The sequence below is a fragment of the Carassius gibelio genome, chromosome B9, assembly GCF_023724105.1.
Source record: "Carassius gibelio isolate Cgi1373 ecotype wild population from Czech Republic chromosome B9, carGib1.2-hapl.c, whole genome shotgun sequence".
Classification (NCBI taxonomy): domain Eukaryota; kingdom Metazoa; phylum Chordata; class Actinopteri; order Cypriniformes; family Cyprinidae; genus Carassius; species Carassius gibelio.
This window is the reverse complement of record NC_068404.1, coordinates 17,678,997-17,953,583: the sequence shown is the minus strand read 5'-3', so window position 1 is coordinate 17,953,583 and position 274,587 is coordinate 17,678,997. Positions and strand designations below refer to the sequence as shown.

The window sequence follows — 274,587 nt, the reverse complement described above, 5'->3', positions numbered from 1 at the left end:
AACATACTGTACAAAGAAGTACTGTGAAACATTTTGTGTCTGTATTAAGTGGTTTCAGTAAGAAAGCGTCTGCTGTGAACGTAAATATAAAAATATAAATGCCATCCACACGCAGCTCTTAATTGGCTCAATTTCTATTAGTCATCACACACGGTTCTCCTTTATATTACGGATGCATCTCTGCTGAAATTCAACAGAAGCCATTTATTTCTGTGCATGCAGGCATGATGCATACGGTAGTGTTGTGATAAAGCTCAACCAAGGTTTTTGAAGTGGCAGCTACAGTTTTCAAGATACAGATTCACTCTTCTGGGAATCCTAATTAATGTATAGGAAACGCAGCTAATTTGCATCTCTGATAGACTTTGTGCTCTGCACACACACACATGCTCATGGTGTGGATAGTGATTTAAAGAATACTGTCCATCTCAGACTTACTTAACCCAATCCCACCTTATTTATGTTGCATTATCATTGCAAGAAAAGCAAGTATTTCAAATTAATTGCATGCAATGGAGATTTAAATGTTGGACCCAGTTGTTCACAATTAAACACTGTGCAGAGACATCCTTAATAGGTGTAACACATAAGATATTTTGGCACTTGAGACATGCAGATATATCTCTCATATCTAAAAAGTAACATAATATTGATTCCCGCAAAGGAGAACCCATGTTCACTGTGGGATAATTATACAACATGTCAATACAAGATCATTATTATGAAATAACACGGAAGAAAACAAAGACTTTTATTCTTGTGTCTGACAAAATGGCCATTGAAATACCGCTCTGCTGATGCTTTTAATGCTGATTATCCCTGATGCTTCTTTATGAAATGCTATACCACCCAGCTGCAACCTCTGACGAGTGGCACAATTCCCAGCTATAATGACATCTTGAGGAAGCAGTCCCACTCTGCCCACATACCCAGCCCAGCCTGGCACACAAAGGGTCCTGGCATGTCTTGTAAAGGGCTGAACTGGAATCAGGCGTTCAAGTGGGAGGGTGAGCCATGTATTGAGCTCTGCCAGGGAACATGGCCCCATCTTAGCTCCCCTGCAAAGAGGAGAGAGAGAAAGGAAGACAGAAAAAGAGTGAACACCCTTGATTACAGCTGTGGCACGGAAAGGACCCAAGGCGATTAGGTGGGCTCTAGTGTCCATGTTTACCACAGTTAACTACACAGCAGACAAACAGTTGGTGTAAGGTGATAAGATTAACCAAACCCATGTAGGCCAATATATACACATTTACACTTCAACCATGAATTACATGCTAACAAAGATCTGCCTGGTCCAAAGTATAGACGTGACTGTCATCGCTCCAGCAATCCTAATCTATTTCAGCATTAGAAAGTGGATGTCTACAGGGTCCATTTTAAAGTGATAGCTTGTCATTATATTCATTCTCATGATGCTCAAACCTGAATGACTTTCTCTCTTGTTTGAAACACATCTAGTGTGACGTTTAGCACACTATCCAAGCTGCTCTTTTCTATACAATAGACCTGAATGGTAAACACAGCTGTCCCTGGTCCACATGGTTTTACACATTAAATAATAGGATTAAAATGGCATGAGATATTTTGTTTTGTATTTTCGGAAATCTTTTAACATCTAGACCAGTGGTTCCCAACCTTTTTCAACTCGCGGCCCACACAACCAAACACATATGTTTGCGCGGCCCACTTCAAAAAAATTAACTGACCCCGCTATTGTTGGGTTAATAACTTAGTACTCAGAAGCTAGATTTTAAACTATATTTATTGAATAAACTAGGGCTGTGCGATATGGACAAAAAATCAATTTTGCAATTGTGCTTTTACAGTCATAAATGCATTCAGGATTCATTTGAAACATATTTCCAAAAGAAAACCAATCAGAGCTTTATCAAAAAGATGTAACATCTCTAGAACAGACATAAGTCAAAATTATCACTATAGTGAAGATGTAAAAAAAATGTATAGACTTGTGGCAAAAAAAATAAATAAAAAAAAAATCCTGTATACAGGGACTTTTTTTTCTTTTTTGCCATGCATTGTTCATAGAGCTCATTAATTGTAGCGATGCCTCAGGTGTTTGCAGTGTGTATACAGTATGTGTATGCGGTCAGCAGTGAGAGCGCATAAATATAACGCGAAAGCACATTAAAATAATGCACGAGTGCGAATCTCTCTGTTCGCAGCAGATTTCCTTTGCTCTGTCACAAAACCGGTCGTGCTTGCTCAGATACACGCTGCTTTGCGAGGAGAGAGTGTGCGCACTTAAAACGTGTCTCCTCTCACTTAAACTGCATCCTGTTCACTAACAAATTCACTCTATGCTTATGTGTTAGACATGAATTATTTTCGCACGTTTTTATTTCTAGCCTTTTACCGCAGTGAGAACGCTCTGATCCGTCAACATTGGCTCAGAAAAAAGGCGCATCACAGACAGTGTGTGAACCTGGAGTTAGGCATATGCGCACGCTCAAATCGTGATTTTAGGACGTTTTCTTTTAATCGCACAGCCCTAGAATGGACTGGAAATGAACAGAAAATAATTGGCGGCCCACCTGCAATACCACCGCGGCCCACTAGGGGGCCGCGGACCACAGGTTGAAAACCACTGATCTAGACAGCTGTAACTGTGACAGTTTGGTAAGAAAAGCTCACAAATTGATCATAACAATGAGCGTGTTTACATGCACATTCTTAAGCCGATTATGCTTAATAAGCCAAAAACACACTTGGTCATGTAAACGCAGTAACCCGTTTTCTTTTATCGGAGTAAAGTCATAAACGGGCATAAGCATGAACTGGTCGCAACAGGTAGTTCGCACAGCATGTAAATGCAATAACCTGCTTTCTGTCGGCTTATTGAAGTGCGCATGTGTGATATGTGACAGGAACGCTTTGTTAGTGCAGATTTAAGCACATCTAGGCCGAGCAAATGTCTTGCAGTAAAGAAAGAACGAAATGTATCACAAAACTTTTTTCATGACTCAGAAAATTATCAAAATGTGTTCTCATTTCGTCCAGCAGAAGTAGAAGTGGTTCAGTCACAATGCTGCATTTTTAACTTCATGAGAGGATAATATACGAGCTGTAAATTTCCAAATTAAATGTTGCAAGTTGACATGTTGCAAGCTTAATCTAACATCACAACTGACAAATGAGTGGAATACTCTGAGTTAGATACATAAAATGATTATATTTTGAAATAACCTGATTTATTAATGAGGTCATGTATACGCAGCTTACTTGCTTTGTCAGGTTACTGATGTGCATGTAAATGGGGAAAACTGGTTATTTTAAGCTGATATTTGTGAATGATCAGTTTACAGGTGTGCATGGAAATGTGCTCAATAACTCCAATGACCTAGTGTGAAGAAGGCAATGGTGGGCCATCAATAAACAAAGTACTTAGCGATCTACGGCAGAGCATGGAAGCTGGGAAATGTGCAATAAATGTGTCTCCTGCTGGGTAACTCACCACTGTCTGTGAGCCTGCCCTGCGCGTTCTGCACAGAACAAGAAAAGGGATCAAATTTGACTGCAATATAAATATCACGACATTATTTGCACATCCTTTACAGCTGTAATTGAGAACTGTCCCTATGATAATAGATTTGTATATATATTATTCAATTTCAAATTAAATCAATCACAAAGATATACAAATTGAAATTAAACTGTATGTCTGGATTAGAAATCAGATTACACAGAGGTAGGTTCAGCTCCTACAGTAAATTCAGAAGCTATTTGAAAATGATATTCCTGAAAGCGTATTATTTTCTTTGAATTGTAATACGATCAAACTCCAATGATGTATGGACATGGATCTTTCCCAGTTTTATAGTCTGAATCCACTTACAAACAAGTAGCATATTATCAAACCTATAAAAAAGGGTAACACTTTATAATAACTGCACACTATTAATCATTAATTAAGCATTAGTAAACAGATAATTCATAATTTATAAAGCATTAATAGACATTAATAAGCTGTTTATAAATACAGATATAAATGCTTTATTCTTGATTTAAAAGCATATCTATAATGTGTTTTATAATTGTATTTTCATACTTTATTCATGATCAATTTATCATTTCTCAATGAAGTATAGCATTATTTACAAACCAGTTATTTAGGAGTTGCCAGGGATTCATAAGATCACAAGAAATGTAGTAAATTCAGTTAGTTATAAAGCATTTAGTAGTGGTCAGTTAACTATTTATGTGAGCTCATCTAAAGTAAGGACTAGTTATGCCTTGTAAAGCATTTATAAAGGATATTTAAAGGCTCAGTTATCTTAACAAAAAACGGAAACAAACACAACACAGTGATACAGAACATATAAATATTAACAGCATTTAAATCTCACTTGTAAAAGCTTTACAAGGCATAAATAGTCCTCACTTTAGATGAGCTCACAAAAATAGTTAACTAACAACTACATATGTTTTATAACTACCTGAATAAACCCTGAATTACAGTAGAAATACATTTTCAAAAAACCATTTATTAACACTATAAGTAACTATTACTATATGTCTGAATAAAAAGATGTATGAATGCACATTTAAATAATTCATTAATCATTTACTTACAATTTCTAAGTGATCTTATGAACCACTGACAACTCCTTAATAACTGGTGTGTAAATAATGCTATACTTAATTTAGAAATGATAAATTGATCATTAATAAAGTATGAAAAAACAATTATTAAACACATTATAGATATGCTTTTAAATCAGGTATAAAGCATTGATATCTGTATTTATAAACTGCTTATAAATGTTTGTTTATGCTTTATAAATGATTAATTAACTGTTTCCTAATGCTTAACTAATGATTTATAGCATGCAGTTATTATAAAGTGTTACCTAAAAAAGTAATGAAAATCAAATATATAAGAAAATTGCTAATTGTACTGTACCATAATACCATAATATCAAGAAATTATTTTCATTCATATGAGATGAAAATCCTAAATTAATCATGAGAAAACTAGCAAAATTATATTTTAATGGAAGATTCAAAGTATCTGTTCCGTGTTCAACATAAGAGGAAGTTAACTGAGAATAAGCAGTTTCTAGTTTAATTCAAATCAAAGAATCTGGTTTGCTTTAGTTATTAAAACAATATGGGAATTTTGTGGGTGAGGTCATGCTCAGAGGTCCACATATCAAGTCATCCAGAAGATCTGAGAAAGACAAGTCTGTTGTGGAAGGGTGTTCCTCCATGTTGTCTGGTCACTTCATTTGTATAGGCTCTGATCTCTTAAGTGTGATGAACGGTTTGCTACAATTCTGGGAGGAACTTTGTGATTCCCCAATGGCATGCCAATTCAACTCAAATTTAGTCTCAAATGTTTGAACATTCCTCTTTTTAGGCTCTATAAGACAAATACATACACATACGTTTGAATGATTTTGAAATAGATGAGGCCAGCATGAATATTAGTATTGCTCACTGTTTGGGTTATGGATCTTTTTTTAAATAAAGTGAATAATGCAAATTTAAATGATGCTTTAAATTAAGTGGTGTTTAAACGAAAGAGGTGCAGCTTCTTTTCAAAGTGATTAGATTGATTTTAGCCTGTCAGAAGATTATCCAAGCGAGAAATCCTGCATACTTACACTGAAGGGGGAGCTGAGCCATATCTAAGGACCAGAAAATCACAGAGACTTGTGCCTTTTTTGACTTGGTCCAGTTAGCAGCCTCCCAGCACAGCCTAGCAACCACTCATGACACCTTAGCAACTGCATAGCAATGGCCTGGCAACCACTCACAACACCCAGACATTAATTTCTTTCAAATGTTATGGAAGGTTTACTGTGAAAGTTCCACCCATTTTCAAAAGCCAAAAAAGGACCACAGAGCACAGAAGAACTGGAAAAACAAGAACAGGGACTTGAGGTCAATGGTTTTATTTCTTTAACTAGTATAAAGACGCATTAAATAATCTTGTGATGAGCCGGAGAGCCTTTTTCTGGATAACAAGTTTATTATTTCAGTGAACGTTCTTCAGTGTGGAGTTCAGAGGCTCATGACATGTGCATGCTCTGGGGCCAGGGCTCTTCAGGAGGCAGTGTGTGTGTGTGTGTGTCCACCTGCACAGACCCTGACTGTAAAGACGGAGCTCTAGCTGGTGTGGCTGCAGGGTCTGAATCGGGTCTGCATCTATGTGCAATGGCCAAGGTCAGCACACCACCGCTGGACAGAAGCAGAGGCAGAGGCAGGGGCAGGAGCGGGGGCGGCTGCCTAAACACCACCACTACCTCTTCTGTGTCCAATAGCAACTGCATCTGCAGAAGGAAGAAGTGTGCACCTGTGGGCAACTGTCACCACCGGCACACACAAACACACACACTAAAACATACAGATCACTGCTGATGTTTGTGGACATGCACAAACACACAAAAATACTGGAGAAATGGAGCTTTGTAAAAGACAGCTGTGAAAGTATCAAGTGGGAGCAATGTGTTCTCAGACTGCAGGCTGGGTATTATGTGATCTCCACTCAGATCCATTACCTGGATCATTTTCCCTCACTGGGTCGGACTTAGCAAAGGCGGGGCTGACATTTAACCCCTGGCAAACTGCTACCAATAGTCACCTGAGCATGAGCGATGGGCATAGATATGACTACCCAACCTTGTTAATAAAAAATTATAGTCACTCACACATTTTCCTATACTTTTTGGAATTTCATAGGAAAATTTATTTAACTAAAAATAGTTGAGGTAAATGCTTTGTTCCAAAACCTATTGTACTGTCCATGAGGCAGTATTTTAAGGCATTACAGTAATGCTCACTACTTTTTATTGTTCTATAATGTAAATGGTGCAATTATGTCTCCCAAGAAACCTTCAGTCATATTCTAAGACAGGATCACTTACGTTCTCCACAGAGATGGCATTTCCAGAATCTATTGCGACGGACTTAAAAATACAAGATGACCATCAAAGTGAGAGATACATACTGTATATACGTAGACCTGCAGTGGTATCTCATTCAATACCAAAAGGTAAGGTTGTTGAAATTTTCAATGGCAAAAAAAGGTCCATCATCTTGTGTCAATAGTGTAATGATGTATGAAACACAGCTCCCACAGAAGTCATTTCCACACAAAGTATCTTACTGTTGGATAATGCGTAGAGCCCATGTGACCAACTAGAACCACTGCGAAAACTTTTGCCCTCGTGTGAAATTCCAGGTCATGTGGATTCCTGTTGGATTTTGCCCATAAAAATTCTCGAAAAAATAAATGGCACAAAAAAATAAGTTTAGCTTTGCATTGTTACCACGTCAGTAGTGTACAGTATGTAAATAAACAATGTATACTTTTTCCTCTGGTTAATATGATTTGACAGCTCTAGTTCAGCTGTTGCGAATCGTCGGGATTGAGACGTTCGTTCATCACATGACAGTCCCATAAGTTTAACCAATGCAGTCTGAGCTGGAAAGAGTATTGATTAGTTCACCTTTCGATTCCTCGGGTTTGAGTCGTTCATTAGGTGGCAGCCCCATACAGTGTATGCTTTCTGAGCCGGATAGAGACTTAACTCTTCATTACCTTTGTTACCATGTTCAGTGTTATGGAAAAGAACCATCATAACAGAAATTCACCAACTTATAAACTGTGAGAAATAAAAAGCTACAATTTGAGACCAGAAACCCATCACGTGACTATAAGAGTAAATAATAATTATAATAATGATAATGATGATAATAATAATAATCCTAATAATAATAATAATAACTATGCAACCATTTGTAAGGAAAGCAATTTCTCTATCCAATGCTGTGACATCACATGAAATTCCCACCAATTCACAATCTCAACAAATTAGAATATGGTGACATGCCAATCAACTAATCTTCTCAAAACACCTGCAAAAGTTTCCTGAGCCTTCAAAATGGTCTCTCAGTTTGGTTCACTAGGCTACACAATCATGGGGAAGACTGCTGATCTGACAGTTGTCCAGAAGACGATCATTGACACACCTCACAAGGAGGGTAAGCCACAAACAGCCTTATGAGGACTGTCAAGCAAAATCGATTCAAGAAGTTCAGTGAATTTCACCAGGAATTGTCTTAGACTGGGGTCAAGGCATACAGACATGTCAGTGAATTTGGCTACAGTTGTCGTATTCCTCTTGTTAAGCCACTCACAAACACAGACAATGTCAGAGGCATCTTACCTGGGCTAAGGAGAATAAGAATTGGACTGTTGCCCAGTAGTACAAAGTCCTCTTTTCAGACGAGAGCAAGTTTTGTATTTCATTTGGAAACCAAGGTCTGGAGGAAGGGTGGAGAAGCTCATAGCCCAAGTTGTTTGAAGTCCAGTGGGGTGCAATGTCATCTGCTGGTATCAGTCCATTGTGTTTTTTGAAAACAAAATTAACTGCACCTGTTTACCAAAATATTTTGGAACACTTCATGCTTCCTTCTGCTGACCAGCTTTTTGAAGATGCTGATTTTATTTTCCAGCAGGATTTGGCACATGCCCACACTGCCAAAAGCACCAAAAGTTGGCTAATGACCATGGTGTTGGTGTGCTTGACTAGCTAGCAAACTCACCAGACCTAAACCCTATAGAGAATCCATGGGCTATTGTCAAGAGGAAAATGAGAAACAAGAGACCAAAAAATGTAGATGAGGTGAAGGTCACTGTGAAAGAAACCTGCACTTCCATTCCACCTCAGCAGTGCCACAAACTGATCACCTCCATGCCACGCTGAATTGAGGCAGTAATTAAAGCAAAAGGAGCCCCTACCAAGTATTGTATATATTCATAAAACAAAATATACTAGAGTCCATCAAATTTAAGTGAAAATCATCAAAATTGCTTGCAGTGGCTGGCAACTTTTTTCAAAAATTCTGGCAGGGAAATAGTTAAAACTATACAGTAGATCAAACTTTATCATTTTTGCATTCAGCTCACATAGACAGTTGGTTCAACAAAGGGCTAGAACCAAAATTAAAAGTGCATTATAGGTAATGAAGGCAAACCAGAATGTCACAGCTCTTTTTCTCTGTTTTCTAATTTTTAGAGTATCACACTATTAGTTTAGCAACATGCTGACATAAAACTCTCTTGAAATCAAATGTAAGGTGTTTCTTCTGTGGAGAGAGCTATTTGTATAACATGCATATTTGCTGCCTATGTAAAGCATTTCAAATTAGTCACATAACAGTTAGGATGCTTCCTCAGAAATCAGATGCCTGTGTACGCAGGTATGTATAGGTTTTAGAAAAGACATGGTCGAATATCGTCATATAAACCTTACTCTTCCCTTATATCACATTTACTACAATTTTACTATAGTAGCTCTATAGTAACACTAACTAAAGAAACAGTTCATTTTAATCTAAGCATTACATTTAGTACCCATCCATGGTTTACCTGCTCTTACTACAGTTTTAACACAAATGCCGCAGTTTAACTATAGTTGCTATATGGGCAGTTTTATAAGGATTCGTTCAGTTGAATGCAAATGCAATGCTAAGCAACCTGTCATAAGGAATGATAACAGCCCCTGGCCTCATCTGAAGGGCTAAATACTGAACACAGAGCGCACCCATCACCCAGCCACATGGACACAAGGAGAGCATTGGGTTTGTGTTGAACCTTTTGTTGCTCTTTCCCCAGCCAGCAGCCTTGGTGTAGTTAAAGAGAGACCTCCCCTTGTTTCCAAGCAGCTCCACCCCTCCTACCCAGGCTCAGGGTTGGGAACAGCCAGTGCTGTTCATTGTGGGGGCTTTTGGTACACGGAAGAGGCTGCCAGCAGGTAGCCATGGCAACAACATTGCTTTCACTCTCTACTTTTTTGTGCTTTAAAAGGGGACTGTGGAGAATTGGAGGGGCCCTCATCACAGGCCAAATTAAAGAGGTCACAGTCATTTGCTGGCACCAGTTGAAATAATCATAGAGACGGATGTGTTGCAAAGCAACGGTGAAATGGAGGGAAAAAAACGAGCAAATTAAGTAGACAGCTCGTTCAATTGTAATATGATTAATTTATGTTGCAAGTGGGAAATTGGAAGAGAAATGACAAGAAATGCATTTGTCAGAAGAGTTCGAGATAATTACGAGCACGAGCATTCTGTGTTAACATAAGGGAACAGCATTCTTTCTAGACCAGAGTTAGGTACAGTATGCAAACATTTAACATAAACGAGAAGTGCAGACCAGCTTTATTTTTCAGCAAACACCTCAAATCAATAGCCGTGAGTGAGTGTCGTTTACTTGAACACAGTATATTTACAATCAGGAGGGACTGACTGCTCCACATGCATGCTTGCAGCACTCTGTGCACATTCAGATTTTTACCAAATTTCTTGCATAGGGTATGAGCCAAACCTTATAATCATGTGTCTCATCCAGATCATGTATATTTACATTTTGGCAAGAGTTAGAATTCCACAAGCCACAAAATCCTTGACTCTGACTGGGTCTATTTCCTGTATTTTCACAGCTTTTTGTGTCTTTAACTCGGCACGGGTGTAAAACAGGAAAACCAATATCACTGTAAAACGCTGGAATGTCTCATTTTGGGTGAAGGCTGATTTGACTTTATGATACTGACCAGGGCAAGTCACTCAAAGCTGTTTATTTTTAGTTGGATTTTGCTGAACTTAATCAGGAGTGGGATTTGATTTATTGCCAATGTAAATCAAACATTTGAAGAGGTGAATGCAGCCAAGCCTGGGGTGAATTGCTGTAAAGAATATTACAATTAGATTACATCACAACCAACCATTTCTATTTTTTAATTCTGATTAAACACAATTGGTCATATCAGGAATTTCCACAAGATGGATGTAAGGCTTCCCACTCATGCAAGAACAGTGAGTTTATGAGGACATTGTTATAGTAAGCCTTAAGAAACATTTTTCCACAAGCTCTTTCTTGGCAAAGGCATTTATTTAAGATCTCATACAAGGTAATTTTGGGTCAGTGAAGTGACACAATTTTTTTTATGGTTTAATATTTAAATATATATATATATATATATATATATATATATATATATATATATATATATATATATATAATTATTAAAATAACCCCACTCAAAAGTTTGGGAACCCTTGGTTCTTAATACTGTGTTCTGTCTTTCTGTTTTGTGATGGTTGTGCATGAGTCCCTTGTTTGTTCTGAACAGTTAAACTGAGAACTGTTCTTCAGAAAAAATCTTTAAGGTCCTGCAGATTCTTCAGTTTTTCAGCATCTTTGCATATTTGAACCCTTTCCAGCAGTGACTGTATGATTTTGAGATACATCTTTTCAGACTGAGGACATTTGAGGGACTCAAACACAACTATTTAAAAAGATTCAAACATTCACTGATGCTCCAGAAGGAAACAAGATGCATTAAGAGCTGGGGGGTGAAAACTTTTGGAATTTGAGGTAAATTGTACTTAATTTGTGTACCGGGAAACATACAAGTATCTTCTGTTGCTTACGAAGGGCAGAACTAAATTTTAAAAAATTATTTTTCAACAAAATAAGACAAATTTGGCCATCTTCATCGTGTTCAAAAGTTTTCACCCCCCAGCTCTTCATGCATCTTGTTTCCTTCTGGAGCATCAGTGAATGTTTGAATCTTTTTAAATAGTTGTGTTTGAGTCCCTCAAATGTCCTCAGTCTGAAAAGATGTATCTCAAAATCATACAGTCACTGCTGGAAAGGGTTCAAATACGCAAAGATACTGGAAAACTGAAGAATCTGCAGGACCTTAAAGATTTTTCTGAAGAACGCTGCTCAGTTTAACTGTTCAGAACAAACAAGGGACTCATGCACAACCATCACAAAACAGAAAGACAGTTGAGGATAATCAGGTAACAGAACACAGTACTAAGAACCAAGGGTTCCCAAACTTTTGAGTGGGGTTATTTTAATAATTTCAGCAATTCTTTTGTCTTGTGGACTAAATGTTAATATCTTTTATGTACAATATCTTACTCAGTACAGTACTAAATAAAAAATAACATGCATTTAGTATGATCTCTCTTATTTTTTGAAAATTACTCATATTTTCACAGATTCTGCAAGGGGTGCCCAAACTTTCGATCCCCACTGTATATATATATATATATATATATATATATATATATATATATATATATATATATATATATATATATATATATATATATATTACGGGTGGAACAATACATGCATTCATACCAAACTGTCATGGTACAGACATCTCGGTTCTGTGCATGAGGTCTTACAACAAATACTGGCAATTCACCCTCAATCCAGAAGGGGCAATGCAGCAATGCATCGCTGTTTGATAACCAGCCGCCAGCAGAAGAACAGTGAATGCTGTGAGTTGCACACTTAAAAACAGAGCCCACTAGACAGTGACCATGTGCTGACTCTGAATGCGTCTTTCACACACTGTCAAAAGAGTATACTTTAAAGACTTGTGCACTCAACTGTTTGTGAAATGGAGCTCTGTGCTCGTGTATCATACCTCTCTCAATCAGCACAAATCCAAATATTCCATAATATTTCCATTAATGATGTAACGTATCTGAATGCTAAACTATTATTTATTATGTAAATTATAGGCTAATGATTGTCTTCTGGACAACTGTCAGATCAGCAGTCTTCCCCATGATTGTGTAGCCTAGTGAACCAAACTGAGAGACCATTTTGAAGGCTCAGGAAATTTTTGCAAGTGTTATGAGGTGATTGGCATGTCACCATATTCTAATTTGTTGAGATGGTGAATTGGTAGGTTTTTGTTAAATGTGCGCCAAAATCATCACAATTAAAATAACCAAACTACTGCAGTCTGTGTGTGTGGAATTTATTTAAAACACGAGTTTCACAATTTGAGTTGAAATTATGAATTAATTTTAACTTGCTGAATAGCTTCAATTTCTGGACCCTAATATAACTAGAATAGCCATGGCAACACCCAATAACAATGATGTTGCTACATTAAGTATAAGAATTTAAAGACCAACTTTTTGTATTGTCCACCGATCTTAAGCCTGAATCATTTAGCATCAGACCTTTATACTATGCATTTTAGACTATCACATTTCCTTCAAAATTGGTAATTCATGGCTCATATAAAAATGCAAAAAAAAATCATAGCAATAAAATCAAGACAATAGCAGAGAAAGCACAAGCAACGTGTTTCATCAGGTTACATATGACTTAGCTTCACAAGCCTAAAAACACTGCATCACTTGCAAGCCATGACATCATTCCACCCATTTCGCCCACCTCTAAGTTTAATTATCTTTCAGTATGGTTGTGCGTGTGTATACCTTAATTATTCACACTATTCTGAAAAACCCATGAACATTTGCTCTAAATTGCCTATTATTTAGCTCGCATTTCTGTGAGATCTCCAAAGGATGGAGAATCTTTCGAGCATCACAGCGCTCTAACTATTGAATTGACACGTGTGCACCTTGCTCACAAACTCCTTTACTCGACTTTCTCACTACCACCCACCCAGCCTCCTCCCTTTCCTGTGTGATAGGCTAACAGGAGACATCGCCCAACCTCATGCTTGACTTCCCCCACATTTGCAGCAGATGGCCCTCACCATCAAGTCTGATGGAGGAATTCATCTGGCAGGGCTTCCTGACCAGAGCCGCCCCTCCTCTACAACACTGACTGACCTATTTGTATTCTCTGCACAGCAGATGAGGCACACTGCCCTCTTCGCTCTGGGCATCTGGGGACTGGCTGTGGGAACCAGAGCCAGCCTTTCCTGGCAGGAGCGCACCGTAACCCTCTGAAGCTTCTCAACATGCTTATATGCACAGAGGGAGAGAGAGCATCCAGTCTCATGTCATCGCTGTCACCTGGGCATGTATGTGTATGCATGAGTGTATCCTGAAGAAAGGACCAGTGGTCAGTGCTCTGTTTGGCTCTTACGTTCTACTAAACAATTAATAACACAAATATGACACTTAACTTCAAACTTGACACTATGAAAGTGTGATAATTTGTAATAACTTGCCATTATTACTTAATTTGCTAACACTATAAAATCTTTCTCCCTTGACAAAGAGTGTACATTTTGATGGTAAAGGCGACTTATGTGTTGTTGTTTTTTTTGGAGACTAGAGAAAGTGAAAGTGAAGTGACATTCAGCCAAGTATGGTGACCCATACTCAGAATTTATGCTCTGCATTTAACCCATCCGAAATGCACACACACAGAGCAGTGAATTCACACACACACACACACTGTGAGCACACACCCGGAGCAGTGGGCAGCAATTTATGCTGCGGCGCCCGGGGAGCAGTTGGGGGTTCGATGCCTTGCTCAAGGGCACCTAAGTCGTGGTATTGAAGGTGGAGAGAGAGCTGTTCACCCCCCACCCACAATTCCGTCCGGCCCGAGACTAGAACCCACAACCCTTCGATTGGGAGTCCAACCCTCTAACCATTAGGCCACGACTTCCCCAAAGTGTTAGTACAATAACATGTTGATTGTACTTGTTCATTGTCTACTGTGATTGAAAGTGTTGCTCATGTGATTAACCAGTTGTTGGTATATAAGTGAAAAGAATTATGCATGCTTTACTGTAATATGTTTCATAAAGCGTTTCATAGTAATGATGCTGTTAAAGAAGCCATCGCAGCAGCAACCTTCTCTAACGTCATTATACTTCTTTTTAGAGGTACAGTTCTACAAAAGCACAGGAAAGGAAAATGGCAAATGGGATGTCTTTAATGTCTAAATTATTTTTCAAATTCATAAACATAAGTAATTACCTGAGCTATGATATACACATTAATTTTATAGCTCTATACTTAATATGCATGTTAACATTTGCCCATTTTAGTTAGTTGGTCATAATGTTCTCCTGAGCCATTCTTAAAAGAAATGTGACACTATTGCGTTCCAGCCCGATACTGCAAACACATAAGAAAGAAAAATAACAAATAAGATCTATTACTGTTTCTCCCAGCAATTAATGAAATTTAATGAATTGCAAATTGAGTCTTCTGCTTACATCCCCTGCTTCTGAACCCTAGTAATCTTCACATACCTTGGTTAGAGTTAAAAAAGATCAACAATGATCATTCAAATACTGATATATCAATGATAAAGCTCACATTTTCTAAGATACGTCTGCAATCAAAAGTCAGAGACTTCAAAATAGCTCTAACATTTGTTAACAAAACCGTTAAAGGCAAAATTATTAATTTTACTTGTGTATTTATTAATTTAACATTTGAGTCTATTTCAGTTTCTTAGAGACTGAAGTTACGCTTAAAAGAAACCTAACCAAGAGCTCGATTAAGTCTCCTGAGCCCTTAAAGAGGAACCCCTCTGAGCAATAAAACTTTCCCCTGGGTTACTCAGATGTGACACTGCTGATCCAAAATGACAGTGCAAAGAAACAAATGTCAAAGCGCAAAATAAAAAATAAACTGTTTCAGGGGTGACATATCGCACTCAGAACTGTCACGAAATCTTTGGAAACAATGATCCAAAGTACTTTTCAAACCTGAATGAATTTTGGATAGGAAAAGGAAGGAATATTACAGTCTGAGAGAGTGGTAGCAAACTGCTGCCGTCCCCCATCGTCAATCAGAGCGGCTGAATGTGGCCAGGGACCGAGATGGTTAGGAGGTTCATTTGAAACCAGTCAGGCATTTCTGATAGACCTCCGTTTCACTCTATCCATGTCTCTCTCCCTCCCCCTCTTCCTTTACTGACTCTCCCTCTATCTCATCATTTCTCTCTCTTCCGTGTCCTCCCTCCTTTCTCTGAAGCACGGTCTACTACACTGTGGTGGGGCAGAGGAATGCAGACCAGGGTAATCACAACATCATCAACTCAAAGCACTGATGTGGTCGACCCAATAATGCACCTCTAATTGAATAACTTATACACCACACATGTCCCGTGGGGACACCACAAGTGAAGCACGAACTGAGAGGCAGATGGCAGAAGCAGATCGAGCACTCATACACTCTCACAACTCCACATCCAATCATTTTCACTAAAGGAGGGCAGGTTTTGTATTATTTTTGGGGCAAAGCATACATTGCACTTACAAAACGCAACAGAGACAGAGGAAGATACAAGAGTTGCAAGATAAAGAGCCCTTAAAGAGCTGAAAAGAGAAGACCTCTCCTGGGCACCACTGGGTGGTCGTGCCACATTTGGCATACTAGACAAAACACACACCCACAGAAATAAATGTACGCAAACAGTGTAAACAGAAAACCTTGTTCAGTACTAACAAACAAACTATCAAATCCAAATTAACAAAAATGCTGGGAAATAAACAATTAATGTAATAAATAAATGCCTCTTTTTTATTATTATCATTTTTATGTCAAAAACCATGGCAAATTTTGTACTGAAGTAATGTCTGTTGCCACCACAGGAATTAATTACATTTTAAAATAAATTAAAACAAAAAACTTTGCTGAATAACATCAGGGGTGTATTCCAGAAACCACAGTTAACTTACCATCAGCTAAACCCTGAACTTTCGGTTGGTTAACCCCAAATCTTGCTTACTCGAGGTATGTGGTTCCAAAAACGCGTCCGGGAGTAAATTCATTCAACAACAGAGCGATGATTTAACGAGTCACTGGAAATGGATGCTAAGAAAAAGCAAGCCACGCTGTTTCTTTTACTTCTTGTACTTGAACTAACCCTGGAACATAACCTGCTCCGGAGCAGTGTTAACCAGTGCTGAAGTAGCCCAATTCTGCGTGAGAAATGCGGACTTGGCAACACCTGGGCCCTTTCGAATGATTCGTGAACTGATTCCGGTAGTTTGATCGACTTGTTAAAAAGAACCGACTCACTGTTGGATGAGACATAAGTAACGTTTATGCAGTTTTATTAATTTTTAATTATTTTTTTTTTTGGCTTTAATATTGTCAGGGGAAATATTTCTCTCATCAATATTTCTCCCAATCTGTTGCAGCCTAAATGGTTGATAGACCCTGACTCTACAGTTACAGTGGTTGAAGAGGCTAAATCTAATGTATCACTCCGAAGAGCTCTACCTTCTCCATCCACTGGGCAGAGGTAGCCTACCAAGTTACAACAGCTAATTCCTATACTTGTAAAGGAATCATATTAATATAGCAAAGTTCTCACAAATTTATTTATTTATTAAAACTATTTTTTATTTTTTTATTTTATACTACTTTGTTATTTTATTTATATACTTTGAGGAAGTTGCAAAATTTACCACTTAATGCAAAACGACTTGAGGATTCAAGGTACACGTTTAATTAGTAATTTTTTATTTTTATTTTTTTTTGCTTTACCATGGAATCAAACCCATGACACTGGTGTTGCTAATGCGATGCTCTACTGTTTGTGTTACAGAAAGACCACAACAGAAGGAGCAGCTTCAACATGCCTCTTAATCTGTGATCACCTGTACTGTATGAGCACCACAGCTTAATGTGTCAGCAGTGGCGGCTCCAGACAATTTTGATTGGGGGGGCAATGGGGGGTCCTGGTCATTTCAAGGGGGGTCTCATGAAAACCAACAAAAAATACAGTGCACACGGCTAATAACTGCATATTACTGCTACTAAACAACAAAAACAACACAGCATATAAACTTTGTTTTTAATTAATTAATCAATTGCAGTTTGCAAACAATATGCTCAAACTTTAAAGGGTTGGCGCTTTAAATGGTTTGTGTCACCAATACGCATTAATCCACAAATGACTTAAGCGGTTAACTTTTTTAACGTGGCTGACACTCCCTCTGAACAGGGCCGTGGAGAGACCTTTGGAGGGGCAGGTGCTCAAAGTGTAAAAGGGGCACATGGAACAAGGCTTTAAATGGCGCTGTTCAAAATATCAATTCAGCAATATATTGTGATGCATTCCTTGCTGATTCACGTATAGATATGGATGGTTATGTATTGATACAGCAGCAAATGCTTTGATGCAGTTTTGAAAAAGAAACAATAGAGAAGACAATTTTAAGTTTAAAATAATAATAGCTCTGGGATTAGAAACTGAAATATCTTAAACTGTCCCAACCTGATGGCTTTTTCCTTCTCTGTTCTACAGAATAATTAAGAACAGCTGTTATAGTAAAAACTATAGAAAACACTTGTGCCTCTACATTTTCCTCTTTCTCACCAGCCTCTGTCTCCTGGCTTGCTGTTCCCTGCTCTCTTTCTGTCACTTGTGCCTCTACATTTCCCTCTTTTTCTTCCTCTTTCTCCATCTCCTCATTTGATCTATTACTTTCCACTCTCTGTCCATCTAGGAACAAGGCTCAATTTACTATTTCAGCATTAATCTATTATTTTAACCATCATTACTACTCTTGCACCTAATCAATAAGTCCACCTTAAATATTGGTAAAAAAAAAACATAAAAAACTGATACACTGGAATTTAGTGATTAATTTTATTATTACTGTTGTAGTTGTTGTTGCCTAAAATCGAACACTTTTGCAATGTAAACAAATGACAGGCTACATTTGTTATTCATATCCTTCACACTGCACTTTGATGTCAGGTATATTATGCTTTTTTTTTAATTGACATTGATATTTTTACATGTATTTCCAGAGAGATATTATTGAGTTTACAGGCTAAAGTGGTCTTGCTGTTGTAAACACTGTTGCTATTGTAGAAAAAAAAAATATTTGCATCACATTTAAAATATAATTATATTTTAATTCATTTCTGAATAGTTTTTATTTTTATAATGATAATTCAGAGAATGAGAAAATCTGAATAAGCCTTACCAGTGTTGTGATAATTATTTTTAAGGCACTCTATGTATTAAAAAATAAATAAGTACTGTAATATAATAATATTTTAGTCAAATAACATAAAAAAGACCAGACCCCTTGATGACTGTGAAACTTTTCTCCCTCAAACAGCATGCTAGCGTTACTTTTACACACAGCAACATATCTGCATGTTCTCACATCACATCGTTCTTGTAAAATAATAATAAGTAAATAAACATCAAAATCACTTCGCTAAGAATGAAACACCACTTACCAGCTGCCGCTTGAAAATATCCTTTAGCAATTAAAAAATGCGCGTCGGATGAGGTCATCGTAAGGTGAAAGGTCATCATGTTGGTCATTTTATTTACGGCTAAATTATTATTAATAAATTGTACTAATATTATGATTGGGCGTGGGCAGGCATTAACAAAAGGGAATGTTATTACAAAAAAAAAAATCGAGGAAATTTTGCTTTGACCAAAGGGCACTTAAGGGGCAAAGGAGCAGGTGCTCAAGTGAAACGGTTCTTTCCGATAATTCGATCAAATAAAACTAGTTGGGGAAAAAAACGGTTCACCGGTTCTTTTGCGCTCGATGTAATGTCATTCGCGATGACTGCCCTTCTTTCAAGCCTTCGATTTTTTACCCGCGCTCATAACACTACCACAGAATCAGTTCAGAATCAATCATCAAAAGAATCAGTTCGGTTCAGACGAGCTGTGAGTCAGTCTGCTTCACACTGAATCACACATGCGCAGTATCATCAGCTCCTCGGTTCTCGAATCGGACGCGTCTGACAGAAACGATTCTCGTTCAGTGTACGAATAAATGTCGAAATTATTATTATTAATTATTATTCTGCGTAGTTTGAAGATATTTTTTTTATTTATCCCGGATATATATATATATATATATATATATATATATATATATATATATATATATATATATATATGTATATAATCAGGAAGAGGGTGGGGGCTCAAATGGGGGGTCAAGGCGGACCCCCCAGGACCCCCCTGGCGCCGTCGGTGTGTGTTAGAGCCACTCTCTCTGTGTGTTTGTTTCATACTTGGAGCCTGCTATGTAGTCCATTTGTTGCAAACACTGGAGGTGTGGCTCTCATAATCAATAGGATCCTTTTTAGGACTTGCATGGGCTCTGTCGTTGTAGGGGCATTGATTTACCCTTCACAGCCCATTGCACTACATTTACCCAAGCGTGTTCAAATGAGTGCTGCTGCTCTTTGCCAATTAGTTTCCCTGCAACTATAGCACTGCGGCAGTCAAAGGGTTCATTACCTTGAGTTTCAGTCTTCCACACATAGCATGCAGCTCTTGTGCAGTCCAGCATGCACTAGCACTTTCAGTGGGATATTGAGAATGAGGGTCTTGCCATTGAACCTAATGGGTTTGTAGTAATGAACTTTCTTAGAATGTGATTGCCTAGTGTGCGTTAAATTAGCATACACTGGAACCGCAGAAGTGGACAAGGCCACTGTCTAGAGGTTGAGTCACACTGCACTCTCAAGCGTGGTCCATTGTTTAGTAATGCTGCTTTTTGCTAATGTGCTATTTTGTAGTGATTCATTCATTCACATTAAAAGTACCTCTGATTTTGAAGAGCTACTTTCCTAGTCAAACATTGTGCTTTGCTTTTTTTAATGTAACATCTGATCTCTCCCAATGTTAAGGCCACTTTAAAAGCATGCACAAACTTTGGTATAAAAGACTCCTTCATTAAAAATGCCACCTGGCTCCCTGAGTAATATTTTTTAGGGCAATTAATGGAGCCATTTACATGCTAATGTTAGCATAACTGGGAGGGTACTGTATTGCTACATGCATTAATGTAAGCCAAAACATTGTCAGCGCTCTCTATTGTCCTTGAAGGGGAACGCCTAATGTCCTCAGTTGTAAATACCATCATCAGAGGGGGGAGGCACCCTGGCAAAGGGGCACCAATGCATCTTGAGAGTGTAATGATTGTGCCTGGGGCACCAGGAGTCCACTGATAGATCAGTGAGCTATAGGACTGCAGGCAACCAGGGGGAGCAGGGAAAAAACAGAGCGCAACAGGGGTCAGTATCAACCCGGAATACAGTTTCAGCACACAAGAGATTTAATATCTGTAAAAAGACATCAATCTTTTAGAGACTTCAGGATATATTTTTTACTTTATTTATGTTTTTTTAACCTTATTTTTATTTGCCCTGCCCCACCACAAAATAATCATATATATATATTTGTGATTTATATTTGCTAGAAATATTAATACTACATGGATTATCCATTTACAGTAACATAAACAACATGCTTTAAAAAAAAATAGGTTAATATAGGTTTTAAATATACAAGGTTTATTTATATTGCATAATAATTTTAAATGTATTCTTTACAGTTGGTTTTGTTTACAATATTTTGACAAACTGGAAATAACTCCAGCTAACTCCATACATTCTTAAACACACTTTTCCTGGTATTTGCTTTCAAGACTAGTCATTCTGATGACAAATCAGCAGAATTTAAACATTTGAAAGAAATGAAAGAACATTTCTTTTTAGATGTATGGGTTCAATTAATGCAAAAAAATACTTTTCTAACAAACAATGTGTCAAACATTGATTTCCATGTAACCTTCGGTCTTTCTCAACATTAAGGCTATTATAAAAGTGTAAAATATCTGAATAACTCCATATATTCATTAATATACTTTTGCTGGTATTTTCTTTACATGCAATGCCAGGTATTACTAACTGGTTTGTAATTTTTACACATTCTGTGGCAAATCACCAGAATTAAAAAAAACGAGAATGCAAAAGTCAATGTTTACATTTGCAAGGCATAAAAATGGATACAAGCCAAATTCTTGGTGACCACAGCATTGGTCTGAAAGTACAAATGATTGCTTCATCAAACTCTCTCACTCTCTCTCACACTGGCTTTGGGTGTGTGGACTTTCCTTATTGCTGAATCCCCTTGGTGCTATTGATTTCATTCCTTATTGAACCTGTGCATGAATGCCTGTTAACCATTAAGCGAGTTTGATATTCAATATCAAGTCAATCAAAGTCTCTTTTAAATATCTATTTGAACCACAGCAATAAACAACCATCCCCTCGTTGGCTTGCCCTTTACACCTTGTCTCTGATTGTTACCTTTGAGCCCCCTCAAATGGTAGTGTTGTGTTTTAAACCACAGCAACACTTAATCCAATGTATTTCAACACTACTTTGAAATCTCCCAAACTGACTAAAATGCCAGTCCATTGCCTTTGAGAGGAATTGGTGCAAGTTACCCCTTTTTTTCTCTCGGATTTTAACCCTCAAAAAAGCAAACCCCTTTCCTTTCTCTCTCTGGCAACCCAAACCATAGTTTGGCAGATCCAGCAAGACTTTATTTCACTGGATTCGATCCCAGCAAACAAAAGCTGCCCTGTCCACTTCATCCCCAGATGTTTTGTATTGATCTCCCTGTGGTTTTGGCAGGGTGGAGGGCTGCGATTGTTGCTCCTCTTTTCTCTTTTTTCATTGCAGACAGAATTAAAAAACAAAGGAGAAGGAAAAGTCTGCAGGGTGTTTTTGGCTTCACGGTGTGTGTCTGCTGTGCGTAGTGTCACATTTCAGGCAGAAGTGCGGCTGGCCTTGTTCACTTTGTTATCTCACTCTCTCTTCCCCTTCCCCTACCCCTCCCTACACTCTCTGATTAATAATGCAGAGTGTCTCTTTATCTGATGTTCGACTGTAGGTGAGTGCTGCGGATGGGCAGGTGAGGAGTGTACCTGACTGCCTTTGAGGCTCAGAGACCTGGCTGATGGCCTAATGCTGGGAGGCATGAGGAAATGGACTGCAGAGAGGTATAACAATTCATACACTGCATAGACACTATCTGGATATTCCAAGGCTGCACAGAGAAAACTTTTATTGCTCAGGCAATGCTCTTTTATAACTTGGACACTTATTGGAGTTTTCTGTTAAAGGAACATTCATGGAACAATACAAATTAATCTCTAACCACAGAATTTGTGGCATAAGGTTGATTAGCAAAAAAAAAGAACCTTAAGAAAAGAAATGAAAGGGGGTGGGGGGTGGGGGTGGTTATGGTATGGTGACCCACTTATAATATTGAATGGGGCTAATTTTGTCAGGATATAAAGGCAGAAATTGGAAGAAAATTTTATTCAATTATGGTCTTTGTCTGAGACTTTCCTCAGACAGTAAACGCAAATGAAGCAATTGTTTCCAGATCATAAGAATGCATAATGCATAGAGCTATAAAATTAACATGAACCACATAGCCACATAGATTATTTGGTTTTGGAATAATTTGTTGAGAAATGTTTTTGTTCATATTGAAATCTCTGGATTTGCTGATATCTTAACAAATCTGACAACTGTTGAAGCATTGTAGATATCTCATCTCTAAACAATACTGGGGTGTTTTTGCAAAACATTCTTGATGGGAAAATGTGCCTCTACCTATATATTTGCATATCCAAAAACATATTTATACATTCACTGAAGTTTCTAGCTAAATTTTACACTAGTGGCAGAAATGTAAAAACATTAATGTAAAAAAAAAATCCTTTTCACACATTTTATTATTTCACACACATTATTTATAGCAGATTAACAATTAATAAAGACTTGTTTTAAGTGTTTCTTTGCATTATAATGTGTTATAACCTTAAAAAAAAACATTGAGCATGATTTGTAAACATATAATTTCTACAACTGCATCATATAACCTGCTCCATATTCATGGTTTTTATGGCATAGTAAACTTGCTCAATAGCTCACCTGGTACGGCAATCCACATTAATTTTTTAATGCCACTCACTGGATATTTCACTTTCTTTATGTTGTGAAATGTACATGAAGCAACATAATATAATTTCACAGAAATTTCACCGCAGACACTTTTTTTTGTTTTTTTCAATTAGGCTTGGTTGTATTTTTCTCAGTGAAAGAGAAGACTTATTTAAAAGTTGTTGTTAAGGTAAAACAACTGAAAAATTAGGTCTTTGAAGTAAGCGTTTTTTAATCTTAAAATGCTTTCTCCTACTCCAGTTTTAACATAGAGGGACAACTCTAAGTAATTGATATGTTGATTTCTTCAAAAATATAGTAAAACTGACTCAACTAATGGTGTAAGAGTGTGGCTGTTTTTTTCTGACCAGTGGAATAGCATTTTGGCTCTGAATTGTTTTAGATGGACTGTAACATTTAACCATGGAATGTTAATGACATTTGTCTTGCACAGGGCGTTGGTGAAGTGTTATGAAGCAAGCGCACTCCCGTTGTCTCATCCCATATAAGTTAATAAGTCCCTTTCCTTCGTCTGAAATGGCAGTGAAGTGCTGAAAGAAACAGCTCAAGTGGAACAGCATGGAGCCGAGGTAAGTGCACCAGATTTACAGCTGTATATGCAAGACCGTAGACTCACACCCTCACCCACGTCATGTTTCAATAACCCTTCATGGCAGTGCTCTATAAATGGCTGTCAGCTTAACAAACAGTCCGCTGTGACACAAAATATCTCTGAAAATGTAATCGAGCTACCACGGAAAAACACCAAATCTGTGATAGATATGACTGGAACGATCACAACTATTCATCCCATGCTTGGTGAATAGGGTTTTCAGACTCATTTAGCCCAGCGCTAATATTCAGAGCTAAGTCACTAGGAGAAGCTCGTCATTTCTCCCTCTCTGCATCAATGTGATTTTCTTTATCTGTCAGAGTGCAGCTTGCACATAGAATCTGCCCCGAGTACACGGCTGCTCCTGTGTGGGTGGAGAGTGGGCGAAGGTGCGTGGCATCTGCCACAGTCCACCGCCTGAGGAGAAATAGCAACACTTCACATTCAAACTCACTTCCACTGCAGCCTTCACATTGTTAGGCACTGGATAGATTGAAAGTGAATACCATGTTTCAGTGAATCCTGTTCTTTGGCCAGGCTTTACTCTCCACCTTCGACATTTTCTTACAGCATACATTCAGGATGGTGAAGAGGAGGTGGAGAAAGGAGCGTAAAAGCTTCGAGCACACTATTTACACACAGAAAACAGTAGTTAGTTTGGGTGAATTATTATCTTCAGGCATTCATTGATAAACAATCATTTTCAGGTTTATTTTCGAGCTTTAAAGTGAGATAGTTTTTCTATTCTTTATTTCTTCATTGATTCTTTAGATATGAAAAAAAATGTATATATCAGGAAATAATATTTATATATGTTTGTTTGTGTGTTTGTGTGAGTTTGAGTGTTTTCCATTTTTGTTTACTGGACACTTACCATATAAACTATACCAAAGTTTGCATGATTGAGTAATTGTTCAATAATATGTGCTCACAACAATGGAATATGGTAAACATAGTATATATTATAATTAAATATGATCACTATATTTTTATTATGAAACAGTGTTCAGCTATTGTATTTTGAGTATTTATTTTGAGTCTGAAAAAAAGACTCACAAATTAGACACTACTGTCCATTTCATAGTTGCCAAAAAAGTTGCATTGAATTAATTAAATGCACTGTTTAGATTTATAAATACGAACCCCCAATTTAAAATCCAGTGACTCCACAGTGAATTTTTGACTTGGGATACTCCCAGAAGTAACATAAATTGGTGTTTTATTCTTATTCTGGCCCAGGCTTTGGCCTCCTCCTGCCAAATCTTTCTCATAAACACACTTCCATTTTGACGTCCAGCCAGTGTCCTATTTCATAATGTCCTCTTCTTCCCAATTTTCATATAAATATCTGCTTATTTTGTGTCCCAATGTGTTTCATTAACACTCAACCACTGTCACAAACTTACACAAACCACGAGATTTATTGTCCAAAGTTCATGTCACGAAGTGTCGGAGGATCATGGCATTGGAGACATTTGTACATTCAAATTTTTTAAATATTACACAGATTACAACTAACTAGTTTTAATATTGTCTAATAACAAATTGTATGTAGCAAACCTCTTTTGCTTTCTTTAAAACAATAGCTTTTAGCTCAGCTAATTGTTTTCTGCTGGTATAGTTGGTAGTTTAGTTTGCCTAATTTTTTGGAGTAATGTAGCTGGCTCAACACTGGTCTCGTGTTACTTTTTCATAATACTGAATCTGTTTGCAGTAAGACAGACTGCACAAATCCTTTATTCTCAGGGGCATTTCTGTTATTGTTAATTAGCGCGCTATCCAAGTAGAAATCCATGAGGTTGTTTTGATTGTGCTGTCCTGTTCACTGCTTTGTGTATATCATACTGATGCCTCAGAGGTCTCATGTTTACGTCTAGCAAATCAACAAGAAAAATAAATGACAGATTTAGAAAGTCACATTTTGTGGCTGGATTCAAAATGTAGCTACTGCAAATTTTCATATGGTCATGGAAAATCTATAAGAGGTGTGTTGATAAATGCATTTCACTGAAATTTTATGTTAATTTGTAGTGGATGTTCTGTAACTTTTTCATGTTAATTGGACAGCTATTACTCTGAAGCTGCTTTTTATTTCAACAGTGAGAGTAGAGGAGACTAAACTACGCTCTTACAATCCTTTGTGCTGTCTGGTGTGGATGCTGCTGCATAACAGAAATTTCTTCAAAAAAAAATTAAATAAATAAAATTAGAAGAGCACTTATTTCCCCCCTGCTGCTGCTGATCATGCACACAATTTCACTCAAAGTGTGCCACTGGATAAATTGACTCCACACTTGTCAAGGCATCAATTATTCAGGCGCTGAGCCTTTCAGCATCGCCATCATGTCCCTCTCATTTGATTTGGAGGACAGGAGAGGCGAACGGTGCCGAGGCGAGTCTGGCGGAGCGCAGCGGAAAGTGCCAGAGACTCCTGTCTGATTGGAGTGTGAGGACCGCCCGAGTGTTCATTAAACCCCAAAAAGTACACGCAGGCAAAGAGGACGATAACAAGACCCTTGAGCCGCTCGTACCCAGCTCTCTCACACTTCTGGAAGCCAATAAATATTCTCCTGCTCTCCCTCTTGCACAAACAGGCATGTCAAATGCAACTAACGAGTCAGCAAAATAGGCGATCCTTGTCCCTGCGGTGAGAGCCGGCTACTTTCATTTGTTCTATAATTTGGAGCTCCTGCAAAGGATTAATAGACCCAGAGTCATTGTAAAGGGCTGAGACATGGCCTCTGTGTCCAAGAGTGACATCACAGACACAAGTTATTGTTCCCATGCAGGCTGCAAAATGAACCTTTTTGCCACACCTAATAAGAAGTAAATCGAGATTGCGGCATATTTCTTAGCGGCCATGAAACATATTTTGTATCATTTGGGTTCAATGACAATGGAATAATTATACGTTTAGTTTTTTTAGTTTTTTTTTAGGAAGATACTGTGCCTGCCACAAAAATGCACCTTTGTGAAGTAGGTTTTGTCACCACTGTGAGTGAATTTCTGTAACAATGAGTTTCTTACAGAATCTACAGTGCAAATCGGAGTAGTCTAGGGAGTCCTGGATTTAATCCTTGTAGTGTGCATTTTTTTTTTTTTTTTTTTTTTGTCTACTGATGCAGTGTTGTTGTTATATTGTATTAATATAGTATTAGGTTTTATTTTTTATAGTATCTCATTTTATCTCATAAAATTTCATTTTAGTTTAAGTTTTAGTAATTTATGCACTTTTTGCTTTTGTCATTTTTATTAGTTTGGAGAGGGGTTGAATATTTTTATTTCGCATCCATTCATTTTTATTTCAGAATTAGTTTTACTGTAGTTAGTTTAGTATTTCATCTTAAACTTGTTTGACTGATATTTTAGTTAGTTGCCAGTATAACAATGCAAGGTTTTACCTCATATTTTGTTTTATTACAGCTTTATTTTAATTCACAAAATGTATATTTATTTATTTCTGTTTAAGTTAACAAAACCAACAATGAACCGGCGAATAATTGGCCTTATTATATAAGTTATATACAGAGTTGGTGCTTGGCTGTTGTTACTTTTGGATACTTCTATTGTTCTTTACATTGTTTTGCTGTATCAGGTCTTGAATCCCACTATTCCCTGGATTAAAGCAGAGTGAGGTCAGCATGTTTGCCTTAACTCAGACAAGAAAACTCTACGGAGTGTAATATGAATAATGAAGATGTCCCCTGAGCCACTAATATGACCTCAGGGCTGTGGTCCAAACAGTTTGCCTCAGTGTTTGGGTGTAGTCGACCCGGGGTATCCTTCAGACCCTGCAGCCACTGAAATGAAAGCTGTCTCAATGTGGTTAGTAAAATAGTTGGACAATGAGAGCATGTGGTGGCCATGACTCAAGGCAGTCTGGGTGAGCGATGGAACTGCTGAGCTCTGGAGGACAAAGGAGAGAGAATCAGCAAGAAAACACACACTGACCTGGTTTAAATTTACATGCAAGGATTTCAGGAGAAGAATTAGATGGTTTCCACTGTCAAAGTGTGTACATAGTACATAGAGTAGCATTCACCTTGGTAGCAGTTTTGCTTGTTGTGAAACATGATTAGTTACAAAAACTGTATGCCAACAGTAGGGAGTAATCTGTGACCTAATACTCTGTCACTGCATGCATCTCATTTCATGACTGCTGCTCAACTTAATGTGTCATTAAATGTGATTATATGGAATTTTTTATGACCTATTGTTTTATTGTATTTAATAATAATGTTTGGACATATTTAGATAAGATCGCAACTCATGCAAGTGATATCTAACACATCTTTTCAGGTTTCAGAAGTTACTAGAACAGCTGGCAGTCTCAGTTATTTGACTGTCATAATACAGTCTGAAGTCTTTATTGGATTACATAACACTTCTGGCAACATTTGGGAGCACAAGACGTGGAATAGTATTATAAGCTCCTTGATTGGAGAGTAGATCTTAATCCCCGCCCACATTCCACGGTGACTGCTCGCTCTGAGAGCTTAATGTTTTTCCTGGCTAATTACACCACTAGCACATTCCAATAGCAATATCACCATACGCTCCACATCAATAAAACATACAATCTCTTTCTTACCTGAATCTGCTCTGAGGTTTCCTTTCACTGCTAACTCTTTCAGTTTTCATGAGTCTCTTTGCTTCATTTTAGGGGAAGGAATTTCATATTGGTAGTCGGCAGAACAAAATCTGAAAGCAATCTTTTGTTTCTGAGTATCTTAATTTATCAGGAGCTAGAAGTTAGTCAGAGTTTGGAAAACAAAAATCTCTCATATTTTCTAAGCTCTGTCGACTCCATGCAGGGAATGGGATGGGTTTCATAAATCTCTGAGCCAAGTTCCTTTGAGTCCATTGGGGGGCCAGGCATCAGCCATGACTCAGTCTTTCAAGTGTAACTCGAGCCAGGACATCTGCATCGCTCAAGAGGAGGGTACTGGGGCGCCGATTTGGAACACTCAGTGTCAGGTCAGATTTTTGGGAAGCAGTGATGCCAGTCAATGACCCACTTTGATTCAGAGATGCTAATTTGTACTTTGTTGCCACAAGATGTTGTTTTTGTATTGCTGATTGCCAGTGGAGCCACTGGTTTTAAGAGGAGACAAGAAACGCAAGCTTTCTGTCATTGTTTTCCTCAGGTGCTTCCATAGCCGATGCTAATGTTCACAGCCAGAGGGAAGCTGTGTCTGCTCTCTGAGATAGCAACAGATATCATTATTGCAACACCTTGGTAAAAGTGGAGAATTATTACACCACATTGCTATAATAGTATTCATTTGTTTTTCTGTCCTAAGCTTTTAGAAGACACTGGAAAGGTTTTGTGGTCCTTTAGACTGTAAACATGGTTTGTTTACACAAATAAAGATTCTATATTGCTATCTGTTGTTCCATTTATAAGAATCAGGGAAACTCTCCATTGCACTAAAGTTTTTTGTTGTTTTTGTTTGTTTGTTTTGTTGTTTTTTTTAGGTGGAATAGGTTCAACAATATTCTTCACATTAAGAAAAATGTTGAGTGGAACTATATGAAATTATATTTTGGTAACACAATGCGGAAAAACATAATCTCTCTCTTTAACCTCACATTTAGCATTGTACCAAAAATAAAATCTAGGGTGTTGCCAAGGTGTGGTTGCTAGGTAGTTGTTCACTGGTAAGTAAAAATTCTCTTATTCCCATTTTCCCTCAACAGGGTGCCCAGTGTATGCATTTCCAAAATAAAAGAACAATTTACAATCTGGCAGCAGTGTACAACACATTCAATTGATATGCATGCCTATGTATAGTATGTTGCTTTATTTTTCCCATCTTTGACATGAAGGTAAAAAGCTGAATAAAAAGTTTCTTAAGACTCCTGGTAAAAATACACGATGCATCTTTATTATTAAAATAACTAAAATAATCCATTTAATTTCTTAAGGCTTTAACTAAAGCCTGGGATGCATAAATTCTGGACAGATTTTACCCCCAATTTACAGCTTGAAGGAGTCCAATTTCGTAATTTAGTGTACAGTTCTGAAAACATTTTCGGCAAGTGTGATGGACGTTGTGTACTGTGTTCCATCCTTAACTTGCTCAGCATGATTTAACTGTTGCTACACCATGATATTACCATCCAAAATGTAATTTCAAGCTAGCTCTCTGAAGAAATTTTACACCATTTCTTGGTATAACAAACCTTGCAGCATCTTGCTTAGCTAAATAAAAAAATAAAAAAGTTTACACTGATGTAATTGCATAAAATATGTTGTAGGCCTAACACTTAAGGTTAGGAGTTTGTTATAAACTCCTAATGCTAAGTATTAGAAATGATAAATATAAAAAAAAATTTGTGTGAAATTTAGCAGGATATATTTGCAATCATTGGTTCTCTCATACTAGACCTTCCAGTGGAGGCACATGTAGAAAGGAAGTTGCAAGCATAATCACTCACATTTCATTGTGTCTCTCCATTTTCTGCTAACAGTGCCCGTGTGTGTCTTTGTGCAATCCTGTCAGTGTGTGACCTCCCATGTCCTAGAGTCCTGCCACCACACCCCCCAGCTCTCAGCATGTCTATTCCACCCTAGACAGCAGCCAGGTTGCCAAAGCTACGCTACTCCCACCCATTAGCTGCAAGAATCCAACATAACCATGGTAACAAGTCTCTCACCCCAGGGGAGATGAGCAACAGAACTGAAAGACTCCATTCAATTTCCACATCCCCAGTCCACTAGGGCTGACAGCCTCTCATCGTTTGTGTTGCAGTGGGCAGGGGTATTTGCTCATTAAAAAAGCCAACACACACTCACTCTTTCTCTGTACACAAGTCTGTGGACACACACTGCCATACATGCGCTTCACATTATCTTCACATTAGACCACATCCTTCCTTACCATTTGAATGCTTGAATTGCATCTGCCCACTTAGCCTGACAGAAGATAAGCTGTGTTTTATGGCTGTTTCCACCACCAGTACTAATGGAGTGTAAGTCTGTACACCTAAAGATGCTAGATCAATACTCTTATTCACTATTGCTGCCCCTTCCTAATAATTCAGATCTATGTTCATACAAAGATATCTTTTATGTGGTTTCTGACTCACATTTGTGGTGTTATTTCAGTGATCAAACAGTAATATGAACTGTTACAGAGAAATGAAAAATGGCCCAGTACCCACACCTGAGGCACACCGGCCTCCTTTGGAAGCATATGCATGTCTAATCTGTGGTTATTAATCTTTAGTTTATCTATTTGCAGTTAGTCACCACAATATCTAGAGACGCATCTACTCCCTCATGCGATGATGGCATTGAAGCGCGTGCTTCAGATGTACTTTGATGAATCCATGGTGATGAGCTCCAGGAAAGGTTAATGAAGCACAATGGGAAATCAGCTCTCCTCCTCTAGTGCTGTAAAGAGGCTAAAGGAATTCTCTCTAGGTGGAGTTGGAGAGAGCAGTTTCAGGTTCTCTCCAGTGAGCGACGAAGCTGCAGTGCCCACACTGCCTGAATCAAAGCCCAGCCCAGCCCCAGTGTTCAGGGAAACCATGCAGGCTTTCAATTATTAGTCAGGCTGGGGACTGGAGACTTGAAGCAAGAGGTAAGAAACTCTGTTGGTGAAACTCCATATATCAAATACTCTACTTTTTTTTTTTTTTTAAGGCAAAATAAATGTTGGGAATAGAAAATAAGACTGGAACTAGTGGACTAGTTTTTTTTAGGAGAAACTGTAATGGTCAGTGCATAGATTGTTTTGAGCTTAATGCTCAGGTGACCTACTGCTACTTAAATTTGTCTTTTGATTGCAAATTGTCAGGATTGTGTTTTTTTTTTTTTATCTGATAATCAAATGACTCTTATGAGCTGGCCCTTATAGTGAATCATTTAAAAAGACTCAAACTCATGAACCATTACTGTGTGAATCAGTCTTAACAAATTCCAAACTCTTGAACCATTACTGTGTGAATCAGTCTTAACAAATCCCTCTTTGATTTAATAGTCTGTCAAGTTATGGAACAAATTCAGAGCTTTCTTTTGTTAGTCTCATTGACTTCCATTGTATTTTTTCAAAAGTAAATATTCCAGTATTTAAGTAAATTCCAGTCAATAACTGGTTGGTAACCCACATTCTTTAAAAAATCTTATTTTATGTTCAACAGAGGAAAGACCCTCATACAGTTTTGGAACAACTAGAGGGTGGGTAAAAATGACCAAATTGGAATTTTTAAGGTTAACTATCCTTTTAAAACAATTATACACTGGAAATGCTACTTTGAACTTTTGTTTTTGTTTATGATAATTATTAACTATATGAAACAGCATAATCTGGGCCCTGTTGTTAATATTAATCATTAATATTTTTATAATGTACCAAGTTATAGAAGGTTCCCTGGATAAATTACAGCAACAGCTAAAATAAGATCTCTTTTTTTAAATGTGAGCAAAACACACACTGAAACGAACTAGAATTCAAATCAAGAGCTTGTGAATTTAAATTCATCCAAGGAATGTATAAAAACACTCGGCCATACTTGGAGGGCATTTACACTTGTTCTTCTGATGATTAGATAACTATCTGCCTAGAGTAGCACCACTTAATGCCCTATAAATCACCTCTCTCATCCCTCTTATAAATAGTGCTTGATGGCGCTGGTTGCTCCTTCAGAAATAGAAAGTAACTGGTCTGGGGTGGAGAAAGTGAGAGAGTGAAATAAAGATAAACAGAGGGAGGGAAAGATAGAGCAAGCACATGGGCTGTTAGCCAGATACGTGAAACCTAAGTGAGCCTAACCATTACGCCTCAGTGCTTTCTCTAGAAACCTCATCTGGAAAGTTCAGCATCTGTCCACAGCAACCTCAGTGATCTTAAAGGCCCAAAAAAGTGTAAGATATGGGGTGTTTGTGTGAGCATGACGAGGGCTGCTGAGTTGTGGTGTAAGGGTGGAGGGGGTTTGTTATTAGTTAGAAGGGTGTGGTGTCAGCACTATGAGATGTAGGTGGGTTGTGAAATTAATTGAGGGTGTGTCCATGGTTGCACTCTTCTGCACAATTCTGTCTGCTCAGCAGAGCTTGCGCGAGTTTGTCCACACGATCGTTGCACCTTGTTTTCAAACAGATGGGCCACTCAAAGGACTTCAAAACAGGCCTTTAATACTGCTCCTCCCAAAGCAAAGTTCAATCCAGACATCCGACGTGGGTGACGAGCAACAGTCTATCAGCAGTGGCTGGACCCATGTAGAAAGGAACAGGGCAGAAAAACAAATATTTGGCAGCCATTCGCCCATCCAAAGACACACAAGAGCAGCCCCCAGTCGAATGTTTGCTTTGCTGGTGGAGAGTGTCTCCACTCATCACACTGTTTTCATTGAGGTCATCACAGACGTAAAAAGAGTGTGGTTTTGGCCAGTTCTTTCTCTCTCTGCCCACTTCCACACCGTTGAGGATGTATCTATGATGTCAGTGTTGCTTCACACCCATAACGCCCCTCACTGATAGTCCCCAGAGTTGACCTCCACCCTCAAAGGTTGTCAAAGCAGGATTTTTTATATTTTTTTGCAAACAAAACATGCTTCTTTCTCTTTAGTTTTTTTGTCTGTGTAAACAATGGGTCTTGATCTGGTTTGGTGAAAGGATAATTTGATTAAAAAGGGAGTAGATAGAATATTCCATGTCTGTCTTTTGGGATCAGGTCCTATTTGTCATGAAAACTTACCTCAGCTAGAAAATTGATTTTCATTAGGATGAAGTCATTAAGGTTATTGTTGATGTCAGTGTAAAAACATACATGTTGCCAAGCCGATATGTATCATGTGTCTCTTTCCCCCTAATAAACAGTGAGATTTATGGCTGAAAGAATACCTATATTTTTCCCTACTTTTAATCAGACCCAGACGGACTTTGTGGAATCAAATTTTCTGTGCTGATTTTGGAGGGGAATCTGAGGAATGGATTTAAATATGCTCAAATATATATATATATATATATATATATATATATATATATATATATATATATAAAAGAGCAGTGTTGGGGAGTAACTGGTTGCATGTAACGGTGTTATGTAATTTAATTAAATGTAACTGTAATTGGTTATAAGACAAAAATATGTAATTAAATTACAGTTGAAAGGGGGTTACATCTGAATAGTTTATGTAAAAAGCTAGGATATGTTGAATGGTATTAATTTGTTGCTTTGCCTGTTTTTGATTGGTTTTATTGTTGGAATTTGAAGTGCCAATTAAATCTATCCACATTGTTGCTGAAAGCTTTAGGCTACAACCTGTCTCAGAGTTGATTAGCTGATTTACGGTTGAAAACATCCATTAAAAATTAAAAAAAATAATCAAATGTAATCAGTTAAATTACGTACTTATTACACTACTTGTTACATTTTCAATAGGTTAACCACTTGTAATCTGTAACATATCACATTGCTAAAGTAACCTCCCCAAAGTTTATTCCAGTCTTTAGTCTCACATGATCCTTTAGAAATCATTTTAATATGTCGATTTGGTGCTTGCAAAACATCTATTATTATTTTGATCATAGATGAAAAGTAGAAAGTTCAGAAAAACAAATAAAATGCGAAATGCTAGCTAAATAAAATTATAAAAAAATAAATTATAAATTAAAAAAATATCTTGCTGTCTACATGACAAACCTAATTTTCCTGACCTGCAAACTGTCTTGCTTTTCTTCATTTTCTTCGTCAGCGCAATTCCCTGGCAACTTTATTTATTTTTTAACAAATAAATTATATGTTATTCATACTTTCCCTCTTATCATATCTCTGCTACTGTCCATAAAATAACTTCTGATATAGATATCTTTAAAGGTATCATCGTGTTGGCAGCTTTGTACTTAGAAGGTGATCTGATCCCACAATGAAGTGAAGGATTCAGCTAATTATTATACTGAGGTGGTTCTCATCAATATACCACAGTGACATAACATTTTATGCTATTTTACTACAGTAAACTAAAATTGCTCATTCTGTTCCCCTTATAGAGTGAGTTTCCTAAAAAAAAAAAAAAAATTAATAATAAAGAGGAGCAAAATAGCTAAAAGCAGCATTTTTTGGGAGATGTGATACATGGTGGCATAGGCAGCACCAGCTGGGAGGGGGTGTAAGCGTTGTGCAATGCCGAGGACGTGCATGGAACCTCCCTCCTCGCTCTCACTGTCCCTCCTGGACCAAACTGTGCTTTGTTCCCATCCCAGAGGGGAAGGAGATTAATTCAGTGCTAGATCAGGTAAACCCAGTGATTTTCCCGGGGACGTTGCAGCTGGTCTTTTGGGATTAGCTGCACGCTCGCCCGGCAGCTGGGGGATGAAAGTGGAAGTGTGGCTTGCAAATGGCCTCCAGGCAGGAAAGGAGCCTTGACAGGTACACTAGGATAAACACTGATTGCATTCAAAAAAACACATTGTCTGCTGTGATACATATCAAGGAGGAATTCTTTTTGTGTTTGAGCATCTGTCTTCTGCTTCTAAAACGTGCTGTGACTGTGAAATGCCCATACTGATAATCTAATGAGCTGCTGCAGATTCCTGACAGATGTATAAAATATATACCTAAATAAATGGACAGATGTATATCTATATGACTATCCCTATGATTTTTTTCAATAGCATTCAGTGCCTGTGCATAGCAGATAAAGTAAATGGGGATATTAGAGTCAGTGGAGATTGAATGAGGAAGTGGGGACGAGCCCCTCTGGGATGTGGGCAGATTCTACCTCGCTCTCAAGGCCAGACACAGTACACCTGCGCCTCGGTAACGCCAGCCCCCTACAGCTGTCTGCACACCTCTGTCACCTGGCCTCAGTGTACAATTTCCAAACACAGCACAACCCCTAAATCTTGAGCAACCACTGTTATCAGTGTGCATGTTTGAATGTGCAGTGTAGACACACAAACATGATGCTTAATAAATAGGTGGTGCTGTTTTTTCGACCCATATCTGAGTGTAGCGCATTATTGAATATACAGCAGGGGACTCGGTTCTATTTTGATATGTAGGCATTGTCCTCAAAAAATTATGCGAGCTTGCAGCCAGTTTTCGGGGGACGGAAATTGCATGGGAAATGCACATCATTTTGATTGGTTGGTTGATGTTTATGCAAAACTTTTAATACGCATTTTGTATAAACAGTAGTTTTAGTGTTTGAGGAGAAAATGGCAAAAAGTGCTGGAAAACTCATCAGTTGGACAGAAGAAAGGGCCATTTACCTTTGTAAAAAAGTCCATTCAGGACAAACTGAATAACAGTCCTTTACATTCTTTATTCTTTTTATTATAAAAAAATAAAAATAAAATAAAACCCATTAGCCTTATACGTGATGCATAAGTTTAACCGAGACTTGTCACACAATCACTCACTTTTATTATAAATAAAACCAAAAAAAAAAAAAACATGGTTCCTATAGTTATACCATGGTAACCACGAATTAACCATGGTTTTGCTTCACTAATCATAGTTTAATCATAGTATTTGTAGTAAAACTATGGTTATACAAATGATAATCAATATGCCACAAAATATAAGTACTGCACTTTCATTTTAATAAACTATGGTTAATTTTCGTAAGGAATGTCAAATGTGGAAAACCCTATAGAATTGCTATGTTCATATAATCATTAAACAATTATAAGACAATGTTGAAGTCTTCAAACTGTTATTGCATCTTGTATTAAATGTAGCTCATATAGAAAAAATTACTGTGAATGCTGGAATCATTATTCCTGCACAGCTACGAATGAGACAAGTTCATAAATAACCACAATAAAGCAATATAGCGGCTCAGCATTTGAAAAGGAAATCTGATTTAAGAATGCAGGATATTGCCAAAAAAGAAAGTTCAAATAACATCAAAATAGAAGATAGCAAAATAGATATTATTATATTTCGAAAAAGAAAATCAGTAGTGCTTACCTGTTCAAAAGTCACAGAAGGGCTGTGGATGTTTGCAATAGCATTGCTACACGGTTGCTCAGAGGTTTTTAGTATGTTGCTGTGCACTTGCTATAGCCCATATGGGACTCGGGTTGGTTTTTAGCATGTTTCTATGTGGTTGCCAGAGGGGTCTGGGTTGTGTTTAGTACATTTGCAGCAAGTTCATGAAGGGTTTTGAATATTTTGTTATGCAGTTGCTGGGGGCTTCTGGGTAGTTTTTATCATGTTGCTATCTGGATGCTAAAGTAACATGTTGCAATGCTGTTGCTTATTGTCAGTAGTCAGTAGAGCCACCTTTTTTTTCTTTTCTTTTTTTTACATTAATATTTTCATAATGTACCAAATTATATAAAGTTCCCTGGATACAGTAACAGCTAAGAGAAGATGTCTTTTTTAAATATTAGCAAAATGCACACTCCATCTTTAAAACCATATTCATTTAATCACAAGTCTCATCACTTAAAGGAAAAATGCACTTATCCTCTCATTGTCTGCATGACCTGAGGTATTATACAGTATAGTACAAACCATGGTAACACTTTATTATATGGACTAATTCTCACTATTAACTAGTTGCTTATTAGCATGTCTAGTAACATATTGGCTGTATATTAGTAGGCCTATTTATAAAATACATATTCTGCATGACCATATTCTACATCCCTAATTCCAATAAACTTAAAAACGACCTTATTTATTATTAATAAGCAGCAAATTAGTTGTTTACAGAGACAAAATTTGTAGTTAATGGTTTGTTAATAATGAGAACTGGACCTTAAAATAAAGTGTAACCCAAACCACTATGAGCAGCACCATATGAGCAATAATGATAGCTTGCCTTTGTTGTCTTACCTGAAGTAACCTTCTAAAACCAAACTAATCAAAGTACTCATTAAGGTTGTATTTAAGTGATGCTTGTTAGCATTAGTATATAGTATACACATATTGTGTGTGAATGCTTACAGCATGAAAAGACATCTCAAAATAGTTGCTTTCGAAAGCAACTTTTTTTCTCTCTCTCTTTTTTCATTTTGAGTTTGTACTGCTCCAAACCCTTGTCTACTTCATCACAAACCATGCAGTGAGATTCACCTTATACAGTATGGCTGGAGGACACTGACACCCCTGTGAAGCCTAACCTCCAAACACTGCTTGTCAGTTCCTGCTAGCCCTCCACCACTATGAGCCCAAACTGCTCCCAAAACTGGTCCCAAAGCACGGGAGACACTAAGGGATAAAGAAAAAAAACATTACAATGGTTAATATAATGACAAGCTTGCATAATATTGTTAATTTGTGCTAAAATTGCAAAGCATTTTGGTTTTCTGTATTTTTTTGCTCATGAAGAAGTTGACAGTTTGGACCTATGTGATCAAGTCAAGGTTTGGCAATGCAGTTAGGGCCTGACGAAAAAAATAAATAAATAAATTCTCAGTTAATGACCATTCAAAATTATGTATTAACATAGACATATATACACAAAAATAGTTTAAACATTCTTCAAAATATCTTCTTTTGTTTAAACTGGAAATAAGAGGAGTGAGAACATGCCCCATACAAAGTGGTTTGATGGCTAGTATTTTGTAGCACACCATCTCCCTTTGACATAAGGCCCTTTATTGTGCATCTCTATGAGTGGGAGGATGGACGTGGTATTAAACAAAAAGCACCGATAAGGTTGTGTAGAGGAAGTGCTCTGTGCGGCAATCCCCTACTGACTTCCACGATCCGTCCAGGCATTTCCCCTCCACAGGAAACACCCTCACCAGGGAACACATACGGAATGCTGCTGCCTTTTGTTCATAGAGAGAGATAAGCGCTGTGACAATGCTCCAAGTGTGGTATTTTTGCATCCCCTCGCCATCAAAAGGAGGTTTATCGAAACGAAGGGTGGGTAATGTTCTGTCTCCATCTCTCAGCTGGTCCTACATCTGGTCCAATGAGTCATTGTCTACTCCCTGCAGGAAAATTGGGCTTAACTTCCCATCTATCTTGTAAGAGTACATATCACCACTTTCTGTTCCAAAAATTGCAATTCTTCTGAGTAATGTGGTTGTGAAAGGACTGACGCTCTTTTGCATAAGCGTAGACATTTATCAGGCCGAACATAATCAACCCAGACTTTCATTACACTTTCACAGGTCAGCCTAACACTTATTTGTTCCGTTTTTTTTTTTTTTTGGCAAAACTTTTACACTTTTCTCTGAAATTTTCTCTGAAGTCCTTTCTAGTTTAAAGTTATAATACTTTATGTCTAAAATGTAATTATGTGAAGCTTTTATTATCTTTTTTTTATTATTATTCTAGATGCCTGAGATTGAATTCAACTAGAAATACAAAAAGGCAGATTTTCTCTTTTATATACTGTAAACAGCCATAACTATATATATTAGTAACAGTGGTATGTGATAAATGTAACAGTAAATGGAAAAAGCTCCATAATGAAAATAATTACATTTTATGTGTGCATAATAATGTTAGTCAATACAAAACATCCTCAAACAAATATATTTTTAAATGATGACTGTATGTACGCACAGAAAGACAAGTTGATAATGAAGACACATCATTTAAACTCTCCAAAGATGATCCATTCACAAGAGTATCACTGTCATTGTTCATACTGTTGAATTATATACAGAAAATACAAAAATAGTTTTTAAATCTGCCTCTTATCTACTTTATAGGGCCGGGACTCGATTAAAAAAATTAATCTAATTAATTAGAGGCTTTGTAATTAATTAATCGAAATTAATCGCATTTTAATCGCATATAAATATTTGACCTGAGAACAGTGAGAAGTAATTTTTTTCACATGGATTTATAGTATACCATTGAATAATGACTGAATACATAAGCTTAAGCAACAAAATATTGTTTATTTTTGTTCAACCAAGTCTAGCAGACCAGTGCAATTTTTGCCATGAAGTGTAGCAATAGCATATTTAGAAACAATTTAGAAATATTACATTTCAGAAATTCAGGAAGCTTATAGGTGATGGAACCTTCTGTAAGGTGTTTTTTTTTTTAAGTAAAACACAATACTGTCAATTCAGAACATTGGAAACACTGACTATTAGAAAACATCTCTCTGTTGCTTCAGAGGCCATAACATACTAATTCCAACTCTCAATAACCTTGGCCAAAACAATAAAGAGTTCAACATAAACTGTTGCACCAACAAAATAATACATAGTTCAACATAAAGTGTAAAGTCCTTGCTAGCTGCCATATGTTTTGCGTTGAGGTGATACTTGAGGCTCGATGTGCTGCCGGTGATATGCGAACGCTAGTTGGTGCTTCAGTATAATCGGTCCGACGAAACTCATCCAGTGAGAAACGTTCCGCGGTGCAAAAATAAGTTATTAAAAACGCGGGAATTTTTTTTTCTGTAATTAATTAATCTTAGTTAACGCGTTATTTTTTTTGTAATTAATTAATCTCAATTAACGCGTTAAAGTCCCGGCCTATATTACTACCAAAACAGGACAAACATAATTAACAATAATAAAAAAAAAATAATTAACAATAAATAGAAGGAAAAGGAGAAATAAGTGTTCAAAATAATGTGTGACTAGATTTTAAATGATTTAATCTCAAAATAAATCAATAAATGTATTAACATTTTATTAAATATATAAATAATAGTATGTAAATAGAACTATGACCCTAAAACCAAAAGCTTTTTTTTTTTACTGTACATAACTCTCTCAGACTCAGTTATTGTGCATTACAATTATTCCCACTCTCCCATACCCTACTAAGCCAGCAGAACGTCTTTATTTCTCCTCTGAATATGTATTAATAACAACAGGGCACATAACGGCAACCTTTTAATTCACCACTGACTTTCAAACATCACCTCAGAGAGCAATCAATGAAATATGCAGTCCTGTTGACTTCACTAAACCAAAAACATCTTCAGGCTGTCTTGTTGTATCACATGTCTGCAATGGCAACATTATAAAAGCGTGAAATTTACATCACAAAATAGTGGTGGTATTACAAACCAATACTGGCCTTGAGATAAAGGAGAAGTTCAGCCAACTCCGCATGACTGGAGTCTCAGACCTGCTGTTTAACAGCCTCCGGTCAAGGGAACAACCATAGGGCTCAATTTCAAATTCAAGCACTGTTTGTAGGAGGCTCTGTTAACCAGACAGTCAAGAAAACAATAATGCAAACTGGCTCAAGTATGTCATCATTTTAGGTCTTAAAGGGATTCTGGTGCTCATCCTGTTATACACAGTGTTGGTGCCTCAAACAGTAATGCATGGAATTACATATTCATACAAATGTTAGGATGAAAAACTAATGCAAGTGTAGAATAATAATCACTTAAAATATCACTTTATCATGTTTTTTTATTATTATTTTTATTATTATTATCCAGTTGTTAGATGGTGTAAATGCACAACACATTCATATTTTCCCAGACCTGAATATTTTTATTTGACCGGTATGACTGACATTTCACAGTGTTATTGGCAGATTTCCATGCATCCCAAAATATTGCAAATAAACTGTAAACGACTAAAATTAATAACTATGGCAGTTTTGATCATCAGGCATCATCATTTAATTACATATAATACTAAATAAATGTGCATTGTGATTGCCAGTGTGTTGCTATGATGTTCTGAATGATTTGAGCACTTGTAATGTGGTTGCTAGGAGTTAGCTTACTGACCCCAGTCAAAAGCCTCCTCTCTCATGACTTGTGTCCTTCCGCCAGTGTAGGTTTTACAGAATGCTTAACTTGGCAAGAACAACTAATAATAACAATAAACGGAAACAGAGGTATAAAAAGTTGATTTTAATGGAGTATAGAGGACTGACAACTCAGTCTAAACAAAAGAAAGCATCAAGACATTGTTTGCACACTGCACACACACCTTCAATGGTGACCAAAGATTCATTGCAAACAAAAAATGTAGTGCAACAAAACTTCGGCAGCATGTGACAATGGAAACGTGATGTAATGATCAACAAGTTTTGGCACATTGAACAAAGTATGAAAAAGAATGACTGATGTATCAAACACATCATCAGATCATTTGCTTTATGTCTTTTTTTTTTTTTGTATGAAGACATACTATTTGAATATAGCATTGAGAAATATTGAAAACTTGCACGATGAATCATGTCCCTCATCCTTCACACTGTTAAACTTTCAGTGTATTGCTAGAATGTACCTCCTCTGAACAGGTGATGAACAGTATTTGTGGCCCTTGATTAATCGTGCGTATGTTTTGACTCTTTCATATGCAAGTCTTTTCAATTTGCAATGTCAAAACATTACAATTATTCCAAAAACAATCAATATCTAAAAGAAAGCTGATCAGCTGATCATATTCAAGGCATTGGTAACCCCACCAGGCCTGCACTTCTTAATGTTACTTTTTGCCATATTATGTTCACTCGAACATAAAATAGCAGGAAGAAGCTCTTGCACACATTTAACAACACTTACATTAGAGTTTATCATCTACCAACAATTGTGATTCATTCATTAAACTGTCAAAACGAGGCAGGTTCTGATCGGTGTAGTGAAGACAAACGTAGATCATATGAAAACAGACAAACAACAACGAGTGTTCAAGTAGATATTCCTGCTTTAGCTTCACATTCTTGTTGTTAGATGATCGACCAGTGTCATTTTTATTACGGTATATATACAATCATATCTGGCCAACATCAAGCTGAACAGGTGGTTTTAACCAATGTTTAATCTGTCGTTTTATATCCCAAGGCCAAAATGAACTAGCATCACATAAAACCTGTAGTACAAATGTCTGACAAAAAGTGAATGAAATACAATGCTATAGCATGTGATATTGATATCTATATAAGTTCTGACAGATTCTCATCATCATAACAGATCTTTTGTGAGCCGCTCTCCACAGCAGAGGAATATTCTGACACAAGTCAAGACCCCTGCACTCTTAAACACTACAAAAATATTTGTGCAGATGTCAAGGACAGTTGGTGCCACACAAAAAACAAGTGATCATTTGAAAAGAAACCCAAACAATGGTAAAATCCCCAATGGATTGTGGGATTTTTTTTTTAATGCCCGGGCGACCATTGCACACTGCATTTCAAAGATTGCACACGCACATTATTATGGCATTGTATCCAACACAACATTCGTCAGGCACACTGTGCAATATCGAAGACGATGGTTTGAAGACAAATTACTCTTCATGTTTTTAGACAGTGATTCGCTTGAAGTCCATTTGCTCAAACTGGACAGTCTGGACAGCAGGACTGTTTGTAAGTTGCAGAGGAAACCCAGCAGCACATGGTTTCACTTCCTGCCTGCACTTTAGGTGAAGCAATTTAAGCAAAAAGTTTGAACTGGTAAATATTTGGTTTCCTCCAAACACCTGGTTCGGAGTGCCAGGTCAAAAATAAACCTTCACAGTGAGCGTATTATCACACATGGACATTAATGCACAAGTTGTGCAGCTCTATGGAAAGAAAGCACTTTCGTTTGTTTTCAAGTTTTCTCTGTGAGGCTGAAAGGCGTCAAACGTTCCCATATCTCTCAATTAGCATGATGGGAACACAAAAGATGAAGAAGCAGGCTAACTCCCTACTGATGTACCTATATGATGCATCAGTGAGTAGGATGGGGATTCAAGGCTTTTTGCAGGCAGTTTCTTTGGCTTTCCCGTTGGTGCTGGACTTGAGTTGGGTCATCTCCACATCAGTCATGGCATCCGATGTCAAACTGCTACGCATGCGCTCAATGGTCTTTTGGTAGGAAGCTTTCTCTTGTTCCAGAGAACGGATCAGGTGCTTCATCTTGCTCTCGCGTGAAAGGAAGCTCTCTACGCTGCTCTCCAACGTCTGAATCTTCAAACGAGCCGACTGTTAATAAGAAAGCCAAACATGAGAATGAATCTTGTGCAGTAACTATGCACAATTTTTAATGTAACCATATACACTACTGTTGAGGTAGCTTGGGGTAGGTAAAAAATGTTTTTGAAAGAAGTCTTGATTCATTTATCCGATTAAAATACATTTAAAACATTTTTTGAAATATTATTACAATTTAAAATAAATGTTTTTTATTTTAATATATTTTTTAAAATGTAATTCAGCAAACCTATGGCTGATATTATTTATATACTTACATTCATGGTATGAAAATTAAAACAAAATAATTTGGTCACACTGTAGACCATATTAAATACATCACCCCTTTAAAAACAATAATAATAATTTGGTCATTTCATATGAAAATCTTGATATTCAAAAACTGTTCACAGCTACATGTGCCAACTGGGAATTCCAAATTCCTGGGAATAGAAAAATGAAAAATTCTGGCAAAAATAACAAAAATGGGAACAGTGCAGTAAAGTTAGGTTAAGTGAGTCAGGTCCAGTGATTCAACTAATACTATTAGTAACTGTTAGTTTTGCTTATTTTAAGCAACAGGTTGTTTTCAGGAACAACTATGAGTGGGATATAAGCAAGTTGTGACGTTACATGCTTACACTAATGAAGTTTCAAGGATAATTAATTCCCCCACATTCATAAAATCGTACGGTTGAATGTAAAACACTGAACCAAAATTCCTTTTTTATATTCTTTGGTAGTAAACTGAGAGTTGCATCTGTAAAGATCTTAGGTTTCAAGCTGTTTGTCTTTTGTTCTGTGCTTCCACACACTGGCAATAAAGGAACAAAACCCTCGCCTGCTTTTCAAACCACTACTTGTGTTCTGCTTTAATATTGTAGTACATCTACCTGCAGTTTCTCTAGTAAGTCCATGTTCTGTTTCTTGAGCTGGGCATTAGCTTTCTCCAGTTTATCTAGCCTATCGGAGTCCTCTAAAGGTGGAGGAGCATCTGCCAGCTCATCCTGCAGGACGTGGTACTCCACTTCATACGCATGCAGCTGCTTGGAGATGTCCATCTCGATTGCCTGCAAACCACATTTCATACAGATATATTATTTTTAAAGAAAATGGCACATTCATTAAAATGAAATGCTATCTGAGACTCACACACATACCTTTATATAAAATAAATCCAAATATAAACATAAACTGTCAAATAAAAATTCTAGACAATGAATTTTCTTTTCAACCAAACAGTCTGTTGATTTTTGAAAAGCAAGTAGCACCACCTAGCGGTTAAATAGAGTGCATTCTAGAGTATTGCATGCAGCATTTGAAACACTGAGTGGTGTCTACTATAATAAAAATTCACACGTGAAGCCATATTCAGTATACATAAAAAAATGTTTCAAATAGTTGTAACATGATCTCTTTTTGCCATATGCTTACTTTACAGAATAGTATCCAGTTTGCATCTCAAAAACAAAAAAAATATTTTACATTCAAGGGTGTTAAAAATCATGGCTGATCAGTGTAAAAATAAAACTTAAAAAAAGTATTTTAAGTAACTGAAAAAACAGCTGAAGTTAATACAATATAAATACTAGATAATTTTATAAGATAATAACTAGAAAATTTTAAACGTTTATATGTAAATGTAAATACATTTAAGCTATAAGTACTAAAAGTGAACTAAGAAAAAATATTAAAATGACATTACTAAAATATTACTTTATTAAAATTACTGAAGCTATCTAACAAACTAAAATTGCTAAAAATAAAACTGAAATATTAAATACTGTAATAGTATATAAATTATGCTAAAATAACATATTATTTATATACTTGCATTCATTGTATGAATATTTATAGAGATGGTTCACTGTTTTTTTCTAGGCTGGATTGTGTTTATGGGGTGCAGTCTGACATGTATTAACGCTTCATTAAAAAAAAAAAAAAAAAACATTATTATATAGACATTATTTTTCACATAATTTACCTTTATTCCACACTGTTCTGTCCCTTCTCTAAGAAACACTCTGATCATTTCCTGCATTTTGAAGGCCCTGCCTCAGAAATAGGTGATGGGCTGTGATTGGTTAGCTACCCCAGGGTGTTATGATTGGCTAAACCACCTCTAAACGTCCCGCCCCTCACCTCAGCAGCATGTGCTCCGGTTAAATTGAAAACAACGGCGTCATTAATATCGCTTATCAGTTTGAGCAGAATGAGAAGCAGAGGATATTATTGAAGAGGATCGTGCAGAACCTGTGCAAGCAGGGCTTTTAAATGGTAGGCCTATGTTTTTTGTTTGTTGTTGTCTCATATTTTTACATTACACTGTTATTTGTAAATGCTACTACTTATGTTAGCTTTTAGCTGAGCTAAATTAGGGAGGGAGGGAGAGAGAGAGAGAGAGAGAGAGAGAGATGCAGAGCAGGGGGGCGTGAGGAACAGGGATTTTGAAACTTGTGAATCCATTAGAATCATTAGAAGACAGAATCAAGATTCTTATAGGAATGGATTTTTACATGCACCTCTAGTTTTCTCTTTCTCTTTTTTAAAGCAACGCAGCATGGCCCCAACCCCCTTTCCTGTCTTTTCCCCGTTTGTTACATCACGAACCCGGGAAGTAACTCATTGTAGTCCCTACAAGTCGTTTTTGTAGGCATTAAACTGCCAGAATTTTAAAAGACATATCCCCATTTGCATTGATCTTTCAGCTTCATAACTTTGCAGATATTGTTTATGCTTAAACAGCAACATTACAAACTAACCAACGTTAAAAAGGTGAAATCGCAATCAACCACCCCTTTAAAAAAAATTATTTGGACATTTCATATGAAAATCTTGATATTCAAAAAATGTCCACAGTTATGTGCCAGCTGCCAGAGTAACATGAGTTCTTAAATTTAAAAAAAGTGTCTCTTTTTTTGGAAGAAATAAATCATTAACACAACCCCGCAGACATTTAGCAGGAAATGTTTCCATTTTAAATTTACCTGAGTGATCATCTCTTCCATTTGGCTATGAGTGAGGGTGGGGATGGTGGATTTAAGGTAGTCCACAATACTTTCAAAGCAGTCACACTCCAGTATCTCTCCCTCGTGGCTGCTCAGCAAACACAGGGCCACCTTAAAAATCACCTCCGTGCCTTGGACAAACAGGAGGTCTGCCACACAGCACACATACATGCACAAGAGTCAAAGGCTATGCATTGGCTACAATACTTGACATATGTGTGAAATACATACATTTTACCACACAAGATCATTTCTCCACTATCCTAAGGTTCACCTGAACCCCATCACAGACATTCATTTAGGTCTGAGTAAGTTAGTTAGGTAAGAAGTGAAATTTACCAAATATTCGGGCAACAAAGCCGAGCGGGAACTGAGAGGCGAAGAGAGTGAGAAACCAGGGTGCGGCGTACAGGCTGGGACAGATCTCGTGCTCCTCCAGGTGAGTGTACAGGTTACGGTGATAGTCGTGCAACAGTCGGGACAGCTGGTACATCTGGATCTACAGAGAGAGAGTGAAGATAAAGTCCTCACACTTAGAGGAGTGAACTTTAAACCGGCTCAAATGCTCTCTCTCACGGGATTAAACATTGGCACATCTGATGATGAATAACCACTAACAGCTGAGGAGGAAACAGTGTACAAGAGGTGGAGACGGCTGTTTGCATACCGCTAGAGCAAATGTGTGTTGAAGTCTAATGTATTCAAAATACTCCCTGTTCTGGTCCCAGTAACAAAATTAGGATGTGAAATTTACAGTCACTGAAAGTACATTTCTTGCATTTTCATTTACGCCTTGCCAGCCAATAAAGCAGTTGCTTTGAATGTTAGACTGACACCTAATGGTGTGTAAGTGACATTAACATTTCAATTTGCAGCAATACCCTACCTTTAACAATACCCTATTCAACACCGTATTTATTCTTAATTTAGCCTACTTATTAAAATGTCCAATAATAGAGGTGCTACCAAGACAGTGAGAGGTATTGAGCTGGTCATGTGATTTAAACATGGCGAGCCAAGCTTTTATAAACACTATGATGACTAAAACGCACATATGGAAAGATTTATGTTTTGCTTATTGCTCATTTATATTCAAAATTAAAGTGTCCGACAAAAGAGACGTGAGAAAAATTGAGTAGTATTTAACTGGCCAAACATGTCAATCAAAGCTTTTTAAGCCACTATGGTAACTAAAATGGACATAATATTAAACAAATGTGTTAAAAGTACTATTCACTATTCAGTCTCTTTAATAATCTAATTTTTAATACAACAGAAAGGCAATTCGTATAACATTCAGTTCTACAAATTAACACACCCGCTCATTCCGTTAATTGTCACAAAAACCAGTCCTGCTACATTTCACAATAGGCGTAATCAGATAAGCAAACATACCAGTTCTGAAAGAGAAAACATGAACTAGTGAAAACTGATACTCCTAGACACACAGCGCACCTGCAGAGAGATCATGTCGGGACGGTACTGTCGGCGAATGCTCAGGTCGTACATGAGGAACTTGAGAGTGTCGAATGCCTGTTCCTCGCTCATGTGCAAAAGCAGCAAGCCGGCCACAAAACTGATCCCCTGGCAGTAGCCCACCTCCGTGTCCAGCAGGGAGTAGGCCTTCAGGAGATTGTACAGAGATAGCTGTCCAGCTCCCAGCTGAGCGCTGAAATACTGGTGTGTTGGGAATGTCCGGCCTAGAAAGAATGGGAACATCACTTCAGTTATGTGCCGGGTCAAAAATATAACAGTAGTCTGATGTGCATGTGGATTAGCTGCACAAACTATAAGTGTTTCGGTTAGATACAGACCGAGGTCGACCAGGATGGAGTGTTGCTGTGCTGTGAGCTGTTTGAGGAGATCCTGATAAGGGGTTTCAGGGGGCTGCTGCCGCTGCGGCAGACGGTGATGCAAACGATACTGCTGAGAGAGCAGGAGCCACACTTCACCTCGCCGACTTTTGGGGACACCTACACACATACAAACTAACAGAGTGAGGAACTCTAAGGGTTGAGAAAAATAGCAAAACAATTTCACATGCAAATGTAAGCATCTACAATTATGTATGCACCACTAGTCAAAAGTCAATATGTTTATTAGCACAACACATTCACTTGATCAAACTGATTTTTAAGAAATTTTAGAAATTATCGTATTTTCCGCACTATAAGGTGAAAATTTTTCTCAAAACACGACAGTGCGCCTTATAATCCGGAGCGCCTTATATATGGATCAAGGTGCTCTGTCAAAATGTTGACATTCCCTTTAGCACAGCTCCATCTAGTGGATGCATAAAGCAAACCCAGTCAACATTTGACTGCAGTATGTTCTATTCTATGCGCCCTATATATATGAAAACAGTCCTTAAGTAGGCCATTCATTGAAGGTGCGCCTTATAGTGCGGAAAATACGGTACAAATTTTTAAAAGGTTTTTACATTATAGCTCTACAAAGGAAATTACTATTTCAAATGTAACAAAAAAAAATTGTATTTAAAATAATCTTTTGAACTGTATATTCATCTACTATCCTGGAACTACAACTACTTTCAACACTAATCATAAGAAATCTGTAATGGCTGTTAAATTCAGATACTGTCACAGGAATAAATTATTAAATCATATTGATTGTAAATTGTAGTAATATTTCCCATTATTATTATTGTTTGATTTGGTGAGCATAAGAGACTTCTTTGAAAAAATAAAAATAAAAAGACATTAAAATCTTACTGATCCAAAATTACTGAATGTTGAAACAGTGAAACAAAAATTTTTATGCAAACCAAAGCCTTTTTGATGGTTTTATTGATGGAAGTAAACAGTTAATACCTTGACATACAGCACTGTGGATCTCTTCTTTGTCCCACTGTACTTTAGTGCGGCAGGGACTACTCAACTTCCTGTCCCAAAGGGCCTGCACCTCTTTTGAGCATGGACACACTTCCTGGTAGTCCAGCTTCATTTTACGAATGTGCAATTCATCACGGCTGGCTGCAGGAAAAAGAAAAAGTGAGGTTTAAAATTAATGTGGACATAAGAGGAAAACAATGCTAAATGCAATTTAAATTGCATTCAAAATGATTCCTATTTTATATCAATATGATTCAGAATAAAATGCCATTCATCAGGTTGTTTTAAGAACTTAATAAAAATATGTTCTTAACATATGTATAATTCATATAAAATGAGACATTCATCACATTATTCAAAAAACATTTCTTTATTTGCGGTTTTTGTATAGTGTCAGATTACAGCTTAATGTTCGGTGTAAAATCTGGGCCTCAAGCAAAATCAGAACCACTAACCATTCATCACTGTCATGCATATGATCATTTGATCCGTTTCAGTGTGTAAAATCAAATAGAAGGTGGGTTTATAGCAATGCATGTACAATGAAAGCTACTCAGGCAAACATGCATCACTGCCAATAAACTGTAGCATGCTGCTCATATTTTGGGATAACTGCACCACAAGTTTCCATAGCAACTTTAGACAAGTTTCAGAATGGCATGGCCTTTTAAAGTAACCTTAACAAAGCATCACAACATATTTGTACTCTCCAAAGTAAAAGCATACATGAACATGCAGATAAAAAAAAAGACTACGCTCTGTTAGAAGGTGCACCTCCACAACTATTGCACTTGACAGCAGGAAATTATATCCTAAAAGCCAACTGTTATTATTTATCTGCACTTGAGAACATGTAGCTATCTGCCTCATGCTGGTTTTTATACTATGTTACAGCCAAACAATGACAACATGCCAACAACTGCTTTAAGTGCAGCCTGCTCAGGCGAGACATCAATGTCTTGGCTGTATATATTCTTACCTTCTACTCAAATATGTTTATTCAGTTCGGCCCATCCAACAGCACAAAGAAAAAAAAGACAAAAAAAAGGTAAAGGAAGTGACTTGACTCTTTTGTGTAATGCAGTTTGGCCAACAGAGGGCAATATTTCACAAAGCTTTGCTAAAAAAAAAAAGTTAAACTTATATACAATATTAACCTTTTAGAATGAGTTAAAGAGACTCAAACAATAAAAAATAAAAAATAAAATAATTAATTAAAGGCTGATTATGTAGCCTAGTGGTCACAGAACTGCAAGTGCACTCTTGAAGAAGGTGACCGTCATCCAGACATTCCCATCTATAATTAACTTTCCCCCAGAACGTAAAATACAGGCAGTGGCACTTGCCCCTCTAAAAATAAGGCCAGGGCAAAAAATAACAACAGTCTAATCAGACGGTGACGCAAGGAAACACCCTTTACTGTGACTCCATAATGTCCCATAAATACTGAACTAATGCTGTAGGTTTTTATGCAACTGAAACTTTTATATAGTGAATTAAACTGCTCTCAAGTTTCATTTTGTTAACTTTTTTATAAAAGTTTATTTTAACAGTTCATGCATTCCCTTGGAATCAAACCCATTAATCTTGGCATTGCTAGTCCCATGTTTGAGCTACAGTATAGCAACTGTTTAAAGGGATTATTCACCTAAATAAAAAGAAAGGACATTTTGGTCATTATTTAGCCACCCTCATGTCGTTACAAACATTAGTGACTTATGTGCAACACAATAAGAGATTTTAACACAATAAGAGGTTTTAAACTAATCTTCAGTGTTGATTTACTATTATTTACATGATGTCCAAGACACCAAATGTCATTGTACTTCATGTGTTTTGTAACCCAAACCAACATGGTAAGATTATCATTGAGTAACAAGTTATATTTTGATCTGTTTTTCACACAAACCTATTATACGCCTTCAGAAAAATTTCAAAATTTTTGACTGCACCATTCATGTTTATTTATTTATATAATGTAAAATGAAGATCAACAATACATTGCCTTTCGTGTTTAATGGAAACTCATAGGGGTTTAGAATTCATAAATGTTAAATTATAAGAGAGAGTTAGAAACACTAACCCTCCAGGCGCTGGTTCTCTTTCTCCATGCGGATGAGCAATATCTGTTGGTGGATGGCTTTCTTCCACAGGGCCCTGTAGTCAGCTGGACTGCGCCGGCCCTGCTCTAGGGACAGGGGGCTGACCTGAGGATCTTGATCCTGGTTCAAAGCCCGAGGAGAAAGTGGCAGCAGCTCCCAGCCATCCATGTGGTCTGAAAAACAGCAGATGCTGAGTGATTTCCCTGACAAAGAAACATACTCTTGTGCTAATATGATATTGTTGTCAATACCATTGTACTGAGTGTCATAATAAACTACTATTCGTATATCATGATACAATATATACAATATAGAATGAGGTAATTCAATGTTACATACATTAAAAAAAAAAATATATATATATATATATATATATATATATATTTTTTTTTTATGTATATATATATAATATATATATATATATATATATATATATATACACGTATTGTATATGAACAGTATAATATACATATAAAATAGGGCTGTAAAATCGATTATTCACATCCAAAATAAACTTTTAAAGTTTAATATATATGTGTGTAGTACTGTGTATATTTATATGTGTATACACACACATACACATACATGTATGTATTTAAGTACATATATTTATATAATAAATCGTACACAATTACGTATATTTTTTTTTCTTAAATATATACATGTGTGTGTGTATTTATATATACATATAAAACAAATATATACATAAAAACAAACAGTACACACACATACGTACATAATGTAAACACAAACTTATTTTGGATGCAGTTTCTGTGATGAATCGATTTGACAGCCCTAATATATACCATGGTTAGACTTTCTTTTCTTGAATCTCAGTAAAAGGGAGAATTATCTTGGAAGTTCTAAAGCTTGCAGAACAATGATTTCTCCTGCAACGTTGACTATAAATAGACTGCTAGGAGAACAGGGTGTAATGTTGCACCTGTCTGTGTGTGCGCTAAAGCATGTACACCCACCCACGTGTTGCATAGAGGCACAGGGTTTGTTCATGGGTGACGCCACCCTTAGGAAGATCTTCTGGCGCCAAGAAACTCTGCGTGGAGGCACCAAGGTCAAAGAATCGGTGCTACAGCCTGACAGAGACCTCTTCCTGCCCTCTCCATTACCACTGCACAGAAACAAAACAAGATATGCTTATTCAAATGGGTAGAAAAGCAACATTTTTTGGCTGTGTATTCTCAAAACAGGTGGTCAAACCAGTTATAAGTTAATACACAACACAGACTTGTGTAACATAGAAGCAAAAGCTCATAAGCAATAACAAGTATTGCATTCAGACGGTCATAAAAGATGTTAATTAGATTCATGCATAAAGTACATAAAACACAGATTACCTGTTTTAAACAAAGAGGAAACGTTTAGGAAGTGGACAGAATGAGGAATTGCTGAAGAATACACACAGGAACTTTACACAAATCATTCTTTAGAACTTTTCACTACCAATCAATACAAAACATTCAGGCAACTTATGTACAAATAAATGAATAAATACATGAATACAGCCTTTACTCCAGTTTTCAGTGTCATGTTCCTTCTGAAATTATTTTAATATGCTGATTGCCAATGTTGAAAAAAAGGTCTGCTGTGTAATATTTGTGTGTGCTTAATATATATGTGTGTATAAAACCTATTTTCCATTATATAAATTTTTTTACAAAGAGCTGAAATATCAAAGTCAGAAACAAAATTTGCTTAAAGTCTATTCAAATCGGTTTTATCCTGCTAGTCTCAGCCTCAGTCTTTTTTCCCTGTACCGCTCTCTTCACTTAGAAACCAAAACAATACACAAGGACACTTCAGATGAGTGAGAGTTAATTAAAGTGTGAAACGGGTTTGAATGTTATGCATTAAACGCTGGCTAAAGAAATGGACTAACCCAGACCGCCACACCGGCAGGTGTGCTGCACATTCAATTAGAAGAGACAGCTGGTGACATTCAACACACAGAGAAAGACCTTCTCTCCAATTTGTAGAAAACAGAGCAGGGCCAAGGATGTGACATTTTAAATGTTATCTCCTCCTTTCAGTGCACTCACTGGATCATTACAGCCCACCATGTCAAACAAATGAATGGCGAATACACATCGAGGAACAGCAGCGAGTCCAAGCGAGTCCAAGGTGGCTGTTGTTCAGATGAAGGAGCGCTCGTAGACCAACCCACTCACACAAAAGCCTGGTCAAACAGTATTGTCCTTTAAAGAGACCCTTGGGAGGGAGTCTATATTCCACACATGGCTTCACTGTATGTTCTCTATCCTAATACACTCGCCCTTGACAACCACTGCTATAAATTCAGTTCACTGGAGGAGCTTTGTTAAGGGTCAGAGAGAGTGCAAATGGATATGTAAAACAAAACTGAAAAATTGGTTTACCCTGAGAAAAAGTTAAATGCGTTATATGACCCCATTAACTGGTTTTAGGACAAAATATATTTAAAAAGGATAATTCATCCAACACAAGAACACAAAAGATATTTTAAAAAATGTTGGTAACCAAACAGTTTTCTGACTTCCACTGTATATCCTCTTGCATGTTTCACAAATGAAAGTCAGTCATACAGGTTTGGAACAACATGAGGGTGTAAATGGTTAATTTTTGGGTGAAATAATAACAACATCAAACTGTTGTTAAAATATACTGTAAATGTGGGTTTGTGTTAATGTCAGTTTCTTGATGTTACACATTCAAAGATTTCTGGATGAGTTGCAGTTTAGTTTTAATTAAAGATCTCTTAAAGCTTAATAATGTTGAAAATAGCTTTGTAAAGCTTGTTTTGCAAGTTTTAGCTGGTTTAAGTTGTTCTCCAAGCCTGGACAGGCTGGTCCATCTCTACTCATAATCCACTCTAAAACCAGCCTGACATGCAAGCCTATTATTTCAAGCCTTCTTTGCATAAATTAATATTTGAATGCCTCCATCCTGAACAATTTCTAAACTATTTACAAAAAACAAAAAAAAAAAAAACTAAAAATGAGTCGGGTACAAACAGAAATCAAAACACCACAGATGAAATAAAGCTCATTAAAAAATTTCAAACCAACTTGGTAACATTATTTAAAAATGAATTTTGAATTATTATTCAACATAACAGCATAAATTATTCTTAATAGGAGTATAGATTAGTAGAAAGTTTTGCGGTTTGATGAAATATAGAGAAGAAATGCTTTTGTTTTTCATTAGTTAATAAGACACCAACATGCAAACAATGCATTCCTCGTGTCCAGTGGACAATGACAAAGTCCGACAACTTTGACAGGAAGAGAGAGTGAGTTACAGAAGTAGTTCTTCTTGACGGATGACAAAGTGACTGAAGCCTTTGGGTTAAGAAACAGACAGGAGCAGAGAAGGCGGACGCCATCGCCTCGAACCTCAGGCACCCCCGGGGGAAACGGACACTGAACGGCCCGTAACCGAAGCCCTCGCTCACCTCTTAAGACTCCCGCTGTCCGACAGGAGGGAGCTCTGGTAAAAGGTTTTCAGGAAAGTGGGGGTGTGGAAGGAGGATGAGCGACTGAAGTAGGACTCGCTCTCAGAGACACTGCGCACTCTCGTGTAACCAACGGTGCTGAGGGAGCCGAAACATAAAAGGCCCACAACAAATACACATTACTTTCCATAGGTTTAAAAACTGTCAGGAAACCACAAACTAGAACACATGAGAGCTTCTAAACTGCATTGATCCCAGTCTATGTTCCCCTGTCTTGGTTTCGTGGACTCTTATTTAGAGGTGTTCGTGTTCCCCATTGTTTATATTTTCCCTTGTTCCTTTGCACATCTTGTTAGTTTCCTTGGTATTGATTAGCTCCTCAAGAGCATATGTTTTGCTTAGGAAATAGATTTTTTTTTATTTTTTTTTAAATACTGGAAAAGTTCAAATTCTGATAAAATATATCAGATATCAGAACTGTAAAATGCGCAATAAATCTGTACAACATTGGATATATCCTTTTTATTTTACATTTTTAAATATATATTTTAATATTGGCTATATCTTGTCTAATATTGGATATTTAACTATTCATGTTCATTACCACCTATTTTTACATTGGATTACTTTTGCTGCCATATAATGGTAGCTTAAAATCTATAATAAACACTAATGAATTTAATCAATAAATTCAACTATTATATATATATATATATATATATATATATATATATATATTAGGGGTGTAACGGTTCACAAAATTCACGGTTCGGTTCGATACGATACACTGATGTCACGGTTCGGTTCGGTTCGGTTCGATACGTTTTAGATACAGCAAAATGTAAAAACATCTCAACTTTTCAGAATGCCGCAAGCGCACCGCGGGTCATGTGACAAGAACTAACCAATCAGCTTCATCCTTTCCCGTAACAACGTTGAGAGCTCAGCCAAGATGAAGGATCAGCTGATCATAGTTGTATATGGATTGCAATTTTGAAATAAATTTAGTAGCAGAGCTACTGCAAGCGATTTTTAGAGCTGCAAATCCATTTATCCTTCGCTGAAATTTCCGCGTCTCATGGAGAGAGCACGTCATTGTTGCTTAGCAAAGACAGACGCCTCATGAGCGCTTCTGCCCAAGCGCTTTGGAAAGGAGGAGAAAGACGTGCTTAGCGTTTTCCATGCGTTTTTAGGCACGATATGTGAACGGCCCCTAAGGCGCTCGCTCACTCAGCACGCGCTGAAGGCTCGTTGCAAAATGTCGAATGCCTTTAACAGACCAGAAATATAAGATCCTAAAATAACCAACAGGTCTGGTGTTTGGGTTGGATTCCCTGTAAGCTATAGTTTCTAAATGCTGCAGGGATAGTTTGCTGCGTGCATGTTTCTCCTTTTTTTCGTCTTTTCCCAGATAGTACTGACGCATATATCCCAGATATTCCCGCTGGTGTTTTTTTTTTTTTTTTTTTTATTCCCGCTGGTGTACCCTGTCATGTTGCAGATGCGACATACCGTTGTTTTTTTATCCACCACTCTCTTGCCATCACCATTATAGCTTAAAGGGAATCCAAAGTGCACCCAAACACCAGACCTGTTGGTTATTGGAGGATCTTCTCATTTCTAGTCTGTTAAACGCATTGGCTATTTTGCAACGAGCCTTCAGCGCGTACTGAGTGAGCGAGCGCCTGCTGAGTAGCCTAACATAAACATATAAGATGGTGTTTTTTTCTTCTTCGGGAGTGTCAGGGGCGTTGCCTGTTACGTTGTTTGGGTTATTGGGCTACCTTTTTGAACGCATATCATTATATTTCTCTCTCTCTCTTTTTTTTTTTTTTTCAAATATAATTAATTACTCCAACGAACCGTTCGGTATACATAATGCGTACCGCGTACCGAACCGAAAGCGTCGTACCGAACGGTTCAATACGAATACGCGTATCGTTACACCCCTAATATATATATATATATAAATATATATATATATATATATATATATATATATATATATATATATATATATAAAACCGTATTTTTGGACTATAAGTCGCACCTGAGTATATGTCGCACCAGTCCAAAAATACGTAAAGATGAGGAAAAAAACGTATATAAGTTGCACGGGACTATAAGTCGCATTTATTTAGAACCAAGAACCAAGAGAAAACATTACCGTCTACATGAACCGAGAGAAATGAACCAAGAGAAAACACTACCATCTCCAGCCGCGAGAGGGCGCTCTATGTTTTCAGTGTAGACTACAGGAGAACTGAGCAACATAGAGCACCCTCTCGCGGCTGGAGATGGTAGTGTTTTCTCTTGGTTCATTTCTCTCGGTTCATGTCAAATTAATTTTGATAAATAAGTCGCATCTGACTATAAGTCGCAGGACCAGCCAAACTATGAAAAAAAATTGTGACGTATAGTCCGGAAAATACAGTAATACATTTTAGCAGAACCTCAAAACTAATATTCAATTTTATTTTATTTTACATTTTTAATTTTTATTTTTACATTTTAATATTTTCTTAAATATCAGCCATGTATCAGTTATTAACATTCATATACAAACAATTATCAGCTCATCAGTATCAACATTTGCATTTGGGCATTTCTAAAATCTGTATTTAAAGAGATTTAAAATAATAATAATAATAATAATTGTAATAAAAGTAATAGCGTGCACAAAACTCAAACTATATGACAAAAAAAAATCGTAATATAATAGACACAAAGTCCTCATTTTGGTGAATTTCTCAGAAAATGCTGATACTGGTTAAGTGCCATATAATTAATTAAACTTATTTTAAAACAATTGGTAGGCTCTATCATCCCATCAATATATTTTAAATGATTTGAATTTGTGCCAAGTCCAGCAATACACACAGCATGCCACATGCTCTCTCCATGTAAGCTTTCATGCTAAAATCATTCATTAATCAGTTTATATGTTTTGTATTGTACCATATTTATGATTTTGCAAAATCATGCTGTTTAAAAATTTAGCCTTTTTCAGCATGCAAGCACATCACAGCAATGTTTTTAATATCATATGACTGCTGAAAAACAGATTGAAAGATACATGACTATCACATGAGAGCAAACAGGAAGTGATGCATTACCTGTTCTGCAGCAGCTCAGGGGCCAAAGATTGCTGTCGGCGCAGCGGAGCTTTACAGGCCTGGGAGGAAACCTCAGTGAAGGAGATTTTCTTCTTGATGGGAGGGTGGCTGAAGGTGTGTGCCCGGCGACGGAACTGCGGGGCATCTGGGTCCTCCTCAATGTAACTGGGTGGAGTTCCAGGTGGGGAGTCACCAGGTGAGTCGCCCTGCTGGGTGAACAGAGAATGAACCAGATCAGTGATGAGATGGACCCAACACCCTGACGTACAATACAGACAAGGTCTAAAATCCACAAAGTCAGCTTATCCAAGAGTCAAACCTCAAATTCCAACCTCTCGCCAGACAGAAACAAGCAATCTACTGAGATATGCATGTACAACCTTCAAGTTTCAGACAAAGCAAAACAAGTGACAGCTGCCATTCTCGACTCACCCAGAACTTTCCCTCTCCCTGTCCAGCCTGAGTCTCGGTTCGCTTCCAAGCAGAAGTGGCTGTGTTGGTAGCGTGACTGCTCACACACTTTGTGATCTATTGTATGTTAATAGTCTGTGTCACAGAGCCACATCAGACACACACGAGTCGTTGGAGGTGGACCGCAGCACAATGGAGGTTTCTGGCTGCTGTTTACTGTGATGGCTATAGGAAGGGACTCTCTTCCTCACTCTGTTTCCTGTCCCTGTGCTATGATGGTTCCTGAACACTTGAGTCAGTACACAGCAGGGCCAGGAAACCAGCAACGGCTGCACAACGCTCTCTCTCCTTTCCCTTGCACAAATCACAAACCCTTGTCCACTTCCTACAGCTGCCTACAGCTAAATTTGGTCAAAACAAATGATCCAAACAGCATAATAGTTCTCTTGGCAGGATAACACAAAGGGAATGGGAATCTTTATACAGCATAAGTTTGATAAATTTGGGACCAGTTGGCTAAAAGTAATTGTACAAATGGATAAGAAAAGAAAAGTTAGTTCTGACGATAAATAAACTTTTTTTTTTTTGACTGATCACAGTTTATGGACACGACTTTGGTGGTTTGATATTTTTTGTTACACAATGCATTATTTTTCAACTGGAGTTTTAACACAATGACCAATTAATTTCCAAGATTTTCCCAAGGATTAAAAAAAATATATATATTAAATAGACATTAATATTGCTTGGGATTAGGTTTTATTTATTATTTATTTTATTTATTTAAGGTATTAAATATTTGAGACCTGAGCATAACTAACCACATAAATTTAATGATATACATATATAAACTTCCCTGACATACTAGGTTTTCAAATTAACTTATAAAATAAATATTAATGGTATTTTTGGAGATTTTTTTTTTTCATTAGTTTCTCCACTCACTTTCATTAGTTTAGGTTTTTATATTATTAATACTAGTATTTTACAAAAGTTGTTTAAAAGGACAGTTCACCCGAAAATGAAAATTGTCATCATTTACTCACCTTCATGCCATTCCAAAAGTCAGATTTTTATTAATTTCTTCTGTTAAAAACTAAGAAAATAAATATTTTGTAGAATGTTGGTAACCAACAGTTCTGCTAACCACTGACTTCCATTGTATGTAAAAAAAAAAAAAAAACCTGCCATTTCTCAGATATCTTATTTTAGGAGAAAGTCATTTGCACAATATGGGAGTGACTAAATTATAACAGAATTTTCATTTTTGGGTGGACTATCCCTTTTAAAATCAATTATTTTCATCGCTGTTTTAGTTTAGAGAGCCACGAGCAAGGAGTTGCTGGATTCTATCATGTTATTGAGAGCTGAAGTTTAAGCACGAGAGAAGGTGCTCACATTGGCAGCGCCTCTGAGGCCATGTGAGGACCCAGTGGGAAGGAAGAGCTGACTGATTTGTTTTCCACAGAGACGAGTCCAGCTTACCATCACACACACCTCACATTTCACACACCCCCGAGACAGCGAGGTAGACGAGCTAGAGGGTCAAAACAAGCCACCCCCAATAAGCAAGACCAAGCTGACAGGTCAGAGTCAATCATATTAGACAAGGTGATGCAGAAAAACATGTAGTGTATCATAACACTGCATTGGTATTATTTTCAGCATGCGGTGGTAATTGATACCACAGAGACATGATTCTGCAGGGCAGAACTGAGACGTGATTCTTGGCAGGGAGAGAACAAGAGCTGGGGTTAAAATGACAGATCCTGGTGTTCACGTGTTGTGTGATACTCACGCGGTCAAAACTTCCCATGCTGCCAAGACGCATTCGCATACGGCTGGCCCCCTAGAGCAGAAAGATTTAATAACAGTTACAATATAGCAACAACAGCAACCTGCTTAAACGTCAGGATTTACATTTACACACACTTTAAATAAATAAATAAATAAAAATTCCATCATTTAAACACCGTGTCATCCATAATTCACAAACCTGTATGATTTCTGTCTTAAATGGAACACAGAAGAAGACTGAAAAAAATAAATGCTGCTCTTTTCCATATAACAAACAGTGACCAACGAAAAAAAGGAATAAGTTTGAGTTCCATTGTAGAAATACATACAGGTTGGGAGCAACATGCAGAATTTAATTTTTAGGTAAACTTTTCCATTAATGGAACAATTCAAGCTTAGCTTTATCCATACACATAGATTTTGTTTTGTGAATAAATACAGCAGATGGTCGATTCATAATAATACTGTCCACAAACAAAGGTATTATTCAGTACAAGGGTGGGGTAAACTGGTCAATCCCCATTCATAGACTACTAAGACACAACACACACAACACACACACATACCCTTGAGAGGATGTTCTCCAGGGAGCTTGTCAGAGAACTCCGGGCTTTGTTCTTCAACACGTCCAGTTTATTACGGCCCACAATGGAGTTATCAGAGGTCACGGTGCTGCCAGAAGCATTCTGCTGTCACACAAAGGTATAAAGGGAGTGAGTAAGTGAGAATGAATGTGCCATACATCTGGAGTTTTCTGAGAAATCCGTGAAAATCTCATTCTGCACTTGGTGACATTTTCACTCAGTAGATTTTAAAATGATGGAAGAAAGACCACCAGGCATCAGGAACAAATCATTACTCGTCTAAAACAATACTTTGCACAGCAAACACAAGTGAGCTTAAAGCTCAGACTGAGTGCATTGGAAGCCTCGCTAAGTGTGTCTTTTTGTCCCAGTAAACCATTGTTTCCACTGTAGAAATTAAGGGATGGACAGCTCATTATTTCATTTTTTCCATAGCACCTTATAAAAAACTGTCTTTATATAAAGACAATTGTGTTGAAAATATTATTGTATATATTTTTATATTTATCATTTTCATACAAACATATATCATTAAATTGAAAACACAATTGCAACAAACAGCAATGCTGTGAAATATTATTTCAATAAAAATAACTTTCCTATTTTAATATGCAAAAATGTATTCCTGTGATGGCAAAACAGATTTTATTTTTATTTTTATGGTCCTATTCATATGGTCCTCAGAAATCATTCTAATATGCTGATTTGGTGCTCAAGAAACATTATTTTTTTATTACTATCAAAGCTGAATTATTAATTTGAATTAAATTTTTGGAAACGTATTTCTTTCAGGATTCCTTGATGAATAGAAAGATCAAAAGAACAGCATTTATATGAAATCTTTTTTATGTCTTTACTATCATGCTTGATCAATATACACACATACATACTTTATAACATGAATATATCATATGTATAATTATATATTATTTAATACAAATTAACTAACAGCGAAACTAACCAAGCTAAGTGGTATCAAAAGAAAAGGAAATTTATAACGCGCACTATATAATAATAAATACTTCACCATAAGACCAGGAATATAAAGTTAGAAAGTAAATAGGGTTCATTTCTATGTCATATCAACTTTATAGCAGTTAGACATTTTTCCAGAGGCGAAGTACTTTGAGAACACACCACACACTCAGAAGGGCAGCTGCATTCATTCAGGAGCTCTGTTCTAATCTTTAGCTGTATTCAGATGACACTTTCAATCGGTCTAATCCAATTAGAGAGAGGTCACAGTTTCATGACTCTGCAAGGCAGCGTGGGTGGGCGAAGCAAGTGGTGCATTTATGTTGTTTGTGTAGTTATGCTACCTGTGGGACCTCTCCAATATGAACATGAGACTTCTGCTTGGTCTCGCACAGCTGTCGGAGGTGAAGAATCACGAGCTCGTTTTCTTCATGATCAGACGCTGGCTTCATTTTCTAATGCATGAGAAAATACAAACTTAATACCCAATAGAGAATTGAAATTCAAAGATATTTAGTTACTTTGTCTGCAAAATTTCTCCTTGTGGGCCTACCTGCACCCGCTCGAATATATTGACCTGCTCGTTGTCGGTCAGTTGGGACAGGTACTTCTGAATGGCTAGTTTCGCCCTGGGAGGATACAAACCTGGGACATTGAGAGAGAATATTGTGCTAAGTGTGGGACAAGGACATTGAGTGAGCTGATGGAAGCTGGCGGCTGTACCTTCTATCCTCTCACAGAGCTTGTGCAAGTCATGCATTGGACAAGCTTCGCACAGTTTGATTTGGTTCTTGGAGCTCTGCAGAGCTGCTGCTGTGGTAAAGGCTTGTTTCAGGGTGAGCATTACTTCATCCACCTGTGAAAAGCATTTGCAGGGGAAAAAAAATGGTCAAATACACAAAACTAGTGAAAAACTTATACAGTAATAGACTTACACAGAACAGTATTATTTAGTAATAAAACATATTTAATTTGTGTTGTCTCAATGAAAATGGGTCAATCTTTCTGAACATTGTGTGCAAAAACATAGGTCTGATTCTATTCAGCTGCCAGAGAAATCGGCAAACTAAAGGCAATATCCACAAACTAGGCAAGGGAGAGTTATTGTTTGCATTGTCGCTTTGATAAATAATTGATCAGTGTGTGGACAACAGGTGCTGCAAGCGGGTCAGGACTCACCAGAGACTCACTAGCACACTGGAACACGTAACACACATACTGAGCTGGGCCAGACTCCACCACGTCCCGACAAATAAAGCCAAAGTGATCTGTCTGTTTGACACCCTGCAGGCACAAAAAACAGCATACGTGAAAGATAAATAACTACGTGGAGCTGCAAGTCACAATGCAACACAACAACACAGAGCAGCAAAATTATCACTTTATAAAACAAATCTGATTGGATGAAACATGTTGGAAACTGTGACTGTGAATCAGTTGAATTTTATATTTTTGCTGCTCCATTGCTTGCCAACTGTGAACAGCTTTAAGTTGTTTAACGTGATTATTATTAATGGTAATACACAGAATTTGTATTTACTCATCACTGGTGTTATACAACAATGGACCCAATAAGCATTTAAAGATGTGTTTGATAGTGATTTTAGCAAGTAAAAATACCTACAAACATCCCTTAATTATGGGAAAATAATTGCAATTCATGAATTGAGTGACTTATTGCACTTCAGTGCACATGCACAGTCAAAACTATTTTTACATAAATAGTTTTTATTGTTTTTATTGTTTGTTCTTTTTATGAGAATTCCAAAATCAAGGCAAATATTCTTAAGTAAAACCTGCTACAAATCCTCAGGTCAGTAGCTCGGTGCTTTTTTTTAATAGCACTGTGTGATAACATATGGTGACATTAAATATGAGAGGGAGAAAGAGATTATCTCTGAAACCAAACAAACCTAATCCTTACACACACACAGACCTGTGAACAGGACGAGATGTCCTTGAAATTCTTCTCCAGAACCACAGATTTAGTGTCAGGGCTGATGAGATTCACTTCAAACCGTCCAACCTGCACAAAAGAGCCATTTGAGAGCATACTTTGCTTATTGAGAAAACAAAAACTAAAAGAAAATATCGAGCTAAATGTCCGATAACTGATAACTCAGCGTGCAGTGTTTTTTTTTGAGAGCAGTATTTGCATCAAAACAATTCTTCTTATCATCAAGGTCGCAAAAGCTGCAGCTGATTTCTTAACCAAATGACCGTAGAGACACCTATCCTTGAAAAAAAAAACATTTAAAAGGAAAATGTGTGACTGCATGACCGTCACGCATGCTAATTAGACAAGATTTACAGCTTTGCCTCTCAAAGAGAAGACATTTGCATGTGTAGGCCTGTTTTAAAGGTTAAAGGGATAGTTCACCCCTAGATAGAGCACTAAAAACATTTTTGTGGTCCAAAGTTGTTTTGAACTCCATCAACCCTCTATGCACACACTAGTAATAGAATGGCCATTGGTTAGAACATTTTTTGTTAACTATTTCTATTTTGTTTGGCTTTTTAATTTTAAAACGGCTCTCCCCATGCCCTGAAATGTGATTCTTCGCATTCTTTTCTGTTAAACATAAAGGCAGAGTATTCTAGAACCTGTGTATGCGACCTGAAGCAGGACACAACATGCAGTAAAAATATAAACTAATTCTTAGCCTAAAGAAATTTAGAAAGGTGCATTTGTGAGCGATTAACTCGCAATGTAGAGGGTTTGTTGGTTGACATTTTAAAACCACACCACCTTCATTGACTATTTTTATGGCTGAGATACTTACTATAAAAAAGAGCCATTTAAAAACCCATCTAACTTCTTTGAAGTTTGCTTTGGATAAAAACTATCAAATGAATTGACTTTTATCGAAAGTGAAAAACATTTCTTATTAATATCTTTTGTGTTCCTACACGAGCAAACAATGAAAGAATTTCCATTTCCAAGGTTTATGAAATCACAGACTAAAAGTAAGTGTGTTTCTGCATGTAGTACCTGGAATAGCATTGTACGATTCTTGTCAGCATCAGACGGCTGCACGTTATTGGGCGCGCTAGCGTGTCTCCTACGTGTCGACCCCTTGCCCAACTCTCTGGTCCTTTTCTGTAGGCCGCCCGCCAGGCTATTACAGCGTGTGCGAATCTCCTGCTGCTCTCCAAAACCTGAGTCCTCCAAGATACAGTCAAAGGACCCCAGTAGGCTGCCCGTACTGGATGAGCTAGTCATGTGCAGAATCCCATTGCCCACCTCAGACAGTTCTTCCTCATTTAGATTGGGCTCAGGTTCATCAACTTTACAAAGAGAGGAACTTAGAGGGTTGTCACCCACAATGAAGTCCACGGGGGCCTCGGTAGAGCTCCGCTGGCCATTGAGGAGCCGCAGACGCTTACGTTCAATCTCGTGTTGGCGGAATTTGTCAATGCAGTCATCAATCAGAGTGGAAGGGGCTTTCTTGTGGTTGACTGTCACTTTTCCACAGTAAAGCACTTCGAATTTCTGGGAGTTGTAGAAAGACTCGTCACTCTCTTGCTTGGGCTTGCTTTCCTCCTTAAGAGCAGCCTTGGACACCTGTCTAATGCTGCTAATAACCTCAGGCACCTGGAGAACAGTTTAAGACATTAGATCAACAATTAAAATACTAAATCAACACACTGAAAGGCAAACAAGGACAAAACGTCCATAAAAAGGCTCAGTTGTTATGTTAAACTTTTGCAAGAAGACATGCAGGTTGCATAACTAACTAGGTTCAGCCCCTGAGGAACAATTTAGGAATTAGTAATATAAAAGCCAAGGCAGACTGGCAATAGAAGAAAAAAAAAACAGCTGAAGAACCTGAGCGTGCATTAAAGAAGCCAAATGGACATAAATCTATCAGAGGGACCTCCTCTCTGGTATCTGATACCACTGTCCTTCAGTAAGAATAAGTAAGAAAAGCAGATCTCAGATGTTTTTGTATGCCTGAACATCAGTAGGAATCTTTTGAAACTAGGTGCAAGGGCATAGGTTTGACTTAAACAGTGGTTGAGACTTTTTCAAATCAGTAACACCATACACACAAAATAATCAGAAATCCTATGAACTGTATATTAATGATTTTCTTTCCAGGATCTTACACGCATGTTTCAAACAGCTGAGAAACTCAAAGGAAAACAAAAAAAAACTTAATTTCACAAAAATGTGATAAAGACTTTTTATAAGATAAATCGCAGAAAATTATCTTCTGGAACTCAAATCAGTTCAAATTCAAATAAATATTTGTCTTCACAACAATATTGAGAAAATGCATACGAACGTTTTGCATTTTCAAACACACCTTCTAACTATTCTTAAATTGTTTTGTTTTTGTTTTTTTGGTGGGTGTAAGAGTTAAGAAGAATTTCATGTGCTGATGCACCATTTTTGGGAAACTTGAGGTTCTAATTAGCTTTTTTGATGTGGCTCCTCAATGAAATGGCAGTTGGGTTCAGAACTAAAGCAGCATTTTTATAATTCCCATGAAATAACCCATACACAGTCACGAGATAGACAGAGTCCTTTAAAACACTTAAGTGAACATTTCATGGAAAATAAAATACTTAATTTTACAAATTAAAACATGACATGAATTAAATTCAGTAGCTTTAATACATTTAGCCACAGTTGGGAACCATAGAACTGGCAGGGATTATTCAGTAGCCTCTTAACTTTGGTAGGCCATGTCCCTACTTTCCACATTCAACTCTATAATCATATTTTTGGATTAAAAACTGGTGTGAATGAATCTCAGATATAACTTTAAATACACCATGCCTTTACTTGGCTCAGAAATATTCTGCCATGTCTCTCCAGCTCAAGTGTATACAAGGTTATGGCAACATTAAATAAAACTGATTTATCAGCAAGACACATCTTGTTGAGCGAATAGAAAAAGCAGTCTGGTGACAGAATTGGGCCTGGTGCCAACAAGACTCAAGGTGAAAAGCAATGAAGCTCCACAATCTTTAAACAGACACCAGGCCCACTAAGGTTAGAACTGGAAGAGCATGCTTGGTGGGCCTGATCTACATGATTACAACAAGCCTGGTACAAGATTCACTTCTGAGACTCTGTAAACCGTAAATCCCTGTAGCTACACTAAAGAAGACAAACAGTAGAGCACATGATGTTTTAACAAGAATCTGTTTAAAGCAAAAAAACAGTTTCAGTCATGGTTCAAATGAAGGTGACATTTTCTTCAAAGTAAGATATACCAAGCTCATTAGCATGTTGCAAAGTGCACAAAGAGCGCAAAGCAGTAGTGTGAACAAGAATCCAGTCGATACAAACAAATCTTACAGGAACTAAAGCCTCTTAATGGCCACAGAGGGCTTGCCGCATAAAAATACAAGGCGCCAAACCAAGGTCACATGGATTTCTTGTTCAAGGCAGTAATAGAGAGTAAGCCAAACATAACTAACTGGTCTATCTTTACAAAGATAAAGACAGGTATGTTTGTCAAATGTGCTGAAACCGTGAAAACTTTCACATTAGAGGCAAACATCTGCACAGGACATTTGACACATTGCTTTCCCAATAACGTGCATGGAACTACACCTATAATATTAATCTTTTTATGGGTTCTCAGGCACAACAAAAACCTAACCCATTTAAGTACATAATTTGATATTCAAGACGTGGCTTACTGAGAATAAGTGTGCGATTATTTTTCGAAGCAATCATACATAGAATTTGCACCTAGCTGAAAATAAAGAGTGTGCAAAGACATAGGAGGGACCTGAATTATAAATGAAACCAGAGACTTGATGATGGGAAAGTCACCATCTAGAAAACCCTACAAACCACATTATACAGTAGTCCACTCAGAATGCCTTAGCCACCGTATAGCAACACCCTGGCAACCACTCAGAACAGGCCAGCATTGTAGAAGCATTGTAGAAGCAAGTTCTGCATGAGCAGGCAGCACTTTTCTTTACTTTGCAACTGGTTTTATGCACTTCTTACAAGACAACTTAGATCTTTGTGGTCCACTGCACAGCTTTCAGTAAATATGGCTTGGTTTAATGCAAACATTTAATTAAAACCCCAAGGCTAACTTGTGGAAAATCACAGTGCAGCTGGGAGAAAAAGGCTCCTCCTTGAGATCAGGGGAAAAGCAAACAATCATTCAAGCAACCATCTCCTGCAATTGGCTGCCTGTGTAAGCAGCACAAAGGGTGTGGCTGCATGTTTTCAACTGACAAATGACTTATTTCCCGGGAACACTTAGAGATTTCCAAAAAGTCTCTAACTACCTAGTTTAACCAGCTTGAATAATCTGCCAAAAGCAGATTTTTTTATCTGATAGAGGAATGGCAGTGCATTCTGCTGTTTTTAGGACACAAGCCCAGTGTGCAAGAAAAGAAGAGAGAAACCATTTGCACAAAACTTCAATGTCCTCTCCAAATCAACGACAGTGTTCATAAAACCCTAAATAGTCTGAATTATTTAATTACGAGATGAATTATACTAGAACCGCATTTAGTCTAATTAAAAATTTGTACTGAACCAAACATGCAAGGAAAAAAGAGAGTGTGAATAACAAAAACTGTAAAAACAAACACAGTTTATTACGTTTCATTAGTATTTTCCTCCAGTTCTCTCATTTGTGAATTTCCTGCATCCAATCCTTGTCATTGCATTTGATGACAAAATATCAGACTAAAGACACAGGTGTCCTAGCAGATTAAGCACAGGTGCATTCAATACATTAATTATGTTCATGTTTTACTAATGTAGGACTGTCAGAAAATATCCAAACACTTTGTTATTATTCTGAATAGCATGTATATTATTTTACAATTTAAAACAAACTGCTGTTATGAAGCATTCTAATGTTTACAGATAAATGCCACTTGGGTTTACATGATGTAACCTAATGCAATGGCATTCATACATTTTTCAAGTGCAGATAATTGTTCAAACATTTTTAGGCTACGGTGTATGGCTAAAGCTTTTTAAGACATGTATTTAAGACACAGAGGCTTGCAACCAGCTGAGGAAGATTAAGCCTCTTTGATGTATGCATCATACCTGTCTGGATGATTAATCATTTAAACTGATTATGTTATATGATCTCTTTAAACACAAAGAGCTGTAATAAGAAATTCCTGCTTTTCATAAAAAATATCTAAAATTCAAATCCACTGATTAGTGCATATGACCTATTTCACATGGTTATTACTATTTTTGCTTTTGTGATTTAAAGAATGTGCAAAATTTCATCAATGTGCTGCCGTGACCTTACTCCTCATGTTTAAAGGGTAAATAGGAATTTATAAGAATCCTGTTTAAAAACGAAGATATAAAATGCTAAATGTAATAGAGGCTTCTTAGAAACCTACCAATCAAGCCACATAAAAGAAGACTGAAAAGAGAGAAAAGAGCACAAAAAGATGGCTCATGGTTTAAGCAGGTTTGAAAGTTTTTTTAGTTTTTTTTTCATTAATATTTGAAGGCAGGCTGAGTTATGAAATACTTCAGTGGTTGGGATTCTGCACTTTCAGTCTTGCAGGGCCCAAGGTCAAGCTTCATTCAACCTCAACTTTAAGAGGTTCTTAAAGTTCCTGATGACATGGACCCCAAAATATGAAGCTCCCCATACAAAGGAACCCCTTCGTAAATTATAAAAGCAGCTACATATTTCACGTGAAAACACATGTATACTATGTGAAGAATTATTTTTTCCACCACACTGCTAAAAAAACTGCATTCAAAAGAAACAAAGAATAAAGTAATCTTCTGAGATTTGACCGGTCTTTAGAAAGCACAAATTAACCTTGACGGCTGCAAAAATATACTCTGCAAAATCTTTGTATTTCTCTTACATTTTTATGAACCCCACAACACCCCCTAATTTGAAATGGTACCAAACACAACTCAAGCTAGTCTAAGACACAAGGAAAGTCAAATCACCAGTCAAGCCCTGTACTGGATGTAGACTGGCATGCCAGGAGTCATTCTAATGATGCTTCCCAGGAAGGTATTCAGGGCAGCTGGATAAAATAGGACACTGTACTGTATTCTAAAAAACTCTGACTTGGAGGTCTCTGTGGGTTATATCCTCTACAACATTGATTTTGCTTAATACTTTGATGATCGCTCTAAACCGCAAAACAAACAGCCCCATCTAAAATGCATAAACAATGAACAAAATGCATCAGAGAGACCCCAGCCATTTTTTCTTGCCCACAGCATAAACAACACACTACCGCATAATCATAGATAATGCTTTCCTTTCATTTCTATCAGTAAAATGAGGCCAGGAATCTTCGTGCACATTGTATATCATTATGAAACAAAACACAACCTTACTTTGTTGCCCTTACACTGGGTGGGCTATTCCATGCTGAAGATGGAGTTATAAATAAGGGACCAGTGGGTTCCCTCGCAGCATTAAAAGTTGAACTATGTCTCACCGCAGGCATCTGGAAAGGATTGATCGGGCTGCATTAGGAGTAGGAGATATTTCTATGGCGAAATGCTGGCCTCTGAACACTGGTCAGTCTATAGTGCACGCTAGCACTTCAGAATGAGCCAGCAGCCATCTTAAGACGTGAGCTAAGACACATTCCTCATGGACCATCTAGCACGTGTTGCTATCCAGCCTGTTGTTCTTGCATAACACATGACGGTGATGTATGTTGCCTCTGGAGCTCAGCGTGCACTCACAGGACGCCCAAAACATTCCCTTCCTCACATTCACTTCAAAGAACTTTTACCTCTGAGATTGTACAACAAAAGTACAAATAGCATGTAGCAAGTGCAAAGAAAGGCATTACTTTTCAACTCAATTTCACAGAGCAACAAAAATATATGCTTGTAAATGTGTAATAACATGCATAGCAAATCATTGCATATACACACGTGTATGTTTAAATCCATGTTTCACTCAGACCAACAAAGTGCACTGAACAGGCGTCTCAAATATAGATCAGCAGCAGACTAACATAGGGTCACATTACAACTAATCTCTAATCAATACCATGAAACCAAGAACTCAGATGTTAGTGCAGTGCATCAAGGTTGTTCTTATTGCTTCAAGGCAGTATGACAGCTAGCAAGCAGAGGAGCGGGAGGGGGATTTCAATATTCTAAGTGTGTATTGTCTAGCTGAAGCCGATCTGATTAATCCTTCCTCTGCATGTGCCAGGAGAGATCTGACCCAACTTTACATGATGCTCTGTAAATCTAATTCCTCTGGTGCAATGGTGCCCTACATCCTGGCATTTCTCCAACTGACAAAGACTTGTCAATCATACAGCAGACTAAACGTCAGGGTACATTGACAGGCATTGTGGAAGTTCATTTTTATTAATGGTTATAAAATCATTATAAAATTGCTTTCCAAAAATGGGGGGGAATGGAGATTGAAGATTACTTTTTTCTAATATGTGTTATGTACACACACATTCATACATATATATACATAATAAACGGTACATATATATATATATATATATATATATATATATATATATATATATATATATATATATATATATATATATATATATATATATATATATCTCCAAGCCATGTATCATACTTCTATTTTTTTCCATGTACCACGTGACCCTCTAAAAATAATAACAAAACAATGATAGTAATTTGCTACTTTGTCATGGTGCAGGGTATAGATAGACCAGTGTTGCCAAGTCCACGGCTACCCTGAGATAGATAGATAGATAGATAGATAGATAGATAGATAGATAGATAGATAGATAGATAGATAGATAGATAGATAGATAGATAATTCGAAAAAGTGTGCACATTGTTAAAAAATAAAAATTCATCAAATGGGATCATAAAACAAAATACAAAATCTTTAAGAATATATAACAATTTAAGCTGCAAAAAAAATATGTAATTCATCAGTAGAACAGATAGGCCTACCGATAACCAAATCTCAGAAAATATTTATTTATAAACTATAACCACTGTGATCAATGCATTTAGCAGATAAAACACTTAAACAGTTGAATAAGTGACTGTACATACCTGGTTTGGATCACATGCCTTGAACACATGGCATGCCATCTCAGACTCGGGGTTATCGGGTTGACTTCTGATAAGGTAGGCAAAATAAGACAAGTCATTGCTATTGTGGATAAATCTGGAGATAAACTGCGCTTTATGCTCGAATATGAAGACGGAGGGGTTGCTGCTGTTAGCTGGCACACAGCGGATCAGAGGAGGCGAGAGATACAGCTGAACTTCTCTGGCCTGTGCGGGACCGGACTCGTTCTTCTCACTTTTCCTCCGGATCTCCGCCAGCAGCCAGGGCAGCATGGGCAGCGTGGTCCGCCTGTCCAGAGACGACCAGCCCATGTACCAGAGAGCAAACCTTTTGTCTGCCTTTTGATTACTGTCATTATTCCCTTTGCCATCCTGTCCCTCCATCTCTCCAAGAGCTCCGGGACAAAGACTTTAGTTGCTTTATTTAACAACTCAGTGCCTTTATACTGCTAAATGCTTAAATATATGCATGCACGGGTCAGTATTATGCGAAAGTAGCTTGAAACATCACTCACGCTTTAGTCAAAAGTGCGCGCGGATCGTGTGTCCTGGAGAGCGTAAGTACAAAAGTAATGGCTTTTAAGATGCGGCGATGATTTTAGCTTTTGTTCCAAGGACAGTTTACTGTTTCAAGAAAAAACACATTGATTCAAATGGTCTGAGGGCTCGAATAATCCATTTATGAAGTTAGGCGATTCGTTAGCGTGCATCAATACACAGCTGCTTGAAGGAGGCGCGTGTTATTCCTGCAGATTTCTCAGTCCCAGCGCCTCGGAGTGTGTGTGTGGACGCCGCAGCGGACAGACGCAGATCAGCTGGAGTCCTTTAAACTCGTTCTACATCACTTTTCAGTCGTTCTGGTGTCATTTAACGGCGTTGGAGAACAGAGTGCTGTTGTTCCAGGAGGAGTGGCCGCAGCAGCCATAGGAGAGGCGTTCACTTTAGTGTGTGTGTGTGTGTGTGTGTGGATCTCTGGCTCCCCTGTCTTCAGGAAACACACGGCACTGGCCTGACTGAAGAAAGCAAGTCGATTTTATCCAGACTTAGGCTTTATTAATAGTTAAACGGTTTTACAGCTTTCTCACATTACTCCAATGAATATAAAAAAAAAATGTTGATATCCTGATAGATATAATTGTTATATATTAATTATAGCATTGGTATAACAGCCCCCCGCCCCACTCCCATTAACCACAGAGCCCTATTATTAACCCCTAGACCCCCCCCCCCTTTTTTTTTTTACAGAACCACTAAACCTTTTGCTCAAGAAAATACGTCTTTTGCCTATATTGTGTTACAACCAGCCACAGTCTCCCATATAATACAATAATTTTATTTAAACTCAAACCAAACATATTATCAGGAAAATAAACACTTAAAAAAGTCGTTGCACTCAGTCCAGAGACTTACTGTGGACAAAGCATTCTTCACATTTCTAGCAAGTAAAGGGCGAGGTTCTGGGTGTGTTTAAGGTGAACACACTTGCAAAATTATTTGTGAATTCAAAGGTATCCTATGCATGTGAAGTTTAATTTGAGCAATATTTTAGCAATATTAAATACTGCATGTGCAGTGCTTTCTGCAAGTATAGTAAACTGGAAACACATCTTCACATGATTCACTTCTACTGCCACGTGTTTATAAAACAAAAGAAAGAAATTGTAGGCTACTGCACAAAAAAAAAAGTATACTTGAATACTCAACGGCGCCCTCTGCTGTCTCAGAGTTAATGGATATTGATGGAATCCTGCACATATTTCGAACCAAATACTAGCATACTTCAAATTAAATAGTATATAGTAGTATAGTAGTAGTTGTATAAAGTAGTATAGTAGTCTATAGAAATATGAGTATTGTAGAAATAGTAAGAGTATTGTGTTATTCAGAAGTACACAACCTGGATGCTGAGCTCTCATTTAAATGGAATTCTTTTCAAGCTGTAGAAAACCTGACAACAGACAAACATGTTATTTAACGCTCTTAAGAGATATGTTTAATAATATAATAATAATGTGTGTGTGTGTGATTTTTATTTAATCGGAAAATAAAACTGCTTTTAAAGACCATGAATGGAGAAACTTGCTTTTATAAAGATCTACCAGCAAAAGCAGCCAGCCTAACAGTAACATCTGGATTTCAATCCAGTTTATTAGTCAAACTGGTGGCCAAGCACACTGCATTGTGGAATACGGCATACTGCACACAATGCCCAATATATTATATACTAAATTGTATACTGCAGACACACTTTCTATCATTTGAACTTCAGTAACTTTCAGTATTTTAAATATTAAGTTAATTCATGTTAATATATTTTATTGAATACAACAACTGACAAATTTGAAAAAGATTTACTTTTTTTTTTACTTTATTATATCAGATTCAGAGCACAAAGATCAACTAAGGACCTGCATAATAATTCGAATCATTTTTATGCATGCTTTCATGAAAGGACCGGCTGTTTATTAAAATTAAAATGAAAACACATTTTTAAAGAGTTCTCTCGTGTTACTATTGTTGTCTTCAAGTGTTGAATAAGTGCCAGTTTCAGACAAGACACTAAATAAGAAGCACCACTCCCAGAAATAGATGAACATGAGACTCATTTAAATGTAGCCCATCAGAGACCCCCTGTAGCCCATCATCACATTTAGCCTGTAAGAGTTTCTTTCTAGGCACAGGTTGCAAAGTCAAATGCAAATATACTTACATGGGATCTTTCAGCCAAAACAAAAAGAGCAGATCAGCCCTGCAGTGACGAAGATTACAGAGCTGCTAAAAATAGATTTTTCTATTTTTAAATTAAAAAAGGCAGAATCCAGATACAAAAAAATAAAAAAACAGGATGACCTGATTTTTTTGTAGTGTCTAGCTTCTGCCTTTTATATATATAAAAAAAATAATAATAATTGTTTTGGACAAATCCAACATCAACCCTACTGTTAAGCGCTGTGATTACTGTTCATCAGGTGCAACACATTCAAAAGGACTATAAACAAATACAAAATATTGATTCATTGAATATTTTTAATAATGAAGAATGTGTTTTCCACTCTAAAGAAATTCAGGTTATTAAGCATCTCATAAGTGTTACTTGTTATTTGAAAGTGGAAAAACCAATTAGAAGTGGAGCACTGAAGACAATTATAAAGTTCAATAATAATGTGAAATGGAAATTTATGATTATCCACAGAGAACAAAAAACAAACAAACATGAAATGACATTTTCTAACATAATACCATTATTAATAGGATAAAGTAAGAATTTTAACCTTGTAGCTACTGTAACAGTAGAATAAAATAAAAATTTTGAATCAGTTCAAAATTCAAAAGACATTTTATGTTGTTAAACTGTTAAATACTGTACTTGTATGTCAATATTTGGTCATAGACAAAATGGTTCACAATCACTGCTGTAAAATTAACATGCAGAAAAACATTAAACAGTCTCTAAAACAGAGGCCATTTCCTTGAACTGCCTGTAGAAGTTCTGATGGACAAAATAAAAGAAAGACAACGATCAATTGCAGCAGTTCAGAGTTGAATGAAATGAAGAAAATGCATTCTTCCATACCTGAAACTGCTGAACTGTCATCTCAAAAGATTTATATGACATCTCTCCTGATGTGTCTGCAATTTTCATCAGAACAGAGATGAACGGGGAGTTGAGGGACCGACAGGTATCTGAGCTCACTGCCATTCCAAGCTTCCACTGAATATCTACAAGCTAAGAGTGAAGAAGCTTTGATATCAACAACCTGACAGAGAACAGTGGCTGACCGATGTTTACACTGCAAGCTAGAATCATGTGACACACCTGTCCAATACTAGCCATAGTCAGGACCTCCTGATGTGCATGTAGAAGAGCACTATGTTCAGTCCAAAGCTGGTGCACCACCGGTAGCGTAGATTTGGACCATTTACTGCTGCATTCAGTCAATTTACTGACCAAGACATCCGAACTGAGATTGCTCTTTGCAGCTAACCTGAATAAATAAACATTTTTCATTAAATCAAATGCAAAAGGCACATATCAAACAAGACAAACTGACAGGCCTTTTTAATTCCCAAACATATACATAAATTACAGTCTGTACTTAGAAAGATAATACTGTACCTAAAATAGTATGTCATCAGTTTTATAATATCTTGAACAGCTTTCTGATCAAGGTTTATCCCAACTCTTTGAAATTTCTGTTAGGGAGATGAAAGCATTGCAAAGACATAAAACAGCAGGTACATGCATGCTTAATTTAAGTGATTTATAGTATATTTAACAGGGATGTCGATTTGTGAACTTACATCACAGGTTTCAATCAAATCTACTGCTCTGTTCTGATCCTGAAGATGAACCAGGATTGACTGAAGCTGGAAAATAAAATAAAAAGACGAGTGACAGAACAGTCAATACAACACTTAAAAATAGTACATTCACTGAAAATAACTGCTATGATAATATGTCTGTATGATCTGTGACGTGTTGCATTTTGTAATGATTTTCTTTCCACTACTTGGCTGGACCATGTTATTACATGATCTAATTCTTACCGTTTCTGCAAACAAGTCTATTGGGAGCTTTTCGATTGTTTCGACGACACCATCCACACCTGCCGTGAAAAAGAAAAAAAAAATGTCACCGCTTATCAGATTTTTATAATTTATTAATGTTAGGTCATATCGATTAGTAATGTTCTGTGCAGAAAATCACCAAGCGTTATACTGCACATGATGTCTATAAAAATACTTATTAACATATGCATATATGGTTAACTTTTGCAGAACGGGATTTAATTTAATTTGTTTTTATACAGTCTATAAATTTAACACACGCTGCTGCATTGCTCTTTACATTTGCAAGAAAATATTAACAAATTCTACTCACTAGTGGACAGATCCAGCCCTAACATCTTCGAAAACCTATCGCGATATTTACAATATGACTACTGCATTCACAATATGTTAAAAGCGAGTCTTTAAATGCGAGACTGTTTTGAAAGCAGTTCAGTCCAGTAGAAAATATTCTTTCTTCTTTCTGTTTATTGGCGTTTGGCAGACTAGTTTATTAGTGCATTACCGCCACCAACTGAACTGGAGTGTGGAGCATCAATAGTCTTATAATATAATTTCCTGTATCTTTATGATATTTCAACAAAGCAAATATAATATTATTCTTCCTTTTTAGCTTACTTAATATATCTACTAGCATCATGCTTCCACCTTTTCTATTACTTTAGCTTCTAAGTTCTAACATTTGTCTTTCGTTGTTATATGCTCTACAATGCAACAGTACATGCTCTACAGTTTCACAAATCCCTTTAAAATCAGTACCAGACCGGAAGTGATAGATTTCAATAAGATTTCCTTTCAAAATAATAGTACCACAGTCGGTTGGCGTTACGAAGAAACAATTAAGAAAAAAAAATATCTGAACAAAACAAGGGTACAAAAAAAGGTCACCCAAGGTGCATCTTGGACATCCCAAGTGAATTCTAAATTAATCCATTTTTTTTATGTGAATGTCAATGAAAAATAATTAGCTTATGTCCGAGATAATAAAAATGAGAAATATAAAGTCCAATCATCCAGTCCCTATCATATCTAATGTAATCTCAAAAATGCCATTAATTAAATCTTCTTTCTTTGTTTGACATCTTTAAGTACTCATGAGTTAAACTCAGCAGGGGTTCAGATAAAAAATCGGCAGCTGGCAGCAGGAAGTGGCTGCCATTGACAGCCGGAAGGCAGTAACTGACAGCCGGAAGGCAGTAACTGTCAGCCGGATGGTAGGCGGGACCTGCCATTCGGTGGGAGCCAATCAGTATCGACCAACGTGGGCGCAACCAATCAGATATAACTGCACCCAAACGCTTCAGTAATGGTTGCGATTGATCAAACGGTAAGTTCAGAAATTGGTCATCGGAGTAATTAATGTTTTTTTGCGTTGTAAGTTTGATTTTAATTGTTATCTTGGTGAACGACTTGGTGTCTACTTTGGTTTAATTGTTCAATGAAATCTAATTAGTGGTAGCAACATTGTTTGTGTACCTTGTTAGGGGCCTACCATTAACTTCAAATTACGTTTGACGTACCATTAAATATTAACGTTTGTTAGCGTGTTAACAGTCTATTGAATAATATAAAAGAATGTTGTTTGACTGGAATGATAGAAGATACATTTGCAACACTAACCATATATTTTTGCATGTTAAGTCTTTCAGGAGATTGTGTGATATACATTAACTTAAGAGTTCTTAAAATAAGTTTTTTTTTTTTTTGCACTATTGAGGTGTGTTTTCTCTAATACTATGCATGTGCAGAACTGTTCTGTGTACCAGTTGAAGTTGTAAGCATGTGAATGCAAAACAATTATTTTTTTGTTATTTTTTTTTTATTGTTATCTATACAAAATATAATGGACCGGTTCATAGTTCCTTATAACTTTTAGGTCTAGTTTCACAGACAGGGCTTGGATTAAGCCAGGATTAGGCTGTAGTTAAATTTAGAACATTGAAGTAGCATTTGTAAACATGCATTTAGAAAGAAAAAAAACACATTACTGATGTGCATCTTGAGACAAAACCATGGCACTGACACCTTTTTTTTATTTTTTTGTAATACCCAATAGTTGCCAGATGCTGTCCTGTTGAAAATTCTTCTTTACGTGATCCTGGAGGAGGGGTGATGCTACATTACTAAATCCGTCTTTGGTTTGTTCCAAATTCAGAAGTCTGCTGTACTGTATACAGACTCCTTTCGAAAGAGGGCACAATCCAGCTGGCTTGACTGAGTATCTTCTTTTACATATTTGATTAGAGGTTTAAAAAGGTGCCATAACATTACATTTCTTAGTTGCCATGTCTGAATGTTTATCTTTGTAATAATGCTGTTTTCATGCTCCTCATCTCAATATACAGGTGGAACAAAATGGAGAACAAGTCTAAGCCATGTCAGGAATTCAACAAAATGTACACCCTGCAGACACCGCAATGAGGTTTACAACAACTGCTTACCAGGTGTGCAAATTATGCATGAAAATGTAATCACTGCTCTGTACATGATGACGAGATGCAATGGGAATAATCATTAATATGGCTGTACATGCATGTCTACTGTTAATAAAGCAATTTAGGTATTAAAGTCACCATTTTCTTATGAATAATAAAATGCAGCAGCTAGAGTTCTTCCTAGAATCAGGAAGTATGACCGGATTAGCCCAGTTCTGTAAACCCTGTACTGGCTCCCTATCAAACATCGTATAGATATTAACATCTTCAATTTATATTAATCTGTTTCTTTCTTATTCGAAGGTCACTGCAGTCACCTGGATCGAGTACGTATCCAGACCAGATGGTGGATCGCACCTAGAAAGGACCTCTACAGCCCTGAAAGACAGCGGAGACCAGGACAACTAGAGCCCCAGATACAGATCCCCTGTAAAGACCTTGTTTTTTTCTCCATTTTGTCACCGGTGGAGTTTTGGTTCCTTGTCGCCTCTGGCTTGCTTCGTTGTGGTCACTTCATTTACAGCGATATCATTGACACGATTGCAAATGATTCCACAGATACTATCTAAACTGAACCGAGCTGAAGGATGACATCACTGAATTGAATGATAAACTGCCTTTTAAACTGACTACAAACTGAGTTTACTAATGTCCTTCTGCATTATTGACTGACACACTATTTTCCTATTTAATATTGTAAAGTTGCTTTGCTTTGATCTGTATTATTAAAAGCACTATATAAATAAACGATGCTTGACTTGACCATGTTGCAAGAGGAAAATGAGGGGAGATGCACATCCACCCTGGGTTTTACAGTGATTGGTGCAAGATGCTGGAGAAGTAACTCCGTATCAGTTCTGATCTAAGAGTCTTGAAAATACCTCCGGATTGTTGTTAGTGATTCTGATTGATATTTTAGTCTGCTTGCTTACTGGATATATTTTATACGGTTTACATTGTAAAGCACTGACTTTGACAACTTACTAACCCAGTTACAAATTTAACAGCTATTTTATACTATATATATATATATAGTTGTTTCTTGAAATACTACAAATATAACCGCAGATTATGATTTTAAATAAAGGTCTCTGAGACTTCTCTCTTTTCAGTCATTTGTGTATATAGCCTATAATAAATATACAACATACACCCAGTAAGTGCCACTCTCGTATATAAATATAAATTGTTTTATTTCACACAAACAATGATACATGCATAAACATTCAGCTGGAAATTAACGTTTAGCAAAATGATCTTATTTCTTTGTTTATATTTGATCAATATTTTAAATCAAATAATATACAATACTGACCTTTATATTTATTTAAAAAAGTATTAAACATAATCATAAGTGTATATAATTATTTATTTGTCTTGTTGCCGCCGGCAGCCTCCTCCAATTTCCGGGTATTAGCGACAGCTGCCATCCGGTTTTATTGGCAGCCACTTCCTGCTGCCAGTGACAGCCACTTCCTGCTGACAGCTGCCGATTTTTCGCTGAACCCCCTCTCGTTAAACTTAATCATTAAAAAAATGCTACATTTATTAGTCATAATATAAATATCAATAGTAACTTAATTTGACATTATGTGCTTTTGCATTAAAAAATAAATAAATAAAATGAATGTATGTATTTAGCAGACGCTTTTAACCAAAGCTACTTACAGTGCATTCAGGCTAACAATTTTTACCTAATATGTGTTCCCGGGGAATCGAACCCAAAACCTTGCTCTGCTAATGCAATGCTCTACCACATGAGCCACAGGAATACAAAAATAACTGAAAGACTAATACATAGATAAACAGAAAATTATTATTTTATAATTATATTGTGGATATCATGTCAAATTATTAATATTAATTCAATGTATGTAACGTTTGAGCTTTTATTTTGAAAATACTGTCTATCAGTTCTCCCGGAAGTCGGAGTCACGTTTTAAAGGAAGTTTTGTCTCGTCGCGGGTTAGTGCATTTCAAGGATGGCTGCTGTGCAAACAGAGAGAGGAATCCCGCTAAGTGCGGTATGAATATTTAATAAATTTCTTTGTCCGATATGTGTAATTAACGCGTGGTAGAAAACACTGTGCTAATAGACGTAATGATAATAGATACATTGAGAGTTTAAACCAAATAACTTCTTACACTGTTAGCATGTCATTGACATACTGACAAACTAGATGTAACGTTAATCTTAAATAAACTATGTGTTTTCTCTTAACAATGAAAAACATATATTTTTTCACAGTGCATTGAAAACGGTATATGATCTTTTAATGTCAGGATCGTGCATTTGTTTTGATGTGACGTATGTGTTCGTTGTCCTATCAGAAATGCTCAAAAATCGGATATTATTTTCAGTTTCGTTTCTCTGCCAAAGGGAATTGCTACATTATTTTGTGTGTTTTGGTAATTAAATGTGTTTATGTAGTTTAAGGTAAAAAAAATAAAATAATAAAATCTTATTTTCCACACAATGTAATTCTACTAATAAGAACTATTAAACACATTAGGATTACTAAGGATTAATGAGCTGCTGGAGTGATGAATATTAATCAGGTTTTGTAAAATAAGTAACATTTAAAATATTACATAGATGCTACCATTGTAATAGTGTACTTAATAAGTATATGCAAAATATTGAAAACAAAAAAGTACTTTCTGTGATATAGAGGAAACCATTGTACATCTGAAAGTATTTGTGTTAAATTGTTTTGGAATGAGTTATGTACCTATCTCTCAGTTTAAACAAATGTTAGAATATGTATCACTACTTTTGATATTATTTTACTTTATTATAACTATCACTTTTGGATTCAATATATTATTAATCTTTTTATTATACTTGGCAAATGTTTATTCATATGTGTAAAGTTTTGGGTAAGAACCGAATACTGTCAATTTTTCTGGTTGACTATAATTTTTACGTTTGATCTTTGATTGGCATAAAAAAAACAAAAAGTCATTCAAAAGTCAAAAATTGCTTTCAATGTTTAACCTGTTAACTGTCACTTACATTTTTGAATATAGACTTGAAAGTGCATGATCCAAACCTAAATTTTTATCATTCATGTAACATGATTTTGATGTACTATTTTCATGGTAATGCAATGTTTGATTTTAAAATGGATTTCAAAGGATGAATTTAGAGATTTTAAGTTTTCATGTGATATATAATTTCTGATGATTTCTAAAGTGTGATAGAGAAAAAGGCAACAAAGAAAACTTTTTATGAAAAAGGTCAGAGCTCCTTTTATGATGTAGTGTTTTGAGGTGCGCTCTTGCCATAAATTAATCTTAATACTTTTCCTACATAATAAATAATAAAAAATTAATAAGATATCTATTTAGGAGTCTTAGACCTTTCCAACGATATATAGTTCGTGATGATTAGATTAGGATTTAATTGTAATATAGTGAAGTAAATGTAGGCGTCCAACCGAAGGGCCAGGGGACAGTTAACAGGTTAAATTTGTATAATTTTCCCTCTCTGGTTTATTTATTAGTTTGTTCTTTGTTTTATTTATTCATTTATTTAAATTATTATTAAAAACATTTTTTTTAACTTTTTATCTTGTATTATTTTTTCATATTATGAAGTTGTATTTTGAAGTTGTTGTGGTTAAATTCTTGTTATTAAGTGTTTATAAAAATAAATAAAAATCAGGTTTTGTGCGTTCGCTTGAACTGATTTGCTGTAATCAAAACAGGGATGAAAATAGGTGAGTGCCAGCCAATGAGATTGCTGTTTGTGCATTAACCCACTACCAGAAAACCCTGCGTTTCTTAAAAGCTGAAGAATTCCAAAGGAACGCCATTATTTTGACAGGAAAATACAACAAAGAATATCGTTTACATGTAGCACATCAATTCTCTCTCTCTCTCTCTCTCTCTCTCTCTCTCTATATATATATATATATATATATATATATCTGTGTGTGTGTGTGTGAGACATAGCGACTTCACACTAGAGTTTATGTGGTATGTCAAATACAGGTGCGTTGCACATCCATTCAGATGGACTGAAAATCAGCACAGATCGCTTGATGGAGAGTGAAACTCTGAAGCCCTCAATCAGTGTTCGTCGAGTGAAAATATATGTACTAAACTTATACTTAGCCTCCAACTCACACACTGGCAAGTAAAATCCTAGCCATTGGCTAATATTAGACATCATTTAGTCTTGAAGATTTAGTCGCAGTGTAGAGGGTTGTGAAGAATGACCATCAGATGACCAGATCCACTGCTTTATACATCAGTGCATAGTTTCATATAAATGTATTTTTAGTGTATACTTATAGTTTCCTGTTTCTTTGATCATTTTACAGCTTAATCCAAAGTTCCTTCACACCAACTCCACCAGCCACACTTGGCCCTTCAGTGCTATTGCAGAGCTGATAGGTGAGCGAAACTATCGATATCTTCTGTTCTGATATTGTTCATTGTGATAATATGTGTGAGTTTGGAACAATGGATGTGTGCCCTCAAGGGGTAGATTACTATGAAATTGTAGCCTAGTTTCCCCATGTTAACAAATCCCTGCCTATATTGGCAATGCTTGGTGACATTTTGTACTGTGTGTAATGAATTATGCGAGAAATGTTATTGCATCTGATGTATCACTAGCCAGAGGCAAGAAAGAAAATATAAGACTAATTATGTTCCATTGGTGTTCATCCACTCAAAGTCGAATAAAAATGCGTAATCTGATCAAATATGTTTTCTACCTTAGACAATGCTTACGACCCGGATGTGAGTGCCAAACAGTTCTGGATTGATAGGACATCAATCAGAGGTCAAGACTGTCTAATTTTCATGGATAATGGCGCAGGAATGAATTACGATAAGATGTACAAAATGCTCAGGTGGGTGAGAACACAAACCAATGCTGACTACTAGCATACACTTGGGTTACATGATCCTTAATAAATCATTCTCATATGCTGTTTTGGTATTTAAAGGGTTAGTTCACCCAAAAAAGGAAATTCTGTCATTAATTACTCACCCTCGTGTTGTTCCAAACCTGTAAGACTTTCATTCATCTTCGGAACACAAATTAAGCTATTTTTGATAGAATCTGAGAGCAAACCAAGTTGGTTGGATGTCAAACCAAGAAACGTAGCAAGGACATATGTAAAATAGTCTATGTGACTTCAGGGGTACAATCATAATTTATATTAAGTATTCTAAGTGTTAGAATTTAAATAAGTATTCTAACTGCGAGAATATTTTTTGTGCGCAAAGAAAACAATAATAACATAATTTATTCAACATTTCTTTACTGTTAGAGTTACCATAGTCCACCATTTTGGAGAGTACCCCTGAACGTAATCAGCCTTGTTTATGTTCAGTATACAGCACGCACATTCTGCACATAAACAACGCTGATTATGTTGATTACGTTCTGGTGTAACGCAGTTGCATTGCTGTATATGGAGGATCAGAAAGCTCTCAGATTTTATCAAAAATATCTTAATTTGTGTTCCGAAGGCTTACGGGCTTGGAACGGCATGAGGGTGAGTAACAAATTGAGTGAAATAACCCTTTGAGAGCCCTTTCTTATTATCAAAGTTAATTGTTAAACGAAGTGTGGAAACAGTGTAATTTAGATTCTTTGATGAATGTTCTTATTTAAAAATACAGTAAAACCTGTAAAGTTGTGAAATGATATAAAAATTCCTTCAGAAATCATTGTAATATGCTAATATGGTGCTCAAGAAACATTGCCCATTATCAGTGTTGAAAACAATTGCTTCTTAGCATTTTTGTTAGAACTATTTATTTAAGGATTCTTTGATTAAAAAAAGCATTTATTTGAATTTTGTTTTTCTTTGTATCATAGTAAAGTCTGTCACTGTCACTTTTGATCAATTTAGGGCTTCCTTGCTGAATAAAAGTATAAAAAAAATGTTAATGTTTAAAAGTTTTACTATACAACATTTACATTTTGTAATTTTGAAGACGCTTTAATCCAAAGTGATTTACAATTGGGAGATACATTAAGCAATTATTCTTAAAGAGGCAAATAGACACAGGAAGTTCTTATAAAACCAAGTTTTAGGCATTGTTCAAATAAGTTCAAGCTAGAAAGGGAAGGAATAAATAAAGAGAAATACTTTTTCAGTCCTTTTTAATTTAAGATGAAGTCAAGTAGTGTTGAAATAGTTCGCTAAAAGTGAAAGAGTTTTCAGCTGTCACTTAAAAATTGTCAGGGATTCAGCATTCCAGATAGGGCTGGGAAAATCATTCCACCAGCCAGGAATGGTGAACGAGAATGTTCTAGATTACATACTGTTTTCTTCTCCCTCTCAGTTTTGGCTTCAGTGACAAGGAGACTATAAACGGCCATGTCCCTGTGGGCCTCTACGGCAATGGATTTAAGTCTGGGTCCATGCGCTTAGGAAAGGACACCATTGTGTTTTCCAAGAATGGAGAGTCCATGTGTGTGGGCCTTCTGTCCCAGACGTATCTTCAGGAGATACACGCGGAGAACGTCATTGTACCCATTGTCTCATTCAAACGCATCGGACAGTCATATATCCTTACCTTCTAAATAAGCAAAGACAAGAGTAGGCCTAAATGTTGAATGAGTTTCAATAATAATTTAAGTTGTTTTTAGGTAAGAGTTAGGTAAGCATATATTTCTATTCTCGATTTGATGTCTGTATCCTTGACCTTTCCTCTCACTCCGACCTGAGTCACAACACGCGGCAAGTCTTCAAGATATCCTGCGCTACTCTCTGTTCCAGACAGAGGCGGAGCTTCTCTGTGAGCTCAATGCCATCAATGCGCTCTACGACACAGATTCCACAGGAACACGAATCATCATCTGGAACCTCCGCAAGTGAGAATCAAAAGATCTGCTGAATTTGTAGATCAGAGCGGTGTTTGGCGTAGCTAGTGCCATTCTCTTGATCTACCAGGCCCAGGAATGGATAGATTCAATGTTTCAGGAACTTTTTTTTTTCTGCTACAGAACATCCACAGATAAATCAGAGTTTGACTTTGACACAGACCGCTATGACATTCAGATCCCATCTGAAGTATATGAGAGTGAAAAGGAGAAGTACAAGCAACCGTCTCACTCATTTCAGTCAAGCCCAGATAGCGATTTCTCCCTGCAGGTGAGTACTTTACCCTCCTATGCTGAGAAGGTCTAACACATTGCAGTCTACACATTGTATTGTCATTGTGTCTACTTCATTATGCATTACAGCTCACAGAACATAACAGTAATACTGTATGTGTTTGTTTTCATTTTATCTTTTTGTAGGCATACTGTAGTATCCTATACTTGAAGCCCAAAATGCAGATTATCATTCGTGGACAGAAAGTGAAAACCCAGCTGATCTCTAAAAGCCTGGCAAACATTGAAAAGGATAAATACAAACCCAACTTTCTAAATGTATCCCAACCAATCATATAGGAGCAAGATGTGATTTCCTGTTCCCTGTTTGAAATTTAGTTCTTGGAGAAATAGGTGTTAACTTTTTAAAGTAAGACAGAATTGTTTGTTCATGAAAACAACTTGACAAACTCTGGTTTTTATTTTATGAATTTAACCAACTCACTGAATACATATATTACATAGTGAGCTTTCCTTAAGTCTTTTCTTGTCAGAGAGAAAGCATTCCCATCATATTTGGCTACAACACAAAGAGCAAAGACCATTATGGAGTCATGATGTACCATAAAAACAGGCTCATCAAAGCCTATGAACGTGTTGGATGTCAAACCAAGGTATTTATTTACATTTTTTATTTATTGCTTTGTAGCTAAACACCCACTTTGCCATTTACTTTAGTGAGACAAAGTAATGTTTTATAGTTTATTATTTTTACTACTTGGAGTATCTGAATGCAATTTTAATCTTGATTTTGCAATTAGCCAAATGGAAAAGGAGTGGGAGTCATTGCAGTGATTGAGTGCAACTTCCTTAAGCCAACACACAACAAGCAGGACTTTGACTACACAGAAGAGTACAGGTGAGAATAATACTATAAAGGTTATTGTAATGTTAGTTTAGAACAATTTAAGTGTAAGTTAATATTGTTTTCTGTTAGTACAGGGGTGTCATACTCAGCTTCCTGAGAGCCACTGTCCTGCAGAGTTTAGCTCCAACCCTAAACACACATGATCAAGCTAAATCAAGTCTTTAGTAATGTCCAGAATCGCTCCCAATGCCCTTAAATAGGGCACTATTTAAGGAAATGGTCATTTGTAGTAGTGTCCGAAACCATAGTGGATGGTATTGAGTGCCCTTATTCAATCCCACATTGCCGTAATAAGGATTTTACAACCAATGTACACTCAATGGCTAGAGAATAGCCATAATTCAATTATGTAAATAAATGAATATAGATATAGTCCTGAGTCAGAACCTACAAATAAGTCATTCGAAATTTTGACAGGGCAATCTCAGTACTATGATAGGAACGAAAACCTGATAAAAAAAATGTTTTTTTCATAGATTCATTTTTTAAACTATTAAGATCAAGATTACCAAGCACAAACTATGCAAAAGTAACTGCATCTGCAGTGCGCTCAATGTCCGAATTCTCTTGTCTCAGACAGAACACACTCAAGCTGTGTCCAAAATCGCTCTCTCATTCACTCATTCACAAATCCCTGTATAGTGTGTTATGCATACCTTGTGTCAGCTTTGTAGTTTCATCGATGTTATATAATTATTTCTTTTTGTAATGCTTTTACATCATAATCATTAAATGCTATTAAAATAATGAGAACAAAAATAAACACACATTAATTCGTTCATAATTTTATGTATTGTTGTTACATGTTTATTTTACATCAGAGTGAATACGCTACCTACTGTGATTAACAAACATTTTTTAATTATCCACCAAATTATCATCATTTTTGCAGGTTAACAACGATGCCGCCTTAAATTAGTAAAATATTAAACTGAGTTATTGCCCACATAATATTCTAATATAAATAATGTATGAAAAAACGTTAAAGCAGAAATAATAAAGATGTAAACGGCATCTCTCATTCAAACTTGCTCGCTCCCGCTCCCGCTTCCAGCTCGCCGTTTCTCCACATTGGATTGTGGGAAATAGTGCTTCAGCAAGTGTACATCGGTTGTACACTCGAAATCTGAATGAATTGTGGGTAAAAAGTAGTGGACTGTAACGCTATAAACTTCATAGTCAAGGGAAGAAGGAGGTGGGAACCGGCGGACATTTAAATGAAAGCTTTAATAACAAAATAAACACAAAACAGCGTGACAGCTCCTCGCGGACGACTGCTACGCACAAACAAAACCAAAACACAAAATAAAATCCAGGCCTGGTCCTCTCTCGTCCTTCACTGTCATAACTCCTCCTCTTTATACTTCCTTGGGACTCAAGACCGGTGAGTGTCGCAGGTGTCGCTCATTTCCAGTCACTCCACCGGCCTCTCTCTGTTCCCACGGCTCTCGGCCCTGCCCCACTCGTCACATGGACGAATCTAGGGAATGAAGTCGTTCACTCAGAATTCGGACAGCACTACAAAATGGCTGGCACCCGATATAGTGCGCTATATAGTGGATAGGGAGCGGTTTCGGACACAGCATCAGTGTCTTGAATTCCCTCCCTTGTTTTTTATTCACTCTGTCAATTGGACTATATCAGTTAGTTGACTAATGTAGGGAATAGTGATTGAGGGTGTAAGGGGTGATTTTGAACACGGCCCTAGAAACTTCCAAACAGGTGTGTTGCAGTTGGTTGGAGCAAAACTGTTTAGTAAAGTGGCCCTCCAGTAGTTTGACACGTGTGTAAGTACATATAGAACTTCCTGGACCATAAACGTACTGTTTATGGTCAAATTTATTATAGATTCTGAATATTTATTTGAATTAAAATTGTTTTGACTAATTATGAATATCTTATTTTGTGAGCACATTTGAAATTCAGCGTTTGATTTTTGATGAGGCAGGCAGGGTTACAGTCAATTCAGGTAATTACAAGAATTGCCCGAACACTTGTTAAGTTCTGTTCTCATACTGGACTGTTGAACTAAATTAACAAGCTCTTTTCTATTTGAGTTAATGACAAATTTTTTAAGTTTTAGAAATATATAATATAGCAGTCTAAGTTGCTTATTATTTGTCCACACAGGAAAACCATGAACATTTTGGGTGTGAAACTGGAAGATTATTGGAAAGCAATCCGCCATAAAAAGGGATTAAGCAGTACAGTATTTATGGAAGATATCCCGTTAGTATACACTCACATGCAATTTCAAAACATTTGATTTATTTCTTGTTCCATACATAACTCTTGTTCCTTGTTTAACATAAAGGAAGCGTCCTGACCAGAACTGGGTTCAGTGTGATGATTGTCTGAAATGGAGGAAACTTCCAGATGGAATTGACATGAATAAGCTCCCTAAAAAATGGTTCTGTCGATTTAATCCAGACCCCCAGTTCAGGTTTGTTTGATCTGACTTTTCATTGTTTAGCTTGTTAAAATGATTAACCTCCAGCAGGATTCAAGAAAAAGGAAAATATGTCCTAGGAAAATTATAGAGTAGTGACTTTTAACCTACATTTAAAGTAGCTGTAAGCTGTTTAAGGAGAGATATCACTGAAAGGGATGTTCTGAGAAATCACATGTCTCATGTGTAAAAAGGTAAGATGAAGTCTGGTGACTGTGACTACATGCCGAAAAATAGATATGACAAAAATGTACCATGCACTAGCTATCTTAACTATCAGTTTTATTTTTCATCCACCAATATGGATGTAATATCTTATTATTAATAATATTTAACTTGCACTGTAATGGCTGTGACATCTCACGGGATCTGAGCAAAAAGTCTCACAGTTTATTTCCAGAACATGATGCACGATGGGATACGCTTAGCCTCTAAAAATGTATTCCTTTCACATAAACACAAAGTTATGTTAAAATACCAGTTTTAGCAAGTATTCTAGTAAACACTGTCGTTTATGTCTTAACATGTTGGTGTGAACCAGAATTTCTTCTAATTCAATAAAGCAACCTGTGACCATCTTACCTTTTTTCTCCTCAGGGGCTTGCATCGTTGAACAGACAGGATGTGTGAAAACACAAAAATTAATTTCAATGTATTTGACCGATGTACAAAATCTTTCGTCTAAACATGCAATGTAGATATCAGCAAATGTAAGTGTGCGTGTTCATGCAAATCTCTGAACATGTCTTAGCACAAACAATTATTCTTTCTACATCCAGGCGATGTGAAGAACCAGAAGAAGCTGAAGATTCTGAAGATGAAACTTCAGACTGGCTGAAAACATACAAACAGTAGTGAGTGATAAAATGTGTTACAACTGTTTATTTATTTTATCTGAATATGAATTAATTGAATTTCCCAAATAAAAATTAAGATAAGTCAGTGATAAGATTAAGAAAACTAAATCTGAATTACCAGGTGATATAGTCAGACACTGACGTTCTTTATGTTGCCACAGTGAGAGAAGCCTCAAAAAACAGCAGGAGCAGCAAAGAACTCAGGTATCGTCCTCTCATGTAATCTTTCTGGATTTCTCCATCCAGTGGTGGTGTTGCTTGTTACTCAGATGTCTTTTCTCTCGTTTGTGATAAGATGGAAGAAACCAGGTTGCGGCAGGAACAGCAGAAAACTGCAGAGCAGCTACAAAAGAAGGAGAATCTTAAAAGGAAAGTTGACCTTGTGTGTCAGCGGTACCAAAAAGTAAGTTTTTGCATTTTTTTTAACCAAAGCTTAGTTAAGCAGTTATAAGTTCCTAGAACATATTAAAGTTTTGATCTTCCCTTTTGTTTTCCTAGAGCCCTTCCTCACCCAGATCACCTGCGGCCCCTTTGAAAGCAATGAGCCCTTTCAATCCAATGACCCCTTCACAGTCTGGTGAGGCCAAATTGTGTGTGCATTTTTATTGAATCCGGGATCTAAATTATTTGATTAATTGTTTGTGTCTGAACAGATTCTAGCCCCTCGGACAGCATGCCAGTGATTTCAAATGTCAGGTCCCTCTCCACTCCTCAAAGGTACATCATTCTCATTCTTCCTCTCTCTCTTTTTACACACGTATTTCCATTTATTCTTTCTTAATTCTGTTTTTGCACACAACATGATTTCAAACCTGTCTTCTACAGAACAAAGCGAGATCTTGATTTATCCCAGAGCCATCTTGTAAAAAGAGCAAGAACATTACATGACCACTTTAGCGACACACCAGGTAGTCCATCCACATCCGCGGCTACATCAGATGTCATAACCTCACCTTTGGCGATCGCAGACGATGATGACAATGCAGTCAACGAAAACAATTTAGAGAGCAGTGACGATGATGATGTGGTTATTGATGAGACCAACAGCACACCAAGACGGAAACCCTTTGACCTTTCTAAGGTGAAGATGGAAAACAAGACCAGCAAAGATGCACCAGGATTGTACATGGAGTGCAGTGATCAAGCTTCCGTGGGAACTGAAAACACCGGAAAGGAAACAATGGAGGCATCGACCTCCAATGGCCAAACAAGCATAACAACCCAAACAGAGCATTTCATTATCAAGGCGGAGAAAGATGAGCAGGTAAGAAAGGAAGAAGGTGGGATCAAGAAAGAAGAGACTGAGAATGATGCGAGAATGATGGAACAGAGCGCTATTAAGGTGGAAAGCAGGACAAGTACCGATACAGAAATCAAAGGTCCCATGGAAATAGATCAATGTAGTAGCATAGAAGTTTCCAGACCAAATCTTGAAGAAACAGAGAAGACACCCAAGGAGAATAAGATCAGTTTCGAACAACATGCAAAGTCTGAAAACCAGGAAGGTGTGGCATCAACTTCCAAGACCTCACTTTTTTCTGACATAGATATAAACCTTATGCCAACACTTGAAGCACAGAAGCAACAGGATAACCTGCTAGATCTTCTAGAGGCCACAGCTCGGGAGAGAGATGAATTCAGAGAGCAAGCTCAGGAGAAAGAAATCAAGCTTTTAAATCTCACCGTGAGGAAGAAGTGCAGCCATCAGAGCATCCAGACAGATCCATCAGAGGAACAGCACTATAAGACTCTCTACTTACAGGCCACCCAGTCCATCAACAAGCTTACGCAAGAGAGGGATGAGCTAAAAGTGAAACAGGAGGAGCTGTTACAAATCAAAGCTGAAAAAGAGGCACAGGATGAGGCTAAGAGGAAGGAACAATCGTCAACAACGAGCGTTTGTGAAAATGTAGATGATGAAATGGCTCTTCAGGTGGACTTTCTTCTAAGAGAGCTGGACAATCGCAACACTGAATGCAGTGAGCTGAGAATTAAGGTGAGAAACTGGGTGTTTTGATTCTCTAAATTCTTGTAACTAATTAAAAAAATGACAGTACTCTCTGCTGAAAAGATCAGCATGAATTTTTCTTCCAGCTTAGTACAATTTTGATGCTGTTAAAGGTTAGTTAGCCAAAAATTATATATATATTCTGCCATCATTTACTCACCATCATGATGTTCCAAATCTATATGACTTTCATTTATCCTTGAAACACATGAAGGCATTTTAATAAAATTTGGTTTTAAAGATTTCTAATTGTCTATTGAAAATCGGTTTCAAATAACGTTGACACTTCAAAAAGTTCATCGAGCAAAATATTACCTTTGCATGCTTCTGGGCCTTGAATGTTGTAGTACCCTTGCTGTCTATGCTGGGTCAGAAAGCTCTCAGATTGCATCATAAATGTGTTCCGAAGATAAAGTTCTTACAGGTTTGGAATGACACGAGGGTGAGTAACTAATGACAAAATCTTCACTTTTAGGTAAACTATCCCTTAAAGAGGCATGCTGGGAATTTCTGGGTAATTTCTGCAGGGATGGCCATTATTTGATGAGTCATGCTTAAACTGTTATTTATTTCCTTTATTTCATTTTACTAACCACTAATTGTATATTCCAAAGTTGGAGAGCTTGGAGCAGGAGAAAGCTCACTGGGTACAGTTGCAGAAAGAAGTAGAAGAGCTGAGGAAACAAAAAGAGGAGTGGAGCAATTCAAGAGAGCAAGAGACTCTAAAGGACAGTGACACTAGTTCAGAACAAACATGCAGCACAAGATCAGCTGCAAACCTTGTGAATGGGATCCAAAAGCAAGGAGAGAGCAGTAAAAGACCCGTCGAGGGAGAGAACGCAGTGATGCCGACCAAGTAAGAGCCTTCTCGACTTGTTGACTTGTACATGCTCATTAGGAGTCACGTTTTGATGCACATATATAACTCTGCTCACTCTTCTGTCATCAGGCTGAGGGAGCTGCGGTGCAGCATCGCCCGGTTATTGGTCACTTTTGTTCCTGCCTTGGACCTCGACCAAGTGAACTATGATTGTGAGGTCATAGATGAGATTTTAAACCAGGTCATACAGGAGATTTCCCCCCCTTAGACCACCTTTAGTTAAAGCCAGATGCCAAAGTGTTCAGCCTAGGTTATTAGTTTGTGCATGGTGACTCAATGTTCAAATTTTATTCCACTCTGAAGTTTTATTTATTTACTTAATATTCCTGATTAACACTTGCAGTTCTTTGGGCAAGTTTTACATTGTTTTACACATTCTTATTCTTTTAATCACTGGAATAGGAATATGTTGTTTCAAGGATAACGTTTGACCTTTATGTAAAAAATTTTTTTTGCTTGATAGCTTCTAAACGTTTAAGGTTTCTACATTTTTTCTGATATGCAGTTGTTTGTATTTCTAATAAAAGAATACTTATACTCAATTGTAATTGGAGAAAAGCTGTAGTAAATGCTACTCAAATTGTGTACAGGCAGTTCTGTGTATAATATTGTACATAATGCTGCTTTTGAAAAAAAAAAAGTTCAATATAAAATAAATTTTATACTTGTTTGATTAAAATTGTTTATGTTTGTATTTCTGAATGTGGTTATGTATGAATTTTAAAGTAACTTTTAGTTGCATAGTTTATTTTATCAGATTAGTTGCTACGTTTTCTGGTAATATCTGGCCATACGGCCCCCGAACCTTTAACCCTCTGGTATTGTTACTTTGGGTGTCACACTTGTGTTGAAACTGACTGGAGACCATGATCTTAATAATAATAAATAATTTTATGAATTTTCATTTCAATAATGTTTTTTATATTTGGTATTTTGGGGGGATTTGTTATGACTATAACATTTCATAATTATGGACCATTTATTTCTGTATAAAAATGGACAAAAAATAGTGTGATGTGATGTCACTCTCATGAATAAATGCACAGATTAGCTCAGGGCCAGCTGAAGTAGATGTGTACCTGCAAGCCTATCCACAACACTCCCAGGCCCAAATCTCCACTTTGCTTTTTAAACCGAAAAGATGAAATTGCTCGGAAAAACACTAAAATAACCAATTTCAACAAACATTTATGAGTGGTTTGAGTGCTTTTGGTCTTTTCAGTGATGCGCAGCTACTAAATATCTGTTCCCATCTAAAAAAAATGTGTTCTGGGGTATCATGAGCCTTCAAAATCCATTGAACAGAGGCAGATTATGCCGCGTTTCCACCGAAATTACATTACATTTACGAACATTTGTACCAGGAACTTGGTAATGAAACTGTCTATGTGAAACCCCTGGAATTTAGTGAATGCCGGTGGAAACGCTGCAAAATGTTTTTATCCCTGGGGGGAATGGAGGCGTGTTTTTACTGTATGTACGAGTCAGGAAGCACTTGTGTCTACTTTACACTGCAGAGTATTTACTTCTTCATATTTTCTCAAAACCTAAACGTGTCACTCGACTCTGACTGACTGTGTCCACGGTAAGATACTCTTCTGTCAGCGAATGACACGACAAAACTAGCAAGAGAGACTGTAACTACTTTCTATCAAGATAAATATTGCAATTTGAGAAATGTAACATGTTTTGTGGACGTGCCAAAATAAGTATTGTGCATAAAGCCTTTTTTATTTAACGAAGAGAATGTGTTTACTCAGACATGTTTTGGTTTCATACGCCAATGCAAAACCAGTCTATGTGTAATGCACATGCTATTATTATTTTCACAGTTAATGTGATTGATATATTTACTGCGGGATTCATCGCAGTTTTTCATCGTTCTTTCGCTTTTCTCCAAATATCCAGACACACTGGGACCACGACCATGACAGTGTTTGAGAACTGTACTGTGGTGTTAGATGTGAAGAACCTGCCTTTTAAAGAGAAGAATAAACTGAGATTAGCTCTTCTGGAGAATGGAGGAAACATCTCATATGTCATCAATAAAGAGGTTCCTGTTCATTTATTAATCTTATTCTTTTATCTTCTTTTTTGTGCTATTCAAATTAAGAGCAGCTACACTGAGAATTTGTTTATAGGATTTGGGTTGCAAATTACATGTCAGTCATTCTTCAGTCATGGGACAAAACGGGTCCAGCAAGAGTAACTGCTCTTTGGTTTCAAAAATAAAAATATTTAAAATCAGTGAATAGCCTACCACTGTCACTCTAAAGGACCCCATTGCCACAGTTCAGTGTCAGACAGGGTCAGAGTTTTATAGGTCTAGAATATTTTAAATCCTAATATTAACATTTCCTTTGTCAAAACCCTATTTTCCAGTTTTTGAGAAAATTATTTGAAATATTTTGATTATTTTACTCTCTTGAAGCAGATTTCATTAGCACCTAGCATCAACAGAAAAAAAAAAAAATGGCTACTACATGAACTCCACTGGTTTTGTGAAAGAAATGGCAAATTTGTCAACACCCTCAGATGTCCCACCATAAGATTTTGTGTTTGATGATATATCAAAATACTTAAATGTGACTCTTGAATAAAAGCTTTATAAACATACTTTATAAACATGAGTGTGGTTTGTTGTGTTTGTTTTAATACAGTAATTGACCGATTCAATGTATTTGAGAGGTTTTCGGCACCACCGTCAGATGTCAACTCTGTCATTTGAATATTTAGATAATATTTCATTATGATATACAGTATTTGTTTTGGATTTGTTGGTCACATGTGAAAGTGTAATCTGTCTGCTAACATGAGAATGTTTTGTTGAAATTATATTATGCAGTCCAAGGTAAAAAAAAAAAAAAAAAAAGCACATTTTGTTAAAAAACAGGAAATTTGGGAGGTGTATCATTAATAGTACATATAAGATACATAAATGTAGTTTAATTTGTCTGAGTACAAGGTATCTTTTTTTTTTTTTTTTTTTCACCCTGTTTTGTCCCACTTCTCAAGAATACACTATTTAAACAATTTACAGACATTTGATTTGTTGAACCCTCTGATACTGTTAACTTTAAGTGTAGTTAAACATAACACAGCAAAATTTACTACAGGTAGATTAGTGCCATAGAAATAAACAAAACCATGTGTAATACTGCGTTTAATCTACACAATGGCTAATTTGTAGATTGTATCCCCTGCTGTATTTTGATGTTTTTAGTTTTTTTCTATTTCCCATTAATTTCCTTTGCTAAGAGTACAAGTGTGTCCATTTTTATATGACTATTTAACATTTTCTAACCATGCCCACATTTTTTTGTGATTAAAATTAACAAGCACTTTATGCTTTATAATGCTTCAAATAAGTAATGCATGTTCATAGGTCCTACTGAGTTACTAAAGAGCTGCAGTGTCTCTTCTGACCTCGGTTTATGTCCTCCAGTGCTCTTTTGTAGTCACTAGCAGTGTGAAGGATCTGAGCGGTAACCGGCGGCGCAGCATCCAGAAGCTGCAGATCCCAGTGGTCGGGACGCAGTATGTGTGGAGCTGTCTGGATCAAGGGCTTCTCCTGTCATTGACGGAGCATAATTTGACCCCAGAGCTGCAATACCCCGGCTCTGAATTCCTCCCTCCTTCAGGTAGGAGTCTCTTGTACCTCATTTGAGGAATTCTTATACTTTCTTTGTTAAACAGATGTTTGCCTAAAGTCATACTTTAACTAAGGTTTACTTACGTGCGATGAAAAAGTGTGGAGAGACAGAACAGATGGGAGTGTCACTGCCACATACGTTTTATTTGCTAACAGTGAATCTGTTTTCTCTGTAGTTTCTTCAGTTTGACATTATAGTTGGGGTGTAAAAGTATTTAGTGAGATTAAACCATGTATTTTCGTGGCATTGTTGACATAATGTTGTTTTTCACTACTAAGCGGTAAAAGTGTCAACATATATACTAGGAAAAGAGAAGTTCAAAGGTCACCCTGAACTCCCAAAGACTGAAGCTGAGATTCTTCAGAAGAGTGGACCCCGTCCTGGAAGGTTCAGGTGCGCTCTTGTTTTTTTTCACTGTCAGTTCTTGAGTTTGTTCAACAGTTTTTTTTATTATTTTTTTTTGGGGGGGGGGTAAGCACTTTCTACAGCATTTTTCCTGTTTAGATGTGCTTGTTTACCTGGCTACATTTTTTCCCTTCACTCAACACAGAGTTTACAAAGAAGGCGACCATGACCTGCCTGAATTTCCTTCGTATTTTCAAGTGGCCAAGTATTCAGTTTTTGAGAGGGTGAGTTGCTTCATGTATCAGTCACAATAGAATTATTACTGGACATCTGGGAAAAATAAACTAAATAATGAAAAATGTATGGTCACACATTCTTGAGCTGATTCTATGAGCTCCCGCAACTGTTTGTAAGTGTTTTCCTGTCTGCAAGTGTTTGGTTGTGTGTTTCAGGTTAATCCCAAGACTTTGTCTGTTCTGGAGCTGCAGAGTGCCAAAGGCCGAGCAGGCCAGCAGTATCGTGTGTTGTGTTCAGTCTTGCGTGAAGCTGAGGTTTGATCATCATTAATGTTGTTATCTCTGGAATCATAGACGGTGACGGAGGTGCTGAATTAGTCTTGTGGTGACAGACTCTCTCTTGCTGTAGTCCGCAGTGGTTCAGGACAAGCTTGTGTTCTGCGTAACGTCTGAAGATGCTGTGGAAGCGTATCTACAGCTGATGAAGGAGATGGAAACAGAGGGATTCACAAAGACACACACACTTTCCCCGGAAGTTGAGCGCTTGGCATCCTACAGCCTGCAGCAGGTTAGATAAACACAACACAGATCTGTTTTTATTCATTTGATATATGTATAACATGTGACTAATGGGTGGGAAGTAATTGCTCACTCTTTTGATTGGCAGCTGCTGTTGGAGGAGAAGCTGAACTGCAGCACTGTGTCACAGGAAGTTGGTGTCTTTGTGGAGCTGGTTTGGACTGAAGCTCTCGGTTCCCTTTATAACATCCTAACAGTCCCTGTCTCCAGAATCAGCCTCAATGATGTGAGAATGAGCTTAGATGATCACACACACAGCGCAGTGGAGAAGCTGGCAGGAATCTGCTGTGTTTAATGGTTCCGGTGTGTTTATTGGCTCTGTGCTGCTGCAGGTGAGCAGGGTGGAGGGATTGTTACTGCAGGCACAAAAGACTGAGAAAGAGGATGAAGTCAAAGCCCTGCTGGAGGAGGTCAACACTCTTCTGCCCCTCAGAATGATCGACCCTCCTTCCAAACACAAGCTTGTGTCTCAGAAACTGGACCTTTGTCAGGTATCAGTATAAATAAATGAAAGTCAGACAAATACTGAAATAAATCCCTTTGCAGGTTTGAATTTGGCTTTTTAATTCAGCAATTCAGCAGATGACCTTTTGCTCTTTTAACTCTTCTGTCGTCTGCAGCTGATCAGAGATATTGTAAATGTGAGTGAGGCCACTCTGGGAAGCCCCTCATCGTCGTCTCTGGGGAAGTATCGGGCTCTGAGGTGCAGCATTGAGGTTGTTCCACCACAAAACCCTGAGTTTCATGTTGTCTCTCAACTGCTTCAGGACAGGTAAACGTAATTGTGGTATGAAGTTCAAACATGAATATATTTCTGAACATTATTAACCTTATATGCACTCCAGGCCTTTCCAGATTCAGCAGATACTGCGTGTCAACAGAGGAGTGGAGCTTCAGATGTTTTTGGGAGGATTTAGGCAACATTAAACCCCTCCTCCACTCCACTAGTCCCAGCAGTTTTGTTGGAATACTGTCACGGTGAGAGTTATTTATATATCATAATCATTTTCGCACTGGACTATAAGTCGCATTTATTTAGAACCAAGAACCAAGAGAAAACATTACCGTCTACAGCCGCGAGAGGGCGCTCCATGTTTTCAGTGTAGACTACAGGAGCACTGAGCAGCATAGAGCGCCCTCTGGCGGCTGTAGACGGTAATGTTTTCTCTTGTTTTATTTCTCTTGGTTCATGTCAAATTAATTTTGATAAATAAGTCGCACCTGACTGTAAGTCACAGGACCAGCCAAAGTATGAAAAAAAGGCGACTTATAGTCCGGAAAATACAATACAAAAATACCATGTTGACCAAACCTCAAAAAACAAAAATCTAATATCTGACTACACATTGGTTTAAATTACTTTTTGTTGTGTCTTTTCAGTAAATCACTCTTGTGCAATAATAATGTCTTTAATGTCATTAATTTGATTGATCAGCTTATCATGTAAATAACTGAATGTACAATTTTAAACCTTATTTATAGAGGTCTGCTGCTGCCCAGGGTTGGAGTCGAACAGCATGGAATTGAGAGAACGGATATCGGGAATCTCGGAGGAGGAATCTACTTCAGTGACTCTCTGAAGTCAGTGGTTTTTAGCATTACTCAGTCATCTCTTAATATAATAGATGTATTAATAATGTGAATCCATTATTATGATGACAACTGGAGATTTTAGCCAGTATGTACATTTTGTTTTTTTCTTCTCTGTGTTAGGACTAGTGTGAAATACTCCAAGCCCAGTGTGACTGACGGCTCTCGGCTGCTGTTGGTGTGTGAAGTGGCATTGGGTCGGTGTAAGGACCTGCTGAAGAAAGACAGCACTTTGACTTGTGCTCCTGACGGTTACCACAGTGTACACGGAGTCCAACGCTCTCCAAACAGACTCTCTGAATTTGAGGTGCTTTTCTTACTCATTATCTGTGTACTTAAATATTCTGCTTCTGTTTGTGGGATCTGATGTGACTCTTGCATTTCTGTGTGTGTGTTTATATTTGACAGGATGATGAGTTCGTCGTCTATAACACAGAGCAGATCAGACTGAAGTATGTGATACAGTACAGTCTGGACGGAGACGAGTTAAAAGAGTTCCTGCCTCAAATCAACACTCAGCTCACACAGCTCACCGACACAACACCTGATTTCTGTGAGTAATATCTAGTGAACTGGACATGCTGAGAGAAACCAGCTTTTATATGTGGAGGAGTTTGTTTTAAATAATGCTCTCAAATTATTACATTTATTACCAAATTAATTTAAATTAGAATAATATGCTAAAATGTGTGATTTAAATTAATCCGTGGTTTTGTGCCAATGTGTTTCTTTAGTGCCCGGTGATGACAGTGAGGATTTGGAGTCCATTAAGAATCCTCTGGAGGAGATGAACGCAGGTTTGCTGGACAGCAGTGGTCAGAAACTTCCTCTACAGGCTGTCAATGTGAGGTGCAAGCTGATGGACCTGCTGTGTCAGGTATGATAATACAGCGGTGGACTGCACTTTGAAATTAAGAAAAATGAGCATGATGCATTCCAGAGTAAACCAAAAGAACTACACAATGAAGAAGAAAAAAAAAACACTAATAAAATAAAACTAGAACAAGGAAGAGATGGCCACAATCAGGACCACGGGAACAAAGGCATGAAATAAAAAGCAACAGAATTAACAAATTAAAAGGCTGAAAATCCCACATCCAAACACTGAAATATAATTCCAAACTGCATCATTAATTTCATCTCGACTTCCACCAGGTCATCATATTCCAGACCTACACAAACCAGAGTGCTGCTCCCATTGAAGCAAAGTATGTCTTTCCACTGGAAGAGACGGCAGCGGTGTGTGGATTTGAAGCCTTTATCAATGGAAAACATGTCATTGGAAAGGTCAGAGTCTTTCAGAATTTGTCAAATGCCGCCTGGTCTCTTTAAACATATTTTTCATCAATTTACAATGTTCTGTTTTTGTCCTGTAGGTAAAGGAAAAAGAGCAGGCTCGTAAGGAGTACAGGCAAGCCATAGAGAAAGGCCATGGAGCGTACCTGATGGACCAGGATGCACCTGTGAGTTACTGTAACTGATCTGGAGCTCAAGTGTGTGTGATGATGTATCATTCAGAAGGTTTCTTTAAGGTCATGTCTTTATGTGAGGCAGGATGTATTTACCATCAGTGTGGGGAATCTTCCTCCTGGAGCCACAGTTTTGATCAAGGTGACGTTCATCACTGAGCTGCTCGTCAGATCAGGCTCTATAGTCTTCTCACTGTCCGGCAGCGTGGCACCATGGGAACAGAGAGCCGCCCTTTATCAGACAACTCAGGTACGACACCCTTTTGTTATTGTATTTCAAATCCTTTTTGGCCGGCTGATTGTTAGCATTTTGACTGACACTTGTGTCGCGTTTCAGGCCACTGTTGAAAAGATTGGTGTGACAGAGCTTCATTCAGAAGGGTGAAGATCTAAAATACTGGAGAATTCACAGGGAAAACAACTCAAGATTCACTAAAAATTCATTGCACATGCTAATGACTAACAGAATAAAAGCTGAATATTTAATGTTACAAACCACATCTAACATCATTTAACCTTTAACCTTTATAACATCATGTTTTATATAGGGTAGCACCTGGTCTAGTTGAACTGTGGATAGTCACTAAGTAAGGAACAGCGTTGTTGTAACTCGGTTTGATTTTCTTTCACTGTCTTCAGGGAGTTTTCTCTGTCTATGTCCATTGAAATGCCTTATGAGATCATCAACTTAAGCTCTTCACACCGCATCAAAACCAAGGTTATCAGTTCGTTTTGGTGCATTGTCTTAGTAAAATAATGAGTAAAATAAAAAATAAATGAAGTAGACTATATTAACAGTATTAGTGTTTCCCCTGTTCAGAGGACAGACTGTAAGGCAGTGATCAGCACGTTACCGGGACAGACACTGGGATCTGAAGGGCTACAGGTGTCCTTCGGTCTTTCTAATATCCACATGCCCAGAATGTGGGTCGAGAACCATCCAGATAAAGATAGTCAGGTAAAGAAATAATGTATCCAATCTGCTTTCCTAACTTTCATGGTTATTGCACACAAAAAATGCCACTTTCCATCTTACGCACCCTGGCAAAAATGAACACTGATACGGAGCTGATCCCTGCAGGCCTGTATGCTGGTGTTTTATCCAGACTTTAAGTCAAGCGTGGTGTCCGGCTCTGGAGCTCCATCTAATGTGAGCGATGTGGTCATTCTACTGGACTCCTCCAAGTCCATGCAGGGAGACGCCATGCTGAACGCCCGTAGGAGTGCCCTTCATGTCCTCAGATCTCTGGACCGCTCACTGAAGATCAACATCATCTCTTTCAGCACTGGTTAGAGCTCACTGAAACTGTCTGATACTGTTTGTTTTATTGATCATCATGTGGACATTTCTATTTCTCTTATTTTTGTAATGCATTGTAAAGCATTATTAATGTTTGTTTTTGCAGATTACAGGGAAGCTTTTCCTGCACCAGTGGGTTTAGATGAAGCATCTGAAGCAGCCAGGAATTTTATTATGGTGAGTAATGTTTACAAATGGTTAAAGATGGTTCTGAAACTCAGTTTCTTTGCGTATCATTGCATTTCTCCTCTCTTCAGTCGTGTGGCGGCTCTGGTGGCGGCACTGATCTGTGGCGGCCTCTCCGGAGTCTGAGTCTGCTGCCTCCCTCCCGGGGCGTGAGGAACATCCTGCTGCTCTCTGATGGACATGTTCAGAACCAGCCTCTGACCCTACAGCTGGTCCGAGAAAACTCCTGCCACACGCGCCTCTTCACCTGCGGACTCAGGTCTGCCTTTTATCAAATCTCTTTATTTTTCTCCTTCATTTACACTGAATTTCTGAACATAAAGTTTGGTTGTGTTTGTCTAGCTTGACAGCTAATCGTCATATGCTCAGAGCTTTGGCTCAGGCAGGTGGAGGAACATATGAGTTTTTTGACACAAAGATGAAACACACTTGGACAGAGAAGGTGAATCACACTCTATTGAATTTTTAACAACTTAATTGGAAATATTATCTTTCCGATATTGGCCAGGCTTGAGTCTGAGGCTTGCGTTGAAGAGATTTGTGGGTAATTTCAGGTGCGGGCTCAGGTTCGGCGTATGGATTCTCCAGGCTGCAGATCAGTGGCAGTGAAGTGGCAGCAGTTTAATCCCACAGCGTCCCGTCCTGTTCAAGCCCCCTCACAGCTTCACGCTCTCTTCACTGACTGTCACACTCTCGTTTACGGATTTGTGCCACACTGCACTCAGGTAGACAGACTTTACTTTACTAAACTGCATTGTTAATAACTATTGTAGTTGTAATTAGGAATGGGTCATATATTGAATATTCACAACAACAAAAACCATCGACATCTTGAATGTAGTGGTAATTTTAGTCTTTCTTCAGTGTTACAGATAGAGTTTTCATTGTGGATCACTACAAACTGTTTCCATTAATTGATTCAAAACTCTAAATCACATTAGCATAATCACTGGAAAATGTTCATGAACACTGAATGTAGATGTATCAAGAATATATTGATACATTCAAATATTTCAATAAAAATAAAAACTGGTAAATACTGATGTTTTTTTTACAGATTACGTTTGTATTTGTGCCAGTGACATGCAGTGGTGTTTGGAAATATTTGATGTAAATTCAGTTCCCAGTTCCACTCCCCTGATTGGTGCATCTAATTAACTAAAATAATTCAAAAATCTTTCTTCATATCATTTTAAATTTAGTAACCAGCAGTGTGCAAACATGGCTTAGTTATTTTTAGTTATTAAGATAGCTATCAACTATCAAGATTTTTCAAGATTTAAAATACCTGTGTAAAATATTAAGATAGATATTTTAGATGAAATCCCCAGTTATTTGTCTTTGTGTATTGTTTTGAATTGTGTAATATTCGCTCATTTAGGCCACACTGTTTGGTGATTTGAGTGGACAAGAGATCAAAACAATGGTTTCCGCCACAGAACTGCAAAAGACAAAGGGAACTGTGAGTGAACATCTTAAATACTTCATATAATCTGAAACACCATCAGTTGTTTATCAGGTATTTGTAGAGTTGTGTGTGTGTGTGTGTGTGTGTGTGTAGTTTCTTCACAAGTTAACAGCAAGAGCGATTATCAGAGACTATGAAGATGGCATTCTAGCTAACAGTGAGGCAGAACACGAGGTACAGTATTTAGCTGTGTGATGATATTTTTTATATAACTGGCAGATCTGCTAACAGAAGAACTTGAATCGCTGTGTTTATCTCTTTATCAGGAGAAGAAAGCAGAGCTGAAGTCCTACATCATTGAGCTCAGTAAAGAGTTCTCCATCTTGTCCCATTTCACAAGCTTTGTCGCCATTGAAGAGAGGGTATGATTGCTGATAATTTAAACATAAAAAAACTCCAGTTTCAGAATTAATGCCAAATCTGTATTAAGTAGCTTATTGTTATCTTCAGAAATAAAAAATTTGTAGCTTGGTTAGTGGTTGACTGATGTGAGATTTTAAATGCCAATATATACAGGTCCATCTCCAAAAAATTTGAATATCATGAGTTATTTCAAAAAGTGAAACTACCATAAATTCTAGATCAGCCTGGGGCACTGCTGAGGCACTATTGAGCCTTCAGCTCGTCTGAATTGTTGGATCGACTGTTTCTCATCTTTCTCTAGAAAATATCCCATAGATTCGATATGGGGTTCAGGTCAGGCATGTTGGCTGGCCAATCAAGCACAGTAATATCATGGTCAGCAAACCACTTGGAAGTGGTTTTGGCACTGTGGGCAGGTGCCGAAGTCCTGCCGCAAAATGAAATCAGCATCTCCATAAAGCTTGTCAGCAGATGGGAGCATTAATTGCTCAATGTAGACGGCTGCATTGAGTTTGGACTTGATTAAAACACAATGGAGCAACACCAGCAGATGTCACAGCACACCAAATCATCACTGACTTCAGAAACACACACTGTAACACGTAGGATCTGCCTGAAAGTTTCCCTTTTTGAAATGTTACAATTTTTTTTGTTGATTTTTTGAGATGCACCTATATATACAGTATATAAAAAATATGTTTTAATGTTTTGTATTTAGTAAGTCATGCCATTATAATAAATTGTTTACACACAAATAAAGTGTTTAATATTGGTAATAAAGAATGTGTGAACATCTGTACACACAGGGAATCACCTTTTTTTGCACAAAAAGGTAGAATCAAAGTACTTCTAAGTAAAATATGCCATGAAGTAATTTCTGTGCATTATTTTAAACTGAATGACATTAAAAAATACCAACTAATAATATAATTGGCTCTTTGCAGAAGCAGAATGAGCTTGACATCGGATTCACAGATATTCCTAAAATCATATCGGAGGAGGATGTGGATATTTTGCCATATATGGGCTGGACTGAAGAGAACCTGAAGGCTGTGCATATTAGTCACAGCCTTGATTCCCAGACAGGCACGACTAACGTAGCTGACCCGGTGGATGGTATTGGTTCTTTTAGCATTCGTAGTCTCCATCAAGAGTTAATGGAACCTCTTTCCTTGATTGATAGTCATCTCATTTACCCTGCTGCCCATTTTTTGTCCTCAGAGCCTCCTCACTCTTATCTTAGTAGATCTGAATCAGGGCAATACATGGACTACGGACTTGTTTCCCAGAAAGAAATCACTCCAATAATTTCCCCGAAGAGTTCTACCTTTTCCTGTCCCACAGAGAACTACACTGAGCTTGACACCTCAAGTCATGCTCTCTTTACAGATCCTCCTCATTCTTTTCTTCTCAAATGTCAGCCATGCTTTTGCATTTCTTTAAGTCCTCCTGTTTCTCGCAGGATGAGTACATATTTTTCCAAGAGGCAATGGGCTGGTAACCCCATTGTCTTCAATCACCCTGTGTTGTCTGCAACACCCTCTCTCCCTGAATCTGGTGGCTTTGGTAGAAAACTGATAAGCAGACCAGTGGCCTGGAATGAGCTGTTTGAACTTCAGCATGAGGTGTTTACACATGATTTAATACACTAGATTATATACAGTATGTAAATGTGTGAGGGAATATGAACATATGCAATGTGTTTGGATATAGGATGGATACTGGGAGTGCACTGACAGGCTGAGCAGGTTCCTCAACCTGGACGTGGACTTTTTCACAAATGTCTTCCTTCAGGAGAAAGGCATCCGTTCTTTTGGTAAGAAGATTTCTTACATTCCTGTTGCTGGTCTGGGCCATATTGCAGCTTATTCTCAGCAAGAACTGCCCATTTAGACAGCTGTTCATATGCGCCATTTAGTTGCCACATGTAGATCTTCAGAGCCTAAGTCTGAATATAGCTTAAAATAATCAGATCTCTATTTTTCAGACTGTTTGTGAGTCCAAATCAGTAAATCGGTCACATGTTTTGTGTGTCAGGTGTGAAGGCTCATGCTGCAATTCTGAGGCTGGTAGCGACTCTGCTGGTATTGCAGCTGATCCGGGTGGAGCAGCTGGAAGTGGGACGGCTGCTCGAGTCTCTCCTCCGACTAAAAGAGTCCCAGGAGCCCAGGTACCAGCACACGTCCTCATGCAGTGTAGTGATTGACTCTTGTATCTTTGGAATCATGACTTTCTGCTCGTCTTCATTCAGACCGATGTACTGGGAGGCAGTGAAGAGGGCCGTGGAGTGGGCCTGTCGGACAGACAGACAGTATCCGTGTGTGTGCAGCAGGCTGGAGATCGGCTGGGATTGGGAATCATCTACTCGTCAACTACTGGGCTGTGATCCTCCACACCCATATTCCCCTCTCAAACCAGTCCTGGAGAGGCGTAGGGATGTATCAGTCATGTAGAAACTTGACAAAAACATTCCTTTTCATTGACAGTTGTTGCTTCACTTGGTGTTAGCTTAATATTGCAGAAATGGCCTTAAGGTGTCTCAAAAATATATGTGGACACCTTTAGTCACACTTAAAGTTGTATGTAAAAAAGTATTTAAAAGTAAATAATGCAAAACTAACTAGTTAACAGGCCAGCTTGATAACTGATTAAAATTGACAAGGATCTTAACAAGTACAGTCCAATAAATCAATTTTGGTGTCAAGTTTACTTTATTTTTATGAAACAGCATAATTGTATAATCACAAACCAAGTAATCACTGTTTTTATTCATTATACAGCTATTTCAGTGTATCAAGTTAAAGTAATTGAAAATGTGAAACGTTGATTTGGATATATACTTTATTTCAATTATTTAAAGTATTGTTTGTTATTTTAATTTTAGCTTTAATTTAGTTTTAGTTATCGTTTGTTAGATCTTGTTAGAATTTGGATCCATGACTTTTGGATTTTGATGGAAATATCAGATCCAGCCCCAGACAGCTGGGGCCTCATTTAGAAAATATTGTTAAATTTGATCTTGGGATTCATCTCTCAAATATGCATACATTTGATTAATAAAATGAACATACGCACAGAAAACGCATGTACCCCTCTCTTTCAAATGTGAAATCTATGAATGGCTTGTAAACGACTTCTAATGAATGTAATTTACATATAAAAGATCACCAGTCACCGTACAAATCCTTTAATTTAGAACAGCAAGCTGCAAGAACTTACATTTTCAAAATCCTGGAGTGTGTACGTCTGCTCAGACCCTGATATGTTTTTACAAATATGAGCACTGGCATGGATTTAAGCGTATGCACACTCTAAAATCAAATCTGTGCATATGCATGCTTTATAAATGTGGCTCTAGATCCTGTCAGAAAATATCTGTTTTGTCTGGTAACAGAACAACTAGTCAGTAAAATTGTCTAAATTGAAACAGCATAAATTAACTTCCTCTTTCCAAAAACCTTTGCGGACAGATTTCCTGTAAATTAACAGATATTTGTACAATAAATATTGTGATACTGAAAAATTTTTATTATTTACTTTTAAGCAGTTTTTACTCAGAAATGATTTGTACATTTGACAAGCAGTTACAAAAAAATGGCAAATAACATTGAATTAAATATCAAATTTTGAAGTAAAAAGACAAAAAAAATTATATTCTTTTAAAACCTACTCCAAGTTTTATATTTAAAAAAAATATATAAATATATATTTAAATATATCAAATATATCTATTTTTCATTGTACATTTTTCAAGTCACAAGTCACAGTTTAGCTTTATAAATACTTCTGCATTGTTATTTATTTATTCTTTTATGCTGTGATACTTTATTTTTCTCCACAGAATATCACTATGCTATTTGAATCCACTGACACAATATCCACTAATTTGTAAAATGCTGTCTGTTATTGATTCACATGAGGATTGGTTTTATCATAGCCTGAACTCTTGCTAAACCATGTTGCATGTGCCAGCATACACTAGGTTATGGCTCCTCTCTATTTTTTTGTTAAAAGTGAAGAACACAAAAGTCATCTGATGTCTGCTTCCAAGACCACAATTGCAAAATATATTTTCCCACACACATTAATTACTGTGCCAGCATGTGTTTTTCAGCTGGTACAGTATATCATTTCTCAGTATCATACACCAATTTCACAAAAGTAACTCAAAATGACAAAGCCCTTTATCACACACCACAAAACTCAAAATTTTTTTTTTTTTTTTTGCGTCTAACACAAGGACAGCTTTTTTCAAGGTGTAAATTTTAAAAGTTTTCAAATAAAATATCAAGACTCTCATTCCAATGCACTGCAGTTCATGTTAAGCATTAACTTAAAATTACAGGTTTATGTACATATTTCTTTCCTTAAAGGGATAGTTCATCCAAAAATGAATATTTTGTCTTCATTTGCTCGCCTTCATGTTGTTCCAAACCTGTATGAATTTCGCTCTTCTCTTAAACACAAAAAAGGTATTTTGAAGAAAAAAATTATTACCAAACAAATGATGGTTGACTTCCATAGTTGTTGTTTTTTCTATGGAAGTCAATGGCCATCTACTGTTTGGTTACCAGAATTCTTAAAAATATCTTATTTTGTGTACAGCAGAAAAAAGAAACCCATTTGCGTTTAGTGTTATGAGCACAATCCCTATTTATTAGATAAAATGGTTCATTCAAGCTGTGAATGTGTTATCAAGAGTGTCAGGACTCACATCTCAGAGGTAATATTGACACAGGGAGGAGGTGCTGATCTCCTTCACTGGAAGTAAAGTTTAAAACTAGTCTGAGGGGATTGGGAAGCGCTCATCCTGTTGATTTATCATGCCTTCTACAGAGATGCTGAGAGGAGTGCTACATCACTTCATCAGAGACACTGCTTAAATGTAGGAGCAGGTCACCAGAATGGCTTCAATAGGACAAATAATCTTTGGAAGGTAAAAGACTTTTTCAAACCATTTCAGGCTGAAACTTATAGTATGTACTGAGTCGGTATTGAATGTTCATCAGATTTGTCTTTTGCAGTATGATTTTTCTCATAGTATTAATTTCAGGGCTCATCATTATCATTCTGGCCATTGCATTTTCAGGTTAGTAAAATGTTTTGTTTTAAAAATGCATTTGGACTTTTGGTGTATCGTGTGCTTGTTTGTTTCCAAGTGTCCCAAGGTACCGTTGAAAGCAGAAGTCCCTCTACTGTGGGGAACCTTGCTGAAGATGTGGTCCTGGATTGCAGGTTCCTTAGCAACAGTGGCAAAGAGCAATTCAGTGATGTGTCAATTACTTGGCTGAAAGACTCTGTCAGTGGGGTGGTCTATGAATACAAAAACAAAGCAGCCCAGCTTCAGGGGCAGAACACAGAGTTCAAAAACAGGGCTCAACTGTTCTCACATGTGATATCAGTGGGCAATGCTTCCCTACTGCTGAGAAATGTGAAGCTGGAGGATGAGCGTGTGTATCGCTGCTCTGTCAATGCACCAAAAGTCTCAGGAACTACCAGCGTTAATCTTAGAGTGGCTGGTAAATAAATGTTTTATTCATTTCTTTCAAAAGTACATTAATGTTTGAAACCAGAGAATGTAGTTCTGCTTTATACTTCATATACGCCAGTAGGTGGCGACAAATGACTTTTTTTATGAGTAAGTCACTGAAACTTCTACTCAAATGATTCATTCAAAACCCTGATTCATTCAGGAACAACACAAACAACTGGCTGCATCTGAAAGCGCATACTTGGTGGGTGAAAAAATGCATGTGAAGAGAGTAGTATGTCCGAATACACAATATTCATAAAACAGAAGACCAAAAGACTCTGGATGACGTAACTACTTCTGGCTAGATTCTGGAGTGTGCATCCAAGGGACAGTTTACTCTCACATCAGGCCACGAGAGAATATTTGTGAATTACAGTGAAGCGACTGAAGCTGGTAGCTCACAACAATGACAGCATGACAAATGTAGTACATCCAGATTACATTCATACTGTATAGAACATATGTTCAATGGCTGTTATAGCCTATAAGAAGTATGTACTCAGGGAGTATGTGAATTTGGACACAGCCACTGTCTGTATGCTTCACTGAATCATTCATTTAAACAATTGATTCAAAACCCTGATTCATTCTGGAATTAATGTTTATGAGTAAGTCATTGAATCATTGATTCAAAGAATTTGTTTAAAACAGACTCACTTAGGAATGAAACACATGAAACTATTGTGTGTTGCTCTATATCTGCAATGGTTATTAGGCTACTTCTTCGGCTTTTCATTCATGTTTTAAATAGCTGAAAATCATGAATTAGTCAGTGCATTTTTTCCATCATGTATCATTGTGTAATCAAAATATTTTATTGTACTTTTCTTTTGGAAATATTTCTACAACATTATAAAAAAAATACTTTGTTCTTGTAAAAAAATGTTTCCATAAATCTTGCATCAACTCTTTTACTGTACCATACTTTGCCTTTAAATTAGTGGAATTATCTCCCACAACTATGTAAGATACAGGAAATGATGTCACTTTCCCTAACTGTTAAGATCTGAAGCACTGAAACTATATGTGCTCTCAATAATAATGAAGTATTTTGATCTAGAAGGTTCTTACACCGAGAGTTGTTTTATAAAGTGTCACATCTGTTACCACAATATCAAAAAGAAAACAGATTATTTTTTCATTGATCACACTTTGTGTCAAACTCTATTGAGTAACAATGTGGTAACAGAATTGACAGTTCATCGGAAGGGTTACTTAAAGGGTCAACTCTGTTTATTAATAAAATAGTTGTTTAAAATCTAATAGACATTATTGATTTATTTTTGCACCCTTATAATATTTCAACAACATTTCTTTTTTAACTGGATATATATATATAAAAAGAAATTCAGATGAAAAAGATTTGCTCCAAGAGGACTGTTCTGGTGAAATATTATCTCAGTTTTAAGAGATGGAATGTAAAGACTGTTTGTCTAATGAAACAAGAAGGATTTTTCCTGTTATTATTTATTGTTATTTCTACACATTGGCTAATTTGTCCATAACCGAGTTGAAAAGCAATACCATAAAGATATCAGTTTTTTCCTTAAAAGTGAAAAAAAGGAAATAACTTGTGTTTGCAAGCACTGAATTATTAAAACTAAATATGTTTTCAATAAGATACTGAAAACAAAAATCTTCTCAGTTCCCACATTTACTCAACGGAAAGATGGGTCTCTGTTTGCTCAGGCTCATAAATGGTTTCCCCAACCAGAGGTTAGCTGGTTGAGTCAGAGTGGGCAGCTTCTAAACAGCAGCACCCAGTTCCTCAACAACACTGCAGGAATCGTGCGAGTTGCTAGTGTCCTCAAAGACCCAGTAAAGGAAGATGACACCTACACCTGTCTTATCCAGAACAGTCTTGTGAAAGCTATCTCAGAGGCAACTATAACAGGTAAATTAGTGATGCTGACAGAAAAAAAAGTGTAAAGATAAAACTAATTATTAAGCAGGACTCCAGGACCCAAAATCATAACATTTACTCAGAGAATTGCATGTCAAATCAAGATTATAAAATCAAATTTAATGACAACTTTGGATAAACAAACTGGATGTGATACATTAAATATCATGACACATGCATGGCTATGCAGAGCGAATAATGAGTTACAAATGCAACCTAAAATCTATGTTTCTGTTATAAAGTAAATGTTGCTTTTCTTTGTGTTTTTTTCTCAGCAAACAGCGTGACAGAAAGGACATACTTCATATTCAGTGCTGCATCTACAAAAGTGCCATCCTTACAAATTCTGCTCACAGTCATCATTATGCTTTCTGCAATCCAGTAGATGCTGTATCCAGTAAAAAAAAAAAAAAAAAATTATATATATATATATATATATATATATATATATATATACACATACACACGTTGCTTTTTTTTAACACTTTTTACACAAGTTATCATGCTAATTTCAACATTTAATCAGTAAATATTACTACATTATTAAAATCAGTATTAAAATCAACAATTTTATCTATTCATATTATACAATGGACCTGAGTTAACTAACAACCCAACATCAACAAAGATTAATAAATATAGCAAATATGTTGAATATTGTTGGTGTTATGCATAAGAGAAATTAATATATATATGATGGACCTGATAACAAAAGATCAGCTGTTTAATAGCTGTCTAACCAATGCAATGATATTGCCAAAGCTACTTCCAAAAGCTACTTCCAAAAACAGAGGCATGATTTTATCTTTTTTTTTCGTGTTTTATCTTTTTTTATTACATATAGCCTAGGCTACATCAAAGTCAATTTATCCTGGTTTATTCCATATGTAACGGGAATTGGCAGAAAATAAGGCATGAGCTGCATATAAGCAATTTTGACCTTTGGGTGGTGTGTGATCTTGTGTCTATGGGCTTGATCTGTCTAGCCAGCAGATGGGGACACCCATATTCCACGCGTGTTTTACAGGCGCATGTTCCTCTTTTTACACGCTGGGCTGGAACAGGGTCGGATTTCAGGCCACGCCTCAAAACCTGTACGCGCAATATGATTGGACGGCGAGACACGTCCTCAAATAACATGAGCGAAAAAGTTAACTCTCTCATAAGTTTGGTGAGAGTTGCATTTTAAGTAACTGACAAGATTTACCAAAGACATTTTATGGTAGAGTTAATTTATAAATCCGCTTTATAGTAAAACAGAAAAACAACAACTACAATGTCACTTTGCAAAGAGCGATTAGTTCATGAAGAAAAGCTAGAAGCAGTCTTGAATAAAAGCAATGGAGACATTGGGAAGAAGTCCAAAGCAGTCTGTGGTGTTTGCAGTCGGATGTATCGAGACCCTAAAATCCTGCCCTGCTTGCACACGTTCTGCGCGGACTGCATTCGCCAGCGCGAGCCGTTCTCTGAGCGTCGCGTGAACGGAGAACGACGCTCGCCAGATGATTACACGCACCGGCGCAACTCCGGCTCAACGATCCTGTGTCCTGAGTGCGATTCAGAGGTGGATCTGCCCCCGTCGGGTGTGGATGGGCTGACCACTGACCATCTCGCACTGGACGAGGTTTTCGCGGAGACGCTGCTGGTGGACTGTAAGGTTTTGTGCGACTTGTGCAGCGACAGCGACGCGGGGAAGCGCTGCGAGGTGTGCTGCGTCAACCTCTGCGACTTCTGCAGTCAGGCCCACAGGTCCGTTTATTAGAGGCTGTTTCATAATTAACATGAAATAATCTATTTTTTAACCTTTATAGGCCATGTATAAATGAAATCCTTTAATAGAAAGGGAGTAGCTAAAGCGATAGTACAAGTAGGCGAAAATACCTGAATGACCCAAAACTTCCAGTGAGATCCTAAAGTACACATCCAGTAGTTTACTATCCCATGAGACCACTGGAAAGGAGAAACAAGACTGTATAGGTCACATAACAGTGACTACATGACGAATTAAAAATGAACAAATTACACTCATACAGATTAAACTATACAGTCATAATACATAGAACAAATTTATTGATTTTTTAAAAAAATCCTAAATATTTTTTTGTCTTTCTCTTTATTTATTCCTTCCCTTTCTACCTTGTACTTATTTAAAAAAATACCTGAAACTTTGTATTATGAGCACTTCCTGTGTCTGTTTGCCTTTAATAAGTATCACTTTATGTATTCCCCAATTGTAAGTCTCTTTGGATAAAAGCATCTGCAAAATGACTAAATGCAAAACCAGTAATTAAAGTATTAGATTTCAGAGACCATTTATTCACGGACTTCCCCTTTACTTAAAATCAGGGCTCAAAGAATCAGTCGCACTCAAAATACCACTTTTTTGGGGGCAGTTACGTGTGTTCAGCTCATAAATACCATCTTTGTGACATAACCATAATGCACCATGTTTCCTGTAATACATAATGTTCAAACTCTAGTAATCTTCCCTGCAGGAGACAGAAGAGGACCTCCTCTCACTCGATCCAAAGCCTACAGGAGCTGAAGTCTCAGGGTCGTCTCACTAGACCCGTCCTGTGCTCATTGCATCCTGGACAGGAGTTACGGCTCTTCTGTGAGCCGTGTGACCTCACTGTGTGCCTGGAGTGTGCGGCCACCTTTCACCGTGACCACCACTGCAGCTCTGCCCATGAAGTCATCAGTCATCATGGCGATCGCATCAGGGATCTGGTCGTCAGGAGCTTAAGGCCCCGTCTTGGCCGTCTGGAGGAGTCTCTTAGACGCGTGGACACATCCCAGGAGGCGCTGCAGGCACGGGCTGACACATTAGCGAGTGAGGTCCGGGCATTTGCTCGCAGCTATGCCAGCGCGGTGGAGGCACATTGCTGCTCACTGCTGCGGTCACTGGAGGACTTAAGGTTGCAGCGCAGGAACCAACTCCATCTGCAGAAGGCTCAGCTGCAACAGGCCTTGTCTGACATCCGTGGTGGGGTGGACTTCGCTGAACGCCTGCTCACATGTGGCTCTGACGCTGAAATCCTCAGTGCCAAAGGAGTTACTGTGAGGAGACTGATGAACCTTGTGGAGTCAGGATTCGACCCACACCCAACGACGGTCGCCCCTGATAATGCCAGCAGCATCTGTTTCCTTCCTCAGGAGAGTGCTGGAGAGGTGAAGGGATTCCCTGTGGTGGGAGTCATACATGCCAAGACTGTGGATCCCAGCAAGTGCACGATCCAGGGAGAAGGTGAGAGTAGGGTACTATCTGTCTTCAATAGCTTTACACGTTAAAGCTTGAAAAATGACACACAAGCATTAAAATAAACAAGGTCACACTTTATATTTGGTGTTCTTACATTTAGATTAATCATAATAACTACCTCAATACCTGAGTGTGATTACATCTGTAATTAATTACTGTTATTACATTTCTAATTACACTGTTGACCCATCATCACTTTACACCTTAACCCACCCTTAAACCTAGCCATACCACCAGTCCTCTCCGTAACCTTACCGTATCCCACCTCAAAAGAAGCAAAAGTGTTTTGCAAAACAATATGAACACAATAAGTACATTGTACTTATTATGATTTAAGTACATAGCAGTTAAGGCCACCTAATATAAAGAGGGAAAAAGATAAATATGACACGTGTGATGCACATACTGTAAGTTAAATTTAACTGCTTCAATTTGATTATCGAGTCAATAAGTTGAATGAATCTGATTTATAAACAAATGTTTTACCCCCCCAAAAAAATGCTATCCTTATTTAATTTTAGCAGATTTGATTTTCGGATAATTTTCAAGCTTTCCCTATTCAATCTTATTAAATAAAAATCAGAGATTTTTTTTCTTTTAATTCAGAAATATGAAAAAAAAATTACATTTTAAGTTCCATAGAAGAGTGTCACAGGTTTGAAATGGGGGGAAAAAAAATCAGTAAATAATGACAGAATTTTCATTTATTTTTTTGAGCTGCTTCTTTTAAAGTCAAATCTTAAAGTAAAACTGCCAGTTGTTTTATACTTTTATTAGCGTTTCTTCCTTTGAATTTGGTCATTAGTCTGTTTTTAATACTAAATGTTGTTACCTGGGAAGGAACTGCAGTACAAGTGTCTGGTTTGGTGACTTTAATCTGGAATTTTTAGCTGTGTTTGTCAAACACATCTCAATACATACTGGTTAAAAAAAAAAAAAAATATATATATATATATATATATAGTATAGCCTGAATGCGCTGTAAGTCGCTTTGGATAAAAGCTTCTGCTAAATGCATAAATGTAAACAAATGACGGTTCAGTGCACATTCCTCAGAAACAGTACAGCTCAGATGAAATTGTGTATTTGTAGATTTCTGTGTTCAGATTATGTGATGAGATCTTCAGTGTCAAAGTAAGATATCATATCCGCTTTAGGCCCCTCCTATACACACACAGACATACATACACACCAAAAGGCCCAGGGCATGACACTGGGATAAACCACAGACAACATTCCTGGCTACCTTGACAACCCAACCTTTTATGTACTGGTGCTCCTGATTGTAAAAGGGACACTTATCCAGCTCTGTCCCAGCATGCCACAAGTAGGTGCACAGCAGGAAGACAGTACAATACTGTTTGCCTTTGATGTGCAGGTCGTCCATGTCAGGGTTCCCACATTCACAGAAAACAAGAAACTGTTTTTTATAAGAGCTTGTGTGAAGCGCTAATGTGAACAAGAGGCAGTCCAGTTCAGATTTGATGATTTGGTTTTACTCCTTTACAATCCAAATGTCATAACTCAGAATGTGTTGTTCTTGTGAAAAAACAGATTTCTCTCTAGTGACTATGCTGGACTTCTCCGCTCATTTAGTCTACATAAACTTGTCTCTTTAATACATGTGACTGCAAGCTCATTTTCAGATATGCCTCCATTCAGGCAACAACTGATGGCTAACATCAAGTCCTAGTCCTATATATATTTTTTTTTTTTCGATAATCCCTTTTCACTTGGATGCATGTCACAAGTCAGAAGAAAAGGTCTGTTGCTGCTTCTGCCCCACATAGCCTGTGTCACTCACATGTGTCTGTCTTTGAATAACTCATAGGTGTGGAACGAGGTCGTGAAGGTCAGAGGGGAGAGTTCACTCTGGTTTGCAGGGACTCGTCCGGAGAGCAGATGGGCCGAGGTGGAGGTCCTGTGCTGGTCAGCATTGTACACAAGGAGAGGAAGGGCTGGTGAGTTTATATGGGAAAACTAACATCACCACATTTTTAATGAAGTTACAGGAGGGTCAATAAAAGTTGAAGCATAGGAAAAATATAAATTTCTAATTACCGTATTTTCCGGACTATAAGTCACACTTTTTTTTCATAGTTTGGCTGGTCCTGCGACTTATAGTCAGGTGCGACTTATTTATCAAAATTAATTTGACATGAACCGAGAGAAATTAACCAAGAGAAAACATTACCATCTACAGCTGAGAGAGGGCACTCTATGCTGCTCAGTGCTCCTGTAGTCTACACCGAAGACATAGAGCGCCCTCTCGTGGCTCTAGATGGTAATGTTTTCTCTTGGTGCTTGGTTCTAAATAAATGCGACTTATAGTCCAGTGCGACTTATAGTCTGAAAAATACTGTACAGATTCCTCTTGAACTATTAATGTATGTGTCATTTAATCAAATTAACAGTTTTTGTTAAAATTTACTGAATAAAAATAAATATTTTAGATCTTTTAAAATGTTTTTATTTAGGCCTGAATGTAAGATTTGTGTATTTTAATTGCAAATAAAAGTTGGAAAATATATTCGGATTGCAGAGTATTAATAAACTGATAAACTAAATATGATGCATATCTGTCAACCTTATTAAAATGAAACAAGAATGCGATTTCTGTAAAAGTAATAATAAACTGAATGCATTTTAAATACACAGCAACACAAGCTTGGAAAGAATTATAGGGAAAATTCTATACATTCCATTATGTGTCTGACTTTTTCTGTTTTTACTGTAGTGGAATGCATTTTCTGAGCTTGTGCTTCAGATGTGTGTGCTCATGTATTTCAGAAATATAACCCAAGATGGTTTAAAACACATGATTTCAACATGATAGACATATTTCATCAAAACCAAACATATATTTTTAGTAGAGTATCTGAGGAACCAAATGTAAAGGCACCTATTCCAGAAAAGAGGGCGGGGAACAGCAGCTAATTTGCATTTAAAGAGACATGCACAAAAACATGTTTCTGCTCCCACTTAAAATAGGCATTTTCAAAATTATATAATAGATGATATGTGGGGTATTTTGAGCTGAAACTCCATATACACATTCTGGGGACACCTGAGACCTACTCTATATTATATATTGTAAAAAGGGACATAATCGGTCTCCTTTAACATTATTCAGACTGTGTTTTTTCATCAGTGTCTCTGTCACATTACAGCTCTGTGGAGGCGGCTGTGGTGGATAAGGGTGATGGTTCCTATGTTGTGTCCTACACCCCATCTGAAGCAGGTCTCTACTCTTTGTGGGTCTGTGTTAAAGCCCAGCACGTCCAGGTAAGGGTTCATTGGAACCAGTACAGCTGTGTCCAGGGCTTGAAAACGAAAAAAAAAAAAAATTTAATCTGTTCACTCTGAGCAGAATCATTATTTTAACGTTTCTGTTCCTGCGTTCCTCTGATGATATTACCATTCCGAAACCAGTTCGGGTGGAAGAAATACCAGTTATTAACGTTATTTTTTTAAAGCAATTTTCTTTGCCTATAATTTGCCTAATAATAATAAATTACAGCGTTACTTTACTCAAAAAGAAAAGGAAAAAAGAGAGATATGGTAACGTTAGCCAATAACCTGTTGAGTTAAGTCACAGCCAACTTCTTTTCTAGATTTTGGCCAAATGTATACAGTCTACTAAAGAAACAAACAAACAAACAAAAATCTTTCAACACTTTAAAGACATTAAAGTATTTTTAAGACATTTTGTAAAGTTTGCTGCATTGTAAAAAAAAAAAAATTACTTGTATAAGATTGCATTTTGAGAGTGAAAAAAAAAATACATTAGTCGCGTCTCACATTGCATTTTATTAGCCCTATTACTTTCCGAAATACTGAAGGCTAAAATGCCTTTAGACTAAAGCAAAACATTAACATTCTAAAAACAGTTATTAGTTTCTCTTCAAAACAAATCCTCTAAAGTTTAGGCTATAAAAACATCAATCCAAAACAAATTAATTTATGATGCCTACCTCTCTCATTCGGTACAAATCCAAATGTTTCCATGTTCCTGACATATCTGGATGCTAAAATATGATTTATTATATAGTGTTTGTACTTTCATCGACATAAAACATCATCCTTCACATCGGCTATATCAACACAGTGAGGCGCAGTTACGTTGAACGCAACACATTCTGTACAACGGAGCAGTGTAACTTTTACTATTTTATTTTATTTTGATAATGAACAGGCTTCAATATAGCAAAATTGGGTTTTGTGTGCACGTAAGGTCATACCAACTCTGGTTGGTTATACAGAAGCAAGACATTATTTAAAGTTGCTAAGCTTTTACAAAATAATTCAAATTGTGACGCTTTTGTAAAAAACTTTGGAACGATGAACCGTAATTTAGCACATTTTTTTTTTTTCGTTTCTTTAATCTGTCAATATGATTTAAGCAAAATATATTTAGTGTATATGCCTTCATTCCTTTTTTGTAAGCCTATAGGTTTTCTGTTTTCTCCGTTCACAGAAGCGCTGCCGGTGCGTGTGATCTGTTGAGTTCATCTCACACTATCCTCAGTTAAACTCTAAGGGCAGTGCATTGCCATTGTGACTTACCTATGATGATTTCCCAGCTGAGCTGACTTTTCACTCGTTGGCTTCAGCGTCACATTTGCATAGGACGTACTACTGGAATTCGTGATTGGTTGACGGCAAATTTCAAATATAAAATGGAACGATAAAATAACGTTATTAACCAGTTAATGGCCATTTCAAATTTTTGATTCTGTTCGGAACTATAAAAATTTTGTTTCTGTTCCTGGCAAAATTTTGTTTATTTCCAGTTTTCGTTCCTTGAATCGGTTCAGAGCCCTGGCTGTGTCTAATAATTGTCATTGCACTGGCAAGTTCAAACGAATATCAGTGATGCTGGGAGTTATATTCTAACAATAGGTGATTTGTAGGGCTCGCCATTTGTGCTAAATGTGAAAAAGAAGTTTAGACGGCACCATGGCATATTCCATTGTTGTTCCTTCTGCTCCAGTGGGGGCGCTAAAGAGGCACGCTGTGGCTGCACAGGAACTATGCCAGGTACTGTTTACTCCAAAAAAAAAATTATAAAAAAAAAAAAAGTGTGTTTTCACCTAATATGAATTTCTGTGTGTGTGTGTGCTCAGGAGGGTTTCAGGGTTGTGGACATGGTCATAAAGGACACCCCGGTAAACCCCACTGGTCATGTTGTGGGAGTGTAGTGGAAGCCTCCGAGTGTGTTCTACATAACCTGGGCAGCGTTTCTCCTCGTGGACACCTCAGGACTGTGGAGCTCTGAGACAGAGAAAATCTACACTCTGTCTGATCAACATAACCATAAACTCACAAACATACTTGAATCGTCTCAATCAGCCTACATATAATTCACAATAAATAATAAATCACAATGTTGCCCTTATTCACACAGTCTTTATGCCTTAATTTGTGTGATGATCTGTTTTGTTGTTTCAACAGTGTTAATACTCAGAATCATGGCAGTCTGATAAACTGCAATACACAAAGTATATTTAAAATTGTGTTGTTTATTGTACAAAGTGCCAACACTAAATACTTCAGTACTATCAGTATTGTAACAATTTAACTATTGGTTTCTTTACACATTTACAACTAGTTATTTTTAATCACTGTAAAAGTTTAATGTCTGTGGCATTATATTTTTCCATATTTTATCTAGTTGAAGAAATATTGTAACGTCTGAATATTTTGTTAATGTGTGTTTGTTTCATCTTTTATGATGATCAGCATGTTTCCTTTACCCAGTTATATTAAAAAATGCTGTATGCCTTAATATATTGCTTTATTTTTTAGATGTGTGCATGACTCCAAAGACTGCTGTTGTTATTGTATGCATCCATTACATTACTCTTGTCTTTTATACGCTCTATTGGTTCCACAGATTAAACAACATTTACCTCTCCACTTGTGTGGTTACTAAACTGCCACTTTTCAGATTGTGTTTTTGATTCATTGTTAATGTGATATGTTTCACATAGTGTATACTGTGTAATGTGGTCTGTAGAACATTCATTACATATACATATCAAAACATACAAATTTGTATGTGGGTATCACCATCGCATTGTTTGCCTTGCTTATGGATTCAAATATTTCAGTCAAGCAGTTCTTGTTTGGTTCTTATCACATAACTAATCATTTTATAGTGAGTCTTTCTAGATGTATTTGGAAGTTTTTTGTTTCTTAAAAATACAGAATTTTAGAAATCAGAAGTGATGCTTTAAAGTTTTATCAGCTGTTTGGACACATTCTGACAGCACCCATTCACTACAGAGGATCCACTGGTGAGCAAGTGATGTAACGATACATTTCTCTAAATCTTTTCTGAAGAAAACACTCACGCTGGGTGTCTTGAGGACAACAGAATTTTCATCAAATTTTCATTTTGTGGGTGAACTTTTAACAGTTCAACACAGTGGCTCAACATACTGTACTTTCCAGCACTAGATGGCAGCAGTGCTTTGTGAGGAAGTTTTGTGACTTGATGGCTAAATTTAATCTCTCTTTCTCTCTCTCTCTCTCTTTCTCTCTCTCTCTTTCTCTCTCTCTCTCTCTCTCTCTATCTATCTCTCTATCAACAGGTGCACCAGAGATATAGAAAAATTTGTCTCAGGCTTTTAAAAGCAACACTAACCCTTATTAAAATACATAATCTGTATTAAAAAAAGAAAATTCTTCATCATTCAGTTTACTTGAAATGAAACTTGCTGAATAAAAAAACGTTTTGAATGTTAATGTGACCTTAAAAATCATTTGTACATTTATAATATATAAATATATATTTATATAAAGGGTATAGATTATAGATTTATCTCCACTTTCAAAAGAAAAAAAAGCCTGTGATTAATCCCAGGAAAGACAATGACTATGATGTCCCACTGTGCCATGCACATACGAAGCAGTGGATTAAAGTAGCAGTCAATCTGATTCAGAAGGACACCGTACATGCTTTGAACACTCAGTTTTATCTTTGAAATCTCTTGAGCTCACACAGTCAAGGACTTGAGTTCTAAGCCTGCAAACAACTCCGTTTTTATGTAATATTTCAATTTATCTATTCATTATAATCTACTTATTATCTGATATATTTTTATATAAAGTGGTTACTTCATTATTAAGATGTCCTTGATTATTTTTTATAGTTAATTATTTTGTTTATTGTTTGTTTAATACCCCTAGTTTACATATGTGACCCTGGAGCAAATCATAAGTTGTATGGGTATATTTGTAGTAATAAACAACAATACATTGTATGGGTCAAAATGATACATTTAGTCTTTTATGCCAAAAATAATTAGGATATCAATTAAAGATCATGTTCCACTAAGATATTTTGTACATTTCTTACTGAAAATATATAAAAACTTAATTTTTTATAAGTAATATGCATTGCTAAGAACTTCACTTGGAGAAATTTAAAGGCAATTTTCTCAATATTTAGATTTTTCCATCCTTCGATTCCAGATTTTTTTAAATAGTTGTGTATCTCAGCCAAATATTGTCCAATCCTAACAAACCAAACATCAACGGAAAGCTTATTTAGATTATATTTTAATATATTGACCCTTATGACTGGTTTTGTGATCCAGGGTCACATATCACCAATATCTTTTTTTTTTTACCTATATTTCTTCTAAATAAAAATGGTGTATGTATGGATTTTATGTAATCTTAGCCCTTGTCCTATTCATAAAACAGCTTATATTAACATAGCAAAAAACTTCAGGAATAATAGAACGGGTGATTTATCCATATATACATGTTTTCATTAAAAAAATCCCCCTTTCCTTCTCCTAATGTAAAAAAAAGAACATGTTCTACTTGGCAAAATCACACAATCTAAATGATCAATAAAATATTTTTTGATTAACATATATAAATCAGTGTTATCTCTCATTTGCATTTCAGAGAGAAAACTCAAAGAATCTCATTTGTGTCTCACATATGCAATCTAAAGGGCTAAAATAGCTGTATTAATCTGAATTCATAGGGTTTGACAGCACCAGCACGCATCACATGACAGATTCAAGTCTCTTTAGGGGGAAGGGTTTGATACACTGATGCCATGACCTGGATAGAATCTAAATGGCTGTTGGAAAGGGGGTTTGGATGGAAGAAAGTTGATGAAGATTAGCAGCAGAAGTGTATCTTCATATATGTACACACACACACACTTGTTCCTAATTGTTTGTCATCCAGAGGACGTCGCTAATGGTGTGCATCGTTAAACTCGTTGCCTGTTTTCCGGAGACCTCGTATTCCTTGGAGTGCACTTCTTCTGTGAACAGCTTTACGTAATCCTCACGGGCTCGAGAGCTGCTCGCTATCATATTTGTTGATATTGGATGCACTGTCATTCAGCTGCCTTCTCTTCTCATTGCATTTGTCATCTCTCTGTCTTAAACACATTGTCTTGTTTGGCGGTGTTTACCTCTACGAGCTCTTTTCTTTATCTACACTTCATTTATCATTCACACTTGAGGTCTAACGCATATTCTCTCTCCCTTTGTTATATTTCCTCCACATGCCCTTTTGTAAATTGCTCTGTCTGATGTACACACTCTGTGCTTTTGCCATATCCATTAGTATGTGACTACAGTCTGCCTCAGATCTCTAATCTCCCATCAATCCTTCGCAAGGTGAGAACTCTTCCTCACCTGTCAGTATCATGTCATGTCACAGAGCCAAGACCAGATTGTTGTGACAAAGCTTGACAACCCAGGCTAAAAGCTTCTTTATCATGCCTGCAAAAGCACTGAAGGGAATAATAACGCATGTGCCAGAAAGATTTGGGACTGTATTGCGACTGAATTATTCAGTTGGATTAGTTAACATTAGCAGTTTGTCAATAATTCATTCACCAGGAGAAATGTGGTTTCCAGGACAACTTGCATAACATAGTGTTTAGTCCCCTTTGGGCACCTCAGATATTTTTAGTAACAGAGCCGGAGATGCTCACTAGCACAATTAAAGAGATGGGAGTTAAAAAAATAATAATAATAATGAAGGGGACGTGCAGCATACTTAATTTATATTATTAATCATTGAACATAGTAAATCATGTTTAAGATGTCAACTATAAAATCATAACTATTAGCTCACCCAAAATACTGAAGTTTTATCATCCTGTACTCCCTAAAGTAGTTGCTGAACATAAAAGAATGTTGTTAACCAAACAGACGACTGTCACTATGGACTTACATATGGCAAACAATTACTATGGTGGTCAACACGGACCATCAGCTGTTTGGTTACACACATTCTTCAGAACATCTTCTGTGTTCAACAGAAAAAAAAAAAAAAAAAAAAACTCAAATTGAACAAATTGAAGGTAGGTAAATGATGACTTCTCTTTATGGGTAAACTATCCCTTTAAAGCAGCATTCTTTCACTGCATAACATCAGATATATGATGCTATGGCAAAATGTTTACTAATAAATAAAATACAATGTAAGTCAGCTATAAAACCTAATAATTATGCTTATGTAGCTACTGCATAGCCCATTTAGTGAGCCATTTGTATGGTAATAAAGTAATAAAGTTCTTTGCTTCAGAAAAAGTAAATGAATTCCACAAAGTTACACTGTAACGCTTCATAATGAGAGATGAAAATCTGCAGTGTTTTCTAAAATTTGGCTGTGAGTTTATTTGGCATACACAATGTCCCTCTTCTGCTTAGGCTACCTGTATACAGTAGGCCTATGACTGATGCCATGAGAGATCGCAGATTAGTATTCAGTTATTTTCATGGAAACACACGGCTAAAATAGTTCCAGGCAGATCTTGACCGCATTAACTTCATGTTGCCAAATGATATCAATTTTTTCAAAGGTCTTTACAGCTTACAACAGCAACCAAACCCCACAAAGACACTGAATATGCAAATAAATATAGTAGTAAACAACAAGATACAAATTACTAATAGCTTCCGTGTTTTTGCCACAAAATTACGTTTTATTGTGTATGGAAAGCACATACTCTGTTTCTCCCGCTCTCTCTGCCTACTGACTCACGGAGAAAAAAAAATAGGCACAAAAACGTGTTGCCACCGCTGCTATTTTTGATTTTATCAGTAAACTTAGCAGCTTACGGTGGGCTATTTCGTATGCAGCCTTTGATTGTACGTTTTCAGTAAGTATTTCTGTAGGTTACATCATTACACCAGTAGGTGGCGACTGTGTTTATGAATGACTCATTGAATCATTTACTCAAGGATTCGCTCTGAAAACGCACGACAGTTGGTTCTGTTTTGACTTTATTTATGGCTATTTTCATTGGAAATAGTGGCTGGCCTTGTGTTCAACAGGTAAGTAATATTATCCTATTGTTTAATGAACAATCGTATAAAAACTAGATACATTTGTGCTCAAATTTGAAATGTGAAATTCTGAATATTTTCAGAACAACAGCACTTTTGATTGTGTGTGCTGCTGAATTGTTTCACTCAAGTCAAAGGAAAACATTTGAAATGTTCTACCTTAACCTAATTATTTATCAGGCTAAGATATTATTATACTATTTAATGTAAGTTTTAGACTATTGTTTTATTAGTTTAAACTAGATTTCTCCATGGGTACTGGTGTAACTGAGACATTATTTGCCCCCCACACTTTGCACTTTCTTTGGCATTATGGGGGAGTGCTGTGTTGCCTCATTAACTGGAATGTCAGAGACAGTCACTCTTATCTTTGTTTATTGGTGACAGGATATGCAATTGACAGACACTTTCGTCCTGCAAAGCCAATCAACTCACCCTTGCCTGGACTTCTCAAGGTTGAAGCTGTATCCCATTCATTTGCTTGCTGAGTTTAAACTGCCATCATTCACCATTCCTCTGTTCAGAGTCTCAAAGCACATCCTGACTCATTATACAGGCCCACTGGAGGATGGTCTCACCTCTACTGCTCTTAAAGTACCAGATAAACCCTTCAGTCACCCTTCCCTTTCCTTTTTCCTGTATTTTCGTCCTCGTTTTGCCTTCACAGAGGTATGTGGTGATTTATTTTCTCTTAATCCAGTCTTTTTTGTTGTATATGGTCTGAGATTTAAGGCATTTCTTCTTTTGGCCAGTGATCTGTGTCATATTTTCACAGAAAACTGAGAAACTCAGCAGAGCGAAGCTCCTTCTTTCTGACAGTGACTTCTGTCAGGGTGTCAAATGTGTGCCTCTTGAACTGACTGACAGCAGATCCACTCCCTTGGCCACTGCTTTCTTGACTATGACTCACACATACATGATTTCTTCTCCACAACCTTCAACAGCACTGATACTCACTGTAGATTATTCGGGTAAATCATCCTTAAATCAAGAGAAAACAACTACACTTATGGCAGCTCAAGGACTAAGTCACAGTCAGATCTAAACTGACTCTTTTTTTTTTTTTTGGATGCCCAGCAGAATGTGAAAATGTCCTTTGATGGATGATATATGAGGGTGCAAACTATTTTATATTCAAACCAAACACAGCATCCTCTAAGTTTAATGTATATTTGATTAAATGTAAATCATCCCTAAGATTGTTTCATCTTGGGTTTAACATATTTGATCATCCTTAAGATTGCTTTAAATTGAACACATTCAGTTACAGTATATACAACCATTTCTAAAATTGCAATTAACAAAGCCTCATTAATGAATGTTATAAAACAACTTGATCATTTTGACATTTAGTAATATGTACCACCAGCCAGTCATTATAGCTAAATAAACCAGAACATTAATCCTTTTTATAATTATTTTATTTAACATTGTTTAAACAATTAAATTATGGTTGCAACTAATCATCTTTCTTGACCTTTCACATTTTTTCTTTTCACAAACTATGTTACTGTGAACCAGTGTTATTTTGGTATCATTGATCTACTACTAGGGTGAATTCAGGAAAGAAGAAGGGGGCCATTTTTTGTAAATATTTACAAATATTTTAATATTTACATTTGAATACAGTTTATACAAAGTGTTATTTGGAAGATATATACCAATAAACATTTTGAGGTCTTGTACTCCAGACAAAAATTGGGCCATCCCTTAATTATCCAAAAGGAATCTTAATAATCTTGATTAAAAACAAATTTTTATTAACATATATTATCAGACAAATATATTTAATAAATCCAAAAATATATAACCCACGTTATGATTAAAATAAAACATGTAAATCTTAATTAATTTGTGAAATTCCAAACAACTGAAGGAACACATTTTATTAAATCTTAATTTCATAATATTTAGAAATTTGAATATTGATAAAAAGAACTATAAACAAAAAAAAGTCTAAACAAATTAATAAGAGGAACATTTAAAATGGTAACCATATGTAAAAATGCTTCTGTCTGTTCTATAAAACCCTTTGAATAACTTTTTATATGTGTCCATATTTTAAAGCTTTATATTCAGCATCTTCATTTTGCTCCTCTCGTCCTTTCTTCTCTCCAAAGATTGAACTTCAAGCCTTTACTTCCTCTCTATTCTCTTTTCTTTCTACCATCTGACTTGAATTTCCTGACTGCTGACTAATTTCTGATTTCTAAAAAAGTGAATTATAAATGTCAAATATAAAATAGTTTTTAAGTTTTAGTTATTTTAAAGGGATAGTTCACCCAAAAATGAAAATTATGTCATTAATAACTCACCCTCATGTCGTTCCAAACCAGTAAGACCTCCATTTATCTTCGGAACACAGTTTAAGATATTTTAGATTTAGTCCGAGAGCTCTCAGTCCCTCCATTGAAACTGTGTGTATGGTATACTGTCCAGAAAGGTAAGAAAAACATCATCAAAGTAGTCCATGTGACCTCAGAGGGCCAGTTAGATTATTTTGAAGCATCGAAAATACATTTTGGTCCAAAAATACTACGACTTTCTTCAGCATTGTCTTCTCTTCCGTGTCTGTGATGAGAGATTTCAAAACAAAGCAGTTTGTGATATCCGATTCGTGAACGAATCATTCGATGTAACCGGATCTTTTTTAACCAGTTATTAATTACATAATTATGATTTCTTAACGAGCATGTTTATTTTATCTAATTTTGTATTAATTTCAAAGTAATGTGAATTTTCTAATGGCAAGTTCACTACAGTAACAGTTCAGATAGCTAAACAACTAGCTAATGCCTATGTAAATGTTTTAAAACGTCAAAGCACAAAAACTGAGAAAACACAAACACACAGAAACACAGAAAAACAACGATAAAGAAGTTTTTTTTTTTCAAAAAGGTGCGACAAGTCCATATTGGGAACTACTATAAATGTGTTTTTGCCTCTACTGTCCATAATTGACCGCCATTGATTTTGCGTTGCCTATCGAGACTCGTACTTGAGCGACGCTCCCTGCTTTACCAAACGGCAGCTGACTGGATGTTGGAGGACTGAGAGGAGGAGGACTAGCTGTTGCAGTAACAACATCCTGGATATTGGAGCCTGGCGGCGCACAAGGCTACAGAAATAAAGGAGGAACCAAGACGTTAGGGAGGCGGTGGTAGTAATCGCAAATGCCTTAGTGTAAAGAAGCACAGACATGAACGTGAACTTGGCAGCTTTCAGTCATTAATTGTGGATTTATGGTCTATGGCGCCGATTGATCCCGAGGCACCGACAAGGTGATGCAGGAGCGGCAGGACCGGATCAGTCCGCTACACGGCTGCCAGCTGAATGCCTTTACTGAAGGGAAACGGCGCAGCACACGTCCAGCGCAGGCCGGCGTGATCTTTCATTAAAACAGGACAGTATGTAGAGAGGATCAGCAAGCAGCTGCTATACCCCCGTGTTTACTTTCATTATTGTATCGGCTCTCAATATCGCTCTCCGGCTAAGGAGTCACTGCCACGGCATCAAGCGGATCAGGCCTGGGCTGAAACACCGTGCGCACTTCGCGATATTTACCGTGGAAAGCGCGTAATGTGACGCGAACTTCTATCGTTAACGAGCATAACAAAAGCACCTAGTGCTATTTCATTGTGTTTACTATCCGCTCGTCCAGTTTTCTGTATATTTACTAGGGTTGCGATACAGTTTTCTCTTCTTCTTATCAAACTGCTTTCCCCCATCAACAACAGATTTTTTTATTGATAGTTTAAGATAAATAACACGCCTAACGGAGGTGAGGGTGGACTCGCCGTTTACCGTGAAGATAACGACTCGACCCAACCCGCCTTGACACAGAGAAGCGAGGATCATGGATCGGAATGATAAAAAGACCCTCACGGTATGTGCACACATCTGTTTCATCAATATATACAAATACTGCGTGATGTTAAAGATAAAACCGGCTTTTTTTGCGCGTGAACCGCTTGGTGAGGCAGTGTAATCAACAGCAAACACTTGTACAGGTGTCACATTGGCATGATCACCGCTAAAAGTATCTCCGTGACGAACTGAATGTTTTTGGTGCACGTAAATTCACATGCTTTGATATAATGGCATTTTATTTGATTTTAATCTAACGTTACTTGTGTTTAACCAGAGCATGATAATCCAAACATAGATAAACAAGACGTTTAGATAAACAAGAATGAAAATGTTTGGGACCATACCGTATGATAAATACCCTCTCTAAATGTTTACCATTTGCAAGGCTAAACCAAAGGTCCCAAGTATTTATTTATGGGTGGTGTAGCACTACGAATAAAGCTATGATTCCTCAAGCAATCCCTACAATTCATCACACAAGCGTGCATTAGAGTACTGTACTCAAAGAAACCTTCATTTAAAACAACTGTAGCACTTACTAGACAGTATGCAATTTTAGACACAGCTACTTTAATCGCTGGACTCCAGCTCTACATTTTCTATTTTTTGACTTGCTAGTGAAAGGAACCCCATTCAGAGCAAGGTGGTGTCAAAATAGCATTCTAGTAGTTGCATAGCACTCTATTTGTGGTATCTATTGCTGCCTCCAATTGCACATGGGAACGTCAAAATCTAGCTTTGGTTTTTGTAGCATGCCACACATTTAAGATGGAAATAAAACAGTCAAATAACTACGCCTTGATGTATAACGTCATCTTTCACTTATTTACTTTATGCATGGTGTCACAGCTGAATGCTAAGCAAACCGTGAAAGTTGAGTGCTTGATGCATACCTATATATTTTCAAAACGACATATCTCAATTTAGCAACTTGTTTGTCATCTATACTTGTAGCTTGGAACTCATAATTATGGTATTTACAACACCACTTGAAAAGCATATATTATATTACAGAAATATTAAACCAAATATATATTAAAGAAATATTAAATACCAGTTTACTTCCAATAACTACTAAAATGATTACAAGACCCAGAGAATCATATAAGAGGGCTGGAGCTCCCTGTTGTATAGTGAAATTTAGACTCACGTCCTTTTTGTTGATAAATTGCCATGGAAACTGAAGTTCATTTTTAATGGCAAGCTTCTGTTGAATGCCTCATGATAGTCAGTTTCTGAAAATGTCTGTCTTTGTTTTCAGAGCAAGTGGAATCAGTTGTGATCTACTGGACAACTCCATTTCTAAGAGATAAGCAGACGTTCGCAGTCAAGCTCTCATTACCGCAATGAGATAATAGTGTGGCTCACACAAAAACAACCTTGACGCTTATCCCACCAGATTCCAGTTCATCGTCAAAATATGACCACGCCGGCTCTATTGCCACTATCGGGACGTAGGATACCTACCCTCTCGCCAGGTGCCTCCTCATTCCCCCATCACAGAGCCACCTTGCGGCTCTCAGAGAAATTCATCCTCCTCCTCATCCTCAGTGCCTTCATCACCTTGTGCTTCGGAGCATTTTTCTTCCTCCCGGACAATTCCAAACACAAGCGCTTTGACTTCGGTTTGGAGGACGTATTGATACCACACATCGAGTCGGAGAAGGAGGCCAGGCACAGCAGCAGACAGGGCATACATGGCGTGGGAGCTCACGACGAGCATCGACACAGGTGAGAGCGCGTAGACGGCTTAATCTCCTCAACAACACCATGTGGTTTTGTGTTTGTGTCTATAGGTCAGGGGTTCTCAACGTGGTCCTCCAGGTCCACTTTCCTGCAGAGTTCAGCTCCAATCATGACTAGAAACGACAGAAATAAGCGAATCAAAGTCTAAATTAAAAGCTAAACCATAAGTCTAAGTGCCTGGCAGTTGAATTTGATCCAGTTTGGGGCTGATGGTGCATTCCATTTGTTTTTGGAAGTCAGAATTTCCAAGTTCCCAGTTGGAACTTTTAACTGAAATGCACACCTTAAGTTGGAATTCCGGCAACAACCCTGACTTTAGAATCAAGTATGGCTTCTCAGAGCATCAACAGAAGTGATACAGTAGTAATATATTAATTTTCTGTTTGTCTGTGTCTAAATGCACTAAGTGGTGAACACAGTACTGTCAAACCTCTATTATTTGTCTTTACAAAATACTGCGTTTTTATCGAATGGTATTGCTATCAGTGAACACGTCCGTCTTGGTTTTCCGACGTTTACTGGAATGTTGTCAACTCGGCTGTGACCTCATTCGCAGCTTCAACATCCGAGGTAAATGGAACGCAGCAAAAACTCTGCAGGAAGATGGACCTTGCGTGCTAGACTTGAGAAACCTTGGAATAGGTTGTATATCATCTTTAGTGTGATGATTTATCTGCAAAACAAAATGTGCTGCTTTCCTATACTGGACTAAATCTTCATCATGGTTTAACAAACAATTTAACTGCATGGTGCTCATATAATGTTAAGAATGTTAGGATTTATTTCCCAAAAACATAAAAGTCGAAATGAATTAATTAAACAGTTTTCCTTTAAGACTTTTATGTTTTCTAGTGTTCGAGGATATTTAATAAAACAAAACAAAAAAAGATCGATCTTGATTTTAATCTGTCAGGAATTAATTGGACCATAAAAAGTGAGTGTTACAAACCATAATGGAGTTCGACCTGAATGAGAGTTGTGAAAATGAGCACTGATGGAGCCTGTGTGCCCAGATTATGAAATGTCATCTTTCTTTTAATGCTGTAACTCATGTAATTGGAAAGTCGCATACCACTAGGTGTTTCATGACTGTTTCATGGAAGAAGAAAACATTTTTTTTAGACAAAATTTAAAAGCATATCATAAAAAAAAGTGTATGTTAACCACAAGGCAGAGATCCTCAGTACTCCTACTCATAAACACACACTCCCTTCACAGTTTTCTTAAAAAATAGAGAGAACAGAACATACTTTTCCTTATTTCTGAAATGGATGTTTTTATCTTCTTGTTTTGTCCCCTAGCAATACTACCAAGATTATTAAAGGCTTTTCTTTCACGCCTGAGACGCTTGTAGCCACACAACTCTCGTTTTCTTTCTTCAGCAGTGGACCACAATCCATTGAGAGTTTAAGTGAACTTCAGTGAAAAAGCGTTTTCTACTTCTTTGTTGTTACAGGGGCCACTAAGTGTTGTTTCTGCCTTGGCCGTTGAGCTGTGGCTTGTTCTGCCTGTCTTAAGAATCAAGAACCATTCATTCAGCCTTTTATATTTTGAAAAGATTTTAAACCAAGTAAGGTTTGAATGCAAGTTCCGGAAAAAAAAGAGAGCTTGTATTTTGATAATGAATTTGCATTCTTAGGTTGCTTGAAAATCATATTATTTTTGCCAGCACAACATAAGATGAGTTATCAAAACGTCAGCGCTTCTTTTTCATGCTACAAAAATTCATACAGAGCTTTGATACAGGGATTTTTTTCCTCACTTTATAACAATATGATCCCTTGTCTTGCACTGTTGGAAATATTTGTATTAAAAACAATATTTATATATAGTTTTTTTTTTTTTCCTGTGGTCACCCAAGCTTTCACTGCTTCTGGAAATGTGTGGCACATTTTATGTAGCAAATGCTGACTCTGTCTCAGCTAGGCATTAGTGTGACTGAAGACCATCTTGAAATTGCGTCGGCTAGACTGAACTCAGCCTCTTGAAAATGAGCCCGCTGAGCTGATGAAATGCTAACTTGTTTATATTGTCATTTTATTGGTAGCAAGGTAGAGTTGAAGTGCAGTCAGATGTACTGCATAAACGAGTGAGAGTGTGCAGATGATAGCATTGTTCTGATTTTATATCACAGACAATGCGGCATGAATTGTTAATTTCATGAATTCATTTTTCAGCTTTGTTGATTTAACTGTTAATTCTAAACATTCAATCAGTTGGTTTTGAGCATTTATTTGCACATCAGAGAGTAGTCAAATACGCAAGACCACATGATCAGCCATTAAGTTTTTCAGTGTTCAGGATGAGCATGTGATCCATCTTCAGCTGTCATTGCGGTGCTGTTTAATGTAATGCTGTGTACATATGGCATATCTCATCATGACCGTATATATTTAGCTTTGTGTGTTGTCTGCATTGTATTTTGGCCTGTCATTGCAGATTTAGTTGCATTTATTTATCATGCTTAGCAAATCCTTGGATGGCATAGTCATATTCCATGCTCCATTTTCCACATCAGTCAAGCGTGATCATAAAAAATGGGCATTCATGCTCTCATACAAGCATGTTCATATTCCCTGTCCTGTTATCATCATGAACCTTCCATTTAGCTTGACTTTCATGCAGGCACATACAATGGCAGTTTGACACTGCAGTCATGAGGCATTGTCTCAGATGGCCAATTGGAATCATTTGCATTAGCCCATTAGTGTAATGCAGTAGTCCTTAACCTTTTTGACTAGAAGATACCCCCCCATTGTCCACAACAATAGGCCCTATGATTTTTCCAGTTGTTTTGTGATTTACTGGAAAAAGATTCAAGATAAAGACTTGTACATGCTTGTATTTTGTACATAAAATGTCTACGTATTTATACCTGTTTTAGAGCTTGTGACTAGAAGGCTTAACTAGAAAAATAAATATTCATAAAATTGTAAAAGAGGGGGTTAAAATAAGATATATGTTGTCTGTATCTGTATTTTTAGTTGTTGGGCTTATTTTAATGCTGGTTTTGTTTTATTTTAAAATATTTAAGGTCATCCCGAGCTCCTAAAACCTTTTTATTTATGATACATTATTTCTAGGCTAAATGTTCAACAACTGATGTGCAGAAAGGATTTTTTTATTTTTATCTCTGCAATTGAATATCGGGATGTATCAGTAGGCTCAACATTTAGAAGGATAGCCATTTAAGTAAATTGGTGTAAACGTATGTAAAAAAATATATATTCATGATGATATTGACCAATTAATGAACTGAATTTACAGGGTTAGTTCACCTAAAAATGAAAATTCTGTCATTAATTCCCCGTAAGACCTCCGTGTTCATTGGGACGACGTGAGGGTGAGTAATTAATGACAGAATTTACATTTTAGTTGAATTATCTCTTTAAACAACTACTTTTCATAAAACCTCACTGCACAGAGTCAGTAGACCAGCTTTTGACTGAGATATGCACCTCAGTTGTTTATTTGGTCAGTATTCTCATTCTGTGGATGGATTTTATATGAAATTAGTATGTATTAGCATTAGCACCATATGTAACATGGGACCTTTTTTTGTACCAGTGAAATCTGAAATGTGGTTTCTTGGTTCTTAACCAGGTTTTTCTCTCATCCTAACTAGACTTTATTTCCCTGTTGCTGCTCACCTTTGTCTTTCTCACTTGGTTTTGTGAGACCGTTTTAACATTGCTTTAAGTATGTATTGTACTTTACAAATAAGTTGAACTGAATCTTCAGATAAATCCCCTTGATTTCATGAATAGAACAGTGTGTTCTGTTTGTGTACAGACATTACAAGTTGGCCACTGCATCATCATTCCAGAAAATCTATGTAATGCTCCATCTGTAGTTGGCTGAACTGTAAGTCAGACTTGGTAAATCCAAAAAAGCAAAGTCATGTTTGTGAATTATGAATAATGCTTATTGAACCTGCAGCCCATCTGCTTTCACTCATGACCCGAAGAGCTCATCCTGGCCATGAGCTCAGAAGCCAAACACAAGCTCTCTGTCTGTTTGCCTCTTACACCCGGGGGCACTGTGGTCTGCGCCAGCCCATGTCCTGTTATTCCTGTCAGTAGGGCAGCCTATACCCTTGTTTACCTGGGTCTGCTCATTGTTGGTTTTATTGGTCCACCAGTGTGATTGGTACCAGACTGGCAGTTATTCTTTGGTGCTTGGCATTTATTTTCTGTCTTTGGTGCCGTTTAAACTGGTGTAACTCAAACATTTGTTTATAAAAGTACTCTGTGTATCTGTGAATTCATTGAATTGTTGTTGTGGAATTGTTTTATTGTTTGGATGTGGGTGTTAGAGAAAGTAATTTCCTGCGTGTGTGTGTGTGTGCACATGACAAAACTCGTTGAAATAATCATTTATGTATGCATATATGATTGTTTGAAATAATTCAGATATATTAATGCTTTTGAAAGAATATCGAAAGTCTGTTATGCTCACCAAGGCTGAACTTATGATCAAAAATACATTGAAAACAGTAAAACTGTAAAATATTAGAATATTACATATATAAATTAATATTATATTAATTATGTGCATTAAATTAAATTGTAAATATGAATTAAATATTTTTTCATAATTGATCCGATACCGAAGATTCTGAGTATCTGCCGATACCGATCCAATCTGATACCAGCACAGTATTCTTTATGAATCAATGTAGAATTTCTATACATCTCTGACCTGATCGTCACTCTTTTGTGTTAAACACAATCTGCTACATATAGACAACTTCATTTTAATGAAAAATAACAAATGAAAAATTATATAATCATAATCTATGACAAAAATACTATTATAAAATAGGTTAGTGGATAATTCAGCATGGATACTTAAGGTGCCAATATAGGCGCATCCCATGCTAGGGCTGGACGATTATGAACATTTGAACATTTACCTTGATTATGATTAATTAATGATTATTTTGTCTCTCTGTAGTTTTTTTTTTACCCTCATAGTTCACTGACAAGGTTTGTACTGTAAATATGATTGACTATTAAAGGCGAGATATTTTTTCCTATTTAAAGAGTGATCTGACATCATAACTCACTATCAGCAGTTATTTTATCTATGTTCATAACATTTCTTACAGATTACTGCTCGGTGTAAGAGATAAATAAAGATCAGATACAGATAAATTAGCACAGTACCAGTGCGAGTGAATGTGGGTGAATTAGTCATACCGTCACTATATTATTGTGAAGCTTAGGGTTGTAAATAGCCTAGTTCCTCCAAAAGTAAGCCATAAGTTTTGAGATTCTAAGCTACTTTAGTGATAAATAGCAGGACAGCGCTGACCGCTAGTTTCTGCGTTCCTCTGTGTGCACGATCTTCACAGCTACTGTTTATATGAGTGTTCGTGCCACAATGCAACTGCGCGAACATGGGAGCTCGATGTAATAATACATATCCGATCATCTAATCGCTTGATTGTCCAAACCATAAAACAAATACAATTGAGAAAGTTTAGTGAAGACTCAAGGCTCACTGCTCGTGTGCCATCACCATGTGTTGAACTGGCGTTCACCTCCGTGTTTTGCTTTTATGCCACTGACTGGGCAGGGCAGAGTCATGTGGCTACACACGCGCTAGTATGCTTTTAAGGGGGAATGATATAACCGACATAGGAAAATTACGTCGGTTAGAGGTTCTGAATTTTGGTTTTGATTACTTTTCGATTAATCATCCAGCCCTATCCCGTGCTCAGAATGATGAGCTTGAAACAACACAGAGTCAGGCTGCGCAGCCCTCCGAATCCAGATAGAAAAGTTCAACACACGTGCTGCTCGAATCGTGTTCATCTTCAGTTCTCACTTCACAGCAGTTCAGTCAATGTACTGTTTCAGTAAATGGTTTACTCTGGGATATTGATTAATTTCCACTCAGAGAGAGTGGTCAGCCACGTAAAAAAATTTAATAACTTAAGTAATTAGTGGATTAATGCTATTAGTGTTAATTAGTGTTCCTGTAGCTCAACTGGTAGAGCATTGTGTTAGCAAGCAAGCTAGCGCAAGGTTGGGGGTATCAAGGTAAAAATTGATAGCCTGAATGCACTGTAAGTCGTTTTGGATAAAAAAAGCGTCTGCTAAATGCATAAATTTAAATGTAATTTAATTTAATGCTTACTGGAGACATGACACATTTCAAACGATTCAGTCCGATTTGGTGAACTGGTTCATTAAGAAGAACCGGTTAAATCACTGGTACAAAGGGAAGAGATATTGATACTTACTGTATTAAATCAGTGCATTAGTTTAATGAGCCTTTTCTTTGCTGAATGGAGGATGACAGACAGCCGCAGCAGAAAGAAGAGTTTATGTGAACTTGAATTTAATGACTTCAATATTAATCTCTACTTCACATGGAACTATGGAACAGCTTCAGAACACTTGAAATATGTGCACTAAAACATTTTGGTGCTTTATAATGTTTTTGTGCCTTTCGTGGAGTTTAACAATAAAACAGAATAGTATATGCACAATATCGGATTTGGATCGGTCTCTCCTGTCCGATACCTGATCCGCAGAAAATGCCAGTATCGGAGCCGATATCGATCCCGAGTATTGGATCAATGCATCCCTAGCTAAAACACATCTCTTCCATCTTTATTTGACCCACTAACTCTATATTGTAATTCTATTCTTTAAAAAAAACATCCCCCTTTTATACATGCACTCAATTTATTTACTAACAACTTAAGATAGTTTCTCTAATCTTTTTGTATTATATCTATTTTTTCTTTTTTATTATATAATTAACAAAAGTTAAAGAAAGGCCTCTAACACTTGCTTGCTCTCTTTACATTTTTTAGTTTTCTATTTATTATATGATTTAAAAAACCTTGCTACATGTACTGCATTAAGCTAACTATAGCATTTGCATATCATTGATTTTCTGCTGATATTGATTGCTTCATTGTCCTCATTTGTAAGTCGCTTTGAATAAAAGCGTCTGCTAAATGACTAAATGTAAAGTTTAATGTAAATATACATGTATATATTATTACAATTTAAATTTCTGTTTGAATATTTAGTAAAAAGTAATTTATTCCTGTGATGGCAAAGCTTTCAAAATATTCCGCAACCATTACTCTAGTCTTCAGTGTCACATAATCCTTTAAAAATCATTCTGATATGCTGACTTATAATTATATTTGTAAATCTGTCAGAACAGTGGCCATTTTCTTCTTTTTTGAGATATCAGATGGGGTGCCAGCAGGCATGCATGAACCACCAACTGTTATTTTACCCATAAAGTTGGCAAAAGGTCTGAATCCATAATGAAGGGGCATCAGGCAGATTTGCGCACAGTGGATAGCTATGATATCCAGCAAAGTTCAAAAGAAATGAGAAGCATTGTGGAAATATCCAATCTATACAGGCATTCATAACCAGATTGGATTAGATTTCTCATAGGATGGCGCGAGTTAACCAAACAACGCTGCAATATTTACATAGCTTCGCACAAGAAAAATATTTGATACAGACGGGATTGAAATTGTGAAGAACGTCTGCAAAAGACAAGTTTACTTGACCTCCTGCCCTGGGAAACTGAAACTGAACTTGGCTGTTTGGTACATATTTCTTCCAGAAAGCATTCTGCATTTGAGTCTGTCATTTAATTTGGTCTCTCAAGGAATCCCCTCTTGATCAGTGTAGACTAGAGTACTGTGAACTTCCCCATGCGGTTGGCCTGTCGAGTTGTGGAAGATTAGTGGACGTGTGTCACTGTGGTGGGCTGATGTAACAGATGCCCTGTGACTCGCGCTAATTGAGTTAGTGCTCACACCTGCCAACCTGACAAAGAGCTCAAGGCGCCTCTGAAAGCGAGAGAGTGTTCAGCTTGAGCTAAACCAGACACTTTCTCCAAAATCTGACACTTTATCTTTTTAATTTTAGTTCCTTAGGTATGCCGATCCTTTTTTTTTTTTTTTTTTTTGGATGAGCTACATTTGATGGCATGTCAGAGATTTGATCAGAGTGAAAAATGTACCTACTCCTTCCGGAGCTTAAATAGGAGGTAGATTAATTTGTAATGTCTGGGCTTAAACACTATTGGAAATGGCTTTCTTTAAGAGTGAGGAAGCAAAGACTTGTTCACATCATAATGTGCTGCTCAAAAAATGATGATAAAACTGCTGAAAACGTGTAGTTTCATTGCAGTTAGAGTTGATAGAAAAATGCAAGTGGAGGGGACAGCTTTTGTGAGTGAGGAAAAATCTATGCAGATTATCTTTCAGAGCTAAATTATTGGTTAAAATGATTTTCATAATCAGCATCAGTAGCAATACACAGTCTTGGGACCACAAGAGTATTTAAAGGCGCAATATGTAATTTTTCTGCTTTAAAAATAGCAGAAATCACTATATCTATGTTATATATATTTTTTTAGTTGTGTACTTACATCATCCCGACAGTTTCCACGAACTTTCAAATCCGGAGAAAATTATAGTTTAATTAGAAGACACGACACGTTTCTTTATTTTCGTTTTGTCGCCCGTCTATGGTGTCATATATGGTGTCTTTGACCCCTCTAGTTTATCTAACTTCCTGCGGAACCGCCAAATACAAAGGTAAACAGAAGCAAAGACTAGACGAAAAAGAAAAGTAGTAGCTAGCCTTGATCGAGACTATTATATTTATATTGTTTATATTCATATTTAAACCTCAATCAATAATTTAGTTATGGATCATGATTATGCTTTGCCTGCACGTTCTATGAAGCGCAAACGTATGGGTGAAATAAATGACCCGAGATGGTTTTGGGACAAGAGAAGCAACAAGACACGGGTAAATATTGGAGTTGCATTTCCAAGATTCGTGACAAGCTGAAACTACAGAGAGATGCCGAACTCGCTTGCATTCTGATAAACAGGTATGCATCCATTCAGCTAACTGTATCTATCCGTATATTTTGTGAAACGATGATGTCTTGTGTAAAACACAGACGGACTAGCTCTCATGTAAATCTACATTTGTTTTATATCTAGCTGGGTAAAGTAGCTTCAAATGCAGTTCACTAACTTGTTCGATATCATAGTGTAACGTAATTATTATTATTAACGAAAGGCGACCGTGTTTTTTAACATATATTACTACTAGCTAGATGGAATATTGATTTGATAGGGGTCTCATAATTCATATATCTCTCCGTTCGAAAAGACATGATTGTCAAAATACGAAGTTAGAATGAGTGAGGAATGTGGGAAGCGACAGAGCGCGTGTTCCAATGAACAACAACTCACATGAGCCTTAGGCTCTTTCCCGACGTCATCAAAGTACATCTTATGTTATTATTTTGATTGAGTGACCCCTGGTGGCCAAAAATTCCATACTGTACGTTTAATGTAGAAACATTTAGTTTAGATAATTTAGAAGAATCTGCCAGACTATTGCTGCATTCTCCATTCATCTAGTGTTTGTTCATTTTGTAACATTTGCAAACTTAAATATCTAGAAAATGATTAAATGATAATGCTATGATTTTCTTTTACTGCAAATGAAAAACTTTTTCAGATTAATCGAGAAAAAAAAAAAACATTTTAATTTATTCACTGTCATCTTGTCCCAAACCTGTTTGACTTCCTTTCATCTCTGGAACACAGAAGAATGTTGGTGACAAAACTGTAAAGTAAAATAAAATAACCTCTCTCCATATATATTAAAACAATAGGCCAATATATTGCTAAAAATAAAATATTTGCAGGACAGTTAAATCTATACTATCTATACAATGTTAAGATAAATATTACAAACACTAGAAGGCTAGGTTGTTAAATGACTTTACTATGTTTAATTTCTACGTTTAATTCAAGTGGCATCCAGTTATTATCTCTAACGTAAAAAATACGTTTAAGTAAATTTTTAGTCCTATTGTGTGTAAAAATGTCTAAATCTAATGTTAATAATCATGGTCGACATTGCTTCCGGTTTGCTTTTTCCATTAAAGTGATTAAAAATGACTCCGAGTCCACTGCACACAGCTGCATGAGGCAGATTTTTCATCAAATAAGACTGGAAGGGAAGACATACAAAGTAAGAAAGGATATTTGTTTTTAAAAAGAGACATGAAAAATGTAGGAAGGAATAAAGAGAAGCTCCGCTTGGCTCAAGTGTTGTCCACTTTAAAGGCTGTAGTCAGACCTGTATGCATCATTTGATTCCAGGAGGCTGTTATTCCCTAGAGCAGCTTCAGGCTGAGAGTGATACAGTAAGAAACCGACACACAGCGTTATGTCTTTGAACTCTTGAAAGGCAATACAGGCCGAGAAAGCGAGGGATGCTGGGGAGGCTGAGGAAGAAGGCCCTTCCTGAACTATATATTGGAAATATGAATTGCTGACCTTATTTTCTCGTTTTTTTGTGAAATGGGCCAGTAGCCACGTGGCTTCGCAGGTGTAGGTGGTATTTTGTTGAAAATGAGCTCAGTTCTCAAGGGGATTGTGTGCAAGTATGATCACATAAACATTTGCTGGCACTGTGGATCTGTCCTACACTACAGTAAATACTAATGGAAAGCACATAGAGTTAAGCAGTGTGTTCCTCTTATTTCTTAATAACAGTGCTGAATACTTCAAGCTCTCCTTGATGATACAGATTTCTATCGGTGTGTTTCCATTCTCTCTGTATTTCCATCTGTCTTTATCTCATCTGTTTCTGTATGTGAGCAAGGCAGAAAATGAATCCTGATCAAAGCCTAATGACGGGGCTGAGGAATGGGTCTGTCTGCGATAGATTGGGTCTCCTGAGGCGTACAAAATTAATCTGCTGTAACAGAACGAGAACCTGCTTTACACCCGGAGTGCCCCACATGGGGGATAACGGCTCCAAAGTGCTTCTGGACCTGTAGACAGTGTTTGGAGCACTTCCACGATAAGCCCTCACTAGTGAATCAGCTGAGGTTTGAAGGTGGATGTGTGGGTAGGTTGATGCTAGATGGTGTTGAGCACACAGAACTGAAGGAAGCTGTGCATCTTTAACACCTGCTTGTGGTGGGTGTAATAAGATCAGGGTTTATCTCTTCTTCACAATGGCAAGTTCTGTGGAATTTACCAGTGTTCTGTTGGCATGGCAATGCCATCTAACATCCATTATACAACGCTATTGTCTCAGTGTATCTATTATAGTTATAAGATCAGCTAGTATATTTTTATCTTAAGATCAACTAGTGTATTTTTGCTTCTGTAAGCGATGGATATGGCTAGGTGATGCGTCTGTTATTTACCATATATTCAATATTTTGTTGGGGATATTGACGATCAAAGAATATTTTGCTAATATGAGTGCAATTTTTACTTGCATTTAAAGTTTCCAAAAGAGAGCAAAAATGTGTCTCTCAACATACAACGATAAACACAACAATAAAAACAACGCCGACTTAAGACCAATTGGTTTGTTTCATTCCACTCCTTCTGTGAAACGTAGTGGGGTTTTTTGGTTCATAAATTTAGTCAGGTTTAAAGGTTGAAATAAATGTATTTGAATCATTTCCAAACACAACAGGGATTCATGCATCATGGTACTCTTGTGAATGCTTAGTAAATAACTAACAATTTTTTGTCCCTCTCTGTAAATTTTTTTATCACTTATAGAGAAAGTTTGGTCCCATTAGGCTAATGACAGTCATGACTCGTGCCGCTGTAAACTTTTTCTTTTTTTTTCAATTGTGATCTTTGCTCTCAAATCGTGAAAGTGCTCTCAACATCAGTTCTTGCATCAACACATGCAGACGTGTGTGAGACATAGTGACAGCGAGTTCTGTGTCTTCACATTAGAGTACGTCAAATACAGGTGCGCTGCACATCCATTGAGATAAACTGTAAAATAGCACAGATGGCTTGACTGAGAATGAAGCTCTGAAGCGCTCAGTGTGTTCGGCGAGTAAAAATATATCTGTGCTAAACTTATACTCCTCCAACTCACACACTGGTGAGTAAAAACTGAGAATTTATTAGCCAATGGCTAATATTAGACATCATTCAGTCACCCAGACTGAAGATTTAGTCACTTATGCAAGTGATTTACTCACAGTATATAGGTTTGACACAAAAAGTATTCTCATAGCTTCGTAAAATGATACATGCATACATTGAGCACTTTTACGTTCCAAAGTATATTCCAGCTAGAGCACGTGAATGTTGTACTGTAGGTGGGTTCACATAATGCCTGAGATAAAAGGTATTTATCATAAAAAGTAGTACCATACGCAATTGATTGAGCTAAACATGTTAATGCAGCCACACTTTGATTTGCCCTAGACTGACTTTGTCTCAGTTGGGGTAATTGATTCAGACAAATGTTGACATGCTGCTGATTACATGTTTGACATAATGAACCTTCCATGAAAACACCTAGACTCTACTGCAGCTTTGAGAAAGCCTCTCAAAGAAAGAGAGATTATGGAGCAAAAAAAATAAATGAATCCAAAAGAATAATGTGAGAGGCGGTGAGTGGTTGCAGGCTGAGATTTGTAGGTGAATCCATTATAGTGGAGCTTTACCATAGACATTAGATGTCTCTATTTTAATGCAATGCAGAGTTTTATTGGTGTTTACTGTCATTAGCAAAGCCCTTTGCTCTCATGTCCCTCGCAAGGAGCCATTAGTGCCCACATTTTTCCAGTTCACGCTCGCCCCTGTCATTTAACCCGCACATCAAAAATGCATGTATCAGTACTCAGTAAAGCTTTACTGTAATTACAGCTTTTATCCTTCAGTACAATGACGCTACTGTCCGTTGCATGTATCGTTTATGCTAATGAAGCACCATGATGCAAAATAGTGACTAAATATTGTCATTAATACACAATGTACCAGGGCAGTGGTTCCCCATCCTGGTCCTGGAGAACCCCCAACACTGCACATTTTAGATGTCTCCCCTAAGAGAGACCCCAAAACCATGCAGTGTTGGGGGTTCTCCAGGAACAGGATTGGGAAACCCTGCACTAGGGAAAGCATTCAAATGAATGTTCAGCCAGTATAGTTTAGCAGATGTTTTGTCGGTCTTCCCCACCCAGTCTCACTGTCACCTTGGGAACGTTTCCAGGCCGTATTTAACAATGAGCGAACCAGTCTGAGATAACCCGCGTCGCCCCAGCATATCACTGTCTGTGTCACTGTATCCACCTGACCTCTTTTCCTTACAATCCCCTCCTGCTCTCTCTTTAGTCTGGTGTGCTTCATTGATTCACAAGACCTAAATAATCTTCTGTCTCCACCCTTATTCTTCTTTGTGTGTCTGTGGTATCAGATTGTTACTTAGTGGCTTGTATTATATGATTAGTCTCTTGTGTGTTCTCCCACACTCGGCTCCCATAATTGCTTTTAACTACACACATACGGAACAAAATCACATTTTTTCTTTTAATTCCATTTTATTCCCATTTATTACAAAGCACCATGTAAATGATTTCTGAATAACCTATGCGTGGTTATGAAAAAAGCAGCCAGTAATTATGGTAATTTAAGTCACACAGTCTAAGTGTGTTTGGTAAACACTTTCGGTTCATTATATGTTGAACATGAATGGAAATAATAATTTGGGGTTCACTTAATCAGTCAGATGTTTACTCAAAAACTACTGATTCAGTGGAAGGTTCATTAGAATGTTCTAAACCGATGATTCTGGAGTCTCTCTGACTGATTCATTATGAGAATCAACTCTCACTTGTATGTTTGTTTTACGTTTTATGCCAGAAAAATCAATGCAGTTGAAAGATGTATATGTCTGTTCACTGTCTTTCTTTTATTTCACAGTATCTGGCTCTTTTTAACTCGTCGCATTCAATTCAGACTGCAAGCTTATAATGTACAAATATAATTTATTTTGCTTTGGTGCTTTAGATTCAGCAGCGGGGCAGAATCGCAGGCTCAGTGGCATTACATAAGCTGATGTTGAGATGTTCTGTGTTTTTCAATTGTAGAAGAAATGCCTGTGAGTAGATTGTCTGCCTTATTATAGAAGCTGCGAGCAATGTAAAAGTCTGTGATTATTGTCCCTGCAGTCAAATAACTGCCATTTTTCCACTGACAGGAAGATTTACAACAGAACCCCAAGATATTTATATGAGCTGATTGTTTGGTTCTAAACCTATGTTGGTTTGTTGGAGAGATTGATGTGGTTTGTTTGTTTGTTGGTGTACTGTCCTCTGGGGGTGGAGTTCAGTTCTTGCATCTGTGGATATTTGTATAAATACATTTTTTTTTTTTTATAAATAAAAAATAAAGTTTTTTATTTTAATTTTTTTAAATGTTTTTTTTTTTCTTTGACATCTGATTTTTCAGTCTTCAGTGTCATATGATTATTTGTAAATGTTTATAATTTTATGATTTCTATATGATGATTTGTTGTAATTTATTCGAATGAGAATTCTTTTTTAAATGCAAGGTCTTGCTGAATAAATGTATTCATTTCTTTTAAAAAAATTAATTCTTACTGGCACTGAACTTTTCCACAAGCAGTAGATCTGTAAAAAAAAATACTGGCACACATTTATATTTATATGAACAATTTATATAAGTTTTACATTTTACAAAACATGTTGTAAAAATAACACCTTTTTTTTTTTTTTAAATTGAAATTAAAGTTATTCTTTGCTAATGTATTTCACTGTGCGTCTGCAGGGAGGAAGAGGAGAGCCTTCGTGACAAGATCCGGGCAGATCACGAGCGGGCACTGCAGGAGGCCAAGGAAAAGCTCCGTAAATCCAAAGAGGAGCTGAAGGCAGAGATCCAGACAGAGAAGACCAAGGTAGTCGAGGACCTGAAGAAGAAAGATGGACCCAAACCACTGCCTCCAGTACCTATGCCCAAACTAGTAGGGGTCAAAGATGGTGACCCAGGGGACCCTGACACCAAGGAAAAAAGGGACAAAATCAGAGAGGTGAGGGGTGTGTGTGTGTGTGTGTGTGTGTAAGTAAGACCCAGTATTTCGGTACCAAGTCAGTACAAAAAAACAGAAAACATTACAGTACCAGGTTTTCTTAAGTACTGGTGGTACCAAGTACCCGGTCAACCCCGGTTCATGATGCGCTATCTGTTAGCTATCCTCTTCATAAAAGCATTGAGACATGACGACCTTAAAAGGAGGAAACGCATCAAACTATCAAAATGCAGACACCCGGATCAAATGAAAGAGTTCAAACAGGCAAGTTTAATTAATTTGAATTTGAATGTCAGATTGACAAACATCGCCATTAGCGTAGTTCATCGTTTGAATAAGTTTGGCTAACGCTAATATAATAAGCATTAGAAAATCAGTTCTGAGCTTAAAGGGATACTCCACCCCAAAATCAAAGTTTTGTCATTAATCACTTACCCCCCTTGTCATTGCAGACCCATAAAAGCTTTGTTCGTCTTCGAACACAATTTATTTTAGGTCATATCTGCGCTGTTAACATCCATGTTAGTATTTCCCTTTTGAAAATAACTAATGAAAATAGATCACAAAAGTATTTAGTGTTTTCAGTTTGTGCATCCTTTACATTTCATTGGGACCTGAGGCAGAGAACTGGAAAGATTGTGTTTTTTTTTTTTGTCTTTTTTGTTTTTTTAACATATGATTAATGATTTAAAAGGGATAATAAATAACAATGCTAATGTATTATTAATATAAGACTTCTAAGTTTATTTATCCTGCAGGGGAATCTATTAATAATGAGGGAGATAAACTAAACTATTATTATAATCAACTGTCATCCATACGTATTCATTTTAATAATTCTTTATAACAATTCATATGATTTTACATGAAGCCTGATAAAATAATCTATATTATTTTGGTTTGTGAGATCAGAGATCGCGCTGTGCACACATACAAACACTCAGGCGGACACAAACTTGTTGTGAACGCTGTCCCGTGACTTTTTAATTGCTTAGATACTGAATTGCAACATTACATTTATCAGCAACAAGGGGTAAAAAAAACCTAGAATATTTGTAGAGAGGCGCAGGTTCACACACGCACTTCTCTTTCTCTCGATCAAATAATTAAAGTAGCTAAATGTTATAAATTAATTAATTCAAATAAATGTGATCTTACCGCACCATTTCATCTCTGTCTGATGTAAAGCAGGCAGAATGCTGAGCTAACGAGCCATGGCTTCGCGTCAGTCTTGCCTTCATGTCGTGCGTTAAAATAGTTTCAAGCTTTGTATTCGCTCTTTAGCAGCAGTTTCCATGGCAATATTTTAATGAGACACTGGTCATTCTTGGTGTACCCAAAATGGTCCCACACTATCGACTTCCCTATGTAGTCTTGTTCCTCTGTAATAGTGTGTGTAGTAGCATCTGTGTCTCTGATAAGCAAAACTTTTTATGTTGGCTCACCGCTAGTGTAACTTTGTTTTCATATTGCAGGGCACTATGATTTCTGTGTTGTGGAAAAGGCGGACGGAATTGCAGAATCCTGTCATAAAAACAGAATTCATAGTTTAATGCGGAATGTCACAGAATCTTGTCAAAATTTTTCACATTTTGAATGAATTCATCAAAAGTAGGTCATTATACTTAAATCAAATCACTATATGGACTAGCATCTGTAACTATTAATCTGCAAAAGTCGATTTAAATATTAATTCTGCATGTTCTGCATGACTCTGTTTATAAATGCTGCAGACGCAAGGTTTGATTTGTTAATTTACACACATACTGTAGCGCGCGTAACGCTTGCGGTGATTTCAGCATCTGCAGTCTCACGAAATGAGGATGTAAACACATGAACAGCATCTCCAGAACTTCTCTGAGAGATCCTTCATGAACATCTGATCATTTGATTGAAGTAAAACTAGCGTCATATCGCATACACAGAACTATAAAGGTATTCACTGCAACCTGTCAAAATAAAAGTCCGGTTTGATTTGAAGTCTATTTTTCAGTAGAATGTACATAGCCTACTACTGAATGAAAAATGAAACCAACGTTATTTTTTAAGGAATAATCACACAACATTTCTTCCATGTTTTAATTTTAATAGTAAACACCTTTTGTTTGCCTAAAAAAAGTTTTTAATACTACAGTTTCCATCTGTTGGTTATGTACATTTTTCTAAACGTATTATAAAAGCTAAGGTTTGTTATTTAGTGAAAAGTTATATTTTAGCTGGTGTCAATTATCTTGCGTTTGGTCAGACTTAGAAATATGACAAACTTTTGGGTGAAACTCGTTTTCCTTTTTTCATACTTTTTTTTACTTGTGGACATCGAAAGACAATTTTAAGTAAGTATAAAGAATGGTATTGGTTGTTTAATGTTTTTAATATAAAATAATGCTGTTCAATTAGCATGTTTTTTGTGTTTTGCTTTGGTACCGAGAACCGTTTCACTGGCATTGGTACCGAATACTATAATTTTGGTACCATGACAACACTAGTGTGTTTAGTTTACGTGCTTTGAACTTACAAGCACTCTGTATCTTCTAATATTTGCAACACCTGCAAATGTATTCTCTCTCCGTCATTGTTTTTCTTCTCTCTCACTTAATTACTTCACATTCCTTTTTAAATTGAACAGTTTTGGCCCATTTAATCTGTAGCATTTTAAATCAAACCAGGCTCTCTACAGGTAGAATTATCATTTTTTGAAAATGGGTTGCAATCTTGGATAAAAATAATTCTCGAGAGTTATAGCCACTGGCTGATTTGCGCTTGACTGGAACAGACTGTCTTAAAACGCTCTTACAGATTTCTACTGATGTTATGCAGCATTTGATTTTCACTCTTCCAAATGTACCACAAAATGCGTCTTACTGTGTGAGATGTGTTCCTAAATGAAGCAGATTTGAAAATGTCTTTTTAGAGTTGTTTGCTAAGCATTACTGTTCCAGTTTTCATATTCAGGGTTTTGGGATTTCTTGCACCGCTCTTGTTACTAACAAAAATTATATTCAAATCTAGTTGACTTTTTATATTGATCAAGTTTAATGTATTTTAGTTGGTGGTGACACTTTAAGACCTTTTACATAATGCTGAATAGCCTGTGGGCTGAAGATGATGAGTCAGCACTGCTTGCAGTAAATGCCATTATTTTCACTTTCAAATTGCTGCTTGTCTCTAAACTCCTAAACCTGGAAATAAATGTTTTTCTTTTGTTTTAGTACTTGGGGGAATGATCATTTTGTCCCCACATAAGTGTGTGTTGGTAGGTAAGGCTTATGTTCTAAGAATAATTAGTGTCTTTGTGTGTGAAACTGAGATTATTGTTGAGCTTTTCAGCTAAACTCAAGTTAGCATCACCCTAGTTCTCTTGACAAGAACCCAGTACCATTTTCTACTGGCTTTTGGATTATTAGAGAAAATAATTCTGCAACATTTGACTTTGTTCATCATAATTTTCACAAATGAACACAACATTTATTAATTTCGAAGTCTAAATACAGTCGGCAGCAAGTAAAAGTCTATACATGGGCTATAAACAAACAAAACCACAATTGAGGAACTCTTTCAGTTAAAGACTGTTATACAAGAGCGTGATCAGAAACACATTGAAGCTGTAAAAATGGACTATTAAATAGCCAGTCACTCTGTAGCCGCTTGTTATCAACCATCAGTTTGTCTAGTGTGATTAAATTTGCTAAATTGATTTATTTTTTGTTTTTTTTGTAAAGCTTCTTGGAAACCATTTGTGTTTTATAAAGTGATACATAAGAAAATGTGGCTAGTACTAGTAAAAGTAAATAACCTAGGGCAGTGGTTTTCAATCTGTGGGCCGCCAATTACTATTAAAATAAATAATAATATTGTTCATATATGTAAAAATGTCTGAGTCATAACATAATTTCATATAATTAACAAAAAATAAATATTAAACTGTAACTATGCTTCCACTATTCGAGCTCGCTGATTGGTTTAAGAATAAACCGTCAATTTATCTTAGATTTTTTGCTGCATAAGCTACAGAACAACAGCAGTTGTGCCAAGCGGTGCCATGCAGCCTGAGTTATTTCCTGTTCATTGCCAGTTCATTCAATAAAGACAGTTAACAATCTAGCTTCTGAGTAATAAGTTATTAACCCAACTATAGTGGGGTCAGTTAATTTTGTTGCAGTGGGCCGCACAAACATATGTGTTTGGTTGTGTGGGCCACGAGTTGAAAAAGTTGGGAACCACTGACCTAGGGTTTAAAAATGTAGCCTAGTCTAAAAAAACACGACTACCTTTGATTAGTTTTGAATTTAGGGTATTGTGTGAACATTGTGGTACATGTGGAACAGGACTGTTTACCCAGGATTAAAAAATGAGTTGTGAAAAGTCCAGAATTAGCCGTAATGAGAGGTCTGCCAGGTAATGTGGATGAGGGAATATAGGGCACTGCCATCTGCTCTATCTTAGTGTTAATGTGTTTTAGATTGGGAATGTGGAGTCTTAATGTACTATGCAGGTTATAGAGGAGACATCTGCTATTCATCAAAAGATATCCACCACCTTTTCTTTTTTTCTCCTCATTCCAAACACATAGATCCTGTACATACATTTGTATGAATACCCTGCAGGATGAAATCCAGCATCCCAGCATCTCTCAGCGGACTCCTCACAGCGGGGCCATCTGCTGCTCGCTTTGGGGCCTTAACCCTCTTTTTACTCTCTGGATGTGTGTGTTCTGCCTTCATTTAAATGCACTCTGGTACCGCGATACACATTACTCCAGTTTCCTAAACCCACCTTTGCCGTAGCTTTTCATTTGTATCACTGACCAATTTCTCTGCTTTCTGAGAGTGAGTGACAGACTGGCTGCTGATGGTACTTCTCTCAAAAAACACTCTTGTTTTGTCAGTGAATTATGATAAAACTGGACCAAAGTGTCCTGCTGTCCATTTTTTCTACGCAGTTTTCATTGCTTGTTTTAAATGCTAACAGCTGTGTTTGTGTTTGATGACTAAGAGCTGTCACAGTTTAATAGCAACTTAGTCAGTGTTTGTGTTTGTGTGAGTCTAGGACAGTACTCAAACTTTACCTTACTCATCACGTTTGTGACTTTTTTTTTTATCATATGTATTTACTTTTATACTCTCCCACTCATGCACTAGTTTACAGCTCTCATCTGACTAATCTAACATAGGATGCGTTGGTATATTAACATTTATTACCATGCTGTATCAATTCCATGTTAGAGTTTTTGTCTTGATCAGCAAAAGCGGCATTTGATGGCTCAGTGATTATCTTAGGTATGTGTTTTGTACAATATTAAAATTGATACTTTCCCTCAGGTGTTGAAAATAACTTCAAACTGTGAAGCCCGTGTACAAAAACAAATGTATTTGATGGTAAAGATTGTATCAAGTCACTGAGTATATGTTTTGAATAATGTTAAAAAAAAATTTTTTTATGAATTTGATTATGTACTTATCTGTTTTGTTAGTGAGAGACAGCGCTTGCAGAGAGAACCTACCCAGAAGCTCTTTTGATTGACTGTATATTGTGATTGATTTTGTTGTGTCTTGTAGCCCTGTTGCATCTGGTCTGGGAATACAAATTGCTTATTGATATAATTTTATTACTTTTCATCTTGTTAGGACATAGTGTGTCACAAAACCACTAGCCCAACGCTAGATTTACTAGTCTTAAAATGCCAATACACCAGATTTACTTCATGTAAACATAGTGCTAACATATTCACTGCTCAATGCAAACATTCTCGATTTTCCTCAGTGTTAACATACTATATTTTCTTATGCACAAAAAAGTACAACATTCATTTGATTTACCTCACACATACAACCTTTGAAGAACTACATCTCGTTCATTCATGTTATCACAACGACACCTGCTGATTGTTGTCTTTCATCATTTTTTTTTAGTGACTACAGATCTGCCTGTTGTATTTGTTTTGTATGATTTACTAAGCTTCTGTTGAATGAGCGCAGTGCTAGCTCTACAGAGCCTGTTGAAGGGACAGGAGCTGACAGGAAAAGATGCTTCCATAATGCCTTTCTCTCCTCTGCTACGGTAACACACCTCTCTTGCTTCGTGTGATTAAACAAAAGTGCTGAATTCATCTTTCTTATGTGGATTAGCTGCTATGTTTCCAAAGCTCAGAGGAGAAAGATAAGAATGCAGAGAAGTTAGCTGTGAACATTGTTAATGGTGTCTGTCAGGGTTTGTTGTTTGCTTTTGCATGTGAAGTGTGTGTGTTAAAGGAGTTTACGTGATAGAACCTGATATTAAAGCATGAATCTCAGATCTGTTTCACAAGGTAAGCTTAGAAGCAGTGTAATGGAAACAGCAGACTCTCATTTTTATGCAGTGTAACAGAGGTGCAACTTTATACAGGAAAGCAATTATTTACTCTAATACTGGATGTAAATGATAAAATGGCTATTGGAAGTGTGATTATTAAGGAATATTACAAACTTGGTCATTATAAAATCTCATTAGATCCAAATTTAGATTTATGAATCTACCTTGAACAGCACATAACCGCAGAACTCTAGCTCAAACTCAGATGCATAGGAGCTCCCATTTATTCACGCACATACACTCACCGGACACTTTATTAGGTACACTGGTTTAATTGCTTGGTAACACAAATTGCTAATCAGCCAATTACATGGCAGCAACTCAATGCATTTAGGCATCTAGATGTGGTGAAGACGACTTGAAGTTCAAACCAAGTATCGGAATGTTTTGTGCCAGATGCGCTGGTCTGAGGATTTAAAAAAACTGCTGATCTACTGGGATTTTCACTAGCAACCATCTCTAGAGTTTACAGAGAATGGTCCGAGAAAGAGAAAATATCCAGTAAGCGGTAGTTGTGTGGATAAAAATGCCTTGATGTCAGAGGTCAGAGATGATAGAAAGGCTACAGTAATTCAGTCAACCACTCGTTTAACCAATATATAAGAAAAACCATCTCTGAACGCACCACACAAAAAACCCTGAAGCAGATGGGCTACAGCAGCAGAAGACCACACTGGGTGCCGCTCCTGTCAGCTAAGAACAGGAAACAGAGGCTACAATTCACATAGGCTTAACAAAATTGGACAATAGAAGATTTCTTCAATTTTTCTTTCCACTCAACTTTCTGTTAACATGCTTGGATACAGCACTCTGTGAACAGCCAGCTTCTTTGTCAATGAATGTTTGTGGCTTGCCCTCCTTGTGAAGGGTGTCAATGATTGTCTTCTAGACAACTGTCAGATTAGCAGTCTTCCCCATGGTTGTATAGCCTAGTGAACCAAACTGAGAGACCATTTTGAAGGCTCAGGAAACCTGCAGGTGTTTTGAGTTGATTAGCTGATTGGCATTTCACTATATTCAAATTTGTTGAGATAGGGTTAGGGTTAACCCTAACGGATTTTTGTTAAATGTAAGCCAAAATCATCACAATTAAAAGAACCCAAGACTTAAACTACTTCAGTCTGTGTGCATTGAATTTATTTAATACACAAGTTGCACAATTTGAGTTGAGCTACTGAAACATTTCCACGACACCCTAATTTATTGAGATGCACCTGTACGTACGTACGTGTGTGTGTGTGTGTGGGTGGGTGGCAATATCTAATCCAATTTATGTCATCCAGTAAAGTGAAGTATGACTTCACAAGCTATGTGTAGCAAAAATAGACTAAAATTCTATTCACTCGTATACTTTTGTATATTTCTGCTAACACAGGCTATGTAGGGAGTTCATTTGTTCTATAGCTCACTCTTTCTCTTTGTATGTATTTGGGTTTTCACATTTTTGTCTGTTTTGTTCAATCTTCCTTTTTTAAATGGATTTATCATCCCAGTGCAGTGCTTTTTAGAATCTTTTCATAATCTCTTCTCTACACACTTACAGAAGTCTCATTTTGACAATTCTCTGAATGTAATTACTTCTAATACTCCCTCTGCATTAAATCAGTGATAAGCTTACAGTCATATTGATTTGTCTAAGGGGTCTTCAGCACAAGCTCCATAGTTCCTTCCTCCACAACACTCCGCTATAACGGATTACGGACTGTATGAGTGTGTGTGTGTCTTTTCTTTCTCTTGCTTGGTCTGATGGTGGTTTAAAGGGCTTGCTTGAGTGTGCCTGGTAGACAAAACTAGTGGTCAACCGATATATCACCAAGGCTGGTATATCGGCTGATATTTGACATTTTTCAAATATCGGCAACGACCAATACATTTTTTTTGCTTGACCGATGTGTTCGAGGCGGGACTTTTATTTTGACCGTGCTGAGAGCGGCAACATCTGAGCACACAGTGCTCACATTCTCACTCTTGTTTACTGTCATTGTTAACAGTTCTGTCTAATATGGTTATAGATCTGTCTTATTATCAGATAGAATGGTTAAACAAAGGAATTCATGTTTACAGAAAGTTTTGTAGCAATTGCTTTTATATTATTAGTAATAGAAAGGCAAACATTATAATACTTTAACGTTTGCAGTTAACGTTAAGCAAATAAGCATTTATATAATTTAAACAAATCTTTGAATGACTTATGAACATGTAATTTCACAAACCTAGCAAATGTAATCGAATCCAGCTGTGAGATCTTGTGAAGTGTGCATTTTAATCCAGCATGATTGTGTGTTTTCTGTGTGACGGTCGGTCCGTGTGAATTGAATGCTTTAAACTTTTAGCTATTGGCTATCTGCCCCTCTGCTTTACAAGATATCAGCATCGTCTATCAAAAAAAACAATATTGGTCAACCACTAGACTAAACTGCACCATTCATACACAGAAACACACTATCATGCAGAACTTGAACTCTTATTATCCGCTTGAGCTCAAATCTAATACGTCAAATCTTGTCTACTAGCCACCAGGCCAATTATCTGGCGTCTGTTGTGTTTGTGACATGTTGCTGTGAGAATCTGGATCTCTGTGCTGCTATGTTAATGTTAGTATTTTTGGCAGTGTGAGCATTTTCCCTGCAGGGTGCTAAGACCTGAAGAGCATCAGAGGGCAGGTTCATGGCTGTGCATATGCATAGAAGATGAGATGGGGAGAAGGTGAGACTATTTGCAGCAGTCAAGGTCACTGAGGGAATAATAATACCAAAAGCATAAGTGAAATCACAATACAATAGGATACAACATGACATTGTAAAGTACAATATGACCCAAATAATATAAAATGTGAATTGTCAAAATTTGTATAATTGTTGTGCAATCATATTGTATTCTTCACTATACTTTTATACAATATGATGATATAAATATTATAAATAATGCAACATGATGAAATGACACAATATGATAAAACATGGCACTATACAATAGGCAGAATTTAGCCCCAACCTGCCTGGAAGTTTGTAGGGGTGCATTTCAATCAGACGGCTGCTTCCTAGCAAGCCTGTGTCCTTCCTAAACCCCCAGTCCTTCTGAGGCTTCTAAGCTACAGTCCTTCTTTTCATTTAATGCTAAATTGAGACCATCTAGTAAGCCTGTATGGCTGCATTATAAAAGTTTGTGTCAACGGTCATGGCATGAAAATGCTATTAAAAAGTACTTTTACTTTTGTATACATAAGTTTGTTTTTGTGAAAAGTGAATTCATCCCATAGGTGTAATGGTTTTTATACTGTACAAACTGTATATTCTATGGCCCTACACAAACCCTACACCTAACCCTTACAGGAAACTTTGTGCCGTTTTTTACTTTCTCAAAAAAACTCATTCTGTATGATTTATAAGCGTTTTGAAAAATGGGGACATGGGTTATGTCCTCAAGTCACCCTTTCCTTGTAATCCCTGTCATACCCATGTCATTATACACAGTTGTTTCCTGATATGTCACAAAAACTTGCGCACACACACACACACACACACATAAGCCCTATAAGGTGGTCATACCCCTTTTTTTCACATTTTATGTTGATACCTTATGTTAAACTGCTTTGAATTACTTTTTTCCACATCAATCTACACCTCACTACACCCTAATGAAAAAAGAAAAACAATTGTCATAAATTTATTTTATACAAGCTTTGCACATCAGAATTTGGCAATTATCTGCCATTCTTTTCCTCACCTCTTCACCTCTCAAGCTCTGTCAGGTTGGATAGGGGCACATTTTCAGGTATCTCAAGGAATAGCTGATTGCATTCAAGCCCAGGCTCTGGCTGGGCCACTCAAGGACATTCACAGAGTTATCTAGAAGCCACTTTTGCGGTGTGCTTGGTGTCATTGTCCTGTTGGAAGGTGAACCTTCTGCCCATTCTGAGTTTCTGAATTCGCTGGGCAGGGTTTCATTAAGGCTATCTCAATATTTTAGGGGACTGAGCTTTTCTTCTGCTCTGATAAGTCGTTCAGTCCCTGCTGCTGAAAAACAGCCCCACGGCATGAGGCTGCTACCAGCATACTTTTGGGATGGTACTCTGCAGTTAATGAGAAGAGCTTGTTTCCTTCAAACATGATGCTTGGAAATTGAGGTTCATTAGACTAGAGTATCTTGTTTCTCAAAGTCTGAGAGTGCTTTACCTAATCCAAGTGTGGTTTCATTGGTTTTCACTGAGGAGAGGATTGAGTTTGACTACACCACCATAATGTTTGTCCTTCTGTAGGTTTCTCCAATCTCCACATAAGATCATGGAGCTCAACTAAAGTGACCATCAGGTTCTTGGTCCCCACTCTAACCAAAGCCCTTCTCCATCAGTTGCTCAGTTTGGGCAGAAGTCCAGCTCTAGGAAGAGGCCTAGTTGTTATAAACTTCTTACAGTAAGGGTAACGGAGACTAAATTCTACCGTTTTTCATTGAAGCAGAATTTTTTCTGTAATCTTCCCCGCATGACGCAGTCCTTTTTCTGAGCTCTACATGCAGTTTTTTTTCTTTCTTTTTTTTAACCTCAGGGCTTGATTTTTACCCAGATATGCATTTTCAGCTGTTAAACCTTTTATTGAGATGTGTGTGTGCCTTTCCAAATCATACCCATTCAATTGAATTTGCCACAAGCCAACTTCAATCGAAGTGTTGTAACATCTACAAGCAATATGGATGCTCCTGAGCCAAGTTTAAACTGTCCCAGATAAGGGTATGATTACTTATGCAATGGAATCATTTAAGTTCTTTATTTGTGATAAATTTGCAAAGATGTTAAAAACTTGTTTTTTTTTGCTTTGTAATTGAGTGTGGAAAAAAAAAGCAGTTTAACGTTAAGGCATGGACGTAACAAAATGTGGGGGGAAAATATATATGTAGCATTGCTTATTTTACACCACTTCTTTTTTGTGAATTAAAATGTGTGATTGTGGGTAGGGGTGTGCGGTATTAAGATTTTTGATCGTGGACAACAAAAATACTTTTGAAGAAACCTTGTAGTATCATGCTACAGCACACATTCTGTCAACTGCAGCTTAGGCGTCTCCGTCATATACTGTACAATGCCACATGCATTCACAGCAGTGTTATCTCAGCGGTAGAGTTACACTCTCATTATCTGCATGTGCTTTCAAATGTTTCCTTCGAGCGCTGGTCTGACCTGTGCTTTTTCTGAGTGCCGCATACAACCAAAGCGATGCGTGCGCTAAAGCCTGTCAAATAGCATCTGATTATTGAACTAAGTTACCTTTTGCGCTAATACTGTAAAAACACACAAGGTTTACATGTAGACTAAAGCTGGTTATGTCTAAAATGAAAGTAAACAGTTGAGAGAAAAACTTATACATGTGCCTGTATATTAGATGCGTTCAGGTCTTAAAGGGACAGTAGGCCTATTAAACATGCAGCCTACTGTCATTGCTGTCAAGGGATAGATTACACTAAAATTTCATTTTTGTCATTATTTACTCAGTCACGTTGTCCCAAACCTGTATAAATTTCTTTCTTGTGCTGAACACAAAAGAAGATATTTAGAATTATGTGGGCAACCAAACAGTTGTTGGTCCACATTGAATTTGATATTAGCAAAAAAAATACTATGGAAGTCACTGTGGACCAGCAACTGGAATTGGTTTTCCACATTCCTCAAAATAGCATTTATTTTTTGAAGAAAGAAACTCACTCAGGTTTAAAATCACTTTTGAGTGAGTAAATGGAGGTATAAAAATATAACACTATGACAGAATTGACAGACAGTTGGCAGAATTTGTATTTTTGGGTTTACTATTTAACATGAATAAAAACAAAACACAAAGAGAAAAATCACTCACTGCTCTTGACTAAAGAAATTTAAATTTAGGAATCACTTCATATAGTATTTTATTTTTATATTTGTTCATTCAACTTCTTGAAATGCTCCTGCTAAATACACACATTGTACCAGAAAATAAAGCACTGATAGTTTTATTTGTATTTTATGTGTAGTTGTAATGTGTATCTTTGTCTTTTATTTTATTTTTGTTAGTAAAAAATAAGAACAAAGATTGTTATCTTAGCCCTCTTTGGCCTAAATATCTGCCTTTTTTTTTTTTTTTTTTTTTTTTACCTTGAAAGGCTTTGTCTTCATAATAAGGAAATTAGTTTGGCTGTAATGCTCAGACAACTTGCAAAATAGCAAAACCAACATGACAAAGAATTGTGATAAAATTGTGATATGATTTTCCATATCAGCCACCCCTAATTGTGGGTTATTAAAAGATACAAAGGAAACACTTAATGCATCCTTCAACATACACCGAATGAAGGATGTGAAAAGAAGGCTGCCTTCCAAGGATGTTTCAAATTGAGAAGGATCTTGGATGGTGCTTGATGACACAGCATCTGAAGTATGCAGGATATAGTCCTTCTGGTTGATAAGCACCCTAGAAATCCTGAAGAGCTGTAATTTCTGTTTTAGGTGTGTTTAATCAGGGTTGGAACTAGACTCTGCAGAACTGTGACACTCCCAAGTGGAGGTCTGAGCTTCCTGCACTATGCCATTTTGGTTTTGGGCATTCAGAGTCTAATAGACTAACAGAAGATGCTGGGATACAGGCGGCCTTGGTGCTGATCCTCATAATGTCTTGTTTAACACAACATCAAAGGCTGCATTACACCTGAATCACATGAACATCAGTGCATACTATTCACATAACACCTGCTGCTTAGATCCAGCTCTTCTTGAAGTCTACAAAACCAGACACAGTGGAATGAGGTCGATAGGGAACTAAAATGAGGACCTTGAAAGGCAATTGAAAGACAATATATCTGAATTAGTTGAATGATGGATTAAATTTGACATCACAAGGTAGTGCAGTAATGTCTGGGTGTGTTTTGTTCGTCGTCAAACGTGAAGTGAGCTGTGGACATTTTGTCGCTCTTTTAGACAGTAGGGACTTTAAGCAACAGCTGCGAATGGAACGGCTACAGCGACCGGAAGTTCGCCGTCACACCGCTGTAGCCAAGAAGGTAAAAGTCACTAAGCAACGGTAAAACAGAACAGCGCAACGCAGCATTAATTCATTTATTGAGATCCAAAAAAATATATAATTTAAAAAAGCAAGAGAAGGATTGCTTTTGGCGTTAAATGACAATCTTTTGTCAGAAGAGGAGTTTTTAATATTGTATGATGTAAATAAGTCTAAAAACATAACATTTATTTACCTAACCTCTCACGTTGTAGCGACTCCGGCAAATCAGCTGTTCTCCCGTAGTAGACCGTTAAATTAGAACGTCACAAAGTAGCAGTTAAATTCGCACAGGCGCAATACAACGCCAGAATGGCGTTGCCGTTCCACCAGAGGCTGTTGCTTAAAGTCCCTATCACCTCTTCGAATGCCGTCTTCCCGGGAGCTCATAAAAACTGAAAACCTTCGCTTCACGTCTCAATAAGTCAGGCTCTTATTGGTTCTCTTCTCTCATGCAGTCTGTTCTGTTTTGCCGGTTCTTTTGCTCATTCCTCGCATCTCTCCCGTCTGCTGATTTGATTTTCGTCACAGTCTATTTTCGTCTCGTCCTTTATTCGTTGATGATAATGTCAATCAATTTAGTCATAGTTTTAGTCTCCATCAGTGCCTTCTATTTTAGTTTTCGTTTCGTTTTCGTCGGCAAAAATATATTCGTGACGAAAATAATGACGAAAATATTTAGTCAACGAAATTAACACTGGCTGAGACTGTCTTTTTGAGCGGACAGGTTATAGTGCCGTAACTTTAAAATACAGCTCTGTGGCAAAATGGGTGGAGTCAAAATCAATCACTGGCACTGAGGCCGTCACCAGGGGCAACTGGTAATTGCAGCTCTGTTGCTTCATACTTTCAGAGCGGCAGTTCTCATTTGACCTCTCTGCGGACTTTTCAGAGTTGCTCATCTCTGTTGGTTTGCTGTAGAGCAAAAAGTGATCTATGAATGAATTCAGTGTGCCTGGTGGGGGTTAATGCTAATTAATGCAGCTCCCCCTAGAGGAAACTGTGGAGGGCATTTTCACATTGTGTGCGTGTTTGAGTTTTCTGCAGGTTTAAAATGCTGTATTTATTTTCTGCACCGCAGTAATTAGCTGACCACGTGAAACTTCACCATCCTCAGCAATGAGATATTTCATAAGGAACAAACACACACACACACACACATAGTCATGACTATGTGTTTGTTTAAAACAGTTGTTTCTACATTTTTGTCCTTAATTCCCCCATCCTTAAAATCTGAGATCCTCTTCTAAACCTCTTTCCATTCCTCTTATGGTGTGTGAGTGCCCTTACATCTTTTGCGTCCATCACGTATCAAATCAAAGAAAGGGTTACATTCAGTCCCTGATCATTTGGAATAAGGCTGATATTGGGTTTTCAACACACTATCAGCTCCAAAAGTATTCAGAAATATTTATTTACATTTATTATTTTCTCTTTTTTGCAGATTGAATCACATTCAAAGTATGAGTGTAGGAAGCTTGTAAGCATTACTTGTATAAATAGATTTCTCTGTTTATCTGCACTTCCTGCAGACTGGTCTGTATAGCGCACAATGTTTTTTTTTTTTTTTTTTTTTCTCAAATCCAAAACACATATTAGTGAGCAAACTTATTTGAGTGCATGTCTCAACCACACACTGTGGTGGTGTTGCTGTTTTCTTTTTCCTTTTATGACTCATGGCAACCAGCAGTATGTTTCCACCTACTACAGTGGTGGTGCTAGATTATTCATGATAATATTGTATGTGTAGTATTAAGGTATTTCAGTTTCTGAATTCTATGGTTATCAACTGGTATATTGTGACACCCCTAGTTTGGAGTAGGGTTTTTTGCATCCATGTTTGACCTCAAAGCATATAAGTTTCCTTTGCCTAAACTCTGACTGATTCTACTGGCTCCAGGTTGGTAACTACTGATAAGATTTCATTTAATGGTTAGGGTTAGGATTATGGTTTTTCACTTTTTTAATGTTAGTTAGTGTGTAGTGTGTAATTTTGCTGTTTGAGTATAAACAGTATCTGCAATGTTACAACGCGTTACAAGTTACCTCCTGGGTTTGTGACGTCACAAACCCTGATAAACCCCAAACAACAAAGGGGGGTGAGGCCATGCTGTGCTGCTTTAGAGAAGAGATAGAGTTGTTGCCATGCTGACAAAACTAGGGGTGCATGAATAAATCTTTTTATATATTAATCACTATTCTGTTTTCTAACGATTCTAATTGATGTTCGAATGATCTAATTGATGTTCAATGTTCAATGTTCTAAAGCAGTGGTTCTTAATGCCGTTCCTCATGTCCCCTGCTCTTCATCTCTCTCTCTCTCTCTCTCTCTCTCTCTCTCTCTCTCTCTCTCTATCTCTCATTCAGATCATCAGTTTGTCAGCTCCATTAAACTGTTCCAGTTATACACTTATATAGACAGACAGATATTTTTCACATAGCTATGAGAAGTATTAAACATCAACGCGCACATGGTTGCCGTGCTGTATCACCGTTATAATCAGGTTAAAACTGTATTTTAAAAGTTAACAAAAGCGGTAGTATTTACAAATAACAGCGTATCTAAAAGTATGAGACAACAACAACCAAGCATACCATTTAGAGCCATGCTTGCACAGGTTCTGAACAATCCTCTTCACTAATATCCTCTGCGTCTCAATCGGGCTCAAACTGATAAGCAATATAGTGTAACAGAAATGAGTCAAACCAGACAAATTAAAGAGTCTATCAAAGCTGTGCGTTGAAACACGAGCTGAATTCCTCAGGAAGTCATAAATCAGTTCTAGTGCCACAAGAACCAAGCAAGATGACCAACCAACTTGTTCACACAACAGCTTTCAACATTAACACCACTAGAACAATTATTTACAATTTCAATTCGAAGAAGAGAAATTTGGTGTCAAATTTGTTGTTCGTAATTGAAATGCAACGCTGGACATCCCATGAGTTAAACACTTCCATTGACTTCCCCCACCCAGCAGAACCAGACTGAAATTCCTAAGGGGGAAGAGCTTTAAACCTCTGTCTCTACAGAACATCCCTATGTCATGAGAATGGCAAAGAAACTGCTTTTTGTACACATATATGGACCAGAATGAACTCAAAAAGACTTATAAATGAATAATTCCATCGCTTAACTCCATATTCATTTATATGTAACCCACACATTCGACTATCATGTATAATCACTTATTGTGTATGTCTTTTGATAACTATAGGATACATAGTCATGATTAGTATTGATATAATCGAATCTGCTTGCTTGATATTGTCCAGCCAATAATTTATTTGTCCCATGTATCATATTCGTGTAAGAGGAATCATGTCCAAAATTAAACCCTGCAAGGCAGGAAAATTCGGACCACATGCTTGGTAAGATAAACAAATGATTTATGATACCCCCGATCCAAGACAATATCAGATTGGTCAAGACAACATTTGAGGTGTGGCCAACAGGCCACTTTAATACAGAGGACACCATAAAATCTGGCTTTTAGTCTCTGGCTTTTAGTCTCTGCTATTAGTCATGCCTGCTCTTAGCTTTTAGCTTGTAGCTTTGCTACCTAGCTTTAGCTTTTAGTCTCTAGCTATGCTTCTGCTAGCTTGTAGCTTCTAGCCATGCTGTTTAGTCATCACTGTTCTTTGAGCGCGGTTCCAGCGTGCTTCGGAGTGCAAGCCTGCTGCTACTTAGCCACGATGAGAAGGAACACAACCTTGTCTCGTCAAACTTTATTTCTTTTCTTTTCCATTTGAGAGTTTCGTGTTCGGAGTTAAGTTTTGTAACATCGACCTCATCTGCGCGTTTCAACTCCAACCAGCCACACAACTCCAGCTTCAGCCAACTGCCCCACCACGGGCTTCCCAAGACGTCACTTCAGCGACTGAACTTCCAGCCAATCAACGACCTCGGGATAGCCCTTTCACCGGGACTCTTTCACAGGAGACGCAAGTAACTTTACCTCCAGACTGTGACCTTTACTGGTGTATCTAATATAATTTTAACCTCACTGAGGAACTCAATGCGAGGGCTAATTATGTGGTTGATGGTTGTTCATGTCTATGCAATTTAACGTATTGCTGTAAACTTGGGATTCCATATTTCCATTCTCTTAAACTCATCTTTCCCTAACTTTCGATCTTCCTGCAACTTGTATGAATGTGTGAGTGCATGCGTTTATCTGTTAGATTATTTTATATGTCTTAGATTTATCTAATAAAGCCTTATTCATATTGAAAAGAGAAGTATCTTGTGTTTTGTGCTTACAAGTTAATGTCTTAAACTGCCGATCTTGTTACTGTGCTAATTGATAGTGTTTCACTATAGTTTGGATATTAGTATCCAGCGCAGATTTGATGTTAAACGGCTCGTTGACTGAATTGCAGGGCGTCTCAGTGACCAGCCGTGAAACAGTGATTCTGTTCAAATTCCCTTTAAAATCTTAAATTATTCCTTTTAAGCTAAATTGATCTGTTTCCGTTACATAGACAACATCGTTGTTTACAATACAACTGGAGCACATGCCGCTGAGACAAGTGTGTGTTGGCCAGTGTGTGTTGTGATTGGCAGCACTCGACATCTAGTCAGGAAATGTCATGCCCCTTACCATAGCTGCCTGCAAGCTTCAATGTAAATATTGCATCAAAATCTATTTGAGTGTGATTTAGGCCCCGTCCACACGGAGACGCGTTTCTGTGAATACGCACACAATTTTTTATCGGATAGGCGTTTCGTCCACACGCATCCGGCGTGACAGAATTATTGGGTGAACAATCCTTTTAATTAGTCATTTAGGCAGTTTTGTAGTTTTTGCACTTTCATAGTCTGCATCAAAACCTCTAGTATGTGTAGTGGTCTAAGAGTGAGCTCATCCATACCGAAGCGACTGATTCTCCCACTCACCTCTTTCTACCGAATGTTTGTCTGCCTTGTCTCTTGTTTCCTTTTTCCTCTTTTTGTTCCCTTGTTTTCTCATTTTTCTTTCTTTCTTTGAAAACCTATTGTAGGCTTTCTTTTGTCTCGCTCTCTCTCCATCCTTTGCTCCAGCGTTGGCTTTGTCTTTTCTCTAGGAATCCTTCCAGACAGTGTGATGTGCTCTAAAAGGATCTCCCTCTCACGCTTTAATCCCAGTGCGCAGTGGAAAAACCATCAGCATACCCCTTGTAACACACCCAAGTGCTTTTGCTGCTCCCTGGCAATCATGTACTCCAAAAATAATAGGCCAATGATAATGAGAAGAAAAATCATATTAGAGTGCCTGAAAGCAGCAAATGGTTTCAAGAAAGGTGGCGGTGCCCTTAAGAATGAGGGTGATGCATTGTAACCACTAACAGGTTTTGAGAACATGCATTTTAATCTGTTTTACGCTCTGACTTTCATGGAGTCTGAAGGCAGGGCCTGACAGGCATAACCATTCCACCCACAGAGCTGATATGAGCACTGATCACTGTTCAAACAAGTGTGCCGGCAGCCGGATGGTAATTGAAATGCACAATGGGCCAGCCCCATCACTCAAGCAGTTGAGCACAAAGCACAGACAAGGCTCATCTATCGCTCTCTTTGCTCTCTCTACTTTGCACTGTGTTCAATTGATGGGAGGGTGGAGATGATTGTATCTGTCTGTTCTGGAATTGATATGAACACTACTGCCGAACCATGGGGACCGATCCACTAAATCAATTAGTGGCTTTGTGTGGATGCACCGAATACTGAGTTTACAGAGTAAACTAAAAAACTGCTTCAAGAATACAAATAGCTTTAAAAACCATAATATCTGGAAATCGCATTGCACAATGCCAATAAATGAAGAAAGCATGAGAAAGAAATTGTGGTGTGAATGGTGTTGTACAAATTGGCTTTGTGTTGAGTCTTCCAAATGATTCCTGCAGATTTGGTTTAAATTGAGGCTTTTAAGTACATTTTGGGGGAGGTTTTTTTTTTTTTTTGAAGGACAGCTGTGTGCTCATTTAGGACTTTAATTTAGACTAAATGCGCTTTCAAACTCAGCGATACAGGCAGCCTTCATTTTCAGAAACCTCATTTTTCAGGAACCTGATGATCTGGAGTCTTTCGGCACCGCATGGTGATACACTGAATGAACACGCAGTCCATTGAGGAATACTGTGAAATGATGAATGAAAAGTCATAATGCATTTCTAAAATGTACATATAACTCGAGTGCTGTATTTTCATATTACATATTTGTTTCTTGCTCATTGTCTCTTGTCCCTCTCTTTAGTGTATTAGTTTTATTTCTGTTGAGAAAAGATAAAAAATAATTGTATATTGTAAAATATATATATATATATATATATATATATATATATGTGTGTGTGTGTGTTTATTGTTTTCATTTCTGAAAAGCACAGTAAATAAGTAAATTCTGAATCTTAATTTACCCAAATTATAGAGTTGTATTTTCTGCATAATAAAATGATTTGAAAAGGGCACTTTTAAATTAAGTTTACTCAAACTCTTAAGTTATTTGAAACTTTTTTTTTCTTCCATGGAACTTTAAAAGGAGGCTTTTTTTTTTTTAACAAAGAATATTGCGAGCTGATTTCCATGTATTAAGATATAGGCCTGCATAAAGGTGGTCCAGCTATCTCGTGTTGAACTCTGGAAACGCACATTAAATGAATCATTTCTATTGATCCAGTTCTTTTCAGTAAATTGATTGAGCTGATTCACAACTCAGACTGATTTGTTCCGAGTTCAGCACACTAAATCACAGTTTGCTGGAGTTTATAGGTAAATAATGGTTTAAATTTCAGTGTGTTTCTCACACAAAGCTATGAAATAGCCTCAGAAGACCTGCAATAGAGCGCATTAATCACAATGACTGCTTTTATGATTCTTCATGGTAGTGGTGTTTTTTTATTTATTTTTTTAAGGTCCAGTTCTCCCTACTAACAAACCATTAACTTTTGCCTCAATGAACACTTAATTTGCTACTTATTAATAGTTAGTAAGGTAGTGGTTAAGTTTAGGTATTGGGTAGGATTAAGGATGTAGAGTACGGTCATGCAAATTATGTGCTTTCTAAGTATTAATAAACTGCCAATATGCTAATAATAGGCATGCTAATAAACAACTAATTAATAGTGAGAATTAGTCCCTATACTAAAGTGCTTTTTTTTTTTTTTTTTTTTTTTTTTTTTTTATAGCTTCACAGACATACAAAACATGCCCCTCAGGCCACTCATGACTGTCTAACCTTGTTCATCTCCCATGCATTAGTGTCCCTGTAGACACATCTTCATGGGGTAGTTAAAAGCCTGGGCTTAATGTAACCGCCAGTTTAAGTTCCATTCGTGTCGGATAGGCTCTGCTCTCAACGCTTCACAAGGCCTCCACTTAGTCAAAACAACTGTTAATTGACAGGCAGAACGACCCTGAACAGGCCTTGAATAAAACATGAGAGAGGTTGGAAGTTACGCATAATCAAGTGGGAATTTAGAGGAAAGGGAAAGAGAAATCTGTAGACAGTTCATATTTTAGGCTTCTTGCTTATCACAGGCTTTAATTTTTCTATGCTAAATGGGTTTAACAATCAAACTCTAATCAGCCGCCAGTCTCCGGTCCGTTGGAAACCTAGAGGAAAGACTGCTTTGTGGTAATTCATAATGTTTTGTGTGCATGGCGTGTCATGGAAAGATTGAAAGCCGAGAACAAAATGAAATTATTGACTTTTCATTGCCTTGGCTCCCTCCTGGGATTCTGCTTTTCAGGCTGAGAACAGCGGAGCAAAATCATTGCTTGTGCTTGGGATGGCAGCCTACAACAACAGTTGACAGAGACGTCTACTGCATCTGTGTTCATAAGCTCCATTCCAAGCCTTAGCCTGCCTAGTCAGCATTTTAAGGCATCATTGGCGTGCTCCCCAATGCTGAGGCCATATTACAAAATAGACAACAATAATAAACCTTGTTTTGGTGAAAATTTACTTTAAAAGGCATATGCTGTAGACAACAAGTGCTTGCTTTTAGAGCAGGACCAAAATTTCGTTCTTGCGCGTTCCACGCACCTTATCAGCCTTGTCACAAGCGGTCTGCTTTTGGAGGGAGTATTACTCCAAAGTGGTAATATTTGAAGACCTGTCTAAATGTGGAGTGGCTCAGAGCTGAATTTCAGCCAGCCGTTTAATGGAAGCGAGAGAGCTCAGAGAGGGGACGCCTAGAGCCACAGCTGAGACAAAGACACGCTTAGAGACGCAGACACACACTGTGTCCATTCATCTTTCCTCAGTGAGGGGAAAAAAAGAAAAACACACATGCACAGAGTGAAGATCCATCGACAGGGTGCTGCTGGCCAGTGACCTGAAAGAGGAACGACAGCACAGCAGACGCGCTCACGGTCCCAGTGGGGGCTTCTGGGTAACAGGACATCTCTGATGCGACGCTTCATCTTTCACATCAAAGGCCTTTGTGCATCCCTGGGTTATTCTAACCTGTTAAAATGCATCATACGTTATCCGACCAAACAGCCTTTTTGGCTTTCATGTTACTCTGGTATATTTTTTACAAGAACAATGGGGTTGTTTCCAGGCTGTGTTTTTAAAAGCTTTTCAATGAAGATGTCATGAAGGCAGGCACCTGTAGATGAACCAATCAGTAGGATTTGGCTGTATCAGGGTTCTGGAATGGAGATACTCACTATACTTCTTGATATATTCATGGGCAAAGCTAACTTCCTGTCCTTTCTGTGTTCTAGATGATGAAACACGCATGGGACAGCTACAGGCAATATGGCTGGGGCCACAACGAGCTCAAACCCATCGCCAAGAAAGGACATTCCACCAATATCTTCGGTAAGTAAGGAGCGCACATGCATGTTGGAGTCTCATTTACATGTAAATGACTGCTCTTGGGGGATGATTCGTTATGGGGTGGTTAAGACTGACACAGGCAATCCCATCTACACACACTTTTATGTGCCATCTACAGCTCGCACTCTCGAACGATGAGACGTGCTTGCACAGTTCGCCATCCTTAATCATTTCTGTGTTTGTTTGTGTGTGTGCTGTTTATCGCTGGCTCTCAGCTGCAGAGCTAAAGAAGATTCGACTACTGGGACTGAATCAGATCTGTGTGTGTACATGCGAGCGTGCTTGAACAAAGAAATCTCAATCGATCCTGTTTGCTGATGTAACTAAGGCTGTGTGTGCATGAAAAAAAGAGTTGTATAAAATAAATAGTTCTGAATCCTGATAGGATCAAGAAAGCTCTTGTGAAATGCAGATAAACAAACCTTTGACTGCACATTCTTAAAGGAATAGTTTACCCCAAAATTTAAATAAGCTGAAGATTTACTCAATTATTTATTTTTTATTAGAAAAGATTTGAAGGAATTTAGATTTTTTTTTTTTTCACTTACTGTCCAATGGATTGCTTGCAGTGAATGGGTGCCATCAGAATGAGAGTGCAAACATCTTATAAAAACATCACCATAATCCACAAGTAATCCACACGACTCCAGTCAATCAATTAACATCTTGTCAAGCAAAAATCTGTATGTTTGTAATAAAATTATCATAAAGACATTTTCACTTCATAAGTCCTCTATCCATAATATTACTTTCTCAAGTGAGAAGTTGTTTGAATCAGGGGGGAAATATGCAGATATCAAGCACCGTTTATAAGCAAAAAGGGTCCAAAATGGTTCTAAACAAATGTCTGTGGATTCTGACATTAGAGGACAACAAGAATTGGTGGAAGCAATATTACGGACTTGTTAAAAGAAAGCATTTTTTTTTAATGAGCCAATCACATCTTGTGCCACAAATCCTGTCCTACCTTTTTTCCATCTGAAACTTTTCACTCGAATCTAATCACATTATTAAACTTTTTGAATGCGGTTTCATTTGGTCTTTAAATATTTAGCTTTGCAAATGCACCTCGAGCAGTTTTCCTCATAAACTTGCTACGTAAGATTTAGGATGAGGTTTTTGTTGTTCTTTGAGATACCAGTGAGACACATATGATGCAGTTCTGTGGTTTAAACAAAATATGAGGGAGCTTTTGAAGAAGAACAAAGATATGAGAAAGAGAGAGAGTGTGGAAAAACAAGGGAGATGTGAGAGACTCGGCGCCTCATGCTGCAGTGCGGTGTGTCGAAGTGTCTTTCACACTTCACTTTTATATTTAATAAGCCTCTCTCTGTTTCTACCTAACATGTGGAATGAACTCATCAGCCACACATGTATTGATCACTCTGTTTGAATGTACTCCGGTGTGTTTTGGATATAATCCGGGGGAACCTTCTTCTGGATTAATTTGCTCTATTTTCCAGAGGTTTCACTCTCATATATCCTGAACACTGAATGCTTTGCTCCATCTTAAGTTCTGTCTTCAAGTGAAGAGAAACACCACTTCTCTATTCAAAAACACTGTTTATGTGATCTATGGGACACTCATGCTGTTGGTTGAGCCAGTGTTCCTGTGTCTGGCTGGTCGGGATGCTCAGGCAAACACAGCACTTATTAAACTATGATAGGAGGAAGTATTTTAACATCCCAAAAATGATGCACTTGATCACTTTGTAATATTTTAATTGTAATTATGTTGGTAAGCTTGTCACAAACATCCAGATTTAACTCCAATCAAGAAGAAATCTTTTAGTATAAGCTCAATCATTAATAATGGCTCTATAAATAGTTTAGGCCTCTTTTCCGGTTCAGGCCAGCAAAAAAACTAAACAAAAAAATATATATATTATATTCCCAAAATCAACAATTGTAGTAAGAGAAAAGAGGCTTACAATCTATCTATCTATCTATCTATCTATCTATCTATCTATCTATCTATCTATCTATCTATATATATATATATATATATATATATATATATATATATAAAACATTAATTCTAATATACAGTAAATTACATGTATACAGTCACAATGCATTTACTATATTATTATATAATTAAATATAAATAAATGTGTTTAATTTTCTTATTCAAAGGCTCTTTACTCACAGTACAATTGTTGCTTATGTTGTTGTTGTTGTTGTTGTTTTTTGTTTGTTTTTTTGTCCGGCCTGAAATAGAAAAGCAGCCTAAAGTATTTATAGAAACATTATTAATGAGTGAGCTGGTGGTGCTGACAGTTTAATGATGTCACTTTCTGACTGAATTGATCCTCCCCAACCTACATCTACTGTATGATGTCTGCTGCTGTATTTTATCAATCGGACAACATTAACATTACATGGGTTAAAATCGATTGTTCATCAACTTAATAGCCAGTCAGTGCAGAGAGTTTTACATAGGGTTTTTTTCTTGGTTGCTTAGCCATAATTTCCTTTAGCAGCAGTGATTTTAGAAACATTGATGGCTCAGCATACTAAAAGCAGGCTTTTAGCATACTTGTTGTTTTGATGTGCATTCAAATTTAAGAGCATGTTAAAACCCTCTGCGGTGTGGTGGGTTGGGTTTCTAAACTGCTTACCTTTTCAAATACTCTGAAACTCCTTCAAAGCACTGCTTTTTTTTTTTTAAATCCAGTGCCAGTAAATGTCAAAACAATTACCGTAAGAGTTCACATTGTCTTGTGAGTGAGGTTTCCATTATTATGCATAATCTGCAAGGCTTTTATGAGGATTATGATAGTTTGTGCAATAAGGGGTTATAGTTTTATCCAATTTGTTGTGTATCTGTTCATTTATTGCTACTTTTCTGACCTGTGTCTGGTGGACTAGACTAAATTGCCGCGTTTCCACCGAAATTACACGGAACATTTGTACCAGGAACTTTTTTTCCCAGGAACTTCCCCCCCCCCCCCAGACCTCTTGCTTTCTGCCTTTCCACCACGGTGTAAAGTACCGGGAAGATTAGGCAAATAGACTGGTGACGTAGGTCTGCGCGCATTTCTCAATGCTATAGTACGATGATTTTGGACGTTCATCATCGGTAGTGTGGACTTTGTGCATTCGTCTCTGGAATATGATGTCCGCTACGACGCGAATCCTGTAATCCTGCAAACAGCAGCGTACTTCATAACTTCAGTCAGCTCCCCTCGGCTACTGCTATTTTAATTTTTGCATATTTACAATAAAACGAAATGGGGTATCAAATACCACTGCCTCCTTTCGTTTTCATTTAAGCATAATAACAGCTGCAGAAATGTACTTAGTTCAGGGATAAGTGTATATACAGTGATTACAATGAAACTAAATATTATATAAATTTGCCTTTTTAATTTTAACATATAGATAAATTGAATACAGACCAAAGATAACCTTTTAGATTTACCCAAAACTAATAATATCTTATGTTTAATCATTAAAGAGACATCAGAGCCAGCGGCACACATCAGAAGGTCTAGCCGAGTTGAGAGTGCCCTAGGCGGATACATGAGGACTGAGCTCCCACTGATCGTGTGGAGCTCACGTCTCCGTAAATCTGCTAAACACATTTTTAGATAGGCACTGTCTTTATAAATAAACCACAGATTTGAGTTTTAAACAACTACATTCTCGCCTGAAATACTTTTAAAATTACATTTCATGACACAATAACAGTAATATTTTGAAAATGTTGATCCGAACAAATGGTGGTTGAACTCAACCAATGCTGCGTGAACTCAACCAATCAGGATGTTTAGCGCCCAAGTCCCGCCCCCGAAAGTTCCGGAACTCTAAAAAAGTACTCCCTCACCAGAAGGGACTCTCTGAGGGGCATTCTTTTACCCTGAACTTTATTTAGTTCCTGGTTCCTGCGGTGGAAACACACCGAGTACTAGGCCAAAGTCCCTAGTTCCTGTGTAAAGTTCCTGCGGTGGAAACGTGGCATATTACTGTCTTTTTTAATTTGCAAGTCAGAGAATTTATATTTCTTAGGAAACTTTGCATTTAGTATTCAGCATTTAGAAACCTTATTTAGCCTAATACTGCAGACAAAATTATGACACAATAACACCATATGATCCAATAAACAAAAAGCAATGCACAATAGATGAAGTAAGCATAAATGGCAACATCCTTTTGTAAAATAAATCTGGACTACTTCTAGACTGTATATTTTTTATTCTTTATTAATGACCAATAAATAAAACCAAACTTTAGTCTGCTGAATGCAAAAGAAGATATTTTGCAGAACTTTTGCTGTCCATAAAATTAAAATTCAACATTGAACCCCACTGTATGAGCATAAACATATAAATTGTTGGAAAATTCATTTTTTGTTCCACAAGTTAATATCATGAAGGTTTGGAACAACATGTGGATGAGTAAATGATAACGGTTTTCATTTTTGGGTGAACTATCCCCTTAAAAACAATCTAGTCAGCTAGTTTTGTTTTGTATGTACTTAAGTGTAATCTTTGTAACATTCCAACAATCCCTTGATGGATAGACTATGTTTCAAAACACATTGCCTTTCGTATTCATACCCTTTGAGGGCTTTGACCTCTTGGCAGTACATCTGACGTATTGGTCAAAAAGACTCTGACCATTCCAGTGGTCCACTATTGTGCTGGGACAGGGACTCTCCCATATTGATCCTTTAATCAACATCTATTGATTTTCTTTTTTTGTGTGTTTGTGAAAACTTTTGACCCATAGAAGCCTGAGACTCTGCTGCTGGACAGATTGCTGATAGTAAGCACTTTGATCTGTAAACAAACACCCTGTTTACAGGGAATATTCTCAGATCGGACCCCAGGGTCAGATCACGTAACCCAGCTTCCAACGTTACGCATGTGATATTACGATACTAAAATAACCACGTTAACATGTGGTCACACTGTGGTGCAATCTGTTTCTGATGTATTATGATTTAATGCTTAAAATGGAGTAGGGCGGAGAGCTCAAAAAAATCATATAGTTTTTTTAGGCTGAGTGCAGATATACACACAAAAAATACTGAGTAAATTTCTACTGGCAAGAGAATTGCACTTTACTTATCAAAGCATAGTAATAATTTTAGCCTTTATTTGATTTACCCCATTAAAGTGGTCCCATTACAGTTTCTATTATCATAAAAATACCTTTACTTGTAGGTTTAAAATGCTACATATGGCACACATAATGTCCAAAAACAAATATTTTGGCAAAATGTGAGTTTAGTGAGATTTATTGCGCTCTGACTGTTTGGGGCGCATGTACAGTATGTGACGGCGCTCATACACTGAAGTCTATATAATAAGACTTGTCCACTCCTGACAGGAATATGAAAATATTTGCATGACTTTCTAACATTTACAGATATTAAGTTATGCACTGAGGAAAACGCGTCTCAAATGCATTAAACGGTACGACTATCTGTCAGAGCATCTGTCTGGGCAAGCTGCTTAAAACTTGTTAACTATATCTTCCTAAATGATTTTGAAGCTTTTAAAGGATGTTTTATGTTTATGTTTTAATTTTATGCATTTTCCCCACAGCAGCTGATCCTGTGTCTTCCACTATTTTTCAGATGTGCATGCGATATTATACTAATATATATTGATATAAACTGGATTGCCTTATCCTTTATGGTGTATGAAAATAAACTGATATATTGTACAAATTTGATGTACCACCCAGTTCTAATATGGAGCTGATTTACAGTACAAATAAAAAGTTTGGAGTTGATGAGAAGAAAGTCTCTCATATACAGTACTCACCAAGGCTGAATTCATTTGATCAAAAAAAGTCATAGTGAAATATTATTACTATTTAACATAATTGGTTTCTATTTAAATATAATTTTAAATTTCATTTTATCATATGATTAATTTGCGGCATCTTTAGTTCAATCATCAGTGTCACATGATCCTTCAGAAATCATTCTACTAACATTTGTGCTGTTTTGTGGAAATCATATGCAGTTTTCTCAGGATTCTTTGAACAAAATTCAAAAGAACATAATTTGAAATTCATTTCAAAGAACATAATTCATTTGAAATAGAAATCTTTTGTTACATTGTAACTGTATCGACTGTCACTTTTAATCAATTTAATGCACCCTTGTTGAATTTAAATATGAATTTAATAAAAAAAGAAAAAAAAGAAACCCTTACCAAAGCCAACCTTTTGACCAGCAGTGTTCATGGGGATGGATGATCTATTGTCAGAAGTGTAGCAGTGGGCCATAACTGTAGTCAACAAGATTACACCAATAAAAGGTTTTTACCAGACAATGATGAGGTGGATTTTTATTTTCCTAAAAAGAGGCTTTGTGTTTTCATTTCTTTCCGCCACATCATGTCTGAATGAACTGATTAAGCTTCATCTTAATTGAGCAGGAAGTTGTTCTGTCCTGTGCTGATGTGTAAAGAGAGAGCGAGAAGGCTGCATCTAGACGGTTTTAGTCTGGGCACAGCCCTCCAGACCCGCAGCTGGAGACGGGCCATTGTGTTCTCCATCATCCTGACGTCCAGTGTAGTTGCCATAGCAACGGCAGGGCTAGCTGAGGTCAGAATACGTATGCTGGCTGATAAGAGGCAGAGCATCCTTACTACGGGGTCTTTAATCAGCTCTCTGGTTAATCAATACCCACCAGCCTGCAACTAATCAGCTGAGGACACTCGGCATGAGTCTGATGCTCAGACCGTTGTCCATAACTGGGTCATTTTTGTTCCTCATATCTGTTCCCAGGAATAAAAGGGCCCAATGCATGATGAGCACTGCTGTAAAAATGAGAGCTCTGCGGTTCTCCCTGACCGTTTGAAAGGGACTGTGCTTAAGCCTTGTTCACACTTTTGATTTGGCCCTGCCAGTAGATGCCTTTAATGATATTATTTTTAGAACAAAGAATCAGTTTTCTTGGGGTGAAGCATTTTCAAGTCCCTCCAGGATTCCACAGATTTTTTTTTTTTTCTGATTCTCCATAGCAAATAAAACCATGTGATTGAGAATCTGTTCTCAAGGAGCAAATATTGGAGATGAAATGTTTTTATTTTTAGAATTGAGCATAACTTATGTGTTCACTATAGCAATAATACAGTCCAGAAAATCACATATTTGGTATTAAGTGATATTTCCAGGATTTGAGTGACCTTCTGAACTTTGAACCTGCTCTTATATGCATTCATATGGTAAAAATATCTTTAAAATAATAGATATCCCTTTAAATGGATACTTCACCCAAAAATATAAAAATAAAGTCTTGGCTCTTCCAAGCTTTATAATGGCAGTGAATGGGGTTTAAGATCAAGTTGGGTGGATAGTCCAATAAAAGTGGATTCATCCATCATAAAATGTCCAGCTCCACATGGTGGGTTAATAAAGCCTTCTGAATCGAATTGATGCATTTTTTTGTAAGAAACCTACCCATATTTAAAACTTTATAAACCATAATCTCTAGCTTCCGCTAACCGTCACATGTACATTCATGAGAGAGAGGCATCCAGTAAATGGTGTAGGACGTAGGTGAAAGTAGTGAGTGTCGACAAACGTGGAAGCGCAGAAGAGAGAGAAACAAAAATACTGGTTAAAACATTAAGTACAAAATGAGGATTTGTAAAGAAAAATGTTGGGGGATTTTGATATAAGCCAAGAGAAGATGTTTTTTTGCGGTAAACAAAACTTGTTTCTCGCGAGACTAGCATGTTCTCACCGCAGCTTTTGTTTTGCCTACATCCTCTGTCATCCCCTGGATGCCACTCTCTGGTGAACAAGCATACGAAAGTTAGCAAAAGCTAAAGAATTATGGTTTATATAGTTTTAAATATATTTTTCTTACACAATTTATCAGTTCACTTCAGAAGGCCTTTATGTGGAACGCTTTTTATCGGATGGATGCAGTTTTTGGGCTTCAAAATCTCAAACCCCCATTCACTGCCTTTATAAAGCTTGAAAAAGCCAGGACATTATTTTTATATTAATAACTCAGATTATATTTGTCTGAAAGAAGAACGTTATATTCACTTAGGATGGCTCGATGTTGAGTAAATCATGGGATGATTTTTGGCTGAACAATCCCTTACATTTTTTCTAGAAAAGTTGTGTAAACTAAATTTCGTATATTGAATAGACCGTAGTCATTATGTAGAGATGATGAGGAATGAAAGAGGGAGGAGGGAACCCAGCTGTCTAAAGAGAGGTTTGTCAAGACAAGGGATTGCAGTGAGAGAATATGGCCTCAGTCGGCTGGTGCTTTTGACTTCATTTCGGTATTTATGACCTCATTTACGTAATTCCCATCAGCCACCAGCCTCGCCGAAATCTCCAATTATATATGCATCTCGATGCTTCCCAACGAATTGTGTTCCCTAGGTGGTTAATATTTCCTTAATGATGCGTGTGATTTTCTGTTTGACTGTGGAGAACATGGGGAAGGATTCTCAGCATGTCAGTTTAGTGCTCTTGGCTTGTGTGGGCTTGGTCTAGAGATCCATCAGTACGTGACCCACTGTGCTGTTAATGATGTAATGAGTGGTAGGGATGAAGCCTGGGGCATGTTGTCTTCTCTGTGGTGACTTCATAAACGACTGCAGAGGTGTGACCGCGGCTCCGCTCGGCTCAGGCAGGTGCCAAGCACCGCTATCCTCTCCTGCAATGCAGAGACAAAGCAGTTTAACACTGGGGTTTAGGCTTTTGTCCTCTGCGTGCTAAGTATGCCAGTTTTGTGCAGCGCTCTAAGGCAGAATACATCCCAAGCACGTGCTAAATGCCGATATGTGTACAGTACTAGACAGTTAGTCATACGTTTTTCCTCCAAATGTCTCACTTAGACACATTTCTGCTAAAGCCTGTAATGTATTCATCCGTCTGTGTTTAAATGGCTTATTTTCAGATGACAATGCAGATGTAATTTCTATAACTTTGGCTCATTTAGTCTCTGAAATGTGTGACTGTACTTAAAATTTCAGTTTTCATGCACTTTTCTTCACTGATATCTTGCCACACTTTGTGTACCCATAATATTTCCTGAAAAGTTATATCTCAATTCTGATTGGTTGATTGAAATGCTGTTCCAGGATCAACAAGGATGTTAATTATTCTACTTGGTGAAATCTTGCTCACCATATATATATATATATATATATATATATATATATATATATATATATATATATATATATATATATATGATAATTCATAATCATTTAAAAAATATTGCATTCTTGCTCAGCGAAAGTCTATACCTTAGCCAATACACAGATTCCTGCAAACACATTCCATAAGTTTGGTTGTGCCAGCTCTACCATCTGAGTTTGAGGTGATGGATTCTTTGAGAACAGAACTCTCCATGCATAAATTAGTATGCGCAAAATGTAGGACTGTTTGTGTCACCCCCGAGGCGTAGTGCCATAAATTATGTGAATGTGTGTATAGCCTACACGTCTTGTGTGATGTCCTCTTTCATAGCTGCATTTTTCTGAAGAAAACTGCTGTCTGTGACTTCAAGGAGATTCATAGTCCTCTCCACAGCTTTTAGGGCAAGCATCCAGTATGAATGAGTTTTGATGGTCGCCTAGATTAGTAGCATCGACTACTTCATCTAGATGTCAGGACACCCTAATTTCACAGGTCCTTTTGTTGAGACAAATTAGTCGATGTTCAAGCAACCTACCAATGATTTGTTTTTGAAAATCTTTACCTTTGCGCATCCATATCATGCAGAGGGAAGCCCACAGCACCGTTCTGAAGTGACTTGTGTTTATTTATTGTTCTCCGTTTCGTGCTACGAGGCTTACTTTGAATTAGCATGTTTCCAGCTAGCACAGAAAGAAAATGCTGCAAATGCTCCCGACTGACTGACTGATTCCAGCTCAATTCCTGCTGCTTTTCCCGCTCTGCTAGGGTTCTGCTGGGATTCAACTTTTAATAGATGAGAAGATGCCAAGCGCAAGTGGGTAATCACACGAATTTGGTTCTGTGCAGTCCACCAGGAATGAACATAAGCCCTTGACATTAAACAGAAGACCTAGAAACAAAAGACTAAGGAGGTAGAAAAAGAAATGGAAGATTAACAAGAAGAAAAAGTGGAATGAAAGTCATCGCATAGCTAGCAGTGTTGGGCAAGCTGCTTATACTGGACCTTGACAGCAATTAACACAGACAAGACATATAGCAACACTTTAAGCTAAGATACATTTTATTTTACTGTATTTATACGTTTTTTATTTTTTATTTATAACTGTATAATTTTGCCAGAAAACGTATTAGAGTACATGTTAATGTAAAAAATCTTGCGTGATATAATATTTGTTTCCTGGTTTTATTTTGCACTGGATGTAAAAACTGCCTTGTTTGTAATGGGTTTTTTTGGTTTTGTCAATAAAACATTTACATTTAGCAATGTCATATGACCCCTTTAAGTTTGCAGTTTTATTTAGGCTATTACTTTGCTCCACCGATACCGACCCTGTCCTTGTCACACTATCTCAGAGAATGCCTTGCACCATGAGTCTCTGCAGCATTTAAATGGTGCAAGAGTATGTGTGTCTGAGAAACAGGAATCACTCCTCTCCCTAGGCATCACCACTACAGCCATTCATCAAAGTGCTGTGACTCAGTAAATATTCATCAGCCACTTACAGTGACTGACAGCAAGCACAGCACACAGCTAACACCAAATTACAAAGAGCGGAGATAGAGGACTGCAGGAGGGAGGCAAGAGATTTGGTGAGAAAGGAGACGTGCTGATGGAAATAAGCTGTTGAAATGTCTGTGCAGTTATTCATTAAGAGATCATGAGAGACAGACAGACACTAGTGTGCCCTTGAGAGCTGAATGTACGTGACTTGAGTGCCGATGTGTTATTTGGACCTGAGCACCTGTACATGGATTGTGATTGTTAGTTACAGTGCTAAAGGGCACATGGCAGCACCTGGCCTTCGAACTTTCTTTCAAAGTGCAGGCAGACTCTAAAGTTTAGATTGCAGTAAAATAAATTATTCAGGTTGGTAAAGGTAACATCTTTTGGAGCCTGAGAATTGCCCTTAGAAATGCAGAAAAATGTCTTGCATTGGGTGCATAGTAATATTTTTTGGTGTGTGTTGTTTTTGCATTTAATATTTTTCTGTTTTACTTAATGTATCATTTATTTAATTTTCTACTTAAATTTTAGACCAATTTAAGAGCTAAAGTCACAAAATATCTGGTCATAGAGAAATAATCTTTGAACGCTTAGATATGGATGTGAGATTAAATGCCATGGTGATTTATCTTGACCTTAAAAGTACTATGTCCTTAATTGTAGGTCACAGTCCTGCAGTGTGTTTGTTCTGACAGCCCAGCCACATCTGACTCCAGGCTTTAGACCGTTATCATTAGTGCAAGGACTTGTGCAGCAGTGTTTCGGTTTCAAGTGTAAATTAAGACTGCAGACTGGCCATCAACTGGTAACTTATAATGGACAGTCTACACTGTCAGTCATAAAAATCTTAGTTATGATGTATATCTTACAGTCTGACTTAAAAGACCATCAGTGTTCTACTGTCTGCCTTTGGTTTTACCCAAGATGCCTCTTTGGGTTTTATGTACAATCTAACAAGCAACAGTCAAGGACAGAAAAAAAAACAAAGTGCACCCAACTTTATAACAACTTGCACATCATCTAATGGAGAGTCATGGTCATTACTTCTGTTTTTCTATAGATTATTTTTTTTTTTATTATTCTTTGTTATTTGCTCTGCTGCAGAGTCCTTATTAGTACCTTGTTTTTTTTTTTTTTTTTCGTTTTTTTACTATGTATCTAGGGCTGTTCGAAAGTTTAGGGTCAACAAAATGCATTTATTTTATTTATTGATTTACTTTTATTCAGCAAGGATTCATTAAATTAGGGATGCACCGAAATGAAAATTCTTGGCCGATACCGAAAACCGAAAAAGAGAAAACCAAGGCCGAAAACCGAAACCGAAACACCGAAAGAAATTATGCCAATTATTAGTACCATTGCATTTATTGCTATGACCGTGTACTAACTTTACTAAAATTAAGACATTGCAATTGCATAAATTAATATTAAAGTTTCAAAGATAATTACAATTACATAACTTGTAATTATAAAATACATAAAAATGCATAATTACAAATGATGCAAATATTTATTAAGCACATTGCAACAATGCACAGTATAAAATAAAATTCAAACCAAAAATGTATCCCACTCATGTGTATATTTAATAATAATGTACAGGCCTACTGGCCTGCAGAAAGGTTTTAAAATGAACAGTTCTCTCATAAAAACAAAGTGCATTTAGGTGAAGTGCATTTGAAATTGTTCTCTGTAGGACTAGAAAGTGCATTACTTCTCCATTTGGCAAGACTGTTATCACTTCTGGGGATGGGGACTTCAGACAGATAACCATCTAGCTGTTGAGCAGTTGAGCTTGTCATCTGCCTGACATTTGAGAAATATTTGAAAGAGTGTATTTAAATAGGGCCAGGGCATAAATGAACATTTTTATCAAATTAAAGCAGAAATCTAGCAGAAAATCTAGCATAAATATGGCTACAATCTGATATTATGTATGTATATATGTTTGTGTGTGTGTGTATATATATTGTGTGTGTGTATATATATATGTATGTATATATATATATATATGTATGTATATATATATATATATATATATATATATATATATATATATATATATATATATATATATATATATATATATATATATATATATATATATATATATATATATATATATATATATATATATAGTAGCCTAAGAACAAAATAGCCAACCTATTATTATTATTTGAGGCACTTTCTTGCAGAATTTCACTGTACATATCAGACAACGATGGTGCATGCCACTCATCTGGTGCACAGACGAGTCTTTTTTCTGCGCTCTGATCAGTCTCCTGCGCTTGGCGCTTCTCCGTCTCCACGCCGGTTCTCCGCATCCAGCGCGGCCTGGATCATTTCTCGTGCGCGCTGCCTCATTTCCGCATCCAAGTAATGGTCTTTATAACGCGGGTCAAGCACATTCGCGAAGAAGTGCAGAGGATCCGACAAGATCTCAGTGAGACGTGTGCTAACAGACTCTATAAGACTGTACTTTTCTTTGTTTTTACTTCGTGGTCCGTCTTAATCTCTTTGTTAGGAGACGCTTTAGTGCTGCGAATAAAGGAATACGAAGAGAGAGAATGTTCTCACTGGTGTTAAGTGAATGTCGCGTGGAGCTCGTGGTCTTTGCTATGCAGGTGCACGTGCAGGTCGCGGTTTCTGTTTGCGTCATCACAACATTTCGGCTGTGTTGTTTCGGTGATAAAAGTCTATCGGCCGAAAACCGAAAAAGCCATTTTCGGCCGAAAATTTTCGGTGGCCGAAATTTCGGTGCATCCCTACATTAAATTGATCAAAAGTGGGAGCCAGGACTTTTACATTGTTACAGAATATCTATTTCACATAAATGCTATTCTTTTGAACTTTCTATTTATTAAAAATAACTATATCGTGCTTCCCATTAAAATACTAAAAATAAATGTTCCCTGAGCAGCTAATCAACATAGTAAAATGATTTCTAAAGGATCATGTGACACTAAAATCTGGAGTAATTGCTCCTGAAAATTCAGCTTTGCAATTACAGGAATAAATTCCATTTTAAAATATATTTTGTATTTTAAAATAACATTTTCTTTTAAATCTTAACATAATGTTTGTGAATGTGTGCATTGTTTGTAGTGCTATCAATTCTGTGCATCGTGCGCTGCAATTGACATTTATAAATTAAGAATAAATCAAAACCATAACCTTATGTATAAACTGTAGCAATGGCAAGCTCTGCTAATTATAAGCTTCAGCATGATTTCAGTCCTCCACTAACACACTTAACTGGGGTGAGGGCCTAAGCATGACTTTTCCTTTAACATTAGTGCGTGACATTTCATGGCTACGTCTTGGCAATTTGAGGCCAGTAGTATTAAGCAATGTCATTTTCAAATCACAACCGAAAATTAGAATGGGATTAATACAAGAGGAAAGAATCCTCAGGAAACCGTACAATTCAGATATGTCATTTGTTCTATTTCCAATAAACAGGTCTTCAAAAGAATTCCTCAACCACATCAAATTCACAGAACAGCCACTCAAGCTTTCCAGTATTGCCTTGTCTCAATTTTTATACTCAATCCCGCTACTACTTTCCACTAGCCAAGATCCGCAGAGCCTGTAGTTTCATTTGCAGAACCCACATTTCCAGTCACACTCCAGTGGGTTTGCAATCTAAGCCTGTAAGGATAAGTAATGGCCAAGACTGTACAAAATAAAGGTAAATGCAGAAGTGATGGAAAAACACGGCCAAAAGCTTCCAGCAAATGTGCACGCCCCCAGACAACATGCTGCCCGTGTCTGTAGACATGAGCTCAAGTGGGCCAGTCTAACGATTGAAGGTGATCACTTCTGACAGTGTAGCGTTTTATGTGGAGAGGATATACAGTATGTTTTTTTTTGTTCTGCTTCAGATGCTTTCTCCTTGTGATGCTCAGATTTCTCGGGGGGAGGAAATGCAGGAATAAGTTTGTGACCTTAAAAAGCCTAATATCTAATATCCTGAGCGTTAACTGCACTGGAGCTTGAAATTAATGTTGGATTTTCATTTCAAGAGCATCAGCAAAGTCAAGTGTCTTGGGGAAAAGGCAAGTTGTCCGTCTGAAATAGTCGGCAATACCTAACATGCGTGTCGTAATTTGATAAAGAATCTCAAACACCAAAGGCGTAGACCGAAAAGATGACAGGCTTTTAAGAAATCATAATGTCATGTCTGGAACTAATTCAAGTGAGTTTTAGAAACAACCAAGCAAATATTTAATCACTACAATGCTTATTACTTGGCAAAACATTCAGCCATAAATCGGAAACAAAACGACATTTATAAATAAAACCACATCATGCACTGATTCACCGGGAGTGTGATGACTTGACCCTGCAAAATGCTGAAACCTTGCATTTATGGTTACTTGTATCAGATGCATCTAAAAAGCATCTAATCACTGCTGCTGTGTTCACCAGTTAAACAATTGACTGTTATCTAGAGTTCAGCATTGCATTTGGCCTCATGACTCATTTGTAGAAATTGCAATGGAAATGTTTTTTTTTTTTTTTTTCTGTTTGTTTTTTTCTTTATGTGCTTGGTCTCAATGCACTTTATGGAGTACAGATTGGCCATCATAAAACATTCCTTGAGAGAGGTGCTGCATGCAGAATAGAGCCCCAAGGCAATTAGCTTTTATGGTGTTTAGTTCAAACCCATGTGGTACGTGCCTTACAGATACTTAAGTTATCATTGGAACTGTCTGATTTGTGGATTTTAATTGTAGGTCTTTCTGGAGGTCTGATCTCAGTTGTACTGTTGTGACTTAATTGCTTGAAGCATAGAAACCATATAAAAGTTATTTAAATAATCTGGTAAGGCAGTGTAACAGTCTTTAAATAGTTCTTGAGTTAGTTTATATTATGGGATAACGTTTTTTGTTCCTTTTATTTAGCAAGGACACCTTAAATTGATCAAAAGTGGTGGTAAAGATATTTATAATGTTACAAAGGAATTCTACTTCAAGTAAATGTGAACTGAACTTTCTATTCATCGAAGAATATTGAAAATAAATACATTTTGCACATTTTTATATTTGTAATTATTTATATTGCAGAAAGATTGTTATATTCTCACCAAGGCTGCAAGTAAATGCAATTTGGGCAATAACTTCTGAAAAATAGCATGGATTAAAAAAAGGAAAAATCTCTCACAATTCCATCTCTCTCTTTACTCTGTCTTTTTATTCTACTGTTCTCTCTTTCACACACTTAGCCATGGCAGTTTGTTGAGCGCAGCAGATGTTGCAATAAGGGTCCAGGGAGAATCAGTGGCAGCAGAAATAGTGGGCACTATTAAACTATCAGTTATAAAGAGGGTTTGACTCTCCACCTCTTCATTTCCTTGATAAACCCCCGAGACAACACAGATAGAGGGAGAAAGCCTTCAGACTCATGCCTTTGGCTTGAGTAAAGATCTCCTTTTTTGTATACATAAGTACTCGCATTCACAAACACATGCCTGCATTTAATTAAATAAACCTCTCAACTGCTCTGAACCTCTCTGATGGTTTTCTCTCGAGATGAGACTGAATCTGAAGAATGAAATCATCACACCGGCTGCCACGTCTGCGTTCATATTAGAACAGCTCGCAATCTGTCGCCAAATGAAACTGGCATGGATGACACAAAGTGAGAGAGTGTGGGATGGAGAGATGGCTTGTAGGAAGCGGAGAGAGGAGCTTAGACTGATTGCCATTGGAATTCCCCAAGTAACTTTATTGAGTCCAATTTGATTTACACCAGAAAAGTCTGGCATCCAGAATGCCAGCCTTGTGTAAATGCCAATCAAGATTCATTCAGTATGATGAGGGCTGATTTCAAGTCCAGTAGAAAGCCAGAGAGTGTAGGTTTTACTCAAGATGGGCAGTGTATTTATGGGAATGGAAATGAGGCAGTGAGGGATGAATGTGTAGACAGTTCTGCGGGTCTTGGGTTGCAACTAATTTTATTTTATTTTATTATTTCATTGCAAAGTGAAGTCATAGATGAGATTCATCTTTAGTGATGGCGCCATAGTCAAATAGAAAGGGACCCACTTTACAGATATATAAAAAATACTGAAAATGAAATGGACAGGGTGATAAAGAGGAAGGCAGTAAAGATATTATAGTCTTAAATGACGTAAGAGCAAAAGGGATTCAAGTCTTATAAAAAGAGGGATAAAAAGCAAAAGTGTTTGTGGTGCATGAAAGTCTGAGGCCATTTGGGGTGCCTCTGGACAAGCTGAAGCAGCAGTCTGGACAGATTAGGAGAGCTGCGAGTCTGAGGGCTGATGGGTATTTTTAGAGTGATTTAGAGTTCCTGACAATAATGATGATGATACCACTGCGCTTCTACAGATTGAGATGGAGAGAGAGAGAGAGAGAAATGCCACACAGTATCTCTCAACAATTTTCCACTCTTGAGATTAGTTTTATTTGTGGGAAAACAGTATTTTTGAAATATGAGCTGAAACTTTAAAAGGCTTATTAAGTCAGTGCTGATAGCTTTGTGAACCGCACCGTTGTATCAGGGGCGTCCCGAGTTCAAATCCCAACCAGAGGACCTCTCCTGACCATAACACTCTTCTCTTTCTCACTTCGCTTCCTGTCAACTCTGATCTCTCTTATCATAATAAAGGCAAAAATGGCAAAAAAAAAAGAAAGAAAAAATAATAAGTCGATTTGTGAAAAAAAAAAAAAAAAAAAAAAAAAAAATCTATATATATATATATTGTATTAAAGTTTTGGGGCTCTATCATACACCCGGTCCATGCGGTGCCAGGCGTGACTCAAGTGTTGTTGTTTTTTTGTTTGGGCTATATTCAGCCAGATGCAGTATAGCAAATGCATATGCACCCTTTTGTGCGCTCGTGGGCGTGCTGTGTTCAGGCGCATTATTGATGTGTTACTATTTTGAGGAAACCAAAATGGACTGCGCCACTGACCAACTAAAACCTGGTCTAGAGTCAATAGCAGTAGTTGCAGTATTTTTAATTATTTAAAGAGTGTGTTGGTATTTGGTAATCTTATTACACACACAGGGACGCGCAGCAGCACACAAACATGCCAAATATTATTGAATTGAATTATTCTTGTGTAGGCTACATAAATATAAATATGCCTACATGTTATAATATATAGCCATTGCATGTATCAGAAAGAATTAGGTTAACTATTTGTTTGCGCACAAGCATCTCCTTTAGTCAGTCAGACCCAAATCAGTTAGTTCACAAATGATTCATTTAAAGATAACTCAAATAACTCACTGACTCAATGCTCAATGAGATTAACATTACATTTCAGTTTAAATTAAAAACAAATTGTGAAAAAAGTGATAATTTTTTTTTCTCAGGATTGTTTGATGAACATTTTAATTACTGTGGGGCATATGTATTCAGTAAATATTCATATCTACATCCTCTCTGCAGGTAATTCCCAGATGGGGGCCACTATAGTAGACGCCCTGGATACCCTTTACATAATGGGCCTCCACGATGAGTTTAAGGATGGCCAGGAGTGGATCAAGCAAAACTTGGATTTCAGTGTGGTAAGTGGCCAAGACTCGGACATAACACACACGCGCACACACGCTTACCAACAACACTTGTCTTTGTCCGTTTGGAGGCAAAGCGTGCGTGTCTGTTTTTGTTTTCAGACACCGTTATATCTCAGGACGCTGTTATTTCACAGTGGTAAGCTGTATACTTTGGCAGCCAGCTGACACAGCTGTATTAACAGTCATTCAACACCCACTAACCCCTCAGAGACTTCAGGCCTCAGCGTGTGTGCATCTTTCAGGTTTTGATCAGGTTGTGGTGGCACTCCGTAGAAAACGCGTTGAGTTGATGTGGCACATCATCGTATCCAGGAGACAAGACTGGAGCCATGGAAACAATGTGAACCGCTCTGCCTCCGGAATTAGCTGGTGATGTTGAGGAAAAAATGGCAGACAAAAGATTCGTCAGAGAATGAAGCTGGGACGGGCAAGTGGCCCCAGGGGCCCCGTGTCTCCTGCTCTCGTTCTCTGTCTGTATTCACATCCTGACCCATTAATGGGATTTCTCCAGTTTCTCTCCCTATCAGTTGTTTTCCGACCTCTCCTCCATCCGATATGGAGAGCTGGTATGTTTCTCTTGGCTTTATCATCTCTATGGTGTCTGCGTGTTGTGGGATTTTTCCCCCGTCTCCCTTCTGCCACCTTTCTTTGAGCAGATCTGGTTGACACTCAGCACCTGAAGTCTCCTCTGTGTGTTTAGTTCATCTTTTTGGTTTTCCAGCAGTGACCTAATTTCTTCTCTCTCCCCCTCCTCACTCTTATTTTTGGACAAGTATATCTTACAAAGCATGTGCACTCTGAAGGATGACTCATGTTTGGACCGTTGGGTCTGGCCGCTGAGGGCTCAGTATGTCACAGTGGGATTGGATGTGTTGGAAGGATTTTTGGAAGAGGGCAATAAAATTCACAGCATAAGTTAGGAAGGGAAGCGTGTGCAAAACCCTTTGTTTTCAGTAAAAGATATTGCGAAACACAATTGCAGAATATTTCTTGGACACCAGGGGTCTCATTCATAAACATTGTGTACGCACAAAATAGGCACACATTTCGGGATTTATAAAAAAACAAAATTGGTGTGAATATGTACACACCTTACAGACATTCTAGCCCATGCATACACACTCTTTTTCCTGGCGTGAGAGAAGTTATGAAGTAAGCAACGATTTTAAAATCTGTTCTCATTTCCACTCTCCATTAATGAGAGTGGAATATTTAATGTAAATAAGCACTGAAAATGCATAGTCATTACACAGAAGTTAAACAAAAATGATATGAATTTAGACATGTTTAGTGGAATGCGCTTTATCACTTTCTGTTGCATGCTGTTTTAATGACAGCGAGGAGTGCTATAGGTGCATGCTAATTCATCTTTAAACTAAACTGCAGATCTCATGCTATGCAAAAATATTTTAGTGATAACAATGATCAATGATGTGCACTTCAATATTATGGTAGACACTGCTGGATTCAGTGGTCAAACGGTCCATTGTCCAGTTTGAATAGGTCCAGTGATAATAGCTTATTGTGCAACTGTTGATGCCATGTGAAGGCATCTCCACAACATTATGAAAAATACCACTGTGTTTGAAGGATACAAGAAAATTATAATTTGCATGTTTTCTTTTTAAAATAGGCTACTTTGTCATTGACTCGCCGAGTCAGATAATTCTATTTACACTACAATAAATATAGGCTAAAAATAGCTAAACGATGTTCACTTTACCAGCAAAACTGCATAAATTAAATTTGGTTTGAATTGATTAAAACAATTGAAATACTATTTGGCCAGTGGAAAAGAATGAGATCAACTCTATTCTAAAATACTTATCTGAGAACTATTTTAAATAGTGTTTTTATGGATTTTTATTTTTATATATTTATGCTAAAACATAACAAGGATTGACTGGGATTTATAAAGGGATTTTTGCCCAGGTTCTGGCATATGTATAGTTTTATAAATCTGAAAACTTATGTGCATACGCAAAATCTAGCTTTTGTGCATACGTAAACTTTTTTTTTTTTTTTGGGATAAAATTTACAAAGAGTTTTATAAATGAGATCCCTGATGATCATATTAGAATGATTTCTGAATGATCATGTGACACTGAAGACTGTAAGAATGGCTGCTAAATATTTACCTTTCCATAAAAGGAATAAATCACATTTTAAAAGTGTACACAGCTGTTTGGGATCAGTAAGTTTGGGATCAGGGATCAGCTGTTTGGGATCAAAAAATTTGGGATCAGTAAGATTTTTTTTATGTTTTGCTCATCAAGTCTACTTTTTGATTATACTTTTTTCTTTGATTTCTCTGATGAAGAAATCTTTTTATCCATTTAACACATCCTTGCTGAATAAAAGAGAAAGAAAAAAAATCGTTGACCACATAACTTTGAGTAATGGTATATATTGTAACACAAAATTCATATTTTGAATAAACACTGTTCTTTTCATCTCTATTTATCAAAGAATGCTGAAAAAAAGTATCAGAGGTTGCAAACAAATATTAAGCAGCACAACTGATTCCAGCATTGATTATAAATCAGCATATTCAAATTATTTCTGAAGGATCATGTGACACTGAAGACTGGAGTAATGCTGCTGAAGATTCAGCTTTGCTTCACAGGAACAAATTATATTTTAAAATATATTAAAATAGAAAACTTATTTTAAATTGCAATAATATAAATACATAAAAAATTGGTAATCAAATAGATGCAGCCTCGATGAGCATAAGAAACTTCTTCTTAAAAACATAAAAAATCTGACTGATCCCAAACAGCACATTTACAGCCACCATTTAAAAAAAACTTATGGAGCCTTAACTTTTGAATGGCACTGGATCCAGAACTTCGTAAATTAAGATTAATATGTACTTTAAAAGTTAATTATTCCATTATGTGTGTATTTATGGAATGTTTAGATTGATTACCTTATATCAAAGTGCAGCTCATCATTTTATAATGAAATGAATAGTCACCCCCCCCCCCATTAAAAAAATGTATCACTTACAGTACTGACAGTTTCATCTGTTTTTGTCTATACAGTGAAACTCAATGGGGTTCAAATCATCTGATTGGACCCCTGTTGACTTTCATTATATCTATAAAAAGTTGCTGAGACATTTTAATGTACCATCTTTTGTGTTCCACAGTCAAAATGCACCCCCCCCCCCTCCCTCTCCCTCTCTCTCTCTCTCTCTCTCTCTCTCTCTCTCTCTCTCTCTCTGTCTCTCTCTCTGTCTCTCTCTCTCTCTCTCTCTCTCTCACTCACTGTGCGTGTTTCTGTTGTTATGATGGATGAGGCTGCCTGCCATCAGCACTAATCGCAGCTGTTAAACCAAAAACTGAATTAATGGACCTTGGTCAAAGAACGGTCATATATGAATTCATCTGGTGCACGTTCACTTTTGTCAAAATTAATAGACATGCTAAATGAATGCTAAGTGGAAGGGGTTGGTTAAAGCATGTTCTTGTCTTATCAAATTAGTGTAAAACCTAGTCGATATAAGACGCTTTAGCAGCGTTATGTTCAGAACTGGAAAACCTGCTTATATTTCATAAGCGGTACACAAAAACAGGTGCTGTTTTTAGGTGCTGAGGATTATGGGATTGTGACAGGGCTAAAACAGGATTTCAGGAGCCTGTAAAACCATACCATTGAATTGTTTGAATTAGTTCCTTTGCTATACGAGACTTGGAGGTAGGTGTGTGTGTGGTGTGATCTTTGTGCGAGTGGAAAACTGCTTCATGGTAATTTTCTCTAAATAAAGGTTGAAGCTGACAAGATGGATGTTGATGATACAAACACACACGCACGGCTCCAGCATTCATTTCAGTCTCACTGAGAGATTATTGTATCAGTCTGATGTAGATTTGAAGTTCATTTGGGAGCTTTGCGTGGCTGTTATGTAGATATTCCACGCACATTAATCAACAGTTATGTTCTGAAAGTAAAAATCACTTTCATTTTCTTCAGACTTTTAAAAGCACTTTTCTTCTTTCAATGTCAAACCGATTATATATTTAAATATTTAACAATAAACCTCAAATATAGAGAATTTTGCAAGTGTGTAGGGTCAGTAAGATTTTTTTTAACCAAGTGAATACTTCTGTTCCGCAAGGATGTGTTAATTCTATTTAGATTTTATTTAAATGTCAGTTTCCTCAAAAAAAGTTAAGCAGAACAATTAACACTGGTAATAAGAAGAAATATATAATTTGAGCACCAAATCAGCATATTAGAATGATTTCTGATGTACCATGTGGCACTGAAGACTGGAGTAATTTTTTATTTAATTAATTATAATTATTCGCCCTCATATCAAAGTTTATCACTGTTGGTTTGATTCAGATGCTTTTTAGAAAATGTTTTCAATTTCCTAAAAACAGGAATAATGCTTCGGCAACCAAGGACCCTGACAAATTAGGCTATCGCTGTTCTGCTCATACTCTTTCTCATTTTCCCTCTGTTTCTACAGAATGCAGAAGTATCTGTCTTTGAGGTCAACATCCGCTTCATTGGAGGGCTTCTGGCTGCATACTACCTCTCCGGACAGGAGGTACGTTATCATTGCTTATGGATTTTTTGCAAGTTTGTGTGCATGTTTCATCTCCGTCTCCGCTGTTCAGTGTCATAGTTATTTCAGATGATGGACTCCTCATACAGTAAATGAAGATCTGGACAGAGAGAGAGTTAATCTTAGGGCAGTGCTGTTGGCTCAGAGAAATAAGAACAGTTTCTTCAGGGGAAATAAATGTCCCTCTCTCAGGCCCATGTTAATTAACGCTTCCCTTCGGTCTTATCTGCCTATATGGACATTAATGGATAAGGGCACAAATAGTCTCTCTGTCTTTACCCTCATCACTGTGCAGCGTATCACAGTGTTCTCCTCCTTTTAGTCTGAAGGTGAAAATGCAAAGGAATTAAACTGCAGCCATGCGGCACGACCACATCCCCGCTCCGCACACTTCATTAGATGAGTTTAGATACTGGACGTGGAACTCGCCCCACTTGTCTGTCCCCCGCCTGCCTGCCTCGCTGTCCCAAGTGACCTTTTGTTCCTTCAGTACAGTGTTTTGAGACGCCTGGGAGTCAGGCCTCAGTCACACTTTGTTGATCGGAGTGTTTTCTGCATATGTGCTCTCATAGACATGCAGTACAGCATGGGCTGAATTTTGGAGGCAGTGTGTCCAATTTAGCAGTGCTTGTATTGCCAGTGGCAAACATGGAGAGAAGTGATTATATTAAATGAATTGTTTCAGGAATCATTAAATAACATCTGGATTAACTGTGCATTTGTATCTTGTAATTACATCTAGTTGCCAAAAGGACTGTAGTATGCTGTGGAGAGCTGTATCCAAAATATGCCCAAATTTAAGCAACACTGTTACATTGATTTCCTTTAAAGAAATCAGAATCCAAGCCAGCATTTATGTTACAAGAGACACTGAATCACAGCTTCGTGTTCAGACAATTTCATTTAGCCCCCATGGAGTTAAAAACACAAATAAATGCTCAGCCATTAGCATCTGTACTCGTGCTGTTGCACCTCTAATAACTTTTAAGGCTTATTTTGCAGCATTTATATGAGCCTTTTGATGGATTGCATCAATGAGCTGTAAAAACTGGTTATACACTATACATAAACTATACACTAAGTGAATAAATCACGTTTGTGCTGAACTCCTACAAAGCAAAAAACGAATGCTTTCCTTCGATCCATGAATGCATGTCTCTCACTTAATGTATGCAGTCTCACAGTCTGAAGTGTCTGTCGTAGGAAATCAACACATGCTGCTGTGAATAATTAAGAGAAGTGTCTTCTCATTGGACAAGAACACACAGTCTAATGAATAATTATGAGACACAGATGCATCATAAAGTACTGTAGTCCTTTGCCACGTCACAAACTGTGACATTATTACAATGTAGATTTTAAACCCCTAAGACGAAAATAGCACAAAAAAAGCCCAAAATGTACCAGTTTTCTCCAAGCATTAAAATGAACAGATGCTTACATTGTTTCTTATGGTGTGCAACATAAACACCTCTGCTAAAATCACAGAAGTAGTAGTTTGGGGTTTCATGAGTTATCAGTAACACGCACACAAAAAATTATCTTTTGGTTATTATAATCACCCAGAACCACCTTTGACTTCAGAGCCTTAATACCTTACAGTATTTTATTTTGACTTTATTTATTTTTTTATGTAGATGCGCATACTCTCCTGGCAGACACAGTAACATTGGTGGCTATTCAAAAGCCTTCTCAAAAGCACCAGTGCCAATGAGCAAAGATGACAGATTTGAAATTGCTTTCTTCCAGAGGATCATGCAACCACTAGCAGCTGCCTCTGAGATACATAGGGATGCTAATGAAAAGCTTTCTCCAGGGATTACTCTCTTGGTTTAGGCAGAGTTCTCTGTATATGTCCCCTATATGCAGTGGAGGCAGCATGGAGCAGAGGGTAGAAGCACTGACTGAATGCAGTGTCATAGATTGAAAAGCCATGCCTCTTTAATAAGAGTGTTTTGATCAGGCGTGATGGAGAAAGCTGCTGGGGCTGAGGGAATATAAGAAGGTCCAGTGTAGAGAGAGTTGTGTACTGTATCTGATGTTTGGCTGGTTTTTCTAGAGAAGAAGAGCATCTGATCTGAAGAAGACAGAGGACTCCATACTTTTATCAGCTCTGGAGGTTATCTCTCCTGTGCAAGACCACATCCTCCATTCCTTCTCTCTCTGTCAGCTGGCACTAGCAGTGCAGTGATGGATGATGTTTACCCTCTGTCTTTTGGTCCTCTTGTCTTTTATTTTATCCTTTCCTTTCATCTCTCTTTCTCAGTCTTCCTCTCTTGTTCTTCAGATCTCTCACCCCTGCATGTCTTGACAGTATTGTTTCATGATGGCAGTGAAGAGATGAATTTAGATCGCAAGGAGCACAGGGCCAGGCTTTGTATGGCTAGTTTTATATGTGCTGTATGTGAAGCAAAAAGCCAAAGTCTGCTTCTTCATTGACAGCAAATAGTTTCAGTATAGCTACGTATATTTAACTCATACTTGCTACATTTTTGCGAAACTTCTAAAAATGTATCTGTACACATACATTTCACATGAGTTTTCATCTGAAATAAATGCTAGTGAATAAACAACTTGTGAGATTTTTGGTTAATAAAGACTGGTTCCTTACACAATACTATGTTATGAATTTAAAAAAACTTGAAGCATAGTTTAGGATTTGTAAACGAATACATTTTGTCATTTGGTGAATGTATTGGTATTAGTAGTATTTGTATACTGTATGAGTGACACAGAAAGCTGCGATCCTAGTTGCTAATACTAACGGATAGCTTTCTTTGTGGCCCTTTCTTAAACCGCATCGTCCACGTCTTCTGTTTCGTGATGTAATGATGATTTGAGGTATTAAGGGGGTTAAGAATGAAAAGAGGATTTCATTGGAAAGATGATGACAGATGAAGGAATGCGATGTGTACTTATCTGGAATCTTTTTCTTTGCATTCTGCCAATGTTTTTCTCTTTCTTGTACACTCATATTTAACGTCCTGAATTGGCCTTTGCATCGTTGCAGGGCACTGTTATCTAATATGAATTAATTGGTATTATTTGGTAAGTAATTTATCTCTTGTAGTTTGATTACCTTGCTTAGTTTACCGTTCGGTGTTAGATGTTTTATGTAAGGCCAAGGGAATAGAAGCACTTGTTCCCCTTTATGGTCATAAAAAGCGACTGGCTCAATAACTGTTTTGAATAACTCTTTCAAAATACTTCCTGGAATATGTATTTTTCTAGATTTTTTTTCCCCCTTTAGGTGCTTAAGGCCCTCATAGCATTTTCCAGGTACCTCACCAGCAAGCCAGCAATTTTGGATGAATTACTTGTAGATCACACATCTAACAGTAATTTTCCAGTGGATCCAGGCAGCACTTTTCTTCCTTTCTTTCAAAGACATCTGCTGATTCCCTGTGCGAAAATCAAATATATTTTTTACCTTTTGCTCCTGCGGATGCTCAGACGTTCTGGCATTCTTTGTGAGAAGGTTCTACTGTATCTTTGACAGCCCAATTACTGTATGAATCAGATTTCTCCAAACACAGTGCTGACGGAGGCTTTATTTCTTAAGATTCCTTCAAGCCAAAAAGGATCATAGGCTGGAAGTGAAAAACATGGGCAAATATTTGTTCTTTGTCTTAATTTGCACATTTATTACAGCAGAGATGGTGTGAGGAAATGGTGTTTGCTCCAGGCGTTATGCAGCAGTTAGCTTTCTCTCTCTCTCCCCTCCCCATCACTCTCTGTTGATGCGCTGTCCTGTGGTTGTATATCCTTCACAGTGGTAGAGAATATGTAGTGTCACATTAGGGAGCAGCGCACTCTTCTGTTGTCAAACACGGATCTCATCAAAGGCAGAAGAGAGCCGCAGCCATGGACCCAGCGGAGACAAGATAAGGCCAGAGATTTAAGAAGGGATATGATGGATGAGAAAATGTTTGTCAGCTACTCATCTGCATGTTTGATGTGCTGCAGACTTTGGACATGTCATCTCCTATCCAATCTCCTCTTCAAATACAAATAACTGGTCTTTCTAGACTGACATTTCGCAGTCTGGTTTTCCAGCCCTTGGTTTGTAGCTGTATTGCATAAGTGTGTCCGAAGCTCTCTGGAAATTGCCAGAAAGATCTAAAAAAAGAAAATAGCGCCTAACAAGTGGTTATATAAGGATATGTTGGCTTTGAACATCAAGACCACCGGTGTTGGTGTTTATTTTGACATCCCAGCTGTGGTTTTGTTTGCAACACTCATCAATGTAAAATGAGACGCACCGCATGCTGGGCCAGCTGAGAACTGAGACGAAATAATTGGTCAGTCTCACGGAAAAAAAAGAAAGAAAGGAAAAAGATTTCATGTTACTTAATCTCAAAATCAAACACAGAGGAAAAATAAATTGTGTTCTTCATAAAAGTACATTTTACCAATATCTCGTTACTGTAAAGATGGAAAATTTTCTCATTACCTAAATTAAGAAGTTATAAATTTTTTACATAGTTGTTGTACTGCTTTTCTGCTCAGTTTTACAAATTAAATTTTTTTTTGAATAGTAAGAGTCTGAGAATCAACCAATGAGTGTAATGGGAATTATAAAAATGGTAATAGATTAGCTTTTCTAATGCATTACAGTAATGACAATTAGGTGTGCTTAATTCTTTTTCAGTACTGTAGTATTGTAATACGTTTTTGATTTTATTAATACATGCATTACATTGAGTGAAATACCATCATTTTTCCATGCAATTTTAGTTTACAAAAATACACAATCTAAAAATACTTTGTATCGACTTTGTTTTAATTATTTTTACAAATAGGCTTTAATAATAAAACTAATGCTTAAATAATGGGAGAAAAAAAATTTCATGATTAATGGGTCTGAGGAATCTCCTGAAAGCTGCATCATATGCAGCTCAATTAGAAAAGAGTAGCTTTTTTTTTCTCTCACTTTTTTTTTTTTTTTTTTTTTTTACTTGTGCATTCAGAGTGTTTTTCCATGTCGACTCTAAGCTGTGCGTCTCTTGCATCTCTTCTGAAGCTGTGCCGTTTATTTATAAACCTGCAGGAATCATTTTAAATAAAGGCAGAAAATGTGTTTGAAATGTAAATGTAGAAATGCACTGACTGTCCCTGTTTGCTTTGAGGAGATGAGAAGCATTGTACTAAATGCGCATAAACATTTTCACAGACCACATCCTAATTTCTTCATTAGCCGACGTCTCTGATGCCGTGATCTGATTGGACTGTGTTTGTGTCGGCCTTGATTGGCAGCTCCCGATTGTGCTGCCATGACGACGAATAGAATAAACACCAGGCAGAAGGTTTGTCATAAAAGGCTGCAGATGCACAAACATACTGCGACCCAGAGCAAGAGAGAGGGCAGAAATCCAGCTTTAACCCTGAACCCCTGTGGAACCCTCTGTGCAAACACTCATTCCTCCATCTCCAGCGTGTTCTGCATAATCTCTTTTCATGCTTCCATTAGACGTTTAAGGAACATATCAGGCTGAGGGTGCTGAAGTGTGTGTGTATATAGAGCAGAAGCTGTATCGTGGGGAATGTCCATGGTCATATCCTCATATGTGTAATAACAGGATCATCTCTGGCACTTATGATCCGCATCAACCAGATTAGGCTTCAGCGTCGAAATCTGCATTCTGGAAATTACAAACACACACACACACACACACACTGCTCCAGCTCCAGCTAGTAATCCTGAGGGAAGCACCATTTCTGTACTCTTTCACCCTTTTCTTGTTCGGTTCTCCTACAATTTTGAGTAACCGTTTGCATCTGGTTTAAATAGAACTGGATGCACAGCATGGCTATTTCCATAACAATGGTCTGCTAGAACGTGATTACTATTAGATGAAAAAAAGAAAAGAATAAAGAATAGAAAAGAAAAAGAAAAAAACTAGGTTTAAAAAAAAAAAAGTGGCAAGAATATGCAGTGGTATTTTCCCCTAGACAACCAAGATTAAATCTAACTTAAAAAATATATTTATCCAACTCTTTGCCCAAATACTAAATCCAAATACTTTTTTCTCTTTCTAGGTATACACTTTACTGGACCTTTTGTAAACACAGCATTGTCGTATTTCTCTCTCTCGTTCTGTGTGTGTGTGTGTGTGTGTGTGTGTGTGTGTGTGTGTGTGTCAGAAATATCTCAAAGACTCCTCACACATCTATTCTAGTGAATTTGCTGTGCATTTTAATAGACTCCACATAAACATCCGTAAGAGGGGCTAGAAATAAAAGCCTCAGCATGGCTCGGGCAGCTGTGCGGTTTTTCTAAGAACCAGAGGCCTTTTTTCTGCTGTGGCTTCATTCTATCTTCAGTCCTAAAAACATGATCAACAGCACAGCTCCCGCTCTGACATGAGCAACAGCTCTTCCCCTGCTTAGAAGAGTCTGGCTGTGAGTCATCAGCACAAGATGTTTTCAAGCCATTTTTGCTCAAAAGCACTTGGTGGGATGGCAAGGTTGTAGTCAGACAGTCTCGCCCGAAATGATGATGATGGTTACTGTCGAGGGAAAAATAAAATATTGATTGCTGCACATTTGACATCGACTAATAATGCACTGTTGGAAAGGTAAAGTCATTCTTCCTGTGTCTATGCTGATGTGTTCATAAAGTGTCTGAATGGACTTGAGTATTCAAGAGATGGTTTTATCCAAAGCAGCTTCTATTATTATTGCAGGGACAAAGCACCTAAGAAATCTGGGTGGTTTGAAAAAAAAACAAATCTGTCATCACTTGTTGTTCAATCATATTGTTAAAGGTAGGCTCGTCTCTGCTTTGAATGTGTCTGTCTTCAGCAGTAGTTGTTGTTAAACTGCAGCTGTTGGCAAAGGTTGTCTCAGTTCAAAATTGGAACTTTATGACGAGGCCTCAGTGCATCATCTCTCTTCTGACAGTAGTGAGTAAACAAATTCAGGTGTGTTGTTCTTTGGGTGTTTATTCTGTCTCAAATGCGTGTTCTCTCTTGGTCTCTTTCTGTGTGTGTGTGTGTGTGTGTGTGTCATTTCCCCTCTGCCTAGTCAGAGTCTGTAGCTACAGGGGTGAATCTCACAAAACCCATCAGCAAGACCAAGTCTGGGTCATATTTCACCTCAAAATAAAAATATTGTTTTGAGAAAAGAAAATTAAGATGGTTTTATACCGTATTAGTTTTTTTTTTGTGTGTGTGTTTAAATTTTGAATGTATTGAATGTATTATCCATTGTGTCAATTTAAAATATATAATTGAAATTTTCCCTTACAATTTGTCATTGGGGTGATTTAAATTCTCCTTGAATCACCCCGTTGAGAATGTACCACTATTGTAAAGAATATATACATTAATACAAAAAATATATACATTACTGTAAAGTTTTGGTTTGGTAAGGTTTTTTGAAGAAGTCTCTTATTCTTATTCTCTTAGTCTCTTATTCTCACTTTTACTCTCCATTTATGTAATTAGAAGTACAGTTAAACAGTGATATTGTGAAATATTTTTGTAATTCGAAAATTGTAATATTTCAGTATATTTTAAAATGTGTATTATTCCTTTGATTGCAAAGCTGAATTTTCAGCAGCGTTTACTCCAGTCTTTAGTGTCACATGATCCTTCAGAAATCATTATAATATGCTGATTTGGTGCTCAGGAAACATTTCTGACCAAGTCTGAAAGCTTTTCTGCTTCATAATATTTTTGTGGAAACAGTTAAAGCTTTCATTTGAAACACTTTTCATATTATACAATTTAAAGCTTTTTCTTAATTTTTTTATTTATCTATTTAATTAAATATGAATTTTTTTTTACGAAGAGTAATGATAACTTAAAATGATATACTTTTGAGTATAATAACTTGAATTGCACTAGGTATGAACAAGCTGTGGCAAAAGATTTTTGAAGGAAAAAATGATTTGTATGTCTCTTTCTTTTAGGTTTTTAAGGTGAAGGCTGTCCAGCTGGCAGAAAAGCTGCTTCCTGCCTTCAACACCCCAACAGGCATCCCTTGGGCCATGGTTAATTTGAAGAGGTATGTTACATACACACCTTCCCTTTCAGGCCTTTGTCCTTTTCATTTTTTTTATTTTTCTCTTCGCCTCCATTTCCCATGCTGTCTGTCCTCCCCTTATTCTCCTGATGGGGGCTGCCACATAATGGAAGGCTGTTACACCTTGTGCGTCTACGAAAATCCCTGTGGCTTTCTTCCTGTATAACTCGGCTTGCCACATAATTTCATTAGAATGAAATGAAAATTGCACAATTAATCTGCAGAGCGCATTGTGAATGTGCATTAAGGGTTTTTTGTGTTTGAGGAGGGAGGAGGGTCAAATCCAGCCTGACACGGCTTTGTGAATTAATTGGGTGTTTAGAAGAAATTGCTCTGGAACAGACGAGACCACTGCATTTTGGGTGTCTTTAATCCTGAGGGAAAGAACGACGCAGTGTTTTATTAATCCTCATTCATGTAGAGCAGTCTATGCGGTCTACACACACACTGTGGATACATTCTGCATGGAAATGAGAAGTACAAGCAGAGCACAGGATATTGGACTTGATGGAAGGAATGATGGGCGGCAGTGAATCCGTCTGGACTGGGAATGAAGCTGTTTCACTTAATGTGCTCGCAGTAATTCTTCATTGTCTACACGCTGTAAACGTATAACACTGGATGTTTGCTTTAGGCTAGTAATGAACATACTATACGTTAATGTCATGGGTGTTCCCTTCTATCTGTTTCAGTGGAGTGGGGCGTAACTGGGGCTGGGCGTCAGCTGGAAGCAGTATTCTGGCTGAGTTTGGGACGCTGCACATGGAGTTTGTGCACCTGACGTATCTGACTGGAAACCCTGCCTACTATCAGAAGGTACGCTTGGGTGAATGAGTGTTGTGTAACTGTGTTTGTGTCCTGTTGTGAACTCTGTTTGTGTTCTGGTTTAGGTGATGCACATACGGAAGCTGCTGGCTAAGATGGACCGACCCAATGGGCTTTACCCCAACTACCTGAACCCACGCACTGGACGCTGGGGCCAGCGTGAGTGCCTCCCACTAACATCCTCTGTGCTGCACAAGCAACTCTCACTTTCCACTCCAACACAAAAGGCGTTTTGTGAATTCTCACACTGTATCTATGAAATAAAGAGGGTTATAAACGCCCACAACATGATCTTGATGCAGTGATAGATTAAAAAAAAAAACTGCACACACAACAGTTGGGTAAAAGGATGCTTTAAGTAAATGGAAGAATTTGCTGTTAGTGTTTCATAAAATAAGCTTTTCTCTGGACTCTGTCCACTATCTTAGATTAATTTTGTTTCCATAAAAAAATATTTCTTGGACTACTTTATCAATATGTGATACATGAAATGCTGCCTTAAGTTTGGCCTGAAACAACAAATGTAGACAGTTTTGCTGAATATTGTTTGGAAAAGCCTTTGAGTCATGAGCATGCAAGTGAAGGTCAATATTGCTGATATAATAGACATAAAGTATATCCAATATATTTTTTTGTTGTCGTAGACTGGTTCAGTTTTTACTTATTATGCCAAAATTAAATTTAATATATTTATATATATTTTTTATTATATTTTATTTACTGTCTGGCAACATTTAGCGTTAAGTGCTAAGTTTTATTTTATTTTTAAATATTTGTAGCAATAGCCAAAAAAACATTGTATGGGTCAAAATTATAGATTTTTCTTTTAAGCCAAAAGTCATTAGGATATTAAGTAAAGATCATGTTCCAAGAAGATATTTTGTAACACAAGACAAAAGAGAACTGGAGCGCTGCTGGAATCCCTTGTATCCTCTGGTGCTCTTGGAAGGGTTAAATGTAGAAAAAGATTTTGGAAAAAAATCCAAATCCAGGCACTCAATAGGATGCAAAAGTTAAAAAGCCTTTAATAGTAGGGCTAAAGCATTAAAACACCAACGCGTATCGGCCCATTGGCCTTCATCAGGGTGTTGGTAACAAACAGACAGAATCACGCAATACTTATAGTTGCATTGGTTTCAGGTGTGCCACACCAGAGTGTTTTTCCAAAATCTTTTTCTAAGATATTTTGTAAGTTTCCTCATTTATTCAGCTTTCCTATGATGTATAGATCTCAATTTTGAAAATTGACACTTATGACTGGTTTTGTGGTCCATTGTCACATATATCAAGATTCAAGATTCAAGATTTTTATTCGTCACATACAAAATTATATATAGCATATATAACCAGCAGTGAAATGTGAGTAGAAAGCAAAAGTAGGTAAAAAAGTAAATAAAAACATAATCTAAGCGGAGCGACCTGGACGGCGACCGGACTCGGCGGCGCCATCTTGTTTCATATCATTAACAAATATAACATGGTTACAGCTTGCTAATCAGAAACTCTGAAACCTTGGCTTAGAAGGCCTTTTTTATTTCTGAGACTTTTTTATTATTCTCACTGCTGTAATATTCATAAGCGCTTCAGATCAAATGGAGGATCCAAAATACCACTCTGAAGCCTGTTTATAGACACGGATGATTTTCATAATCCCTCTAGTAGGATTTATTATTCTATAAATGTGAATGACGACGATGGCAGCTTATCCTCATCTCACTGATCAACGAGCTTTAATAAAGATGGGATGTGAGGAAGTTTCTTTCTTTATGTATAATTAGTAATTATCTGTAGTGAAAACACTCCACTGTGTTTTAACCAACTCTTAATTACTGAGAGAGATGAGGGTTTAATCAGTGCCCTGCGTCTAAAGGCAAAACCTGATCAACCCACTGCAAGCAAATGCACACACACACACACACACAAAGCCTAAATTCCAGGAAAGTCTGATGGTGTATGTGTGTGTCCAAAGGGCTAAAATGTAATTAAGGTGCACTAGAGATCTATTTTCTAAATGAAAACTCTGTGTGAGTGACAGGCCATTAAAGCAGAGTATTATTCTCTCTCCCACACTGCATCTCCCCTGTGGACCCTTAAAGGGACAGGTCCGAAAAATCATGTTCTCTCATCATTTATTCTCCCTTATTTCATTTCAAATGACTTTCTATCCTGTGTTGAAAGCAAATGAAGTTTTTCGATAGAGTTCATGTGAATGGGGATAGTGTATCACAAGCAGCTTGGACGTTGTGCTAAACATCTCTTATGAAGTCACATGGGTGATTAAATGATGACAGAGCATTTCTTTTTGTGTGAACTACCCCTTTAAAGTTCTCTCTCTATGTCTCTGCTGCATCACCTCCAGGAGCCTTTAGATTTTAGATCCACATCTCCTCCTCAGCCCGTCATTCTCTATCCATGACCTGTCCACTTGCTGTCGGCCAAGCCTCTCTGTAGAGATTTCACGCCTGGATCTTTGATTGTTACTCAAATACACCCTGTAGTTTTTTTTTTTTCTTTTCAAAGGCTTTGAGTACATTTACTTTTCAGTAGGAGACCATAGGGAGTTGTTTTTGATTGGCAGAAGTGAAAGTCCAGACGTTGGATGACTGGCAGCCGTACCAGAAGAGGCTGTGAAATATAGGCCCAGACGGTTTATGAGAGTCTGACTGGGATTTCTGAGAGTTTATGAGTCTGAAACGTCTCTGCTTCAATCAATCTTTCCACTGCCACTTGTTTTTTTTGTTCGTTTTTTTTTTTTTGGCTCTGTCTCAGTGCACACCAGCCTGCACCATCTATGCATTATTCATAATCATAATCAATGGTAATGTTTATTTTATTATATTTATTATGATCCTACCACATTTCTTTCTGTGCTGCTCGCACACATTCGCCTCTTTCTCTCTACCTTTTTTTCTCCATTTCTTTCGCTGTCTCTGAACAGCTTGTTTTCCTCTCTGTTGTCTCCAGCCTGTCAAGATCCACACATTCTCTCGGAACTATTTCTTCTTATACGTTTTTCTAACTCTATCCAGATTTAGTTATTAGTAATGTGTGAAAAGCAAAGAATCACTTAAATCTTAACCTAACTCATCCTGCTCTGTTTGTCCTTGGGGCATAAATGACGTGTGGAGGAAAAGTGTAATATTGCTTTCAAGCTAGTATTGCTTTTTGCTTAGAATGACAAAAACTCAAGTTTCAATTTATGGAGCCATCTGAGCCATATCTGGGGACAGGAATATCACAGAGACCTGGGCTCTTTTGAATTGGCACTGTAAGCAATGCCTTGGCAACCACATGGCAACATTTTGGGAATTGCCTGCAACATTGCTTTTGCACTGATGATTTCTGCAGAAAATGTAAAAATGTCCAAAATGCCCCGCCTCTTGCAGCAGGATGGACTAGTAAGGGTTACTAACAAGTGGCCTGTGATTGGACGTCTTAGTCTCTCTCACACTTTGTATTCAGTTTTTTTTTCCTCTCCTGTTGAATAATTCATCTCAGCTTCTACATCTTGCCTCTACCAGGTCAGTCCCTCGCACCCATTAGCATAAAATACATCTTTTACTTTGTCTCGGTGTCTCTGTAAAGGATCGCTCATAAAGTGCCTCAGCCTCCTGGCTCGTTGCTGCCACATTGATTTCTTTAGTTCTCACTCTGATTTTTGAACTAGCTATTGCAGATGCCATTTTTAGCCGTGTCACTTGCATGTTTACACCTCTCCTGTGTAAATTATCACCTCTGAATCTGTACTCCACCCCCAGTCTCCTCTAAAGACCTTCCATAATGGCTTTTGGCAGTTTATCTCCTGAACGTTTGCCCTGCTAGCTCTCTCTCTCTCAGCAGGCTGAACGCAGTACAGCTCCCTAACCTTGGCAGATATGAGCTGTGACAGTGCTAATGGGCTCCTCCCTCACTCCTCTATGATACTATATACAGCAAGTGTACAGTATACACCCCTCTGCCTCCCACACACTTCACACTTCCTGTTCTCCTTTGGAGATTGTGTTTCCTGTCTGTTTCCCAAATGGGTTAACGAGCTTATAACAAGATAGATAGATAGATAGATAGATAGATAGATAGATAGATAGATAGATAGATAGATAGATAGATAGATAGATGGTCAAAGAAACCGATCAATAAATAGACTCAAACTCTGATTCATACCTCGTTGACATCAGCTAATCACGAGGACATGGCTCTAACCTAGTGTCTTTTTTTAATATTCTTTGTTTCTGTCCATGTTTAATATCTTCAAGATTTTATTCTTAATTTCTACAGCTCCCTCCGACAAGTCAACACAGATTGTTTACATGTTCTGTTGTAGGTTCCCATTACGAGCCATTACCGGCACAAATGACTCCCAGCCTGTCAAACACTCACACTTTACACACACTCACTCCGCAGAGTCATTAGCTGTGTCAAAGTGGAACACACACTCAGTGGCTGTGTTTAGAAGTGATTAGGTGTGTGCTGGTGTGTGTCCACGCTGAATAAATGCCAGCGAAAATGTGCTCACTTGTGCATTTTTATTCTAATGAGGGTCGGTGTCAAGCCTGAATACACTTTTATGACGGCATTCAGGAATATTAAGAGACTGAGCCATGAACAGAGAAACCAAAAGAATCATAGCAGGCTTTTCTTTGCTCCAGTTGAATGCATGTTCACAAAGTTTGGAAATGTAGAGGTGTCTAATTAAGCTAGTTTTATAAGTAATATTAGGCTAAGTTTAGTAAGTTTTTTTTGCAACAGACATTCATTGAGCTTATCCTTGTGTATCTCTCTTGCTCTGCAGATCACACCTCAGTAGGTGGGTTGGGTGATAGTTTCTATGAGTACCTGTTGAAGGCCTGGCTGATGTCTGATAAAACGGACACAGAGGCACGCAAGACGTACGATGATGCCATCGAGGTGAGGGCTGCAGGTTGCAAACAGTTTTTTGTGTTTCGTGCTGCTTCAGTTTGTCTCTGTTCATTATCTCTTTCGTTCTCTTCCTACAGGCAATTGAGCGCCACCTCATCCGTAAGTCCAATGGTGGCCTTACTTTCATCGGGGAGTGGAAAAACGGCCACTTGGAGCGTAAGATGGGTCACCTGACTTGCTTTGCTGGGGGTATGTTTGCCCTGGGGGCTGATGGGTCGCCAGATGATAAAGCTGGACACTATCTGCAGCTCGGAGCAGAGATTGCACACACCTGCCATGAAAGCTACGATCGCACTGGTTAGTGAATATGTGAGGAGGCAAGAGAGAGATGAAGGGTATAAAAAAAAAATGCATGAGATCTTTGGACTTCAAATCTAATTTGTAGCATGGTTTTGTTGCCATGGTAACGCTACAGGTTATTTTCAGAGTATGGCATTTCTATTTCACACAGCTTGACTGAAAGACATTGATGGATTGCAGCTCAGCCACAACAGGCTCTCAGACAGATAGTTTCACGTTTACAGCACCATGAGAGCTGAAGGTTCAACTAATAGTTCTGAACGCATAAACCCTTTATCGTTTACAGTGCTGAAGCTCGGCCCAGAAGCCTTTAAGTTCGACAGTGGGTTGGAAGCCGTGGCTGTGAGACAGAATGAGAAATACTATATCCTGAGGCCTGAGGTCATCGAGACGTACTGGTACATGTGGAGATTTACCCACGACCCCAAATACAGGCAGTGGGGTTGGGAAGCAGCGCAGGTCAGCATCTCTTTCCATTGATAAAGATATACAGTATGCACACACACACACACACATATATATATATATATATATATATATATATATATATATATATATATATATCTGTATATTTATGTTTATGTATCTATGTATGTTTTTTTGTGAGTATTATGAGTTTTTTTGAGCATGTTTTAATTTATTTTTATGATAAACTACATTTTTAAAGTCTGCCATTTATTGGATAACAACCATAACATGACAAATATAATCACCTTGTTCGGTTAGCCAGATTTTTTATATCACCGTCACTCAATAAGAGAACACAAATCCAAAGTTCTGTCATGAAGCTCTAGATGGTGCTCAATCTGACATAATGACATCATCATGTGGTGCAGTAGTTTGGTTCTTTTTATATCAGCAGCCAATGAACTTGTTGCTCAACATTCAAATACTTGGTTAGTGCTTGCAGTTGCTGTGCGCTTTAGAAACCCTCCACCTTCCCCAGCTCCACCTGTATAGATCTGCTATGGGTGATTCATGTATGCTATATAGGGGGGTTATTTCATGTGAGTTATATGTGCAGCAGTAGTACTTGTTACATGCTCACAGCAGCATGTTGTGGATGTATTGGCTGCAGCAGCGTAGCAGATCTTTTCTTAGACCAAACTCATGTAAATTATCATGCCAAACCCTCTGAGACTTGTCATGATAGAACTTTTTTGTTTTTTGGGGAAAGTGTTGTCTTTGCAAAAATCACCAGGCAAAGCTAGGACATGAGCAACACAAACAGAAGTTTGACTCACTTCTCACAGGGCTCGGTATCTCCAGCCATCAGAGTTCAGCCAGATATCAGAGACAGAAGAAGGTCAGATGGTGTGTACGGACGGCACAGGATGTTCTTAGTATCTAAACCCATATCTCATCACTTTGATATCCATCTGTAGTCCCAGTCGCTGTATCTCTGGCATCTTTTTGCTGCTCATAGTTGTCCTGTACCTCTTCATTCATATCTGTTTATCACTCTTTTTTTCCGACTTATCCTGTTTTCATGTCACTCTTATTCCATTCAGACCTGGGCTATGTTTTTTAGGAAATATGTTTGTGTTTCTAGAACAATTTCAAAGTGCTCTTGAGAATGGAGCATCATTGTTTTTTTCTCTGATTGGGTGTCATTGTTCTGCCGGTACAGTACGGTTTCACTGCAATCGGGCTTCTTTTGATGAGCCGCTAGGTGCCTAGGCTCTTTCTCTCCTTCCCTCCCTCATTTTCACTCTTCCCATTTCTGTAAAAAGAGAAAGAGAGCAGAATAAAATTCACTTGTTCCCAGTCAGAGAAGGTCCTTCGTTGCTATCAGCTCTTTTTTTCCTTTTGTTTTCTAATTTTATCATTTTCTGTTTCCAGCTCTCTCTATGTACCTTTTTCTTTCCAGAATCTCAGGGTTTTACCATCTTTTCTCTTTGTTTTCCTCTCACCGTTCTTTGTGTAGATTAATGGTATTGTTCATGTGTTTGGCGGCCATTCTAATCTGCAAGATTAGTTAAGATTTTCTCATCAGTTCTACCTTATCTCATGTAGAGTATGATCAGGTCAGTAAGTAAGTAAGGTCAGTTGAAGGTGAATTGCTTCATTTGGGCTGTTTTTTTATTGCTGCTTAACTGCTATAGCGTGCACAGATGTTTACAAATAGTGTAATTATGTCTAGGAATTCACTGATAAGCAGTAAATGGCTGAGGGGGGCATATGACATGAGGCATATAGTCATTTTATAAATTAAATTGAAAGTTTTTCACTTTTTTCAATTTATTACATTTGTTTAAAGGGGTCTTATGATGCCATTTAAAATTTTCCTTTCTTTTTGGAGTGTTACAAGCTATTGGTGTATGAAGAAGATTTGTAAAGTTGCAAAGACTAAAGGTTTAAATCCAAAGAGACATTATCAAAGACATTGCCAAGCCCCCCCCAAGGCCACATCACTATGTGGAAATATTAGCATAATGCCGCCCAAATGTTCACTTGAAGAAAGTGTGGTTTCAGTAACCGCAGTTAGTGTTTCAGCAGCCATGTCAGGGAGATGCTGTTTGTATCTAGGTGAAAGCAAAAGCACTTTATTTGGCCTTCCGAAAGTAGATGCATTTAGGATTCTTTAAGATTACTTATAACAGAACAGCAACGCATTTTATGGACGACCATTTCGTGAACCTAGGAGAGGAGGTAATTCTGACTTTGCTACGACAATCTTGCGCTTCTGAATCAGCTACTGTAAGTATGTTTTGTTATTAGTTTTAGTATTTGCTATTGAATGTTTAAATGTGGAGTTTTGCGTGTGAGTGTGTATGTGCGCGATTCGACTCTGTTCCCCTTTCGGGCTTGAACCGATGATAAAACTAAGGACATTATTAACTGTCTTAACATTAATTTTGAAAGATAAAGATCGCGACAAGTGCATCTAAAAAAAAATTATATCATGGAAAAGGTCTTTATTGTTTGTAATTTAAAATAAAGTCAGTGATGATTTGGGGTGCCATGACTTCTGCTGGTGTTGGTCCATTGTGGAGATTTTGAAGCACTTTATGCTTCCATCTGTTGACAAGCTTTATGAAGATGCTGATTTAATTTTGCACCAGGACTTTATTTAGCACCTGCCCACAGTGCCAAAACCACTTCCAAGTTGTTTGCTGACCATGATATTTCTGTGCTTGATAGGTCAGCCAATATGCCTGACCTGAACCTCACAGAGAAGCTATGGGGTATTGTGATGAGGAAGATAAGTAACATCTGACAAACAATACAGAGGAGCTGAAGGTCGCTATCAAAGCAACCTGGGCTTCAATAACTACTCAGCAGTGCCACACATTGATCGCCTCCGTGCCACGCAGCATTGAAACAATAATTCATACAAAAGGAGCCCCAACCAAATAAACCTTCTTTGGAAATCTTGAACATTTCGTTTTGTAAATCTTTCTTTTATTTGATCTTTGAGAAAATATTCAACATTTTTTTTTATATACTGTATTTTGTAAATTTCTTAGCTGTACGTCATAATCAGAATTAAAACAAAAAAACTCTTTAAATATTTCAGTTTGTGTGCAATGAATCTAGAATATAAGAAAGTTTGCTTTTTTTAAATTAAATTACAAAAAACTACTTAAAATAACTTTTACATTATATTATTTTATTTTTCTTAGATGCAACTGTATGGTTTATATAAAAAATTTGAAAATAATAAACCCCTAAAAAATGAAAGGCTGCCGTTTTAAATGTAAATTTAGGCATCATAAAATTAGAAAGTGTAGTATGGAAAAAAATGGAAATTCGTTTTGAGATTTGCTAAAGCTTATACTCAACAGTGTAGTTAAATCAGTGTTTTTGTTTTTTAAGATGTTTGATGATCCAAAGGCAATATAAATGCAAAATAGAGGAAATGAAGCTGAAAGTCTTGAGTGAATCTGTGTTGAATGGGTTAATAGGAGGCTGGATCAGGCCAGCTGCTGTTGCGTTATAACCGTGTGAGGCGAGTCCTCAGTGTAGCAGCTGTTTCAGGTAGGTGAGCACATCATGCCATGTTTTCCTGGCACAGATGGCTTGCATCACTCTTGCCTGCAGAGGATGGAACAGAACTAATGGAAGCATTATTGGTTCCTGGAGAACAGGGCCAGAAAAATAGAGCGGCTTCGCATACGTTCTATTTTTGGCTTGTCATTACTGTGAGTACACAGTTATGCATTGATTTGATTTGCAGTCATAAAGTGGTGATTAGGGCAGAGTTTTACTTGATATGGCACATACTGTATAGGTAATCTTTCTGAGCTGAAGCACAGGAAATAGTACATCTGGAACTGAGCTAGACTGAGTTACTCACCAGTTGGATGGTAACTTTATTAGAAACTGCAAGATATTACATGGTTTAATCTGTAATAAATTTTAATTTAATTTAATTTAAATTTAAGTACAATAGTCTGTTGTTAGATGTGTGCATAATTAAAAATCAAAGACATAGTCATAACTCAAGCGTCTTTTAACAACCTTTACCATCAAAAGTTCATCTAAAATTCTGGGATTATCATCTGTCACCTTCACCATTTTTCACAAATTTGCTTGAACAAGGAAATTTGGTTGTAAATGTAAACCAGTCAGAAAAAAAAAAAAATTATTAGCTTTTATGGGGACAAATATAATATTATAAGTAATAATATCTGTACTCCACTGTTCAAAGGATTGGGGGTCGGTATGTTTTTGAAAAATATACAGTAAAATAATACAGTACAAACAGTAATATTCTGAAATATTATTACAATTTAAAATAACAGTTTTCTCTTTGAATACATTTTAAAATGCAATTTATTTCTGTGGTGGAAAAGCTGAATTCTCAGCATCATTACTGCGGTCTTCAGTGTCACATGATCCTTCAGAAATCATTCTGTTATGCTGATTTGCTGCTAAAGAAACGTTTCTAATCATTATCAATGCTGAAAACAGTTGTGCTGCTTAATGTTTTATGCATCGTTGCTGAATAAGTATTAATTAAAAAAAAAGCTCTTTCTGACCCCAGACTTTGTCTACATTTTCTGCAGGCTATAGATAAATACTGCCGAGTGAGCGGAGGATTCTCTGGTGTTAAAGACGTCTACTCCTCCAACCCCACCTATGATGATGTCCAGCAAAGCTTCTTCCTGGCGGAAACCCTCAAGTAAAAATAATTTCATTTATAAACAATACAATGCTGAAGCTGTTCAGTTCATTGTGCTTGTGTTATTATTTTCTGTTAATGTAATAACGGTCAAGGTAACTATGCAGCATAAGGTTAGCACTGTGAAAAGCAGTAACTTAGTTAAAGAGGGATTTGCAAAGGAAATAGGAGTAGAAACACAGCTAGTCATTACTGCCACCTGCTGGTGTCATTGAAACTCTGCAGTTTCTCTTTGCCGAATCTGTTTGAATAGGGACCCATGTTAGCAATCAGCAATTGTATGATCCGTATGTGTGTGTTTCTGTAGGTATCTCTATCTACTTTTCTCCAGCGATGAGCTGCTGCCTCTTGAGAACTGGGTGTTCAACACGGAGGCCCATCCTCTGCCCGTCCTGCACCTGGGCAACATCACCCTGCCTGGCAGCGAGACCCAGCGGTAGAGCGGACTCACCGGGGGGGCGCTCTCCCCCTCGCTCGCCCCGTTTCTAAACATCTCCCTCCTTGTGAAAGACAGCAGCTGCCAGTGCAAAGGAGAGGAGAGAACTTATACCCACCAACCCCTGTCTCCTCCTGGACCGTGAATCATGGGACTGCAGTGAACGGAGGGGACTGGAACAGACCCATCTCTCTTTATCTATGTCTCTCTCATATATTCTCTGAAGGACAGACTGCCGGATTGATCATGTGTCTCTCTCTTGTGGCCGCAGGTCTGACATGTTCGTACACACTGTATATGCATTGGCAGACTAAAAGACCCTCTGAAATGGATGTTTGTTTCTCACTGGGGAAGGATTTTAACAAGTTAATATGTACCCCCCCCCCACCCCCCACTCTCTGTATAATTCGGTGGCATTTCATATCATCAGCTCAGCTCTAAATCAAAATGATGGATAAATGTTTGTTTTGTTTTTTGGACCAGACTGCCTTCAGAGCCTTTGACTCTCTGAGCTGGGCTTCTGGAGATGGCAGATGTTGGATGTGACCTGTGAAATCTTTCTCCAGCTGAGGCTGAATTTAGGCCAGAGGCACCAGGAATGTTCTTTTCACCTGGATTTCTCTTCAGACAGTCTCTCCGAGGTCTCTTTGTTAAGGTTAGGGGGTAAAAAGGGACACATGCTGCTATCGAACAGCTGCTGCCTGTGACACGGTCACCACCGTCATTCCAGAAACCTTCACTTTCTGCATCGTTCCATTCCCATCTTCTTCTTTTTTTTTTTTCCATCCATTGTGAATGCCCAGAGTGTCATTCATACTGCATTCTGAAAAAAGGATGGGCTGGTGTTTGGTTATGCATCACAATGAATCACCACTTGAAGAGACTGTATCATGTGGAGAGAAATCACAGTGCTCTAGATGCTAATGTTCACGGCAGTCACCATTTGTTTTCATTTGTCGATTGTGCCGCTCTGTTAGACCAGACCAGATTCTTTCAACAGCCAAGGTTTACCACTAATCGTAGCCAACGAGCTAGAGATTTATATATATGGGGTTAAGAGTTCATAAACACACTGTGTGCCCTTTACAAGAAACCTAGAGTAAATAAACAATGCAAGGATTTGAAAGGCCATTGCATAACAACTAAGCCCATGATGTATGATGTTGGGAATACTCCCGAATGCTTTTTGTCATTTCAGTTTCTGGATGTGTCTTCTTTAGTCAAATGCATATCTCTGAGTTTTAACATGACTTATTCAGTCCTGGACATGTTTTCTGAAACACGGTGGTGGTAGCCAGATTTCTGATATCAGATGACTAAACACAACCTGCAGCCAATCATATTGAAGAATTTTGTTTGTTTGTATTTTTTTTTTTTTTGGTTTAATGACCTTTAATGAATATTGATTCAGTCTCTTTAGAAGATGTGCTCAGCCTTATGCTTTCAGACTCGAGTTGTTTTTTTGTTTGTTTTTTATCTTCAAGTGTGTAAAATGGCACATCCACCGAAGATTTCATGTAGTCGACCAGAAGGAAAGCTAATTATTTTCTCATCTTGGTTAATGAAGAAACTGTGAGAATTAGTGTGTCAGGAAGACTCAAGCACCACTGATGGGATGCTGGGTGCCATCGATCAGCCCCCCTTAAGGGTCTTTCACTTTATATCCCGTCATTTCAGTTCCTCAGTTCCTAAAGCTCTCATCTGAGTGTGTGTGAGAGATGTGTCCTCCCCTCTAGATGGCAGCAGTGGTGTCCTGCTGCCCCTGAATGGCATTTCTTTTCTTTTCTTTTCTCCCAGTAACATGACTGACTTAATGGTGAGTGAAGCCCGGGCCAAAACTCTTCCCAGTTGTTGGTGGGTGGGTTTTGACAAAGCTGTGCTCTGTATTTGTATTTTTACTGAACAAAAAAATATATAATAATTGTAAATATGTTTAAAATGCCACACAAATTCAATAAAGATGTTACAAGAAATGAACGTGATAAAAAAAAGAAAAAAGCTTTTATTGTCAGGTCTTTTCTTACTAATGCATACAGAAGACTTGCAGCGGATTTCATAGTTCAGTTTCATAGTTTCCCACAGTTATGCGGAATTAGAAATTTGGAATGTCAAGATGTTTAAAAAAGTCTTTTCAATTCTTAAATTTTAGAAAAAGTCGGTTTATGTTCACTGAATCGAATTTTGAGACATTTGCACATTTGTTCAGAAGTTTGAGGTTGGTAATATGTTTTTACTTTAATACTTTAATGTAAAAAAAAAATAGAAATAAAGAAACAGCAAAACTTTTGCATGGTAAAATGTTAATAAGATGAATGGTAAAGTGATTTCTGAAGGATCGTGTGACTGAATACTGGACTAATGACTTCTGAAAATGTGCCATCAAAGGAATAAATTAATTTTTTAAAATGCATTCACTAATATATATATATATATATATTTCCCAATATATTACGGTTTATACTACAGTTTATTAAATACTGTACATGCAGCCTTTGAGAGCTTAAGAGACTTAGTGACATACAGCTTATATTATGTTATATAGATGTTTGGCATATGGAAATACGCTAATGTGATCTCTTAAAATATATATTTTCTAAATCAATATCTACAATCATGAATGATTGGTAACATCCTGGAAAATGACTGGTCTAAAGTGTTGGTGACCTTGTGCATTTGTTCTTAGCACAGCTTATACTGTATATAGATGGAATTTAGCTACAGCATTGACTTTTCAATTATTTCAGTAATAATATTAATGATAGAGGCTTTACCTGTTTGTTTTAAGGCCTTCATGCTGCTTTGATCTTGGCAGCACACAGTGATATTATAGGTCATGGTGAACTGGTCCTGGCACATTAACCCTGTTCTCAGTATTCACGTCATCACCATTGCAAACAGTATTTCACACATGTGAGCTTGTCATTCTCTCTTTAGCAGCAGCAGATCTGAGGGGCAAAAATGAGGAATATCCTTTTTCTTTTTTTAAAAGCTGTCCTCTGTCATTTATCTGTCTGGACTGGCCGCAGTGTGACAGGACCGGATGAATGGATGGCAAAATTTGCAGGCAGAGGTCAGAAGTCGGGTGTCACTTGCCCTCTTTCAACAACCTTATTGACACAATGTGACCCTGTCATATCATCTCTGAACAATAAAGGACTTCTCCTTCCATACAGTCAGGTCCATAACTGAGACCACTAGTGGAAATCCTTGTATTTGACATTTTTCTAATTTAATGCAAATAAAGTTTTCGAGTTGGCATGAACTTCACAAGTGCAAAACCTGATGAACGTTCTCCAGCGTCATATGAGAACGATCCAGAGAGTAACTTGTGCTTCAGCAGAAGCAAAATCAAATGTTGAATCTTATGTACAGATTGGGTTTCATCATGTCTAGTTTAGGGTCAACTGTTGCTCAGTGGAAAGCAGTGAGTGATAAGCTGAAGAAACTGGCATGTTGCTAGTGTGTGGAGCAAAAAAAAAAGAAAAGCACCAAGGTCACTGTGAACCAGGTAGGTCAGCTGGCAGCTTTTACTAGTGATAGCCAAACGATTACACACTGACAGAGAGCTCCAGTGGCTCTTTCAGAAGAGCATATGGAGCACCAGTTATTTTATTTCTAAGTAAAATATAACTTTCAAAATCGTTTTGATACATTGACTTCTAATAGGGTCAATGGCTTCTGTTTCGTTCCTACACTCCCCAAAATGCAGTTCTTCATGCAAATACTGTGCTGCTGGAGTAAGCTGTCCAGTTGAATGGGACGCTATGTTGCATGTCATTTAGTATCTTTACGGATATTTTCTCCTCTGGGTGTGTTGTGTTTCTGTTGAATAAAACACATTTTAAAACTAAATTACAACATGGTCTAATAAGCCTTATTAATCACATGTGCCAATATTCTTTTTGAATGATGAGCTAGCTAATGCCTGATCTGAGCTTTTTGGAGTGAAGCTCATCAGTCTTATGTGTGTAATAGTACTAAACTTGATTTGCTTCAGCATCCAGTTTTAAATTGGACAAGTGCGACACAACACAGGACCAATGTAATGAAATTTGATTTAAAAAAAAATGTAACGCATATAATATTTGTAAAACTATGTAAATGTGTTGGATTATTAATTCATAATACCATTAAAATTTTGTGGATTTGCACCACATGATACTGTTTTTACAACCAGAAATAATCTTGTCTTGTCCTAATTCTCACTGTGATCTCACTCTTCCTGTTTGTATGTTTGTGTGTGTGTGTGCGTGTGTGTGTATTTAGTTTCCAAGCCACATGGCTTTGGATTGGTGGATAAACCAAGAGTTAACACTTTTATTAATTAATTTATTTTATTTTTACAGCAATTTCATTCATTCATCTTATTAATTGCATTTTAATATATTTTTGAACAAATTAACACTTGAAAATGAATGTCAAGTCATTGAACCATCTGCCTGATTGATAGAAACAATTGTCCCATAATTTACTCATCTTCAAGTAGTTTCAAACCTGTATGATTCTTTTTTTCTTTGGAAGTGTCAGTCTACAACCCATAATACCCAGCCACCCCTTTACACTGGAAGCCAATATGCACCAAAACTAATAAGTTAACATCATCCTTCCAAATATCTTTTGTGTTCTGCAGAAGAAATGAAGTTATACAGGTTTGGACTGACATGAGCATGAGTAAATGACAGTATTTTTATTTTCGAGTGATCTTTAGCCACTGTAGCTTCTACCAGCTGACAGATGAATTTGTCAGCAGTTGAGAACCAGAGCTCCGTCCTTTTGGTAATAACCAGACCCCTCTCCTGAGGACGCAGAACACTGCATTGTGTTTTTGTTTTTCAGGAGCTCTGAATTTTAATCAATAGATGCCAGAGGGTTGCTGATGTCACGGGAAGGAGAGGATTATGAATGTCATCATGAGTCACTGGACTGATAGACAGGGGGAAAAAACAATTGCGTGGACGTCCACAAACGTAGTGGAGTGTTTAATGTGTTAATGGCCTGGATGTGCGTGTGCGCGCATCCTTCAGTATGTTTAATGTGTTAATGGCCGCCGGTTAACCATCCGTAGCTTGGACAGTGAGTCATTTCCACTTGGCGCAGAGCCCAGCTGCAGCAGGTGGCATTGCCACTCCTCACAAACTAAATGGCATTCACCTTCAACAAAACACTGCTTAATTTCTACTCGATTCAGTGCTCACTGTTAAGTTTATTTATTCTATTAAATCCATCTGGTAAAGAAAACGCTTGCTTAGCTTCATAAGACTTTATCCCATGGTTTCATAGAAAAAGCTTAAGCTAGTCCCAGACTAAAATGCATGTTTGAGCTGTCTCAGCTGAAAATATTTTGCTCTGACATATCTTAAAATATGTCAGTGTCATTGTTCTGTGTCAAAATGCACACCTGTAATGTTTTCTTCTAAGGCATTTTTGTAGAAGTTGCTTAAAACTAAGGTTTGTGAATCCGGGCTATTATGTATTGTTAGATATTTCTCAAAGGCTGTTCTTGATTAATGATGAAAGAAATCTTGCTTTGATGTTCAATGTGTTCTCATCGTCCAACAAAGGATTGACAGATCATGGTTCAAGTCTCCAAAACTTCTGAATTAAATGTATTAAACTATTTAGTCTTGCTTCCAGTGGGATTTTCATAACATTTGTGATGGGGTTTAATGAGAGCTAAGTGATATAGAATCTAAATATAGTTTTACTCTCGTGTTTATGACTCATTACTTTTTTTAGGTAAATTCACTAACCAGTTTGGGCAGTAATAACCCAGATGCTTTTCATTTTGTACATACCTGCACTGACCACTAAAAACACTTTCATTCTCTTATGTAGCACATCTTTGATGCTTCTTGCTCATTTCAATACTGTATGTAAAGGTTTCATCTCATTTGGACGAACCTCATGCATAGTTACGGATTTAAAAAAAAAACATCTGATGCTAACCCTTCATATGACATACAAGCTTAGCTAAGATAAAACTCTGCTTTGCAGTCAAGATTAGAAATTCAATCGAATGTGTAAGATATGGTGCCATTATTCCCTTTAACAATCTTCAATGTTGATTTTTGTGTGTGTATGAATCAGCATGGGAATGATGCTCCCATCATAAATGTCAACGACTTTTTTCTTATCTCATATAATACCAATACCTCACCATTGACGTCATGTAAGATTATCACAAAACTGTTAGGACAGTCCCTCATATCCAGTTTCTAATTCTCTCTCTGTTGCTGTTTCATTCTATCTTTATCTTTTCTAGGTCATTCACAAATTCATTTTCGTTCAGACCCAGCACACAATAGTGGAGTTTCCTCATATGCGACTGAGCAATCATTTCCTGTTTCGCTTTCTTGTGTAATTTATACCCACATCATTGCTAAGAAAAGATTCTGAAGGAAGCAATCAGACTGGAATATCCCTCCCTCATATTTCCACTGGAGGCTGCACAAGGTCCGTTGATTTACTCAGCAGCATCAGTGATGATGTAGTGCTGCTTTTCTATAGGGTTTCCCCACATGTACTTTACTTACTAGGCTCTTTTACTCCTTCAAACCCACTGTCCACAGTTTCACTGACACATCACCGCTGCTTATTCTTTATGGACCACTCAGTGTCTAAATGTAATGATTATTTGAGTTTCTTGTAGATCCAGCTTTTCCAAGACAAATATTAATTAGTGTCTGTTTTTCTCACAGTTATAAAAGACACAAAAGAGCATTTGTGTGACAGATATGTTTGTGAGGGACAATTTTTTTAAAGTGTCCTGACAAATATAGTGGAATCATGTTTAGAATGATTTTGTATGAGTTTCTCACAATATTAAAGGTTCCTGAATTGTTCTGCTTGTACTTTACTGATGTAGGCCTACGGACATGAACAGTTTTGTATGAGGAGTAAGGTTGGGTTAGCCTTAGGCTAAGAAGTAGGTAAAATCACTCTGTAGCTATATGTAAATATTTCTACAGTAACTGCCTAACGTTACCTGATTCTTGAATATTTCAACAATTCAACATATGGTGCAAATGAAAGCTAGATCCAGCAGAATTTCGGGAAAAAAGCAGTTGTTTTTAAGTTACAAGTTTTAACTTTTAAGTTTAATTTATCTATTCCTCATAGCCCACAAATGTAGAGTTTTATTTCATCAATAAAAATGTAAAAATATAAGACTAATCGTTATCGATCATTAGCAAATTATTTTATCTGTTATATAATTTGCGCGCTGACAAAAATAAGAGGCTTAGCGTTAAATATGTTTAACTGATAGCCAAGCTTACTACTTAATGCACCTAAAAAAAAAAAGAAAGAAAGAAAAAGAAAAACTAAAAAAGAAACCTCAGGTTACCAAATGTGTTCTAGTTAGTATAACCTGCTCTAACTACTCCCTTCGAAAGCCGGATGTCAAACTCTACAAGTGCCTGTGGTCGCCAGGCAACACAAAAACCTCTTCAGCCAATCACAGGCTTCGCCTGGCGCATTGATACCAGCTAATAGAACGCCGTATGTTTTTGAATCCATAGATGCCTTGTATTGCAGTGTTTAGCACTGGAGCAATGGTAAGTAAAATGCAGACAGATTATTAAATTGTAAACAGATTGTTAAATAAAATAAATATTTATATGTATGCTGTTTGTGTTGATGGTAAGGCTTCGGAAAAATAGTGCGCAGTGGAGGTGCGGAGAAGCAGGTTGTTTAGTAGGCAGTTATAAGAGAGCGCGCATGTGTGTGCCCTTCAGATCTGAAGCTCTAGCATTTGACGACTGAACCAACGAACGAACGGATGGATGGAGCTGCTGCTGGTGCGAAACCTTGTTTGACATCCACTACTCTGTGCCGACCACGTTGCTGAGCACTTCAGGTGGATTTACTGAGAACAGTAGGTGGACATAATTCGTATTTATAACTTGATATAAACGCGTTGGATCTGTGTGATTCGTATGCATTCGGGAGATTCACTTCAAAGTTTGTGTTTGGGAATAAGTGCAGGGATAGTATTTTGGTTTGTTTGGTCTGAACGATAATCTCGCGCAGTTTGTGGCTCTGTTGGTCTCTCGCGTGCGCGGTTTAAAACTATAATTTTTATATACATCATGCTCCGATTAAATAACTGTTTTTATTCTATATATTTTTTCAACCAGATGCATTGAGTTTGGAACAGTGAACGTTTTTATTTCCGCACATGGTCTCTTGTTTTAATCAAATTCAGGTAACGTTAGTTGAAAGTTCGCGTGCTGACCGCCATGTATCTTCTAACGTTAAAGGTCCAATGTGAAATTTTACCATAATTTGGAAACAATCCAAAGGGGTTCCTCCTGGAATTCTTATAATATTCAAACATAAAAAAGGTAAAAATCAGGGGTTTCTAACATGTTTATTTACCAATAAGACAATGATTACCAATAGGCTAAAATATGACTCTGGTCTAAGACATCATTAAGAAAAATAATAATAATTCTGTAAAGTCTGTCTAGTATCAAGGCATTATTCAGATACATTGTAAGTAGAGTTTTTTTTTTTTTTTTTTTTTTTTTTTTTTTTAGGGCTTCTAATCTTTTTATCCTTTAAATTATTTCTCTATTTTAAAATGATCATGGGAATCCTGTACACATTATACGTCCTCAACGATATTCTGACAAGTTTTTTAGCCATCTGGTTTAGACATTTCTTTCAAGTGAATCATTAGTGTGAGTGACTGACTGATCAATGCTTTTTTAAATTTTTTTTATGTTTTTAGCTGGGAAACATGTTGAATTAGTTGATGAGCAGCTGAGTGTCTGTCTCAGTTTAAATGATTCAGTTTCTGTTTAGAGTTTGTTTGTCCTTCTGGAAAGCCTGCCAATCAATGTTAGCTTTTCTGTTATGAGAGAGCAGTGAACCTTTAATTACATTGTTTTCTTTCTGTTCAGGCTTATTGTCCAACTAAACTAATTCTAGTTTTGTTTTTGTTAGAGATTTTTAAAGATTCCTTGAAATTGTTTTTGCACTTATTTTATCTCAGGAAACTGCATAGATGGCAAACATGGCGTCAGCCTCATCCAGCAGTGAAAGTGAGTCACAGAGCGTGCTTACCTGGGAGCAAGTGAGCCGCTTGAACGACGTGCTGACGGAGGCCGTGCCAGTTCATGGACGAGGCAACTTTCCCACCCTGGAGGTTCGTCTGAAGGATATCGTACAGATGGTTCGGAACCGTCTGGAGCTGAGGGGCATTCTGGTCAAAGATGTCCGCCTGAACGGCTCCACCGCCAGCCACGTGCTGGAAAAGGACATCGGCTGGAGCTACAAAGACCTGGACGTCATCTTCAGGGTAGACCTTCCTCGGGAAAAGGAGTTCCAGGTCATCAAAGATGTGGTTTTGAGCACTTTGTTGGACTTTCTGCCAGAGGGGGTGAACAAAGAGAAGATCACTCCCATGACCCTAAAAGAGGCCTACGTCCAGAAGCTGGTCAAAGTCTACACCGAGCAGGACCGCTGGTCCCTCATCTCACTGTCAAACAACAATGGCCGCAATGTGGAACTTAAGTTTGTGGACTCGATCCGGAGACAGTTTGAGTTTAGCGTGGACTCCTTCCAGATCATTTTGGACTCCGTGCTGTCGTACTATGACTTCTCAGAAAACCCCATGTCTCAGCACTTCCACCCTACTGTGGTCGGGGAGAGCGTGTACGGCGACTTTGCCATGGCTCTGGACCACCTCAGGAACAAGCTCATCGCCACCAAGCGGCCGGAGGAGATCCGCGGAGGCGGTTTGCTCAAATACTGCAACCTCCTGGTGAGGGACTTTACGCCCACAGATGAAGATGAATTTAAGGCCCTGGAGCGCTACATGTGCTCCCGTTTCTTCATTGACTTTCCCGACATTGGTGAGCAACAGCGCAAACTGGAGGCTTATCTGCAAAGCCACTTTGTCGGTGAGGAGAAGAACAAATACAACTACCTCATGATCCTGCGACGGGTCGTGAACGAGAGCACCGTGTGTCTCATGGGACACGAGAGGCGGCAGACGCTTAACCTCATCTCGCTGATGGCGTTTCGTGTTCTCGCCGAGCAGAACGCCATACCTGATGCGTCCAGCGTCACCTGTTACTACCAGCCGGCTCCGTATGTCAGAGACCTGAACTTCAACAACTACTATGTGGCCTCTTGTAACCAGTCCATTCCTACTTGGTTGCCTTGTAACTAAGACTCAAAGATGCTTGTTCAACAACAAAATCCATGAGCAGGCCAGAAAGCCGGATATTTGGCCGTAAGGGATGTTTCCCTCTGTAGGCATAAAGGATGTTTAAAATGACAAGCGTTTCCTTTCTTTTCTTTTTTTTTTCTTTTAATTCCTTCTCTGCAGAGGTGCCAATACATTTCTAATTCAAAGTGATATATTTTAGAGTTTTGAATTATCTTTTTTTCTTTCTTTCTTTTACTTTAATATTCTTACATTTCGATTTGTTTGCTCTCATCTCTGTCCCTGACCTGAGAGATTAATTTGTTTCCATATTGAAGAGGAACGATTCCCATAGTGCCTTAATGTACTCTAACCTTAAAAATGAAGGAAAATGCATATTGGGACAAATTTAATATTTTTCCTGTGCGTTACAAAATAAAAAGGCCAAAAAAATAAAATAATGTTCTTAGAAATTTGAAGGAGAGAAAAAAAAAAGACAAAATTAAAAGAAAAAGATATGAAAAATGTGAGCACAGGTGAAATAATAGGTATTTTAGGACGGAAGTTATCAGGAGTTTTTGGTTTTTTTGGTACACTGGTGGGCAGCTAAATTCTTTTTGTTCTCAAATAGAAATGTGAACAGAATCCTGTTCAAGTATTCATAGCAACGAGCTTCAGATTGCTGTGTAAATGAATACTGAAGACTTTTCTGTTTGAGAATTTGTCATTTATAAACTGGTTCGGTCTTGCTAGTTACATGAAGGTGAGATCGAAATTTGAATTTGGTTGCAGCATTTTTGCAAAAAGATGCTTTGTCCTTTTCCCAGTGACCCAGAGCAGTTAAACAGTCCATTTTGATGAAGATCCTCAGCTGTAGTCGTTAAACTTTCCTTCATCTCTTATTAACATTGCCTATGTGTTTAAATGGGACAGAGAGGTAATGCTTGTCCATACAAGGTTCAGCTGTTGGACGATCTGTCCTCCCTGAGCTTTTTGCGGCCATTAGCAGACTTAGCACTGCCGTGTGTAACAAGACCTCCAGCTAACAGCCTAGCCAAGCCAAATGGTGTCACAGCGCTCTAAAATTATCCCTTCCTGCACCTCTCGGGATGTGCCTTGAATGGACAGCATGTGGGTGGAATTTCTAGTGGGGCAACTGTCTTTCCTGTGCTTCTCGCTAGAGTCACTGTAGATGAGGGGTGAATGCTGGTATGTCACGCAGTCTTTTCTGGTAATTGAGGTCTGGGAAGGGTTACCGTAGCTGAAGGATATACCCAAGCTCGTTTAAATGGATGTAAAAGCATGTCCGTGTGAATTCCTTTCCAGTTTTGGATCTAATCGATGTTGCTGCTCTTGATCTTTATTGAGCTTCGATGTCTCCTGTCTTGGTCCTTTGTCAGTGAATTTGCTTCACATTGCAGTCGTCAGTTGGGTCAAGCTAGTTCTGTGCTTTTTGTACGTTAGACAGTATTAAATTATGTAAATGTCTATTCTTGTCCGTCTTCTCCTGGCCCCCCGTCATGTCCACGTGTAGTTCCTCTTTCGACATTGGTCCATTCAGAGAAGGGTAGTACTCTGCTAGCTGCTCTTACGTAATGGCCGACAGCTGCCCCCTGCCCCTCAGGTTTCCTCTTGGCCTCACTCGCGCGCCACAGCCCCTGCTGCTTCAGCTTGTACAAGCACATGCAGCAGATAACCATGAGCCACGTTCCTTTCTCTTATCTGAGCTCACAGACTTTTAGGGTAAAGAGAGAAGGGTCACATGGCCTCGCATTCAGTGGGTAACACCCCAAAGTGCTTTTGAGCTGAAATAGATTTTTACTCGTACACACTTTTTTTTTTTTTTTTTCTCAGTATTTTTGGGACATGCAGACTGTGGACCAATGTTCGAACCAGCAGCACAGCACACATGTGCCTTTTTGTGATGACCCATTTGGATTTTGAAGACCTTGTAGCTCATGCTCTCTGGTTTCAGAATAATTTGGTGCCATAAAAATTTTTGCCAGTCCTTTTAAATAAGGGTGAAGGAGGATGAATGACTCACTTTTTTTTTTTTTTTTTTTTTTGTCTCATGTCACACATTTCTTTTTCTAATTGCAGTTGTGTAGTCATTCGAGTTGTACTGAGTCATTGTCCCGTCTTTTCAACATCACCCTCCTAACCAAAGCAAGTACTGTGCACTACACAGCATTTTCAAAACCTGAAAAAGGCCAAATTAAGAACCCATATCAAAGAATGCACTTTACAGGCCTTGTACTCCAAAGCTATTCATCATCTTAAGCTACAAGGTGCCCCCCCCCCCTTTTATTAATCTAATATGGGGGAGTCTCAGGGACATGATAAAGGGCTACAGTGTGTCTTGAGGATAACAACTCTTGTTCAGCCAACTTCCTGAAAAGTGAAACAATTTGAAAAGCATTGTATTAGGAAGTTAAAATGTTCACTCATCAGGAACAAGTACTCTTGTTTCCAAACTGGTTTTCTCTTTCTTTCTTTTTGTGTGTGTGTGTGTGTGTGTGTGTGTAAAATCTAGTTTGTATGCTCTGTAGTGGTTGGCTAACAGAATCTCACCTTAATCTTAATTTGTGAAACGAAAAGAAACATGCGTTTTGTTTTGTGTGCTTTTTATCTTGTCCAGATGTGCTTCACATGGATAAGGTCTGGTGTGATGAGGCTTGGCTCATTTCCTTTTTGAAGTCTGTGTAAAGTGTGTTTCTTGGAAAGGGAGTGTTAAAATGGGAAAACATGCTTTTTGTGTATTTGAATTCATATTCTGTTCTTTTTATTTTCTTTGTCCCCCTGTCAGCTGTAATTCCATATTCCCCAGTGTTACCCTTTATTCAACAGACAAAGGTGTTGGAGCTTTTGTAACTCCGCTCTGAATGCATCTGTAACCGTGTGTGCCGGGGCGGTCCATTGGATTTGGACGTGCTTTTGTCTAAAGTACAAGTCTTAATGATGATCGAGGCCTTTTTGAAGCCCTTTTGCAATGTTGCAAGAAGAGTTGTGGATTTCAGCAGAATTTGTTTACGTTTTCTGTGATTTATTTGTCTTGTTTGTCCGTTAGGATGCTAATGATTGTGAGTTTAAAAAAAAAAAAAGTGAAAAATGGAAGTCGCACTATTATTTTGAAGTCATTATGTCTGCTCGCTGATGTCGGCATGGTGATTTGATGTAAATTTATTGTGCCATTTTGTTTCTCAGCACTTTTACCTCACTATAATTTTCCTTTGGATGGAATTGAGAATAAGGAAAATGTGTATCAAGGGGAAAAATAAAGTATTGAAAGCCCATTCTTTTTCAAGTTCTTTTCTTTGAAAATAAAAATCCAGTGGATATTTTCAATAAAATTGTGCATTCATTTCCTATAATAAAAATATTTATTAATTTTGTTTAACTTCAAGTTTTAGTCATGACTGTTACAGTAGATTTGCTATTTGAGATGGAGGAACACTTTATTCTTTCTTCTAATGGAGACTGATAGTTTAAGTGTTTGAATGATCCGGGTTCACTGAGGTGTTTATTCCCAAGGGTTCTCTGGCCCCTGTGGTGTTCGTCTCTGCTGCATTGCTCCACTGCCCTTAAAAGCACAAGTATGAATCAGCAGTCTCTGCCGCGGGCTCGGGCTGTTCTCTGTGCCTGATACAGATAGTCCTGCTCTATATCCATCACATGGGCTAAAATTTCAAATCTTTTATTAGTCTTTACTTGTACATGCATGCAATTTTATATATATATATATATATATATATATATATGGGCTAAATGACACTTTGAAAATATTAAATGCCTCTTTATGTACCATTTATCCTGAAATTGTATTAGGGTTCGCAAGGCACTGATCATATAATGCAGCACAAGAGATCTGAGCTTTAAAACCTCGGTCTAGCTGTGAAGGGAAATTCCCTGAACGGTTTCTGCTTGCCGATAGGGCTATGGATCAACATACTCACTATTAGATGCATCAAACTTCCTTGTTAGTGTTCAATATTTATAGTGTTGGATTATTTAATTAGGACATGACATTTTTAAATTAAAATGAATTGAAATGTCTATATATCTAATACATGTGCCTTTTAATGTGTTCTTTAATTTTTATAAGGTTTTGAGTTAAATTAAATGTGTGTATGAACTTATTTTTATTGTCATTATTATTAGTACTTAGGTTATTGATTTATTTTAAGCTTCAAGGGAGAATCTTGATTGTGTTGCCTGTTAGAAAAAAAACTGAATAGTGGAATTCGGTTCATTACATTTCCATAGTTACGCTTAATTGTGCGCATTGACAAAATGTTCTGGGAGGAATTTTTACCGTTCACTTGGTAACATCTGGAACTCTCCCATATTCCATGTGCTCAAATGAAGGGTAAAGACCTGCAGGTGTGTGTGGCTGATAATCGAAGGCTCAGGACAGTGAGTGCGTTCACTTCACACAAGTCACTGGAGGCCACTGCCAGAACAATACTGAGTGAATATGGCTGGCCAACAATGACTGATTTCTGGAACAGTGCTGATAGAAACATTTAGAGGCAAACAATGAAAGCACAGAACACAGCACAATCTTTATCTAGAGAATCCCCTCTCTCCATTCTCTTCAGTACTATCATTTATAAGAGACATATGGCTGAGAGAAAGTTCCCTGTTTGAAATAAGGCTCATTAGATTGCGCAGCGTTTTTGTTTTGTATAAAACATGCCAGGTTTCTGTGCGCACAGAGGTTATGCTGAGGAGAGCATATGTTTCTTCAGAATATTTATGCCTGTTGTCAGATACACTTTTAATTAGGCTTCAATTTTATTTCGGTGAACCCATACGAGACTGTAAAAGAAATGAACACTGAGTCTTTATTCCCACAAAACTATCAATCAAGCTGCTGTGTTCCGAGTTGTTTTCAGGACTCAGGAGATAGCATTTCTGTAATTATGGAACGAAGAAAATGTCTGTTTCCCAGGTTATAAATCGTATGTAGGCTAGTTAATACATAATGTATGTAATGGTCACCGCTACTGGATCAGGAGCAGTTAAAAGCAAAGATAAACACATTTGTATGACATCCTTTTTGTGATGATATGTGGAGCAGTACACAGAGAGAATATTCCCATGGCGTTCTTTGTGAAGCTGGAGAGGTTCAGCGTGATGCTCATGTTGTGCTACATAAGCAGAAGCTGCAAGTGGCAAACTTCTCAATCCTCTGAGAAATCGAGCAGCTTAAGCAAACTGTCTTTCCTGGCCAGGAAATGGGCAGGCTGCTCAAACACTGCCTGCATCAACATCTTTCAAGAGGTGCCATTTATAGGAGCTCAAGGTCCTGAGAAACAGGTGAGAGATGAAGGGAGGGATGCCAGATGTTCTTGTGGCTGAAACAGAGAGAATGAGAAACGTAGGGTGGGGTAAGGGGGAGTAAACTCTACCGAAGCTGGGTATTTTTTGACCTTGTCTGTAGCATTTCTCAGAAACAATCTTATTACTCCTCCCTAAGTTCCTTTGCACCTCCCCCTGGTTTGACGGTACTCAGAAACCTGTAAGCCGCAACCCCCAAGCTCCCCACACGCTTTCACGCTGAGTCACAAACTCCATATGATAGTCTTCAGGAAGATGTGTGGTCTCGAAGATGTGACTGTACATGCTTATGTTACTGACAGCAGTGTGGCATGATAGTAAAAATCTGTAATAAAAAATACTTAATCCTATTGTATATTACAGGAGAGACCAGGGTCACAAAGAGTAATTTTTGTAAATTCAATTTTGTTAATTCATTACAAACTATATATAATATTAAATGTTATTGGTTTGTAACGTTTACATTTTTGCTGCTTTATTATTCTTAATAATCATTAATGCTTTTGTTTCATCTTTTATTTCTTAATTTGTGTGTGTGTATAGCCTATATACAAACATACATAGGTGCAAGGTGATCAAGGTAAACTGTCACAACGAACTAGACACTAAACTGCCATATATAGACACACACACACACTTATATACACACATTTATTGCTAAAAAATGTATTTAATTCGCTGTTAGATGTCTAGTTCATTGTGACAACTTACCTTGTTGCGTGGTCAGTATGCTTTTTTTTTTTCTTGGCAATAACAGTGGGAAAATTCTGTGTAAACTGAAGTTCAAAAATAAACTTAAAAATAAATATTGTCCGGAGTAAAAGTGTGACTGCTAACTCTGGTCTCTCCTATATGACATTTTATTACCTTGCATAATTTTTGCAATAATAAAATATATTTTTGTTTTCACGAAATTGTCATAAAGTGAGTGAAAATATAAAAACAGAGAATACTGAATGCAAGCAGTAAAAAAAGTAAGAAAATATGCTAAATGTTTCATTTGCAGTGACATTTGAACCATAAGTGAACTAATAAAATACTCTAATGTTACTATTTCTGCATGCAGCCATGTCTCAGTCTTCTGAACAACATGCAATAAGATACGGCCCGGATCTAGTTTCTAAACTTACACCCTAATTTCATTTTTCGAATTTGATTTATATCCATGAACTCGTCCCCGTTTCTGAAGGCACGGAAAGAAAAAAACCCTCCAAGGTTTGGAAATTATTATTTTTTTTATTTAATTTGCTTCGCTTTTGTGGAGTTACAGCGTTAGATTCCGTATAAATGTCAGTCAGTAAAAATGACTTACTGTTTGCTCATGTCATCACTTTCATGAAGATTCCTCATCTTGCTCTCGCATTTCAAATAAACATCTTCGCACCAAACCATTTCGTGCGTGAACGATATCGTTTCCCAGAAACCTTTACAGGCAGAATTTTACAACAAATGGATCCGTGTAGATACACATTGTAATATTTTATTATGAATCAACAACCCAGAGATGTAGTAAGTGTGCTGCTGCCCCCCACTGAGCAGTGAGATCCACAGCAGCACAGTGACCCGCTCCTGGCCTCCGACTGCGCCAGTAACAGACAGTAAGCAGATGCAGTTTGCGCTCTTCAGTTCCAGCGCTGTCTATGTTCATTCTCTCAATTAATCATCCTGCTCCCTGTAGTGCCAATTAGTCTGTTTTATTTCATACTGCTTAAACCGGATCGCTTCAGTAGGCCATATTTCTCTCTAGATCACAGTCAGTGCGATAATAAAGTCATATGTAGACAAACATTGCGATAAAGAACCATGATATAATAATTTACATTTAAAGGAATAGTTAATCTAACCGTGAAGATTCTATCTTTCATACTCACCCTCGTGTCTATTCTGCAGAACATGAAAGATAATCTTTCACATACAAACTGTTTTGGTTCCCATTGGGTGCTGAAACTGTGTGGATTCAAAATATCTTCTTGTGTTCTTCAAATGAAAGAAAGTCATCCAGGTGTGGAACAACATGAAGAAAAGGAAAGTAAGTTTCGTTTTCGGGTGAACTATTCCTTTAATATTTTCTGTGCACAAATGATGTCCAAACTAACTAATGATCGGAAAACACTTGGAAGTGAGAGTGAATGCAGTTCAATTGCATGACTATATGCATGTATAGGGTAATTAATGCATTTGATTAAATGGTGACTGATGTAAGGAAGGTTATTTAAGGACAGCTCATGTAAGCCTACAAGACCAGCCAGTGATGATTAGACACATTGTCATATCTCCATTTCCCAGACACCCCTGCTGATTTCTGATGGTGTTGTCATACTGGCTCTGATTCACAGTGTAATGCCGAAGCAACCTTGTCCAGGTGTTTCAGCTCTTCTGACCTCTCAGACATGGTGAGAGCTCTGCTGAAGACGGATTCATTTTCCTCGCCACATGCGCTGCCTCAGAGACACTGGGCTGACTGCTGCCCTATCAGCGCTGCTTAAAAGATTAAAAACAAACAGCATGACAGAAATATATCATGTGCTGTTGAACCAGTCCGACTGAGAATATATGGATGGACATGAAACAGGCGGTCCACTCGATTCAATAGAGTTTCAAGATTGGGGAAGGAATTGCTGCAGCTATATGGAAAAGTTGAAGAGATATTTTACACAGACTCAAGGCTGTAAGTGACTAAAAGTGTGAGAATTTGTATGGATTTAGAACCGATCCTGTAGTGCTGTAAGACAAGTTTTTTTCTTCTTCAAAACAAAAAATATGATTATTAAAATATGATAGCAAATATTACAGAGATACTGGTTGCTTCACATTCAACAACCATTTTTAATTTATGTTGTCATTAACACACACACACACACACACACAGCATAAATGGACACTATACTATACTGAGGATTATTCTTCCCCCATAAAAATTATATTCATATTAAAATCTGTTTCATGAGTAAAGACAAAGAACAAACAGATTTTCTGTAAAACCACCACAGATGCTCGACCCTCAAAAACAAGTTTGCATTCCATGTAAGTATTAAATTCATTGCTTTAAAACAAATTAAAGATACCATAATAAGACAAAAAGAGCTTTAAAAAAAAATGGTTTTCAGTTTTAAATATCTTATCAACCTTATATTTCAACGTGGAACCCATTTTCTCACTTCTGGTTTATTAGCCACTGTGGGGAAAACGCGAAAAATAATAACAATTGGTTTGCACAACAAACCAATGTGTTCATAATAAAGATAATACATTAAAATAACATGGTAAGATACAACAGTTGTACAGTGAAAAATAGCTGGAAGCGGAAGAGACCGGAAGTTTGGCATGTAAAATGTACAAATGGCTCTTACAGGAAAAATAATGTGGATAGAAACCTTTGGTGAGTGGTTTTATAAAAGTACAGCTATACTCAGTTATTTGATTTTGATTAAACTATTTACTTGCATAAATCTTAAGTACTGGTACAATTTCATATAAAAATAAAACTAACTCATGAAATAGAATATAATAACAGCTTCAAATCTAGTATCTTAAAGAAAAAACACTTAACAAAATAAAAGGCTTGCTTTTATTCGAAACCCATTTCAAAAGGCTTCGAACTGAATTGTACATATTAAACAAAATAATTCAATAAAGACACCCAAACACAAATTAAAGATAACATCAAAAGTTCATATTCTTTTATTCTTTTTTCTCCATCATCATAATTCATAATTCATACGTCATACTTCATTTAAAATAGTACGAAATTTAACAAGAATCAATGCACAGCTACACTAAGGGCTGAAAAACTGAATGAATAATAGACAGCATCTGCAGTAACTACAATCATCTATTTACAGTGCTTCACTCTGAGATCAGCTCTCTGTTTGGGACATTCCTTCGGCCATGCTTGTAAATCTGCTTCAAATGAAACACAAACGGGCACACTGCAAGATTTTAGTCTACCTCAGATCGAGCTTCAAGAACCATATTGTACCGTATTGAAAGGAACAGAGGAAAATACTATTATTAAAAGGCTAATAGAAAGCTCAACAGGCCAACCTGATTTTAGAGCTGCACAAAGCAATCTTTGTGAAAGCACATCCCTCACACACACACACACACACGAGGAAAAGTTGCTTCCTGTCAAACCTAAGAAACTGTAGTGATAGTTGTTTGGCACCTGAGATAAAGCTGTAAAAAGTGCTTGTGGTGAGAAAAAAAAAGAGAGCATCAAGATAAAAAAGTAAAGCGCTACTCCTTATAGTGACTTTGCAGACACAGAATGACATGAAACAACAAAACAGCTTAGACAGCAAAATATGAGGCTTTCGGATGATTGGATGGCCAAGGACTTAAGAAATTAAAACCAGAATGGTTTCGCCTATTTCCAGCCATTATTCACGCAGACACTGGTACATGTGTTTCACATTCAGTCTCTTCATCTACACCACACACGCATACCTTGCTCCAAAACAGCTTGGGTCAGGCAGGCGGTTCCTTCAGTGACATCTGGGTTTGGTACAGGTCTGTGGCACGTTCAGCAGGTTTAAGCAGGATGTGTTTATACAGCATTATTGATTGACACTCTCTCACTGTCACAGAGAAAACTTGCCAGTCAGGAATGGCAAAGATGAGAGATCAGAGTCGGGTCATCGGGGTTGAGTTTCAGCCCGGTGAGAAGAAGCAGGTTCTTTCCTCGCTTCTGGGTTTATCTGGCAGCATCACAGGCCTGAGGACTGAGCCGTGTAATAGGGGCTGTTAACCTGGAAGAGCAGAGATGATATTCAGAAGTACAGTCGAATGGTAGTAAAGGTTACATTTGTTCACAGACTGGCCGAGAGGCACCAACTCGCTGTAAAACGCAGAAGGCAAATTGACAAGAGGCCCATGTCACCACAACATAAGCCAAGGACACACCTACATCCTAGAGAATATAAATATAAAGACAGATTTAGATCTAGCTGCACTGTACATCAACCCAAGAGGTTGTATTTACAAAAGAATACAAATATTCAGTAGGTAAATATTTAATAAAGGGTGTGGTTTCTAGGATATACTGAAGAAGTATGTGATGATTCCATTAGCCAAATGAGCGCTTATGGAAAGAGATGTGCTGGGAATTAATAAGTGTCTGCTCTATGCTAGTGTATGATGATTCACCTCCTGAAGCTGGGAGCTCAGGTCAACAGAAGTGTTACAGGCCTTCGGGTCAAATGAATGCTCAAAAGAGATTATGCTGTAAACTGTTTCAAAGAGCACAGGAAATTCATTAAAAAAAAAAGTGAGTTGATTTTAGCTTGAATGAAGCTCTGCATTGGGGCTTTGTGTTTTCTTTCATTAAAGGTTCACTCAGTGTAGGGTTTCTCTCCATTTTGTACCTTTGTAATGGTGTCATTTTTCATATTATTCTTTTTTATAGATTTCATATGAAATTTGAATGAATATAGGAAATATGAAATTTTTTATTTTTTATTTTCGTCATGCCGGACTTTATTATCAGTGTTTAAGATACCAATTCAAATCCTATCATTAAACACTGATAGTTGGAACTGGAGTCTTGTGGTGGATTTCAGACATGTTTTGGAATGCATGGACTGCATTGCACATTTTCAATACGTCTCATTGTAGGTTATTTCTGTATGTGGTCAAATCAGGAATGAGAAAGCTCTATGTATGTAGCACTACAACAATTCTGTTTGTGTTCCTGCTCCTGCTTTCTTCAGAGATCGTATAAAGGCCTACTGAACATATTTTAGTCTATCTACACACAAGGGACTATTTTATTGCTGTTGCCTTATTATAATCTATATGCAAACCTGATATCCACATGTAATACAGTTATTTACAATATTTTATAATGCAATTACAAGATTTTTGTTATTTTGATTACATAATCAAAATTACATACAGTAGCGTATTACTACCCAACAACGCCTGTAGTATAGAGGTGAAAGTCCAAAATAAAAAAAAATTAAAAAACCTTTAGGGGCCTTTTTATGCTTTATGGAAAGTTGACTGGGTTATTTGAGGTGACTGCGGCTGGACTTTCCATGGCACTGTATCTGTTCATATGGGCAAAGAGAGAAAGCTGACTGTAATTGGCATTAAAAGCTTACACATTCTACCATTTCCCCTCCTGCCCGTTAACTTCCTGGGTAATCAAAGAAAGACAGGAAATACTTAAGCAAGAAAGTCCAGGAGTGAATCCAAGGCTAAGGCAAGTAGACCAAAAACACACGCTATTCTAGCAAAAAAAAAGGTCAGACACGTTAAAAGAAAATGGATCATCTATTCAAGTGACAAACACATTCATTCATAATAGGACTATGAATATTCCCCGAAGACAATAATCTCTACAAAAAAAAACCAGTGTCACAGTTTCCAGTACTAATAAAACCACCAATGTCCAAATGAGTCGTCAAGTAAAACTTTAAAGATTTGTGCAATATTCCCTGTTGGTGTACATATCTAAGGGATGAGTTTGATTAACGATGCAAATATGTTTCTGTAAAAACCCACCGTGAAGACGACCATCTAATCTAAAGTTTGATTTTTGACATTTAAGGCTGGAATACACTACACTATTTTAGCCTAGACTTTCCGCTGTTTTACTGTGGTGTGAACTTGATGCTAGAGTCAGTCTGCAGATTTGAGTTGACAGATGTCATAGAACATTGTGCAGTGTATGATGGTGCATGATTATTTTAGCTTCAGATTACGATCCTCCAGTCGGGGGATAACAAAAAAGCTTAATATCGGAGCATATTTTACAACATAATGTTTGTCTTAGATTTTCTAGCAACAGTGAGCACATATCCATGTGAGTTTGTTGTGATCGGAACAACCTTAAAGATTAGTAGTGTATGATCCTCAGTTCGTTTAGTGTATAATGGCAGGTTTTCATCTGCGACGATTACAAATGAGGCGAGTATGATGTGAAGTGTTTTGAAATCTGTTCAAATTTTAAAAGCGATGTAGTGTGTTCTAGCCTTTACTTACACAAGGAAGAGCGCAGGGATATACACAAAAATCAGACATACCTTTTAAAGCTTACCTTTTTCACTTCACTGGTTATTGCAGTTAATTAAAACCAACTAGTACATTTTAAACGACCTTCTTATTTATACTCGAGTATATTTTTAGACTGCTACTTGTACTTACGTAAAAGTTTCATTAATATAATGGTACTTTTACTTGAGTAGAATATTTTAGTACTCTTTCCACCTCTGGTATTTTTCATACTAAAGTAAAAGTACAAAATGTTTTTCATGCAAATTAAATAAAAGCACAGCCTGCAGGGAAATTTATTTATTTATAGTCTGTGTCTGCATTCTTGCTCAGCAAACACATAAATAGGGCGCCATGCACCTGGCACGAGAAAGACCATCCATTTAACGCATTAGTGGCATGATCGATTCTTCATAGCTACATCACCTTTGTGTCTCCCTCCCACTTCAATTTACTTTAATCCAGAGCCCTTTAAACCCAGGAACAAAACAGAAGTACAAAAAACTACATCTAAAATATAGAAAGGAAAAAAAAACTTATATGACCATACAGTGAAGAACATAATTACATTTTTCAGAAGGCACCTCTACTCTTAGGGTCACATAGATTAGTGTGTAATGATCTGTGCGCGGAATCTGAAATAAATCGAGTTAAAGATTACAGAAGTGAGTAGGTGGTTCTTTGCTGTCTTAGAGGCATTAAAGGGGCCATGAACTGAGAAATCTAAATTCCCGGGCTTTTGTTCACGTTATTTTTACCACAGATTATTTTACAAACAAAGCACAGTTCGAAGTGGGATTTTCAGAAAGAGTCAAATTAAAAGACTATACTGTACTGACTATATTGGTTCTGACAGTAACGGATTAAATAAAAAATGTTCTGATGTTTATTCATGTTCATTTCAAGTAAATATGAAAAGACGATTGGTTCACATCTGCCGCTTGAACGGAGGCACTACAGTGATCTGTCATGACACAAAGAGCCACAAAATGGTATTTATTTTTTGAATTTCTTAAAAAAAAAAAAATAACAACAACATTTTTTGAAAGCTACGACTTGGTATCATACCAGAAGTAACCTGCTCTGTCTTGTCGGCGTGTTGTTAGTTTCCACTTTGCTCCGGAACACACCTTAAGATATTTTTGATCAAATCCAAGAGCTTTCTGAAACTGCATAGACAGAAATGCAACTACCACTTTAAAGGCACTTAAACGTAATAAGGACATGGTTAAAATAGTCCATATGACACCAGTGGTTCAACCATAATGTTATGAAGCTATGAAAATAATTTTTGTGGACAAAGAAAACAAATGTTTTAATGTTTCAGTATTGGACGCACGTTTACGACAGTACCACGGTGCATGCATGTGGTGCTGCTGATGTAAGAGCTGGCGTTCTGACATTCTGACACGCATGTGCTGCGCCTTGTTTACAAGCAAAGGAATGAACACACATGTGTCATGGTACTCTTGTGAATGTGCCTCTAAGTTTGACACGGAACTTTCTTTGTGCATAAAGTCTTCTTTTAGCTTCATAAAATTATGTTTGAACCACTGATGTCACATGGACTATTTTAATGATGTCCTTACTACCTTTGTGGGCCTTTGTGTATGCAGGGTCAGAAAGCTCTTGGATTTGATCAAAATATCTTAATTTGTGTTCCAAAGATGAATGATCTTATGGGTTTGGAATGAGGGTGGGTAATTAATAAAATAATTTTATTTTTTGAGAGAACTATCAATTTAAGATTAGCATTTACATTACATATGAGATGTGATCATGTGCATTTCTGAATCAGACCACAAAACATTTCACACTCACTTGCAATCAGATCATCCAAGAAAAATGTGGACACCAAATCACAACAAGAACGATGCCCACATGGTGGTAGCTCAATTCCATGCATAGTAGGACTTGAACCTAAATTTACTGGTTCCCATCCTGTCTCTTTAACTGAGGGGTAACACTGTGTAAAATGAAGCGGTGTAGATGAATGCCATGTGTATGTGCATGCTGTGAGAAAAGTGCAAAACTAAGAGCTCAGCAATGACAGGATAAAAATCAACTAAATGAGTGCAGCCCAGATGGGTCCAATCAATGCATGGATATGCTCTGCTTTTAGCTGTGACAAATCTGTTTATTAGGATCGGAGCAGTTTGCTTGGATTCAACAGTGTAACAAAGCTAACGCATAATATTCAATCGAAAGCAATGTTCTCCATGTCGAAGGAAAAACATGTTAAATGACAAGATTATAATAGTAATATGAGATTCTGCAATGCCAGACGACTACAACTATAATTTTCTCATTTTCTCTCTTCATATTCCAGAGCAACTCACTGTTTTTGTAATCTATAGGTTTCCTTAAATATATCATAATATCCCACATAAGTAGCTGAAGAGTAATCTTGAGAAATAAAATGTGATATGCTCCTTTGAGACGGAGCAAGCGGCAGCACGGCACGCAGACGGCTTAGTTTCTCACGGCTGAGGCCGCTTTCAGTCTGAAGGGAAAGACTTTCCTCCACCCATACTTTGGGTCAACAGTTAAAAATAAGTCTCTAAGCATCTCTTTTCCACAACCCAAATGCAATCCATTTCAAAACAAAAAAGGACCTCATTAAGGCCTGAAAAAGTGAATATTTTTATAAACCAGCTTCACCAAAAATAAAACTGTGCTAAAGGCTGCATTTAAAGAACAGGTCATACAGGGAAACTAGTTTAAAGAATTTGCGTATAATTGCTTCTAAAATTGGTCACTAGCTGAACATTTCAATTACCTTAAGCACAGAGAATTTTTTTTTGCATGTTTGATCTTAACTTGTTTAAAAACATGAAACTTTAACTAAACGTTTAGGTCATTACAGATAGTGTCTGACTATTGTATTTGTATTATTATTTGTCCTTTTTTTTATGTAGTAGTACTGTATAAAAAAACGGTTTGGTCTGTAATCTGCAAAGAAGCAACCACAAATTTATATGTTGGTGTAAATAATAATTTATAGAAAAAAAAGCTTGAAATGCAAAAGCAGACAGTACAAACAGAAATAAAGGTGGCTTCATGTGTATTATCAAACGGAAATGACAGTGACACTATCTTTAGCCATCTGAAAACCCGAAGATGTAACATGGTCCCTGGATGAGGTGCCGCTGTTGATGTGTGATTGTGTTATAGAGAGCTATCTGGTTCTCTGTAAAAGTTATCTGAAGACTTAAACGCAGTTCATCAAAAGTTAAAAGGAATAGTTGACCTCAAAAGTACATTTAATTTTACCACCTTTATGTTCTTTCAAGATATTATGACTTAATCTTCTGTTAAACAGAAGATTAATCTTCAGTTAAACAGAAGATGTTTCATGTTTTAAGTCAAACAAGTTTCATAAACCAGATGAAATGATTATTTGAAACATTCTTCAACTCTCCCTTTGGTGTTCCAGAGAAAAAAAAAAATCATAATGGCTTTAAAGAACATAAAAGGTGAATAAATGTTGAATTTAATACAGATTAAATACTGAAAGGTCAAGGTTACTAAAGGTCACGTTACATACACACCTCTTTTTCTTAGTGTAACATCCTTTATCCTCAAGGGACAATTGTATTATTGTGGTAAAGCACTGAATACTCACCCGTGTGTCATACTCCAGGACGAAAGGAGGGATGTCAATCTGCTCAGGAAGGATGCAGGTGAAGAGCTGCTGTAGGTTCTCTATGTGATGGACCTTCTCTTTAAGGCCTGATACACTGAACGTTGTGAAGAACCAAGTAGAGACCTGACATGAATCACAAACAAAACCATTTGATTGACCGAGATGCTACTTTCCATGAAAACGTTACAAGAAGAGTTGCTGAAACACAATATAATTGTTTTTCGTGTTTAAAAAATGGTAACAAATAATAGCTGTGCTTAATATACAGAAAAGGCTAATTGTCAAACTTATATGAGTGGTATATACATGGGTTTGGGACACATCTGAAAAGGAAGGCAGATAACCATGTATATAAAAAATATTTAAAATTCTTTATTCACTGATTAGTTGAAAAATAGAAAGTGCAGAGAAGAAAAACAATTGTTCAAAATCTAAATCTTTTGTGACATAAGTATCACTCATAATCATTTGTTCACCTTCATTATAAATGAACTCAAATGTAACTCTACAGGAAAACAGCATAGACTTACACCGTTTTAAGGTCAATTTAATAAATAACAGATAGCTGCAAAATTGGTGAAGTTGTAACTGAATTAAATGTTTCGTTGCTAAAGGCAAACTCTTAGCTCCCAAAGCTGTTTGCTCGAATCATTTTGAGCATTTATCCCAATGACTCAGCCCTAATGCTTGAACACGTTTCACACCTGGGATTGTTACAATGCTTGAGAATTCTCTGACTGAAATGGACGCATTTTAAAACGAACAATTATCTGACACTTAATTGCCGGGGTTCCTCTACATTTGAAGTGCACAAAGCATAATTGTTGAATAATTTCACAAATGAAAGCAAAGCCTGGCAGAGGCAACGCGCTCTCATAAGCACTTCAATTACCTGAATAGGTTCTGTGGAACACTTAGTGCGGACACATCATGAATCTCAATGCGGTCTCAGAGAGGCTTTTCCACATATTCAGTTACACAGACTCATACACAGTCTTTCTTAGTCAATGTGGAACATGTGGAGCTGACCGCTGTGAATCAGACCATAGGCCCGTACAAACTCGGAAAGAAAAGCTCAAAACGAGATGAACATCTAGTGTTGCCTTTAATGGACTTACATCGGAGTTGATGAACTGATTACGTTTACCTTGGAGCGGAACGTCGGGTGAACGAAGTAGAAAGCCCTCAGGTTTTTCTTAAACCTGAAAACACAGAAGGAAAACCTTGCGAGAAATGGTTCTTGAAATATTATCAACATATCCAACCAATTACTTATTACACAAATAGTGAATTCCTCTGGTGCAGCTGGCTTTGAAAGGATTATTGCCTTGACAAAAACAATAAATCCATTAGAAAGGGAGCTAAAGCACATTTTTTAAGAACGAGCAAAAGTCCAAAGAGGCAGCCACGTCCAAGCCACACGCTGTTGTCCAAAACACACAGATGGATAGAGATCTGGACAGCCAGGATTGGAGGGGTGTTCGTGAAGCACAAGAGACGTGTCTGTCAACCTTTCCCCTTTCCCACGATGGACTTGGACCGTCTTGTGCAAACCCATGAGCAGGGGTCACAGGGAGTGATAGCATCACTGGCTAACTCTGCTGTAAACACGGCTGGGATTGCTGACCGGACCATTACAGAACCTCATCACTCTTGCCGAGGATTATGTCTGTAAAACGCTTTCTTATATAATAATACACAACATAATATTAAATAATACTATGATGATATGCTGTGCTCTGCTGATACCTCATAATAAATGACACGAGTCAAACTGGCCTGGCCCTCAAGGTTATGAGTCACGCCGATCTCCACGATGCACGGAAAGTGTGAGGGACTGGAGCTGGAGAGTGTTTCTGCTTTTTATTTCAAGACTGTGGTTTCCTCTGCCTGCATGCTGAGAGCGTCCCCTGAAGAAATGACAAACGCCTGACCTCACGATCACTTCCCCCGGTTTTGACTTTCGAACAAAGCTCAAACTCTTCTGCTAAGCCAGGAAAATAGCAATCATGAGGACTGATCGATTAAAAGAACAATATTTTGCTTAACACGCAATTACAATGTCATTCCATGGAGCTTTATCTATGTAAGTGTTTGTAACCTCTGGTGGTGGTTGTTTGCTGTTTTTCTTAATTGGTTGGGTGAGAGGAGAACATCGAGACTTCAGATTTAACAAGGCGTCAAAGCAGTTGCGATCGCTTCTCAATGTTTTAACCTTGATAAGCCTCTTCAAAATTTCCCAAAGCGGTCTGAGAAAAAGCTAAATTATTTCACTTTCCTTAGAAGAATCAATCAGCTCAGACACATTTGAGCACCGATTTCGAGCGATACTCTAGAGAACCACCAGGTAAAACTGAGGAAATATGACTCAGTTACTTTGAACGGTGCTTTCCGAGCTTGTCATAACCTACAAAAGGGTCGAGCTTCTGTGTATAAATCTTCTTGAAATTCGAAGAACAGGAAGCCCAAGACACAGACATTCCCTTATGATTTTACAACATATGTGGTGTGTTTGGGTTTGAGGAGACAGTGCTGTTTGGCACAAGAAGCTCATAAAACGAAGAGTCACCAAGCCAGCTTTTATATGAAACTGTGATTAGCTTTTCCATGAGAGTCTGAGTTATGGTTTTAAAGAAGACCTCCGCCAAGAACTGGGTCAAGTCATCTCAAAAACATTGTAAGGTCTTAGAGAGCGTTGTAGTATCTCTGTAATGGAACAGAAATTGCTCTTACTTGGCATCCACAATATCATAAAGCTTCTTGAGGAAGTCGGTGTCTAGGTGGTTGTGTTCACCGGTGAGTGTGTGGAAATACACCATCACATACTCCTTCACCGTGATATGGTCCATCACGTGGATGAAATACAGCAACGCCTAACACACAAACACATTTTCTTAGTTAACTAAATAGGCATATTCCATAGTCTGTGATTGTTTTCATATTCATATTAACTTAACACTAAAACCAAATTCTAAAATTGACTCTAACATTGTGTGTGTGTTTTTAACAAGTGGGGATATACTCAAGAGGACATTTTGTCAGTTTTAATTTAATTGCGTTTTAATTTCTTTGCACAATCTTGTCTCCCACGTATGGTTAAGTAGGGTTGGTACACAATATTAATAAGTAATAGTTCACTCAAAACTGAAAATTCGGTCATTACATACTCACCTACATGACATTTCAAATTCTCTCTTGTGCTCCATAGAGGGAAGAAAGCCACACAGGTTTGACATGGGTGTGAGTAATCGATGACAGCGTTTTTAGTTTTGAGTGAACTAGTCCATTAAATAGACATTTTCTAAACAGTGTGGTCTAATTTTTCACATTTGAAGTGTAGTAAATATTTAACAATTCAATCATTTAAAAAGAAAAAGATGTCAAATCAAGTTTCTGATTCAAATGCAAATCTCAAAAAAAAAAAAAAAATTCAGATATAAATATCAATCTAAATGGAAATCTAGAGAACAAAATTCTTTAAAAATGTAGGTTAACCTAAATTTAACCATTAAGTTAATCTTATGTTTAACCTATGTTTTGGTTAGGCAGCATTTAGTGCTAAAGCTGACAAAATGTATGTAACATTTGGTGCAAAATAAGATATGCTCAATACAGGACAAACGGAAGTATGAACATTTTCTCATTTACCTTCTCCATATCAATAAGTGTAACTGGAATATTCCTGCCAACAACAACCATGACCGTCCTACCACACAAATCAACACCTGAAAATGAGAAGAAGAAAAAAAGCTCTGGGATATTATTGAAGAAGGTTTCCTCACACACACACATTGCTGACAACATTCTCACATGCAGCATATCTCCAGAAACACGTTAGACATTTCAGCCTCACCCTGTTTAATGAACTCATTCTGCAGAAATGAGATGTGTATAGATATTAAAATAAATGTTTTGCAATATATTACAAGAAACATCTGGATGTGCATAGGCAGATGTTTTCATATAGTCCATCATCACGTGGCAAAGCGAACATACATGTTGAGGTGCACAGCTGGAGAAAGTCTGCCCCCCTTTGGACAAGTGAATTAGTATGATTCAGACACTTAGCTTTCTGAAAAGTACTGTTCTGTGGCTTTCTGAAATAGGATTAAAAGTAGAAATTCAAGATTAAATTTAGCAGGACGAATAGCTTCTGGCAAACCTAATGTGTACAGTCTGTGGTAAAATGTCAATGAGGTTTTGAACTCAGTAGGTCAGCCTGGACGGTATCTGAGCTAAGAAACAAAAAAAAAGAGATGATGATAAATACTTAACAACACCGAAACCGTTACTTTGGTGGTTATTTTTTGTCCTGAAATTGTGAAACGAGAGAAATGGATTACAGAACCCCCTGATGTTGAGCTCAATGAGGCAGAACAAAGGTTTCCTGCCCAGAGAGCAAACACACAGATGGAAAGAACACAAAGTCCACATGTGCATAAAGATATACAGAGAGACAGCAACACAAAGAGAACGAGTGAACATGTGCTGGAGAACATGTGCGAGATAAAAGAGGCAAACATCAGACCATATCATAACTGCTACAATAAAGGCGACATACATGAACTAGGGCTGCAAAACCAATTTAATACTTGAATAAAATCAATTGATATGCCAATGAATTAAATTATGCATGAGTTTCATTTTAAGACTGTTAAAAGTAGTTTAACTTGATTAAATAAGTTTAATAAATGTTATAAAGTATTATGTTAAATGTACAGCCTTACAATTAAAACATTTGAAAAACAATGAATTTACATAAAACAATTCTGATACATAAACACCCATAGAGATAAAGACTGACCGGTCTGATATAGTGCCTTTAATGCTGCTATGTCTGAAAGGTCCTCTGCTCGAGCTCTGCAAAGCCAGCGGTTATAGCTGTGGAGAAAGACAGCAGAACTAAGACTTCACATCGAAGCAATTTGCAGAGATGTAAAGAATTTGACATGAAACAGATCTCTTTGAAAACACACAAACCTACATGCAAACAAACAAACTCAGAGTACACAATTGTAGAGTATATTAAACAAATCTGCACCCAGTGATGACAATGAATTAGATCATGGCCAAAAGATGCTATTGGTTATGCTAAGTTTCCAGTGTCTCAAACATTTGCCATGAAAACTAAGGTTTCACCAAAGCACTGAAAAATTGTGGTGACTTATAAAAAATTATTTAAATATATAATAATTTTTTTAAAAGATATTGAAAACAGGAATGTTATGAAACTTCTTTCTAGGGTGGGCAGTATAACCAATCTTATATTTGAGCAATTCATGCAAAGTTTTAGATCAGTCAGTGTATTAAATACAAATTAAATGGTATATTATCTCTTTATATATTATACATGTTACATATCATATAGACATAGACACACACACACGCGCGCACACATATACGTGTATATATATATATATATATATATATATATATATATATATATATATATATATATATATATATATATATATATATATATATATATATATATATATATATATATATATATATATATATATATATATATATACACATATACATACACACACATATGTATGTATGTATGTATGTATGTATGTATGTATATATATATATATATATATATATGTGTGTGTGTGTGTGTATAGTATAGTATATATGTGTGTGTGTATAATATATATATATATATATTATATATTATGAAGAGATAAGGCACCATTCGTTTATTTTTATTGGACCAATACAAAGGAAAAAAAAATGCGGTACTTGTACTGTAAAAGGGGAGAGTATGAGAAAACTACACATCTTACTTCCTTTGGTGCTGTTTCTGTTGGGCTGCTTCAGACATTTGGCCCTGAAGGATGAGTTTACGTTGCTTATCCACATCCCCTTCCATACGAGCAAACGCGTGGCTTCCTACCAGCCCCAGGTCGGACTCTAGTGACTCATCCCTGGAGTCATCTGCAGATAATTACATTAATATCACTATTTTGTATTATTATTGTGTACTAGTGCATTACACATAGTTCTAGATATTACAGGGAAAGCAAAACCAATGCGCCATAAAAATCTGCTGAAGCACAAATGCTTTTGCTGTGATAAACAGTAAAATATACTCTTGCACACTCGGAATGACCATTACTAGGTTCAGTGAGCACTACAACGTGGTACATTCCACAAGACCTGAACACCCACCGTCAATCAGAGCTGGGAAAGCCAGTGGTGCGTGTGATGTACAGCAAGTCAAAGTGTAAAAATAATCCTTATCTGTTATTCTTGTTTACATGTGTAAGCCAAATATCTATGACAGGCCAACCTTAGCCATATTTGACCAGACATGAAAACACAGTCCAGTCTGAACAACAAACAAAACTTCTCATTTCCTCAGCTGAACCACATGGTCACTGGTCAGACTACGAAATATTAGGCCAGAAATAAAAGAAACACCTTTGACAGAGAGATAAAAAGACATTAACAGGTAAAAGGGGATAACTGCCAAACACTCAGGGTGAGACATCAACAAGACAATTAGACACAGATGTCTCCCGAAGGTTATCTGTTGGCCAAAATCATAACAGCATGTTGAAGCAAAGAATTAGATTTTGTTTTTGTAATGTTTTTGTAATGCAACATATTGTCTTTTTACAATTTTTCTCACTGAATGGAGAGCACCAATGCTTGGCTCTTTCTAGTAATGCCTTTGCCCTAAAGCTGAAATTGATTTGGATTTGAGGAGCACTTCACCACAATGTGACTTTTGTGACACAAAATTAAAAAGGAAACTGTAAACAATTAATTGCAAATATATCCATGGCACAGCAAATGAAGGAAAGAAAAAGTAAAGACTATAGAAAATAAATGGGTATTAAGGGAACCGGACAGAGAGAGAAAAACTGGACAAATCAGATTAGGGAAGTGTGTGATTTGAGGTATGCTTTGAGACCTCTACATGGCTTCATACACTAAACCATAAGAGCTGGGCTGTATTGGTAAAGGCCTAGTCACCTGCTGTCTTTAATATTACTGTAAGAATGACAGACAGACCTGCTTCACATGATGAAATGGCAATAATGAGGGGACAAGAGTTTGAAGAGATCAGCCAGATCAGTGACCGGGTGCAGCAGAGCCAGTCCATGAACATTAAAACGTGACCTTTAATGTCTTCCAGTATAGAAGACTGTATAGGAACAAACACTTCGGATCCTAATAAAACCCTCAGCAGGGTTTTGGCCCGTCCAAAGACAGCAATAATAAGTAATAAAACATCTGCACAATAAATCCTAATAAAACAGATGCGAGAAAGTTTAGCATCACGCTAACTTTCCATACTGCACATAATCTACTTTAATAAGGGCCCAACACCGAACCCTGTGGTATTCCACAACTAAGCATGTTAAGTAAGGTGCTTAAGCTCTTGGGTCCTGAGCACACCATTAAGTTTGTTTTGCTATATTAACCAGCTAACTGAACATCTCCCCCTTTTTATATGTATAATAAGGCTAATTACCTGAAAAATATCTTTATTAAATGATTATGTGTAAACGAAGAAAATGCAGAGTGCTATGACAGACACTAAACTAACATAGTTAAGTAGGTTGTCAAGGAAAAAATTAACCAGTCATTTGTCTTTTAAGAGTCTATATACAAAACATTTGACTGCAGAAGATAAGTCAAACACATGATTCAGGTTTTGTAAATCAAGTTTAAAACACTTTGGATTTTTAAAAGTTTCAAACCCAACCAGACTGAAACAGCAACACTGGCTCAACCAATTGTGTGAGTTTAGTGTTGGACTGACCAATGGCAACTGAATTTTTCATAAATTCCTTTTGTTGACACCAGTGGCCCAGAGAGCACACAGTTCACCTTTAACTTCATATCAGCAAGCAAATCTGGAAGCTGTTGTGCCACTTCCATTTACCATATACCGAAGTAAATTTGGTTAAGCGATTGTGTTTGTTCAGATTAGAGCTAGCTGTCATTCTCAATGGCTCAAGTTAACATCTAGAAGCAAGACTGATAAAGCAGATTATTGAATGACCTTAACTTGGGGAAAATAATATTTGGTAATTCAGTTGGTGACAGACCTTGGGCTGCCTTTCCATGTCCTGGATTAAAGTGTTCAAAGACAGGCAGGAAAGTGCAGTGTTTATTTACATGGGACCTGGCTTATGTGATGTGTTTGAATTGGATCAACAGCTCTAGTTAGACTTGATCACCTTAACACAGCTGGTTCACTGTCCACATGATCTGGGTTTGAAATAATGGCAGCCAACAAATATACAAATTAAATCTCCCACTAACAAATAAATATACACATGTGCTCTGAATGCTATGGCAAGCACACAAGCCAAATATACACTCTTTCTCTTTTAGGCATTTTAACAGTTGTGGCTATGCACACACACTTGACTGTAGCTGTGTTCACAATGGGTCTTTCTGAATGCAGAAGATTCTGCTGTAGTCCAAGCTCGTGTTGTGAGACAGAGGCGGTGTCAGCTAATCTGAATTCAAGAAACACCCACAACAGATCAAGATGAAAGGCCAGGGTGGAAGAGATAGCTCTCGATCAGATGCATGTTGCTCATAATCATAATTTTATCACATTACTGGAAGACAATTATGTTTTCAATTCTGTAAATCAAATGCATTACTGCAGATGCTTCTCTGTTAAAAAAAACTAAACAAAAAATTCCATTACACAGTCTTCTAGATTAATGTTCTTCAAACGTTTTGGTAAACATTTCCTCCTATTGATTGTTTGGTAATCTTAAAGAGCCAGTAAGATGAAAATTGATGAAAAAGCTTGAAGATGAAAAGCTTCCTATCACTGTTTATAAGTCCTTTACATTAGGTTTAAATCCATCCAAGGTTAAAAAACATTGTCATTTTGTCAAAATATCATTTTAAAATGATATTTTAAAATGTTCAGTGGGGGGGCGTGGTCACATATAACGAAGGGAGACATGAAAAACAGACATAGCGTTGTTTTCATATGGATTACTTTATCACAGAATATCTGTTTTCGGCAGCACTTGTTTAGTTTTAAAGTAGACATGTCAAGCTTTCTATAGATATCTCTCTCATGTCTCTTCGTTGAGTATTCACGGAGTTACACTTCATTTTAATGACGTGTTTGTACATGACGATCAGCGCAGAGAAAGGCTTCAGAAACAACACACATACGGATAAGACGCTCGGGAGAAAACAAACACTTAACTTCATAATCATACTTCGCGTTGTGATTCGGAGATGCTCGTTGGTCTAAATAAAGTTGGTAATGAACCCTCTTTTATGGCCAAACGCTTTGAAAATCCCGCCGTACTCACCGAGATTAGAAAAGCAGTCATCAGTGAAATGTTGTGAACCGAACAAAAGGGATTTGTTGTACTGCTCTGGTATTGTGGTAAAAATTAATTTTAGCCATTGGTTCTTCTGATTTTCATTCTTTGGCAGTGAAAATAAAACAAACCGTCTCCACGACATGATGCTATCACACCAACCAGAGCGTCTGTGTTGGGGGGGTGGGGAAGGTCAGAGCTTCGTTTCTCCCAAGACGGTAGGCGGAGATTATTATGCAAAGTGTTCCTAGTGACGTACATAGAGATGGGCAAAAGATTTGAAATCTATAACGACTCGTTTCAGCGATTCAGAGTCGACTCCTTACTTTAGAAGCCAATAAGTTTATAAATCGTGTACTTTTTGGTTTAATTACTTTGCACATTGTTTACACTGATGGACAGCTACATCATACACTGTAATACAGGTAATTTTCCCATCTGTATGGCTCTTTAAGAAAACTACACTACTGTTCAAAAGTTTGAGGGAAAAAAAAATGTATATGGTTAAATGGAATGCATTAATTTGATCAGAAGTTACAGTAAAGACCTTTATAATGTTACAAAACATTTCTATTTCAAACAAATACTGTTCTTTTAAATTTTCCATTCATAGAATTCTGGAAAACAAAAAATTATCATGACTTCATTTAAAAAAAAATAATTCAAACCCAGATTTTGTGAATAGTATGTCTACCTAAAAGATCTGAAATTCCGATATGTTGAACGATTTTTTGCGCTCACCCTCTAGATTTCCGGGCTTTTCGGCAATGCGGATCTGTCTCTCCAGGACCACGGGCTCCCCCTCAGCATTGCCAATGTCAGCAGGGAGGAGAGGCAGACCAATCCTCTCCTCTTTTTTTGAACGTGGGTAATACAAAGGCATTAACTTCCTGTACACTGGCTGGAAAACAGAATAAATTACAACAACATTTAGGGTCAATCAATCATAGATACATATTCAGGTACATGCTAAAAAAAATGATTTTTTTTTATAATGCAATTTTTTGCAAAAAAATATAAGCAAGGAATACGTGAATCTCGAATGTATAATGCTGTAGCTCACACTCAGCAAACAAATACAGTACACAACAAAGGTGGCTTTTAAATCAAAACGAGAATTTCATAAGAAAATGAAAGAGCACACAAGAGAGTCGGATGGAGGCTGTTGCATAACAGCGAAAATGAAATGCCACACACCTCCTCAACATCCGAAACAGCAAACACCACCATCTCAATGTTTTCACCATGGTTCTCCAAAAATCTACGAACAGTCCCTAGAAATAGAAATGTGGGGTAAACACATTCTAATGAGATCCCACTGAATCACATAAAAAAGCAAATGTGATGTTTGATTTCAAAACAGAAATTACTTAATGCTATATGTGTGGCGTCCTCCAGTGGATATGCCCTTTTGACTGTGTTGACCACACAAAACCCCACAGATGCCATGGCATGTTCCCTGAGGAGAGAAACACAAAGAATAAACATTATATATAACTGAAGCAGTGCAACTTTTTTTGTTTACATTAGATAGCTGGGTTTTCCATATAGGAGTTTTGCATATATACATGCAGATGTTATCTGCATAGTCAAGCATTACATTACTGTCATCAGCACCTCCGGTAGACACACAGAGACACACACACACACACACACACACACACACACACACACACACACAAACAGTTGCTCCCAAACTAAAGATGAATGGCATTTATCTATAGCCAATGTTGAGTTCAAATTCACAACAGCTAATGTATTCAACGATGGAATCTAAATCTCATATAATTTCCTTCCTTCCCAAAAGCACATTGGATTTATTCTATACATCACCAGACATCACTATGAATCCTTTTCAAGCAATGTACATAAAGGTTGGGGTTATTTTACTAAACACCTCACTGCCATGGGAACTGCTATCCTGCTTTTCATGAAATATTTGATTTAGACTGTATTTGAACTTTTTAATGTCTGATATGATCTTCAAGGGTGACTAACAGATTGAAAAAACAAAGCATATTTACTTAGTCTAATCATGTCAGAATGTCCAGACAGTCTGTATGAGCTGACATCTAAAGTTGTTGGAATGATCCGGCTTACTTGGCAAGCTGCATGACGTTTCTGTAACAGCTGTAAAGAGAACTCTCCGCAGCTGTCCGGTACTTGGCTTTATATTTGGGTCCAACTGTGTGAATGATAAAGCGTGCAGCCAAGTTGAAACCCTCTGTCATTTTTGCCTCACCGGTCCGACATCCTGGAAAAATATATGGACATCTATATCACTCCAGTGAAAGTTATGCAAAATGTGAAGTTAAATAAATGTGATAAGATCTGTTCCAAAACTGTGTAACAAACACCAACATCATTTAAAAATACTAATAGTTTAAGATCACAATTGGATACCAGTTCTCCATCTGCTATCCTGGTAGTGCCCCCTACCTTTCAGTTTGAGTAATTCATCCCTTAGCTCAGGGCCGGAGTATCTGTGGATACTGTCTGATACAGGATTCTTGTCCGTTAGTGTCTCGTTACTTGTATTGATGATTGCTGTGCAGTTTAAAAGTGCCACATCTCCGTTACTGTAAAATGAGGGAATAATATAAACCAACATATCAGATACAGAACATCATATAAGCTATGAAAAAGCTTTGAGAACAAATATAGCATATAAATAACTTTTATTATTGTAAAATGAAACTCTTAAAAATGATTGGTAATTGAAATAAAACTCAAATAAAATCAAATTTAAATATTAAATGAAAAACATGAACTTTGATTAAAAATTAGAAACGTTGCCTTGGTTTAAGAACTAAAGTTCTTACAAAAACTAACAACAAATGTCAAATGCACACAACACAATTGCTGAATAAAACCAAATTAATCTTGAAATATAAAGAGAAACTAAAAATATCAATAAATAATATTAATAAACACTATAATAAATATAACATAAACAGTATATAACATTAAGTGTTAAAATAACCTTGCCATCATGCAGAAGGTCAAAAGAAGTTTCAAAAGAAAACTGACAAAAAAAAATACACACACACACACACACACACACACACACAGAGAGAGAGAGAGAGAGAGAGAGAGAGAGAGAGAGAGAGGGAGGAAGAAATTTGCAGTTATATACATGGAAATCAGATGACTGACAGAATAAAGTCACTATGAACAAATCCCGCAAGCATAAAACTATGTGTACTGATTAATTCTAATACTTCCTGAATTTGCAGAAGGACTGGTTTTATGAATTGGGCTTCATAAAGTAGTTCAATGCAATGAACTTCTCCTTTATTAAAAAAGAGAAACTATGAATTCAAAGAGAAAACCATCTTGATCCTTCCCTAACAAAGCTACACTGGCCTGAAAGCCAAAAGGACCTCACAGACAGTCACGTGTGATTGAGCTATGACTGGGATTTGTGAGCATGGGGGAATGACTAAGAGACGTGAAGATCATCAGAGCTGATGAAAATAACTGATGCAACAAACACACAGTGCTGTTACATAAAAATATTTAGGTCCAAATTACTAAATGATAATTAAACTCTAATACTAAATGATAAAAGTTTAAACTTAAACTTTTGAACTAAGCAAATCAGTAGTTACATTTACTGACAACCCGGATGATTTAGGACCAAACGCAGATTTATATGTAGTCTGTTTATTAAGCAATCTTTGTTGAAATAAGTCAGAAATGCATGGAGAAGAAGAAAACAGAATGTTCAAGAAATGTCATTGAAAATAACACTCACAATAGTACTATCTTGCTGTTGATGTCTTGTCTGAAGGGGAAAGGGGACTCTAAAGAATTGAGCTGATCGGTCAGCTGGTCATCTTCCTCCATTAAGAGGTTTTCTCCGTCCACCTCGTCCTGGACTCCCTCAGGCTGGTCCCACGTCGGGAGGTTCTGGACCTCCACAAACTGGGAACGAGCTCCCAAGGGATCCATGCTTTAGCTTCACTAGGCAATTTTAAACTGAAAAGACACAGACAAGCTTTTACACACAATAAAACATCAGTTTGACCTGGGAAATATTAGCTCATAAATGCACACACACAATGCACACACACACACACACACACACACACACACACATATATATGTCTGCATTTGTTTACACATGTAAAGTGGTTACAATGACAGACTTCGATGCTGAGGCCATCTAGTGGGCCCCGAACCCTATTTGAGAAACAATTTAGTAAAAGTGTAGTAAGACTTCTTTTTTTTTGTTTTGTTTCACACTTAACAACAACAACTCATGTTTCTAAAAACCCATATGACATTATTATTAGATTTCAATACAGTGTGATGCTTTCTTCAAAATAAATTCACATAAAAGCTAAACCCACGATGAAACAAAAGAAAGGTACTCCCAAACTTTCAAAATGTGACAATAATTGTAACGGTATTCAGCAAGGCTGTCTGTGCCAGCTCCAGTGTGAGAAGTGAGCGCGATTGACTTTCGGACACAACAGAGAGAGAGGGGCTCTATCAGAGCAGACAGACAGGACTTCAGGAACAGATCAGATATTCAGCAGAAATGAGACGCATGTGTAAAGGTCGTCTCCCTAAATTACACTTCAACAACAACAACAAAGCCACGAGTTTCTTCAAATACATTAAAAGTTTCAACTCGAACGCAATAGGCACATACAAACAACGCAACACATTACAGTATTAAAGAGTAGAAAAAGGAAAGCAACAATTCATACTCATTCTAAATACACAGGTTTATCATATTTATATTGAAAATCCAAATTATAACCACCATCAACCAGCAACCTACCAGATGTCCTATGATGCAGCTATTTGAGTCCTTCCTACTGCAAAACCAAAACCACATGAGCTCCAACTAATCCGTTAAAAACAGAGTAAAAGATCGCTGGCATTATCCAGTGGTTCCGCTTTTAACTTAGCCATTGTTAAAATGTGATTTTAGCTGCTTGTGGTCAACACATCGTGTTTGCAACATTCAGCGAATTTCCTGATCAGCTGATTCACGGGGACAAAAATCATCACTTCCGGGAACGTAGTGGGGGCAGTGGCAATGTTATCGATCCGTGTAGAAAACGCACAGACCTATACAAAATTGAAAGACATATTTTAATCGACGTTCTAGTGTCGTCGCTAAATTAAAATAAGCATAATAAAGTATAATGAATAAACAGATTAAATAAAGTTTTAATTATAAGTACACCGATACGCCTCGTGATGGACAACAACATGACGTCACACCCACAGACCGAAGTAATCAATAGGATACAAATAATTCATAAGAAGAGGAGATAAATAAAACGCATAAAGAAGTGTGAATAATGAGGAAGCATTCCAAACGATATTTTAAAATGATACAGATGTCTATAAAAAGAAAAAAAATCGGGAAGTAACATCATTGTTCTGCTCGGTAATCTACCACTTTCGTCTTTACTTGATGTCACACATGCGACTGAAAGCATGTAGAAGTTCTCCACATCCACAGAGGCAATAATTTCATAAAGGACTCCACATACAGTATACATCTCATCGACAAAGTATGTAACTACATTTTCTATACGCAGTGGCTTATTTTGAATTTTGTTATCTTCATATATCTTGCTCTTTAAATGAGATTAAACGGACTGCATGTGGTTAACGTTGCTGTGTACACGGACGCATGGACCTCAAAGCGTGGTGCTGGGAGTAACAGTTGCTCATTTTCATTTTATGAACTGACCGACCGTTTAATTCATATAACTTTACGTTACACTAAGCAATCATATATTTGAAAGGTAACGTTACTTAGGAGAGTCATTTGTTGCAGCCGAATAACTAAACACCATTAAACAACGTCACAACTACAGATTTGATGTGAACATGTTGATACAGAATAAAATATCAATAATACTAAAATATATATAAAATAAAATGAAACATGAAGTTACTTAACATTTGTTTTATATATATATATATATATATATATGTATTCATTGTCAGGGATCATGCCTAAAAAAAGAATCTCATAATTAAAAAGATGCTATAGCTACTAGCCAATTTCCATCTGCAAATGCATTTGCTTTGACATAAAACTTATTTTATGCCATGTAGAATTTACTTTTATATTCAGCTTTATACAGTATGATTGGTCTTTTCTAAATATGTGCTCACATGACAAATTGTGAACAGTTTTTTAGATTAAACAAGCAACACATCTTACCCTACTCCCTTAATGTTGTGTGTGTGTGTGTCTACAGTCTCTGGCTTGCCATGGGTTTAACTAAGCAGTACCTGCGCTATGTTTCGAGTGCTGTATTTGGAGTGATCGGCAGTCAGAAAGCCAATATCGCGTTTGTGACCCTCAGGGGAGGTGAAAAGGGTCGATATGTTGCTGTGGGAGCCTGTGAGCATGTGTTCATATGGGATGTCCGCAAAGCTGAAAAGGTGCTTGCTTTAAATGGTTAAGAAGATTGATTAGTACATTTACTCATCAGTTTATATAAACTCATATATGTTGAACTCAACCCTTTCATTTCTCAGGTTCTTATACTTGAAGGTAAAAAGCATGAGGTAACATACCTGTGTCCCTCTCCTGATGGCGTTCACCTAGCGGTGGGTTATGAGGATGGAGGCGTGCGCATCTTTAACCTGCTCAACGGTGAAAGCAACATCTCCTTCAGTGGACACAAATCCGCTGTCTCAGTGATTAGATTTGATGCACTCGGGGCTCGTCTCGTCACCGGCTCCAGAGTAAGACTACAGTTTGTTTTACTACAGTTTTTCTTCTTCTTTTTTTTATAATTCTACAAAATGAAATCATTTTCGTTGTATTTCAGGACACAGATGTGATTGTGTGGGATATCATCAATGAGTGTGGTCTGTACAGACTCAAAGGACACAAAGATGCAATCACGCAGATTTTGTTTTTGGAGAGCAAAAACTTGCTGATTACAAGGTAAATCAGTCGTTATATTTTATTGGAACAAATTTAACAATTAAAAATACTAATATTATATTATATACATTTACACACATCATTTACCAGAATATAAGTTGCTTTTTCATCATCTTAAAAATGTGCTGTGACATTAAAAATAAAATTCACATCAAAAACACAAAATATTTGTATTTTTGCCGTAAGTGAGAGGTACATGAGGCCAAGTTCCCCACATGCCAGTGATTTCAGTTTCAGTTTAAATACATGTGTTTAGGCTCTATGTATATATTTATAATAAACATTGTTCACTATGAATGCCACAACATATTTTTTAATACTGCTGTTCTGCACTAAATACTGTTAAATTTAAAGGATTTTTTTCAGTTTGTCTTATTTTTTGAACATTTCATTTTATTTACCGTATTTTATGTATGTTTCCTCAGTTCCAAGGACAGTTTTGTAAAGTGGTGGGACTTGGACACACAGCATTGTTTCAAGACCATGGTGGGGCATCGCACTGAGGTAAACAGGGTCATACACTGTTGAAACTTGATCTCTCTGAAATATACAACACAACCATTTAAATGCATTCTCTTGCTTCTTTGGTATGTCCACATAAATCAGTTTACTGTAAATGATTAGGGAGTTTACTGTAAATGACCTGATGTTAGGTGGCTTTTGGTATCTTAAAGAAAAATCATAACTATCACTATCCAATTATCTATTATAGTGTTGTAATACAGTGCAACCAATCTCTGTAGGTATGGGGGATGGTCCTGCTGAACCAGGAGAGTAGGTTGCTTACAGGGTCTGCTGACAGTGAGCTCAGAGCCTGGGACATTCAGTACATTGAGGAGGTAAGGCATATCACTCATGCTGTGCCAAATGGTAACTTTGTAGGCTGAATTACATTCCAGTACAGTCTTGAACTCTCTATAGAGAATTAAAACTGATTCCGTATATTCAGAATGACATTAAAGTTTCTCCACAGGATAAGGAAGTGGGGGAGCCACAGCAAAAGAAAGTCAGAACTCTTCTTGAGAACGAGGAGGAAGATGAGGAAGGACTTGACGAAGAGCCAGAAGAAGTAATATTTCTTCCAGTAATTCTCCCCAGTGCACCCTGTTCATTTAATTAATATATTCAATTTAATACACTTCACTTAGGGTTTTCTTTAAATGCTCATCAAAGATTTCTGTCCACAGCGAATTCTCAGCTGTAAGAAAGCTGGTTCTGTTCTGAGGGAAGCCAGAGACAGGGTTGTATCCTTGGTCACAGACGCTAAAGCTAAAGTACTAGCATGCCATGTAAGTATGTTTCTGTTTTGTACACTAGTGTTTTGCAAAAAATAACATCCTTCTGAAAAAGGGTTTCACTCTTATTAGCTTGGTCGGTAATGTTGAGAAGTACCTAATTAAAGGTAGATATGCAATAAGGAAAAAACATTTTTGTGTTTAAAATCTTTTAACAGGGTCTGGATGCTACGCTTGAAGTCTTTACTATACTTTCTGAGGATGAGATCCAGAAAAAAATGGACAGAAAACTAAAGAAAGCCAAGAAAAAAGCAAAGTGTGTGAGACCTCTGTTTTGAAATGTGAAGTTGGTACTCTAAGCTTTTCTGATATTCTGATGAACTGTTATGTTTTGCAGGTTGCAAGGAGGAGAAGAGGATGGACCTGAACCTTTAGTGGAGAGAAAGTTGAGTGATGAGATCCAAAAGCTGGCAAACATAAAGGCATCATCCAAGATCAGGTCAGAGAGTACTTCTGCATGCAGTTATAGTCCACTTGTGTATGTTACTGGTATAAAGTATTGATGTTAAAGTTTTTTTTCCATCAACAGATCGATGGACTGCCTTGTGGTTCCTAACGGAGAGATGAAGCTTGCTCTTCTTCTGCAGAATAACACCGTGGAGACATACACATTGAAGACTACAGAGAAGAATCCTACTGGCACTAAAACCTCTCGCCTCACACTGAGCGGTCATCGCACAGATGTCAGAACGCTGGCCTTCAGCTCAGATAACATAGCCATCCTCTCCGCCTCTGGAGAGACCGTCAAAGTGTGGAACAGGTGAGTGTGATGATGACAGATGTTTCAGTTTGTTTGCGTGAGTTCATCAATTTTGAGTCCTTAACAAGAAGTGTCTTCTTTGGTCAGGTCCACCTTGCAGGTCATTCGTACCATGGGATGTGAATATGCTCTCTGCTCATTATTTGTTCCTGGAGACAGACAGATTATCTTAGGAACAAAGGTATATATCTGTTCACTTCTCAGTCGTCAATCAATTCATTCTTCAACTTCATATCTTAACTTTATTACAAACCTGCATAACAGCATTACAAAAAAGAAGCCATGTTTAGAAGCCATATGCAAGATTAGTGTGTGGAACACTTTTTGATCATATCTTCCATTTTTATTTGAGCACTAACATTGTAGTATGTATTAATATTTAGAATTTTTACAGTTTTTTTTTGTTTTTTGTAAATTCTTCCTTTCTGTTTTAGTACTGATATTCAAACTAAACTAGGTCTGTAAAGAGACACGGTGCCACACTGGCCTTAATTGACATAAGTGCCATTAGTTCTGGTCTGTCTTGTAACCGCCAACTTTGAAAATGCATGAATAAGATTTAAATGAGACATTTCATGAATGTTAATCAAGATCCTAAAAGGCTATGTGTTGCAAAACTTAAAGTCCATTTATCTTTTACTATGAATTTTTCACTTTTGTCAGAGTGGGAAGATTCAGATTTTCGACCTGGCCTCGGGAAGCCTTCTAGAGACGACTGATGCCCATGATGGAGCTCTTTGGTCCATGTGTCTCTCTCCAGACCAGGTATTATATCGATCTCTCTTCTGAATGACAAAGAGTTTCTCATCCCTACAAAAACACCAGTCTGTGACTTCCTATTCCAAAGACAGACAGTAAACTGTCAGCAAGAGTTTTAGCTTTACTGTATGTGAACATATTTGACTTTGATTTGTGTGTGTATTAACGCAGAGAGGGATTGTAACTGGTGGTGCTGACAAGACTGTGAAATTCTGGGAATTTGAGCTCATAAAGGATCAGGACTCTGGGAAGAACAAGTGAGTTATTATCTGTGATCACAAACCGCGGCTCTCTCATCCAGATTTCTCCATCTCTCTTCTTCTTCTTGGCTTTCATGTCTTATTGCTTTGTGGAATCCACAGGAGACTGACGGTGAAGCACACACGCACCCTGCAGTTAGATGAGGACGTGCTGTGTGTGCGCTACAGTCCTGACCAGAGACTGCTGGCTGTCTCTCTTCTCGACTGTACGGTCAAGATCTTTTACACAGACACGCTAAAGGTAAACCACAAGCACAGCATATAGCATTACAATACTTTCCTCACAACACATAGCATCTTGCATGTTAAATTCATACATAAATCCAGTGCTTTATAAAAATTAATGTTAACAGTGTCCAACAATAAGACCACTGTTATACTCAAATTACATTTACTGAGACATATTTCACCACCAATAAACATCCTGACAGTATATGCAGACATGCCCGGTTTATATCAATATCCATCATGATTCATGGGTGATCTGACCATGTTAGCTGAGACCGACAGCTACCGTTATTCTTTATCAAAGAATAACATACGTCTCAAATGTTTCTCCAGAGCTGTGAACTCATACATCACGTGTTAGTGTGTCAAGTTGATCAAGTGCGAACAATAAAGAAAAAATGTTGCTCCGCACAAATGCGATATGCTTGATGTTTAATTGCAGTTTTATTCGAAGACTTGTATTAACTGATCTTCAGTTCATGTATTCATTTATATTTAATAAATATTATACAAACTATAAACGGGGCCACAGAAATATGTCAGCACATTATAAATAACCAATAACCACTCATGTAATATGACATCATCATGCCTAATGCCCAACTCTACCCCCAAAAAAATATGAGATATGAGAGCTGTGCAGAATAATAAGAGATTTGTCCTCCGTCTCAACTTCCTCTAGTTCTTCCTGTCGCTGTATGGACACAAGCTGCCCGTTCTGTGCCTGGACATTTCACATGTGAGTGCACTGGCTGACACGACACATCCTGCAAGTTATTCTGACGAATGGCGTAATTGTTTTGCAATGTTGTTTGTGGGTTTCTGTGCGTGTTCTGCAGGACAGCGCTTTAATAGCCACAGGCTCAGCAGACAGAAATGTGAAGATTTGGGGTTTGGACTTCGGAGACTGTCATCGCTCTATGTTTGCACATGACGACAGGTGATTAAAAACACTGCTGTTCTCTGTCACATTACCTGTACATTTTTTTGTTATATTGTTATTGAAAGTTATACCGGTTGATGACAAGAATAGTGATTTCATGGTTCGCTCAGGTGTCACCTACCTACAGGTGTTGACATCCCTCCAGCGCCTGTGAGCTGCAGTCGCTGGATTACATCAGCCCAGATGGTTGTTATTTATCATCCACTGTTCTTTCCCTGTTGTCTTTCCTCTCTAGTGTCATGTTTCTTCAGTTTGTCCCTAAAACCCATCTGTTCTTCACTGCGGGAAAGGACAGAAAGATCAAGCAGTGGGACGCTGACAAGTTTGAGCACATCCAGACATTGGAGGTGACCTTCTCTAAAAGTTGGACAGCATTCAATAGGCATTTTTCCATAGCCGGAATGAGTTTTCCAAAGGTCGCTAAGGTGGAAGTAGCTGTTATATTGAAAGGATTAGAGTTATAATAAGAGCCCAGTCAATATGAAGCAGAGCCTGATTGCATTATGTAAGCCGTAGTCTGTTTTTGCTTAAGCCCTAATCAATGTAATCTCAGACACAGATGTATTGGAACTGTTGCATTATTGCAGAATGCAGACCCTCTTATAGGCTTGACTGTGTTTTTCAACTTTGACCCTTGGATGCTCCTCAGGGTCATCATCGTGAGGTCTGGTGCCTGGCCATCAGCCCCAATGGAGACCACATCGTCTCCTCGTCTCATGATAAGTCCCTCAGACTGTGGGAGAGAACGAGGGAGCCCATCATCCTGGAGGAGGAGAAGGAGATGGTGAGTGCTTGGTTTTTTCAGCAGAAAAAGGGATCTGATGGGATTAAATGCATATCTATAGATCTATATTTACATCTCTGATAGACCTCTGTCATCTTCAACTTCATTAATATCTGGGTAATGCTTTAGTAGAGAGAACAATACCAGCAATAAACCCAAGTATATCATCATTTAAAAGTACAAACATCTCCTTTATACATTTTCTGACTTGTCTCAATGATTTTCCTAGGAAAGGGAAGCAGAATTTGAGGAGTCTTTGGCTAAAGGTGATGAACCTGTGGTACGTGGTTCTCTTAAACCCTAGAGATCAGTTGTGTCTCTTTATGTCTCTGTATGTTCTCAGTGTTTGCTTATGTCTCACAGGTCCCTGGAGAGACTAAAGGAGAGGCAGAGCCTGCTGGGAAGAAGACCATTGAGACCGTGAAAGCTGTGAGTCTGCTGAACTGTACAGATGAAGAGCTCCTCTCCTTTATACTCCGTAATGGAGAAATGGCACTTGTGTTCTGTTTCTATAGGCCGAGCGAATAATGGAGGCTGTTGAGCTCTATAGAGAAGAAAGTGAAAAGCTGGAGGAGCACAGTGCCGCTTGCAAGGCAGCAGGGAAGGAGGTATGACGTTTTTTAGACACTTAAAGCCCATGAAGAGAGAAACACAACATTTGATTGAAGTTCTCTTTTACTCTGCACATATTTTTGAATTGAAGCTTAAAGTTCACAAAATATGGATTTTGAAATGTAATGATGTGGGTGCTTTACTTAGACGCTTCTTTGTTTTTCTTTTTTTTGCAGTTACCACCCCCTAAGATGAACCCCATCCTTGTAGCTTTTGGAAATATCTCTGTGAGTGTGTTTTAATATTAGCACCGGGTTTGTTTGGTTGTCATATTTGGTAAATATTTTATGGGTGCACAGTGTATTAGTACCATATTGGTTAATGGCCAAATAAGATAATTTTTGAAGATATATCAGATTAAATGGTTAATTATATTCAATATAGGGACCAATTTACACTTTTAAATAGTTGCTTATTAGCATGCCTATTATTAACATATTAGCTGATTACTAGTACTTATAAAGCACATATTCTGCATCAGCATATTCTACATCCCTAATCCTACCCCATATCTAAAGTTAACAGCTACCTTACTATTAATAATGATCAAATTAGGAGTTTATTGAGGCAATAGTTTTGTTAATGGTGTGTTAATAGCGAGAATTGGATCTTAAAATAAAGTGTGACCTGTTTATTTGTCAATGCTCATTTCTTTTACTTTTATTAGTGCTATCAAACGATTAATCACATCCAAAATAAATGTTTTTGTTTGCATAATATATGTATGCATGCTGTGAATATTCATTATGTATATTTAAATACACACACATGCATGTGAATATTTCAGTAAAATGTTGTTTATATATTAAATATATTTATTTATAAATTAAAATTATATAAATATAGACATAAATTAATATTTAAAATATATACCGTGTGTATTTATATATACACAATAAATATACACAGAAAACATACATATTATGCAAACCAAAACGTTTATTTTGGATTCAATTATTTGCGATTTATCGTAAATTGAAGTAAATTTTTAAAACCACTAATAATGTAATAATGCTTTTAAATTTTATGATGCCTAAATTCTTGCAGCGTTAAAAAAATAAAAAGTTGTTGTTGTTTTCTTTTTTTCATGGAAGAGAATTTTAATATTATCGATTATCAACCTTAACAAAATCTTACTATCAACTGATTTTTTTTCAATAATACACTACACTAAAGAGCTGAATTTATACTTTAGCTGAAAAATGTGATTCATTAATATTTACTAACACTTGCCATTGTATCTGCAGCCTTCTCGATATGTTCTAGAAGTAATAAAGAAGGTTCGGTCCAGGTAAGAGCTCTTCCTCAACCCAGGCAAAAGCATTCAAACTCATACATTTTCCCATCTGTTATGTGCCGTTATGTTTTATGGGTCAGTGTGATGCTCAGCTCTGTTTTTCTCTTCAGTGAGCTGGTAGTGTCTCTGCTGGTGCTGCCGTTTCCGTATGTCCCGGATCTGCTGAAGCTCTTTGGTGGTTACGTACAGCAGGGCCTGGAGGTGGAGCTAGTGTGCCGCTGCCTCTTCTTCCTGCTCAGGTACTCATCTGTAGCTTCTGCTTTAACATATTACACTTTCATGTTCATTCGACCATTTTGTCATTAAATTAGGCTTTTATAAGCATTGAGGGGATTCATTGATTTGCTCCTGACTAACAGTCCTATCATTTATCGTTTTCCTAGAGTTCATTTTGGTCAGATCACCAGTAATCAAATGCTGCTGTCAGTCATTGACGAGTTAAGGACCAACACAATCTCCAAAGTGCGAGAGATCAGGGTGAGTTCTAGAAACAGGATGGATTTAACCACCGTGATCACACATCTCATATGATCAGATTGTGCAAGCCTGTGTGTTCTCATCTCCCCGTGTTTTCAGGATGTCCTGGGTTTCAACAGTGCCGGTCTTCAGCTCCTGCAGCGTGAGATCGAGAGCAAAGAGGACGTTATGTTCTTTGCTGATGCCACAGACCGCTTTGAAGAGAAAAAGAGAAAGAGAAAGAAACGTGAAAGAGCCGTCCTTACAATCACATGAAACTGACGTGCTTGTCAACAGTTATAACAGACTCCATTGCTTTGTGCTTTTACAATCCTGAAGAAGCATCATGCTGATGTTTTTATAACTTGATGTGTCATTTGTACCCGTCTTAAGTCCATAAAGGTAAATTTCTCCACAAATCAACTTAACTGAAGCTGCTTTGTTCTTTATAAAATTAAAGTGTGTGTTTGAATGGAGATTATCAGCTGCAAAAACTCATTATTTTTTTTTTTAAGAAACATTTTATGAAACCATGTTAAGTAAATCTAGACTGTTTAAAAAAAATAATTTTAGACAAAATTTAAGATTCCTGTCAAGTGCTGCTACTGGCAAAACTTAAGCAGCAGCACAACCAAGGAAAAACATTGCTGTTTTATAATGAAATATTTCATACACATAATATGATGTCCTGGCATTGAACCGCAAGTAAATCACGACATTATCTTATTTGAATGCAATGGTTGGAAATAGAGAAGTTAAAATTGAATAAGGGTAATCTGGGACATATTTTGCATTTATTTGATTGTGAAAGAGAGAGAAATCTATGCATCAGATTCTCATTACCCAGTGTCCCAGATTAACCCTCAATCATCCAACATTAATGCCCATATGTTTTCTGTTATGCTTAATTCTGTGGAAAAGATGAAGTGAATCATCAAGACAGATTCTCAATCTCGCTGCAAGCCTGTAAAAACACGAGCTTTCAATAGGGATGAAATAATTAAATGAGTTCAATCTTTCTGTATGGCTGAAGCTGTGGTGACCTGGTGGGAGATCCACACTGACTTTACTGAGCTCATAACCTGGATTAAATTTACAGTTACAAGCCCATATGTATGTGGGATTCATAATTCACCACCTGGAAACTGATGCTGCTCATTTCAGTGACATATTTCACTCCTAGTTAGTGCTCCTCAGTCTTAACAGTGATTCTCACCCACCTCTCACACCTCGCGTCCCTGCTGTGTGTTAACATCCTAATCATCAGTGTCTTGGAAATAATGAAACAAATCCCTCAAGACACCCCTTTTCAGACCTGTTCAATCTAAGGGTAATGAAAAAAGCAAATGAAGTGTGTATTTATAAAGCCGTAAAAAGGCTTGCAGCATTTTATGAGACCGGTCTGGGTCTCAAAGCTATAAATGTCACACCTACCACCAATATTAAAAATTCCTCAGAAAAAGGTTGAAGTTAAACGCCTGAGAACACGTTCTGTGTTAATCTCCATCGAACAGGGCAAACTAATCAAACACAGCCGTGTTTTTATGGAAAAGCAAATGAATTTAAACCTAGCTACCACTGATTATGACTGTAGATTCAGTTTGGTGTGGAGACATCAGGCCTTCTCTCAGATGTATGAACCTATAACCTTTTAACCTTCTGCTTTAGTTGTAAACAGAACAAAATAATGGTGGTCTTGGTCTGAACCAATTTCAAAAAATATACAGTTGAGTCCAGAAATAATTTTGTTTTATATCGTGGCTGATATTTTTCATAGCAATAACAGAGCACTCATAACATGCACAGCATAGAGAGTGTGTATGAAATGTTCCTGACATCTGCCAACGCTTGAGTCATCGGGCAGATTTACTGATCTACTGGCCGCTTTTCACCTCAAAACATAATTTCCCGCCTTTATTACTTTGACTGGCCATCAATGATTGTGTCACGTACTTCTTAATAAAAATAAATACTGTAAAATGAGTGGGTGACTTTGTTTTGAGTTATTTCGATGTACAGAAATGTGTCTCTCGATTTATCGTTATTTCTCTATTTTTATTTTAACATTACTTATTACAACACATATAAACAATAACAGTAGAAAAACATTGGCACAAACTTTGTGATTTGACATTGGAGAATAAAGAGGAGCAACATACTGTATAAAGTGTTTGAAAACTGTATTTAGTGTAGAGAGGGGAAAAAAGTAGGAAAATTGACTATAAAGACTATAAAGACGCCATACTCGTGTCATGTGGAATGACCACTGGGGGGCACCATTGCTTTTCCAAACAAATTTTTCTGAGCTTTTAGTTACTGTCCGACTTAATGGTGCTCTATTCTGTTTGCTTTTTTAGAAACGTCTTTTAAATTATTAATTGGTTTATCATTTGTAGCCTACCTGCAAACTGAAGAATTACATTCTTACTGAATGTAATAAATATATAGATAACCACAAATCTTGATATCAGCCACCATTTTGCTACAGAGATTTTGTACACTACACATACTCTCTCTTATTTTTTTAACCTGTATTTCTACCTTTCTCACATTTTCATTCCCTCACCTTTCTCTTTATTCATCTTTATTGTTTGTTTTTTTCTATCAGTTCCAGCCGACAACCACATTTACAGTTGAAAGTCAATTCAAACAGTCACCAGTGAATTCACTCCTACCATGAAAATGATTTCAAGCAATAACAGATATCCTGTGGTCCAGTCTGTTTACTTTTATATTGAGATAGAACAACCAAGGCCCAATCTCAGAATCTCATTTCTGTCAGACAGTCCTGTTCTCTTCTCTGAGCCACTACACATTGATTCACCAAAGGTGTGGAGAGCGACTGAACCTTTGGAAGCGCCCCATTGCTATGTGAACCACATTACAACCATGAACCCACACAGAGAGAGACATTTTTAAGAGCTCTCCCCAGAAATCCACACAGCTGATGTAATTAGTCATTTCAGAGTCATGCACTTCATAATACTCCCTATAAACAGACATTCAATCCTTCCCTCAGTGTTCACTGTTTATTCTAGTCTTTTACAATCTGTTCTGGACCACCGTCTGTTTAACCTTCCCCAACAATAATGCTCCTATACTGCGACGGAGGAATGCAGTTCATTTGTCCAATTAAACAAGGAAAATAAATACAAATCGATTATGGAACACAATGTCGAGATTTGTTCCCAAAACACTTTTACAACGACACTGAACTTTTAGATTTACGATGCAAATATAGCAGGGGTGATGAATAAAAAACGTCCTTGAAATGTTTTTCAAAGGTTTGATCTACATCATTATCTAAACGTATCTGGACATAAATCTGTGTTACACTAGCAAAGTGACCTTCCGTTTGCAAGCAAAAGTTTTCCATCCCATATATTAACATATTGACAATGATTGCTGCTTTACAAAAAAAAAATTTTTTTTAGATGTGATTAAGTGCTTTCAAAAGAAAAAAAAAACAAATATACAAATAGAAGCATACTAGGAAATGACAGTAAAAGCTTATTTAAGTCAAGTACACACTATAAATGTCAATCTTATTGAAATATTCAGGAGTATAGCTGGGGTTACTCAAATGGAGCTAAAGTGATCTGGATGCAAGTAAACATTGTTTCCGATATAACCGTACAAACTGAAACGTGGTGAAAAAGAACCTGACTTGTTCCCACGTTCCTAAGTAATTGCTATTATAAAATGGTTGAATGAAACAAGTCTGTCACACCCATGCGTTATTCACCCGTTGTGCCTGTTTTGGTCTTTAAGACATGTCTTCAGAAAATTTATAGTCTTCTACATTTTTTAAGTATAGCAAAAATAAGATCGGGGCTAGTTGCCACACAGGAAGTTGTCACAAAGTCTATAAAATTTTGGTGAAGAGTCCAATTGCTTAAATGTGTTGTTTTTTTAACATTGAATTTTATGTTGGTTTCTATTTCAAAGCCCTTTAATAATTTAAAATAATTATTACTACAACTGGCCAAAACAGCAATCAATATTTTTGTATTCAGACTTCTAGTTTTGTGTATCACAATCGTTGTACTGTTTAAATGTAGCTAAAATGTCTATAACACAACAGTTCTCAACCAGGGGCCTCAGGAAACCTCCAACGGGGTCTCAAAGTTCATTAAAAAAAGACAAAGTATGCACTGAAATAAGCCCAGAAAACTGTTTTCAGATTATTATTATTATTATTATTATTATTATTATTATTATTATTATTATTATTATTATTATTATTATTATTATTATTATTATTAGGCTATTATATTTTTTTGCCATTATTCAGTAGATAGTTATAAAAAGGTGAACTCTATGGAAAGTTCATGTAATTTAAATCATAACACTCCCATGTATATTGAATATATATATTTTTCTAGTTGTACAAAATGCTATAATATTTTATCAGGTAGAAACAATGTTTTTTTTTTTTTTCAACATTCTTATCCCAAATCCTCATCCAGTAAATCACAACCTTTGCTATAATAGGTTACTTAATTGTAGTTTCTAGTAAAAAAAAGAAAAAAAAAAAGTAGCCTTTTTGTAGCAAAGACTTTTTGTGTCAATACAGAAATAAACCTACCATGAGAAATATCAGATGCAGTACAAAGTGTGACAACTAGCCCCGGCCTTTCCTGCATATCAGTGTGTTCAGCTGTCTGGCAACAGGTGTGGGCAAAAAATTAAACTTCCGTGATTTTGAGCAGAGGATCAATGGGGATAATGGGATCTCCCATATTAGGGATCTCTTTGTTTTGTCCACTGATCTGTTTGGATTTTGGATGCTGTTTCTCTCAGTTGGAAACAGATGGAATTATCTCCAATTAATGCATGTTTGTAAAGGTCACCAGGGTCTGGTCTGTAAACATCCCTGCGTGATGGATGTCTAAGACAACTTGACAGTGTGTGAAGGGCTAGAGCAATCACAGCTAAGAATCTGTGTTTAGATCGGTGTATTTGTACGGTTCAAATCAGTTGGACTGTGAAAGCCTTCAAACACTGTCTGTACAGTTCCTTTGGCATCGAGACTATATCCTTCTGCAGAGTCTGTGAAGAATTGAAAGTAAACCAAGTCAAAAATGAGCCGTAAAAAGCGAATTACACACACACAAAAAAGTCTGTGAAAGGTTATATTCATTAGAGACTATGGTTTTTCTTTTTACTGGGAACATGTGGACTCGGAGCCCCACATGTCAGAAGTGCCTTCGGGGATGCAATATTCATGTCTGACATTGGTATGGTCAATCCCTTTAAGGTTTACCTCTTTTACTTTTTTTAAAGGAGGAGGACAAAATAAAATGTCTTGAAGGCATGCAAGCTGTCATAACCATCACCCCCACCCCACGCTAGCACCGCAAAGACCACCCAGACCGCAGAGTGACCTGTCAATCATCAAACATATGCGTATAGACTGTGCAGTAATACTTTCTCAAATTAGCACTAAAGATCCCACATTTCTGATGTGAAGGTTTACCAAGAGATATAAACACATCAGCTCACCTAAAATGTTTCATTTTTCTCACATTTCATTCACTGTTGCACAAAAAAAACAAGTCAAGAACCGCTGCCACCGTCCTATAGGAGAGTGTTCAAGGTTCCACACCGCTTCTCTTCCATCTGTCAGCACGACGGGATTGAGACGTAGATCTCCCTCTAATCTTTTGGCCAGTGATCACACCTCCGCCGGTCCCACATCACAGGACCCCCTCCACCACCGTCTCCCTTTTGAGAGTAAAGCGGCCAGTCAGAGAGCCCCGGGGTTTGGTGTAATCCTGCACTAATAACATCTCAGCAGCTTCAGCACACACTAAGAGGCCCAGATCCGTCCCAACACCCCCGTACAACAAAGACAGACGCACTGACTGCTTCAAATTAGCGTTTAATTAAGTTAAAGAGCGGCCCCCGCGCTCTCGTTCCTTCTCGGCGTGTAGAGCAAGAGCCCATTCCGATGGGCTTCCATCACCGCCGGGCCTCCTGCAGCCTCTGGCCAAGGTTGATCTCCCACTCATGTGATTAATTCAATAAAACCATTAAGAGTGACCCCCATCTGAAGTTCTGCACAAACAAGCATACACGCACACACACATACAGACCAAAGACCTTCATACCCTACAGATATTCTGTTTATCACGGGCTAAACAGAGCCAGGTCTGATCTCCAGAGATCTTATCCAAAAGAGAGAAGCATTAGATCAAAAAAACTAAAACAATTCTACAATAGTGAGCGAAGTCTGAAAAAGTTTGTTTTAGGTGTCTTGAGTTTCATTTTATCTGGCCAACATGCCACAGGGCTATAAATTTCTCAAAGCAATAAAATATCTAGTGCGCTTCAATTACATCACCATGATGATTTTTTTGTTCTGTGCCATTATTACAATGCCCCACAAAACAGAAAACAGTTTAAATCTATCATTGCACATTTTACAGTATGGAGTCTGTATTTATTGTGGCACCTCGTGTTTAATTTTAAACGCATTTCAAATCTCATTATTACACCTCCATACAGTGTAATATTTATACAATGAGATCCTTCTTTCCACACAGAAGGGGAAGGGGGATTTAACAGCCCCTTTCTTATGGGGCTTGATACTCATAGGGATGTAAGATCACACTTCACTGAAGTCCTAGAGAGGAAGTGTGGCTTTGTTTCCCTGGAGTCCATTACATAGTGCCAGAATGGAATTTATCCAGCCGTTAGTTCCGGTCCTCCATGCTGATTGGCCAAGCGGCCTTCTGTTGAAAAGCAACACAACTGTGCTCAACACAGATGACAATAAGAAATGGTTCCTGAGCACAAAATCATTATACAGTATTAGAATCATCAAGTGACACTGAAAAATGGAGTAATGGCAGCGTAAAATTCAACTTTGCCACGTCAGGAATAAATTACATTTTAAAATATATTCAAATAGAAAACATTTAAATTGTAATAATCTTTTTACAATATTACTGGTTTTACAATTTTTTTAAACAAATAAATGGTTTCATTTGATTTTCTGGATATATAACAAATTAGGAATATATATATATATATATATATATATATATATATATATATATATATATATATATATATATATATTAGGGCCGGGACTCGATTAAAAAAATTAATCTAATTAATTAGAGGCTTTGTAATTAATTAATCGCATATAAATATTTGACCTGAAAACAGTGAGAAGTAATTTTTTTTCACATGGATTTATAGTATACCATTGAATAATGACTGAATACATAAGCTTAAGCAACAAAATATTGTTTATTTTTGTTCAACCAAGTCTAGCAGACCAGTGCAATTTTTGCCATGAAGTGTAGCAATAGCATATTTAGAAACAATTTAGAAATAGTAAATTTCAGAAATTCAGGAAGCTTATAGGTGCTGGAACCTTCTGTAAAGTGTTTTTTTTAAAGTAAAACACAATACTGTCAATTACATTCAGAACATTGGAAACACTGACTATTAGAAAACATCTCTCTGTTGCTTCAGAGGCCATAACATACTAAGTCCAACTCTCAATAACCTTGGCCAAAACAATAAAGAGTTCAACATAAACTGTTGCACCAACAAAATAATATATAGTTCAACATAAAGTGTAAAGTCCACGCTAGCTGCTATATGTTTTGCGTTGAGGTGATACTTGAGGCTCGATGTGCTGCCGGTGATATGCGAACGCTAGTTGGTGCTTCAGTATAATCGGTCCGCCGAAACAAATCCAGTGAGAAACGTTCCGCGGTGCAAAAATAAGTTATTAAAAATGCGGGAATTTTTTTTTTCTGTAATTAATTAATCTTAGTTAACGCGTTATTTTTTGTGTAATTAATTAATCTCAATTAACGCGTTAAAGTCCCGGCCCTAATATATATATATATATATATATATATATATATATATATATATATATATAAATATGAGTATATTGAAAATTGAAAAAAGCATGAATCTATTGCCTGGTGTGAGTTTTGGAGATAATATTTTCTCTCTGAACACTCTGACCCTCTTTCTAAGAAGTGTGGAGCGCTTCATTACTGTGACAGAGCCTTCCTCCCTCTCTATTTCGCTCAGTCTGCTGTACTCTGATAGGCCCAGATCTTCTTCCCATATTTCAACATCTCAGTAAATCTAAGCAGCTTTGGTCTGGAGTGAGCATGCATTAAAGGTCCTTGCCTGATATTTGGGCTTCAGTAAGGCACACTTACTCCCCAGATGGTTACTATAGTGTGTGTTACACTGCAGGTGTTTATATGTCATTTGTTTTAGATATGACTGAAACTATGTCTGCTGGGCCACCATATATGGACATTGTTAATTTTGCATGATCATACACAGTAAAAATCTGCACCAAAAACAAATCATTCAGAGATCTCGAGGATTAGCTGTTGTTATGATGATACTGGCGCTGTACTCTGTGTGTCTCTTGCAGTCGTGTGCAGTGTTTGTGGTAACTGTGCTGTACTGGGGGACATGCTCGCCTCTCATTCTGACTAGGTCTCACTGGACCCCTAAAATGCAAGACTACCCCTGTAACCTGATTCCCAACACATATGTTCAGCCTAAAGCCTGTAAAACACAAATATTAAGCACCTGATAATTTGATGGGAGGCAACAGAAAAGTGCAAAGTTGAACCGTACCTTTAGTCTATGCCCTAATTTATATACTGAACCAATTTCATAAGGCTGTGAAGCTACTGTAAGATGTTTATGGGTAGATGTTTTACATGCAGGAATTTGGTCTCAATTGTATGTTCTTTGACTTGTTAAAATAGGGTAACATAAAAAAAATGGTAAGAGAAAGAAAGAAAATAATTTTTTTGAATTTTTTATTGAAAAATAAAGTGTTAACAATGAATTCACTAATGCATATATAAATGCCATTAAAAATATTTAACTAACGGACATGTAAGTGGCAGGAGAAGTGTTATTATTAACTAAAACTGTTCAAATAATTTTTGTTAATTGAACTAAATATTGGATGAAAATCTTGAAAAGTTAAAATGCCTTAAACTGAAATAAAAACAATTATTAAAGCGAAATTAAACAAACTTTGTGACAGAAACACACATTTTCACCTAAATTTTTATTAATATAAATTAAAAGTTAATTCAATAGAGTAATAACCTATTTAATAGTATATAAATAAGCCTAATATAACATAACTTTTTAAAATAGTTTTATGAATGACAGTAATCTGCTAAGCTGGTAACTGTAAGAAAAGAAAAAAGACGTCCTAGCCAAAAAAAAATCACCAGTAACAGATATTTCCTTCAACCCTGAAACACAACATAATGCAATTCATAATTGAAAATACAGGTAAAACATCTGTGAGAAATGAATATGGAAAATCACATTAAGACAGACTTTTCTTATAAAGTTTTGCACGCATGGCACACATACCACGTGGGCCTGGTAATGTGAAAACATTTGCATATTTATACTAGCAATGCACCTTTTCCAGTCCAGTGTTTACAGTCAGAGTGACACAATGTAAGCCAATAATGATTACTTTCAGTCTATATGAGTATTCAGCAAGACTGCGATTGTCACCATTGCTTTAGCCAGTAGATGGGCACTTAGCAGGATTGAGAGGTTTCTGTTCATTGGAGCTCTTACTGACCTTATATGATGGTTACATGTCACCAATGAAGCCTGTGTAGTAATGCATGTGTGGCTATACAGGGAGCGGAAAGCAAAGGAGTAGAGGAGTCGAGAAACAAGAGAAGAACAGGAGCAAGGCTGAGCTGAGTGAGGAGGTGAGGAGAGGGCCATAAATTCATCAGGAGCTTGAGCTGGGAGGGGTGTGGATGCAAAGGAAGAAAGACCTTTAGAAATTTGCTGACAAGATTAATATGCAGTTGATGGGAAGGTTTTCACGACAGGGTGCCAACAAATAAACACAATTCAGAGATGCCAGCTCTCCCGTGGTGTGGCTCCACTGAATGAACACCACCATTCCCAGGATTCCATGGGGCTGATCCAGTGTCAGGTGGTCCCAGCCGCTCTCACTCTGCCTCCAGGGACAGAAAAGTTATTTCATTCTCTGACAAACCAGAATATTGAAGTATGATAAGGTTCACCAGGACAGCTGGAAACTAATCTCACATCCATGCCAACTAAAAAGAGAAACACCAAAGGAACTGAGGCCAGTCATACGATACTAGTGAGAAAAGATCTAGTCTAGATATCAAGATCATGCTATTATTGTATTTTCATCTCTTTCATTCTATTCTTAACTTAATAAGTCGCATTACAACTACTTTATAACAACGATTGAACTTAGTAAACTTCTACTTTTTTTTTTTTGGTTGTTGTTGTCTATCTATTAACATATGCAACAAATGCAAGTCATATTAAATATGTGAACCTGGACCACAAAACCAGTCTTAAGTGTCAATTTTTCAAAATTTGTTGGGACAGAACAATATTTGGCCGAGATACAACTATTTGAAGATCTGAAATCTGAGGATGCAAAAAATTTAAATATTGAGAAAATCGCATTTAAATTTGTCCAAATTAAGTTCTGACCAATGCATATTACTAATCATAAGTTTTTTTTTTGTATATACTCCAGTGACTTAAGACTGCTTTTGTGGTCCAGGGTCAAATATTATATACATGTTTGTACTTTCTAAAATACCATTTTAGCATTTTGGGGGGTGAATAAAGTCAAAAAGTCCCTTTATTCTACTGGGAAAAAAGCCTAAATAAAAGGATGAATTTCTTAAAAAAAAAAAAAAAACAATAATAATTGACATAATGACATAATTATTACCATTTCTTATAAAAAATGTTTCTCATTTTATTAATATATAAAAAACATTATCTGCCAAATCAAAGTCATTCATGTGGTCAAAAAAGCGCAGAAGAAATATCTAAAAAAAACAAATAAACGTTTCTTTTTACTTTTACTTACATTTTATTTTATTTTTATTTATTTTACTTTTTCTACCTTTCACTTACTGCTTACATCACTTGACAATTTTAGTCATTACATATAAATGTTTCTTGAAAATTATATAAAGGTTTTCAACTCCATATGAAACCGTCATAAAAAACAACAGACTACATAAAACACTTAAAAAAAAAACATGGACACTCATATATGCCATTACCCCAATTAATTTAGCAAAATGTTAAACAGTAGCAAACAACTATATCTCGAATTGCTGATAAACTTATTTCCATGTGCAAAACCCTTTCAGCCGGTATTAGCATGCAACGTACAGATTCCAGTGTCATGTTTATTAGCTGTTAGGCAGAGTCTCGCTGATGACTTGTCCAGATCAGAGATGCTAAGGCTAAGATGCCAAAGACAGGATCACACTTGAGCCAATATTACTGCCAGAAGTCTCCAGCATGCTGCTGTTTGGTCACGTTTTGGATCAAAGGTGAGCAATTTTTATGACCTGGTAGCCGGGACCAAGGCTTAACCAAGTCACCGAGCTTGATCTCTAAATACTTTTTTAAACCTACACACATTTCAGGAAAATGATGACTTCACATAATCACTGAACCCAGACCTGATGACAATGGATTTGAAGCACTGGTTTTCCTCAAACCACAAGGGGGCCTTTGATCATATTCTACATGTTCTTTTGGATAGAGGCCTGAATCAGTTAAAACACCTCGTGCCATTTGAGGGACGGGAACAGCAGCAAGGCACCATGGTTAAAACAAGTTCTAATGATAACTTGAATTCTAGGAGCCCAGCTGTACATCTTGTACCACGCTATTCAAATGTTTAGCCTCTTGTTGATGTTGAACCAGTGTGGTGTAGTCTTACCTCCAAGAGGAACGACATGGCCAAAATGTTAATGGTGCAACGCACGACAGTACGGTTTGTCCCGAAAACATGCCAGATACATGGTGACTACCCACATATTTTCAACTTCACTCATCTGCACATGCAAAGTCGCTCAAACACACACTTAGCATGCAAGGCCCCCAATGCCTGTGCAAAGCACCTGATTTATGTGGCAGCTTGTATCGGGACAGAACCACAGGGCTCTAAAAGCTGGAGATGCTTTCTGAGGGAAGACGTGAGATGAAGGAGACTTGAGTGCTGAGGTGCCAACAGACGAGTGATGGACAGACATGCGAGGGTTTAGAAGGATCCAACAAGTGGAGAGCTCATCACTTTCTCCTACTGGCTCAGCTCATGTCCCCAAGAGCACATCCAATCCCTCCATCTATATTTAACCCAAGGTCTTGAGGACAGCGAGAGCCTGGCCTGTCAGACCTGTCACCGTGCTTCACTAATACTTCTCATGAGCTGCTGGCTTCACATATTCTCACTCTTTCCAGACTTTACGATAACTATATCCCAGTACTATAGTAAACTATGTGCCAGTAGAAATTTGTCAACAGGCAGACCCACAAATTTTCAAGAACCATTTTGTGGTTATTTATGGAAGCTGAAATCTGTCAGAGATATGATATAAAGAGATATATAGCAACACTGTGAGATAAAGTGAGATATAAAGTTTGAGAGACATTATTTTTAAACATGGATGTAAGCTATTCCCTGTGAATGTTCAAGACTTCAGATTCATTATCTGTAATAGCCTTAATAATGAATATAACAAAAAACTTGCTTACCGTTTTAATTACAATAATGAATGAAAATAATATGATTATAAGATGTGGTGATATCCATCACCCTAATGGCTATGCTCTTCTTCATTTTGTCGTTTCTTCTGAATATCGACATTTGTAAACTAAATTGTCAAATTCTTCAATAAAATAGCTGATTTAGTATCTTATTTTGATGACACTTTGCCCCGTTCATTTAATTAGCCTATTTTGGGCTACATTTTGTGATAGAACAACTAAATTAGGAAAGGTCTATTTAATTAGCCGATGTATCTGCACGTTAAATATCTAAATAGGCTATGTCACAATTTAATAGTATATATTGTTCTTAGGAGGGCGTTTTTGCACCCATCATAACAGACTTTTGTACATCTAAAATAAGTGTAAGTAGATGAAACCAGAAACATTTCAAAAAATATTGCTGCACACATTCTTAACTTAAAAATAAAGTAGGCTTATGTTAGATGTGAAATGCCGATTGAAAGGAGTCATGAATGCAAATTCAGCCTGAATTGAACGTTGTGAGAAAAAAATATCTAAATAGGCTTTTTATCAAGTCGTTTTTTTCTCGACAGCTACAAGCACAAACAAACTTCCAGCACAAACTTTGGATTCTAATTCACAATGAATCAAACGTTGTACTATTGAATCGCTTAAAATATACACGAGGCCAGAGCTGAGTTACACACTGAATAAACTGATCACCAACTTTAGAGCAATTACAGCCTCAGTATTTTATCGTATTTGATTTGATTATTTATTTAATGCTAAGTTGTTTATCAGATCTTAATGAATAAATATAAGAATAAAAATATTCATCCCATCTGTGGTAGCTGTGCCATTAGCATTACATGAATCCGTGGAACATTCTGAAGAATTCTGTGGAATTTGGGGTTGCCTGAAACCTCTTGATCCTTTGGGAAAGAAAAACGTTAGACCATGCATCTCAAACAAACTCTGGTCGATTTGTCTTTCTAAGTTGCAGTGAGAATAAGCCCCCATTATCACTCAAACTAAAAAACGAGATCTCCCTAAATCTCCATATGGGGCTTTAAACTGAAGGCCACAAAGCTTCTTTGTTGAGTAGCAAAATTAACACTCTCCTTCACTCCTCAGGGTCTCTCACTGACATCAGCACTCACACATATTCACACTTAGCAGACGGGCCCATTGTTGCATTATCACATTGTATGAAGTTTAAGGGGTCAAAGCAGGAAACCATTCTCCTGAACCAGTGTTAACATGGTGCACTATACAATTCAAGCACTAGACAGTCATGCTCACAGCAAATCCAAATACACAAATGTAAAAATATGTCCACAAGTGAATTCTAAAAGTAATGTGTATTTGGGTGGCAGGCAGATGATAATGTTCAGAGTTGGTTCCAAGGTCACTGGCCCTGCTCCCCTTCCCTTGGCA

General features: G+C 37.2%; 10 protein-coding genes and 2 long non-coding RNA genes across 22 annotated transcripts; 8 read left to right on the top strand and 4 right to left on the bottom strand.

Annotated features, from left to right (window-relative positions):
• Positions 1-41,887: 41,887 nt before the first annotated feature.
• On the bottom strand, positions 41,888-73,215 carry LOC127965221 (TBC1 domain family member 4). Of its 8 annotated transcripts, none has more exons than XM_052565900.1 (20): positions 72,256-73,214; positions 65,236-65,838; positions 64,180-64,269; positions 63,423-63,527; positions 62,967-63,099; positions 62,797-62,888; positions 62,588-62,698; positions 61,251-61,373; positions 60,686-60,736; positions 58,477-58,685; positions 55,361-55,498; positions 52,890-53,041; positions 51,894-52,085; positions 49,790-49,951; positions 48,773-48,931; positions 48,414-48,658; positions 47,298-47,457; positions 46,938-47,107; positions 44,844-45,020; positions 41,888-43,962 (listed from the first exon to the last, which is right to left on the bottom strand). In XM_052565900.1, the coding sequence occupies exons 1-20, from the start codon at positions 72,655-72,657 to the stop codon at positions 43,729-43,731; spliced, it is 3,708 nt and encodes a 1,235-aa protein (XP_052421860.1). In that variant the 5' UTR covers positions 72,658-73,214; the 3' UTR covers positions 41,888-43,728. The 8 variants fall into 8 exon arrangements, with proteins under 8 accessions (XP_052421860.1, XP_052421862.1, XP_052421861.1 ...); XM_052565902.1 differs by having other exon boundaries at positions 58,477-58,682; XM_052565901.1 differs by having other exon boundaries at positions 61,251-61,370.
• Positions 73,216-75,282: 2,067 nt separating this feature from the next.
• On the bottom strand, positions 75,283-77,510 carry LOC127964539 (COMM domain-containing protein 6). The gene is made up of 7 exons (XM_052564759.1): positions 77,156-77,510; positions 76,822-76,880; positions 76,576-76,641; positions 76,391-76,467; positions 76,091-76,259; positions 75,848-76,000; positions 75,283-75,763 (listed from the first exon to the last, which is right to left on the bottom strand). The coding sequence occupies exons 1-7, from the start codon at positions 77,178-77,180 to the stop codon at positions 75,713-75,715; spliced, it is 600 nt and encodes a 199-aa protein (XP_052420719.1). The 5' UTR covers positions 77,181-77,510; the 3' UTR covers positions 75,283-75,712.
• A 433-nt stretch (positions 77,511-77,943) lies between these two features.
• Positions 77,944-80,781, top strand: LOC127965404 (uncharacterized). 2 transcript variants are annotated; one of them, XR_008155294.1, is made up of 5 exons: positions 77,944-78,169; positions 78,899-79,098; positions 79,188-79,286; positions 79,581-79,706; positions 80,671-80,781. It is a non-coding gene; the product is annotated as an uncharacterized LOC127965404 (long non-coding RNA). The 2 variants fall into 2 exon arrangements; XR_008155293.1 differs by lacking the exon at positions 80,671-80,781 and having other exon boundaries at positions 79,581-80,360.
• Positions 80,782-81,208: 427 nt separating this feature from the next.
• LOC127965193 (MORC family CW-type zinc finger protein 3) lies at positions 81,209-94,144 on the top strand. Its single transcript, XM_052565854.1, has 19 exons — positions 81,209-81,301; positions 83,606-83,678; positions 84,010-84,142; positions 85,590-85,813; positions 85,965-86,121; positions 86,254-86,401; positions 86,551-86,682; positions 86,898-87,017; positions 87,165-87,262; positions 89,402-89,500; positions 89,586-89,714; positions 90,500-90,574; positions 90,739-90,781; positions 90,873-90,980; positions 91,076-91,154; positions 91,231-91,294; positions 91,403-92,573; positions 93,200-93,441; positions 93,535-94,144. The coding sequence occupies exons 1-19, from the start codon at positions 81,260-81,262 to the stop codon at positions 93,671-93,673; spliced, it is 3,276 nt and encodes a 1,091-aa protein (XP_052421814.1). The 5' UTR covers positions 81,209-81,259; the 3' UTR covers positions 93,674-94,144.
• A 629-nt stretch (positions 94,145-94,773) lies between these two features.
• LOC127965192 (protein mono-ADP-ribosyltransferase PARP4-like) lies at positions 94,774-107,358 on the top strand. Its single transcript, XM_052565853.1, is given in 34 exon segments — positions 94,774-95,050; positions 95,374-95,518; positions 96,911-97,106; positions 97,424-97,511; positions 97,669-97,747; positions 97,916-98,014; positions 98,109-98,267; positions 98,367-98,504; positions 98,611-98,769; positions 98,899-99,050; positions 99,124-99,184; positions 99,186-99,256; positions 99,761-99,859; positions 99,992-100,175; positions 100,277-100,421; positions 100,603-100,745; positions 101,024-101,155; positions 101,245-101,331; positions 101,423-101,587; positions 101,675-101,718; positions 101,977-102,055; positions 102,158-102,295; positions 102,419-102,626; positions 102,744-102,814; positions 102,895-103,082; positions 103,166-103,265; positions 103,378-103,548; positions 104,205-104,285; positions 104,385-104,465; positions 104,558-104,653; positions 105,599-106,279; positions 106,368-106,470; positions 106,692-106,824; positions 106,906-107,358. Coding segments are annotated over 33 exon segments (4,659 nt in total). The 5' UTR covers positions 94,774-95,050; positions 95,374-95,392; the 3' UTR covers positions 107,108-107,358.
• A 2,200-nt stretch (positions 107,359-109,558) lies between these two features.
• On the top strand, positions 109,559-112,475 carry LOC127964792 (V-set domain-containing T-cell activation inhibitor 1-like). The gene is made up of 5 exons (XM_052565130.1): positions 109,559-109,590; positions 109,679-109,743; positions 109,814-110,173; positions 111,824-112,081; positions 112,366-112,475. Exons 1-5 carry the CDS (start codon positions 109,559-109,561, stop codon positions 112,473-112,475), a joined length of 825 nt encoding a protein of 274 aa, XP_052421090.1.
• Positions 112,476-113,191: 716 nt separating this feature from the next.
• Positions 113,192-121,271, top strand: trim45 (tripartite motif containing 45). Of its 3 annotated transcripts, XM_052564701.1 has the most exons (7): positions 113,192-113,839; positions 114,586-115,150; positions 115,247-115,337; positions 117,184-117,313; positions 118,523-118,637; positions 120,266-120,392; positions 120,479-121,271. In XM_052564701.1, the coding sequence occupies exons 1-7, from the start codon at positions 113,367-113,369 to the stop codon at positions 120,628-120,630; spliced, it is 1,653 nt and encodes a 550-aa protein (XP_052420661.1). In that variant the 5' UTR covers positions 113,192-113,366; the 3' UTR covers positions 120,631-121,271. The 3 variants fall into 3 exon arrangements, with proteins under 3 accessions (XP_052420661.1, XP_052420662.1, XP_052420660.1); XM_052564702.1 differs by having other exon boundaries at positions 114,586-115,337; positions 120,346-120,392; positions 120,479-120,624; XM_052564700.1 differs by having other exon boundaries at positions 113,193-113,839; positions 114,586-115,337.
• Positions 121,272-128,717: 7,446 nt separating this feature from the next.
• On the top strand, positions 128,718-212,767 carry LOC127964879 (mannosyl-oligosaccharide 1,2-alpha-mannosidase IB). The gene is made up of 14 exons (XM_052565307.1): positions 128,718-129,572; positions 130,818-131,287; positions 145,941-146,199; positions 168,277-168,373; positions 186,454-186,572; positions 191,062-191,142; positions 199,076-199,170; positions 199,881-200,004; positions 200,079-200,172; positions 204,803-204,918; positions 205,008-205,227; positions 205,517-205,689; positions 210,243-210,358; positions 210,666-212,767. The coding sequence occupies exons 2-14, from the start codon at positions 130,977-130,979 to the stop codon at positions 210,796-210,798; spliced, it is 1,938 nt and encodes a 645-aa protein (XP_052421267.1). The 5' UTR covers positions 128,718-129,572; positions 130,818-130,976; the 3' UTR covers positions 210,799-212,767.
• Positions 212,768-218,444: 5,677 nt separating this feature from the next.
• On the top strand, positions 218,445-224,243 carry LOC127964316 (terminal nucleotidyltransferase 5C). The gene is made up of 2 exons (XM_052564450.1): positions 218,445-218,670; positions 219,793-224,243. Exon 2 carries the CDS (start codon positions 219,805-219,807, stop codon positions 220,972-220,974), a length of 1,170 nt encoding a protein of 389 aa, XP_052420410.1. The 5' UTR covers positions 218,445-218,670; positions 219,793-219,804; the 3' UTR covers positions 220,975-224,243.
• Positions 224,244-225,776: 1,533 nt separating this feature from the next.
• LOC127964317 (uncharacterized) lies at positions 225,777-228,186 on the bottom strand. The gene is made up of 2 exons (XR_008155030.1): positions 227,603-228,186; positions 225,777-226,307 (listed from the first exon to the last, which is right to left on the bottom strand). It is a non-coding gene; the product is annotated as an uncharacterized LOC127964317 (long non-coding RNA).
• Positions 228,187-229,436: 1,250 nt separating this feature from the next.
• LOC127964315 (ganglioside-induced differentiation-associated protein 2) lies at positions 229,437-251,286 on the bottom strand. Its single transcript, XM_052564449.1, has 14 exons — positions 251,045-251,286; positions 250,010-250,233; positions 248,692-248,831; positions 248,353-248,506; positions 247,623-247,711; positions 247,450-247,526; positions 246,994-247,153; positions 242,722-242,872; positions 241,734-241,810; positions 240,578-240,654; positions 239,663-239,802; positions 238,077-238,131; positions 236,909-237,052; positions 229,437-231,038 (listed from the first exon to the last, which is right to left on the bottom strand). Exons 2-14 carry the CDS (start codon positions 250,204-250,206, stop codon positions 230,997-230,999), a joined length of 1,503 nt encoding a protein of 500 aa, XP_052420409.1. The 5' UTR covers positions 250,207-250,233; positions 251,045-251,286; the 3' UTR covers positions 229,437-230,996.
• A 341-nt stretch (positions 251,287-251,627) lies between these two features.
• LOC127964314 (WD repeat-containing protein 3) lies at positions 251,628-261,056 on the top strand. The gene is made up of 27 exons (XM_052564448.1): positions 251,628-251,789; positions 252,489-252,675; positions 252,772-252,981; positions 253,068-253,186; positions 253,612-253,690; positions 253,930-254,025; positions 254,160-254,255; positions 254,374-254,475; positions 254,640-254,737; positions 254,819-254,920; positions 255,011-255,241; positions 255,329-255,422; positions 255,905-256,006; positions 256,172-256,257; positions 256,363-256,501; positions 257,171-257,227; positions 257,328-257,428; positions 257,667-257,778; positions 258,081-258,215; positions 258,445-258,495; positions 258,579-258,644; positions 258,731-258,823; positions 259,004-259,054; positions 260,075-260,118; positions 260,235-260,363; positions 260,508-260,601; positions 260,701-261,056. Exons 2-27 carry the CDS (start codon positions 252,502-252,504, stop codon positions 260,854-260,856), a joined length of 2,817 nt encoding a protein of 938 aa, XP_052420408.1. The 5' UTR covers positions 251,628-251,789; positions 252,489-252,501; the 3' UTR covers positions 260,857-261,056.
• Positions 261,057-274,587: the final 13,531 nt, after the last annotated feature.

Bases quoted from the DNA above. Each gene is read 5' to 3' on its own strand.
- LOC127965193 (XM_052565854.1), top strand. From the start codon at position 81,260: ATGGCTGCTGTGCAAACAGAGAGAGGAATCCCGCTAAGTGCG. The intron at 84,143-85,589 runs GTGGGTGAGAAC...TCTCCCTCTCAG, and splicing joins AAGATGTACAAAATGCTCAG to TTTTGGCTTCAGTGACAAGG. The intron at 93,442-93,534 runs GTAAGAGCCTTC...TTCTGTCATCAG, and splicing joins AACGCAGTGATGCCGACCAA to GCTGAGGGAGCTGCGGTGCA.
- LOC127964314 (XM_052564448.1), top strand. From the start codon at position 252,502: ATGGGTTTAACTAAGCAGTACCTGCGCTATGTTTCGAGTGCTGTATTT. The intron at 256,007-256,171 runs GTATTATATCGA...GTATTAACGCAG, and splicing joins TGTGTCTCTCTCCAGACCAG to AGAGGGATTGTAACTGGTGG. The intron at 259,055-260,074 runs GTGAGTGTGTTT...TTGTATCTGCAG, and splicing joins TAGCTTTTGGAAATATCTCT to CCTTCTCGATATGTTCTAGA.
- LOC127964315 (XM_052564449.1), bottom strand. From the start codon at position 250,206: ATGGATCCCTTGGGAGCTCGTTCCCAGTTTGTGGAGGTCCAGAACCTC. The intron at 248,507-248,691 runs GTAGGGGGCACT...ATATTTTTCCAG, and splicing joins TGAATTACTCAAACTGAAAG to GATGTCGGACCGGTGAGGCA. The intron at 247,154-247,449 runs GTGTGTGGCATT...TCTGTTTTCCAG, and splicing joins CTGTTTCGGATGTTGAGGAG to CCAGTGTACAGGAAGTTAAT.
- LOC127964539 (XM_052564759.1), bottom strand. From the start codon at position 77,180: ATGTTAGGGCTGGATCTGTCCACTA. The intron at 76,881-77,155 runs GTGAGTAGAATT...TTTTCACGGCAG, and splicing joins AGGGCTGGATCTGTCCACTA to GTGTGGATGGTGTCGTCGAA. The intron at 76,001-76,090 runs GTGTGTCACATG...CTTCACTCTTAG, and splicing joins CTATGGCTAGTATTGGACAG to CTTGTAGATATTCAGTGGAA.
- LOC127965221 (XM_052565900.1), bottom strand. From the start codon at position 72,657: ATGGAGGGACAGGATGGCAAAGGGAATAATGACAGTAATCAAAAGGCA. The intron at 62,699-62,796 runs GTAGGCCCACAA...CTCATGCATTAG, and splicing joins ATATATTCGAGCGGGTGCAG to AAAATGAAGCCAGCGTCTGA. The intron at 47,108-47,297 runs GTAAATTTCACT...GCTGTGTGGCAG, and splicing joins CTTTGTTGCCCGAATATTTG to ACCTCCTGTTTGTCCAAGGC.
- LOC127964316 (XM_052564450.1), top strand. From the start codon at position 219,805: ATGGCAAACATGGCGTCAGCCTCATCCAGCAGTGAAAGTGAGTCACAG.
- trim45 (XM_052564700.1), top strand. From the start codon at position 113,367: ATGTCACTTTGCAAAGAGCGATTAGTTCATGAAGAAAAGCTAGAAGCA. The intron at 115,338-117,183 runs GTGAGAGTAGGG...AATAACTCATAG, and splicing joins GTGCACGATCCAGGGAGAAG to GTGTGGAACGAGGTCGTGAA. The intron at 120,393-120,478 runs GTACTGTTTACT...GTGTGTGCTCAG, and splicing joins CTGCACAGGAACTATGCCAG to GAGGGTTTCAGGGTTGTGGA.
- LOC127964792 (XM_052565130.1), top strand. From the start codon at position 109,559: ATGGCTTCAATAGGACAAATAATCTTTGGAAG. The intron at 109,744-109,813 runs GTTAGTAAAATG...TTTGTTTCCAAG, and splicing joins TCTGGCCATTGCATTTTCAG to TGTCCCAAGGTACCGTTGAA. The intron at 110,174-111,823 runs GTAAATAAATGT...TGAAAACAAAAA, and splicing joins CGTTAATCTTAGAGTGGCTG to TCTTCTCAGTTCCCACATTT.
- LOC127964879 (XM_052565307.1), top strand. From the start codon at position 130,977: ATGACCACGCCGGCTCTATTGCCACTATCGGGACGTAGGATACCTACC. The intron at 200,005-200,078 runs GTACGCTTGGGT...GTTCTGGTTTAG, and splicing joins ACCCTGCCTACTATCAGAAG to GTGATGCACATACGGAAGCT. The intron at 200,173-204,802 runs GTGAGTGCCTCC...CTTGCTCTGCAG, and splicing joins CACTGGACGCTGGGGCCAGC to ATCACACCTCAGTAGGTGGG.